The sequence below is a fragment of the Arvicanthis niloticus genome, chromosome 1 (assembly GCF_011762505.2).
Source record: "Arvicanthis niloticus isolate mArvNil1 chromosome 1, mArvNil1.pat.X, whole genome shotgun sequence".
Lineage (NCBI taxonomy): Eukaryota > Metazoa > Chordata > Mammalia > Rodentia > Muridae > Arvicanthis > Arvicanthis niloticus.
In genome coordinates, this window is record NC_047658.1 from 60023264 (window position 1) to 60307449 (window position 284186).

A 284186-nucleotide genomic window follows, 5' to 3' on the forward strand; every position below is an offset into this window, starting at 1 on the left:
AAGATACAAAAAAAAAAAACAAAACAAAACAAAACAAAACAAAAACCCAAGAGGAATAGAAAGGAAAAACCACTTTGCATGAGAAAATAGGAAAGATACTTTGAAGGCATCCCAGGGATTGGACAGATCCCTATACCCATCTCAGGGTGTAGTTATAAAATTGTAAACTCATTTGAAAGAGAACCTTTGGGGTAGATCGATCTCACAGGGTCATGGAGGGTAACAGTTTGCTGATTTTATCTGCCTAGTGGGGCAAAAGCAGAATGCTATGATACTGGATATGAAGTGTCCTTAGGAAAGGCTCAGACAGTAAAAGGTTCCTGGAACACACCGGTGATGACAGTACTCAAGTTGGTGACAGGAGAGTCACAGGGTCAAGTCCAGCTTAAATTGCCAGAGTTCTTTTCTTACTACCTCTGCTTTCAAAGTAATGGGTGGTCCCCATTTGGGATGTTCTAAACACTAAAGGAGGTGAGCCCCAGCTGGAGGAGGTAAGTCACTAGAATTAGGTCCTTGGGGATATATTATCCCTGACCCCTTCCTGCCTCTTTCTCTACTTACTGTGTGAAGTACTTTGCTCTACCATGCCCTCCCCCATACTGGTAGACTGATGATGGAAGTCATCAATATAAAACCAAGCTAGATTGTGTGTCATCAAACTTACTGTTTGCCTTGCTCCTTGCACGTGGCCAGGGTCTTATCATGGCCTCGTGGCCCACACCCCCACATGCTGAGGACAGCTTAGTGAGAATACCTGGGGACCCTGCCTGAACAGCTTGCATGGCTTTTGTGCCAGAAAACTGAGAATGCCAAAGTCAACATCATGAAACACAGTCCTCAAACCACAATACCAATAAGACTTGTCAAGAAATGGCCTGGCTGCATCTCCTGCTGGAACTAACTCTGAAGCTTATTCTTCTCTGCCTCATGTTCCTAGTCTCTGACTGGATTGCCGCCCGCCCCCCATCCCCTCCAAAATAAACTACCTACAGTTAACTTCTGTTCTCTCAATCTGCTCCTAGGGATCCCAACAAGATGAACTTTCTCAAGGTGAACTTGGGAAAATTACTCAGATAAAGTCCTGTAAAATAAAGATATTACTTTTCTCCCAGAAACAAACTTACTAGACAGCTCAGCCTAATTCCTGACATATAGTCAGTTAGGTGCTGAGGATTGGTGTGTGCAGAGCACTTGTGTTTCACTTCTTGTTCTTCAGAGAAGTGACCTGGCTTCAGCTCTAGTCAAGCCTCATCTCCAGTGGCCTCACCATACTTCCTGTCTGGCTCCATGCCAGATACTACCTCATATTTTAGTCTTGTTCACTATGACATTGTCACATCTCTGAAAGTAACCACCCTCTCGCACGCCTGTGATCCATTGCCTCCATACAGATCTTTCTCTTGCCTGTCAAGCCTCCACTCAGGCTTCTTTCTTCCGCAAGGCTCCCGCTCTCCCTCTGTCTTTTCTGCCTTTATACACAAGTACACACACTGAGGGCACACAGGGAGGACACCTAACCCAGGTATGCGTTCCTCTTTAACTGCACATCACCTAGAACCATAATTATGTGCTTCCTTACTTTTTTCCTTCACGAGAATGAGAACATCTGTCTACAGCAAAAGCCACATTTTACTTCTGTATTTCTGGTGCACACCTTAGCAGCCAACTTTTAAAAATATAAAAACATTTCCTAGCCAGGCAGTGGTGGCACATGCCTATAATCTCAGCACTCAGGAGGCAGAGGTAGGCAAATCTCTGAATTCCAGGTCAGCCTGGTCTACAGAGTGAGTTCCAGGACAGCTCGGGCTATACAGAAGAACCTTGTCTTAGAAAACAAACAAACATACAAAATGTAAAATAACTTTTGAAAAGTAAACAAGTTTTAAAAACACCATCGAGCCAGAAGAATTGTCCCTATTCTCCAGTTGAGCAAACAGGATAAGCTTTAGCTGATTCTATCAAATTTAATGCAACTAATAGGTGGTAGATGAGAAACTCAGAACTGACCCTTTGACTTCAAAGCAGGACATTTCTTCCACAGCACCTTAGCGGCGAGGACTGTGTGCCGGAGATGCTCACCTCACTCTCACTTCTTTTTAGAAAATAAACTCCTTGTATAACCTTAGAGGGAAGGTAGCTTTCCATCCAAAACGACCTAGTCTCCAGTCATAGTTGATGGTTGAGGAGGAAGTCAAGTCTGGACTCACTTGAGAATCAGAGCCTGTGGCTATCTGATCCTCTAAGGGGACCGAGGCTAAGGTCAGTGAGCCCGAGATTCTGGAGTTTCTGCTTGGAGGTCATGTGATTTGATAAGCACTAAGAGTGAATCCAGGGGCTGGTGGGATTGCTCAGCGGTTAAAAGCACTCCTTGCTCTTGCAGAGGACCTGGGTTAGGTTACCGGAACGCGCGTGGTGCCTCACAACCAATCATAACTCTAGTTTCAGGGACTCCAGCGACCTCTAGAAGAAAGGGCAGGCATATACATGCCATACATACATACATGCAGGCAAACACTCATACATATAAAATTAATTTTAAAAAGACAGAGTGGATCTAACATGAAGAACACGGACAAGGCACTATGATGAGTGGGAAATAGGAAGGAAAAGAGAGGGAGACAGAAAGCGAGAGCCAGAGGTGGGGGGCGGGGAAGAAAGGCTAACTTTAGCTTTTGATAATTTCCATTGACTGGTGACCAATGAGTTCCACAAGACCCCTAATTCTTAATTAAAACTTCATTTTCAGCTAATTCGGCTCATTTTTTCCTGTCCCACATCTATATAGAGCTATGAGTCTCACGTATTAACATATTCCTAAGTGTGATTTCATGTTCACAATACATTTCCTCATAGTCTAGCTGCAATGAAGGTAACTGCCTATGGATGTCACCGGTTGGCTTCTTTGGAAGCAGGTACTGAGGGAAATGGGGTTAATACCTTTTAGGAATCAATGCATGTGAAGGAAGAAGGAAGGAAGTGGGGTGCAGAAAGGAGAAAGTCAAATGTTATAAAGGGCGGGAGAGAGCCTCCTTTCAAGCAAGGACCCTGGAGCACATGCGTCCTCCAGAGCATCCCAACTGGATCTTTTACCTGCACCTCACTCAGCCACAGGACAGATGCCAAGGGAATTCCAGAGCCTTCGGCAAACTGAGTCTCTGCATCTGAGACCATCCAGAAGGAACTAGAACTGAAGACTCTCTTCTGGCCACACTCCTTATGTTTGGACAGCAAATCCTTCCTAGAGAGACAAACCTGTTACCTCCTTGACTGTGTCACCACGTTGACAGGGTGCCATGATTTTTTTTTTTTTATATATACTGCGCATTTTATCTAGACACATAGTATGTCTGATCTAGACACCTAGGATGTCTGCTGAAGGTCACACAGCAGATTCATTGCCAAGCCACACACTAAACCAAACAGTTCTACTTTTCAATTAAGATCTTGATCTGAAGTGATCTAAGAGGCCAAGAAAGGCCTTATCTCCTTCTCCTTCTGTTCCACCTCAGTCTCTCTCTTTGGTTTTTGGTTATTGGAGAAAGTATTTTCCTACACAGTAAACGTGGTCTGTTAGTAATAAATCAGTTTATTTTCTGGAACTTCTTCCTCTATGTCCTTTGTCAACTCCACTTCTCCACCAAGGCGCTCAGTTTTAGGAGTGGAGAACAGGAGTCATGGAAAATACACTGCTCCCGAGCTTTGCTTTTTCCCAGGAAGCAGCATATGTCAGCCTTCTGTCAGAAAACATCACAGGTAAGAAGTCCTGCTCACATTTGTGTTAGTCAGGGTCCTCCAGGCTTGTGTGTGTGTGTGTGTGTGTGTGTGTGTGTGGCAGAGAGAGAGAGAGAGAGGCAGACAGAGATAGTTAAGGAGAAACAGGGTAGAGTTTTCTTTTTTCTTTCTTTCTTTTATTATTATTATTATTATTATTATTATTATTATTATTTTTTTTTTTTTTTTTTACTGTATTTTATGTGCATGGATGTTTTGCCTGCATGTATGTCTGTATACCATATGTGTGCCTGGTGCCAGAGGGCATCAGATCACTCAAGACTAGAGTTACAACCAGTTGTGAGTCACCATGTAGGTGCTGGAAATTGAACCTGGGTCCCTTGAAAGTCAATGCTCTTATCCACTAGAATCTGCTCTGTCCTCTGGAATCTACTTGGGCTGTAGACTGACAAAGCTAGTTCTGCGGGATAGCCTGCCAGCTGCAGATCCAGGAGAGAACCAGTGCTGCAGTTTGAGTCTACAGGTAATCTGCTGAGATTCTCTCATGCTCAGGGGAAGCTAGTGTTTTGTTCTTTTCAGGCTTTCAACTGATTGAGTAAGGCCCACTACATTATGGTCACTTTTACTCTGAATCCACTAGTATAAATGTTAATTGCCTCCAAAATGTTCTTAAAAAAAAAAAGATCAAACATTATGTTCGAGCAAATTTCTGGGCACTGTGACTTACAACAGCTGACATAAAGTTAACCATTGGAATAGTGTAAGTTGAATTTTTTTTTTTTTAACAACCTCAGTTTACAACAGAACTCCAAAGTAGTTGTGTGAGTGCCAATTGCTGGAAGACCCACTACACAGAAGGCCTGCATGGTACTGAGCCTCACAATAGATCACCATCAAAGGAGAGGAAAGGAATTCCAGAAAAGATGCAAAATCACCAAGCAGACAGAAACATCAGAATTCGAAGATGAGTTTGGCAAACACACACTCTTAGCCCTAATGATTTCCTTCTGTTTCAGAGATGAAGAAATGGGAAATCCGGAAACCAAAGACCGTATTCTTCGGTTGGACAGACTTGGTAGAGCAGAGTTGCAAAACCAGACCTTTGGGGCTCGTGTGTTTCTCCTCTAACTCCCTGGTGTAGGTAACTAAGGCTCTGGCTTCCGGTGGGGGTGGGGTTGGCAGTGACCCTTGCTAATAACTTGAAGTTCTAGATCCTTGAATTGGTCCTGTGAAAGACTTTAGACTTAAAGATTTTTTTTTCTCCAGTATGTATTTCTTGTACCAGGTTATATTTTCTTAATAGGTTTGCTCAAGCTCAGAGAGACTGGTATGGAGTAAGTGAATCTGTTTTGGAAACAGTATCCGTTCTTTGTGTCACTCTCACTGCAGTTACATTCTGACAGAAACAACTTAAGGGAGAAGGAGCTTAGCTTTGGCTCACAGTTTCTGAGGTTTTTCAGACTAGCATAGCAGGGACATCGTGAAGAAATAGCTCCTTCTGTGGCAGTGGGAGCTCACAGTACGGTGGGCTGGGAAACAGACAGAACGCTGACGCTTCTGAAATTCTACCCTGGGTGACTTCTGCCTGCTAGGCCCAACGGCACTCTCAGCTGAGGAACAAACATTGAAGTTATGAACCTGTGGGGATACTTCAGATTCAAAGCATAATAAAAAAAAAAAAACCAACTAGATAATTTTTATGTGTGAGAGACAGAGAGACAATAAACTGAGGAATCACATCCTATGTAGGCATAGAAAAAATAATTTTTTTTTTGAGACGTCTTACTATGTAGACCAAGGTAGCCTTGAACTCAGAGATCCACCTGTCTTTACCTCTCAAGTTCTGGTAAAGATGTTTTTAAAGAAAACCTGAAGTTCTCACTGTAATTACAAACCGTTTCCTAACATTTGTTTTATGCATTCAGAGATTTGCCTCATGGGAAAGAGTTACTTAAACTAAGTCTGTGCTTCTAAGGGTGTGTGTGGTGGGGAGGGCACCTATTGATTAGATGACAAACCTGTATGCTGCTTAAATACAACAGAAGCATTAGCAGAGCCTGTTTGTGGTTCCTGTGTTTTGAGGTCCCTTACAGATGGGTCTGAGACAGGAACCAGCTGAGCAGCCTCTCTTGGGCTCATCCTAGGTCCCTAAAGCTCCCTCTGTGTGTGTCTTGAGCTGACCTAATAGCTCAGCAGCAGTCCCCATTGGTCACTCTTTATGGTCCTTAGGTCACATGTAGGTAATAAATAACTACCTCTGCTCTTTCTTCTCTCCTGCCCCAGATTCTCTGGTCCACTTGAACCAGGCCTCTCTCAAGCAGAGATTTGCTCTGTATCAGCCAACTCTCTGCAAATCAGCTGACTAATGATTTTCTATCTTTATTATAAAACAACCTAGAAAAGTTTTGTAGTTTACTGAGAATCCCTCTGAGTCATATCTCAGAAAAAAAAAAAATCCTCCATGAGCCATTCTATGTGATTTTTGGGTCAGAGGAGCCACCTCTTCATTCCTAAAAGCAGGTGATTTTTAATACCATGGCTCTGGACCAGGAGATCTTTGGGCTTCCAAGGCATTGTAGAGGAACAGTTGATGTTTGGCATGTCACTTTTGTCAGAGATTCGGTCATCCCTGTAAAGAGAATATTATAACAACTTCGTGTGTGTATGCATGCATGGGTGTGCACACACACAGCACCCTTTGCCCTGGGGTTGTCTACCAATCAGTGAGATCATCTAAGTGACAATACTGTGTCTACTCAAACGTAAGTTCCCTTTATAATCGGATTACAGTTTCCATGAGTCATCTCATATGTCAGTTCTTGGCATAGCTGTCTTTAATCCTACCATGATTTCTCTTTTTTCCTCTTTCTCATTTCCTGGCAAATGATCAAGTTGATCATATGGTCAGCCCCCCCCCCCCTTACCATATTTAATACCTTTTTGGCTCTACTATCCCTTCTTGGTTAGTTATATAAGCTTTCCCTCCATCACTAGGGGGACTAGAACTCCCTCCCTCACTAGGAATCAATTAGAATGGCTTCCAGTTGACAGCTGGATACCTCACAAGTGGCATACTATTGTTCAATCTATGTGCAGTCACAGGGAAAAACCAAAGGATGACCTAAGAATCCAGAATTCTGTGCTTCAGACCCTCATTGCTGTTGATTATCTAAGGGGGCTCCAGGCCATGGCTTTTAAAAAAGTGTTGTCTTTGAAACCCACTCCTTCCAAAATTTTAAAATTTCTTCCAAATTTCTAAAAGAGAAACAAAAACAGCCCCCCCCCCAAATAAAACCAATTCACTGATTTCAATTTGTGTCACTCACATTGCATATACAAGAATATGGGATCATTCGCTGGTGCGCGGGTAACCTGTGAGTGGCCACCTCCATCCCAAGAAAATGGACTCTCCTTCCCCAGCAGTCAGGCCATTAAAAAAGAAAAGAAAAATCCATTCAAGCCAGGGAGTGGGAGTGGCGGTGGGAGTGGCAGTGGGAGTGGCAGCAGGAGTGGTCTACCTTAAAAGGTAGACAGCAGGTATCTTCTGACCTAGACTTGAAAGATAACTAAGTTATACAAGTCCAGGTTGAAGGAAGAACGTTAAGATATGATCAGGAGCCAGGGTCACCTTTAATCCCAGCACTCAGAAGGCGAAGGCAAGTGGATCTCTATGAGTTCAAGACCAGCCTAGTCTACCTAGTGCACAAAGTTACACCGTGAGACCCTGTCTCAGGCCAACCCTCTTCTTAAAAGATGAGGGTTGGGGGGAGGGTAGAGTTCATCACAGCTCTGGTGAACTTTGTATGTGCTGATGGTCTGAACCACCACTTTTCTCCCCTTTTCTCTGTACCCTCTCACACGCTTAGTTTTCATAACTGACCTTCAGCCTAATTCTACCCTCCGCTCACACTTCCCTGCTTGGACAGAAGCCCTGCCTTGAACTTCAGGCTGCCTGGCTTGGATCCTGATGCTGCTTTGCTGACACAATCCATTCTCCCAGGGAACACCCAGAGTTCCTCTCCAGCCTTGGCAACCCTGCAGGCAGAGGTAGTGTCATTAGCGGCACATTTTCCCAGTCTCACCTCTCCCTCTCTTCCCTACGGGCTCTAGTGCTGAGGTTCCACCAGGCCTCATCGTGAAACCCACCCCAAATCAAACCAAACACGGAGAAGCCTCATCTGAGGCTCATTTCTCATTTGTAGCATTGAGAGGTTGTAGTAGGTGACTTCTAAAGTTAGCTCTCTTCCAACACTAACATTCTTTGTCTCTAAGTAGGCCAACTGTATGGGAAGTCTACATTGGCTCGGAACAATTGAGGCTGGGAGAGGATGAGTCGGACTCAGCAAAATGTCAAGCTAACTGTGAAGCCAGGAGCTTAGACGGCAGCACATCACTAGGCAGACAACGGCTACAGACTCCTGCCAGAGATTAGCCCACTTAGACCACTATAGACAAGGCGCTGCCACATCGGGCTTATTAGCCACACTCAGTCAAGAAATTAGCAAATATCATTTTGTCCTTCTGAAGGAACATGGATTATTTGTGACCTAAAGCTATCTAGTATGGTGACTGTAACTCTATCTTCCCAGTGTTATTTCATTAGTAAAGTGCCCAGTTCCCTACCGCACAGGGACTAGCCCCAGAGCATCCAGTCTTACTCTCAGCACATCCTAAATTCCATTCAGATGCTTCACAGGCTGTGCAAAAAAAAAAAAAAAAAAAAAAAAAAGAGCTCAGGACCTTGGAGGGATACACTTGACCCCCGTGGTTATTTACTAGTTATGATTATCAGAGCTTTGAGCTGCCCAGCTGTGAGTGAGATAGATAGCAGAACTGGACTGGTAGAGCTACCACCCAGGATGAGGCATGTAATACACAAAAGCTCCCCCAAATGGGAATCCCCCCAAGGCCTTCCTGCCTCATGAAAATCCCCCTTGGGACATTTTTTCTTGCTTATTTGACCTTTTGCTCTCATTCTTACATAAGCCTGCAAAGCCCTGTGGGTCTGCACAACTTCCTGCTCCAAGACCAGACCTACAGCACGCTGAGTCAGCATTGGCCCTTCCTGGAGTGGAGTGAACATTCTTTTTTTTTCTCTCCTTTCTGTCTTTCTTTTCCAGTGTGTGTGTGTGTGTGTGTGTGTGTGTGTGTGTGTGTGTGCGCACACGCGCGCACGCACATATGAATACTTCTGTGCTTGTGCGGTGGTCAGAGGACAACTTAATAGAAGTCTGCTCTTTCCTTCTACCATGTGTGTCTCAGGGATCCAACTCAGACCAGTATACCCCTCTCTCTCTCTCTGTCTCTGTCTCTGTCTCTGTCTCTGTCTCTCTCTCTCTCTCTCTCTCTCTCTCTCTCTCTCTCTCTCTCTCTCTCTCTGTGTGTGTGTGTATGTGCAGATATGCAAGTGTGTATGCATATGTAGAGGCCAGATGTCAATCTCTGGGATTTTTCCTAAGGCACCATCCACCATTTTTTTTTTTTTTCTTGTTTGTGCTTTGTTTTGTAAGAGACTGGCCTGAAAGTTACTACTTGGGTCTGGCTGGCCAGTGAGCTCAAGCAATCCACCTCTCTCCTTGTCCCCAGTACTGATCACAAGCACAGGCAGCTTGTCTTTTTAAAATGGGTTCTAGGTATGAACTGAGGAAAACATTATACTCCAGCCTTTTCTTTTTTCTTGGTCTGAATATGGAGGCCCAGCTGAAGGCACGGAGAGCTCCTTGGTCTGTTCACCACAGTGTACATTTCAGTTTGGTGCCATGAGTCAGCAGAGCCTAAGAGCTGGTGAGGAAGGGATGAGACAGACACAGTAAGATGATGTCAAACTGCTGAGCTGGGAATTATCTGTGTAACTCAACTCATGCTGGCTGTGGGTTAACAGTCCTGGTTAGGTCTTCAAGGGGATTCTAGCACCAGGGACCAGGGACCATAAGACCTTAGGGATCATTTAGCTCTACCCTTTAGCATACAGATGGAGAAACTGAGGCAGCTCAGTGGAAAAGCCAACAACTGTCCCCAAAGGCAGAACTCTAAATTCTAGGCCCCATTTTTTTTATATTATCTTATGATAAAATATTCATTATTCAGATCCAGCACACTGAGGCCAGGCATGGAGGTGACCTCTTGGTATCTCAATACTTGGCAGGTGGGATCAGGAAAATCAAGAAATCAAAGCCAACCTTGGTCACATATTAAGTTCAAGGCCAGCCTCTGCTACAAGAGACTCTATCTCAAAACAAACAAAACAAACAAACAAACCAGAACAAAAGGACTCAAACAACAACTAGAAACATCGGGCACATGTGGACGCTTACTACATTTTATTGTTGAACACTAGTGTGGAGATGCTGGCGAAACACTCTGCGTAGACAGTAGTCATCCGTGCATTATTTATCAGGTCCCATGAGGAACGTACCAGATGGTAGAGGGTATGGACACCATGCTGGGATGTGGGTTCTTTTTTTGTAGGCAACACTAAGCCATCCCCGGCTTCAGACAAGTGGTATGACATAGTTCATTTTAAAGAGATATTTTTGGTAGCAAAGAGAAGGATAGATTGAAAGTTGTGAGATTAGACACCTGAAGATGTAGGAGTTTTCAGAGTAGTCCTGGCAACAGATGAGTTAGGAACACAGGGCGGGTGGTCTGTAAAAAATATGTTTCTTAAACAAATTATTTTATTTTATTGTGTATCTATGATGCGTGAGAGTGAGGGGTGTATATGTGGCAGTCAGGTACAACTTCTGGAAATTGATCTCTTCTTCCGTTATGGTCTCTGGAATGGAACTCAAGTCATCAGACTCTGAGATAAGCACTTTTACCTGCTGAGCCATCTTGACAGGCCACACAATTTCTTAATTGCCACAGCCTGGTAATTTCCTCAAGATTACAGATGTAGTGAGTCCTCAATATCTGTAAGTAGAAGGAGAAGTGGAGTAGAGCGGCAGGCGGGGCCTTGGGACAGACCAAGTACAACTACTTGTTGTACTTGAGGCTGCTGGACTCCTGCCTACGATCACAGAGTAATCAAGCAGGCTTCAGTTATAGTAAAACATACATTTGATGGTCACTGTCCTGGGAGGAACACATGCTGCTAAGAGTAACTAAAAGTCTCTAATAGACACTGAAAATTTGACTAAACAAAACATTTTCCCCAGCAAAGTGCAGCAAAGATCATATGTCAGGACGCAGAGGAATATCATCGTGTTATAAGTACCACTTACTGTGTGGGAGATTTCACACATGTCTATCCCAAACAGTATTCCGTCTTTAAAACATTATTATACTGTTGATTTCCTGGGTGACTTTAAGTCAATCCACTTAACCATTTTATCTTCATCTGCAAAGTAAATTGGCATAGACCATATGGTTTCTAAAGGCCCCATCAGTTGTAGAATAAGCACAGAGACAATATATAATTACATATTGTATTATTATGGCAGTAAGTTACACCCCTGCTGTTTCTGAAGATGCCTTAAAAGCTTCCATGGTTCTTAAGGACTCTTGCCTCACATCTGGCTTCCATCTGAGACTCTGATGTGTGAGCGCTGATCCAGTGGACTGTCCAGTGTAGCATATCCGGGAAGAGACTTACCGTTGACAAACAGAAGACTGGGGTGAGGATTTGAGACACGCTGGCCCCTTGCGCTTTTTGGTCTTCAGACCAGATTAATCTCTTTACTCTGAACCATCTCATTTGTTTAATTGTCTTGTCAAATTTTTCTCGAGGCATGGTTTTTGGCCCTAAGTTCATCAGTTTGGCAATGTACTGAGACTAGATTAGAAAAGAGCCTCGTTATGAGTGAAGCTTCCAGCCTGGCCCTGGTGTGAGCGCTCATCTTCATCCCCACTGTTTGCTTCAGAGCCTTCTAACACAGACAGCCAGTTGCTCTGGAATGTTTTCTCATATTTTTACTCTTTCCATATTTTTCCTTCTCTTTCTTTCTAAAAAATATTTAAATATTTATTTTAAGATTTTCTCTCTCTGTCTCTCTCTGTCTCTGTCTCTCTCTCTCTCTCTCTCAGTGTGTGTGTGTGTGTGTGTGTGTGTATGTGTGTGTGTGTACACGTGCACGTGTGTCTACTGAGGCCTGGCATTGGATTCACTGGAGCTTGAGAGCTTGAGTTACAGGAAGTTGTAAGCTGCCTGATAGGGGTGCTGGTAACTGAACTGTGGTTCTCTGGAAAAGCAAGTGCTCCTAACTTCTGATCCACCTCCCCTGACCCCACGTTCAGCCTTTTCCATCAATGTGTAGAATACAAACCTGGGTCCTCATGTGAGGTCAGCAACCCACTAAGCCATTGCCCAAGATTCCATACAGTTCTTGAGACAGGGGGATTTGTACCTTGTCATTTTTATTTTTCCTTTTGGATTTAGAACACAGCCCACAAAAAAAATTTGGCAGGTTTAGAAAAAGTTAGCCCCACATTCTTTCCTCCTTTTACTTCTGGTTATCCACAAGGTGACTTTAGCTATAAAACAGTGATTCCATAAATCAAAACATCCTATTATAACTAAACGACAAATCAGGTATTAGACCAAACAGTGTACCCTTAGTGGCATGCTTGAGACCTGAACTCGCTCGGTTGCTCAGCCTTTAGATTGTATTGTCTTTGCTTCCTACAGGCAGGGATCAGCCTGGCTCTGGCTAGCCACGCATGATGGCTAAGGTCATTCTGGAGAACAGCTCACTCTGCAGGGTGCCTCTCTCATGATCCATAGACAAACCAGTAAGCAAACACAAACTAGCTGAAAACATTTGGTATTAGGTCCACAGGACAAGGTTCAGCTGTAGTCATTTCTCTGGGTCAAATTCAAGTTCAAATCCACTTCTGAAATATTTCCAAAGCTATTTCTTACATCCTTGCAGAGACACTTCTTTGGTCTGTGTTCATGGATCTAGGCCAAATTGCAGTTTACCCAACATTATGATTCATTTATTTGTTTCCCGTACACTGTTTGACTTTTCCCATATCTGGCTTTGGACTCCTAGCATATGGTATACATGGCTAGGCAATCAGACTTCCTAGTATTTTTGATCTTACTATAAAAAATTAGATTGAAGGTCAGTTCTAATAATAAACCGGAGACTAGTCCTTTCTTTTCAGTGAGTATTAACTTTAATTTACTTCTCTTTAGTGATTTCCACTGCATTAATGTTGAGGCGAAATTCAGGTCAAGTAGCACATCATTAATAGTACTTAGTTCATGAATAAGATTCATACAAAGTAGCACAAACCCAGAGAAATGGGCTTTGAGAAATGAGGACAGACAGGGCCCAAGCAATTAAAGTCTGAGATGTTGTCTCTTCTCTGTTCTCTGAAACAATATCTTTCTCATGAGTAACTCAAGACCGAGGTACTCTGTGACAAAATTTCCTGGAATGATGCATCACTGCAACACACACACACACACACACACACACACACACACACACACACGTGTGTGCATGTACACACATGCACACTACCCTAGATAGGGAGCCCACAATAGATCAAAGTACAGATATCACCAAAATCCAACTTCCAGTGAGTGTTACTAGGGTTGCTTACAGGAATGTGACTAAGGGGTTACTTACAGGAGCAGAAATGACTCAAAGCCCACCCCAATCTGGGTGACAGCTCACAAAAGTTGGGGATCTGGAACACAGCTTACAGGCGGCTCAACAGGTTCAAGCCAGTTCCTTCCGAGTGGGATCAGTTGATCTAAACCTCTTCCAGGTAGCTCTATCATCTTGGCCTCTTTCCAGCAGCTGGGCTTGTCAGGGTTTTCTTTGCAGCTTGAAATACCTGAAAGTGACTCTCAGTGGTCTTTCATGCTTTCTTTGGGAGGGAGGAGGCTAGTGAATCTGGTCAGTTTCAGAGACTTCTTGAAGCTATTTTGAGTTGTTTGTTTACCTTCTATCTTAAAGTGCTTCCTTGAAAGATGGAGCTCCATTCAATCTTGGAGAAAACTGCTACACATCGACAGGCTGAGCAAGCACAGGCCTTTCCTTTAGGGCATCAGTAGAACTCAGAAGGGTTGACTCTCCAATGGTTCCTTCTGCATAGCAGACTTACCTCTAGAGTAACGTTCTTTTGATAAGAGCTTGTTCCAAAAGCGTCTGTCCATTATTTTACAAATTCATTTATTCTTCAAATACTAACTCATGTCACCACGTGTAGGAACTAGAGAAGAAAAATGAGTAGGCCACAGAGATTTTTATCTGATGGAAGGGCCAAAATAGACAGATGGTTAAAACTCTGCGTAGAACAAGTATCATGACAGAGTTTTATTAATGAGGCTGCCAAAAGGTAGGTGGCAACAGAGACAAAAACGTCATAGAGAACCATAAAGAGAGAGTGTGCTCATGGGAAAAATGGTGACAGTGTGTGTCTCACTGAAGACAAGTAGAAGAAAAACAATGTTGAATACAGATCCTCTCATAGGACAAACACCTTAAACTATGTGGTAGTCACAATGTGGGGAGAACGTGGCACACATTTCAGTGTGTAAAAGCCATTCAGAAACTGAGCCCACACACTAATGTGTGACAGAGAGATGAATGACAACGAACTGGGAACCTGGGGCTCTGTCCAGGAGGAGCTGCCATGATTCCTGGATGTTGGGTGATCCTTGAGATCAGAAAGGGGATACCACGAAGCAGAAACTAACAGAGGAGTTGAGAAAATGACAGACCAATGCCACTTACTTGAGGAGGACTGCATTTTAGTGTCATAAGCCAGAGGAAAGTCATATTTTAAGCCTGGTGTAGTAATGGAAACAGACAGAGCGTGCATCCAGCTTTGGAAGTGCAAAGATGGCTGTGCTGAATTCTAATTGCCCTGCAAACCCAGAGAGCTTAGAGTGTTTGTTTAGTTTAGGGGTCCTCTATCCCCTCTTTGACATTCAGAGTGTAGCACAGGGCTCTCTGCTTCGTCCTGTGGTAGCAGGCACGCCCCTCTTGTTGGATTAGCATTCACATCACCAGGCCTTGTCCACGCGTTTCATAGCTGAACTTAGTCATGAGTCCTCTGAGGGCAGAATTGTCATCCATCTCCCAGGAATCAACCAGAGACTAGACTAAAGCTCTGTCATCATGTCCCATGTGTGGATGGATGAGTGATTGCCTCCAATAAAGGTTTTCATTCTCTTTGTGAACACAGATCCCAGGAAGTAGAAATGCAGGAAAAGTGCTGAGTGGTCTTTAAAGCAGTGGCAAACCATGAGTTTAGAAGAGTCTTGGGCCAACTCAAGCCTCACTGACCCTTTGTAGCTTTATCTTCCTGCTCACATGTTGCCATTGCGCTATTCGACTTCCACACGATAGGCAGGCTTCAGAGATGCACATAAAGGAGCGAGTCAGCCAAGTTTAGCCTAAGAGCCAGGTCTAGCCATCTTCTTGATCACTCTCTGACTTCCAAATTAAGAAATTTAGATGGGTTGATTATCTCCACAAGTTTAAGGTTCCTGGCCTCCAGTCTTTCTGTTTTATACCTGTCGCACACTCAGTTATTTTTTTGAAAAAAAAAAAAAAATTCTGTATACAGTGTCATATAACTGGTGATCTTGGGAGGAAGGCTGAAACAGGCAGACTGCCAAGAGTTCGAGACCAGCCTGGGAGCGAGCGTGCGCGCGCGCACACGCGCACACATACACACACACACACACACACACACACATACACACAGGCACACACACAGGCACACACACACACACAGAGTAAATCCCTGTCTCAAAACAAAACAAAACACACGCGCGCAGGCATGCACATATGCACCCATATCACTCATGCTGTTGTCTTGTTTGTCTGTCCAGCCCTCTTGTTGCCTCCAGAGCAAAGCCTGACTCTTGAGCAGGCAGGCCAGGTCCTCTGGGAACATCTTAGGCTGACTCCATCATGTTAGTGATATGCATGCCCCATGCCCCTCCCCCCACAACGAGCTTTCATTCTTCTGTGCGTTTTCTTCATGCTTTTAAAGGTATCGACACAATTTCCCTCATTCACTCCAGCTGGTGAATTCCTGCTTGGTCGTCTTTTAAAACCCAGTCCTCAGAATCCGAGAGTTGCTTCTTGAGCAGGGCCTCCCCTGACTCCTTCTGATGTCTAAGTACCATCTCTATTCTTCTGCTGAAGCATCTCTACTTGCTTTTATCACTCGTATCCCTGAAGTTATTTGCTTACTCATCCATCTATGTCAGTTGCAAAAGCATGAGTTCCTCTAGTCCAAAGGCCATTCATTTTCAATATGTTAGCACTTCGGAGGTCTCCCATGGTTGTTTGAGACAAGTCAAATGAGGTCAGTTGAATTTTACATGTTTTGTCCTCCGACTGCAACTGTTATTCACATCCCTCCATACAAAATGTAATGCTAAAACGACTAACTGAACCCCACCCTTTACATATGGTAATGTTATGTGGGTGGTTTTTTTGTTTTGTTTTGTTTTGTTTTTTGTCTTTCATTTACAAACAAGGCATTCCTATCACTGTTTCTTTACAGATAAAGAATTAGGGCTGGATATGGACAGGTATCTTTTTGTTTTTAATTTTATCTTTAGATTTATTTTCTTTTATACATAGGAGTGTTTGGCCATCATATACATTTGTGCATCACAAGTGGCCCTGAGGCCAATGGAAGCCAGAAGAGGGCATTGAGTCCTCTGGAACTGGAGTTACAGATGGTTTTGAGACAGACACCATGAGGGCACTGGGCATCGAGCCTGGGTCCTCTGCAAGAACAGCAAGTGCTCTAAACCACTGAGCCATCTTTCCTGCTCTAGTAGTATCTTTCCTAAGCATAGCAGGCGGGAGAGCGATGTTTAAGTGGAAGCTTCTCCAACATTCAAGCCAATGACATCCCATAATACGTGGCCCTACCAGGCAAGTTCTTACTCTGTTAATTTCTGTAAACTACGTCGAGTATGACTATGAAATTCAGAATTGTCTTTGGCCTGGCCACCTCCTCTGCTTATCTGTGAAACCTTGGACAGCTCAATCTAAATATATTGCTTAGTACACAGAAAGACAGAGCCCAGATCGTCTTGCTGACAGGAAGCTTGTGTCTTCTAGTGCAAGAATCAACATTCTATTTCCGAGGATCAGATTTAGATCCCCCTCACAGTTCATAAGTTTGTCTGCTATTCGGGCAGCAACAGTCTGCTCCGTGGCTCACTGGAGAATGTGAAACTGTTGGCTCCTGGAATGTTTTTCTAGTTACTGAGTCCTCAAGGTGAAAGGTCTCTCAGAGAGATGAGAACAGACCAAATTTATCCAACTCTACATGGCGTCAGGCAGCCCTGAGCCACATTCCATTATGGCCCACAGAACAGCTGAGGCTTAGCCCATGTCTGACTCCTCAGAATACCGGCCGTCCAAGGGCAGAGGTCTCTAGCCCCACTGTGCAGCTGTGGAATGGAAAACTCTTACGGCAGATCTCCTTTCAGGCTGGAGACTGTACAGGACCTTAATGAATTTCCATTTCGCATGTTTTCTGCACCTGCTGCTGAGCTCTCCGCTTACAATAGAGACGAGAGCCTCACAGAAGGGTGTGTGCTCTTGTCCTGAAAGGTGGAACATAGAAGACAGCCAGAAGGGGAAAAGAATGTGAATGTGCTTGTGAACACCTACTATGTGATAGATATTTTAAATATGCTTTCTTCTCTCTAACTCCCCCAACCACAAAGTCAGGCAACGTGGCACAGATTTATAATCTCAGTGCTGGAGAAGAAGAGATAGGATGATCCCTGAGGCTCTTGGGGCCTGTGAGTTCAGTAGTGAGTTCCAGGCCAGTGAGAGACCCTATCTTAAAAGCATCAAGCAGAGGGCCAGAGAGATGGTTCAATGCTTAAACACACTTTCTGCTCTTGAAAAGGACCACAGTTCAATACCCCACACCCACACTGGGCAGCTCACAATTTCCTGTAAGTCCCGATCCAGGAATCCTGTGCTCTCTTCTGGCCTCTGTGTGTGCACACCTCAGCATGTATGTGTACACTATTCACATGCGTGCGCACGCGCACGCACACACACACACACACACACACACACACACAAATGTGGATATACACATGTATACAGACACACATTAACCAGGTAGTGGTGATCACGTCTTTAATCCCAGCACTTAGAGACAGAGGCATGTGGATCTCTGTGAGGTCAAGACCATTCTGGACTACATGGTTCCAGGACATCCAAGTTTACACAGAGAGACCTTGTCTCAATAAAAACAAAAGAACAAATATCTTTTCATTCAATCACCATAATAATCATTTTTCTCATTTTAAAGTTATGAAAATGGAAGCAGTCTCCAGTCACAGCAGTGTATTCCTTTTCACCAACCAATAGGACAACATAAAGCATAGAGCCTGGTCCCAGGCATCAGTGACAGGAACCTAGGTTGTAGATGAGATGGAACACAGCCATATAGGTATGGTCTGAGACTGCGGCATCTTGTCCCATGTGCCACTACCATAATGAGGAATTATACTTGGAGCTGAAACATATAATGTTGGGAAAAGGAAACAGTTTGGGGGCTGGGGAGATGGCTCAGAGGTTATGAACACTGGATTGTCTTCCAGAGAACCCAGGTTTGATTCTCAGCACCCACACAGCAGCTAACTGTCTATAACACCAGTAGCAGGAGATCCACTATCTTCTTCTGGCCTTTTTGGGCACCAGGCCATGATACACAGACATAGATGCAGGCAAAATATGAAGTTTCACCAACATGGCTGCTTAACCATGATGTGAACAAGGATGACACCAACAGACATGTAACATGGATGGAGAAAAGCTCATGAAGCCTCAACACGAGACAAGTGCGGAATGCTGAGACCAGGAGAAACAATCTTCCCAGGGAAGAGCACGCTAACTAGTTATCTAATGCCAAATGGACACTCCTGAAATCATATATATATACAAGTAACATTGTACAGACAGAGCATGTTGTATTTATAAATTTAGAAATATATACATATTAAAAATTAAAGAAAAAGAGGACATGAATTTGAAAGAGAGTAAGGCATGGAAGAGGGGGAAGATACATAGGACTGTTTGAATGGAGGACAGGGAAGGCAAAAATTAGATACTTATAGTATAATCCCAGAAAATAATTATTTAAAAAGAAACAAAAAACCCACCCATGAACATTAAATAAGTGAAAAAATTTAAATACCCTTGAACTAAGAGTTTGAATACATTTAAATCTACAGTCTATTGTATAGATATGAGATCCTGTCTTGGTTTTCTTATCCACAAAAGAAAAAAATTGATCTCCTATTCAAAATTTTTATAAACATTAAATGAGATTTTAAATGTTTTGGAGATTAGGCCTGCAGAACTGGCCAAACTCACAAATGAGACACATTCCCCACCCCCACCCCCCCACAAAATTTATTCAACTATGTATTTGATGCATTGTCTACATGTATATCTGCATACCAAAAGAGGGCAGAAGACCCCGTTGTAGATGGTTATCAGCCACTGTGTGAGTGCTGGGAATTGAACTCAGGACTTTTGGAAGAGCAGTTAGTGCTCTTAACCGTTCAACTCTCTAGCTCCATAAATGGGCCAATTTTTATCCAGTTATCTCTTCTGTGGAGTTCTGCTCATGATTGGGTAATGCTGATCTCTTAGTTTTTCTCCAAGCTAAGTGAAGAACAGTTGATTAGTAGAAGAAGCATAGAGTAGGCTTTGGGGGACTTGAGTTTGAGTCTTGATTTTATCAGTTACCAAAGGTGAAATCTGTAAGCAAGGCAATATGTCTCAGCGCCGCTGTCTGTGACTACTTACCTCTTAGGGTTGCAGGAGGCTAGATGGTAGCATAGAAACAGGAATGCTGTTTTCAATCTGAATTCTCTGCACTAGTGAGAGCTATTTATCCAACAACATATTGTGGTTACTTGCAATGGACCCGTCAGGCGTGTGCCAGGTGGTCAGGGCACAAAGGCACTGGAAATATGATCTCCCTTAGCTCCCAGTGTGATGAGATAAACAAGTAAATGGGTAATTACACCATGCGTGAGTGCCCTATGGGAGGAGCAGGCTACCCAAAGTACAAAGAGCAGGCACTATGTTGCTTATGTATTGTTGCAAAACAGATTACCACCAACTTTGCAGCATAAAAAAAACCCCTTACATCATTTATGAATATGAGGAATATGAGAATTAACAGGCTGGATAGTTACGGCTCATAATCTGTCATGTAAGTCAAGCTATTGCCTTTACAAAGTAGGCTTCGGGATTGGAGAGATGGTGCAGTGGTTAGGAGCCCTGGCTGCTCTTCCAGAGGACCTGTGTTCAATTCTCAGCACTCCCACGGCAGCTCACAATCATCTGTCATTCCAATTTTAGAAATTCTGATACTTTCTTCTGTCCTCCATGGACACTGCATTCATGTGATGTGCAGACATACATGCAGGCAAAATACCCATACATAAAAATAAAAATAAAAATAAATAAAACCTCAAAAAACAAATAAAGTAAAGTAGGCATAGAAAATATATTTGCTACTTGACTGTGAGTGGCTATCTATAGGGGGCTTCCATTACTCTCCAAATGGACTCCATCAACAGCATTACTCAAAATGTGTCTCTCTTCAAAATTCTAAGAGAAACACACACACACACACACACACACACACACACAGACTTCATAAAAAACATCGATCACATCTCCCATTTCCCACACTGGCATGGCACAGGTGGGAAATTACAAGAAGGTGTGAGAACCAGGAAAAGGGGATCATCCTGGGTCCTTGCTGCCTCCAGTACTTAACACCCCGGGGAACAAGAAGGAGTCAGGAAAGCTTCCTGAAGTTTAGTCTTGGGTAGCATCTTGCTACATCTTTTAGCTTCTGCTGGATACTAGACTAGTAAGAGAGAACTTTATAAATTCAAATTACTCTGCTATTAAGCAGAAATGATGTAGATAAGACAGAGCATACTTAGAGCTATGCTCGTTTCCTGAGTGCCTACACCTGGGGAAACTAGACCCCACTTGGCCTGATGTGGTTCTTTAAGTCTACCCTACTCGGAGATGGCCACCAATAATTACTATCTACCTCTATAGTGTACTGCTCCGAGTGGACAGAGAACATGTCTGTCTGATAGACACCTCTCTGTATAGTATCTGACATACTCCCTGGTAGCATGCCCAAGTGTTTAATAAAATGAAAGAGACTTAAAAGGAAACTTAGTGAATTCAGGGCACACAGAAAATGTCATAGGATCAAGACACAATATCTAAAACATGAATATCATACACACATATAAATAAATGAATAGATGACAATAGTCGTTTCTTTTACATTTTTTAGTGTTTGTGGGTGTGTGTGTCTGTGTATGAATGTGTGTTATCTTCCATGGACAGCATCTCCTTCCCTTTCCTCTCTTTCCAGGGCTTTCTGTCTACAGTCCCAGCACTGACCATGAATTTACTTTTATTATATGATATTTATAATGGATAATATATTATATATGTATATGTTATATATAATAAGAGATATATTATATATAATATATGTAATGTATGTATTTCTCCCACTTCCTTTACTGGCCTCAAGATGTTCTGAGCCCTGTTCCAGCTTCTCTTTTCCACTCAGTAGTCCCTCCTACTCCACCCCCAGCCTAGTTTCCTGGTAAACTCTTTTCTAATCTCTGGTCTTATTCCCCTCCTCCTCTCAGGTCTCAGTCATTTTATTTCCAGTGCCTGGTTTACCCTGTTCGGGAACTGTATGTGTTAGCGTCAGCAGGATTGTTATCAGAGGCCCAAGCTAGCTCTGCTGCCCATCAGGCTGCAGGCGAGGAGCAGAAGGGAAAATCAGCAGTCCCACAGGCAGAAAAACAGTTCCTCAGTCTGGTGAGCACAGATGGTGTTTGGAGAGTCACTGCTATGCACTGAGAGGTCAGGAGAGTAAAAGCTGTACGGCTCTGCAATCTGCAGCACGTTTAGAACCCCCCCAGAAGCACTGGGTTTTAAGCAGGTACAGTGTTAGGGAGACTCAGAATTAATAGGGTCTGTAACTGCTGAGGAACTTTATTGTTTTTACTGACAGGGAATGCCCTAGACTGAACTTACTGAGCCTTTTCTGTCGGCTCACTGAAACATTAGCTCAGCGGAAAGCTTGCCACCTGTCTCTTACAGCTGAGCTGTAGAATTCAGCTCATCAAGTTACACACACACACACACATATACAAAAAAATAATCTGACTTTTAATTGGGATTTTATTGTTTAAAGATCAATTCAAGGAGAACTGACAGTTTTTCAATACTGACATTCCATCCAAGAGCACATGGTTCATGTCTGCAATCATTTTATGAAATCTTTCTTTTATTTCCTATTAGATTAGAAAACATCTCTGTCTTTACATGGATGCTAGGGATTGAACTCAAGCTGTTAGGCTTACGCAGCAAGCACCTCTACCCTCTGTTCCACCTCTCTCAGCCTTCTGCTATTATTTTCTGTTGGTTTGTTTTTTTGTTTTTTGTTTTGTTTGTTTGTTTGTTGCCCTAGGTTTAAGTATTCTATGGAAATGACTTTTTTATATAGGATGAATTTTTCAGTTTGTATTTGTACCAGATCATTCTTCCCCAATACTGGCTGTGCTTGCCTTATTTGGGGTTGATTACAGATTGATACATTGTTTTCCATATGGGGCATTAAAAATTAATCAACAACTATGCATCTAAACGTTTCTCTCCTCATCACTGTTCCATGTGCACAGTGTCTTCCCTCTAGCAATTGGTGAGAGGGTGCTCCAGCAGCACAAAAAAATTGGGAGGAAAACAGTTCTTAGGAAAAAGGGCGTGCGAGGCCTCAGGTTAGAACATGCCCATACTTGGCTATCTTCTTTGAATACCACTGCGGCCAGCAGAGCACATAGCTCAAATCTCAAAATTATTTTCTTTTTTTTGGGACATAGAGAGATAGGTGGCTCAGTGGTTAAGAGCACTGGTCACGCTTACAGAGGGACCTGGGTTCTGTTCCCAGCACCCACATGGGAACATCACAGAGACCCTGGTGCCCTCTTCTGACCTCTGCAGGCACTAGGAATGTACATTGTGCACATACACACACACAGGCCAAACTTCCACGTATAAAATTAATCATCTAAAACAAGTTTTAAAAAATTTTTTTAAATTCATGTCTCTTTACTGCCCGTATTCAGTGAAAATACGTGAAAATCAATCTTATTTCTATTTCTTTTTGGTAATGTGTCTCTCTTTTCTAAAAATGTCTAAAGCGTTCTCTTTCTTGGCTCTGAAATGCCCCTAGAATTTATCTGACTAAGGATTTTCAAGAGTCTGTCTTACCTGATACTTGGGCACACCCCAGGAAAGTCCTGAGCCTCCTTTGGGTCACATTATTTTTCCCATTACTGCTCTTTGAGTCTCCTCCCTAACAGGATGTGCTTTGCTCAGATTACTTCTTTCAAATGGATGGAGGCCTTTGAATGCATCCTTTGTGACTCTGCATTGTCTGCTAGGGTTGTCTCAAGCAGATGCCACAGAACCAGCTCATCACACTGGGTGGCTTCAACATCCCAAATGTGTTTTCTCAGAGGCTAGGAAGTCAAGTGCTCTATGGTGCTGGCCCAGTCACTCGCTGGCAAAAGTTTCCTGCTTCCGAAATGCTCCCTTCTAGATGTATCCTGTATCCTTACCCGGCACAGAAGAAAACAAACCCAAACCGAACCAAACCGTCTTTGCCCTTCCTCCTCCCCTTGTTGGATTGGACCCTACCCTATGATCTCATTTTACTTTTGTAAACCACACACAGCTCTTACCTCCAAACATAAAAATAGAGGTAGATTTGCGACGTAATTCAAAGCACTGTCATTTTTTTCACATTAAAAAAATTTTCCATATTTTTTTACTTAGTGTTTGAATCACTCCTCTCTATGCCCCCCATACTTGTCCTGTTAGTCACCCCACCCAACACTCTGTTAAGTTTTACTGTTTTACTTTTCAATCTCCTTTTTTTCTTTGTTCTTTCTTTTTCATAGCAACAGTATCACAGGTGTCTTTAAGGATGCTGCTGTTTACAGCAATTGTCTCTTCACTTACCCACCTTTCCTCTGGGCTTAGCTTCCAATGTGCTCATCTGTGTTCATTTTGCAACAGTTGGTTTTCCTCTGGTGTCTGGTGGTTCTGGACTTCCTACCCCTACCTGTGTTTGAAGGTATATTAATTAGTGGGTATGCTGTTCAAGTTTGCAACCCCAATATTGAGATATTTATTTCCCTTCAGGATCCTCTGGTGAATGGAAGGTCAGTGCAGACCCTGTAAGTAAGACATATTCCCTGGAAGATGCACATGGGCCAGAAGGCAAGCCTGAGGCCCACTGTCCTCCACTCCTGGCCTTTACTTAGGTGAAGCTGCAGCTGAGGGGAGTGATAGGTACGGCTCCCCCTCCCCCACCCCATCCTCTTCCCGTGTGTAGGAGAGCCCGGCTCACAGCCAGCCCTCTTCCTCTTTGTTCTTAAGCTCTTACATCCCAGCAGTTGCCTCACTACTGTCTTATCAATTCTCTCCCACAGCTGGCACACGCATGCACACACACACACACACACACACACACACACACACACACACCCAAGCTCTCTGAGGTGGAGAACAGAGGAGCTGAACCTGTTGCTCAGAAGGCCATGTAATCCTAGTGACCCTCATGATGGAGTCTCTGTCTCCAAAAACTAGAAAGAAACAAACCCCACCCCATTTAGTAGATGAGAGACTCAAGGTTCAGGTAGGTTAAAAGCACAGACACAAAGAACTAGCCCCAGAGTGGACTCTAAGCCCTTGCTCTTCTGTTTCCATGGCAATTTGCTGTTTCCATATTTGTTTCTTCTCTTCCTGAGTGTGTTTACCTTTACTTCTTTCATTAACATATAAGTCACTGGGTGGGGGTAGGGTTTCCTTGTCTGTAGACTCTTGTTTCTATTTAGCTACCCCACAATGTTCAACGAGCAGCAGTCAGGGTAAATTTTGTGGACCAACTAGGTGGTGCACTTAATTACAGTTATGCTCTTATCTGTAGAAAATTACATATTGAAGTGGTACAAGTATTTTATTTGTGCTCTTTAAATTTTTTATTGTATCCATTAAATTAAAGATCGGGGGGAAAAATAAAGTCAGGTTGCAATTCAAAATGAAAAGTGGAGGAAAGTTCAAAATCCAGCTTCTGGCTGGAGTTTTTCCAAACCCCAGGCAATAAGTCTGCACAGACAGACAGGAGACAATGATACACTTTCTGATCTCTCATGTTAGCTTCTGGTTCTCTACTGGTTGAGAGAAGACAACTTTCTAAAAGAGACAGAATCATGGCTGACATTCATAAAGATGGCACAACCCAGGTTTGTTCTTTCTGGTCCCACTTGGTTTATTCCTGCACTTTCTCAACCAATACACATTGTGCGCTTATGATACTGGTTCTCAGCGTGACTGTCTAATAAAACTATGTAGGGAAACCTTCCAAAATATCATTAGCTGCTTTCAGCCCTGGAATAATGGAACCTTGATCCTTGTAATTCTAAAGCTCCTCAAGCAATTATGACACACAAGATGAAAAGTAGTCATCTGTGACATATGATGTCTTGTGCTAGCAAGTGGGACACAAATAATCCCGAAGACATACTATTATTGAGGGCATACTATGTTCCAGGCACTGAGCTAAATCTTACATGTATACACATATCTAACCCCTCAACAGTCCTAGAAGTGAGACCGAGGAAGGATAGCTAGCTTGCCCAGAATAACACATGTGGCAGAACGTGGCCTCCAGGACAACACTCCCCGTTCTGTTGTTGTATGTAACCATAGTCCAGTGAACAGTGAATTGACAGGAGATAGATGTCACCAGAAGCGAGAAGTGATGGGGCAGGGCAGGAAGTAGGAGGAAGCACTTCAATTAAATCAAGGCAAACTGAGAGCCGGCAGAGAGCCTCAGGCTCAAGCTTTCCACTCATCTGTCTTCCTCATAACTCCTTCTTATTGAAAATGCTGAAATGCCTACAACCACCCTATCATTTCAACGGGAAGGCTGAAGTCATGCACAATTACTCATGCGAATCTCAGGACAGTGTGTCCTTTTGTATGCCTCTCATTCACATATATAAAGCTTCACTCTGTTGTCTTTTTTTAAAAAAAAAGTCTTTGTTGAAGAAACAATTTACAAATGTGCCAAACACACATTGGTTCCCCACCCTCCCCTCTCATCCCTCACTTGACTGGGACACTAGAAAACAAGTCCCTAGCTTGCCCTGGGCCTGTACCCGTTTGCCAACTAGGCCCAGAATGGAAACTACTGTGCACTTCACACTACTGCTGGCCAAGTTATGGCCCTAAGCTTAAGTTTGAGGTTAACCTCAAGGAGTGTTTAGCCACACCTGCAATCCCCTCTGCCTGGCCTCAGAGGCAAGCACAGACTTTGTGTGGGGGAAAAAGGGAAATGGTGTGATGTTGTTAATTAACTGTGGGAGGAGAGGAAGTCCTCTCCAGACACCAAAAATTCCAATGAAGAACATTATAAAAAGCAGCCTTTGTACCAGCCAGCCACATGATTCAGGCTAGCCTCCGTTGAGCTTGGAGTTAAAATAACAACTCTGGTAGTGGGCAGGGTCTCTGCATCCCCAGTGGGCACCTCAGAAGGCGGTTCAGCTGGGGAAGAGGACCTCAGGAATGTAGACAGAGTTGGTAGCCCTTCCCAGAGCCTTCAGGAAACCCTACAAAGCTTCCTGGAGCTGGCATGCTTAAAGTGACTGGCAAGCTGAGTAGTGGGTCTGTCTAGTAGATTCAGGACAAGGAGTCCAAGCCTCTGAGGCCTGATGTAGAACTGCTTAACAGAGACTGGGATAATCTCACTGCAGCAGGTCCGTCTCCCACCCAGAGCTTATCATATTAGGGGCTGTTTCTCATTTTGTACATGGTACTATCTTAGAGAGAAGGAAGAGTCGCCTCCCAAGCTGCCGATGTCCTGGAGGCTTGGCTGCTGTAGGGCTGAACTGGAATCTCCTCAGTCAGGGAGAGTCAGTCTAGAAAGGTGCTGTCAGGCAAGAGTTTGTGTCCTGTGATATAGACAGACGGGCAGTTGAGCCATTTGGCTGAGACCTTAGGCAAGAGGGTGCAGACTTTGCCTGTTGACCAGTCTACAGGAAGGAGACAGACAATGGAGATCGGTCTCAGAATTGAGGACTGAGTACATTAGAATGTAAATGCTGAAATGTGACATTTACTCTCAGAAGTTCTGTCCACAGCGCATGCCTTACTGCACGGGGATGGAGACAGATTCCCAAGACGAGGTTGCCAAAACCAGGAAGACAGGGCACTAGGGTTTCCAAGCAGGCACGTTTCCCAATAGTGTTTCTACATCTGGGCAGACAAGAGGGAATTTCCACCATTATAGCATCGGCATCACAAGCTTGGGATCCCTGGCAATGTACATTTTTCTTTTTCTTTCTTGATGTCAATAAAGGATTTCTCCTCTATAGACTCCTGATGCATCAGAGCTGATAAGATTTTAGAAGCTATGGAGATGGATTCTGATAGAAAACAAAGCTGAACCAGGGAAATGTCGGACCCAAGAGCACGAGCAGCCTGTGATTTTTAGGGTTGAAGAAAAGTCCTCAGACAATACTTTAGGGCTTTCCCTCCATGCAACCCTAAACCCTTTTTGGCCCCTGTATACCATGGCCTCTTCCCATTTGCAGTTCTATTTCCTTTTTCACTCGCTATCATACAGGATCTTGAACTATATCTTATTCTTGATCAGCTGACTTTCTGAGAAGTTTCACTATTTGGTATTTTAACCCAAACCAAAGACAAACAAAACAAAACTATTAGGTTAGAAAGAGGTCGTTGCAACTGGAGGTTCCCAGTGTGAGATGAGACTGGGTTGAAAAAATTCCCAAATTCTTTAGTCCTTGCCCTCAAAGCTGTATGCCCCACTGGCATGAACATTCCCAAAGGGTGCATTTTAATAAGCGCTAGGGTGAACCAAAGGCACTCTAACATTTCAGTGCTACTGCTTTAGGGCAAGGCTGGGGAGAATTCATCCCTCTTTGTGTCACTGAGAAATGATGTATCTTCTGCCATACTCTTCTTGTCCCTTCCATCCCTCCTTGACACCATACGGTTCTGCTGAGGGGAGAAGGATGCATTGTAAAAGAGGACTTGAAATGGAAAATTTTAAGAAAAATAAAATATAGCCAACTTAAAAGATCTTCTGCAGCTCCAATGTCATGTTGTTAATGTTGAAATATAAACATCTGCTATGTTTATATTGGCTGGCTTCTGAAATGATCATCTTTGGTTATATTTAGGAATGCAATGGCTTGGAAAGCACACTAAAAAACTCTGAGAACAAAAATATTTTCCCTCTTAACTTTCTGGAAAATCTGGTTGTTTTTTCCCCCAATCCCCAAACACATCTTTTCCTTACATTTTCTTTCTCTGTCTCTTTCTCTCTGTTTCTGTCTCTCTGTCTTTGTCTCTCTGTCTCTGTCTCTCTCTCTCTCCTTTTCTGTCTCTCTTTCTTATCTATCATGACACATGTCTTTTAGTTTTCTCTCTCTCTCTTCATCTTTTATTTTTTGCTTACTTTTTTTTAAACAACAGGATTTTTAAATAATGGTTTTGTTACAGAAAGTTTAGGAGTTAGCAAAGTGAATGAAGGTCAGAGGTCAGAAAAGAAGCAAAAGAACAATCATCTTTCCACCGACAATAAAAACAACCGTAAGCATCATATAAAGTCATCTCAAACCTTTTACGAATGTTTTTAACTTTGATAGAGTGATTAAGAACATGATGATTAGTATCTACTTCCTTTTGAACGACACTATAAATTATTAACTTCCTTTTGCCAGTGACCACACCTCAATGGCATGATAGTCTATGGATGGATATTTAGGTACTTAAAACCTTTCACAATAAAAACAATGCTGTAATCTTTGATGGCTTCCTTGTCTTTCAAAAGTTATTGAATTAAACCAAACACATGAATGCATCATTGCACTTACGGGGGAAAAAAAGATAATAGCAAGTCCTTTGGGACCCCCCCCCCACTGGCAGCCATGCTTTTCCTCTCTCTCCTCCTGCCCCCATCTCTTCCACCTCAGCCTAGGGAATCAACTTTGGCAGGTGTGCATGGCATTCAGAGTACAGTTTTAGATGCTAGGAGGATTTCAGTAGCTGAGATGGTCTCTAGCCTGTGAGACAACAGGTGTTGATTCATGAGGTGATGCAAGGACCACCCGTGGGCCAGGCGCTGTGCTGCCCAGCGCAGTTTAAGGTTAAGGAAATGGAAAGTAGTCTTAGCTCCTGCCAAGTAAAACATCCCTCACCTCCACTTTAACCAGGGATAGTTGCCTCCTGGTCTGTAATCTCTCCTTTTCAAACCGTCCAGTTTACTCCTGATTAAATAATCTCAAGAGACCACTTTAAACTATTTCTTAATCTATGGTCTAACGTATTCACTGTTCCTCTTACTCTGCCCGCTCTGTGTTCCCTTATCCTCCAGCCGCTCAGGCATTTATCTCTACATCCTGTATCTACTGAGCACACAGCACATAGAGATCCTTCTAACCCTTTCTCTAACTCTTAGCTCTGGAGCTCCTTTCCTGCTTCCTCTCCTGCAGCAGATGCTACTTGGTTGTCATTCATTATGTGTTTGCTTTAGTGTCATGGCTGATTCCCCACTATACTGCAGGTTCCTAAACCACAGGGCCCCCATATTATCTAGCTCTGCATTCTCAGCAGCCAGCATAGTGCTGGGTACACAGTCGATGCTTAGTAAATGCTTGCTCAACAGAAAGAGTGGGCACATTCATTTTCCAGAAATGTCATGCAGGTCTCACACTAGCTTTCAGGACTGGAGGTTAATACTTACCTAGAAAGAGAAGCAACTGCATCAAATAGCTAAAGCAGGGGAGCCCTAGCTAACACTTCCTAGGTCCTGAAAGTAGTAAAGCCAGGAATCTAACCGTTCTAGGTCCTCTGACTCTACATTTAAAACAGTCGATGACTCTCTTTACAAGGTAAGGCAAATATCTTTAATAAAGTTTAATAAAAGAGAAAGACAATTTAAAAAAGGTTTGTGTGTGTTCATGAGCACATATACATGTATATGCCTATATGTGTACATGTGTATGTATGTGTATGTATTGTGTATATGTGTTTGCATGTGTATATACATGTGCATTGTGCATGTGTGTTGAGCTTGCAAGTGTGTATGCATGCTTGCATGTGTGTGGGCCTGAAGTTGACATTAAGTGTCGTGAGGCTTTTCCATCATTTTCCTCTTTATTTGCTGAGGTAGGGTTTCTTGGTGAGGGAACTGACTTTCTAGCAAGTCTAGCTAGCCATCTTGTTCTGCAGGGCCCATCTCTGCCTCTGGAGTGCTGGGCTTCCAAGGTGCCTGGCTTTTTCTGTGGCTTTTTTTTTCTTTAATTTCTGGTGAACAGAATTAAAGTCCTTACTCTTGCAGGGACAAGCACTTAGTCCACTGAGCCATCTCCCAACTGGAAGAAGATAATTTTTTTTTGAGACACTGTTTCCCTACATATCCTTGGCTGTCCCAACTCACTATGTAGTCCAGGCTGGCCTCAAACTCACAGAGATCTACCTGCCTCTGTCTCTCTAGTGCTTGGTTTAAAGACACATGGCACCACCCTGGCTTAAGGAAGCTATTTTTGAAAAGTATCACATACATATGTGAATTTGTCTATTTTACTCATTAGAAACTAGAAGTTTGTTGTCGTCGTTGCTGCTGCTGTTGTTGATCTTTTTGAGGAGGCAAGACCACAGTCATACAGGACCATAATCCTATAGGGATAGCCTGAAATCCAAGTTATCTGAAGCTCACAAGTGCCATCCTGCTTCAACTTCTAAATTGATAGGATTATACGCATATACCACCATGTCTGGCCAGAATATACAAATTTTAAAAGCTCAAATCCAATCACATTGTCCCCATTCTTAATTTCTTTCCAGTGATGTTCTTTAAAAATTTTCAGTTGGTCCACAAAGGACCTGCATAACCTCAAATTGGCTTACTTATATGGCTCCATGTTGTCACTTTTTCTGAGACTCTTTGGCCACTCCTTCGTTCCTCAAAGGTCCCTACTTCTTTATCAATGTTACTTAGAACACCCTGTGGTATAACTCATATCTGAGACTATGTTCCTACCTACATCACTGGGTCAATTACTTGCTTCAGGTCCCAGCTGAGCTGTCATTCCTTTGGAAGACCTACTTTGAGCCTCCCCCTAGATCAGGCCACTCCATTTATATTGCATAGAACTATATTTTCACTTTCTTTTCCTTTTCTTGGTCCGGTGTATACGTGTTTTCCTGCTAGACTGTATGTCCAACTCATGCACACAGGAACCAAAGGAGGCCAGAAGCAGGTGTTGGGTCCCAGCTAGTTACAGGTGTTCACAGGCTGCCTCATATAGATGCTGGGAACTGAGCCTGTGTCTGCAAGAGCAATATGTAGTCTTAAACTGTGGAGCCATCTCTCCAGCCTCCTTTACTTTGTATTATTGAAATTTTCTAGTCAAGTGTAATTGCTGGATGTTTGCTCTCACTCCTTCCTTTCTGGTCAGCAGAGTATAATCTCTAAGAGGATAGGATCTGTGTCTGCCTGTTCACTACTTTATTGTATTTTCAACATTATTTTATTTAGCTTTGCAATTCTGTGATATACACATCCTTGCTCCCACTTGGACAGATTAAAAAAAAAAACTGATACTCTGATAGAATCAATATTTGAGCATAGGTTCTACCTGTTTAACGAGACAGAAATTAGTTTATTTGGGGTTGGATTCCCAGACTGTCAAGTCCTGCTTTTACCACTTACTTATTTTATAATTTGATGTAAATCTCCCCATCTATATGAAATCATGTTCTATAATTATTTTGTCTACTTTACAATATTCTTGAGAAGACCATGTCAAACACTAGACATGAATGAAATACCTTGTAGACTATAATACACTCTCTAAATTAAGTGAGACAGATGGTGATTTCTGTCAGGCCCAAGCAACAGGCCCTGCTTATCTGGTGTGTCAGCTCTGCACATCTGTTTCTTGAGTAAACTTGTCAGTTTGGGGGCAGTTAGCCCAGATGTCCACGTATGTTACCTTGCAGAGGTTGCCACCCCAGAACTTAGGTTAACAATAAACTCTGTAACGTGGATAGCATCTGTTTTCTACATAATTGTAAGTAATGACAGTAGATGATATGTAGTGATGTGTTATAACCAGCCCTCAGTCCTTGCTCACCAAGGAAAAGGTAAAAATGTTTAATTATGAGTAGTTAAAAATTAGCATTAATGGCTGAGAGCTTAGAGTTGGAGTCAGCTAGACTTGAGTCTAGTTCTTTCAGCTCTACACTTACTGGCAGGGAGAAAACGAGCAAGTTACTCTTTAAACCTCATCTCCGCATGTAAAACACACCTCAGTGTCAGCCTCATATAAGGATTAAAACAAAAACCACGAGTGTCTGATGCACTGGAAACCCTTAGTACTTGTGAGTCATTGTTGAAACACTCTGGTCTGCCCTCTTCTTGGCTTTTTGATCCCTGTACACCCACTTTTTTCCTAAGCATCTTCCATCTCAGTCAGAGAGGTCCTTTCAAGATGGCAAACTGGAACAGCAGGGAGGAAACTCCATCTTTCTGCATCTGCTCCAAGCTGGCCAAGCTAGTACAGGGAGAGCTTTCTGGCAGACCCTCTGCATAGTAACTCCCACCACGCTCCTGTTTGTGAAGAGCAAGAAGTTTTTCTATCCACATATGAACAACTGCCTGTCTTCAGAGAGGCACACTAAGAATGGAATGATTCTATTCTCCCTGGCTGTGGACAAAAAGGTGTATGACTTCTAACCACAGTGGAAAGTAGGTTTTTTTTTTTTTGTTTTTTGTTTTTTGTTTTTTTTGTTTGTTTGTTTGTTTGTTTTGGTCAGCCTTTGCAATGCTAGCAACACTGGCTATGTAAATTGATACGATTTATTATTAATCTTAAAACAGAAAATCAATCTTTAGAACGCTGCTAAGATGGCTCACTGGGTAAAGGTGCTTGCTAACAAGGTTGATGACCTAAGTTTTATCCCTAGATCCCACATGGTGGAGAGAATGGACTCCCAAAAGTTGTCCTCTGACCTCCACTTGAGGTCAAAAAACAGACAGACAGTTTCTTTTTCTAAAGGGAAGACCTTTCTGTTATTTTGTACAAGGAGCCAGACATCCAAGGTACAGTATTATATTCTGTTTTGCATACATGTATGTTTGTTTTTATTTTGATTTGGAAAATGCCCAGGTTTGAACCCAGATTGTATACGTTTTCTTAAAAACTATTTATTGATCCACTAGTGCTCTGTTCTGTACAGAGGAATCTAGTAATGAAATAAGTCATCTCCCCTTTGTAGAACTTGTAAACCTCTATAGAGGACAACAGACGAGGACATGGCAATGGGCGAGATCCCACTGAGCTGAGGTGGTGGGTTAAGAGAGTAAAAAGGCCAGAGCTCTGTCATCACCAGGCTGGTCCTGAATCTTATTAGGTAAATTACTTTGAACAAGCCACTTGCCCATTCTGAAGTAGTTTTCTCAGAAGAACCAGACAATAATAGGTTTACCTAGCAGATTATTGTGATGATTAACTGAGATAACATAAATCACCAAGTACAATGCTAGGCTAATTTTATATAACACTAGCCACTAGAGATACCTTTAAGGGGCTGGAGAAAGAGCCCAGTCAGCAAAGTACTTGCCATGCTAGCATGAGCACTTGGGTTTGGATCCCCGGCACCCACATAAAAAGATGGGGGTGGTGATCCACATCTGTAATCTCAGCACAGAGAAAGTAGAGACAGGAAGATCCCTGGTGCTTGCTGGCCAGCCATCCCAGCCTAATAGTGAATTCTTGATTCAATGAGAGACCCTCTCATAAAAATAAGGTGTAGAGTGATTGATTGAGGAAGACACCCAATGTTGGCCTCTGGCCTCTACAGACCAGCATATACATGTGCATATACACATGAACATGTACAAACATATACTCACACACAAATACAAATAAATCTTAAGAGGAAATAAATATCATTAAGATCAACACACACACACACACACACACACACACACACACACACACACACACCAAAAACACCCCCTCCAAAACCAAATCAAAAAAGACCAACACATGAAGATATAGACAGTGTTAAGAAGTCTCGTCTGCATTGCATGGGGCCAGGAGGCTTACTAAAAGCTATCTTAGTTGTCATTCTTGCATGGTGAATGAGAAACATCTTTCCAGATAAGCCACTCTGCTTTACTGGAAAATGTAAGGTGCTTCCTGCTAAATACTTGCACACTTCTGACACAGATGGTGACATCTGTGGCCACTTCCCTCCTCAAGTAGAACACTAGGTGATGATTTCATGCTCTCCCCACCCAAGAGCATGGATTGTCTGACACTGCAGAGAAACAGGAAGAATGGTGGTTTCAACCTAGAGAAAAGACTACGTAGTTTACAGTAAATAACTTCTATTTCTTGAGGGGGGGAGGAAGGGAGGGAGAAAGAGCTGAGATGATAAGGGAGTCAAGACCCAGATCTTGGAAAAGCTGAAAGCATCCTTGATGTTACATGCTGATTCTGTTTCCACAGCGTCCTGAGCAAGACGATGGCTGAAGTCAACTTGAAACAATGGCTCTAGCAGACAGACAAAAGCAGAGAGCTTGGCACTGTTCTCATAAATGCTACTGCATCTTTTCCTCAATGAAGCTGCTGCTCTGCACTGGAATCTCACACTCAGCTTAAGAAAGTCAAGAAAGTGATTCAGATTTGAGCAATCAATCATACTATGGAAGCTAATTCAATTACCCAGAACTTGATTTATGGGAAAGAAAGGGTTTCTAAGACAATGTGAAACCATGGTTGATGTAATGGCTGTTATGCTCCAGAAATACCAATATAGCCTTTCATCTTTTTCTGAAAGTATTATTCTCATAAGAAAATTATAACACCTAAAGGCTTCAGTGGCATTCCTATTGTTTCATTTGTCTTTGTATAATAACTGTACTAGTGGGTGCCACTTTTGCATTCCTAGCTTAAGTCACAGAAACTTGACTCTAGGGCACTCCTTGGCTTCTGTTCAAACTGTACAGCCCTCAGAATGCTGCTCATATTTAAGTTGTAGGCTATATGCTCCAGAAAGCTAGAGATCTTTTCTCCTTTCTTCAGGGTTGTGTTCCACCAGGAATTCAGAAGAGTGTCCAGGACATGGACATGATGGGCATTCAGTTAATGCTTGTTGAGATGTTTAACAACATTCGTTATCTTTCTTAATACGATCACCCTGAAAGACCAATACAATTAGCTTCAGTTTTGTGAATAATAAAGTTGATCTCCTTGTTTCAAAGCTATACAGAATTATGCTGCAAAGGTAGAAAGAGTGGCCCTATAGTCACATGGGACCCAGATTTACTATAAGAGAATCAGGGGAGTAACCTTGTTTATGTGACGATTCTTTTCTTACTTCTATAGAGGATGTGTTGCAGGGGGAGTCTAGCTCTATTGTCACTTGGCTAAAGGAAAAGAGGGAGATTCAGCAGAAATGTTCAGAGAATGATGAGGGACTCCAACATCTTTTTATATCCTGTGTTCACCCAGCCCAGAAAAGACTGTTTTGTTCTGTATAAACCCAAAGAGCAGACTATCTGTGTGGACTTCCCATGCCCCTTATCCTCTCTGGCTATCATGGAGCTGCTGTTTGATATTAAAATAATGTCTTATAGATGTTATCAGTTATAGAGATGAGAATATGGTTGAAACCAAGCATGTGACAAATACTTTCAGTCCCAGCACTCAAGAGGCTTTGGCAGTACCATCATGAGTTCAAGGACAGCCTGAGATAAACTCTATCTCAAAAACAAAACAAATTAACATAGAGATCAATTAAGGGAGACACTTAACTTTGGTTTTTGGCCTCCATGTATATATATACATACATGTGCATGTATACCTGCACACACTTGTGAACATATATTTGAACACACACACACAACCAAATGTTCAAGGATTATAGATTGAACTAGTTGGCAGCAATGGGAATAGAAAGAAGGGAATGCCTTCCAAACTATTTCAAAGGAGAAGGAGGAGGAAGAAAAGAAGTAAGAAGAGGAAGAGAAAGAATAAAGAGAAAGATAGCTGGGGATGTGAAAGAGGAAAGGTGCTTAGGGTTAACTCCAGACTTCTGACATCAGAAGATGAATAGAGGCAGCCATCTACAACGAGATGGGAACCAGGCTAAAAGAGTGGCTAGAGAGAAAGCTACTGAGCATTGTCTGTACTCTGAAAGCTCACACAGTCAGAAAACCCTGGCCTTTTGGTACACCCTACATCTTCACACCCCTGAACACAAACCATTGCTCAAGAGCAGTGGGCGAACTAGGTAGCTTCAAATGTGACAGTGTAACAGTAACTCAGTTCTAAATCTTGGTGTCTATGTTGTTTTCTCCAAGTTGCTAAGGTGACTCAAGAAAGGCAAAGAGGGGATTGGGGACCCACAAACATAAGATTATGAAGGAAAAGAAAAGGACCAGGGAAAGCTTCAAGATTAGAAGCTAGTTTCCTGCCAGAGCTTTGCTTCCTTTCATGTAACTCGCCCACACTCTTCTCTGGTTTCCAAAGACCAACTGCAGGCTCTTCTCCTGTGTCAGCCTCCAGTCCTTGGTGCTAAATAAAAAGAAATAAAAGAAGGGGGATGTGGAGTCCTCTGAGGACCAGGGGTAGCTAGAAGCATCCAACTGAGTGGCAGAGTGAGAGAATAGCAGGGCAGGAATCAGTAGAACAGAGCTCCCAGTGGGCCCTGAGCTCTTACTCTCAGCTCAGGCTGATTGAAGTGCTGCAGGCCTGGTGTAGAGCTGACCTCTGTAGCAGCCTACTTGAGTATGGTGAGTAATTGCCGTCTTATGATGTCTTCTGAATGCTGCTACGGAGAAAAGAGCCATGCTTTATAATACAAGAGCAGAGACTCATAGAGGCAAAGGAGGGGAGAGCAAATGCAGAATATGGGAATTCTCTCTCCGTTTTAGGAATACATTCGATTGTTTCTGTTCATTTGTTTGTTTCTAGATACAAAAGGCAATATGGTAGCAAAACAGTTCAGAATCTGAGAAATATAGAGAAGTAGAATGAGGGATTAGTTATAACCCCACTAATCCATCTTGACCTTTGGTAAATACTTACTGACTGCGCATTGGGCCAGACACAATTTCAGACCTGTAACAACCCCTAAGAGCCAGGACACAATATCTTTTCTCTTTAATTGATAAAGGAACTGATGGTTAGAGGGGTTGACATTTGACTGAAAGCCCACATCTAATGAGTGGCAGAGCCTAAGTTTGGACAAGGTTAGGTATCCTAATTTTTCGTTTTTTTAAACTCACAACACATATCTGGTTATTTATCTTGGTATCAAGAAGTGCCACTTCAGTAAACAATCTCAATTTTCCAATGGGAAGTGATTCAAAGAAAAACAAGAAACTAAAGATGTTTTGAAAACATAAATCTTGTCATACTTCTCACAATTTTGTAAACTCATCCATTGCAAAAGTGCTGTTTGAAAGTTTTTTTCTTCCTGACAAACCAGAATATTGACTTCCCTTCTGTCACTCCTCCAGTGCATTCTTTGTGACTCCCCAAGACTGGCTGCAGTTGTATCTGTTCTTAGTCTTTTTCTCCCATTGTCGCTCTTTGAAGTAACATGTTTACACTATGCAGGCAAAACACCCATACACATAAAATAAAGGAAATATTAAAAACTAATGTAATAAGCAATCTTACCCCAATTCTAAGCGTCTCCATCTCTCAGTCCTTTGACTACAGCCTCATTCTTACATTTCCCATCTGACCATCATGTCATTTGAATTATGGAGAGACCCTGTGCAGATCACTTGATCTCTTATAAACTGAAATTTTAATGGCTTTTATTCATGACATGAACATCAAAATGCAATCAGCATGAAAATTACCTAATCATAGTGTTGTATACAAAGTCCCCAACCCCAACTGCCTAGTTTTTAAAATAGAATCTCTTTTACTTACTCTTTGACAATTTCAAATACGTAAATGGTGCATCTTGATCATATGCATCTCAACTTCCTGTTCCCACTCCCCCCCACCCCCCATTAAACCTGCAAGGTCTCTGTCCTTGCTTTTTGTTCTCACTGATTCTCAAAGTCCAACTAGTGATGCCTGTTGGGATGCTGGCTGACGTCACTGACTTGATGTTGTGCATGTAATGATGGCTGCAGGGAGTTCAGGGGTACGAAGGCTGAGTCATGTCCCAGAGACAGTGCTTTGTAGCTCTCCTTCCTCTCCTCTGGCTCTAAAATTCTTTTCACCTCTCTTCTATAGAGTTTCCTGAGCCTCAGAGGCTTGATATCGATGTCCTGAACATTCAAGGCACTTATTCTTAGCATTTGAGCAGTTTTGAGTCCCTGTATAAACTGCTCTCCACTACAGAGAGAAACTTCTCTGGCCAAGGTTGACAGAATCACTTACCTATGGGTGTAAAATAAATATATTTATAAGACAATTTGTCAACATGTGGTTTAGCAAAAACAACAATAGTAGGTCCTTCTTTTGGGCTTATGACTGCCCATGTCATGGTATTTTGAGCAGGTTGACAGCACCAGCCCTGAATTTCTCCCTGTGGATCAGGCCTCAAATCCAATCTAAACGCAAGTAGGTGTTACCCCTAAAATTTTCATGCCACTAACACACCTATGGGCACATCTTGCCTGGCAGGCCAGTATTTTATTATGCAGGGTTGGCTGCACTGAAGCCTTTCCGATGCCCTGCAGCCTGCACAACACCTTTCACAGGCACTGTGAAAACTAGTTAACAAGTAGAAAGCTTTCAGGTCAGTTCCAGTTTGATCTCTTTGCCCTATAACCAAAGTGTCCAAATGAGTGGACCAGTTTTGACACTCATTTAGTCTTATCTTGATGGCCTTAGACACTTAATAACTGGCCTTTATTCTTCCCAAGAACTCACCAGTTAGTACCAGGGTTTCATTGACAATAAGAACTTTTAGAACCAAGCCACCTCCGATTCTACATTTAGCATTCCCTGTATGACTTTGTGCTTGATTTCCGCATTTACAAAGTGGGGAGATAATATCTATTTTTATGAACTTGTAAGATCAGGATAATACCCAGCAAGCTTTTAGAGCATGTTCTGGTACATCGGAGTCATATAGCTGTTAGCTATGGAACAAATGGGATTCTTTGCTTACTAGGTCACCTCAAGGACAGGAATGAAAATATATTACTTTAAATTGGTTTTAGGTTTTAATAATTTTCCTAATCTGTTTACTGGCATTATAGAACATTTTTTTAAAACTGTATATATCCTGTAGGGTGCTCACAAAATCTGCATTGGATAGTTTGCTTAAAACCCTAATGACTTAACAATCTTTTTTTATTTTATTTTTTTGTCAAGTATTTTATTTTTTTTTATTTTTTTTTGATATTTTATTTACATTTCAGATGCCATCCCCTTTCCCCATTTCCCCTTCCTAGAAAACCCCTATCCCATGCCCCCCTTTCCTTTTGCTTTTATACAATTTTTTAAAAATGTTAATCAAGGGCTTTGTAAGTTTGGTAATGCTCAATCAGAAGTGTAACCCAGTACCCAGCCTAGATATATCAACTATCTTTGACTGGTGGAGACACATGAACATCTGCCTCCATGTCCCCACCCTCTCTTTTTCTCTCTTTCTCTCATCACCTAGCTTCTCCTCTCCTTCTTCTCCTCCTCTCCTTACTCCTTTTCTTCCTCTTGGTACTCCTCCCACCTTAGCTCTTTCTACATATCACCCTTCCTGTTAAAATAAAACTTTTCTCTCAAAATGCAATTAGAGCATAATTATGCCAATTTGTACCAGTGAGGTACAAGATAGTCCTAATACCCACTCCATCATTTTGTTGACTAACCAGAACCTCTGTCATCTCTCCTAACTAAAACACTTAGTTCTGAACCTGGCTTTTTTCTTGGCTTTAGAATGAATGTCAGCTGAAAACCATCCACTCAAATCTTTTCTCTCAAAGTAAATAGCCAGGATTGGCTATGAGACTATAAATTTTCAACCCCATCAGAAATCCAGAATGACTGAGTTAACTGAATTTATGGGAAGCACAAAGTATAGCTTCTAAAACTTAGCCAATTTATAGAGACAGCTGAACACCTGGACAGTCCCTATACTACAAACTGTTAGAACATCAAATCTTCAGCCTTCTGGCCCAGAATCATCTGACAGACCTAGTGATGCAGAATTATTAAGGGCTGATTACTTTGTCTTGGCAGATATAATCAGTTGACTATTCTGCAAGTGTGTCCTTTTCTGGACAGTAATTTGTCTGTAGATGGAAAGAGGCAATTCTTGCCTTGTGGCTGTCTCACCACAACTGGAGTAACTCCAAAGATGCTCAATTTCTTCTTAGAATCCAAGACAAGAAGCTGTCAGGAGCAGACAGGTCTCTAATCAAAATGAACATTAATACACAAATGTTTGTAACATCAATTCTGTGGACTTCTGACATTTTGAAAACCAAGTATCCATGTAAGGTAATCTGGACTGTTGTCTGTTAACTCCTCTCAGCTATTTCTAAATAAAATATAAAAAACACCCTAACAATAAACTCAGAGCCATGAATTTGCTTAACTCACAGGCTAACCATCTCCAATCAGTTAAAAATGTTAAAGAAGGACTGGGTCTAAGCCTTGTATTCCTAAATGTGTTATACAGGCACAACGCCTATGAGAGTAACAATATTCATCTCACTTTTATATCAATAAACCTCAAAGGAAGGTAAACGCCACTACAGTCCTTTGCTCTACCAACTGAGCTATCACAGGATAACAATCTTTTTTATACTGTGACATCTCTCTACATGCATATGTGCACACAAGCATATACTAGAACTAGGGCCTTCCTAGAACCAGCTAACTGCTATACTGTTAACCCAGACTCCTAGGTCTATTTTTTTGGCGGTGGATTTTTGGACAATATTTATGTGATATAGTTGATTTATTTTATAAATGCCTTTCTTCAACTCATTTTCCATGTCCAAATGCTGTCTGCAAGTTTTGCATTTTCTTTCCCGAATCATAAGAAGCTCTCCATGGCTTCAGCCATTGTCTGTACTATATTTTAAGGAGTTTAGTTAGATAGCAGTTCAAAGCCTGGCTTGACAAAGGGATCTTGAGGTCAGAGAGGTTAGATTAGAGACTAGTAGACTAGCCCATACTAAAAGCCTTGTCTATATGTGGGGTAAGAAGACACACATGTGTGAATAATCTTTGGTGGATTGAAGATGGCTCAAGACTGGAGTGGTATAAGAAATGGAGGGGAAAGATCAGATTTCCCTGTGGGTGTGGAGATGGCAAATCCACAAAGAAAGACTACTTTCTCTATTGTTTTCTAAATATAGACGGGTTTTAAACTTCAAGGAGCATCAAGAAAAATACATTGTGAAAACTCAGAATATAAGACAAGTCTCTTTAGTTCACAATAAAATCTGTGTACACCCAAAATTTTCACACCTGAACCTAAAATTGAACAGAATTGGAATCATAAAAAAAAAAAAAAAAAAAAAAAAAAGGCCACACAGGGCTAGTTTGGAGATGGTAATCCGGCGTGTTTAAGTGTTACCTTCCACGCAGTGCCTGCAAGTTGCTAAGTTTGTGGGCAGAACAGTCTTTCCTCTCTACAAAAGTGGAGGTCTGAAAGTGCCAAGCAAGGCCACAAGTGCTCCAACTACATCCTTTCCAAGATGCTAATGCTTTCTGCTTTCACTCAAAATTCTCAAAGCCTCTTCAGTGGGCAAAGAACAAGACAGAATAGCTGGCCTGGTCTAAGATGGCATAGGCACCAACTATGCAAAAGGAAGTGGCTGAGGCCACCCGCCCAGAAACGGCACACTCTCACTAAACCACACTAATTCCCTCCCTCTGCCCAAATACTCCAGCTGGCACAGGGAGGGACAGTTTCTAAAAATTAACATGCTGCCTTCCTTGGTTGAATCTGTATGGCCTGTTACCACACTTTCTAAGTTAGAAATCCAGATGTGTAACAAACACATTTCTAGAAAGAAATTCATAGTGTGTAGTTGTTGAGGTGAAAATACATCACTTGAAAGACTGATTCAACAAGTATCTAGGTATCACCATCTAGATATCAGGAACCATTTTAGGCAGTGGCAGACAGAATGGTGAAGAACAGAGGGAATATGTTATATAATAGGAATAGGTGTCACACATAGTATGTTGTCACTTTAACATTAGCTCTAATAAGTTCTATTTATAACTCAAGGGGAACATGGTCAGGCAGATGATTACATTGTAGGTCTTTGACATCTATTTGAATTCCAGCCATAAGAAAAGGAGCAACTGGGAGTAGCTTGGCATCACTGACATGATCCTTATCCTAGTGGGAAGTCATGGCTCCCCTTTCTGAGCCACTTCGTTTGATCCTTTGAAGACCATGCCATCTTCTACGAGGTTGTGATATTTACTTATGCCTTATCAGACTTATCAGACTTATCATAGACTTCTTCAAAGCAAGCTGCCTTTGCTCATCTTCCAGTCCCTCTCCTGATGCTGCCCCCCCCCATCTCTCCTTTCAAATTCTTCCACACATTTATTTGCTAGTTCCTGTATTTTCTGGTTTGTGCTCCTGCATGCAGTTTCCTTTGACCGGATACCTTGCTCTTTATTGCCTGGAGGAGCAATGGCTCTTCTTGGAAGAATCAACTCAGAACCTAAGTTAGGCCCTCTATAACTTTCCTGGCCAATGTGTATTCATGTGTTCTTGTCCTTGCGGGGGTCTAAGCTTATCTGTTAGCTCACTTACCCCACCCACACCCCAATCACCTTGTGGGTCAAAAAGCTCTAAGATCGAGTCTTCATTTTCTCATCTATGGCCCTGGAATCTTGCACCTTTGTCTGAAAAAGTATCTCAGTAAGTGTATAGAGGAATTGATGTGCCTTCTTCTGAACCAGGCAAGAGATAGCTATATGAACCAGAAGTCCTTTGGGAAAAAAAACACCTAAAACAACCACTACAATAAGAGCCTTCCTTTGTCCTTGCTAGAGGTTTTTCTGGTACTTACTCCTTGGCTCAAAGGCTTTGTGACTTGTCAGAATCCTAGCAATTATTAGATTAGAACCCGAGATGAAGAGCATGCACACCCACATGGATGCTCCCCGACTCACACTGGGGTTACACCTCAATCAAACTATCCCAAGCCGAGTATAAATAGGAAGTGCATTTAATGCATCTAACTTATTGAACAGATGTTTTATGGACAAATGGGATGCAAAACCATAAAACAGAATATCCCAAAATGCCACAACACAGTAACTTGTAGAGCGATGGTTCTCAACCTGTAGCTTGCAACGACACCTCTGTCGTCTCTCCTAACTAAAACACTTAGTTCTGAACCTGGCTTTTTCCTTGGCTTTAGGATGAATGTCAGCTGACGACCATCCACTCAAGTCTTTTCTCTCAAGGTAAATAGCCAGAATTGGCTATGAGGCTATAAGTTTTCAACCCCATCAGAAATCCAGAATGACTGAGTTAACTATAATTGTGGGAAGCACAAAACATAGCTTCTAAAACTTAGCCAATTTATAGAGACCTCTGGACACTCCATCTACTATATAATGTTGGAGCATCTGTTCTTCTGCCTTCTGGCCCAGGATCATCTGACAGACCTTAGTGCTGCAGAATTATTAAGGGCTGATTACTCTGTCTAGGCAGATATAATCAGTCGACTATTCTGCGAGTGTGTCATTTTCTGGACAGTAAGAAGCTCGTACCAATGAAAACCTTAAAATTTGTAATCAAAGTAAATTCGTGCCGTTTAAGAATTTATATCTTCATCTTGATACTAATTATACAGATTTCTACTAATAGGTTATGGCTATGCAATAAACCCTAGCTAATCCTCTCTATTCCGACAAAACCACTACTTTTCCCTAGAAAGACAGCCCAACATTTACCACCTTAATCCCCAAGCCCAGGGAATAGGGGCACTGACTCTTCATTAGCTTCTTCAAGCTGACTATGGGCGTTGAGATATTAGAAGAGGAGTGGGGGGAAGAGCAAATTGACAATCCTATGATGCTGTGTCTTCACTGCCTCCAGATGGAATTCCTGGACCTCAGAGGTTTGAGCAGGTCTGCCCAGCTTGCTTGTTGAGTAGATACACCAAGGCTGATCATTCTGCAATATACAATTCTCAAAACAAATTTTAGTATCAAGATAGTTTTTTTTTAAAAGAGGGCTGACATTTTATTAAGGATGTTGGTTCTAACCGCTTTCCTTTTTTTTCTCCTCTTTTATTGGATATTATATTTACATTTCAAATTTTATCCCCTTACCGCATTCCCCCCACCTCCCAGGAACCCCTTATCCCATCCCCCCTCCTCCTGCTTCTATGAGGGTGTTTACCTACCTACCCCCTAATCCCCCTCCCCACCCTCAGGTTACCCCCCCCCCCCCACTCAGTGCTCAGCCTTCAAGGTACCATTGACCTCATCTCCCACCTATGCCCAACAAGGCCATCCTCCCCTACATGTACAGCTGGAGTCATGTGGCTCTCCATATGTGCTCCTAGGCTGGTGGTTTAGACCCTGGGGAGCTCTGGCTGGTTGGTATTGTTGCTCTCTTCATGAGGCCACCAACCCTTTAGGCTCCTTCAGTTTACTCTCTAACTTCTCCATTGGGAACCTTTGATCAGATTAATGGTTAGCTGTGAGTATCTGCCTCTGGGTATGTCAGACTCTGGGGGACTGGGAAGTCTTTTTATACTGAAGCCATAATCAGCTTACATGCAGTAGGTGACACTGCTTTCCAGACTCTGAGGTTTATTTTTCTATTTTTTTACTCTCTCTTTCTCCTCAGACACCAGATTTCTAACACTGCCCACTGATTATTATATTATTTTAAATTTTATTTATATATTTACAGCCCCTCCCCTATCTCATCCATCTCCTCTAAGAAGAGGGAGACCCCATGTTTACCAACCCATCCTGGCACATTAAGTCACTGCAGGACAGGCCATACCCTCTCCCACTGAGACAGACAAGGCAGTCCAGTTAGGGGAACAGGATCCACAGGCAGGCATCAGAATCAGGGACAGTCTCTGCTCTAGCTGTTGGAGAACCAGCATGAAGACTAAACTGCACTTTTGCTACCTATATGCGGGGACCTGAGCCCACCGATTATCCTGAGCTCTGTGTATTCAGGGAAACACTATTATAGACACTATGCTTTGGCCCAGTGTCTCCGTTTCCCTGTTTCTGTTGTTTCTTTATGTTTCGAGATAAGGTCTGACTGTACTGCTGGCTAGCTAGTGATCCTCCTGCCTCTGCCTCCTGGGTGCTGGGATTTCAGTTGTGTGCCACCATACCTGACTACTTTTCCCTTTTAAGTGAAGATATGAGGTGTGGTGTGCAAAGGATAAAACATTAGATCGGACTGGGGTTCTGCTCCTCAACTGGAGCCTCGATTTCCATTATTTGCTACCAAAGACAGCACCTACTGCTTTTCAGACCTTCCAACTGCGTGTCTCATCTCCCAGAAGCCACGGCACACCCTCCTGCAGCCCAGCCCGCTCCAGGCCAAGGAGATAACAATCTCTCCTCTCCCTTCCAGCAACAGCAGAATAAGTTTGTGGTTCTACCTAGTGCCTGCCTCCCAGATCTTTGACATGGTAGCGAGACCAGGCTAAGGCACATGGTGTGGAACGTCCCTTACTTCCTGAAAACCTTTCCGTCAGAAACTCCCATCTTATGATACTGAGGGGTCCCTCCCCGTTTAAACCCACTATGCTGCCTCTGTTTGGTGCTAGTTTTCTTAGTATTCCTAGAATTGAATGCTGTCTCTTCTTTCAAGCTGTTCCTGCACCATCCATAGTGCAATGCCCCAACTCTTCTAATTCCTTCCTGCCTCAGGGCTTCATCATGGCTGGTTATAGCCGTGAGCCTATAATTCTCCTAACAAAGTTCTTCTGCAGGGTAATGTCACATTAGCTCCTTCTTACGAACATGCAGATGTTTCCAACAATATCACCTCTCCTCATCCTTGATCCTCTTGCAAGCAAGGACCATGTGTTATTCTTCCTTTTATCTCATACTGCTAACACGAAGCAGGTAGCAGATATGTGCCAAGTGCCACCTCCATTTTATACACAACCATTTACGCATCATGAAACAGGAAGCTTTTGTATTAAAAGGGAACCAAAGGCCTGTCAGTTCTATGTCAGCACACATGGAGCCAGTGGGACCCACTTTCTGCTTCTCTGCTATAAGAACAGGAACAGTATCTTTCCTCTTGAGGATCTTTCCTGACCCTCAAGTGCTTCACAGCTATTATTCTAGCTCTCTGGTAAGCCACTGTCACTAGGCTACAGAAGATGACGTCTATGCCCCACTCTGGTGTGAGTATTACTTGTAGCTATGAATGAAGAGACCCAGAGCCTAGAGAGGCCACAGAAGGAAGAGAACTAAATCAAAAGCAGAGCTGAAAATAGACAGATATTTGCTGACCTTTAATTAATTAATTAATTAATTAATTAATTAATTAATAATTATGGGTAGCCATGTGCTACTGTGCATGAGTGAAGGTCAGAAAATAGCCTTGTGTACTTTTATAGCTTCTGTCTACTTTTATACAGGTTCTGGGGATTGACTGGGTCAGCAGGCTCTCTAGCAAGTGCCTTTACACACAGAGCTACCTCTCCTGTCCCACTCCTACCTTTTAACTTAGGATTTTTCACTTCTTCTTGTAAAAGTGATACAAACCCAGTGGAAAACATACTTTATGTTTGGTTTGTTGACTGAGCTTGTTATGTACCCCAGGCTAGCCAGGTGCTATGTACCCCAGGCTGGCCTCAAACTAATAGCAATCTTCCTGCCTCAGTTTTTCAGTAGGGCTGAGATTATAGGTCACACTTCATATTTTGAAATTTGATCCGCTGGGTAGTAGTGGCACACACCTTTAATCCCAGCACTTGGGAGGCAGAGGCAGGTGGATTTCTGAGTTTGAGGCCAGCCTGATCTACAGAGTGAGTTCCAGGACAGCCAGGGCTACACAGAGAAACCCTGTCTCGAAAAAAAAAAAAAAAAAAAACGAAAGAAAGGAAGGAAGGAAGGAAGGAAGAAAAGGAGAGGAGAGGAGAGGAGAGGAGAGGAGAGGAGAGGAGAGGAGAGGAGAGGAGAGGAGAGGAGAGGAGAGGAGAGGAGAGGAAAGGAAAGGAAAGGAAAGGAAAGAAATTTGATCCTCTCCCAGGCTAACAATAAGCTATAGAATACTCTTTCTAGATGCCTGGGTTCCAGTTCCCAGTTAACCACAGGCTTGTGCTGATAAGCAACAGAGATTCTACAGTTTCTCATGTTTTTGTGATCCCTTCCAACTATAAAATTATTTCAATGCTAGTTCATAACTGTAATTTTGCTGCTGCTATAAACTGGAATTCCAGGCCATCTTCAGATCTTAGATCTTAACTGGAGGCAAGCCCTTCCTCTGGCTGGTGCCAGGACCTCAGCCTTTTCCTCACCCAGCATGAGATTTCTGGAGAAATTCAAATCTTTTGGGAACTATTGTTTCAATAGTTTGATAGCTAATGGAAGAGGCACATATGTTTCTTTAGAGTGTTCAAACTCCTGCCAGGACAGTGTACCTTCCCCCCCACCATGAGCAAGCCTGAAGAGACCTTGGTTACCACAACAAGGTCAAGTGACGGGATCTAGGTGGAGTTACCCACCTTGGCTGCCCGGAACACAGAAGCGGAACTGCCCCTGGGCTTGCCCTGAGACATCTCCGGCCGTGACCTGGAATGGACTATGGATTATCCCACCCATCTGGAACCAGGAGGGGTTGTGGGTTGGGTCTTCCCCTTTAAATTGAGAGCTGAACATTAAAGCTTTGGGCCTTGATCAGAGAACTTTGTCTTGGCCTCATCTCTTCTCGCCCTCCTTCCCCTTTCATTCCCAGCCCCCCTTTCAGGTGAATCCAGTTGACTTGTGGCCGCGGGCGGCTACAGGACAGCTACAGTATCTTGTCAGGTCCCTATCTTCCACTGTGGCATTGTTCACTGAACACCACTTACTGGCATGGCCCTGTACACTTGCAAAGTTTGAACACGGTATCTCCATTTGATGTGAAATTACCATGATAGTTCAATAGTTTTTCTAAGTAAGGAGAGTTTCTAAGAAATGGCTATTAGAATCCCTCTGAAAAAAGTAGGGTCACCAAAGTGCGTAGTACTTCAAAAGAAAAACGAGAGCATAGAGAAGCCCAAAGGCCCCGGCTCATCTCCATTGTGCACCCCTGTCTAGGTTAAGCCATGAATGTCTCTATAATCTTGAGCCAACTTTAACTTCTTCAGTTTCGGATCTCAGAGATGCTCAGTTTGTACAGATTAAAATGTTTCTCTGTAGAAAAGGCAATTTTTTGCAAAGTCTCCACAGGGCCATGTTTTGAAGGGTCAAAGGCCTGTGGACTACTCAGTCCTTCTGTGGTTTTCACAGCTTTGGGGTGTATTGTACGTGTCCTTATGAGAGGTGTGTCTTATCAGGCACGGCAAACCTGGCAAGCCTCACCCTTCAGAACGGACTAACACTGGCTTTGCCATAGGCTGTTTTCTGGTGAGAATGTATGTGTGCTATCCCTTTACAGCTGATTTCTTCGGGCATGAGGTTTCACATTTGAAACATGGACCTGTAACTGCATGTATGTCATAGGCTTGCATGAGTTGTGTGACAATACTCTGCAAAGCCATAGAACACTACATGAATGACCTTACAACTCCCCTCTCCCTCTCCACTTGCTTCTATCTCTATCAGTCCATAGTTAGCACCCACTTTATCTCTCTGGGTTCATTTTCCTTAACTCAGAGACCAGGGAGGTATATTAAATGACCTCTCAATTCCCTTTCATTTCACTCTTACCAACAGCCATATTAGGAAGTGGAGTTTCCATGAAACTTGGAACAGTTTGGATTACTAACGAAAGTTACGGACGGGAGCCAAGAAGACAGGTGTGCGGAAAACATCCACAAAAAGGAAAGGCCAGGGAGAGGCTCTGGCTCTGGCAGGAGAAGAACCAAGTGCTTTGTCTGCTAGGCATCTCTGTTTAAATAGTCACATCTCTAAAACCAAACCCATTACACTCCTTGGCGTAGTCTGTTCTCCTTTTAAGTGTTTAACAAAGGTTATAGGTGGTTTGTCTTCCAGAGTGCTTTTAAACATTGGTCTCTCCATATCAGGATCAATGTTACATCTAAAAATGCAGGTTAACCTAAAGATGCTGAGACAAGGTCACCCTACAGAAGAGCTTTGTTAGGTCGTGGGGCCCTGAAGAAGAGAGCAGCAGCTCCTCTTCCTCAGAGGAGCCTCATTAGAAGATAGTCTCCATGTATAGCATGACAGAAGCCAGGAATGGTAGAGGCAGGTCTCAGAATATTAGGAAAGGTTCTGCATCTTAGCCATATACAACCACAGTGGGGCTCTGAAGTACACACAGACACAGACACACACACACACACACAGAGAGAGAGAGAGAGAGAGAGAGAGAGAGAGACAGAGAGAGAGAGAGAGAGAGAGAGAGAGAGAGAGATCCCTTTAAATTTAAATCCAGAGAACAGAGCATGTTCTGAGTCTTACAGGTTATTATTTTTTTTAAAAAAGATTTATTTGGTTAATTTATGTATGCTAGTGTTTTGTCTGTCTTTCTGTCTGTGCCCTGCATGCATGCTTGGTGCCCTTGAAAGTCAGAGAGGGAATCAGGTCCCCTGGAACTAGACTTACAGATGGTTGTGAGGCATGATGTGGGTGTGGGTGCTGGGAATTGAACCTAGGTCGTCTACAAGAGCAACAAGTGCTCTTAACCTCTTGGATGTTTTCAGGGGGCACAGGAAGGCTGCATATCACATCACCTAGCTAGCAGTCATGGAGGCAAGTGCTGGGCAGGACCATAGTTCAATGTTGTCTTTGTCCTAGGCAGCAGGGTGGGGATCTCAGTGTGCCATCTCTGCCAAGTGCTGAGTACAAGAGGCAGGCACAGCATTGCACCTGTCAGTCCTTTGTCCTAACCGACAGACTACAGGGGAAAGTCATAGCTCGGTTTCTGGGAAACAGAAAAGTGGCCAGAGCGTCTGTGACCTAGCACAATCAATCCTGAGAGATGCCTGAGAAAGTATTTACATAGCAACTGTTGACAAGCAGCTAACTACCCACACACTTCACTATGGAACACATGTTACCCTCACATATCATTTTTACCTCTTCTTGGAGCGTTGGCTTCAGCAAGGCTGGCCAAGTTATGTTCTACAATACTGGGGTGCTACAGAGATCTCCCTCCCATCCTTTTCTCACGGTTTCCACATTCATAATGATGTATGAACATTTGTTGATTATTAGGTCACATGCTGCTTTCCCTCTGAGAAAACTGGTCATGTTCTCGTGTGACAGAAATGGGTACAAGGCTTACCTGACAGGCAAGGAGGCGGATGAGTCAAGTGGACACACGTTGAGAGAAACTTGCTTCTCTCCCTCTTGCATACTCCTGCTTGAGTGTTTAAGGAGGGGCAACTGATATCAAAACACAGAACGTGTCTCATATCTCTGAAGTTTTTCTAGATACGAGAACAGACCTTGGTAGCACTGGCTGGTCACTTTGGGCATGTCTGATGCCCAACAGATGTGTGTAGGGCTCAAACAGAAAGCAAATGTGCTACTTCTAGAACTCTCTATGATCTGTGTATTGTCAGCCCACAACAGTAAAATAACTTATGAAAGAATGTATGACAGATCACCTTCTCACAACTACAGAGGTCTGAGAAACACTCAGGCGTCTGGATACTCAGTACATACTATGAAGACCTAGGAATGTGGTTGAGTGTGGTAGCATACGGCTGTCATACAGCACTTGGCAGGTAATACACTGTAATACACCTCTTGACATAAGAGGATTGCGATGAGGTCAAGGCTAGCCTGAGCTACATAGTAAGACTGTCCACAAACAAACAAAGTACAAAGGTTTAAACTAAGTTTCTTGTGTTAGCTTTAATTATTTTTGGAGAAACTCCAAGTTTCTTGTCCCCGTGTGCTGATTCAAACTTTTCTCTTGCTTGGTCTGAATGAATTGCTATATTGACCTTGTCATCCATTCATCTCTGAAATTTGTTCTGCTTTTCTTTGTCATGTCTATTAATGATCCCCCCTACCATTTTGTTTGTTTGTGTGTGTGTGTGTGTGTGTGTGTGTGTGTGTGTGTGTGTACTGGCACTATGTGAACATCAGAAGATGACTCTCAGCTCTCAAGTTCTTTCTTTGTAACTTTATGTGGGTCCCTGGTATTGAACTCAGGTCATCAGCCTTGCGTGGCAAAGCACTTTGATCTGTCCATACCATTTCTCCAGTCTTACTGTGTTTTAAATTTTGATGTATTCTTCATTTCCAGGATTTCTGTTCTGTTCTTTTTTTAGAGCCTGTCTTAGTCACTGTTGTATTGCTGTGAAAAGACACCATGACCAAAACAATTCACACACAAAAAAGCATTTAACTGGGAGCTTACTATAGTTCTGGAGGCTTAGTCCATTATCATCATGGCAGGGAGCATGGTGGCAGGCAGGCATAATGCTGAAGCAGTAGCTAAGGGCTGCATCCTGACCTGTAGATGAGAGTCTGGGCTTGGCGTTTGAAACCTCAAAGCCCACCCTCAGTGGCACACTTCCTCCAACAGGGTCACACATCCTAATCCTTCTCAAATAGTGCCATTCCCTGACAACTGAGCATCAAATACATAAGCCTATGAGAGGTATTCTTATTCAAACCACAATAGAGTCTATATTTCCTTGTTCCTTTTTTTTCTTTCTGAAACATGGTTTCTCTGTGTAGCCATGGCTTTTCTGGAACTTACTCTGTATGTAGACCAGGCTGGCCTTGAACTCAGAGATTTACTTGCCTCTGCCTCTTGAGTGCTGGGAGCCTCTTAAAGGCATGGGCTATTACTGCCTAGCTCCTTGCTCTTGTTTTTCCTCTATGTTTTGAATTTTTTTTCTAAGTTTCTTGTCTAGATCTTAAACTGATTTCCTAACTTTATTGGAGTCTTCTTAAGTCCTGTGTATAGTTGTTCTTTTAAAATGTAGGACTGTTGAATCTTTTTCTGGAATTTCAGCTATCTATTATTTGGGGTTTACAGTATTATGCGGTAGTGAGCTTGTGGCTATGTCCTAGTGGGTTGCTTCACAGTTGTGTGTGTTTTGCACATCTGCTGAGTTGGACGTGTCCTCCAGGCACTTAGTAGTTTTTTTTCCTTTCACACTCTATCTTAGGTTCACTAGGGAGTCCTGGCTGACCTGGAGCCCACTCTCCCACCCCTTTGTTTTATTTTGTGTGAGTCTCTCTAGTCACTTACCTTCAGGGGATCTGTGTTTCCTCATATCATGCATCAGGGAAGGCAACTTACAGATACAATGATTTGACAGCAGTCCCTGTTTAGACTTGCTGCAGACACTTGTGGATGTCACTGGTGTCTCCATTAAAATTCAGGGACTGCAGCAAAGGGTACTGGTTGGGGGAAAATGTAGTTTACAGTTCTTCTTAGAGTAAAGGTATTGATAGTTTTGTAGTTAAATGAAGAGAGAATGGCAAAAGGGAAAAGGAAAAGAATGAGACTAGGCGGGCTAGAGGCATGAGAAATAAAGAAACATCTTACATAGAACATGCAGAGAAAAAAAAAAACCCAACGAATTATAAAAGCCCATTCTGGAGAGACACAAGTTAAAGCACAAAAGCTGAAGACTTATAAAGTACAAAGGTGCAAAGAAATATGTAAAACTAAAATAATTGGGAAAAATCAAAGGAAGGGTTTATTAAGTCACTCAGAATTTTTACCTTATTGGATTGCTTCCTCTCACTGGATGGCCTTTTGTATCAGCCTTCACAGGCTGAGAGAAGATGCAGATAACATAGTCAGTGTGTCCTGCCAGATGAGAAGGTTTTTAGTGACCAAAGCCTATTTTCTGCCAGAATTCCCCAGTCTGAGGCTCTCTGCCTGCAAATTACAACCTCATCTCTGGTATTTGGGGATCATTCTTTCCAGCCAAAGGCTTCCTAAGACTGAGGTTCCAAGGGCTGTGGAAGGGATGCAGGCCTGTGCTTACCTTCTGTTACTCCAGTCAGGATTTTGTGACAAGTTTGGCAGCACACTTCCTATGATTCCACACAATGGTTTGTGTGTGTTTATAAGTGTGTGGTGGACCTGTGTGTGTGTGTGTGTGTGTGTGTGTGTGTGTGTGTGTGATGGGTGCCTGCCTTCTCTAGCAAATGTCTTCTTGTTGCAACTTCAGAGTCCTGTGCTACATTTCTTATTCAGATGTCTCCTTGGGCACACAGATCCAGTCTCTGGGTGCTTGAACATAGGGGACCTTCTCCCTCTGGCACTTGCCTCTCAGTTACCGCTAACACTGGCTGGCACAGTGACACAGTACAATGTGGTACAGGCAGCTCAGCTGCTGCTTTGCAGAGAAATTCCTACTCAGCCTCTTTTCTTTTTCCTCTAGCCCTTCCCTTATGTGAATAGGACCTTTGAAAACAAGGGACAATATCTCATTTGGCCTTTAATGGCCTGGAACTTAAGTAGCAAAGGGTGACCTTGAACTCCTGATCCTCCTGCCTTCACCTTCCCAGTGCTGGAATTATACGCATGTAATAATAATAAATAATGTAAACCTGATTTACTTATTATTATTTTTAAATCTTGTCTTCCAATTGTACCAACCATGGCTACTCAGCTGCCATTTTGCCTGGAAGTCTGCATAAACATTTCTTTTCATTGCTGTTTTTATTGTAAAGTCAGGACCCCATGCTGTGCTCCAGGCTAGTTTAGAGATCTCTATGTAGCCTAAGCTGATTTCAAAATCATGGCCATCCTCCTGTGTGTCAACCTCCCAAGTGTTGGGATGACAGGCACATGCCTTTGTGTCCTGTAGTCAACTAGTCTTTGTAATTTCTTGTGTCTAAAGTCCTGTCTCACTCACTTCCTGCACAAAGTTAGCATTAAAGTTTGTTCATTGTTTATTCAGCCAGAGAATATTTTCCAACGTCTTCTACTATAAATTTAATGTGCATACTATTTAGAAATGTGAACCACAGAGAAATTGTTAACAAGAATTTCAATTCTAAACAAGCAATAGACTTTTTAGATTTCCTAGGTGCAACACTTTTTAAGTTTATACCTTCACTGTGCTTCTCCAAGCCGCTAAATAATTTGATAAAGTTCAACATAGTAAGTATAAATCATGGCAGACGCTTCAAGAATCAAGAAAGATTCTATTGTATTCCCAGTGTGTGCTTTTCAGAAAAGGAACGAATTTTCAAGAAGAATGAAACCAAAGCGTTCCTTGTTTCAACACTGTTTGCACAGAAAATAAAGCTGCCAGTACATTTCCTTATCTCCCCACTAGTTACGGAAGATGGAGACATGGAACAGGAGGTGACAGGTTTTATTACTTGTGTCCACACCACTTTGGAGACACAATCTCACTTAATCTGACCAGCATCCCTATTGCATGTCACAGTCACATATGACAGGTGACAAAACTAAGTCCGAGGAGTCATGTGACTCATTCAAGATCACGGACCAGAAAGTAGACCCAGACTCAGGGCTTTCTGCTCTCAAGTGTATACTTTGTTCTCTCTGCCATGGTACCCTTTTACAATGTTTTTACAAAATTCCAAAGGAGCTGAGAAAAATGAGTCAGGATAAAACCAAAAGTTTTAATTTTCATGTAGCATGGTGTAATAAAAAAAAACTACTAGACCAGGTAGTGGGAAGGGTGTTTTCCACTGTGCTATGATCAGCTACATGACTCCAGCCATGTCACACCATGAGAGCATCATAAAGATCACCTGTCCCTATCTCATCCCTATCCCTCCCCAGTCTGTTTCTGTCTCTGTCTCTCTGTCTCTCTGTCTCTGTCTCTGTCTCTGTCTCTGTCTCTCTCTCTGTGTGTGTCTATGTGTGTGGTATATGTCCTGATGTGGGTATGTACATGTATGTTTGTTGTACATGCACAAGGAAGCCAGAGGTAAATTTTTGAGACAGGACCATTCACTGAGTCCAGAGCCCACAGATTTGTTCCCACATCACCCAGGCTTGTTGCATAGGAAGTTCCAGTGCCCTAGTCTCTCTGCCTCCCTAGCACTGGATGACAGATGTGTGCTGCGGCTCTTGCCTTTTAATGTGGGTGATGGAAATCTGTGCTTACACGCTCATGTTTACACAGCAATCCCTCGGCTTAATGAGCTGCCTCTCCAGCCCCACTCTCCCCCTTCTGAGACTCAGATTGAGCTACCTGCCTGCTATCAGACAGAAGCCAAAGTCAGGTAACCAAACTCAGCTAGGACTGCTTCTCCTGGGTCATATTTCCCCTCCATGTGTGTTGGTCTTCCCTTTATAAATGAAGACCTCAAAAACAAGTGTAGTCCACTTAGATTATAATGTGCAGACACAGAACATTTTATTTCGATTTCTTGGTCTGCAATTATAAAACATGAGTGATCTCAGAGATACTGTGAAAGCTCCCAAGTCTCTGTGTGGCTGTGCAGCTCTGTCTAATATAAGGAGTAGAGGAGACAAAGGGGGAGGGCAGCAAGAAGAGGAAAGAGAGAGAGATTATAAATAAATCCACAGCCTTGGAGAAGAATTGAGATACAAAGCAGAAGGGTCATCAGTATACAGTAAAGTCATACAAGTGGAGAAGCCCACTGAGGGAGAGTGTGGAAAGTAGCTAAGGCCCAAAGGCAAACCCCAAGGCACGTATACAGACTAGGAGCCGGCAAAGGAGACTTTCTACATGTTTGTGTGTATCATGGTTCCGTGAGAGGAGAAGGGAGAGGCAACCTACCCCAAATGTGTATGACCTTAGAACCTTTTGCCACATGGCATCTGAAAGGGCTGTTTCTAAGGACAACATTCTGGGGCATACTTTTCATTCCCTTCTAGCCCTCCTCCTCCACTGTGGCAAAACAGATGAGCTTCTTGGGCAGCAGTTCTCAGCCTGTGGGGCATTATCCCTTTAGGGGTGGAATGACCCTTTCACAGGGGTCACATATCAGATATCCTGCATATCAGATATTTGCATTATGATTCATAACAGTAGCACAATTACAGCTATGAAGTAGCAAGGAAAATAATTTTATGGTTGGGGTCACTGCAACATGAGGAAGTGTATTAAAAGGTTGCAGTATTAGGAAGGTTGAGAAGCACTGGTCTAAGGAGACCTAAGCATTCTTTTCTCTATAGATGAATGTTCCCACAAAAGCCCTCCCACTGCTAAGTGCAATGCTGCTCTCATGACCTAGGCCAAAACCCACAAGCAGGCACAGGCTAATGGTAATGTGAACCGTTCCTTTATAGCCTTGCCGAGCACAGCCTCACATCAGCAAACCTTTGCCATTCTCTATATTCGCCATAGCTGTTTTCATGGTGGAGGAAGGCTGATGCTCCCAAGACAAAGAAATAGCTGACCTCTGGTCTTGTTCCTGTGAAGTGTGTAACTTCTCAGATACTGGCATATGGGTATGCCTACCTGCACATATTATACCAGAACACCTTTGATTACTGTAAGGGGTTTATATTGATCCTCCTTCCCATTTTCTAGTCAGGGGCTGTTTAGTTATAAGGAATAAAAACTTCTCAGAAGCCTATAAGTGAAAAACCATATCAAAGAATTACTGAAAGGGAGCTCATCTGGTGCTAGGAGGTTACTGGGATCTGAGGCAGCTTTAGGGATCTCTCTCTCTCTCTCTCTCTCTCTCTCTCTCTCTCCACCCTCTCTCTCTTTCTCTTTCTCTCCCCCTCCTCCTCTCTCCCTCTAGAGTGTGTGTGTGTGCACATGTGTGTGTGTCTGACAGCACCCCTTATTTGTGTAGTTATGTTGTACTTACATAAATAAGAATGTTTTAATTTGCTTCACCCTTTAAGTCTCCCTACTCTACCAAGCTCGGCCAAGGCCGCTACCATAGTCATTACTGTCCTTTCTCTCGTTTATCACAGTACCCTAAGGAAGAATCCTTCTGCCCCTACTTCTCAAGTACCTGCCGGAGCCACCCACAAAAACGTCGATCATCACTTCTCAGATGAACTACTAACTGTGAGACTGTCTTAACCATTTTCATTAAAACCTTGGCCCCTAAATTCCCTTCTTTACTGATCAAGGAAGGAGAATTTTTCTTTTTCAAATAGTATTATGTCAGAGCTTTTCAAGTAGATTCCCCCTTCACATTGCCATGTCTCTGAGATCAAATCTCTTCTTTCCTACGTTGGTCCCTGGCTACGCATCTGTAGACACAAAGGTTCTTTTCTCTTTCTTTAACATGCCAGACTTCTTCCTGCCAAGACTTTGGACTTGCCACTTCCAGCTAATCTTGGCAACATCACCACTAAAAGGCTTCACAGTCCACATCAGTATTTGAAGTGATCACGTTTTCTTGTTAATCATATGAAGTAGAAATTCTACAAAGCCAGGGCTGACATTCTAGCTATCTCGTCAGTCCTTTATTGAGATTTCCTCATATCAAAACATTATAGGTGCTCAATCAATATTTGTTGCATGCATGAAGAGGCTTTAAAAACTACATAGTGAAGAAAATTATACAAATTATCTTAACACAGAACTATCAAATTAATTAATACACATGACCCTACCCACCACTGTATAATAACTTCATCCTTCTGGGAATAAATCCTAGAGTATACTGTGTGATTTATGCTAATATTTAGCAGAGCGATGCTTAAAGCTTAATGGCTATTAAGTGGCAAAATTGGCAAGTGTCTTATAAGCCAACATTTTAAAAGTTCTTTGTGAGTCCTGTATTAGGAAAGTACTTATTTTTAAATATAAAGTTTTTTTTTTTCCTTTGAAATATGGGTTCACGGGCGGTGGTGGCGCATGCCTTTAATCCCAGCACTTGGGAGGCAGAAGCAGGCAGATTTCTGAGTTCGAGGCCAACCTGGTCTACAGAGTGAGTTCCAGGACAGCCAGGGCTACACAGAGAAACCCTGTCTCGAAACAACAACAACAAAAACAACAACAAAAACAACAACAACAACAACAACAACAAAATCAGAGTGAAATATGGGTTCAAGAAATAAGTTAGTTGCTTCAGGTGGTGGGGCTCAGAGATGGCCAAGGTCCTGGTGGGAGGCAGCATCCTGACAGAACAGAAATGAAAGGGTGTGGCTGCCCAAGGCTGGGGAGCTCAGTGCCCAGTGAAACTTTCCTGTTTCCACTGGGATTTTTAGAAGCAGAAGCCTCCAGTTGGGAACATGGCTATTTTTATACTCTGTATGTTTTCCGTAATTATTTCTTTTCTGTTTCCCCTCATGTTTAATAAAAGCTGTTCTTGAAAATACCAGCCAGGTTTGTTAAGGGAAAACATTTTTGTCCGTGAGGGAGTTTTTATAGGAGATCCACAGAGACTTGGGAGAGGGGTGGGTGAGTGATAGAGTGACAGAGTGACAGAGTGACAGAGTGACGTGGAGGCTTTGGGACAGTCCCCAAAGTGGAGAAGAAAGTCAAGCCATATATTCAGGGAGGGGTTGGTCTTTCTAAAATGGAGACACTCAAGACTGATTCAATTTGTCTCTGGTGTATTAAAACACTGAGAGGTTTTGTGTTGCATCTTAATTAGTCAAGGCTACTTTACAAAAACATGCAAGTATACTCTGCTTAGCTACAAAAGCCAGTTGTTCAAGGCAGCTTCCTAGTCATTTGAAAAACTGAAGTAAACAAGATAAAAAGAATCTGGGTTTCTCAGAAATAATATTTAAAAATATAAAGAAATGGAGTTTCACAATGATTTGAAACATATGTAAAGAATACATATGAAGCATTGTACATGAAATTGGAATGTTCTGAATTTGGGCCTCGGTATTTCTCAGTGCATGAGTGCACTAAGGCTGGCAGCCAGAAATGGCTTTGGATAAGCTCTTGTTTTATTATCTCAAGCATCATTTTAGAGAGCCATCATAAGCCTCAGGATTACTAAAACCTAGGGGACTAACCCAGATGGAAGGATGTCAGAAGAGCAGGTTGGGATTTGTCTTCATTAGGTGAGAGGGAGGGAGTAAGGAAAGGGGAGAGAGAGACACAGATATACAGAGAGACAGAGACAGAGACAGAAAGAGAGAGGCAGACAGGACACATCCAGGGAATGAAACCCAGGAAAGATACAGAAAGAACAGGTCAGTAAAAGTTGGAATGAAACCTGGGATTCTGGGCAGTGGTCTACAGAGTCTTCAATACAATGTACAATTTAATACAAATTTGTTCGCCAAAAGAAGTTTTGCAACTAAGTGAAGTTATCACCATATCATACTCATTGAAATGTACTGGCTACTGACTGGAAAATCTACTGATACAACTACTTCATAGTGATCATTCCTGTGTTTGATCAGCTGAAAAGCATTAGTGGATTATATTAACTTTGGTAATGTTAAAAATTAAAAGGTTTATATAAATATTGACCATGCTGAAAAGCAAAGGGTATGTATTAACTTTTGAGACCAAGTTTTACTCTAGCCCAAGCTGGCTTCAAATTTGTGATCCTCCTGAACTCAGATTACAGCCGTGTACCATGATGCTCAGCAGGGCTAAGCTCCTGCTGCCTCTGTGACAATAGTTAAGGCAAGAGTGTCGTGTGTGTGTGCGTGTGCGTGTGCCTGTGCGTGTGCGTGTGTGTGTGTCGGCAGCAGCACAGCATCTTGCTTGCAAGAATATAATTTGGTTGAATGCCACCACTCACATAAGTATGTTGGCACATTGCTTCCTGAACACTCCCTCACCAGTACAATATTGCCATTGTGTTAGATAGGGAGCAGCAGATGGCTTAAAGAATCAGAGAAAGGGTACATGAAAGAAGGAAGCTGGTTCTTGAGAAGTGAGGGAGAAGGATAAGGAGTTCAAGGCCAGCCTTGGCCACAAACCTTATATGAAGTCAGCCTAGGCAACATGGGAGTCTGTTTCAAAAAAGAAGGCAGGAGTGGTACCACATGCCTAACATCTCAGTAGTCTCTGAAAGTTAAAATAGCAGGAGGAATTTGAGGCTAGCCTATGCTATCTGTCTCATAGGGAGGGAGGAAAGGATGGGAGGGAGACAGAGAGTTGTTCTTGCTTCAAATAAAAATTCCAATTTGCTTGAAATAGCCATAATATTTTGGGTTCAGATGATGAATAGCTCCAACATAGCCAAATATTTAAAATGTTTCTTGAGCATTGGCATTAAATTAATGCAGGATAAAGATACTGTTTAATAGCAATCTACAAAAATGTATTCCTCAGCACCCTCAAGTCACAGTTCACTTCTAAAGTCTATGATGTGGTATCATATACTTCTAAAGTCTATGATGTATATGGAATGAAGCTCTGCAGAGGTCTGGAAACTAGGCAGAAGGGTAAGAAATCTGACATTCCTATCAATATCTTCAATCCCAGAATAATGTTAATATAATAATAAGAGCTATTCCTTTATTCCAAGGATTTCCATTTGAAAGGATTGCTGTTATTCACTTTCCTTGCCTAATGTTTTATTAATTTTCATTTCCTAAGGCTACATGCATGACTTGAATTTAAATAAAATCAAATACTTTTCCACACATCTGAGTTTACAATCTAACTCTTTTAATAGTCAAAAAATATGTTTTTTCAGAAGTCTGATACAGAAGCCTTAGCTAGGGTTTCTATTGCTATGATGAAACATCGTGATCAAAAGCAGCTTGGGGAGGAAAGGGTTTATTCCAGTCTGTAGCTCTCAGGCCACAGTCCATCATTTAAGGAAATCAGGACAAGAACTCAAGGCAGGAAACTGGAGGCAGGAACTAGAGCAGAGGCTGGGCAGGAATGCTGGATGCTAGCTTATTCTCATGGTTTGCTCAGCCTGCATTCTTATAGCATCTAGGACTACAAGCTCAGGGATGGTACCACCCACAGTGGGCTGGACCCTCCCACATCAATCATCAGTCAAAAAAAAAAAAAAAAAAAAAAAAAAAAACCGTACCACAGACTTACCCACAAGATAATTTGGTTGGGGGCATTCTCTCAGTTGAGGTTCTCTCTTCTAAAATGACCATAGCTTGTGGCAAGTTGACATAAAGCTAGGTAGCACATACAGTAACAGTGTCCAGGAATCAAATGAGTGTTATTATCCCCTCCCCCCTTTTTATAGTTGTTGATGTATGTGTGTGCCCCCCCCCCCAGAGGAGGGGGCAGATGTTGGTGTTCAGTGCCTTTCCTGATTAGTCTTTACCCCCTACCTGCCAGAGAGCAGTGATCATTTATTTTGAAAGGGAGATGCATTATAGAAACTATGGAAGGAGTAGAGTTTTTCAAATTCAGTATTCAAATTTTGATGTTTCAGAGTCCCACCTCTAATAAAAACATAATTAGGATCTGATGAGACTTTGATCCTCAAGCTCACTTGTTCATCCATACCTGCTAGGCAGCCAACTCCAGTGAACTTGCTCGTGTCTCCATCTTCTTAGTGCTAGGATTATAGGCACCCGAGGCTGGGTCCAGCTTTTTAGCTTGTTGTGTGGTCACTGCCAGGATCGTGTTGAGGCCCTCGTGCTTATGTGGCCAGTACTTTACTGATCCATCTCCCCAGCCTTTGTATTTCTTCCTTAGTGATAGATGCTTGAAGTCTCAGAAACAGCTAGAAAAGAAATCAATAATGCATATTGGGCAATTGTTTTTCTGGAGCAGAAGATATATGTTAGATGGAGTGTCTTATATTAAAAATATGTTATATCTTCAAAAACTACAGAGCACTTCTTTCCAAAGCATTTTTTTTTTCTGACCCGGGATAGTATTTATGGTATATACCATCTATAGGCCAAAGTAGTCTATAAAACGAAAATAACATCTGAGGCCAGTTTTGTTATGTTTTTCAAAGGAAGTCCCCGAATGAAATGAATGGCTGGGGTAAAGATTTGGGGAATGTTTGAACAAGTTCTCATGTTCTGATGTCATTGTAGGAAAATCCCAACACTGTGGCACGGGGTGGGTGCTTGTTTCTGGTTCCATTGCAAAACATGACAGTCTTGACTAGACTTAATCCAAGTGGACATAATTATGCAGCCCAGTTCCACATCATTAGAGAGAGTTGACGCCTCTGCCAGGATTCTGCCAACACTGTTTCAAGCCAGGCATCCATTAGTAAATACCGCAGTCTTAAAATACTGCTTGGCTTCTGTGACTGAGTTGTCTGCATAATGAAAACTAGGTCCAGACTTTTAGAAGGATCGTCTTGGATACACAGAGAAATCCCTGTCCGCCAGTGAGGCAGTTAGGAGTTTGGCATGAGCCTGGCTCACATCTGTAATCCCAACGTTTGGTAGCTGAGGCAGGAGGAGTGAGTGCTGCCAGACTGAGGCCAGCATAGGCTACATCCTGAGTTTCACGTGAGCCTGGGCTTCAGAGCAAGATCTTATTCTAAAATAAGTAAATAAATAAATAAATAAATAAATAAATAAATTTTTGGTATGTAGAGTGTAATTTTGGCAATGGTCTTTTGATTTTGTTTTTAAATTAAAAGCTTTTAGTTGGAAATATGTCTTTTCTGTTCTTTGACCATGCTAAGTATGGAGATAACCACATCTCTACTTCTTTGTCTTATTTAATGCTGCATTTTACTTTGTTTTTACAGAAAGAAACATAAATCAACATACTACCTCTCTTCTGACCAAATACTTGCTCTTTTTATAGGTTATTTCTAAAATATCGAAAGGACTTGGTTGACAGGCACATTGTAAGTAATTGTAATGTTTGAGGCATTCTCTAAAGCAATGAAGCCTTTAGTTTGTAGCTACTTCCAATTTTAAAAACATGTCACCTTGGATTCTTGCTTCCAGTCCTTGCCAGTCCTGTGAGATGGGAAAGGTGCATGGAAGAAAGCTGAAGGTCAGAGAGCAGTTTGACTGGAACCACAAGCAGCCTGGGGTTCCGTGACAGCTTCTTCTTGTTCTTCCCTACTGAAGGAGGAGAAACTGACAGGTGGGCAGGTGAATTCCAAACACAGCTACCTGCCAACAAGGTCTGTGAGTCTATCTGGCTCTAGAATCCTCTGAGTGATAGCTGCCTTTACCTCAAACAAAACAGAACAGAACAGAACAGAACAAAACAAAACACGTTCGTTCTAAATGTACTGCCCACGAGCAGGTAGTGAGAAGGTAAGCTGTGTGGTAAGAAGTTCTGAGACGGTTTTATAAACCCAATAAGGCTACAAACCTCCTTGCCCTCTGGATGAGGAATGGCAGATTAATGAGGACAATAAGTTACTGATAACAGCTCCGAAGTAGGGATGCTCTTGATAGGCATTTGTAAGCAATGAGACTTTGGATTTATCATGCATGTCTCCTGCCTGGGCAGATCCCCAAGCACATAAACCACTTCTTTTCTTCCAAATCCGTCACAGCAGCCCCACTGAGAGTTGTCTAGACCACTTTGCCCTAGAAAAGCTGAGAATTCCAAGATACGCTGACTGGAAGTCACTTTCTGAGTCACCAGGAGAGCTAACATAAGAGCCAATTTCTTTCCCATGGCTTGATTGAGGTAATCAAAGGAAAATACTTGGAGAATGAGGACATTTATGACATGCTTATCAAATATGCATATGATTAAAGACTGAATGCTAACTTAACTCTGTATTTAGGTAAGTTGTGCAAACTCTCTGGGCATCTACAAACTTTTTGGAGAAAGACAGTTGTTTTAACCCCTTTTTCCCAATGTCGGCGATGGAACACAAGACCACTCACATGTGTAAGCATGCTACTCCTGAGCTACACCCCCGGCACGAGGCAGCTGATCTAAAGCAGGTTTTTTTCTTTTACTGTTTTCTTTTTTTTCTCTTTCTTATAAGTAAGTCTTAACGTTCCAAACATTTGTTCAACAGAACAGTTTTCGTGTTATAAACTTAGCTGATAAAAGCTTAGCTGCACACAATCCCACCTACTTGTGTTGGCTCTCACACTTCCTACTTTATTCCTGGACACAGCCTAAGAATCAACAGATCAGGCAATCTAAAACATCTTTCTGTTTGCAAAGTCACTGTTGACTGTAGGAATTACGAACCTGTTTGAGCCACCCACAGTATGCTGTCATGTGACAGCCTTTAGCGTGGCTAGGGATGTGCCTTAGTAGAAGTCCTCGACTTTAACCCTTAGCATTGACCAAACAAACAAAACCCACAAACAAAAAAAAATCAACCGATGAAAATAAAACAAACAACAGCAAATGTAGGAACCAAACCAAGCAAGCCTGGGGTGGGTCCTGCTGCACAGATCAATTACTTATGTCATTTCTAGTTGCTTTATCCCTCTGTCTGTTCCCTTATGTATAAAATTGAAGGTAGAAACCTTTGTCAGGCAAGACCGTTTCGTAAGCTGTAGAAGACTAGATGACGGGACAGCATCATTAGCATTTTCTCCTGTGCTCAGTGCCCTTCGCTCATGCGGAGATCTTCAGAATGACTCAGAGGAACAAATGGGTTGAGCTATTCTTTGGCAAGCTTGTTTAGTCTTAGAGGTGATACTTATCACATTTGGACTTCATCTTTCCTGTGAGAGCAAAGCCAAGACAGGGTAGACAACGTGGGCATTAACACAAGTAATTAAACCAAGGAGACACCATTTAAAGGGAAGAACTGTCCCCATAATGTGGCCTTGGTCATGACCCAGCCATAATCCCTTCTCCAGAAAGCCAAGTCTTAATAATAACTATTGTTATTATTGGGTGCACACTAAATGCTAGATACTCCTTTTTATATGGGTTATCTCAACATCACAAGGCCCATCTGCAATGATGTCATGTATATTTTATAATGAGAAATGACCTAAAGAAGTAGAGTGAGTAGTGGTCTTCCTTTGTTCTTCTTTAGGGGAATAAGTAATTTGCTGATCTACATACCATGGTCCCTGCAAGAGCCTGAACTCTGAATTCAGATCTCTGAACTAGATAGCTCTGTATCTCCCAGTTGGAGGCAATTCTTTTCCCTCACTCATTGTGAGGACATGATGCCTCATTCTTCATCATTGTAATGCCTTGGTCGGCCCCATTCCTCCATTTTTATTTCTTCCTCCATTTAAAAATGCTTCAGTAATCTTCATAAAACTCAGAGGGAGAAAATATGGATTACTCAGCAATACTCTTGCCCTCCACATTGTCTCTCAAATTTGTCTTCCATTCATAGTCTCTCCTTAAAGAATCTCAGGGAATGGAGCAGTCTCTTCCTTTGGTGAGTGAGTCCTGTAACTAATACATTTCTGCCAGGAAGATTTTTCTCTTTTGCTGTCTCCATCTTTGGTTTTGCATTTGGCCCTTCTTTCTCTTTATTGGCTGACTGCTCCAGCTCTTCAGGCTCTCGGCAGTGCTCCTACTAAGCTGCCAATTTCCTTCATATCACAGCCACAGTAAAGTTTTTATTAGCATCTGGAAGGTGCTTTTCACAGTGGACCATGGAAACCCTGAGCTGGGCTCAACTCTGAATGGATATCGAAAGAGCAGTCGGGGGAGAAATGTCTTGAAACCTGCTTAGTCAGCAAATGGTGGACTCTGGCTAAACATTTCTCTTAGTTGTCTGTCCTTCCAATAGTAGCAGAGATGTTTGTTGTCCAGCTTGGGGTGTTTCATTAAGGGTTCAATGCTGAGCTCTAAAAGAAGTGCCCAGAGTCAAAGAAATAGTTGAAAGGTGCTGTGCCACTGCAAAAGAAGACAGAACAGTAAAAGAGAGAACAAGCTCCCTTTTGAACATGGCTATATGCTTTTGGTAAGTTTTTAAATAACCCAATTTTCATCTTACTCATTGTGAAGAAGTAACACCTACCATAGGAATTTCTGTATGAATTAAAGACAGTGGCCAGGTACACTCCACCCATAGGAAGTACTAGTTTTTTGAAGTTCCAAATCAACCCCCCAAAACTCATTGTCTCCTAACCATATGTCTCTAGCCAGCTTGTCCTCTCCTCTTACTATTTTCATCTTACTGTGCTACAAACCAGCCTTGTTATTCTCAAACTCTAGATCCGCAGCAGCAGCAGCAGCCACTGTTCCAGTTTCCCACTGCCTAGAAAGCAGAGAAGCATGTTAGCTTTCAGATCTACATCAACATTGACTTTGCCTTCCAGTGTTCAGTTCAAGATGAACTTAGCATTTTGGCATGTTGAAATAAATGTGGATACTAATGTACTTTCTATTTTTATAGCTTCTGTACAAGTATTGACAATTTCTCATCTGAATCATCTGCACGGGTCTGGTGATAGTAGCTTCATATAGAAACAAACCCCAAATTGAGCAAAAGATTTAGTTGAAATGCATGCAACCATTATCAGGGTACTGCTTGCTTGTCTCTTAGCTGAAATCTATTCTTTTAACAAATATGTATTGACAATCCCCAGTTTACAATGGCGTTGGAAGAGCTGGGATGCACTGGTCAGCAAGGCAGTCATGGGGTCACTGGAGCAAATGCTCATTCTCATGTTGCTTACGCTGTAGTGGGAAATACAATTAACAGGCAAACATGTAGACAAAGAAAACCAATTCAGTCAGATAATGTCTTCAGTAGAAAAAAACAAAGCTCCATAATAGTGGCTAGAGAAAGTATTTTGTTTATTTTTATATTTATTTAAATTTGCAAATAAAATCTACATGTCTTTTTTTTTTTTTTTTTTTTTTTTTTTTAGAAGTCTAATGAGTAGGGAAAGAAGAGGAAGGCTCCTCCGAGAAGCTGCTAATGAGCCAAGATGTGAACTGTGGGGCGACAGCTCTGAGGATCTAAGGACAATCATATTAAGGAGAGGGAGTAGCCGTCCAAAGGTTCTGGTGCAAAGGAGCTTAGGCAGGAAAAGAGCACAGCATAGTCGAGTCCATCTAAGTAGAAAGTGAGATTGAAGAGATAGCCAGAAGCAGATCACATAAAGTTTTATTGGGTATGGCAAAACTTGTTCTAATTATAGTGAGAGACTATGAGCAGAGTTGGATTAAGCAAGAAAGAGGTATGGACTTTGTGTGTGAGTGCATCATGCACAGATATGTGTGCATGGGCATGTTCATCTGAGGGCAGGTATGTGTGTTAGCCAGAGATCACCCTCAGGAGCTATCTGCCTTATGTTCTTGAGACAAGGTCTTGTACTGGGACTTAGAGCTTACCAGTTAGGCTACGCTTAGATATCCAGAGAGTCCTAGGGATGTTTTTTCATCTCTGCTTTCCTACCTCTGGAGATTACAGCCACACACCGTACCCCATTTTTATAGGTGCTAGGAATTGAACTTGGGACCTTATGTTGTACAGCAAGCACTTTCTACCTTCTCAGACCCCCATTTATGTCTTTAAAAGATAGTGACTGAGCTGATGAGCTGGTGAGCTGTTAAGCTGGCTCAGAGCTGGTAAAGTGCTCTCTACCAAACCTGATGACTTGAGTTCCACATGATAAAAGGAAAAAACTGACTCCCACAAGTTGTCCTGTTACCTGAATACACGCAGTCTGACATATGTAGCCTCCCACCCCCAACCCATGTACATACACACAACATAAGTTAGTAAAAGCAGTTTGCAGGGTGTGATGCATGGTCTTAGTTTGTGGACCAGGTTGGCCTTGAACTCACAGAGATCCATCTGTTTCTGCCTCTTGACTGCTAACGAGGATTAAAGGTGTGAGCCACCAGGAGTGGCAAATGAAGGCAAAAAAGACTGTATCTTTTAGATGGAGCATGGAAGCATGTGAAAACTTGTTTGCAGAAGTCCAGGTGAGTGACAGTGACTTGGAGTATGTGATGATGATGGTGCTGAGGCTGAAATTCAAGATTTATTTTGGAGGGGCTGGTGATCAGTTGGATTTTGGGAACCAAACAAATAGGAAGCCAGAATGAGTTTTATTGTAAATATTTTAATGTGAATGTCTGTGGGTGAGTGATGCCATTTACAGAGATAAGAAAGACAGAATTAGGACATGCTTTGGTTATGCTAACCATACAAACCCATGAGAGCCCCACATCAAGTTGTAAAAGGCCAAGTTGCTTGTCTATTTCTGGGCACTGCTACTCTCTCATGCTGTGCAGCTCAGTAGTTGGCTAAATTAGGGATCTGTAAGGAAAGGAAGCAGACATAGTTGCCAACTGAAATGCCTTTGTAATCATGTGTGACATTTCCTGAGAGCTAAATCCTAGACTGGAGCCCATGGTGGGCATTCCTTGGACATCTACACTACCCATTACGATGTGTCTAGACACTTGTGGCTTACAGAGGAAGCAATTTCTCAGAACAGTTACATCCGTCTACAAAATACTTCCAAACTACATATTTCTATCTGTAGATCCACTTGACATAAATAGATAGAATGTGGCATAGTATGAAAGGCTAGAAATCTAGATGGAAAATGTTTCTCAGATGTAGACACTTACATTTCAGATACCAGTTCATAGATTTACAGCCCTTAGAAACTATCTAAAAACAATTGATTTAGCAAGACCACAAATGCCTAAAATTATAGTAGGTATGGGGAAAGGGTTTTCTACTCAGAGAAAAAAATGGCTTTTCCTTCCCACCTGAAGCATTCTTATATTTTTGGTTGTGACCCTAGCCTTTAACAGCTGAACCATCTCTCCAGCCCTGCCTGAAGCATTCTTACTCTGTGTATTTGGTTCTTCAAAAGCTGTTAAATGTAGATGAAATTCATTAGAATAAATTTATATATATATATATATATATATATATATATGCATATTACTTGCTTTCGAGTTTAAGTGACCCAGACATTTAGACAACAAAGCATTCAATAGAAAGACTTAACAGGAAGTGTAGTCATAAAAGATTTATTAAATATTTATTTAAAATATATAGTTAAAATATTAGATGCTAGTCATAGAAGTAAATGCCTATATTCCCTGAATTCTAAGAGTGGAGGTAGGAGAATTAAGAATTTGAGTTTACCTTGAACTGAGCTAGTCTAGGCCAGTATCAGATACATAGTGAGAACTTGTCTGAGTAAATAAATGAGTTATAGTCTAAAATTCATAGAGGATTAAGTAAAATCTGAGGCTTAAAGCTGGGCATGGTGACTCATGCCTGTAATCTCAACATTCAAGGAGCTGAGGCAGGAAAATCATGGGTTCCAGGCTAGCCTGGCCTACATAACAAATTCAAGGTCAGTCTGAATTAAATACTAAGATCAATCTTTAAAAGTGGAGTGTGGTAGTACGTACCCTTAATCTCAGAACTCGAGAGGCAGAGGCAGATGACTCTCTGTGAGTTCTGGACCAGCCTTATTGACAAAATGGGTTCTACCACATAGCCAGGACTACATAGTGAGACTGTCTTAACACAAAGAAAAAGGCAAAAGAGAAAAAACTAGTAGTTGTGTCTGTAAGAAAAATAATTCTCTTTTGAGTTCAAATTGGTAAATTTGAAGAAGTAATCTATTGGCTACAGTTACATAGTATGTGCCATTTATTTTCTGTTAATTTTCTTCCTCTCCCCCCCCCCCCCCCTTTTTGAAAACAAGTTTAATTAGATACATTTTCTTTTTTGAAGCAAGGTCTCACTGTGTATCCTTGGTTGGCCTGGAACTCACTATGTAGACCAGGCTGGCCTTAGACTCATAGAGATCTGCCTATATCTGCCACCCAAGTGCTGGGATCAAAACTCTGTTCCACCACACCAGCCTCACTTTTTTTTCCTTATGTATAAAAGTTCCATGTGGTAACCACACCTGAAGCCTGGCTCTTCTCTATGAAGTCTCTGGTGCATGTTTAACAGGATGCTCTGCGAATTTCTGATCAGGAGATTTGGTAAACCCAACTCTTTCCAGAAGTCAGAGATCAGGTAAGCTAAAGGTCTTGGAGATGGCATCAAAGATGGCTTTACTGGAGTCACCCATGTGGTGGTGCTGGCCCTGGCTGAAGTGTAGCTATCATTCACAGTAACAGTGCCCCTGTGGGTGGGGAAGGAGCACACAGTGCAGGCCAGGGGCTTCTCACTTAGTATAGAACAATCTTCCCAGTAGAGATCTTGACTAAGACAGTGGTTCTCAGATGGCAGGGGCTACCTGATTAACATCCAGACGGTCAACAAATGCCTTGAACCTGGGCTCTTAGTCATAGTGAGTCAGGTTCTGAACTGGCATGATAGTCAAAACCTTATTCTTGATGATGCCTCCAGAGAAACAATCTCAGACTCCTTAAGCCTGCAGAGACTCGATGCTCATGCATTGATCAGACAGCCCTATTCACTGAATACGAACTCGCTGGGGATACTATTCACTGAATTCAGCTTTGCTTTTACCACCTCTGCCTGGCCCAGGCAGATTGTTCTAAAACTTGTGGCCCTCCCACTGCACCTAAGTCATCTGCCATTTAGTGTCTTCTCAAGGATTTTTTTTTCTATTTTTAACCAAAACAAAATTCTTGCCTACAAAATAACGTCTACCTTAACACTAGCAGAGAAATTAATTATAACTTTCCATCTATTTTGTGACCATCTTTGGTCTTCCCTGGAATATTTTTATGATTTTCACTTCTCAGTTGGAGTATTTTATCATCAACTTACCTGTTTAACTTTATCTATCCATTAGTCTTTTTTGAAAAGCAGAAATATGTTTGCTGAAGTTCTGCCTCCTCAGCATTGCCATCCCTTCCCCATTGTTTCTGAGAGGCAAGATTTGGCAACACAGAGAAGAAAATAAAGCAGTACAGTACACTGAGCCAGCAAGATGCTCAGTGGGATGCAGCGCAGACCTGACAACATGAATTCCATCCCTGTGTTCCACTATGAAGGAGGAGAACCAAACTGAAGGTTGTGCTCTGACAATACATGCACTGTGGTACACAAGCACAATACACAAGCGTGCGCACACACACACACACACACACACACTTACTTTTTTATTGTTATGACAAAGCACCATGTCCAAGACAACTTACAAAAGAAAGCATTTAATTTGGGGTTCACAGTTCCAGATGATTAGAGTCCATGACCATCATGGAAGGAGCATGGCAGCAGGTAGGCAGGCATTGTATTGAAGTAGCTGAGATCTTACATCACAAGCATGAGGCAGAGTATGAGTGAAAGAACTGGGCTTTTGAAACCCAAAGCACACACCCAGTGACAAATTCCTTCCTCAAGGCCATACATACCTCCTAATCCTTCCCTGACAGCTCTATCAACTTCAACCCAAGCATTCAAATACATAAGCCTGTGAGAGCCATCTTCATTCAAACCACCACACACACTAATAAATTATGTATTTTAAGTAAGTTTTTTCTTCTAGACAGGGTATCACTTTGTATCTATGGCTGTACTGGATCTCACTGGAACTAGGTTGAATAAATATATTTTAATTTAATTAAAGAACCACACCCTCAGCAACAGTATATGGACTGAGCACAGTCTTTGGAGGTACACGATCTGGATCCATTAAACTTTTCTGATATCCCAGCTATTCAACCATTCAGACTTTGAAAACTATTATTTCCCAAACTTAAAAAAAAAAAAGACTCTTCCTTTTTTTCCTTCCTTCCTTCCTTCCTTCCTTCCTCCCTCCCTCCCTCCCTCCCTCCCTCCCTTTCTTCCTTCCTTTCTTCCTTCCTTCCTTCCTCCTTCCCTACCCCTCTCTTCCTTCCTCTCTCTCTCCCTTTCTTTCTTTTCTCTTTTCTTTTCTTTTCTTTTCTTTTCTTTTCTTTTCTTTTCTTTTCTTTTCTTTTCTTTCTTTCCTTTCTTCTGAGAGAGTGTTTCTTAGTGTAGACCTGGCTGGCCTCAAACTCAGAGATTTACCTACCTCTGCTTTCCAAGTGCTGGGATTAAAGGCATGTGCCACCACCACGAAGATAGTTATGTCATTGTTTAAAAATTGTTTCTCCGATTGTTCTTCAGACTTGATAAATCAGAAATCTCAAGGTTTAGGGGTCAAGGAAGGTAATTTTTAATAAACATTTCTTGTGATTGATATGATCACAAAGTTGTGAAAACACTAACACAGGCCATCAATGATTATATTCTATAAGTAAAACTCAAAATGGCATGCATTATCTTTATAATTTAATTTTAATATACATAGGTTTGTTATGATCTTAGACAAGCCAGTTGTCCAATTAGTATTTTGTCACTTTGACACAAGCCAGGGTCATCTGGGAATGCAAAGGCCCAGCCTTAGTTTGGAGAGGGGTTCCTGAGAAAGGAGTGTTTGGGAGTAGCAGAAGAAATGACTCGAAGTCACTCATGGATACAAGCTGACAGTCTGATGTTCTGCTCCAGATGGCTTTCTGCTAGAGACAGTTCTCCACTTGTTAGAAAAAAATTCTAAAAGCTCTCTGGATAGGTCATGGATTTTACAGAAAAAAAGCCAGAAAACATGCTAGAAAAAAAATTCTTGGTTTTCTGACAAAAGTCAGAAAGCCTGCCAAGCAAATTCTTAAAAAGAAGTACTATATCTCTCTAGACAGCTATTTATTGCATACCAAAATCCCAGTCTTTTATTTACATATCAATCCAATCATTTAACCAGGTGCCTTTTAATCATCCCATGAATCAGCATTTTATGACTTTACCCCTTGACTCTTAGAAGATAGCAAATATATATTTTAAAAAAACATAGCAAATGACTTCAGAGATCTGCCTGCCTTTGTAAGTACAAACAATAAGTTTAGCTGGGTGGGATCTTGCTCTACAATCACCACTTCCTAGAACTCCTTCCTTAATATCTTTTTGATAAGCTGGCTCATAGTGCAACTGCCTCTGATCTTTTAGGTGCATGAAGCCCCTCATATAATTCACATTGCATCCTTATATTTTTTATAGTTGAGAAATCCTGTTTATATATTTTTGAGCTCATGTTTTCAGAGTTCTTTCCCACAGCCTTAAGAGCTGCACTGAAGGTCTCAGCATCACAAAAACACATTCTTCCTGGAGTCATGCTGTTCCTAATTATCATGGAGTCATTATCCTTAACAGAGAGAGCATTCCCTGAAAGAGAAACATGAAAATATATATGCTACTACACAAACAAGCCTCATGTCTAGCAACTGTCAACACTTGTGGAGGCCCATACCCTCCTAGCTCTGCTTCAGGAGAGAGAACTGTGTTCTGATGTCCCTTCTGCATGGGCATTCTGGACTTTGAATAGGAAGAGGGAACCTCAGCTGTAAAAATTACTCCATCAGATTGGCCTGTAGGCAAGGCTGTGGGGGAAATTTTCTTAATTAATGATTGATATGGGAGGGCCCATCCCACTGTGGGCAATACTACCCTGGGCAGGTGGTCCTGAGTTATATAAGATATCAGGCTAAGCAAGCTGTGTATTGATGGAAGCCAGTAAACAACATTGCTGTGTGGCTTTGAAGGGGTTCTGCAGGTATCATACAGGAAAGTGAACCATGTGAAAAGATAAGAATAGTGGTGAGTCGGGGAAAAAAAAAGATAAGAATAAAAACCTGGTGCAAATTGACTTCATTAACCTGGATCAGACTTCAGGAAGTCTATTAACAGGCTGTTTATTCCCAATGTATTTAAGACCAGTATACTTTGGGAAAAAAATTTCCTAATGTAATACAATCCTCATTGCACAAGAAAACATAATTACATTGAAACTAAACTAAGGGTACATGTCATTTCTTCCAAGAAGATGGGTCCTAAAGATACACTACAGTACTAGCCTAACAGTCTAAGGACCCAAGGGTCTGACCTGATCTTGGTCATACAGATAGCAAAGTCATTTAGGCTACTAGCCACCTCTGGTCCTGGTTGTGGGAGTTTTGGGGAGCCTCTGGCTATAAGGGTCATTTATATTACTAGCCACCTTTGATCCTGGTTGTAGGAGCTTGTTATGGCCTGGCCCAACAGACAATGCAGATCATCAGGCTGTTAATCACTTTCAGTTCTCAGCTTTCTAGATGGAAGAACAGGTTTTTCCATCTTTCTCATTGGAAAGACAATTCTGTGTGCTTACCATTCTTGGTTTCTCTGGAGATCTGTGGGCATAAGGACCTTCATGCTATGCTTTCAACATGGCTTCTGTTTCAGTTTCTGTCTCCAGGTTCCTGCCCTGTTAAAGTTCCTGCCCTGACTTCCTTCATGATGAATTGTAAGCTATAAGGAGAATAAATCCCTTCCTCCATAAATTGATTTTAGTCATGGTCTTTATCACAGTAATAGAAACCTAAGTAAGACAACAGTCGACTATTTTAATTAAAATTTATACTATTTTTTTCTGCAGGTTTTATAAAAATGTCAAACTTAATTCTGATTAGTGAGTAAGAACTCATTGGAGCTTTAACTGGCTTAGTATCAGCAGAATAAGGGTAACAAGGATTGTAAAACATTTTAGTAATGTACAGTACTACATACATGTTTATTATAATAATTATTAGGCATAATAATTATAGCTATAATGGTATAACCTACAAGATCTGACTTGTGTGTTAACTAGCACAGTGCATTTTAGTATACTGCTAGAGAAATTTTATAAGCTTCATGGAAACAAAGCTTAAATATGATGTATAAAAGCAGCACAAAAATCTATTCTTGGTTGAATCCAAATTGTTATTTCTTTTCTCAGATGGATTTTTTACCTTATTAGATGTTTTAGGTTATATTTTATGTTCTTGAATATCTGGGTGCTTTTCAGGTATCCAGGCATGTATTTTGTGTTTCATATCAAGATGACAATGTCAATGGTGATAATTTACTTTGTACATAGTGTGTTGTAGAGACTTGGAGGAATGAGGAAAATATCTGTGGAACACCCATGGCTCTTTTCAAATGAATGACTATTTATCATTAAGAAATTTACTATATTATAATTAAAGAATTTACTGGGCTCCTTAAAGGAATCATCAACTGTTCCAGTGGTTTGCACACAACTGACATTGAGTTCACTTGTTTTCAGCTTGCCTCTGAGCCCTGAAGTCAGCTGGAAGTGTGGCAATAGTTGGGGGTGAGTAGATACATTTCTGTTTTGAAGAGCTAAGCAAGTTAGGTGTGATGGATGAAGCCTATGATCCCAGCAGTAAGGAGGCTGAAGCAAGAGGATCACCACAAGATTGAGGGTATCCTGGGTCACATAGTGAGTTCCAGGTCAGTCTGGACTACAGAGTGACTCTCTGTTTAAACAAACAAACAAACAAACAAACAAATTAGAGCCCAACAGTACATGGGTCCTGGGCCATAGCTATGACATGTGGTTGATGAATTATTTTCAAACTATCTATGAATATATATATATATATATATATATATATATATATATATATATATATATATTTTTGTGCCTGTCTCATGTCAGTGTAAACCAGTAAACTGTCTATCACATATTTATCCAGTGTAGTTAGTTTATTCATACAATAGACATGGTTTACTATCTTGGTTTTACCATTGTTTGTTTGTTTCTTTCTTTTTTTTTTTTTTTTTTTTTTTCTTTTTACTTCTTTTTGAGACAGGGTTTCTCTGCACAGCCCTGGCTGTCCTGGAACTCAGAGATTACCTGCCTCTATTCCTGAATTCTGGGATTAAAGGCATGCACCATCACATCCAGCTATCATCATGTATTTCTTTTTGTGAAGCTTTGTATTTTTGTTGCCTAGTAGCTAGCACCTTCTCCTTGTTCCTATAATATAGTTCCTAGGATAAGATAGTATGTTAAGCTGGGTATTGTGGTATATGCTTTTAATTCCAGCACTGTGGAGACAAAGATAGGTGAAACTCTTAGTTTGAGGCCAGTCTATGCTAGATAGCAAGGCTCTAATTTATCTCAAACAAAACACCACCTCTGCAAAGCCTACATGTGGAGGGTACTTGAGTGCTGGCTATATTGACTCTACATAATAAATTACCTAATTAACTGTTCTTCAGGACCTTATTAGTCTTTATTTCTCTTCATCTGACATTCTGCAAGTGACAATGATAAAATTCTTTATAACATAAAGGCTTGATATGCAGTGTATTTTGGGAAGGACAGAAATAACCATCCATGTGAATATGTAAACATGTTCACTAATAATCAAGTGTATGAACAATGTGTACTTTATTTTTCTCTCATTCTGGAAAAATCAGAAAGTGTCCAAGAGTTTGAAACAAAAAAAATCGTGGCTTTCTTTTACTGCCAGTGTATGACTAATCTATATAACTCTTATGCACATTTTTATGTTTTCCTGAAGTTTTTTGTCTCTCTTTTTTAATATTTAGTTTTATGTGAATGAATATTTGCCTGCATGTACATATGTGCACCATGTGTATTCTTGGTTCCCAAGAGATGAGAAGAGGGTACTCTATCTCTTGAAACTAGAGTTACAGATGTTTTTGAGCTGCCCTGTGGTTGCTAGGAACCGAAACTGGGTCCTCTGCAAGAGCAGAAAAGCTCTTGCTTGAGTCAGTAGAAAAGCAAGACAGTGGCTGACACATCTGACTTGACAAATGTTGGATGGGATGTGGAGTTAAAGAAACCTGTGTTCACTGTTGGTGTGGGTACAAAGGAATGCAGACATTGTGGAAATCAGCTTAGAGATTTCTCAAGATACTGATGCATTCATTTCGTTACTGAGCATATACCAGAGAACCCCATACCCTAACTGTAGAGATACTTGCACTCTTGTGTTTATTGTTGCTTTATTCACTGTGGCCAAGAATCAACAGATGACTGGATAATGAAAATCTGGCATATATATATATATATATATATATATATATATATATATATATATATGATTTGAAAATGTATAATATTAAGCAATGTCACATAACCTCAGAAAGAAAAAATGCAAGTTCTCTGTAATATGTGGGCTCTAACAAATAATATAAACAAATGTGCATGTGGGAACAGCATAGCATGTAGAAAAGAGTACAAAAAAGCTAAATATAAGAAGATGAAGAAGGACTGAACATGAGTTTTGAAGTAAGATATAGAGCTAATTGTTTCTCTAATTCTGTTATAAATCTTTTATTTTGGGGGTAGATAAATGCATAAAAATGTTTTTGATAATGGAAGTGTAAAATCGAATGTGAAGTTCTATAGCTTACATTCTGAATGGTTACTCTAACTGTATAGAAGCTCATTGAGATTTATAGAGTTTGGGTCTGATTAAGTTTGGTGTATGATTTTCTTATTTGTAAGTTCTTTTTAATAATATAGTTTGTAGTTTAAAAAGTAAGCTTATAGGCAGTGGAAATTTACCAAAAATATCTTTTCAATTTATCTTAAACCTTATTATATTAGTAAAAAACAATCATACACCTGGTGTGGGAGTGCATATCTTTAATTCCCAGCACTCCAAAAGCAAAGGTAGGTGGATCTCTGTGAGTTTGAGGCCAACCTAGTCTACTTAGAGAATTCTAGGACAGCCAGGGCTATATAGAGAGACTCTGTCTCAACACCATCCTGCCAAAAGAAGATCACAAGCTAAAATGAAGTAGACTCAAACCCAAAGTCTATACAACTCAATGAACTTCTACACAGTTAGAGTAGATATTCAAAAAGGTAGTGGAAGTTTTCATGATTTACCTCAGGGGTAACTTCTTCAAAAGTTAGGACAAAGATTGTGTCCATTGTTTTTTATGGGGGGGGGGTGGTGGTAGAACTTTCAATTCTTAATTTCCTAGCATTCTAAGAAATCTTTCTGCTAGGCAATGGTGGTGCATGTCTTTCATCCCAGGATTAGGAAGGCAGAGACAGGCAGATCTCTGAGTTCAAGGCTAGCCTGGTCTACAAAGCAAGTTCTAGGACAGTCAGGTACACAGAGAAATGCTATCCAGAAAAAGAAAAAGGAGGAGGAAGAGGAGGAGGAGGAAAGAAAGAAAAAGTCAAGTCTTTCTAAGGATTGCTAAAAATTCTTCATAAGGATGTCCTTTCATATAAGATAGGATCTCCTGTATTACTCAAAGGTCTTCAAGAAATAAGGACAAGTACCTGTACACCCTCAAGACCTTGGTGACATCAATACTTTTCTGGATATACCAACAAAGAATTCTCACTATTTAATTTTCAATAAGAATACTATGACTATTAAGTACTATGAATATTAAGTGCTTTTTAATATGAGAGACATTGCATGGTGGCTGGAAAATCACTGGCTTGGAAACTTGGAACACAGAGTTGGAGTCCTGGTTTTACAATAGTCTAATAGCAGTAATTGCCTTAGTCTTCTATTACTTGGAAAAGAGTCATGCTTTAGCTCTCTTCTGGTGTCGACAACCTGACACACAGTTTATACTCGGTTGATGCTTATTTAATCAGCTCCCAATTTGAGACAGCTTGCAATTTTTCCAGATTTCATGTTTTTCTTTATAAAGCAGAGTAGTTATCTTCTGCTGTCATTTCCAGCTCTGACACTCTGACGACATGATCTATGTATCCTGAAGCCAGCTTCCCTAAGCAATTTGTCTTGTCTGGGCCATTGAGGAATGGCATAGTATTTGTGCTTTATTGTAAGGAGTGTCTTAATTTCTGAGTCATTCTTACTGAAAGCACTTCCAAAGAGCCTGGAGCAGTGCTGTACGTTTAGTGGAGAGCAAGTTATTAAAGAATTATCTGTTCACTATTTGCAGAAGGTTTACAGAATTCCCTACTCTATAAAAGCTGCTGAGGTATCCCACATAGTTTCTTTAAAAAAACCTCTTTTTTAGGGGGAGGGATGACATACTCTTGGAGACAGGGGTAGGAGGAATAGGATAAGGAACTGTGGGAGGCCAGACCAGGAGGGGGCAATGGCTGGACTGTAAAAAACAAAAGTAATAATTTTTTTTAAAAAACCATACAAACAAACCAAAATGCACGCACGCATGCGCGCGCGCGCGCGCGCGCGCACGCACACACACACACACACACACACACACACACACAAAGAGAGGGGGGGAACTAGGCAAAAATTTTTTAAAAAGGATTATATCCAAAGTGATTCTATTAAATCAACTATTTGTGCACACACAAAAAGTGAATTTTCATTTTATGTGTTCAGGTGTTTTTCCTGCTGTATGTATGTGAACCAAATCCTTGTCTGGTGCCTGAGGAAGCCAGAAAAAGTTGCTGAATCTTCTGGAACTGAAATTATTTGGAACTGGAATTGTGAGCCACCATGTGGGTGCTGGGAATTGAACCTGGGTCTTCTGGAAGAGCAGCAAGTGCTCTTAACCACGGAGCAGCTTTTCCAGCCCTCATGTAATTTCCTAGGGATATCTTTCATCTCAAGAAATCTGTTATCCATCTGTTTAAATGGACTTTGCTACACATCAACAAATTTGTTTGATAACAAGAATTCAGATGACTTGATCAATCTTAGATTGCCTTTAAATTCTTGGGAGGCCAGGACACCTGTCCATTTGTAACATACTTAGTTAGGACTACCATTTTAGTCATGAAACACCATGACCAAAAGCAACCTGGGGAGGAAAGGGCTTATTTGGTTTACATTTCCACATAGCTGTTCATCATAAAGGAAGTCAGGACAGGAACTCAGACAGGGAAGAAACCTGGAGGCAGGAGCAGATGCAGAGGCCATGGAGTGCTGTGCACTGGCTGGCCTACAGCCTGATCTTATGGGAGGATCTTCTCAGTTGAGGTTCCTTCCTCTCCAATGTGTCATGTTGACATAAAACTGGCCAGCAAGCACACTGTAGCTTTTCCTTACCCTTTCATAATTGAAGGAGCTTTGCTTGAAGAATGATGAAAGGACTAGAATAATGACGTCAACTTTTAAAGGTTAGAAATGGCAGGAATTCGATGGTTGTTGTCAGAGGCCTCAGCAGCTGTGTGAACTGAGTACAGTGGGGAAGGAACTCTAGTTAGACAGGAGTTGGGGTTCTCATGGAAAATTCAATCAGTTTAACCAGTAACAAATGCACCTTTGTCCTTACATGCTAATTGTACTGAGTAACTTTATTAAAAGTGTTTGCCCTTGTCTTAAAACTAAATTGAAAAATTTATGGACTAATTTCTTTGGCAAAGATTTCATGACAGCCTAATATTGACTCTGTCATGTGGTTACTAGTAATCACTCTTATGCAAGCCTACAATGAAAAAGCAAGTGGAGCAAAAGGAAATACAAACTATATAGTTTAAGAAGGAAAGGAGCCTCTTGTTTCCCTGGAATCTGAGACTTTCTAGTGGCTACTTCAGTTCCCCATCCCCTTCTTGACATGTTTTATTCAATTTCTTGATCCTCTGTACTTCTCTCCTGTCCTTTCCAATGCCTGTTTCTACCCCCTTCCCCCTCCCCCCCTTCTCTCTCTCTCTCTCTCTCTCTCTCTCTCTCTCTCTCTCTCTCTCTCTCTCTCTCATCCCTCCCTCCCTCTAGCTCCTGTGATTATTTTGTTCCCTGTTCTATGTAGGATTGTAGACTTTGGTCTTCCTTCTTCTTAAGCTGCGTATGGTTTGTGGGTTGTATCATGGGTATTCTGAGCTTTTGGGCTAAAATCCACTTATCAGTGAGTACCTACCTTATGTGTTCTTTTGTGTCTGGGTGACCTCACTCAGGATATTTTCTAGTTCCATCCGTTTGCCTGCAAATTTCATGAGGTCATTGTTTTAAATGGCTGAGTAGTAGTAAATGTACCACAATTTCTGTATCCATTCTTCTGTTGAGAAACATCTGGGGTGTTTCCAGCTTCTGACTATTATAAATAAGGCTGCTATGAACATAATGGAGCATGTGTCATTGTTATATGTTGGAGTGTCTTTTGGGGATATGCCCAGTAGTGTACATCTGGGTCTTCAGGTACAGCTATTTCCATTTTTCTGAGGAACCCCCAGATTGATTTCCAAAGTGGTTTTACCAGCTAGCAGTCCCACCAACAATGGAGGAGTGTTCCTTTCTCCACATCCTTGCCAGCTCTCACCTGCGTTTTTTAATCTTAGCCATTCTGATTGGTGTGAGATGGAGTCTCAGAGTCATTTTGATTTCCCTGGTGACTAAGGATGCTGAACATTTCTTTAAGTGCTTCTCAGCCATTTAAGATTCTTCAGTTGAGAAGTCTTTGTTTAGCTCTGTTCCCCATTTTTAAATACAGTTATTTGGTTCTCTGGAGTCTAACTTCTTCAGTTTTTTGTATATTATGGATATTAACCCACTATTGGATGTAGGATTGGTAAAGATCTTTTTCCAATCTGATGGGGGTTGCCACTTTGTCCACTAACAGTGTCCTTTGCCTTACAAAAGCTTTTCCTTTTCAATTTTATGAGGTCCAATTGTTCAATTGTTGATCTTAAAACATGAGACATTGGTGTTCTGTTGAGGAAATTTTCCCTGTGCCAGTGTGTGTGAGCCAAAGGCTTTAGCTGAAATACCCAACAAAGGGGTGATACAACCTGTAGAGACTATCTCCAGTAGCTAGGCACAGCCCCAGGTGAGGGATGGGGCCACCCACGAATCTCAAAATTTTAAACCCAGAAATGTTCCTGTCCGAAAGAAAAACAAGGACAAAAAGTGGAACAGAGACTAAAGTAAAAGGCCATCCAGAGACCGCCTCACCCAGTGATCCATTCCATCTACAGACACCAAATCCCCAGACTATTGCTGATGCCAAGAAGTGCTTGCTGACAGGATCCTGATATGGCTGTTCCCTGAGAGGTTCTACCAGCACCTGACCAATACAGATGCAGATACTTACAGCCAACCATTGGACTGAGCCCCGGGGACCCCAATGGAAGAGCTAGGGGAAGGACTGAAGGAGTTGAAGGGGATTGCAACCCCATAAGAAGAACAATAGTAACTAACTAGACCACCCAGAGCTCCTAGGGACTAAACCATCAACCAAAGAATATACATGGAGGGAGCCAGGACTCCAGATACATGTGTGGCAGAGGATGGCCTTATCTGACATCAGTAGGAGGGGAGGGAGGCTTGATGCCCCATTGTATGGGGATGCTAGAGAGGTGAGGCAGGAGTGGGTGAATGGGTGGAGAAGCACCATCATAGAGTCAAAGGGGAGAGAGGAGAGGAGATTGAGATGGGGGTTGGTGGAGGGGTAACCAGGAAAGGGGATATCATTTGAAATGTAAATGAAGAAAATGATCAATAGAAAAAAAAGAAGGAGCTGGGCGGTGGTGGCGCATGCCTTTAATCCCAGCACTTGGGAGGCAGAGGCAGGCAGATTTCTGAGTTTGAGGCCAGCCTGGTTTACAGAGTGAGTTCCAGGACAGCCAGGGCTACACAGAGAAACCCTGTCTCGAAAAACAAAACAACAACAAAAAAAACAAAACAAAACAAAAAAAGAAGGAAAGGAGCAGCTGGAAATTTAATGTTAGAATCAGGGCTTGTGTTGAAAGAGATAAGATTGGCGGACATAAATGGAATAAACGCAGGGGTGCCCTCAGGGCAGGACCCTACCCAGAGAAACCTCTAACTTCAAAACAAACAAACAAACAAACAACAAACAAACAAACAAACAAAAAACCCAAGCAGTGTTTTGCTCCTATAAAGCAACAACAAATCAAATCTGCCATAGATATGAGTCGAGGGTACTAGGGTACACCCCCAATTTTGTAGTTAACCTTGGCAATGCTGTCCTTGTGATTCCGGCTTTGTGAGTCACGAATAATATAAGAATAAAGGGGTTGTGTGAATATTCCTCCATGGCTGAGGAGAACCACTCAGGCCAGGCATGTGGCAAGAAAGTCCCTACATGGAGGCTCTGAAATGCCATTGTGTGAAGCCTAGATTGCATTAAAGACCCCAAGATGTTAAAGGTGCCAGAGTTGTGGAATATCTGCCAAAAAGAGCTACATAAAAGGAATGGAACCAGCCCAAGAGAGAGATGTGTGTTGCAAACAGCAAAGCAGGAAGGGCAGAGCCATCTAAGCTCTTTAGAGTCAGACATGGAGCGTTATTATTGCTCTGCTGGGCTTTGGTCTTGCTTTGAGCCAGTACTCCTTCATGCTGCTGTTCCCATTCCTCCCTTTGGAATGGTAATGTGCATTCCATGCCATTGTATGTTGGAAGTATGTGATCTGCTTTTTGATTTTGCAGAAAGTTTCAATTAACAAATTGCTTTGAGTCTCAAGAGAAGACTGGACTTTCAAAGCCTGAGATTATGAAAGACTATGGAAACTTTTGAGGTTGGACTAAATGCACTTTGTATTATGATATGGCTACGAGCCTCTGGGGTCAGGGAGTGGAATGTGGTGGTTTGAATAAGGGTATCCCTCCCCCAAGTTCATGTACTTGAATATTTGGTTCTCAGTTGGTGAACTCCATGGAGAAGGATTAGAGGCCTTTTTGGACGAGGTATGTCACTGGAGATGGGTTTCAAAAGGCTTGGACAATTCCAAGTGTTCTCTCTCTGCCTCATTGTTGTAGATCAAGATGTGAACTCTCAGGTGTTCCTTTGCTTGGTCATTGTCTTAGGGTTTTATTGCTTGAAGGGACAACATGACCATTCTGATTGGTCGAATAAAGGCTAGAGCCTATGATTGGGCTGTGGAAGGGAAAGGTGGGATTGCAGGTCTCAGAGAGGAGGAAGGAAGGTGGAGCAGAACCACATAGCCTGAAGAAGTCACAAGTAGCAAGGGGTCTCATAGCTGGGGCATAAATTAGTATAGTGACAGACCTGCCCAATCTAGGCATATAGCTTATAAATAACTGAGTTGTGTGTTTTCTTATAGGGCTTATTGGGGTAAAAAATTACTGCAACAGGCACCCAAGGTTATGATCTGGCAACTGGGTACTTTCCCCCCACTAATCCCATCAGTCCTGCTCATTCTCTGAATAATGTACTTGTTCCACCAGGGAACATTTCTGCATACTCTTTTATGTGCTATTTTAGTAATATCAATTTGCTAATTGTGAAGACAAAATTGTTATATTAGATCATAAAGAAAGCCTGCCTTTGGTTTTGTTGGTTTTGTTCCTGCTGCTGGTTAAAAACCTTTTGGTATGCTTTATTTAAGACTGTACTTAGCCAAAATGCCTAATGTGTAAGAAAGCTCAAATATAGGCTTTGTCTTGTGTTAAAATAACATAGTTTTAGTAAACATAATAAATTAACCAGCTTGCAGTCTGAGGTTGAAAGTTACATTTGCTTTGTTGATCTCTTTGGTACTCTAAGAAAGCATGCTAGGATCCTTTTAAAAATGCAATTTTTTTTCTTGATACTAAAAATTGTTCTGAGAATTGTATATTGAAGAATACACAGCCTTGGTGTATCTACCCATCAAGCATACTGAGCAGACCTGCCCAAACCTCCAATGTCCTGGAATTCCATCTGGATGCAGTGAAGACACAGCGTCAGAGGCTTAAAAATTTACTCTTCCCCCCATCCCTCTTCTAATATCTCAACGCCCTTAATCAGCTTGAAGAAGTTAAAGAAGAGTCAGCGCCCCTTTTCCCTGGGCTTGGGGACTAAGGTGGCTAATATTGGTCTGTCTTTCTAGGGAAAAGTAGTGGTTTTGATGGAACAGGGAGGACTAGCTATGACTTATTGCATAGCCATAACCTATTGGTAAAAATTTGTATAATTAATATCAAGATGAAGCTATAATTTCTTAAATGGTACAAAATTTACTTTAATTTCAAACTTAAGGTTTTCATTGGTACGAGCTTCTTATTGATATAAAAGTGAGATGAATATTGATACTCTCATGGGCATTGTGCCTGTATAACACATTTAGGAATACAAGGCTTAGACCCAGTCCTTCTTTAACTTTTTTAACTGATTTGGGATGGTCAGCCTATGAGTTAAGGGACTATAGCAAATTCATGGCTTTGAGTTTATTGTTAGGGTGTTTTCCATATTTTATTTAGAAATAGCTGAGAGGAGTTAACAGACAATAGTCCAGGTTACCTTACATGGATACTTGGTTTTCAAAACGTCAGAAGTCCATAGAATTGACATTACAAATATTTATATATTAATGTTCATTTTGATTAGAGACCTGTCTGCTCCTGACAGCTTCCAGTCATGGATTCTAAGAAGAAATTGAGCATCTTTGGAGTTACTCCAGTTGTGTTGAGACAGCCACTTGGCAAGAATTGCCTCTTTCCATCTACAGACAAATTACTGTCCAGAAAAGGACACACTTGCAGAATAGTCGACTGATTATATCTGCCTAGACAGAGTAATCGGCCCTTAATAATTCTGCATCACTAAGGTCTGTCAGATGATTCTGGGCCAGAAGGCTGAAGATTTGATGCTCCAACATTCGGTAGTATAGGGGCTTTCCAGGTGTTCAGCAGGCTCTATAAATTGGCTAAGTTTTAGAAGCTATGCTTAGTGCTTCCCGTAATTTCAGTTAACTCAGTCATTCTGGATTTCTGATGGGGTTGAAGACCTATAGTCTCATAGCCAATACTGGCTATTTACTTTGAAAGAAAAGATCTGAGTGAATGGTTTTCAGCTGACATTCATTCTAAAGCCAAGAAAAAAGCCAGGTTCAGAACTAAGTGTTTTAGTTAGGAGAGATAACAGAGGTTCTGGTTAATCAACAAAATGATGGACTGTGTATTAGGACTATCTTGTACCTCACTGGTACAATTAGGACTAAGTATGCTCTAATTGTATTGTGAGAAAAACGTTTTAACAGAAAGGGTGATATGTAGGAGGAGCTAAGGGGGAAGGAGTACCGAGAGGAAGAGATGGAGTAAGGAGAGGAGAAGATGAAGGAGAGGAGAAGCTAGGTGATAAGAGAGAAAAAGAGAAAGGGGGGGGGGCATGAAGGCAGATGTTCATGTGTCTCCACCAGTCAAAGATAGTTTATATATCTAGGTTGGTTATTGGGTTACACTTCTGATTGAGCATTACCAAACTTATAAAGCCTTTGATTAACATTTAAAAAAATGTATAAAAGCAAAAAGGAAAAGGGGGCATGGGATAGGGGTTTTCTAGGAAGGGGAAATGGGGAAAGGGGATGGCATCTGAAATGTAAATAAAATATTTAAAAAACCAAAAAAATGCAAATCAATGAACTCTGTGAAATACAGAAAAATCGTTTAACCTAATTTGATAGGAAAGAACCCAAATTACCTAATTTGTCATTCTGGAAGAATATAAGCATAACATTTGAGAAAAACGTTACTAATGAACTACAATAAACTGACAATGTCCTCATCCTCAAAGAAGCTGTCTTGATGTTGTTGACTTCTAGAAGGCACAGAGAATTAGGATAATTTGGCCTAAGTGGAAGAGGAAGATGACTAGTGAGATAAGTTCAGATCTTCCTCTTTTGTTTACCCCAGAGAACAATACATGAAAAACCTAATAGAGCCTCTGCCTCCTGGGGATAGGTAGGTATACAATAGGGAAGATAGAAACCACAGATAATCATGTCTTTGTGTGTGCATGCTTATATTCATACAGGTGCATGTGTGTATAGGCCCGAGGATGAGAAAATTAGTGGCGTTTCTCAGTTGCAGTTGACCTTGTTTGACAGGATCTCTCATTGGCCTTGGGTTCACCAAGTATGTTAATCTAGGTCACCCAAAGGGCTCTGCCTGTTTCTGCCTCCAGAGAGCTGGGATTATAAGCACCACTAAACCCAGCTTTTATTTTTAGTAGGTATTGAGACTCCAATTTAGGTCCTTGTGCTTGCAAGGCAAGCCCTTTACCAACTAACCCTCCAGTCTCAGTAATCATGTTTTAAGATGTAAACTCATTTCTTTTTAATAAAAAGAGAATGAGTATTGTAGCTTAGGGCTAGGAGATGAAAGTCACCAAAGGTACAAACTATCTATACTGTTGCTTTGACATTCTCAGTATGTAGCTGTTACCTAATTTCTAAGATCACTCTTTATACTTCAGTCATTATCAGGTAACATCCAATTCAATTCACCAACCATTCATGCCAACTGAATAAGACTTTGCAGCCCAAACGAATGACAGGGATGCACAAAGTGTGTTTGTCGACCAGGACACATTGCTATAATTGTTCTACTTTGCTGTGTGTGGTGCTGTGTGCTTGTAGTCCCAGATGCATGGGAGAGTAAGATGACAAAGCCATTTGATCCTAGTAATTTAAACCAGCCTGGCTAACAGAAAGGTCTTTTCTCAAGGGGGCTATATCTTGTGGGGCTAGGGAGATAGAGCAGTGGTTGAAGTGCTTGCTTGCCACACAACTATGAAGTCCTAAGTTTGATGGAGTATACCTATAGTAATCTCGGCGTTAGAGACATACAGATAGGAGCAGCTCTGGGGCCTGTTGGCCAGCTAATCTAGTCAAATTGGTATGCTCCACGGCCAGTGCAAATGAAAGAATGAGACTGCATGACTCACAGTAGTCTTTTTGTGTTACAATTTTAAATGTGTTTTCATATACTGTACATGAGTCACTATCACCTCCTTTCTAAAACTTGTGTTAAGGACTGTTTCATGCATCCTAGCTGACTGTCTCCAACCAAACACATTATTTTGCTAACACATCGTAGCTAGTTAAGCTCAGACTCCCTTATCATTACAGTTTTGGTATTTCAAACTGTCTTTCTGTTTTGTTCTCTCGAAAGCATAGACTGTCCTTTAGTAAATCAATTGATATAATTTGATGTGCATATTTGACCACATTTTTGGGGGGTTCACATTTTTTTCTCATGCCAACTTCTACATTTTTCATTTCCCACAGAATCAGGATAAATTGCACATCCCCTGCAGTGACCAGGGAAGATTTGGCTAAATGTCAACTATGTTAATTGGTATAGAGAAAACAACGGCCTTATTTTTATCTGATTAAAAATCCCCACAAGCATTCCCTTATGAACTAAAGCCACGTCAGAACAAAGTGACTTAATTATAAGTTTGGCAGATGCACCCTTCCTGCCACTCCTTTACTGTAGCATATAGAAATGTTACTGTTTCCTGCCAACTTCCAGAATCACAAATTTTAATTCTATTTTTGGAAGCTTATAATTTGGTACTCAAAACTTTTTCTGAATTATCAATTAGAATAAAAATGAACTTGTTTTAAAATATTTAAACAACTTATGTACTGAATAACATATAGAACCTTACATAAAAGTCAATCTGAGAGCCTGGGAATGTGGTTCAGTGTGTTAAGTGCTTGCTGTTCATGCTTGAGGATCTGAGTTCAGCTATCAAATATTCATATATGAAAGCTAGGTGTGGCAACTTATGTCTTTAATCCTTGTGATGGGGAGGTGGAGACAAGCTGACCCAGGGGCTTGTTGGCTAGCCATTTTAGATACCCTATCTCAAAAAATAAGGTGCACAGTGAGAGGGAAGAATGAATATATATATATATATATATATATATCTGCTACACATACACAAACACACACACACACACACTCACCAGTCTGAGATAATTTATTCTACTGTTAAAAAGTCTACATCTTTTTTTAAAGCCCCAGGATGAGCAGGTTACATAACATGATTGCTTCAGTTAATGGGGGTGTAGGAGGTGTAGGTGTAAAAGAGTAAAAGGTAATGAACTTTGATAAATTTATATGAGCAGTAAGATGGCATCAGGTAAAACTTAGTTTGTATCAGGGTAGCTGTAGTTTCAATGTTTGTTTGAAATTGTATGCTGCCTCTTTAAGGTTGGCATTTCTCAAGACTATTCTGCCTTTAGCTTGTTCTCAGCTAACCTTCATAATTTCATGACTTCACCACTCATAGGCACTCTTGAATTATCTGACACACTAGTATCTTTACTGGAAGCCACATGAGGCTCCTTTGGTATCTCAGATCCATTTGGATGTCTCGTAAGCAATTAAAAATCAGTATGCAAAGACTTCCAGTTTCCATTTCAGCTTGGACATACCTTAGAAGTTACTACTTTATTGTAACAGGTCGAATGCTGAATAAATAAAAAAATAACTAAATAAGTAAAAGTTGAACAAATGAAAACATTAACAACATATTTTGGGGGCTGGTGAGATGGCTCAGTGGTTAAGAGCACTGACTGCTCTTCCAGAGGTCATGAGTTCAAATCCCAGCAACCACATGGTGGCTCACAATCATCCATAATGAGATCTGATGCCCTCATATGGGTGTCTGAAGACAGCTACAGTGTACTTACACAAAATAAATAATAAATAAATTCTAAAAAAAAAATATTTTGGATCACTTAAAACAGTGAAGTCGGAGGGTAAATCAAGTAATAGTCTTATATACAGAAACAGAAGAAACACAACTAAGAGAGTGAATATACATTAAAAGATTATTAGATTGGTTTCCATGATATAGTTTGGGTAGTCTAACACTGGCTATCTTCACACTGGAGAGGCTGAGAATCTGGTAGCTGCCCAGTCTGTTGGGCTGTCTGTCTCAGAAGTCCTAGCCTGGTACTGAAGGCCTGGGGGATTCCAAGAAAGCATCTGGATTCTGGTATCAGTGGAGTAGCAGTAGCTAGACAGGTAGAACAGTGAGGATTTTCAGAATAGGTAAACTATTCTGCATACTGTAATAGAAGATTCAGGTTATCATATACTCATCAATATTTATAGACTGTGCAACACCAAGTGCGGAGACTAATGTAAACTCTGTGTTGGGTAATAATGATATATCAGTGGCATTTATTGTCAAAATGCATATGATGCACAGTGGGGGAAGTTGTACAAGTGTGGGAATACTTTTCCCCCATATAGGAAATCAGTGTTTTATGCTCAAATTTTCTGTGAACCTGAAATGTCTTTAAAAATATCAATACAGTTTACTTGATGGGATAGACATGGGGAACCAAAGAGGAGTTGGAAAAGGGTAGATATGATCTTAATACATTTTATTAGTATGTGAAATTACCAAAAAATTTGAAAAAAATATTAAAGCTGCTCATGGTGGCTCTCACCTGTAATTCCATCACTTGAGAAAAACAGATAGGAATACTGTTGTAAGTTTCAGGCCAGTCTGGGCTATGAGTTGAGAGCCTGTCTTAACAAACTTAAATAAATTAAATAAATAAATAAATAAATAAATAAAGTTTTAATAGGTGAGGTTGCATGTTATGGATGATACAACTGATCCATTTTGCAAATCATAGTGTATGCTTCATTTCTCACTCCCTCTTCTTTCGGTCAATATTCTCTGCAGTCTAAAACAAATACCATATTTTTCTGATACTCAATCAATCCAGATTTGTAGTGTTATTTGATAAGCTGCAATTGTACATTCTTCTCATGGTAGTCACCTTAATTTCTGTAAGTATCAGGCTATCTTGTTCTTTTTGTCGGATGTTCATTTGCAAATCATCCAATGTAACACTGACTCGCTGCATTTATGACTGAGAAGCATATATCTGGTAATATGTTGCATTATCTGTCTAGAGAGTAAGACGAAATAAGACCTTTAAAGGCATTTCAAAGCCATAGCCCTAGATCTAAAGGAAAGGCAATAAAACTATGTGTTATAATCTATTTAGATCTTTTTCTTTTTTTTTAAAAGACTCAAGGACATGTATATTTTTTTCTTTTTAAAATCTGGGTATCATCATTTAACCTTACCAGAACCTGAAGAATTAGCCCCATGTCTGGCCAGTGTCAAGATTATGGTCTGAGGCACCCTGAGTAAAGGCCAATAGGTTCCATTAGCAAAGAAGGGAATTATTCTAAAGGAAGGAGATAACATAGCTAAGATGATAAATAAGCAAGACCAAGAGAACAAGCATGCAAAGAAGAATGTGATCCTCTGTGGGGTCTTGTTCCAACATTCTTAGATGGGAAGAACCTTCTTCATATAGTCGTCATCAATGGTTCCCACTGGATAGCTATCTACTTATATTATCTGGAGTTCTCAACATGCCATATAAAATCCTTCCTATACTGGCAATATCCCTGAGGTCAACTCCTAAGATTCTATTTCTTCTTTATCCTCTCTGGACACACTAGTCTTCTATTATGTAAACAAGTTCAATTTGTTCTTGGCTGAGAGTCTTTTTATTTATTGTTCCCTTTATATAAAATGATCTTTCCTTCCCCTCCCCCAATATCTCTCCCTCGTTTGTACCCCTTTTGCTCTTTCATTTTTTGAGACAAGAACTCATTCTTTAGATGGCCTCAAACTCCTGGCAGTCTTTGCTTTTGTCTTCTTGGGATTATAAGCTTGAGCCACCATAGGCACTCAAGTCGAGGGTCATCATAGAAAAGCTCCAGATTGAAGTCCTATTCTTCTATTTGTTTTTTAACAAGTCGTGTATATTTGTTGGACAACATACTAGGTTTCTCTGACCCTCCCCCATGATACTGAGCATGCTCACTGCTGATTACTCCTCCACTTCCCTTTGCATTTGTTTTGTAAGTAATGGACATTTGACGGGGTGTAGATGGGACCTCAGTGTACATTTTGATTTGTGCTTCTATGATGGCTAAGGATGTTAACATATTGGAGATCTGTCCTTCTTTTGAGAACTATTTGCCAATTTATTGATTACTAGTACAGTTTGTTACTAGTGTTTAACTAATGACTCCTTACGTAGTCTAGATATTAATTCCACACTTGATGATTGGAGATCTGTCCTTCTTTTGAGAACTATTTGCCAATTTATTGATTACTAGTACAGTTTGTTACTAGTGTTTAACTAATGACTCCTTACGTAGTCTAGATATTAATTCCACACTTGATGAATAGTTGACAAAGATTTCACCGGTCTGTTAGTAATTTCTTTAATCAATGTATGTGCAAAGAAGATTTTTAACTTGATGTGATCCCACTGTCAATCTTGCTCTTCTTTCTTGAGCTACTGAAGTACTTTTCAGTTCTTGCCTATAGATAGGTACCTATGTGTATTAGTTTTATTGCTGTGACAGAATATCTGACAAAAGCAACCTAAAGCAGGAAGGGTTTATTTGGGCAACAGTTCGATCTAACCTTGCAGTCTATCATTGCAGGAATGTGATGGCAACAGGAACTTGAGGCAGCTGGTCACATTGTATCTATAGTCAAGAAGCAGAGCCATGAGCACCATTGCCCAGCCCCCTTTCTCTCTTTTCATTCAGGCAGAGGCCCCAGTCCATGGAACCTGGCTCACATTTAGGATCGTCTTCCCCACTTCAATTAACCAATCCTAGAAAATCCTCACAGACATGATCAGAGACTTATTTCCATGGTGATTCTAAATCCTGTCAAGTTGACAACCAAGATTAAGTATCACAACTAGGAAAAAGCCTAACCAAGGAAGACCTCTATAATAAAAACTTTTAAAGCAATGAGGAATAAAATTGAAGACACTAGAAGATAGAAAAAAAAAACCTCTATGTTCTGAATTGGCAGAATTGATACTGTAAAACTGATTCAATGAAATCGCCACCCAAATTCAATGGCATTATTCACAGGAAGAAGAAAAAGAAAAAATCTAAAATTCATATAAAGCACAAAGGACCCAAATAGCCAAACTACAATACAGAAAAATCAGCTGAAGCTTCTGATCTCAAATTAGATTATAGAGCCACAGTATCAGACATATTTTAGATAACAATTTGAGAGATTTCAGTCATTCTTTTTTTATTTTTATGGAAAATTTTCCTTTCATACAAGTCATTCTTTAACAAAGCAAATACATTACTCTAGGTGTTCCTGGTCATACAGCTCTTCTAGGAAGTGCTTCTCCAATGACTCACTTGTCAACCCCAGGTGTCTTCCATGTTGTGGTTTCAACTTCTTAATTCTCTGAAGTCTTTATTCAGCTGGGAGTAGGAAAAGAATGTTGAACATATGTTAGAGGTTTTCAGGGCTCATTGCCCAAACCATCATCATTTTCTGTCTGTGTTCTCTTGGACAGACATCAGGCATTTGGCCCCAACTAATCATAAAGGTGGCCAGGAAACAGTCTAACTGTATGCTTAAGAGAGGAAAGAAACCATTTGGTCATCAGATGTTTGTACTCCTTCAAGTCATGAAGCTGTTTTAGAATGAAGGAGATAATGCATGTTACATGCTTGGCACAGAAAAAGTAATCAACACATGGATGTTATTATTATCACAAATATGAATGCTGAGAGCTTGAATTAGTCTTCAGTTGAAGCAAAGTCGTTGCTTGAGTTCTCTGTTACAAAGAAGAGTGTGTTATATAAGACAATCTTTTACTCATTTGGCTGCATCTTTAAGTAGAAGAAGCAGCTAAAGATAAGGGAGGAATGAGTTGCTGGATGTTCATAGCAACACATGCCAAAGGGATCTGATTTAGAAAACAATAATGTCTGAGAAGAACAGAGAATAATTAGGCTTTCTTTGGACCTCAAGATAGGTTTAACTAAAGTAACAACTAGAAAAATGTTGTCATTCTTTTCCATGTTTTTACCCCTTTACTTTCTTTTGACACAGGTCTATGCAGATCAGATTGGCTTTCTGGAATTACAGGCGTGTGCCACCACACCAGGCCCACTTTCTTACTTTTAAGCTATACAAGTTATCAGGATCCTCAGATCAAGCATACATTTTAATTCCCACTTATTTTCTCCTCTTTTCCTACTTCAAGATTTTTAAGGTCTAAGAACAGGCCAGGGATGATGGTACATGTCTGTAATCTCAATACTCAGAAGTCTGGGGCCAGGGAAACATGAGTTTGTGGTTAGCCTGGGCTAAAAAATAAATGTAAGTCCGTCTTAGGCTACAGAATAAGAGCCTACCTCAAAATAAAGTAACAGAACATGGAAGCCTACAAGTACAATTCCTACCCCACCATAGTCTAAGAAGAGAGACCATGCTTATCTTGTACATTATAATATTCAACAGGACCTAGAACACTGTCTACAGAGAAGAAAATCTATTTGTTGACTGATTTTAATTTATATTGTCAGTTGCTTCAATAATTGACTAAATGGTCTGTATACAGTTAATAGAGATAAAATGAGTTTCTAAATCTTGTTTCTGCCACTTAGAATCTGTGGGACTTAGGGAGGTTAATTTATTGGGCTTGTTTTTATTCCTGTACAATACTTTTTGCAAAAGTTTCGCTGTATTTGTGTCGATAGAAGGCATTAAAAATTGTTTATCCTTCCTCTTGGACTCCAGGACTCTCTCCAACACACACACATTTAGTTGTGAGAGCTTAGCGACTAACATATACTATTCACATTGTTTCCTTTTGTTTGGAGACTGTTCATTTGTAAAGCAAACTTGTCTTCAACTTGAACTGAAATAGAGAATTAATAAGTTCACATAGAACTATTGGGTTCATCATTAGACCTGGATACAGCATCTGAATCAGTTCCTGACATACAGTAAATGTTCAACACATAGTTCTTGAAAGAATGGATTAACAAAATCTGAGTAAGAATGTTGCCCCAGACAGATAATTATAGGATAGTTATAGGATGGATATGATATATTAATAGAAAGGCAGGACGATTTTATCAGATGGAAGATTTGCAGTGATGGTCTATCTAAATAAATTGTTTCATTCATTCATCCAACTATTACACTGTAAATTTGATGCACACCTGCTGTAATGTAGCTTGAGGATATGTATCAGTCGCTTTTCTCATCACTAAGACAAAAATATCTGAACGAAGTACCTCATGACAGGATTGTCATTCCTGGTTTCAGGGTGTCTCAGCTCATTCATCAGTAGTGGGGAGATATGTAGAGTGGCACTGTGTTCCTAGGAATATGTGGCAGAGCTCCTAACATGACAGATCAAATAGAAAGCACACAGCAGGACCAGAAGTAGTAGGTCAGGCTATAGCCCTCAGAGGAGTACCCCCTAGGGCCTACCTCCATCATACAGGCCCCACAACCTCTCCAAATAGCACTACCAGTTCAGGACCAGGTTTTTATTTATTTTAAAATTTTTACTATTTAAAAATCATTTATAGGGTCCCATGTGTCTGTGTATATGTGCATCTGTCTTCAGAGGCCAGGACAGGGCATTGGATCCCCTGGAGCTGGGATTTGAGATGGCTATGATTTAACCCAGCTGCTGGGAACTGAACTCAGGTTCTCAGCAAGAACAGCAAATGTTCTTAACACTCAACCCTCTCTCAGCCCCAAGAATAGGTATTTACATAAAACACATGATTCTGTAGGAGGCAGCCAGATTGAAACCATAAGTCTCTCTGTTTCCCCTCCCCATGTTAGTACAACAACTGAAGAACTAAGTACAGAATACTATCACTAGCAAAAGGAGATTCACACCCATTAGGATGCAAACCAAAACGGTATTTCTAAGTGTAGTAGGCAGCATACATGTAGGAGAATGGAAACAGATGAGGTTCAGTAAGTAGTTAGGTCAGGGTAGATCCTAAAGAGTCCTGTTTCCATGGCTCAAAGACCTGATTCTTATCTTCTAGGATGGTGACAGTGGATTTTGCTTTACTTTTTGTTGCTATAGCAGAATACTACAGATTGGATAATTTTTGTTTATTTTTTTGAGACACGGTCACCCTATGTATCCCTGGCTCTCCTGAAACTTACTATGTTCAGGCCGGCCTCGACTTCATAGAGATCAACCTATCTCTTCCTTCTAAGCACTGGACTTCAAGGTGCATATCACCATCATTACCACCACCAACTCTCTCATTACCACTGTCACCCCTACTATCATCACCACCATAATCACCACCACCTCCATTACCACCACCAGCACCTCCCCCATTACCACCACTACCACCTTCCCGATTACCACCACCACCACCACCACCACCGGGTAACTTTTTGTTTTTCAAGACGGAGTTTCTCTGTGTAGACCAGGCTGGCCTCAAACTCAGAGATCAGCCTTCCTCTGCCTCCCAAACGCTATAATTAAAGGCAAGCACCACAACCCACAGAACTGGCTAATTTTTAATAAACATACATTGATCAATTCTAGAGGCTAGGAGGTCCAAACTCAAGAGCTTGATAATTTTAGAGCACAAGGCAAAAAGAAAGTGAGCTAGAGAGAAAAAGAGTTGGAACTTCAAGTACTTTTATAATTAGTATTAATCCATTTATGATCTAAATGCTTCCCATTAGGCCACATCTTAACACTGTTGAGGATTAAAATACAGCGTATTAATTGGTGGTATGGGGGTAGGTCATGGGTGGGCACATTGTGGAGACATAATCACTGGAGAGTTCCTAGACAATTTAAGTGCAAAGACAACCCCACTATAGGTTCAGAAACTATCAACTGGATAGTTGGTTAAAGAATGATATAGAAATTAGCTAAGAAATTAGTAGAATAGTTTGAGAATAAAAGAGATTATAATGGATTAGAACTTGCACACATATGTGTGTCATGTGAACATGCATACTTGAGTGCTCGCCACACACAAATGCAAAACACAAACAAAAAAAAATCCCTGGTCATTCCACAGTCTGATAAACATCTGTACCAAAGTACAGATGGAATGCAGATGCATCAAAGGGGGGTTTACAATTTTGTGAATTTTCAAGCTGGTTTGTCAAGAATGAAACCTGCAGGCTTAAGAATTGAGTTTTTGCCAAAAGCACCGTGTTTCAGAATGGTGTGTGTGTGAGAAAGAAAGGGAATGGAAAGAGACCACAAAATTCCTCATACCACACACAATTTTAAACATCTATTAGCTCTTCATCCGTTGAGAGTTAACAGATTTAAGCACAGTATTCTAGATTTGGTTGGCAGATGGTGTACACAGATTTTTGAGTATGCTTGCATCTCATTTGAAACTAGCAAGATTACATAGAACCATGATGGTAACTTAACATTCACAGAGAATTTAAAATCTATCCCTAACCCTGAGTTAAATGTGGAGCACTAATAACATTTAAAAAGGCTTTGTTAATAGATCTTCTGGATTTCATAGATCTGAGTCTCGGTATGTTAATACTGTTCTAAAATGCCTACAGGGCAGAGTCAATATCTTTCCATGGAAATCTGGCTCACACAAGAGGAGAAAAGAGGCCAAAGGGAAGAAAGACTAAACCAGGGGAGATCGCAGGTACTGATGTCTGACTCTGAATGGGACTTCTCCTTTTACCGAGCTGTCTCACTTCCTTCTATGGTGTGGACCTTTAATCTCGCTAGTTGTCAGCCTTGTAGGGTCAAGTTAATCACTGTTGACATCATCCTACTACTTCCCTTTTCAAATTCCACTGAAGCTATGTGTTTCCTGTCGTATTTGACACCGCAGAGAATGAATACCGGGCTGGTTTATATCTAAATTTAGACTGGCAGGAACGTGGCGACTTTTAGTAAGTCGAGATAAACAAAACTAGGTGACGTTTCCAACACTCTCAAGGACGACGAGGGGTGCAAAAGAGCAAAAATCCCTGTTATTAAAAGGGGGGAGTGGGGTGTATTTGAAGAGTTCCATAGCTATGAGGCCTGCTTGTAGGCTCAGAAAAAGAGACTGGCTGAAGCCGTTTTCTTTTAAGGCAGGAGGAGGTCCGTGGGGTCGGCGCCAAACTGAGCGAGGCGAAGCTCGGGAGCCCAGGCACCTCCACCTCGGGGAGAAACTACGCACAGGCGGAGCTGCCTCACCTCTTTGTCAAGCCCACGGCGTCAGCCTCAGACACGAGGATGTCCTCGCCTCGGGGTGAAAGAGGGGCGCAGCGGGCCGCCCCTCCCCCCGCCCCCTACGACACGCGGGGCCCTGCCTCGGGCGACCTGTTGGCAGGGAGCGTCACGTGACGCGGCGGGCCGCGCCGTCCCCGCGGGCGGGCCTCCTGTTGCGCCCGCCGGGCGGGTTCCACCACGTAGCGCGCGGGCGCCGCCCCGCTCTTCCCTCGCCGGAGCGAGGGAGGGGGGCGCGCCGGAGAGGAAAGGGAAGGGAGAAGGGGCGGGAGGAGGAGAGCAGGGGGCGGAACCCGAGTCACGTGACACAGGGGCAGCCCGGAAAGCTCCGAGGAGGAGCCTGGCGCCGCCATTTTCCTGCAGCCGCCTGTCCCTCTTGCCCGGTCGGGCTCCAGCTGACCAGGGAAGGGGTGGGCTGAGGCTGAGGCGCGGGGCCCGGGAGTGCCCCGACTTGGTGTGGGAGCCCGTGGGGAACACGCGAGCCGGGGCTCTCCGAGCGGGTGGCGGCGCGCGGCCCTGAGCCCCGCCCCAGGCCGGCAGGCGGGCCAGGAGCCGGTGGGGGTAGGGGGTGCGGTGGGGGGTGGGGACCCTCGGGCGCTTGGGGGTCCCAGGCCCGGCCGGCTGCGGAGCGGAAGGGGTGGCGGACAAGCCGCAGAGATGTCTGGCCAGAGCCTGACGGACCGAATCACCGCGGCCCAGCACAGTGTCACTGGCTCCGCGGTATCTAAGACAGTATGCAAGGCCACGACCCACGAGATCATGGGCCCCAAGAAAAAGCACCTGGACTGTGAGTGAAGCCCCCCGCACCCTCTCCCGACCCCTCTCCATCGTTTTCCTCTCCCTCTTGGGCTGCCTTTTCCCTCCCTGCGTCTTATCTGCACGATGGCTCCTGTGTCTGATCGAGCTGTGTTCTTTTCTGCTTCCATCACACCTGCCTTTAACGGCCTCTGCTCTTCCCTCAGAGAAAGAAATGTGACAAGCCATTCCCTCCCCCGCCCCCCATCCCCGGAGATCCCCTGAGACCCTCGCCTCCTTAGCCCCAGGCACCACCAAGCCCATCGCGCTCCTCCAACTTGCCTCCCACCCAGCTCCTCACCCAAACTCCTCTCCCAGCTACTGCAGCCTTTTTGCCTTTCCACCCCACCCGTCCCGTACCTCCTAGCCGCCGTCGGCTCAGTGTCTCCCCGGCTAGTGTCTCCTGGACTCATCGCCCCATTGTTCCATTAGCGTTTTTTTCCCTTCGGGTTTCCGTACTAACTCGGCTTGGTGGGCCCAGGTTTCTGTCACTTCTCAGCCCTTGAAGTGTGTTTCCTTCCATATCTTTCTGGTTTCCTTTCCTACCTACCTTTCTATCTACCTTTTCGGTTATCTTTGCCTTTCTAGCTTCCGTAAAGTTCCTTTGACTTCTTGTCACCTCCTTCTTTCAATCCTATACCCAGTTACTCGGCTTTTATTCCATTTACGTTTGTGGGGAGTAGAAACAAAGGGATTCAGTGTGGTGTGGGGAAAGCGTTGTGGGAAGTTACTATCTTTATTTGCCATCATTATATTGTCTTGAGTTTTGAAGTGGTGTGAGTTGTGCATGTCCGACCTTTCCCCTTTTTTTAATCCATATGAGGATATGGAAGAGGGCTTTGCTGGTTTTGGTATCAGTTCCTGGAACTGTTAACATTGGCGGTTTGAATTTAGAAGCTTGAGTGTCATGTGTTAGGATTCGAAATGGATTAATATATTTAAGTGCAAATAATCAGGGTTGGAAACGTTTTACTTTATGCTAGTTGTATCTTGTTTAACGTAACTCCAGCACTAACTTAGTTACAGTTAATAGAGCAAACTCCTCCCGATTGCTTTCTAACATGGGAGCCACCTGTAAAACCACCTCCTTTTTCTTCTTGCTTCTTTGCCCCAGGGTACAAAGCTCAGTGGATCACTCAATCCTTGAGTCAGTGGAATGTTTCAGGAAAAAATAGGGATATAGGCAAGGATAGTAAAAATTCTCTTTTTAAATGACTCCCGGACACATTAGCTAAACTGACTTTCATCATACATGAAAGTTGCTTTGCCCTGTGAAGCAAGAGTGAGCTTGTCCTGAAAGGGAATTCGCTGTGAGGAATCTTGTTTCTCATTTGGACTTTGGCTGTGAGGTTTGCACTTGGAAAAAAAAAATACAGCGTGTGAATTCTAAGATACACTGCTCATGAAGTGCTGTTAGAACAAGTTATTGCCTCAGACAAACCCATTATTCATTGTGATTTGTTCCCTCACTGTGGAAAAGTTTTATAAAAGTCATCATTTTGGTTGGCTGTGGTACTCAGACAGGCTGCTTTTTAACTGACCCTGTTTAGAAAAGTGGAAGATATATTTAAATGGTGACACTTCTATAAACATTCTTTAGGATATTGTGAATAAATTGTAAATAGGTTTGGAAAATACATACTTGGAGAAGATGCTTTTGTTTACATCCTTTTGAAAGACTACCCATGGGATCCTTTTTTCCCCATGCATCCAGTTCCAGGCTTGTCTCAAATTTGGTCATGTAGCCAAAGCTGGCCTTGAACTTGAGACTATAGTTCTGCCTCAGCCCTCCACAATGCTGGGTTGGTTCTGTGGTACAAAACCCTACTGTTTCTGTGTCATTGCTGTTTATGGGTTTTAATTTGTTTTTGTTTCTTGGTGTGGAGGGGGCAGAAGATACTTGGTAATATGTGAAATGTTCTTTAACTCAAAGTGATAAGTCATAACAGATACAGCATTGCAATGCTTTTTATGAAGGTGCATCTTCAGTTGCAGCAGTGATATTGGAAAGTGTTGCTAAAGGGGATAAAGTTAGACTGTTGGCTCTTTTTCCCCCCTCTTTTCCTTTTTGAGGTTAGAAGCAAAGGTTGTGGTTTTACCTAGTTAGCCACCTTTTGTAGTTATCGATCTTATAGATTGAAACTAGTTGGTATTTAAGGATAACCTAACTTTTCTCTATTGCAGCTGATTACAAACTCCCATACTTTTAGAGCTTGAATATACTTGGTAATTTTTTTAATATTAGTTTATTAAAAATAAGGTGCCTCTTGTTTCTTCTTAGTGAGGTTTTAAAACGGTGATACTATTTTTCCTTATTGTAAGCTGTTTCTCACTAATACTTTAGAAAAATCTCACTAATATGGGTTACAACCCTCCCTTCACACTTCAACATGCTTTGAAAAGTTACCAGAGACAGTTTTTGTTGTCAGTCTCATGAACTTCAGGCTATATGTAATAGAGAAATGCATCATTTCAAGTAATTTTTCTCCTTTGAGTAGTTTTTGACCCTTTAAGAATTTTTCTTAGTTTTGAAAGCTTAATTCTCTTATGCCTTTTAATGTCTTCAACTACTAATGTCTGCTTCTTTGAATTTAGTAGAAATAATTTCATTTTTAAAATGGTAGCATTTAACAAAAATATGCCTAGTAATTTGCCTTTCCTATAAATCTTTTAGCTTGTGGAAGTAGCTTTTGTGTACTTACTTGACATGATTTTCCCATATTAGGAAGTGATTATTGTCCATAAATTATGAGTCAATTCATATTTTATTGTCCATAAATTATGAGTCAATTCATATTACATTTTATGTTTATTGAAATTTTTTTTTGCTTATAGGTACTAGTACATAAAAGTATTTTAATGTTCCTACTGTGAAGTTGTTAAACTTGACAGATTTTCATTTAAATTCAGGCTTCTAATGGCCATTTATAATCAAGATAGAAGAGCACAACCCTTAAAATTTCAGATACAGCTATCTTCCCACCCAGATCCATAGCTGTTCAAGTTCTTTGTATAAAGTGTACAGTGTTAGCACACAGCCTACAATCTTCCCATATATCTTAAAGCATTTCCACATTACTTATACCTGTATGATGTAAATGCTATGTAAACAGTTGTAGTATTGTCTAGGGAACAGTGACAAAAAAAAATGTGTGTAATTTAGATGTTTTTGATCTGATGTTGTGGAACCCATGTAAACAGAGGGCCAGCTGTAATACGTGTATTAAAAGAAACTCTGCAAGGAGCTGACATTGATCCTTTATAGCTAGCTGTTCTGTTTGTAATTAACCAAATGAATTCTAAAACTCTTTTTTAAAAAGTAATTATATTTAAGGAGTGCTTAATAATCGAGTCGGTCAATGATGTTTCTTAGGTTTATTGTATATCTCTCATGTGGATAATTTTGAAGCATCTTTTAGTTTAATGGTGCAAGTGAAAAATAAAACACTTCATAGTGACTTGGCTATTTTCTTATGTTTTGAACGCTTAGGTTGGTCTGAAAATCTGTGTATCCTGTGTTGGCCTTGAACCCACAATCTTGCCTGTGTCTCCTGAAAGGTGGAATTGATGACAAGCATGAACCTCCATGATTGCTTGCAGAACATTTGCATGAAATATCTGAAAATACTGTATAAAAATTTTAGTTATCAAAATTGATTTAATTTACAATAGAGATTGAGTCTAGGGCTTTATACATGCTGGGCAAATGTACTCAGCCCTTTTCTAAGTTTTTTTTTTTCTTCTTGAGACACGGTAGTCTTGAATTTTCTTTGTAGCCCAGGAGGCAGGCCTTGAACTTGATTCTGCCTTCGCTTTCTGAGTATTATGATTATAGGCCTGTGCTACCAGGCCCAATGTTTGCTGTAGTTTATAAGTATTTACTTTGATTATTATTTAGATTATTAAAATGAAAGTTTACAATAATTCATAGAAAGCTGCACATTTATTTTTTTTTACTTATTTTCAAAGTGTTTAAGTTTACTGGGTTTTGTTGGTTTGTTTTTTTAAAATCAAACACGTAAGAAACAAAGTATATAAAGGTTTCTTGGGAAAGAGATTGGATGGAGTCCTATCTCCTAAGGTGTCCTTAGGCTTGGAAAGTAACGGTTTGGTATTTGCTCTTCCTGTTCCTTTGGTGGTTAAAGTGATATTTCCGTTACTTTGTGTTCTCTTTCATTGTGTTCCTAGTTGAAGTGCTTTATGTATTTCTTTAGAGAATTGGAAGTTTGAGTATGACCTTTTAGAATTTTCTATGTTCATTGTGATTATCGTTCTTTTCATGAGAACTGTTCTCTTAGTTTTGACTAATGAATTTATTTAAAAACTTATTGATGAACCTAAACTTTTGCATTAAAACATTAAAACTTAAATTTAGAGTTGTGATTTGCTGAATTTTGTCATAATGCTAAGAATTTCTCATATATTTGTATGTAGTTGGTATATAGTTTTTGGGCTTATGACTTGTTCTGTTCTTGTTTTTTCTTTTCTTTTCTGTTTTTTTTTTTTTTGAAACAGGGTCTCATGTAGACCAGGCTAGCTTCAAGCTCATGATATAAGCTGGTACCTTAAACTTCTAGTCCTCTTGCCTGTACTTCCACCCTGCCCTTAATTGATTTTTTTAAATGAATATTTTGGGTGTATTGTATGCTAAATATCTTATATTTATTGACTAGTTCTTTCCTTGTAATATCTTCATGTGACAGGCTTTGTTTCTGTACAAGCTCACATACAGGAAGTGGTAGACTGGGCATTGAGCTCAAGTCTAGCATTAGAGTATGCTAAGGTTTCAGTGACTTTTTACATAATTTTCTATCTCAGAAAATGAGTATTTTTTAGAGCATTATTCAGTTCATAGGGTCAAAGATTTCCGTATAGTCACACATTCCCACACATCTTTTATTATCAAAAACCCTGATTAAAGTGGTACATGTATAAATGATAAACCTATTTTAATACATCACCATCACCCAAAGGAAGCAGTAACATTAGGATTCACTTTTGCTTTTGTACATTCTTTTGTACATTGGGCAAATAGCTGCATATATTCACTATTAAATTGTCATAAGAAGTTAATTTGACTCTTGTGAAAAGTTTTGTGGTTTTTCCAAAACCCCTTGAAGCTTCTGATCTTTTTCTGTCTTCTTAGCTTTCCTTGTTTCAGAAAGCCATGTGATTGGGATCTTCCATACAGTAGGTAGCCTTTTCACATTGGGTTTTTTACCCAGTATCAAACACTTCAGATGATCCTGTCTTTCCATGGCTGAACACAGCTCATTTCCTTTAAATACTGAATATCACTCTGTTGCGTGCACCATGGATTATTTGTCCATTCTACTCAAGGCTATCTTGTTCTGTCCAAGTTTTGCCAATTATGATTTAACCTTTCATCAGTATTCCTCTCTGTTACAGTATGTTTTGTTATGTGGGAAACTGCTAAATTTCCACTTTTCCCAGAGTTATCTCATCACTTTTTATTCCTCCCAGAAATGAATGAGAACTCCTATTCACATCCTGTCATGCATTCATTTGATATTTTTGTTTCATTCTGGATTTATCCACCCTTTAGGTGGGTGGTAGGGTTCATACTGTTGCCTCACAGGATAGTTCTTCTATTTCTTGGTTGGTATCTGTGAGTATTTTCTGAGCTTTCTTCTGTTAAAGTTTGTGACCATTCCTAAAAGTCAGATTGTTTTCTTACTGCATTTTAAGAGGTGATTTTTGTTTTTGTTATTTGTATATTTTGGATAATTGACTTTCTCACATCTTTTCCAAATACTGTATCTGTGGCTAGTCTTTTTGTCTCTTGACAGTGTCTTCCAGAAAGCAGAAAACTTTTTAGTTTCAGTGTAGTCTAGACTAGCAGTTCTCACCTGTGGGTTGCTACCCCTTTGGGGGTTTGAATGATTTTGCCATAGGGGTCACATATAAGATATCCAGCACATCAGATATTTACATTACAATTAATAACAGTATCAAAATTACAATTATGAAGTAGTAATGAAATAATTTATGGTTGGAGATTACCACACCATGAGGAATTGTATTAAAGGGTTTCATGCTGCTTTACAAAGGTTGAGAACCATTGGTCGAGACCATCACTTCTTGGATTATTCCTTCAGTGTTGTTCCTAAGATGTAATCACCAAACCCAAAGTCATTTGGATTACTTCCAATATTGTCTTCCAGAAACTTTGTTTAATAGTTTTCATATCGTTTTGTATCATTTTGAGCATATTTTTGTGAAAGGTGTAAGGTCTGTGTCATTCATGGACTCTTTTACATAGGTATGTTCATTTGTTCTCACATGGTAGACCTGGGCTTTGCTCCTTTGCACTGGTTTTTCAGGTATGAACCAACAACTCCTGGGAATCTCTGTAACCTTCAGCAAGCTTGTGAGGTCAAAACTTAGTATCCATATCCTAAGGTACAACTTCCCTTCTCTATTATAGAGTTTCCCAGAAGCTTTGTGCTGTGTGATTATTGCAGTAGGTTGAATGCATTAGCAAACCGTAAGAGCTCGACTCTTCTGTCAAGCTGTGTAGTAAAGACTTTTACAGAAACCCATCTCTTCTAGTGCTGCTCTTCTAGATTTTAAATACAATTTTTATAAAACCCGTTAATACAATGAGTGGAATTTGTTGTTTCTAAATGAATAAATTTAAAGCTCAATTTTAATTTCTGACAGAAATCTCATTTAAAAAGTTCTTTAGCATCCTAGTTTTTATGAGTAAAAGGTACCAAGACTAAAATACATGCTTCTGGAAAGGCTATTAGGAAAGAGTAAAGGTTATTCCAGGAGGAACTTGATGTGCGAAAGATTTTAAAAAATATTTGTTATTTTTAGTTATGCATGTTTGGTTCTGAATATAAGTACAGTGCCACAGAGGCCAGAGGCCTTGATTCCCCTTGAAGTCATAGGTATTTGTAAGACGTCTGGCATGGGTACTGAGAACTGAACTCAGGTCCTCTGAAAGAGTAGTAAACACTTTCTTTTTTAAAAAATATTTTACCACATATTTTTTTTTTGTGGAATCTAAGCTCTGAATCCCATGTAGATGGTTCACCAAGTAAGCACTCTTAATCACTGAGCTATCTCTCTCTCTCTCACATTTACTACCATTTATAAAGTTTGTGTTGCAGGGTAGACTTACTTGTAGGGTTTATGTGAAACATTTTCTTTGTAGCATAGGGACTTCTGTTTCATTTTGTTTCCCTGGCTTTTTTTGTATCCCTTCAGTAAAATACTCAGTAGCCCTCTTGAGTGTTCGGTAAATAGTGAGTGAGCATATATTTTCCTTTATAGTTCAGACTAAGCCATGAAAAGTCTGAGGAAACAGCATAGAGATCTGATTCAACACTTTAACAACGTTTTCCTTATGACAGTTTACTTGTAGTAAAGTAAATCAGTTCTCTGGTACTAACATCATTAAGACATTGTGACATACTGCTGTGGGTTTTTTTGGCCTCAGAAGTCCTTAAGAGGATTGGTTTAGTTTAGTTGTTGATTGATGATAACAGAGTAACATTGTAATGAGGAAAACTTTATAGTTATGGCTGTTCAGTTTGAAGGAGGTATTAAAATGCACATCTTGAAGGCTGTTCTTGAAAGTAGAAGTGCAATTTTAACTATAAACTAGGATCTGAAACTGGATCTGAAATGTTTGAGTCTCTTCTTTGCACTACTCCAAGGAGGTACTGATCACATTGGCCTCTAAGGGAACAACTGTGTGGCAAGGTCTTGTCCGTCCATCTGTCCATCCGTTTACCCACCCTCCTACCAATCTACCTATTCATTTATTTGAATAGGAAATTTTTTATTTTTATTGACAAAGGAAAAATAAACAGTTATCAGATAGAAATGAAATAACTTTTAGAATGAAATCTGAGGTAAGGATTAGGAGAGGCAGTGATGTTAGTAAAAATATTACTATATCTGGAACCTTCACTGTTTGCCAGGGATTGATGAAAAGTTTTCTCTGAAACCTGGGAATTCTAATCTTAGAAATGTGCTAGAAACTGTAGCATCAACTTATTACTTGAAAGAGTTGTAGGGGCCAAATATTCCTTGAGGATAGTTCTTCCAAGGAGTGGGTGAAGAAGTTAGGCATCTTTTACAGTGGACTTTCCTTTCTACAGATTGCAGGTTTGCTTTGCAGGTGTCTTCACAGGATGCGGTTAGTTGCTGTATTTTAGTGTATATCCGTATTGATTATGGGTCTTATGTGACTATAACTTCTGAGAGAGAGTGTGTGAGAGGACGGTGGGGAAGGAGAGAGGGGAAGGAATTAGATATAGTACTTAACTATATACCAACAAATATTAGGGCATGTAGAGAGTATTGATAAAATACTGATGTACTTCAGGTATTTGTTTAATACTCATTGTATTAAGTAATATAAAGTTATGTTTATATTTAACTAGTTCTAGCCATGAAGGGGATTGTGAAGCAGTGTGCTTCCCCCCAACCCCATATGTATATATGTATGTCTCAGATACTGTATTTACACTTTTTTTTTTTTTTTTTTTTTTTTTTTTTTTTTGAGACAGGGTTTCTCTGTGTAGCCCTGGCAGTCCTGGAACTCACTCTGTAGACCAGGCTGGCCTCGAACTCAGAAATCTGCCTGTCTCTGCCTCCCAAGTGCTGGGATTAAAGGCGTGTGCCACCACCGCCCGGTGTATTTACACATTTTAAGTTGAGAGAGAATTTTGTAATTGCTAAATTGAGACACAGTTCACATTGCCTACTGCTTACTGTTTCAGAGTGTTCAGTGGTGCGTGTTTTCATGATATGTATGTGCCCATCACTATTATCTAGCTTTACGACATTTTCTGTCCCCCATGAAGAAATGATAATAGTCATTCTTAGTCTCTTCAGCCCTACCACAACCAGGAATCTATTGTGTCTGTTTTAGGCATTTCATGTTAGTAAACTCAGAGCATATTATCTTTGCATAGTGCTCTGAAGGTTCATCCTTGCTGTTGGAGTAACAGGTTAAGAGACTCTAAAGAAGGCTGAAAGGCTTAATTTTTTTTTTTTAAACTCTTTCTTTTGTGCTCAACATGAAGTCTAGTTCTACTCCTCAGTGTAATATGGAAATAGAATTTTTTTTTCATGTTAACCTATAGTACTGGCTATAGTTTTTTTGATGAATGAATGGAATTATTTGTATCAAACATTCTCTCAGTTGGATGGACCACTTGATCAGTATGTTTTTAGATTGAGTTATGTGTTGCTTTTTAATTGTATGGAGGTGAAACATTAATAAACAATGGTTTTGGTCATACAAAAATGTCTTGTACTTCCCGCTAATGATACTTTTCATATCTTAAGGTTTGTTTTTGTTTTAATAGCTCCTATATGTATGGAAAAGATTCCCATGTGTCTCCTTTAAACATGTGAAATGTTTAAAATGCAGCATGGGACAAGTATGCAATAAAAGATGCTGACTGGGTCAAATAGGGGTGAGGGTTTCCATGAAGTTACAGTCAGTAGTGCTTTCAGATCTTACGAAATGAAGAGAGATTGCTAAAAGTAATAGTGTTTGCTCTGTTAATGATTTGTTTAAACAGTTTCTTTTCAGACTCAAGTACATTTTTATTCTGCTTTGAGAGTAAAGGAATGATGGGAATAGGAAAATAAACATTTGGACTTAGTTCATGTAAAACTAGGGCAGTTTGACACAAAAGTATTTATTCCAGAGCCTACCTTTGGCTGGTATATTTGATTTTAAACAGTTTGTCAGTAAAGTCTTTCTTCCCTTTAGCTTTTCTGCTTTCTAGGATTATGGGCTTATCTAGTTAAAAATGAATTCTAGACAGTCATTGGTTTTAAATTTTTATTTATTTCCAGTAGTTTGTATCTTGTAGTATATAGGACTTTATTTACTAAATGCTTGTTTGCTATGATATAAAGTACTGGTAAAAACATTTAAAAAGTGTAAAAGAAACAGTAAGAAATGAAGGCTAGATCCTTAATACACTGCTATGAGTGGAAGTGGGAGTGTCTTCTGACTACTTGACTCTGCTGTATCCTTTCTCTCCTGATTTCCATGCTGTTTTAGAAAGCAGACTTGTGGGTTTATCTTTGAATGAGACTGTTTTTCTTGAAGAAGGGTCAGATGACAAAACGAGACTTTTTTTTAGTGGTATTTTAATGCAAGTTTCCAGAAAAGTTGATATTGAAAGAAAAAAGTTTTGTGCAATGTTTCACTGTATCCTCGGCTGACCTGGAACCCAGCAGTCTTTCTCACCTCTTGGGATTACAGGTGTGAACTACTGTGCCTACCTTTCAGTTAATATTGGGCAGAACTTTTGCCAATTTTGAAGAGTTAGAGTTGGGTGCTGAAGGAAAATGCTCAAGGTTTAAAAAAGAGTATAACAATGTGACTTTGTCCTTACCTTAAAAGGACCATGAGTGCTAAACAACCAAGTAATTGACGTACATTGAGGAACGTGTGCATAGATCCTGTGGGAAATTTGAAAGAAAGAGGGGGGAATGAAGTTTAAAGGAGGTTAGTGAAGCTTACACGGAGGAGGGGATCAGAATTTAAAGGATATATAGTGATTTTGCAGATGGATAAGAAGTTCTTTTTAAATTAGCAAATGCAGTGACATGAAGGTAAGAAAGAGCTTCATAGTGTTGGGAGAGGGTGGTAACTTACTTGGTACAAACAAGTTTTAGAGAAGTTGCTAGATGAGGCTGGATAGGAGCCCTTAAAGGTCTTGTTACTTTGGTAGGCTTTGTCTTCAACCTTTACTTCACCAAACTTCATCTTAGAGCTCCTCTCCCTTTACTGTTATTAGATGCCAGAGCCAAGAAGCCGGGGAATGCTTTTTCTTTTACTTGATATAGGCTGCTGAGAACAGGACAGGAAAGACAGAACAAAGGATCCTGTAGATGTCCCATATACGTCAGAACCTGAAAGTGGACTTTAAATGTTGTTATGCATTATTGTTTGAGTTTTAACTCGAATGAAACCAGATATACTGTAATCTCTTGTTCTTTGTGGGCTTGTCTGGAAATCTAGCTTTTTCGGGGGCTCTAAATTTATGAATGGACATAAGCTCATTAGATGATAGTAAATTCTAAAGATTTTAGGAGGTTCTCTTTGATTTAACTATTTAGATATATTTGTAAACAGTCATTCTTAATGTTTTAAGAGCTGAATCTACCAAATGAGACTTATAGTCTGGTAGGAATTAATAAATTTCCTAGTAATTACATATTCACTGTCAACTATTTATATGCCCAGGTTCCTGTGTGGAGATTATTGGCAAATCTAGAAGTGAAATTACTCACTGGGTCCTTAATCTAGTAAGGAAAATGACATATACATATACTAGTATTACCAGGCAATCTAGGATAGATACTAATTCACTGATACTTAGAGTCAGATGGGGAGGCACTGCCTTTAATAGGTGGGTCATCTGGGTCTTCAGTGATGAGTAATGAGGAACAATAGGAATTCCACGCAGAGGAAAAGAATGTACAAACCTGTAGGTAGGAAGACTGCAGCAGTGTTTATGTTAACAAGTGCTCTATTGCGAAGTGGGGTTCTTTGGGGCTATATAAGGGTCAAAATGTAGTTGAAGTAATTGACTTAAGGCCAGGTTGTAGAAGGAGTTGAATTTTAACAACACACCTTTAGTCAGAGCTCAGTAGTTTTGGTCAAATTGTACTATTGTTGGAGCTACTGTGTATTCTTTTGCCAGCATGAAAATGGGACAAGAAGACTTTGCTTTCTTTGAAAGCTAAATTTTATCTTCTACACTTGCTTACTAGAAGCGTAAGTTACTAGATTGTGGCCTCAAGCCTTTGTTTTTCTGTTTCTTTAAGACAGAGCTATGTAGTTGTAGTTGGCCTGCTAATTTTTATATTTAGCCCAGGCTGGCCTCAGACTCTTGAATTATAGGTGGCTCCACTAAGCTAGGCTATTTTGTTTTGAGCTGGAGTTTCACTGTTTGCCCAAGGTGGTCTCAAATTTGGGATTTCTCCTTCCTCAGCCTTCCAAGTGGTAGGATAACTATCACAACTCTGGGATAGACTTTAAATTTTGACTAGTTCCAATATCTGTATTTCTTTAATATCATTTTATTATATTATTGTATTATATACTATCATTTCAATTTTTGTTACTTTATTATTGCAGATTATTATTAATAAAACAGTGATAAGTACTCAGGTTTGGGGGGGGGTATTTGTCTTTCAGGTGAATGGCATCATTGAAGAAAAACAACAAAAAGCTTAATATATACCTAATTTTGACCTAAATGTAGATCCCTACCTTTCGTTTTTGACCAGGTCTTAGTGTGTATCCCACATACCTGTTCACTGAGTGCTGGGTTTAAAGGCATGTACCACTATGTCCGGCAAAGTAAAAGTTTGTTAAAGGTTTAAGGAAACTTCAGTATTACACAGAGTTGGCTAAGATTAGTTTAGTTAGGGTATAGAATACACAGAGTTGGAGAACAATTAAGATTTGGGTTGATATTTCTTTTGTGTTTAGCATTGACATGTAGTAATATACTTATAAAACCTATAAAAATTCTATTTAACAATCTTTTTCTAGTTTATAAAGGTGGTACATGTCATTAATCCCAGCATCCAGGAGGCAGAGGCAGTCAAGATTTTTAGAAGTTCAAGGCCAGCCTGGTCTAGAGTTCCAGGGCAGTGACAGCTATATAGTGAGACCCTGTCTCAACTCCTCACCCTTAAAAAAAGAAAGAATACATCGACATTTACCCATTTAATTACTTGCAGTGCTGGGGTTTGAACCCAGAGCCTCAATGCATACTAGGCAAATATTCCTACTTCCATGATACATACATTCCTAGACTTAACTTTTTTCTTTTTGGTCAGAGTACATTTACTTTCAAATGATAATAAAGAACCTTGACTGGAAGTCTGGAGAAACCCCTTACTTAGCTCACAGAAAACTTTTAGAGACTGGGGAATAGGAGACTCCTTGACAAATACGATTTCTATAAATATGTAAAGTTCTATTTGGAAATAGCAACTTGAAGAAGGGACTCACCTTGTGGAGTATTGGTGCTGGCCTTCTTTCTGCATGGCCTTAGCAGATCCATTACTCAGCTTGCTTATTTTCTAAATTGCCTTTTTCTCTGCTGTTCTGTGACACTCTATTTGTGCTCCGTTAGCTTTTTTGTTCTTAGCTTTGGCAACTACTGTCACAGCCTTTGAAAACTATAGTCAGAGGCCACTTGTCTGCTTAGCTCTTGCTTTATTTCTCAGTGTTCAGTCCCATGCACTAATATATTATTACTTTAAAAACAGAGCTTGTGATCCAGGCTGTGTTGGCATTCTTTTATGTGATTATGTTTTAGGGAAAAAATGGCTAACAAAATGTGAAATTTCTTGTACCTTTACTGGAAATATGCAACTAATATAAAAATATATGATAAAAAGCTTCCTAGCAGCCTCTTCAGATACATGTCATGTTTGCTTTTTAAGTTTTTACTTCAGGTTGTCAGAGGATCTCTTTATTTGTACATTAGGTTGGAAGCCTTTGTCCAGTGAAGGGCAGGACTTCTCAATCCCAGCTGTCTAGCTGGGACATACTTGACCAGCCACGAGTAGCAACTGCAATAAGATTGCTCCCCATACCCCTACTGGAGCTATTTAATTTTTATTTTTGTACTCAGTACCTATTCCTGAAAATAGGGACTGGTTTACTTCTTTATCTCTTGAACTGAGAATATTAATGCCTGTTGTAGAAATGTATTTTTGGTAAATATTTAATGTGTTTTATGTTGTGTTGTGATTTGGACAAAGGTCCTCCTCATGTGTCTGAGACTTAACACTGAACCCCTGATCTTCCCGCTTTTGTCTTCTGAGTGCTGGGATTACAGGAATGCTCTACCATAATTGCTTTTAATATGCCTTTGATGACAACAATGGGTTTAGTGTACTGGGCTAGTGAACCATTCAGTGAACAGTTTTTGTTTTGTTTTTTTTTTGTTGTTGTTGTTGATCCTTTGAGCCTTTTATTAGACAAAATGGAAACACTTATTAAAAGATAGAGAATATCCAAATTTATGAAATCTAAAATGATAATGGTGACAAAAATAACAGACAATGAAAAAATCCAGAGAATGGTAAAGACAGTTTTAAAATGCCTGTACTCCATAAAATTGGAAATTCTAAAAGAAAAGGCGAATTTCCTTAATAGGTTCCACTTACCAAAGTTAAATCAAACTAAGGTAAATACTTAAACGGATCTAAACACCTAGAAAAAGAAAGTCATTAAAAGTCTGCCAACAAATAGAGGCCAGGGCCATGAGTTTTAGGGTAGAATCCAACCAGACTTCCAAAGAGGAGTTCATGAAAGTACTCCTCAAAGTATTCAACAATATAGAAAAATAAGAAACCTTAGCTGATTTTATTTTGTGAACCCATGGTTATGCAAATATCCAATCAATATAAAGACTCAGCTACAAAAAAGAATTACAGACCATTTCCCCTTAAAACCACAGATGTAAAAATATTTAATAAAATAAATCAAATAAAATAGAAAAAACTTCAAAAGATCATCCTCCATGATCAATGAGGCAGGCTTCATTAAAGAGACCCAGGAATGGTTTAATATAATGTGCTTAATGTGTAAGAAAATAAAACAAGTGGTCATCTCATTAGATGATGAATAATTCTGTGACAATATTTAATCCCACTTTGATAAAGTTCTTGGAGTGATTAAGGTTACAAGGGACATACATAAATGTAATAACGTCACTTTACTGCAAACCTATAGCCAACATTAAATTAAATGGAGAGACATTCATATTAATTCCACTAATTCACAAACAAGATGAGGTGATCCATTCTCTCCATATCTACTTAAAATGCTATCTGAAAGTTTAGCAAGAGCAATAAAACTGAAGAAGATAAAGGTAATACAGATTAGAAAGGAGGAAGTAAAATTACATTTTTTTTTTGTTTTTGTTTTTTGAGACAGGGTTTCTCTGTGTAAGCCTGGCTGTCCTGGAACTCACTCTGTAGACCAGGCTGGCCTCGAACTCAGAAATCCACCTGCCTCTGCCTCCCAAGTGCTTGGATTAAAGGCGTGCACCACCACTGCCCAACCAAAATTGTCTTTATTTGCAGATGATACAAGTGGACCAAAACTTCCCAAATGTAATTCCTAGAGCTGATGAGCCCTTTCAGCAAGGTTGTTGGATACATGATCAACAGAAGATGTCACCTCAGTGATGCTTGTTTCTTCTTCATCCCCACTAACTTTTTAACAACAGCAAACCAGCATCAGTTGTCTCAGTCATTCCTTCTACTCTTTCCTCTTTCATGACTTCTAGAAGTTTGACATTGTTCTTCGATATGATGGTCTTCCAAATTATAGCATATAGCAGTGAGGTTCCAGTAGGTCTCCAGCATCACATCTTTGTAGAGATTCTTCTGGGTGGATCCAGCAAATTCTCTTCCACAGTGAAGTTCACATGCACATCATCATAAGTCACTGCATCATGACTCGATTGCAGAGCTTCCCTGAGGTCTCCACACAGCATTTGATAGCAGAACTCAGAGCAGAACACAGAGAGCCACTTAAGATCGCACAGAAACAGTGAACTTGCAGAATGGCACCCGGAAGAACCCACCTCCTTGTCTCCAGTGAACAGTTTTTAAGTGTAATTAATGTTTTAATGTTGAAAACATTTCATGTGATATTGATCTTAAGTTGGTTCACTTGTCAGTTCAGAGAGTTCATACCAGAATTAGTTTTTTTTTTAATAGGAAAAAGTTAAGGGTGTTAGTAGCAATGCTTGTAACTATTTTCATAGACTAAATGATGTACAATGAGTAATTTTCCTGTAATTTTGGCCTTATCATAATAGAACAGTTGAAAGTGTTATGAAGAGTGTCATTACCAATTATTCTGTGCTGGATCTAAGAAAGTAGCATCTTAGAATAGCTAAATGATGAATTATAGATTCTTACCCCATAAGCCTTATTTTAGTCTTTATTTTATCTAATATAACTATAGGAATATAAGATTTGTTACTATTAAGAATTTTTAGTTGCTTGTTGGGAGGACTGCTGCCTCTCTCTGTGTGTATGTGTGTTTGTGGTGTGTTATATAAGAAAATGTTTCTTATGCTAGAATTCTATAGTAGATCAGGGCTACATTTGAAAAATATGTAATTGCGTGCGTGCATAGTTTGGACTGAAATCTCTGTACCTATGATAACTGCTAGTAGAAGAGAGAAGGAGCTGATGTTTACTCACAGTGAATGTTACACTAGTTCTTGTGAGACTGTCCTGCTGCCTATTGGTTTTTGTTTGTTTGTTTGTTCTTTGTTTTTTTGTTTTTTTCGAGACAAGGTTTCTCTGTGTAGCCCTGGCTGTCCTGGAACTCACTATGTAGACCAGGCTGGCCCCGAACTCAGAAATCCACCTGCCTCTGCCTCCCAAGTGCTGGGATTAAAGACATGTGCCACCACAGCCCGGCTTGCTGCCTATTGTTAAGAAGTAAATTGTACCGCTGGTTTTTAGTTGATTTAGTATTTCCCCTTCCCTTTGGTTTTTGTTTGTTTTTGTTCCCCTAGTGACTGACAAATAGACAACTTATTGGTGTAATTTATATATTTTTTAATCATGTTCAGTTTGTAGTTATGCTTAGAAAAGTTGCCTTTTAACATTTGCTTGCTTCCAGTTTGTTTTCAGATTACATCTTTGGAAAGGAAGGGGAGGAGTTTGGTAGCTTTTCTGTGAGGTTAGTAGAATAGGAAACTGATTTCAAATTGTAGTTGCTAATGTTATTTCAGGTGAGCTGCCTACGGGAATTTGGGCTTTGATTTATAAGGCCAGTGAGTACACTGGAGGTTACTCTTTTTTTCTCCTGAGATGGAGTCTCATGTAGTTCTGGTTTGCTCATTTGGGGTTTAAGACAGTCTTACAATGTAGCCTAGGCTGGTTTGGAACTCACTATGTAACACAGGTGACCTTCAACTCTTTGGCAATGTTCCCTACTCAGCCATCTAAGCCCTAGGATTGCAGGTTTGTGCTCCATGCCTGGCCAAAACAAATACAAAGAAGAAACTAAATGGCTGAGATAGCTGAAGACATAATGATCAAGAGTGAATTTAGAATTTGATTCTAGATCCTTTACTCATTTGTTATGTTACAGCCCTGTTACATAGTAGTATAGTCAGTTCCCATGGAGATGAATGACATGTGCTTGAAAGAGCTAGGAAACTCTACAGCAGAACTTTAAGGATAGAGAAATTCTGTCCTCATTACTATTGAAGCACAGATGGAGTAGCACTTAGGACAGACTATTAAGGGAGTAAGGCTCACTAGTGAGACTCCAAAGACTGCTAACAGGGACGGATGAGGAAGGCCTAAAAATAGACACCTTCTCACTTGCCAGTTATAGTCATTCTAAAAGGTGGTGTCCAACAGCAGCCTTGAAAGGATAAGCTGGTTCATGTACTCCAGTGTTTGTCGAGTTTAAGGAAGGCTCAACTAGAAAAGTAGTATTTCCTGTAGTAGCCTATTAGTTGAGCATACAATTTATTTGAGGATTCTTTGATAAAATTATACTGGAAGTTAAATATTGACATTGTAGAACGACAGTAGAAAGGTGGTTTAAGTTTTTTTTAAGGTGGCTAGCTCTCTGTACTACTTAAGGTTTACATTATTTCCACATGATAAGCCAACAAAAACCATAAGATCCTTTCAGAAGTTTATCAAGACTTTTCAGATGCCATCCATAGATTAAATTTAGTTTTTGAAACTATCATGCCATCTATTTGGTTACAGATACTTAAATGAAAGAAGCAGCTGCTTTTAGTCTTGAGGTCTTTATTATTAGCATTACTGTAGTTGTTACTGTGGTTGGTATACTGCAAGCCAAATAAAAGTCCAGTGAGGCATTAAATATGATATATTCTTAAGCTGCCTGCCTGCCTGCCTGCCTGCCTGCCTGCCTGCCTGCCTGCCTGCCTGCCTTCCTTCCTTCCTTCCTTCCTTCCTTCCTTCCTTCCTTCCTTCCTTTTTTTCCTTCTTTGCTTCTTTCCTCCCTTCCCCCTTCCCCCTTCCCCCTTCCCCCTTCCCCCTTCCCCCTTCCCCCTTCCCCCTTCCCCCTTCCCCCTTCCCCCTTCCCCCTTCCCCCTTCCCCCTTCCCCCTTCCCCCTTCCCTATCCTTCCCCCTTCCCCCTTCCCCCTTCCCTTTTTTTCCCTTCCCTTCCCTTCAAAGGTAGCTTTGAACTTGTTTTGTAACTAAAGCTGGCTTCCAACATTTTGATCCTTCTGCCTCCACTTTCAGAGTGCTGGGATTACAGATGTGCACCATTGTCTAGTTTATGTGATGCTAGAGTTTGAAGCCAGGGCTTCGTGCACTCGACTGAGCTTATCCTCAGTCCAAAACAAATATTTTTTGATGGTCAAAACTTGCATATTTAAGCAGCTATTTTTCCCCTCTACTTCATGTTACTTGAGTATAATTTTTGTGGAATTTCTTAAGTTCAAAACATTTATCAGCTGGCCGGGCGGTGGTGGTGCACACCTTTAATCCCAGCACTTGGGAGGCAGAGGCAGGCAGATTTCTGAGTTCGAGGCCAGCCTGGTCTACAGAGTGAGTTCCAGGACAGCCAGGACTACACAGAGAAGCCCTAACTGAAAAACAAACAAACAAAAACAAAACAAAACCAAACCATTTATCAGCTTAATTTGGGCAGCTTTTAAGACAAAGTACATGATATTTTATAATGCCTTTTTAGAAAGAAAGTTAAGTCCAGCCTGGTCTACATAGTGAGTTCCAGGATAGCCAGGGCTTCATAGAAAAACCCCATCCCAACCACCCCCAACCACCTCCATCCCCAAAAGAAAAGAAAGGATTTTTTTTTTTTTTATGTTGAGTAGGTGGATATGGGTCTTAGAATCAGAAGAAGAATTAATGTGGTTATAATATGTGTGAGGATGGGGATTTTACACTAATACTTAATTTCCTCTTGTAGAAATTAAAAGACTCAAGTGTTAACTCATTAGGAAAAATACTTAAGCTTTATTTCATAGTGATTTATTAGCAGTGTGTTAAAATTGCTCATGCTTCTTGTGGAGTTAGTTCAAAACTTAGAGCCATGTAGATATGCTATCTGCTTCAGATTTCTAGCTACACTTGTCATTTAGCACCTTAAAAGATCTTTTAAAGGTAGTTTTACTTTCTTAGTGATCTTGGTGTCTGTTTGCCACAATATAGTAATACTTAAGTGGGTGGTGTTGATTTTGACCAACTTACGGTTCACTAAATGTGTGGCAAATAATTGAGATTCCACTGTTTGTATTTAGTTTGAAAAATCTGGAGGCTTTGTAAAGTTATGGAGAGAAGATACAGTTCAGGGTCATTTCACTTTGGCAAAGATGAGATGCCTCCATACTTCCTGCTCTGTGAAGTTGACCCTCATAGGCATGCCCCCCGCCCCCCACCCCCCACCCTCAGTACTTGCTGAGATAGCTGTATCTACTTTTTATCTAGGATTCTTTTCATTACTATCATGTGAAAATAGAAACCTCCTGCAGACAAACCCCATCTCTGTGCTATGTAACTAGCAAACACTGCCAGCTGCCTGTATTTCTCTCCACTAATCCATAAACTCCTGATTATCTTCCCCTATCCATGTCTAAACTACACGGAGGTGGAGGTTAGTCCTAAGAAATTGTTTGGTTAGTTATTCCATATTGTGAATATGTGTAGGATAAATGGGATTTCTGTTTCTTCTGATGATTGCAAAGCTTCTGGAAAGTAGACTGTAAAGATTTTCCTTTTCCTAGTTGGACTAAGGGGGGATGGGGGGTAGGAGGCAGCAGCATGGACTAGTGTTTGTTTTCTCAGTGAGGAAGATAGGCAGAGAAGCAAACTAATCCAGTATTCTTTCTGAATAGGCAGAATAAATCATTAGATACGGGAAGTCCTGTGAATCCCTGATTACCTTGGCTTGGTGGTTAAAAAACAACAGTGATCTGGGCACAAGAAAGAGCCTTTACTGGTTCTGTTCTTTCTTCCTGGAACTCAAAAGTGGGGAGGTGGGTTTTGGCTTCTTCACCTCTGAATCCATATATGTTTATATTATCCTATCAGCACATCTACCAGATATAGTGTTCACATTGTACAAGATAGATAGATTCCAGAGATGTATTTAACAGAGAAGAATGCCTCTGACTTATTAAAATAAAACAGTCTGTATATAGTTCCTTGTGGGTTTTGTTGTATATTTCAGGCTTGTTTGGAACCTGCAGTAATCCTACCTCTGCCCACCAAGTGCTTGTATTACAAGCTTGTAGCATGTTTGGTTTATGGTCTTTTTTTTTTTTTTTTTTTTTTTTAAAGGTATAAAATTTTTGGACAAGTATTTCCAACTCCCAAAGACCTAACATTGATTTTTCTGAGAAGAAATGTTTATCATTTGCCTAGGACTTTGTTGAAGTTAGATTAGATGGTTTTCCAAGAGCATGTGAGACATAAGGTGAGATCTGCTGATGGGTAGGGACGAGAGGACATGGTGTCTAGAAGAGAAGAAGCATGTAAGTGCTTTAGGAACCCACAATACAGCACTCCAAGACAGAAAACTGCAAATACTCAGGGTGGGTTGGTGGTACATCAACTCCTTAGTTACTTGTGACCTTTCACTAGGTTAAGTGATAACTAGAGTGACATAATTTTCATCCAAATTGGTTCACTTGTAAGCAAGAAGGTAGCATGGGGACAGGTAGAAACCAGGACACTTGGTTAGTCACACTTTAGAACAATATTTTCTCAAAATGACCCAATTTCAACGAACTTCTTCAGGTGCTTTTTAAATTTTTACAGTAATCTGTTCTGTAGAGATTCTCGAACTTAGCTTCCTTTTAATTGTTCTTGGTGGGATTTGGAGAATTCTTTTAATTTTCTTCTTCTATATGTCACCCTCTGGACTACTAGCTTACAGCTTTAGTGGAAGTAAGGATAGTACTCATAATGTATGCTTTAATGGGATATTTTTATTATATATGTTTTGAGAATTTTATACAATGTATTTGGATCATAATGCCCTCTCCTACTTCCCCTCTAACTCCTCCCAGATTCATCCCTACCTCTCTACCCACCCCCAACTTCATGTCTTCTCTTTTCTCTTAAATAACCAAATGAGTCCAGTTTGTGCTGCCCATAAACTTGTGGCCATCTCCTGGAGAGACTGGTCATCATACCAGGGACCAATAATATATTGCTAGTAGACATCAGATTGCCTAGAAAGTTGGTCTTTGTAAATTCTTGTTTCTGTATGGGACTGCTTTTGAGAATACTGAGAATTAGTATCTCTGTCATCAGGTAGAGTAATTTGGTGAGATTTTAGAATATAATAAGCTTTGTAATTTGGCATATAAAATTTGAATTTTATACTGCGTGATACTTAAAATGTTTTCTTTCCTGTAGGAGAGATTGTAATTCTGAACCTTCAAATCTTCAAAGAAGAAAGAAAAGCACCTTTTGCTTTATCATGGATTTATTATTATTCTCTGATCTTATGTTAATACTTTCATTTTGGTTTCCTATTCCATTTAAATAAATATTTTTAAATTCTTACATTAGGTGATGGGTTTTTATTCTGTTAACATTTTGATCTTGCATTTTCTGATGAATTGAAAACTGGCATAGGAATCTTTTGAGGCAGTATTTGCCAAAAATAAGGTTTCTTCATATATCTTATTTGTAATTTGTGTCAGGGGTTTGTAGGTTTGGAAATCATTACTCTAAAGGACATATAAAATAGAGCCCTAACCTCAGAGTTAAAAAAGACTTGACCATGAGCCTGAACTCTTCTTGCAGTCTGTTATTTCTCTGGTCCGTCTGCCACCCAGTGGTAGGAATGCAGAGTTCAACAGAACAGAGGAGAAACTCTGTATTACGATTGCTCACACAGTAATCAGAGACAATTTGATAGTGTAAGGATCAAGGCTCTGACTTGAGTCTATAGTCACTGGATACGTATTTTGAAAGTATATGTTTTTCTATATAGCGTCTTCATATAAACTTTTGCTTTTGTTGTAACTTTTTTTTTTAAATTTGTGATAGATTAGCAGGTGAAAAGACTAACAATAATAATGGATAATTTTAAGAGACAGTAAGTTAAGCTGATTTGAAGAAATTGTTTATTTCAATTTTAAAAGGAAAGGCAATTTACAGAATGGCTTTCCATTAACTAAAATAATTTATCTTGCATTTTTACATTGAAGTATGTACAGTTCTATAGATTTGGCTGTGCCCAGCTGTGGTTGGCCACCTCTTAATGTATAATATCTCAGGGTAGCTTTGTGCACCTTTTTCCATATAAACATATCTTTAAGTGTTCCTGTTTGAGTTCGGCTTTTTTCTGCTCTAAATGAAAGGGGGATCAGTTCTTTCTCAGCTGGATAGACATCTTTTTTTTGGAAGCACTTCTTGTATCCTAGTGTTGAGATACAGGCTTTGTAATTAAGATGTTTGATAATGTGTCACTGTGGTAACTCTAGGAATGTGGAGTATTGTAAACATGACAAAATGATTTCGAAGTGGTTAACATGATTCTTTCAAATATCACTGCACCAGACCTTAGACTACTTAGAATATTGCTACTTTCTGCACATATCTTCATTTATTTGAGTTGCTGGAGATTGAATCCAGGGCTTCGTGTGTACAAGACAAGCAACCGCTGTCACTACACTACAACCCTCATGCATTAATTTTTCTTTAGGACATACTCTGTGATGCTGGTAACACAATGAGGAAGACAGTGCTGCTCTGGTAAGCTCAGTTTTAGAAGAGAAACTCACACATATTCCACGAATTTTAATGAAATGTGTTAAGTGCTACAGTTGTGATGCAGGGAAAACATGTCCCCACCCTCATAACCTCTTTCTCCTGGGTTCTGTCTGAGCCCCATACATAAAGATGCTAATGACCACAGTGCAAGACTGTATTTTTAAAAACTTTTTTTAGAGAGAAATTATATATTTTTCACTTTGTAGACATAACTGTTTCCTATTAAGCGCATGCGCGCGCGCACACACACACACACACACACACACACACACACGATAAATGTAAATGAAAATTCCTGGGGCACAAACCATCGATTCTTCTAACATTGAGATTTTTTTTCTTTTAATCCTTATGTACGGCCTCGGTCTCTTCAAGGTAACTAATTTTATTGCCTAAAAAAAGTTTCTATGGTCCTTACCATTGTTTTGTAGTGTATTTCCAGAAGTATGTACTGCTCCTCTGTTCAGTCTTCAAATAGTTTTCTTTAAGTTGCCCTTATTATATTCTAAAAGCTGAAACTTGTATTGATGGAGGTCTTTCTAGTTAATGCCTTCTTTTAAAAAAGAACTTTGCTTAAAATAACAAAGTGAAGCAGATAAGAGAATTTGCAGAAATTTCATAGCAGTTTTTCTATTAAAACTTTTTTTTGGGAAAAAGTTATTTCTATATAGTAACAACAGTTAGTTAAAGGGGTTGAGAAACTTTATTAATTAGCAGGATAAATATAGTGTCTTGTTATGCAATTGTAGAATTACTTCTTAATGTTTCTTTTCCTGTTCATTTTGAGAACACTGACAGAAATAGCATACCAACTTTATGCTAACAGATTGGTGTTCTGACTATAAGTAGGATTGGGTTTTCTTTCTAAGACAGAACTACCTTAGTTTAACTGTGGTATTTAGAGACTCCTTAGGGCTTCCATTGAGAAAACTGAATTAAGTTCAAAATACTGACCTAGTCATTGAATAGTATACTTCAGATTATGTGCTGTTAATTTGTTTGATAGTAGATCTTTATGCAGCTCTGGCTTGTCCTGTAACTTGCTCTAGACCAGACTGGCTCCACATGCATCTGCCTCTGCCTTTTCCTGCATCCAGGGATTAAAGGCATGCACCACTTCACTTAACTAAATTCTAAGCTCTTAAACAATGGAAGTAACAATGCTACCTTTGCCTCATGGGTTGTTTCCTAGTAAGCTTGTTCTTCTGGCCATTGGATTTAAGTTTCAAAGAGTCTTGTCTGAGTAGTACAACATTGCTATGTATGTGTGACTGAGGAGTGCTTGCCATAGTTCCAGAATCACATAGGTACTGGTGTAGCTCTTTTGTACGTCAGTCTTGACATCCCGTGACAAAACTGTAGAGGTCAGTACTTTTGTGTCTCTGTATTTGGGCAAATATACAAATAAAGTATGCACTCTTACTTAAGTATGCATATGATATGCATGTCAGTCTGTTTCTTCTTTGTGGCTTTTGCTTAACAGTATGTAACTTTCTCTAGTCGCTTTTATTTTGTCATGTTTTAAGTAGTCTCTCATTATAAAGTTATTACCTTTTAATTAACTAATTCTGAATGATTAGGCATGTCCACATATAGTGTGAATTAGGATCCTTACCTTCCTGGAATTTTTTTTTTTTTAACTTGAGTCATCTGGTTATTTTGTCTTTTTAGTACCTTAAATATTCCTTTTCCATCTCAAGTTAGCTCAGTCACTACCCTGTACTGGGCATATTCCATCTCTTAAAAAAGTCATCACCCTGTTACTACCCTAAAGTCTGTTTGATGGTTAAATTGCTTTCCTAAAGTACAAATATGACTCTATAAATAATATTTGTGCTTTTGAGACAGGGTCTCATGTGTAGTTGGGGCTCTCCTTGATCTTACTGTCTAGTTTAGGCTAGCCTCAGGTAATAAGCTTCTTGTTCTGGTTACCTGAGTAATTGAATTATAGGTGTGTACCATCATGCCAGACTTTTAACAAGAATATATTTGAATTCTAATGGAAGTTTTATGAAATTACAGTATTATGTTGTTGTATGGAATTCTAAGCTTTAAACATAATGTTTTAGCAATTACGTACTTTGTGATCCCTTACAAAGAGAGTAAGAAATAATGCTATTAGGAGATTTTCAAACATTTGACACTTAAGACTAGGGTAGATGTCCCTTGGCACATGTGACTTGCTTTGGTTTAAGTCTAGTTGCAACTACCATATTTACTAGGTACATCTATATTTTTGCTATATGATAAAATGTTCTGATACTTTACGTCAGAATCTCAGAAACTGTTTCCTTATCCACAAGTTACGGTTGGAGTGTTCCATTTATTTGTATCCCCATCCATGAAAAGGTCCAAGGATTTGAGATATGACGTGCTACTTAATTGACCACTTGATTTTCCTCCTAGCAACAAACAGAAACCTGAAGTAACAAAGATGTTGTCTTTCAAACAACTCTTCTGAAAGAGATATTTGCCTAATGATTATTCTATATCACTCTTAAAAAGTATGTGTTTTTAGTGAAGCTCCTATGTGTTAGAAAAATCTTACTTGTTTGCCAGAAGTTGTTTTGATACTGTCTACTGAGTGGCTATTTTTACATGGGAACTTGAAGCCTTTGCATTTCAGTTTTGGATGCCACTGATTGACTGGCATTACTTAGCTGCCATACATACTGTATGTGTGAACACTAAATGTCTTTGCTTAAGTTTCTGAAGTTGTTGAAGTTGGTGTAAGTGTAGGGGTTTACTTAGGCTGGTGTCCTGGACTAGGAATTTGGTTATAAGAAAACCATTAAGTGACTGTTCAAATTTTTTTGTATATTCTAAAAAATTTCCTCTGAATACAGACTGTTGTGTTTATCCTATTTTTCTTATGTTTGTTGCTAAGTATTTATAATTTAGGACTTGCTTTAAATTGGGCAGTTGCTTCTGGGTATGATGATATAAACCTGGTACTTGGGATGGTGAAGCAGGACTATGAGTTTAAGGTTCACCTGAGTTTACGGTTTCCCTGTCTTTTAAAGTACTTAGGCATTTTTTTTAAATACATTTTTAAATGTCTTTATCCTTTACAGTGATTTAGTTCTAGACATAAATCTGTCACATAGTTGTGAGTTCCTGTGACCTTACTTTTCAGAAAGAGCCATGTGTATATAAATAGAACTAATATTTGGTTTCTTAGATTCTAATTCTAGTTACACGGTTGTTGAGGGGATGTATTAATAATAAAAGCAAGAACATTTTGTTTGGTGGTTGAGGTTTCCAGTAAGGAAACCTTACTTTCTGTAAGGAAAGTTATACCCACTGTTGTGAACTTTCTTTATGGCATTAAACTCTAGAAAGTCTTATTATTTAGTATGGGGTTTGGGAATTGTTAATAACATGTTAATGAAGGACTTTAGTGTTTATATTCTCCAGGTAAGTAATTTTTAAAAGTTTTGACATACAGATTACTTTGTTACGGAGTTTTTGCTTTTAAGAAATAATGTTTCCTGGGTTGGGCATAGTTGATAAATGCCTTTAATTTCAGCACTTGGGAGGCAGAGGAAGGTAGATTTCTGGGATTTGGAGGTCAGCCTGATTTGCACAGTAAGTTTCATGCCAGCCAGAGACACACATGCACAGTCACTTATTATATCCTGGATTCAGAGTGGGACAAGCAGTAGCCATTGAAATTCTTGTAAATGAAAGTTTTATTTAGAAGTTTGCTTTTGATTAGTTACATTTGGAAAAAAAGCATTTTCCTTTCAGCATTGTAAGCATTTTAAGTTGCTATTATGGTAGAAATTTCACACCTAGGAAAAATTACCTGCATGAAGAGAATGACTATCTGAATTAAGGAAGTATGGGGAAACACACACAGCAGAATTCATGCAGTTCCTGACCCTAATAATATTTGTATAATGGTAGTTTGGCATTTGGTTTGGTCTAGTACATAGTCCTGTCAGGAATTCTTACTTCATTTTTCTTATATGTGAAATATTACCTAGCAACCTCTGGAGTTACCCTTCTTTCCCTTTGATTGTTTCTAACCTAACCAGAGTTCATAAGGGTTTAGATGTCCTTTAACTTGAGATTTGAAAATTGGACATTATGGGTTTGGGTGTTTTTTTAAATTTTTAAGAAGAGCAAATAGTGGTAGCATGCTGATTTAGTATGGCTAAGAGACACCATTTTGGATGGATGGATTTATCCTACCTCCTTTCCTCCCTTCCCCTCATTATGTGCATTCTCTTTTTTTCCTCCCTTTCTCTCTCCCTGCTTTTTTATTTTTGGAGATAGGGTCTCACTAGCTCAGACCGGCCTTCTCTCTTGAGGCCAACCTAGACCTTGTGGTAGCCTCCTGCCTGTACTATGGTGCCCAGCTGGGTGCTTTCTGTAAGTGTACCTATGCACCCAGTATATGCCTGTAATTCCCAGTACTTAGGGGACAGCCAGAAAGTTGGAGGCCAGCCTGATCTACACAGGACTGTCAAGAGAAGCCTAGTCCAAATAGCTAGATGTGTCTTCAAAAAGGAATGTGAAAACATAATTAATCTATTTATTTAAGAAATATTAATGACCATTGTTTGTGTGGCATTGATTCAGAGGCCTTTGGGGAAATAGTAGAGAACAAAACAACTCTGTCCACACAAAAACTAAGTTTACAAGACAGACATTAAGATGAGTTAAGTAGTAACAAGTATGCAGTGGAGTAGCTAATGATAGTATAGTTATAAAAGTACCCTAAGGATTTGTGAATACAGATTGATATTCAAAGAAGTTTATCTGATAAATGTGACATTTCAGCAAGGATCTATAGAAAGAAAGTGAGAAAGCAGGTATCCAGGAGAAAGAGCATCCAGGTAGAAGGAAGAGCAGTGCCAAACATCTGAGGTAAAACAGTGTTTGGCATTTGTGAAGCGTTGCAAAGAGACATTGGGATGACTAAAATATATGCAGGGGGAAGGCAGATCATACAGCATAAATGGAAGTAGTGTATATGCACATACATTCTCAGTATAATGTAGTATGTATATACATGTAACTCGATGTTAATGCACACCCATTGTGTATATGTGTATAGTGTAGTTGAACCTGAAAAGCATTCTTACTGAAAAACTAGGCTTTTTGTTTAACCTTAGCTAATTATCTATGATGGATAAAGAAGTGGAGCACCTTTTAAGTAGAACAAAATGATTTGGAAGTCATTTCAGAGTAAAAGAAAGGTCTGTAGTATAGAATTATTATGTACCAGTTTCAGTGACTTTGTAGATTAGTTTGTAGAAGGGAAATCTTCATTTTTGAATAATGAACTAGAATGGAAAGACTCAGGTATGAAATAGCAAACTATATCACACAACATTGTAACGGTGTTCTGTTGGAGGGTAAGATGCAAGAAGAAAGATAGCAAACATGCAGTGCCTTGTCCCATGCTTATTTAGGTTAGATAGTGACAGTGTTGCTTTGTAGAACATTCTTCTGTGCCAGTTAGTATTGTGGACAGGTGAGATCCCAAATCAGCTATTACCAAAAATAAGGAACTGATTTGATCAGTGTACCTTATTCTTGACAGTCTTGTTTGTTTTTTGAGGAGTCTCACAGTGTAGCCTTGTCCGGCCTTGTATTCACTATAACACGTGCCAAGTGGAAATTCTCTTGACCCATTGCTTAGATTACAGCATGTACTGCCATGCCCAGTTCAAGGTGGGTGTTTTGGAAATTTAGGAGGTATGATGAGAAAGCTTTGGTTACTTGATATATAGAATGTATTTCTGTACTAACAAGCAGAGAGACGTAGGAGGAGCACCTTTTTGGCAGTTTGATAACAGGTTCAGCTTTGGAAATAGATTCCAAAGAGGTTGGGGAAATGACTCAGTTGGTAAAGTAATTGCTATACTAGTATGAGGACCTGAATTTGGATCCCGAGCACTCATGTAAACACCCGGGCATAGAGGCCAGCACCTTTTTTCTCTATCTGTCTCAAAAAACATGATGGAGAGCAATAGATAAGAGACACTTGGCATTGATCTGTGGCTTATGTGTATGCCTATGTGGATGCACATTGTACACATGTGCTTATATATCCACATGAACATGTACACAAATCACATACAACAGAAAAAAATAATGATTTTTTTTAGGCAGTGCTTTACTACATAACTTAAGTAATTTTCTCAAGATATCTTCTGGAAGGATAAGAAGAAAAATCTAGGGATATAAAGCTAAATGGGAGGAAGGGGGACTAAGAATTTAGTGGCTTATAACTAAGAATCAGGTCGGACTAGGAGGATCATGATTCAGAACCAGCCTGGCAAAAGCAACAACTTTGCCCTCATCAGACTGTATTTGGAATAAATCAAGCGGTAGGCATCTAGTGCAGTAGAACTTTAGATATAAAGTAGTATGAAGATTCAGAGATGGCAGATTGGACCCCTTCCCTTTATAAAATTTCAGAAGCCTGTACACACCCAAGTTGAATTTATTGTTTTGTCACAATTGATTAGAGTTGTGAAAGCTTTTGTTATTCTGCTGTTGTATGGACGTTTTGTTACATTGTTTTGTGTTGTATTCTTCAAGCAGTATTGGTTTGGGTAGCTACTTCTCTAAATTCAGCTGCTTAGCAAATGTTACCAGTTGGATCTACTCAAGTATTTTAAAGTTTATTGCAAGTATATAGCTATTCTTAGTTATATTGTCATTTCTTGTAAGGAGTCAAGGCCAAGTTAGGCTGTCTGAATCACTGTTTAGTCATTTTAACTAAACAGTAAAAGTGAATAAATTACTAATTTTGTTATAATTGTAATAACTGACATATTTGTACATCATATTTGATACACATGTTAGAAGTAAAAGACATCATGTCTGGGTCTACCTCTCTATTCTCTAGATTGGATCGTAGTTTGGATTTCCTATATTGAATTTGCCACTAAAAATTTTAAAACAGATTATAAGTAAAACTCTGAGGTCTACTAATTTTGTTTTTTCGAATTTGGGTAACCAAACAGTTGTGTGCTAGACTATTTGACTATTTTATAATAATGCCTTTGAATTTGAACTAAATCAGATTGGAATTTAGGCCAGGTGTGGTGGCATATGCCTTAATCTCAGCACACATGCAGGTGAGATCTCTGAGTTGAAGGCCAGCCTGCTCAACATAGTGAATTCCAGGACAGCCATAGCTACATAGAGACCCTATCTCAAAAACAAAGAAAGGAAAGCAAGAAGCAAGAAAGGAAGGGAGGCTGGGAGGGAGGGAAGGAAAGGAAAGAAAGAAATCAGTAAAAAGACCCTTCCTCAAAATAAATAAGTAAATAAAATTGGAATTTAGATATACCTTTAGCAGTATTAATGCTTTTTAATTTGGTAATTTAAATCTGATTTCAGTTTTGTTTGTCAGAATTAGCTAGTGGATAAGACTTTATCTGAGTAAAATTGAAGGGGACAAAAGTGAGTCATAGTTTACATAAACAAAGATTTCTCCTGTCACAGACATGTCCTTTCCTGTTACTGATACTCCTACAAGTGGCCGGCCTACTTCCTGCTCAAGCTTCTATGTGTGATTTCTTTTGAAGGGTGTGTGTGTGTGTGTGTGTGTGTGTGTGTGTAGGTCCCTCACACCCTATGGGTCCTGGGTATTGATCTTTGGTTATCAGTCTTGGTAACAAGTACCTGGTGAGCCATCTTGCCATCCCTCCTGGAAGAGTTTTAAAAGTTTGTTCAAACTATTATTCTACTTAGATTTTTTAAATAGTTGTTACTACGCAAATCTGGTACTAGCAGTAAATTAAAACTGGAGAATAAACTAATCTTTCTTTTAAATTACAGACTTAATTCAGTGTACAAATGAGATGAATGTGAACATCCCACAGTTGGCAGACAGTTTGTTTGAAAGAACTACTAATAGTAGTTGGGTAGTGGTCTTCAAATCACTCATAACAACTCATCATTTGATGGTGTATGGAAATGAGGTAAGAGTAATTTTTTTTAAAAAGTTTTATCATTGTGTGGAATGGGTGGTTGGGTTTCAGGGGTCAAACTCAAGTCACTAGGCTTGCAGGCTAAGCACCTTTACACACTGAGACATCTTGCCAGCCCAGGAAAAACTTTGACAAGTATATTGGTATCATTACTGATTATTTAACTTGCTTCTCTTTTTGAAACTTTGATAACTCCTTCAGCTGAATGTTTATAAAAGGGCAAGTTCAGCAGGTGAAGCCACTTTCTGCCAAGCCTGAGGATTAAGTTTGATCTTTAGAACCTGCATGGTAGAAGAATGGAACTCATTTCTAAAAGTTGTCCTTTGACCTCCAGTATGTGCCATGGTGTCCCAAACAAAAACAGAATAAATAGATAATTTTGAAAGTGCAGATATGATCTGATTATACTTATCTGTGTCCCGCCATGCTATAGTAAAGACAGAATTATTGATTATAGTTGTTAAGTGCTTAATTCATTTAATTATCTTGACTTTAGTATTGTAGTTGATTATTAAGTTATAATAAATGTCTACTAGTAAAAACTATTATGTTTTTATATTTGGGAACTAATGAGAGTGAGCATGAGAGATTGCATTACGATTACTGAAATAAGTTAACCAGCACTTTCTTCCTACTTTCAAATTAAGTTTGTAAGATGGCAGAACCATAATTTATTGTAAGTTTTTGTTTTCTAGCGTTTCATTCAGTATTTGGCTTCAAGAAACACATTGTTTAACTTAAGCAATTTTTTGGATAAAAGTGGATTGCAAGGTAAAGACAATTTATTCTTTTTCTAGAAAATCAAGAGTAACCCCATATAATGATTACTGCACCGTTCAACTATATTAACATATTGATGCTTCAAATCACTGTTCAGCGAGTCTTTTAATTTGAAATTCAGATTGATTTCATACCTAGCACCCAGTCTCTGAGAGACAGTACAGGGTAGTTATTTGCAAATATGGATTCTGGAGCTCGAGTGCCTGGACTTGAATTTACACTTAAAACTATGTGGACTTGATCAAGTTTACTTTGCCTCTGTGTTGCTGTCTATAAAATTAGGGATAAGGTCCCTATGATAGTCCCTTCTCAGTCATTGTTATGTGGTTTAATGTAGTTAACTAACCCTAATGTGCTCAAAATAATGCCTGGCACATAGGAAACACTAAACAAATATTTATCTTAATTTTTTTTATTGGCTATTTTATTTATTTATAGTACAGATGTCATCCCCTTTCCTCATTTCCCCTCCCTAGAACTCCCTATCCTCTAGCCCTCTTCCTTTATGCTTTTATATCATTTTGATTACATGCATGTAATAAGGTCATTTCTAGGTTGAGGGTCTAGCAATACAATGGATACAAATAGTCGAGGAACAAGCAATACAATAAACACAAATAGTCAAAGAAAAGGCAAGGCATTAAACCCAGTTACCTGAAAACTCCCGGGATCACTGCTTCTAAAGGCTTATCAGGATGACCAAAGTATCTGATCCTACTTCCCTATTCTAGCCCAAGGTCATTTTCCTGTCTGAAGCCTACTTCCTTGTTCTAGTCTAAAATTTAGAATCCTGTCTGAAATTACTTCTTTGTTCTAGCCTCATACTTAGATTCCTGCCTGAGATTACTTTGTCGTATCCTACAATTTAGATTCCTACCTGAAATTACTTCTTTGTTCTAGTCTAATGTCAGATTTCTGCTTGAAGCCTACTTCCTTGTCCTTGGCCAATTTTATATTCCTGCCAGGCAGCCCCTTTCCTTGTCCTTGGCCCATGTCAGATTCTTGCTGAGCAGCCCCAAAGGCTCTCCACCTCTCCCTCTTTTTTATTTTGTTAACAAGACTGAGCTTGTCTTAGGTTGTTCTGACAAGAATGCCTTCCTTACCCATCATGGAATATGCGTTATCAAAGGCAATGCATTTCTGCCTTAGGTTGGTAAGGCTCTGTGCAGAATCTTACCCGTCCTTGGCTTGCTAGCCTGTTAATTTAATAACTTTGTCTGAAGGTCCATTTTCAGGTTTAAGCCACATACTTTGGCTGCCAACATGTTGATGTTGTTAAAGATAAGCTTTAACACAATGGGCAGGAATAAAAGTATTCCCAGGACAAGAAGGGCTAGCCTGATCAAGCTATATATGCCATTCCTGAGGTTTGTTGAAAATGGAAATACTGAGCTCAGGCCATAGATAATTTTATCTGGATTATCTGCAGCATCAAAGGTTAACAGAGCAGCATTCTTTAAATTCATAATCTCATTATACAAAGTTAACACACCCACAGAGGTGTTAGGATTATGCCAAATATCCTACAGGTGTCTTTAAACTTTTTTCTAATTATAATGACAATCATTGTGAATTTCAAAAGTAATACTACGCCAATAATATTTGTCATGTCCCTTGGGATCACTCCTAACTCTTGAACCCTGAACCTCCTTCAGATAATTTGAATGGGTTATAGAGTATCATTTGTTGTTCTAGATACCTATATAAATCCTTTTGTATACTCAATACATTAGTAACACTTTTTTGTTACATGGTTAACAAAAATAGTTGTCTTAACTCCTTGTGTCAATGCTGTTGCAGAAGCAGAGGTGCTGACAATTAATGTAATTAAAGCTGTTATACCAGCAGTAATCAAGCCTGCTACCCTCTTGCACTTCTAAGCTTTTTTTCAGTGAATCAAGGTTTTCTAATACTCAGGTCAGCGAGACAAAAGCTGGTTAATAGACCCCCGTAACAAACATGCCAGGTTTCAACACACTAACACAATTGTAAAATATACAGTCAATGCAACTTACAATAAATGCTGTAGAAGAGACAAAACCAATTTTAGCTCGACAATTAAAAGAGCCTTAAAACATGCACTAACCCTTGTTTGGAATGCAGATCTTGTCCCAGCATTATCTCTTGCTATCCTAACATTATAGCCAGCTACAGCTAGCTTCCAAATATGTTCCTGACAAAGTACAGATCCAGTCTTCCATAAGTAGACTGTTATTTCCCATATTGAATTGATTCCTAAACCAGTACATGATTGCATCCTAATAGCTGGGCATCTTTAAGAAGAATACAAGAGACATAGTTTCTCTATTCAATTCTCTATCCCACAAGGTCTAAAAACTTGAGGCAAGGCAGCTTGTTTCATCTGGGATATAGTCAAGCAAAGGTGGGTCAGGAACATATGTCCAATACAGCTCCCCAGTCACCCTGGTCAGGGCACTCAGCAAGCTCACAGGTCAGCATCATTCTTTGTCTCAGCAACAGTATGTCTCACCAATCTTTTTAAAGTTTCATGGGCCTCTTCCACAATACTTTGTTCTTGAGGATTATATGAAATCTCCGTAATAAATTGTTGACAAAAAGCCTCAACTGCTCAACTACAGTAGCCAGACCCATTATCTGTTTTTTTTTAAATTGGATATTTTATTTATTTACCTTTCAATGTTATCTCCTCTCCCATTTTCCCTCAAAAAACCCTTACCCCATCCACCCTCCTCCAATTACTATGAGGGTGTTCTCCCACCATCCTCCCATTCCTGCCTCCCTGCTCTCGAATTCCCCAACACTAGGGAATCCAAACTTTCAGGCACCAAGGTTGTTCACTTCCACTGATGCCAGGCAAGGCCACCCTCAACTACCTGTACAAAGTCCCTCCCTTTGTGTTCTCAGGCTGGAGATTTTAGAGTAGCTACTCCAGCTTGTTTCTTAGGACCATTTGCTTGAAAAATTGTTTACCAGCCTTTTACTCTAAGGTAGAGTCTATCTTTGTCACTGAGGTGGGTTTCCTGTACGCAGCAAAATGCTGGGTCCTGTTTACATATACAGTTTGTTAGCCTATGTCTTTTAATTGGGGAATTGAGTCCATTGATGTTGAGATATTAAGGAATAGTGATTGTTGCTTCCTGTTATTTTTGTTATTAGAGGTGGGATTTTCCTTGTGTGGCTATCTTCTTTTGGATTTGTTGGAAGAGGATTACTTTCTTGCTCTTTCTAGGGTATAATTTCCCTCCTTGTATTGGAGCTTTCCTGCTATTATCCTTTGTAGTGCTGGGTTTGTGGAAAGATATTGTATAAATTTGGCTTTGTTGTGGAATATCTTGGTTTCTCCATCTATGGTAATTGAGAGTTTTGCTGGGTATAGTACCCTGGACTGCCATTTGTGTTCTCTTAGGGTCTGTATGACATCTGTCCAGCATCTTCTCGCTTTTATAGTATCTTCAGAGAAGTGTAGTGTAATTCTGATAGGTCTGCCTTTATATGTTACTTGGCCGTTTTTCATTACTGCATTTAATATTCTTTCTTTGTTTTGTGCATTTGGTGTTTTGATTATTATGTGACAGGAAGAATTTATTTTCTGGTACAGGCTATTTGGCATTTTATAGGCTTCTTGTATGTTCATGGGCATCTCGTTCTTTAGGTTAGAGAAGTTTTCTTCTATAATTTTGTTGAAGATATTTATTGGCCCTTTAAGTTTGGATTCTTCACTCTCATCTATACCTATTATCCTTAGGTTTGGTCGTCTCATTGTGTCCTGGATTTTCTGGATGTTTTGTGTTAAGAACTTATTGCATTTTGCGTTTTCTTTGACAGTTGTGTCAATATTTTCTATGCTATCTTCTGCACCTGAGATTCTCTCTTCTATCTCTTGTATTATGTTCGTAATGCTTGCATCTATGACTCCTGATTTCTTTCTTAGGTTTTCTATCTGCAGGGTAGTCTTCCTTTGTGATTTCTTTATTGTTTCTATTTCCATTTTAATGTCCTGGATGGTTTTGTTCAATTCTTTCACCTTTTTGGTTGTGGTTTTTTTTGTAATTTTTTAAGGGATTTTTGTGTTTCCTCTTTAAGGGCTTCTACCTGTTTACCTGTGTTCTCTCCTCAAATGCTTGGAGAGTATTATTTATGTCCTTCTTAAAGTCCCCTATCATCATCATTAGAAGTGATTTTAAATCTGAATCTTGCCTTCCTAGTGATATGGGGAATTCAGGACTTTCTAGTATGGGAGAAGAACTAGGTTCTCATGGTGTCAAGTACCCTGGGTTGCTGATGCTTGTGTTTTTGTGCTTGCCTTTCACCATCTGGATCTTCTTAGTGCTACCTGCCCTGTCTCTGACTGGAGCCTGTCTTTCCTATTATCTTGGTTGTGTCAGAACTGTGTGGGGTGGGTGTTACTACTGGGGTTAGAGCTGGGGTCCAAGATCTGCTCAGTGCTCAGGCTCAGACAGGAAGGAACCTGTCTGATGAGATCTTATGTTACTGATTATGATGAAACAGTGTTAAGAGTAATTTACATTACTTTACAAGGTTTTATTGAAAATATTTAAAAACTGTTTTGGTTGTGCTAACATTATATATTACTGTCTTTTATTGGACAGTTCTTTTTATATTTCTTTCAAGGTTGACACATACAAGATACACTTGTCCTAAATATTACACAGCTACATGTTTTACAAGTATAGCAGTAGAAACTTCATTTGATTTGAGGATGGAATTATGGTTCTGAGATGTGCCTCTCCCCAGCCTCCCCCCAAAAAACAAGCAAAAAACAGAGTTTCTTTATACTCCTGCCTGTCTCGGATTCACTCTAAGACCAGGGTGACTTTGAAATTCTGAGATCTGCCTGTCTAATGCCTCCCAAATGCTGAGATTAAGGGTGTATGCCACTACCTCCTGTTGAGTTCTGAGGTTCTAGTTGTGAAGGGAACATATTTTTATAACTCCTGGAAAGTAAAGCATAGGCACGTGCATCAGACGAAGCAAAATAGACTTATTTTTAGACTCATAGCTCAAATTGTAAGGGAAACGATTTTAAAGCTGTATATGATCTGACTTTAAAAATTTTGAAGAATTTACTGCAAGACTTACTAGTTATTTAATTTGTATCACTGAATGTAGTTGGGATATCATATTTTTGCTATTAAATAATAAAGTTGCTTTTGTAGATAACCTTTGGACTTTATTCATTTATGAAAACTTTCTTTTGCAGGATATGATATGTCTACATTTATTAGACGGTATAGTAGATACTTAAATGAAAAGGCAGTTTCATACAGACAAGTTGCATTCGATTTCACAAAAGTAAAGAGAGGGTGAGTTATGTTTTCATTTCTAATTCAAATATCATATAGTGTAAAATATGAATTATTACATTGTGAATCACAGAACTTTAGCCAGTTTTATAAACTTTATTTTTTGAAGAAATGCCATATACTTTCTGTAGTAGGATTTTAAAATAATTTATCATTATAATAACGTTATTGTTACAATTCTCATGATTAAAATTCATGTTTTTAAAATTTATAACTAAGTAATTTTTAGTATGTTTACAAATTCATGTGACAACCCTACTGTATGCTTTCATTTCCTATAGTCTCTTTCTTCAGCCCCAATATCTATCCTGTACCCACTCAATTAATTATGTTTATCTTCTGGTTACTTTGAAACCTGATATGAGTTTTAGGGTCAACATGTCAATTTTGGTAGAATAACAGTCAAGAATTTTATTTAATTAGTTTGTTTGGTACAGATAGGGTCTTCTATGTCCCTGGCTGACCTTGAGTTCTCAAGAGATCAGTCTGTTTGTGCCTTCTGAGGCCTAGCCTGACTTTCTAATAAACATAGGATATCTTGCTTGTTCATTTCTTCCCTTTTTTTGTAGCCAGTTGTAGTAGTTCATACTTATCATCCAAGGATTGAGGAAAGGCATGGAAACCACAAGCCCTCCCCTCCCCTCCCCTTTTTCCCGTCCCTTCCCCCTCCTCCTTTTCCTCCCTGCCCAGTTATTTCTTTTCTTCTTTTTCTGTCCATCTTCCCTCCCTCCCACCCTTCCTTTCTTCCAAAGAAAAAGTTCCATCATAGTAAAAATATTGAGTGAGAAAGTATGGATGCAACAGACACTTTAATTGCATTGTGTGGCAGTTTTGATGGTCTTAAATATGCCAAAGGTGCCACCAATATGCATCATGGTTTTTCCATTGCTGCCTGTCATTAGCTCTTGATCCAGAGGCATGAAAAGATGCCAAAGAGCACCCTGGCTGCAGTGTTCACAGTGTAACTCATGACAGAGCCCTAAGTGGCTAGGCTGTGACACCTGTTAGTGATCCACCTGTGTTGCTCCCCCTGCTCCACCCTTCTTAGCAAAACCTAGGCAAAGCTAGACAGAAAGCAAAGGGTACTTGTGGCACAGGGGAAAGCGTGGGTTCACTTTCAGAGCACTTACTTCAGGAGCATAGGACTGAGTACTATAGGCCCTTTGGATTGTAGGCCCTGCTATTGGGAATATGGAGCTGTGAGCCATATGGAGGCAGATAGCTTTGGGCATGACTGTAGCACTCAGGCCAGGGCCCATAGTTTTCACATTTTTTTTTTATGTGTGCATCATCATGTGTGCATGATGGGGTGGGAGCTGTGTATGCCTCAGCAAATGTGTGGACTTTAAAGGAATTGGGTCTCTTTTTCCACCCTTATGTGTATGCTGGGGATTGAAATTAGGTGGCCTTTCCCAGCCCAGACATCATGCATGTAAAAGATGAGTTTAATTTTATTACATTCTGAGTACTGATCATCTTAGCAAAAGAACTAATTACACAAATAATGTGACAATACTTTGGTATCTACTAGTGTCTTATAGTCATTAGCTTTTTTCTGTAGGCTGAATTATGATAGCTCAGGGAAGAGCCAAAGGAGCAGTGTGTGCCGTCTGCAGACATTCCTGGTGAATGCTCTCCTAGTAAACTGCCCTGCAGCTTCCACATCTTAGAGATCTAAACACTTGCTGTATGCTTCAACCTGTTCTTCAAATTATAAAGTATTTACTGAAGTAGGTTTTGAGACAGGCTCTCTCTGGGTAGCCTTGGCTGTCCTGGAACTCACTCTGTCAACCAGGCTGGCCTCAGACCCAGAGATCTGCCTGCCTCTTAGTGTGCCACCATCTGGCCTGCAGTGGAAAGCTTAAAAATGTAGACATATACAAGATGTTTAAAAGATGAAATCAAATATTTTTCTTTAAACTTTGTTTTAAATCATGGAGAGTTGACGGTTTTACCAAACTAACTTCTACAGATTTCATGTTACATATTTAGGCACTCTGTAGAAGATTTCAGTGAGAGGTTCGTATCAGGAGTCTGCTGTCTTACTTCCTATACCCTGTTTAATAAACTGTTTTTTGTGTGAACTATTCCTGAGACATTTTAGAGTATGGGATGGTAGGATACGTCACAGAAGTAGAGGGAGGTTTGAAGATGCTCTGGAGTTCTCTAGAAAAGACTAGGATTTTTGGAAATCTTTACTGTCTATGTGAAGTTGATAATCGTGAGTTTATGTGTCTGCCACCTTGTGTAGTATAATATTTTAAAATCAAAGGGTTTATTGTGCATACTAGGCTAACATTGTCTCATTGCATCCTCTCTGTGGGTTTTTTTAGTTTGTATTCACGTGTGGATGTGAGTAAATTATTTTTTCCACCCAGGATTGTGAATTTGATAGGGGACTGACTGCAAGGAAAAAGGTGCAACAAAATTGTTTGCGACAGAATGTTTACAATAGTAACAATTTTGACCTTTTTCATTTGGGAGCTAAGAGTCTGCTCACTTTAAAAGAGACTTTGAGATAAAGAAGTTGTTGTTCATTTAGATGTTGAGCTAAACAAAGAAGACTGAGACAACATTCAAGACATCTGTTATGGAGAAATGTCCAGAAAGTAAAAAATTGACATCAGCAGAAGGGATTAAATGAGAAATGATGGTTTCTGGAAGAAAGTGTGATAGCTATGAAAATAAGGACAAGCTGTAAAGAGGAATTGTGTCCTCTTAGATCCAGCAGCTGTTGTCAGCCAGTGTGTTTGATAGGTACAGTAGCTAAAAGCTTATCAAAACTGCCTGAAGCAGAACAGTATTTGTTTCATTAAACTCTGTGGAGTCCCTACAAGGCAATATTGTTACTTTTTGAAATTTGTTGACAGTGTTCTTAGTATGGATTAGATTAGAGTGACCTGATAAAAATTATATTTTGTAAAACTGATTTTCTTTCTGATTTTCTTTTGAAAGTCTTTGATATTTGACTCAAATATTGCTCCCCCCTTCCCTTTTGGAAAAGTGCTTTTATTTATCTCTGGCTGCCCATTGCTGGACTTATAAAGTTTTTATTTTGCAACTACCCTGGACCTTGTGCTACTCCTTCCCCAGTCTGTTTACTAGGTGGGATTAGAGACCTGGCTATGAATAAATTAAGTGAAGTCAACTCCTGACTCTACGGTACTTAGCTGTTTACTGATTTCTGGCTAATAGTTTCTGTTGCTTTTAAGGAAGTATAGATTGGCCCTTCATGTACAGGAATGATTATGACCCTTGCCATTAGTTCTTGTGATAACTACACAATCCACCTTGCTTTATAGTAGAAACTTTCACTTAAAATAATATTTTATGTGTTTTGCCCACATGTATGTGTATGTATCATTTTTCCCACAGATAGCAGAAAAAGGCATTGGCTCTCCTAGATCTGTATCACTTAGGTTATTAGCTGCCATCTGGGTGTTAGGAATAGAACCTGGGTTTTCTGGAAGATCATTCTGTGTACTTAACTGCTGAGCCATCTCTCTGTGATTCACACCCCTCCTCTTCCTTTTTTTTTTTTTTTTTTTTTTTTTTTTTGCATCCGTTCTCAGCTATTGGTTTTATTTTATTTCTATATAATCCTTACTTGAGATTAGAATTCAATAACTACTTAAGAATATGTGGTGTTTTCATCACAGTCTTGTTATTTATGTAGAGAACCAAATGGGAGATTAAATAATGAATTAGTTTCGGTTTGTTTTCTTAATAGAGCTGATGGAGTTATGAGAACAATGAACACAGAAAAACTGTTAAAAACTGTACCAATTATCCAAAATCAAATGGATGCACTTCTTGATTTTAATGTAAGTTGATATGTTTCTGTAATTCAAAATTTCTAAACATTAGATGATCCTAACTGGTTAGCTCTAGCCTCTAGTTTTCATCATTTTGTCCACTTTGTACTCTATACTCTGGTTAACAGTGTGGATTTTCTCTAGTGCTAAAATATTAGGTTATACGGACTAAAGCAAATGATGGACAAAGTGCTTGATTAAGCTCTCCACAAGAGTTTCAGATTTTAAAAATGTAAGGATTTCTTTGGTACGTAGCCTTTTTAATGTTTCACTTTTACTTGGTAGAACGCAAAGCATGACAAGTATTTAGAAATAAAAGGAGGTTCAAATCCCAGTTTTGATAGATTGCTAAGTATTGCACAGTGACATTGTATCTTCTGGAATTTTTTAATGATGTTATTTGGGTAGTGAATATTGACTAAGCTTACAACAAACTACTCATGTGCTTCATAGACTAGAAAGTATCAGACTATAATAACTAGCGACTTGAGAATATCATTTTTCCATTTTTATATAGTAGAAAAGCTTTCATTTTGTGTTATATGAAAATTGTATGAAATTAAAATTTCAATGTCCACAGTAGCACTAATGGCACATAGTCAGATTCTTGGTCGGTGTGTATGCTGCTGTGGCTGTTTTTGTGTTACATTAGTAGTACTGGATTAACTACAGAAGAGAACATAAGTCCCAGTGCCTAAAAATCTCCCCTTTCATAAAAAAGAAGAAAGGCACTTGGATAAAGACTGTGGCTCTGGAAGAGACAGAAAGCTGGTGTATGAGAGAGTATTATTTTGGCTATATAGATGTACAGAAGGTTTTTCACTTAGTGCATTGTTTAGACTCTCTATAAAACTACTTGTCTTAGTGTGTATAATAGTCATATATATATATATATATATATATATATATTTTTTTTTTTTTTTTACTGGATCTTACTCAGAGGTTTTTAGGTTTTCTAGCCAGAAACCTTAAATATATGTGTATGAGTGGGTGTATATGCCCTTTATGAACTTTCAGTGTTGTAATAAAGTTATAATTAAGAGACTTGAGATGTTTAACTTGAAAGTTAACAGGAAATGACATTTTTACTTTGAGTCATAATTGTAAACTAGAATGAATGTTTATAAGTTGTTTTTGCTATTTGCTTACTTCTGAAGTTTCTTATTTAGAGTTCTACAATGTTTGTGTGTAATTCTGATGGCGAGAAATCAGGAAACTCATGTACTGGAACATTTACATGTAATGCATATCATAAGGCAAAATAAGCTCCCTTTTCCTAATAAGCTGACATGCTTTTAGAGAAGAATCATTTGTTAGTGTTGTTTAAAATATGAAATGAACTAATTGTATTTTCCATTTTCCCCTAGGTTAATAGTAATGAACTTACAAATGGGGTAATAAATGCTGCCTTCATGCTCCTGTTCAAAGATGCCATTAGACTATTTGCAGCATACAATGAAGGAATTATTAACTTATTGGGTAAATACGACAGTATCTGTGATAACTTTTCTTATTTCATATTGTACGAATTAATGATACTAAGTATCACTAAGTACTTATCACTAAGTACTGAGTAAGAGTAGTTACTTAAACTGCTGTGAAGTCCACCGTGACTCACGTTCATTCTAAAAGTTTATTTAGAGAAAGATTTTTATAACTCTACATAATACACACACATACACATATTTACACATACATGTATATCCACACAAATGAGAATATTTTAGCTAGTTATACTTTATTTTTTGATATAATAGTAATTTTTGATTGTTTCATTAATTTTTAGAAATACTTAAAATCTGTAAAATTAAATGAGAGAAGCTTATTTTCTTTGTCTCAGAAAAAGTATATTTCCTCAGTATGTCTTCTACAGTAAACCTTATGAAAGTAGTATGTGTGTATATATATGATTTTTTTTTTCTTCAAAATTTGGTGCACATACATGTTGTGGGCCTGAGGATTAAATCTAGGGTTTTTTTTTGTTTTTTGTTTTGAATGTTGAGATTATGCTTTATCACTGAGCTGCATCCTTAGTTCCTAAACTTAATTTTGAAGTTAGGAATTACTTTTAAGCCAGTCAATATTGGGGGAATGAATACTTTCCACTTTGGGGGAGTTTCAGGAATTTGTGATGCTTTCTTATATACCAAGATGTATTTGAAATTTTTTTAAGTAGAAATGCTTCTTTGAAAGATTTATTTAATTATTTTTATTAATAGGTTTGTTTGTGTAGATCTCCATGTGTATGTTCAGGTATTTGTGGAGGCTAGATGGATCTCCTGGAGCTGGAGTTTCAGGAAGTTGTGAGCTGCTTGTAATGGGTGCTGGGAATGGGCTGGTCCTTAGAAAGAGCAGCAAGTGCTCTTAATCTCTAAGCTGCTTCCTCAGCCCCCCACCCCCACCTCATTAACAAAAAAAAGAGGTTTTGATGGAGTAGAAAAGGAATAACAAAAAGTGCCAAGATATTATCAGATGCCTAGTATACTTATTCTAGTATGCCACTCCTCTTAAGTTTACTTACTTAAATGTGGTTTTCATAGACTGGGACAACAAATATATGGAGGGGTACTTCATAACTGAACAAAAAAGGCTGTGGAAGTGAAAGCCTTTGACTTCATGATTGGTAAATGTGATGGTCTGAATTTCTGTATAAAAATTAAGGGAGCTTTTGAAATGACATTGGATAAAGTTACAATCTTAGAATGTTAATACTGATATATTAATAAAATATTTATAAACAGATTTTAGTGTTTTAAGTGAAGTATTATGTGTGTTTAAATGCAGATATATCCTTGGAGAATTGTGAGCAAAGCAGTATTGTGAATAAAATAGTAATGTGAATACCTTCCAGCAGTCTTTCTATCTTTAATGTATTAGGACCTCAGTTCTAATTTGCTTTAAGTATCCAAACTAATAGCACTAATTTTTGTTGTAGGGTAAGTTCTTTGAGAGAATTATGATCTTTCTGGAGATACTGCCTAATCTTTTTCCTTTCTCAGGAAACTTTTAGGGTCTTTTTAATGTAAATAAGAATATTTTCATACTTCTTTGGGCAGAAAAATATTTTGATATGAAAAAGAACCAGTGCAAAGAAGGTCTTGACATCTATAAGAAGTTTCTGACTAGGATGACAAGAATCTCAGAGTTTCTGAAAGTTGCAGAGGTAAGCTGTCTTCAGAGGCTGTAGACTTTTTTTTTTATATGTATAGATTTTGAAGAAATCATTACCCAAATGAAAGAAGTAATTTCAATATGAGAATATATACCACATACATATGGTGTATATGCAGTGATATTAATATGCACTATTGAATTTTGTCAATAGTATTAATATGACATAATATTGATTGAGTAAATAATAAACATGCGTCATATTTAACATATGAGATGGTGAAAGTAATCTACTTTTATTTACATTGTATACATCTCTACACAATAAGATTGTTGTCTGCTGGTGGTAGTGATAACTGCGTTTAGAATTAGCTGTTTATTTAAAGGCTTACTCTGTTGGTGCTGGTGGGAAATGCTCAGGGTCAGCCTAAGTTCTTCCTCGAGACGGGCCTGCAACCGGAGCTGCATAGTTCATAGTTCAGTTCACAAGACCTAAGTGAATTTTACATATTTATTATGAAAAGATTATGTGGTAATCTAATTTTTAAAATCTAAACAAATTTTTTTTTTTACAAAAAAATAGTTATGTTTACAGGCATCCTTTATTTATGTTAGCAGAGACAGTTCATAAAGATTTTTCCCCTTTCTTTACCCTCTATTTATTATTACTAGAAATGCCCATCTTTAGAATATTTTGATCACTTACATTAAAGTCATTACTCTGGAACTACCAAGTTAGTGACCCTAGGCATTGTTATCCCTGTGATAGTTTATTCTTTAACAAATGGAATGACCTTGCTTTATGATACCTAAGGAAATTTGCTTTGATGCAGAAAGGTTTTTTAAGGGAGAAATCTGATTTTTTGCTCCCTATTTCCTTAGTACCAGTTGCGTATTAAAACTATAAGGAGGTAGGGTGCATGTAAAGTTTTCAAGTAAGTTTCAATTCGTTTATTTTCCTTTCTGATCATTTACCTTCTCTGTATTTGAAAGTAATAATTAGTGTCATATATTTTAAGCTTTTCTGTATCTCCAGGTTATAGGTTTGACACAGACAGAATGTATTATCTGTTCATTGATCTAAGAAATATAAAAAACTCTGCTCTAAAATGTTATGAGTCTGACTTTGGGCTTGTAGTATCATTGCGGACGTCAGTTCTTAAAGGCAACAGTAATCTCTTGGGATGTGTTCCAAGGGAACAGTTGTCTCAATCTGAGTGATGTTATTAATATCTAAATATGAATGAATTAAACTTTTATTGACTTCATTTTAAGACTCTTAAAAAATGAGAAAAAGAAGAGGGTAATTAGAAATTAAAACATAGTCAAGGGAGAAAATTTGGATCCTTAACTACATAGGAAGGTTGTTTTATTTTTGGCTTGTTTTTGTAATCATTTTTGCTGAGAGTTATCTAGTGCCTCAACACCATGAAAAGTATGTTGAGGTTTGGTGAAGGTACTTATATCCTGGTTCAATATCACTTCACGTTTGTGAAAATTTTGTTTTTCATAGTAAACAGACTTATAAAAAGTATGTATTTTATTTGTGTGTTTGAGCACTTGAATGCCATGGCATTTCTGTTGAGGTCAGAGAATCAACTCATGTGAATAAGTTCTCTTTCCACCATGAGATTCCCAGGGATCAAACCCAGGTTGTCAGGCTTGGCAACAAGTACTTTCTTTGCTGAGCCATATCACTGGCTCCCAAATGGAAGGTTTTAAAAGTATTTTTTATGGTGATTGTCAGATAGAGCATTTTTATGGGAAAAAAAAAAGGACAAAGAATCAGTTTAAGGCAAGTTGGTGTCATTAGATCTCTCTCTCTCTCTCTCTCTCTCTCTCTCTCTCTCTCTCTCTCTCTCTCTCTCTCTCTCTCTCTCTCTCTCTCTCTCTCTCTCTGTGCCAGGGAACTTGTTCCTGGCCAGACGTACTCCTATTGTTACTATACCATACATAGAAGAGGCAACATTCATCTGATTATAATTTCATGTGTTAAATACAGCATTTCTTTTTGCAGCAAGTTGGAATTGACAGAGGAGATATTCCAGATCTTTCACAGGTGAGTAGATTGTTGAAGCATGAGGTCACTGTCATATGTGCTGCTGTGCCAGGATGAGTAGTGCTGTGAGACACTGCTAAGAGTAGTGTGCTTTGTCCTTCTCATTTTAACATTGTAATACATTGCTGAAGAGGGGTCATTTTACATTATGACACAATGAATGGTTAGTTGATCCCTTACTCTATTGGGTCTTTCCACTGCTATACCATAACAGTTGCACATGGAAAAACTCATCCCAGCCTGTGTAATAACCCAGGAAAATTGTATCTCTGAAATTTTCTCTCCAGCTTTCAGGCTGTTTCACTTAGAGTCTTATCTTTCCTAATTGATAGTCACTAGTTATATAGCCCTAAGGAGGGGCCTTGTGAACCATGTAATATTTATGAATTTTGCAGGCTTTCCTTTTCCTTCCAGGAGGGAATTATTTAGTTTTGAAGATACTCATACACAACTCCTAAATACACAAAACCACATTTAAACCTATATTTCACATATGGCAGAAAACATGGTATTTGAGTTTGGCTTGTTTTAACTTGATCGTTTCTATATAAATCCATTCTACTGACAGTATCATGATTTCATTTCATTACAATTGAGTAAAATTTCATTTTGTATGTATATCACATGTTTCTTTATCCATTCACATAATGATGGAGGTCTAGACTGGTGCCACACTATAGTTATTGGTAGCAGTTAGAAATAAGCATGGCGGAGCCAGTATCTCAGGTATGTTGATTTAGTATTATAGCTGGGTAATTCGGTAGTTCTATTATTATTTTAAATTTTTTGTTTTATTTGGGGTGTGTGTGTGTGTGTGTGTGTGTGTGTGTGTGTGTGTGTGTGTGTAGGGAGACCAGAAAAGAGTGTTGAATCCCCTGGAGTTATGTGTGCAGCATTTGTGACTACAGGCAAACATATGCCACAACACATTTATGGAAGTCAGAGGACTACTTTCATTTTTACTGCAAATGATAGTACCCTCTCACAAGCCCTGAAATCCATGATCTTGTATGCAAATTAAAATAAGTATCTGCTATATTCTCAATAATATGTATTTACTAAACTTTTTCACATATTTAGAAATTTTAGGTTCTTAAAAGTTTAAGTTTTATGCTTATCTTCAGTTCTTAACATTTTTGGTGATGCTTATTAGTAACTTCAACTAGTTCATGTTCCAATAATAATAGTAGTAGTAATAATAATAATTATAATAATAATAATAATTATTATTATATTATAATAATGATATTATAATAATGATATTATATAATTATATTATTATTATTGTTGTTGTTGTTGTTGTAGTTGTAGTATCTAAAAAATGCCCACCAGTAATTAGTACATGAGAAATATGTTTCTTTTGCTCTTATGTGAGATGACATTTGATTTATTTTGTCAAATAGTGTAATATATATGAAATTCTTAATATTTGTGTAATTTCAGGCCCCCAGCAGTCTTCTTGATGCTTTAGAACAACATTTAGCTTCCTTGGAAGGGAAGAAAATCAAAGATTCCACAGCTGCAAGCAGGTATATATATTTGTTTATTTTTTGACAGTTGAAGATGGGAGTTATTTTTTCAGAAGGAATAGATGAAACCAGCTGTAGTTCAATTGTATCTCTATCTTGACTTGGCTATCTGTTAGATAGGTTTAAATAATGAGTGTCACTATCACTAGTAATTAGTAGCTTTAAAATTAGTAACAGGATTCCATGGAGTTAATTTTAGTTTTTAAGAGATAATTCTGTATTAATTTGCTCAACTTTTAAAATATCCCTGCATTAGATGCAGTAGTAATACCAGGATTCAAGTTTAGAATTTCTGACATATTTTAATTTTTGTGCTTTTTGATATGATTGATTGTTGTCACATCTTTTTTTAATCAATTCAACTTTTGGGCTAATTCCCCAGTTTATCTATCAAATTAAAAATAATAGAAATTATCTCTTATTGATCCTTTAATACAAGCTTTTGGTTGGGTGTAGTAATTGAATAATTACCATCTTATAAAGAGTTTATCTCTTTATTTAATATATAAAATAGTAAGAGTTCCTTTGGTTCTTTTTAATTTTTCTTTTTTTATTTTATATTGTATTGATCTCTCCTCTTTTTTTGTAATAAATTTTAAGCAATGTCAAGTACAATGGCTTGTATCTATAATCCCAGAACCTTGAAAGTTGAGTTAGGAGAAAGTCAACTTTGAGTTTAGCTTGGGCTAAGTTAAGGTCAGTCTGCACTACATCGAAAGAGACTACCTGTCTGTGTGCTGCACATCCCCCAACCCCCAATTCCAAAGGAGAAAGTCCACTAATGAATTGTTTATGTTTAATACTACTTTGTACAAGATCTTCATTTTATAGTAGGTTCTTGGAAGTAGTATAATTGGGCTGGTGAGATAGTTGAGCAGTTAAGAGCACTCATGAGTTCAAATCCCAGCAACCACATGGTAGCTCACACTCATCCGTAATAAGATCTGATGCCCTCATATGGGTGTCTGAAGACAGCTACAGTGTACTTGGGGCTAGAGTGAGTGGAGCCCAGAGTGAACGGGGCCTGGAACAAGAGGGAGAAGGGAAGGGGGAAAAAAAGTAGTAGTAGAATCACTAAGATGTTTAACCAGTTGGTTTTAGGACAGTAATGAAAAAAATCTAGTCACTTGCCATAGAACTTATCTTTATATGATTGGCTTTTTAATTTCTGTCATAATTATATGACTCTCATTGAGGCCAGATGTAGTTCTTTATCCTAGAATTTAATGTTGGTTCATGATTTAGTATGGATGAATGTTTACAAAGTGGGAAATAGGTTTAGTGAGAGGTAATGAATTGCGCATTTGTAATAGGTTTGAGAAGAGAATTCTGGCTTGTCAGAATGGTAGCAAGTACATAGAAAGGAGGTGCCGCACAGACTGATGACTGAATTGAAGTCAGTATTTCTTTTCAAGGAGCCTGGAATCCACTGGGATATGTTTTGTGAGTGTTACGTGGAGAAGCAATCCTAGATGAGGATGACTTACTGTTGGTGCTCAAGCTTTGGTGTGTTCTTGTGGTAGAACTGTCCAGAGCCAGGGTGGTAATTGGCATAGGAGCTGTCTCTGAGAAACTAAATTAGTGTTGTTGTTTTTGTATTAGGACTCTGCTAGGAATGTGAAGTCTCTTTCCTATTGCTTCCTTGTCTTAGGAAAGGCTGTGTGTTCCAGTGTTGTACAGTTTTTCTAGAGTCTGATATTTAACTCTGAAAGCTACACATTTGCATTTTAGTTCACATTGTTAAAACTGTTGAATTTTCTAGGTCATTGAGTAGAAGGGCCAATCTAATTTTAAGTCCATATACTTGTTTTAGTTTGTGAAAAGCAGGACCACTTCATTTTATGTTCTAGACATGAAATACTTAGCACAAAAAGCCAAATTACTTTTATCTTCTTACCCTAGGGCTACCACACTTTCCAATGCAGTCTCTTCTTTAGCAAGCACTGGCCTGTCTCTGACCAAAGTGGATGAAAGGGAAAAGCAGGCAGCATTAGAGGAAGAACAGGCTCGTTTAAAAGCACTAAAGGTAAGTAAGTATGGGCATTCTCTTCAGAAGAACAAGTAGAAACATCGTTATATTAATGGACCTTTTAGGTTTTAAAATGTGTTAGCAGTCTTACAGGCTGAAACTTAGTTTCATTTTCTTATACTGGCATGGAATGCTTGGTGAAAGGTCAGGGAATACCCTTCAGCTATTAAAGCAGAATTAGAAAATGTCTGTTTTTAGAGTCTGTATCAACAGATCTAGTTTTAGATTCCTTATGCTTAGTTCCTTTCTCACCAGGAACAGCGTCTAAAAGAACTTGCAAAGAAACCGCATACCTCTTTAACAACTGCAGCCTCTCCTGTGTCCACCTCAGCAGGGGGAATAATGACTGCACCAGCCATTGACATATTTTCTACCCCTAGTTCTTCTAACAGGTACAACGGGCAGTAAGGATGTCTGAGTATTTAGTATCAGACATACTTCAAATTCTGTTTTATAGATTCTGTGAGTTTGCTTTGATTTATGATTTTGTATTTACAAATTACTACAAAAGGTGTAACAAATAATATAATTGGTATGCTATCTAAATATAAATTAATACAGTTATGTTTTATATGCTTAGGAAATGGAATATGGCTAAGTTACTATTTATTAATTGGAATATAATATAAAGAAATGGGTGTTTTGGGGGGGAATACTCATTAAGTCTTTCCAGAAAAGTTGTTACTCATATTCAATAGAAACTTCAGACATGCTCAAGTATTTTTCTGGGCCTTTTTAGAATTATGTTAAATGAGAAACATACCACTGTTACCTTGCTAGACTTGTTCCTCTTTTTAGGCTTACATTGAAGCTTTTTACTTTTAAATTTTTTCTTTCTTTTTTCTCTTTTTTTTCTTTTTCTTTTTCTTTTTTTTTTTCTTTTTCTTTTTTTTTTTTTTTTTTTTTTTTTTTTTTGAGGTGGAGGTAGGGCAGGAGACAAACTAATATAGCAAAGTTCATCTAGAAATAAAACTTCTTTCCAAAATATTTTTCTAGCACATCTAAGCTGCCAAATGACCTGCTTGATCTGCAGCAGCCAACTTTTCATCCATCTGTCCATGCTATGTCAGCTGCTCCTCAGGTAGCAAGCACATGGGGAGGTAAGTGTTTACTGTGTGGGTATCTTCGCTTGGCATTATGTAGCTTTCTACCATTTTTGTAGAAGTTTTGGTTATACTTGATGCATGGGAACTTGAGAAATAATAAAATGACAGTAAACTAATTTTTATCTCCTGGTGAAAATTTATAATAAATGAAGTATTAAATTCATAGTTAATTATAGAAGAAGGTTTAGTGAAGATGAAATTAAATATAAGAGGAAGAACCACTTTCTTAAGTATGAGATCACCCCTTTAGCAAAACTCAGATTGCTTATCAAATGGTGAAGAATGTTGTATGTGACAGGTATCATATGGTAATTCTTGGATTTTTTTAGATTGTATTTTAATTTTATTTACTTAATTAACTTATTTTATGTTAAATGTTGGTTTAACTTAGACTTGTAAGATAACAGGAATGTCCTTCAATAGGTTTTTAATTCTAAGGTGATCATGATTTAACACCTTTAAATCAGAGTGGTAATGTATGTCTATTTTACAGTTTTAGTTGATTTAAAATCATATCCTTTGCATGATTTTGGTGTATATGTATTTATATACATATGGATGTATGTGTGTATTATATAAATAGTCACCAAAAATTGTTGGAAAGAGATTTTCAGAAAAATGATACTAAGTAGAAAACTATAAAATATATTGAAATATGTATTTGCTTTCTTACATTTGAATTATTAAATTTTTACAGCATGTAAAATAGATTTTCATCTTTAATCATTTGAATTAAAAATATAGTTTTATGGTTCTTCCTTTTTTCTTCTCTGTCTCTCTCTTCCCATTCCCTCCAAGGCTCCTTTGTGGTTTTCTTGGATGTGGTACTGAGTATTGAATCCAGGGCATTGCACACACTAGGCAGATGCTCTGCCATTGAGCTGCATCACCTGCCCAGAGATGCTTTTTTTGTATACTAGATCTAAGCTCTGTGAAGACAAGGGTTATCCATCATTGGTACCCCGAGAGCACTTTGTGGTGGCTTGGGTGCCAAGGTGCACATGTGGAGCTCAGAGAACAACTTGGTGGTATAATTTTCTCCATCCACCTTTATATAGGTTCTAAGGATCCAGTCAGGTCTCTACTCTGAGCCCTGTTGTTTTTCTCACACTGTAGCCCAAGCGAGTCTCACACTCATGGCCATCCTTCTGCCTCAACCTCTAAGTGTTAGGATAGTAGGATTGGAACTATCATACCCAGCCCTAGAATACTTCTTGTTATATGTAGCTATAAATAAATCAATCAATATAGTAAGTACTTTGTGGAATAAGTAGACAGTTTTTCTTCAGGACAAATTGTATCTATTTCAAAGGAAGTAGAAAATTAAGAATTAAAAGCACTTGATTTTTAAACTCGTTTTGTATAAGCATTAAAGTTAGTTTAATTGAACAAAATCTTGGATTTGAGAGTAATTTCTAAAGAAAGTAGTTTTAATAAGTATATTATAATTGTTTTAAAATTAAACTATAGCCAGTGAATTAAAGGTTAAGAAAGGAGTTTCTTGGTGCTGGAGACATGGGTCAGTGATTAAGAGTGTGTACTGCTCTTGTCTAGGACCTAGTTGAATTCCTAGCACCCATGTTGGGCGGATAACAACTACCTTTATAAATCTGCCTCCAGCCTCCTTATATACTTACATTCACATACAGAATCACAGACACAAACAGATTAAAATCTTAAATATAAAAATTTTAAAAAAAGAATAGAAATGTCTCCCTCCCTTTCTCCTTCCTTCCCTTCTTTTCTTTTTGAGACAGGGTTTTTTTCTATATATCCCTGGCTGTCCTGGAACTTGCTTTGTAGAACAGCCTATCCTCGAACTCACAGAGATCCACCTGCGAGAATGGTGTTTCTTAATTTCTTAACAGATCCTGGTATTAAAATTTTAATTTGAGAAATTTTTATTCTTATTCTTTACTTAATCTCAGTTGTACATTTTTAAGGGATAGGGGTTGGAGGAAGGTCTCTCTATTTTGTCCTGGCTGTCCTGAACTTGCTATGTAGAGTAAGCTGGTCTCAAACTTATAGAGATCCTTCTATCTCTGCCTCTCTCTAATTATTTGCTGGTATTAAAGGAATATACCACCATGCCCAGCTCATATTTTCTTTTTTTAAATATTGGAGTGTGGGCTGGAGAGATGGGTCAGTAGTTAAGAACACTGTTGTACTTAGATTCAATTCCCACCACACACATGTTATCTCACAAGTGGCTGTAACTCCAGTTCCAGGAAATCTAATATTCTTTTCAGGCCTTTATAGGCACCAGACATGCACATATATATATTTACATGGAGTCAGAACACTCACATGCACACAAAAGAAAAACATAATTTTTCAAATGTTAGCATCATTAGTGAGACCATTAATTAGTTTTAACTTCTTTATTTTTAATTTCTTTATAATTAGTATTTATTTATTTATTTTAAATAGTTGATGGCTCCTTATTAGTCCTGCTTCCATGAGTAGTCAAGACCAAGGGAAAAGAGAGGACAGGCCAATTGGTGTGGGGAAAGGACATTTCTATACCATTCCATTTACACATAGAACTAACAGATAAACAGAGTCTCTATTGCAGTTAGAAGTTAATCTTCTGTTAACTTTATTTTAAAACTATATTTGCTTATTGAGATTGATTGTGTGCATGAGTGTAGAAGCCAGATAAAAACTTTTAGGAGTCAGTTTTCTATCATGTAAGTCCCAAGGATCATACTCAGGCTGTCAGGCTTGGTGACAAGTGCCTTTATGTGTTGAGCCATCTCACCAGCACTTCTTTATTTTACATAAAGATGCTAAAAAGTTGTTTTTCTAACTAGACTAAAACTTTTATAGGTGAGTATATTCATTTCAAAGAAATGGAAATGTAAAATTCCTTTGAGTATATCATGAGCAGTAACGTCAACGATGATAAGGAAAACTCATTGTCTGAAGTAGTTGAACTCCTGCAGCAGATGGAGTGTTTACTAAGGAAAGTGGTTTTCAGTGATCTCATTCTAGAATAATGGTTTTATGTCCTTTTACAAAAATTATATCCTAATAGTTCTATATAAATACATTATATGTAATGTATATATTTATTGTATATATATTTAATGCATATGTATACACTACATATAATTATTTAATGTATATATTTAATGTATATACATTAAATATATATTTATTAAATATTAAATTATATTTATATTAAATAATTATATTAAATAATTAAATTATATTATATTTAATGTGTGTGTATATATATATACATATATATATATATATATCATGTGTATATATATTTTTGTTTTAAATTTGCTGTGTTGGCTATTTCTCTTAATACTTTGTCCCATGTTTTAGCATTTAGCTTGTTGCACATGAGTAATGAAGACTTGAAAAATACAAATTGAATACTGGGCTTGGTGGTATATGCCTTTAATCCCATCACTAATGAGGCAGGGGCAGGTAGATGACCCCTTGTGAAATTGAGGCCAGCTTGGTCTACAGAAAGAGACTCCATCTCAAACAAACAAAATTGAACACAGTGGGAAGAGGAGGAATAAAAGTCTCACTATTTCTTTTCCAAAATCTTAGTTACATGTAAGAAATGTAGTCTTTTTTATGAACCCTTTAATTTACACAGAATTAAATTCCTACTTTCTCATAAAAATATTTAACTTCTGAATTGGTAATAGTTTCAGTGTTTTCATTTCTTCATGATGAGGTAGCCGAAGTTGTTAAAAGACTTTAGTCAGTACAGTAAATGGTTGAGTTATTGTTTATATCCTTGATGTTCACATTAGGATTTGTTTTTTTAATTGAGGCCAATTTACAATAAAGAAATCTTACATATAAGAAAATTCCATCAACAGTAAAAAAACAAAACCAAACCTTTTTTCTGTTTTTTCTTTTTTAAATAATGTGTCTGCAACCCAGAATCTCAACCATAGTAGGCAAATGCTTTACTACTGAATTGAAATCTGAAGCCTGCCTGGACAACGTGCTACCTTGTCTAAGACAAAACCGAAAGTAAATATAATAGACAAAATTATTTTTCGAAAGTTTTAAGGGCACTAGGGACATCACTTAATGGTTCAAGTACTTGTTGCTGAGAAAACCAGGGTCACAAATTTGGGTCCTTGGAACCCATGTAAATGTCAGGTAGTTATGGTGCCCTATTGGTCATTTCAGATTTTAGATGCTAACTGGAAACACAATCTTATGAGTAAACTTGCTAGATTATGACTAGCAAACCTAGCCTGAATAGAGACCAAGGAAGCTGGCTATAAGGTGTCTGTTCAGGCCTCTATACCCGTACTCACACAGATGCAAAATATATGCACTCACAAGTATACTTCATACACATGAGAGGAAGATGAAAAAAGTTTTGAGATTTGCCAGTCTAGGAGCTAGTTTTAGTTAGAATAGCCAAAACATCATCATCCTATTTAATAGTTTGCACTTATTATTTTGTCTACTAATTAGTACTGCCTAGATTAATTGCAGTGTTTTGTCAAATAGAACAAATGCTCAATTTCCTTATTGTCTGATTGGTCTAACATGAGTGCATATGCACATTTTTGCATATCTCTATTATATATTCCCTATTATTTGCTCAGCAAAGTAAAATGCACTTTAAAACTGTACATCATGCTGGGCCATGGTCAGGCACTTAGAAGGCAGAAGCACACAGATCTATGAGTTTGAGGCCAGCCTGGTCTACAGAGTGAATTCCAGGTTGATCAGGGGTACATAGAGAAACCCTGTCTCAAAAAACAGCAAACCTCTACATCATCAAGTATTTTCAAAGGATACTTCCAACTCTGCTAGTCAACTCTAAACTCAAATGTCCTTATTACACAAGGAACTACAATGGATAGATAGCATTAATGTAAGCACCAGTGCTTACTTACCAAACCAGGATCCCTGATATGGTCAGTAGAAATGGAAACCAGGCCAGGTTGGAGGGTTCTCAACAAGACTGAGGCTGAGATAAGTTTATTCCAAGCAACCAGACCTTTATACACTTATCAAAACAGAATGTAATAGCGGCTGCTATGATATAATGGTGGTTGTAATCTAGACAGTGTGTGCAGGATTAGTGTCTAAAACTAATTGTTCTGCCAAACTGACACATGCTTCCCTGGCTTCTATGGGACACAGAATCAAAAGTGGTCTGAATGCTTCACTGCCTAAGAGAGTGCCTGGTTTCTTAGGAACTGAAAGGCACACAGAGCCACATGAGCCATGAACTCTAACCTGAAAAACATGTCACATGCCTCTCAAGGCAGCTAGTCTAGGCTATCTGCATGTTTCTCTGCACATTGCATTCTGGCTTTATTACTAAAATCAACTTTTAACTTTACATATCTGTTTATTGTTGTTTATTACTGAATTTTTTTGTTACTTTGCCAATTCTATCCCCGTCCCCCAGCTGCTGCATTTTTGTTTTGTTTTGTTTTTGCATGCATGAGAAGAATGTTAAAGTATCATTTAAGTTTGAGTAGTTAATTGCTATATTTTGGGTTTTGAACTGATTTTCTTAGTGTGAATTAATAGTCTATAAGAATATTTACTTCCTAGACAAATACTTATAAAAATTTAAAAGTTATTTAAAGATACTTGTAATTAAACCCATAACTGTTATTTTCTTGTGATTTTTTTCTGTTTTTTTAAGTCATACATTTAGAGTTAATGAATGCTTGCCTTGATTTGATTGACTCTAAGGGAAGTGTACCTGTTATAGTGAGTGAGCTAGCTAGTTGGCCCTTAGTTCTTTATGTGGTTATTGTTGATTTTTGTAGTCTTAAAGCAGCAATAGGTGGGAGAGTTGGCTGGTTGAAAGTATAGAAAAAACCATTTTCTTGATTTTAGTTGTTACAAAGAAAAATGTGTTGTATATTTGCTAGCGGTTTTTTTTTTTTTTTCTTTTTTCCTTTAGTTAACTGTTTAAATCTAAAGGCTTTCATCACTAGAACAGCTATCTTGAATGAGACATAGGAACAGGAAATATCTAATTCAAGAATAACTTTAGATAGAAAATTTGAAGGAGCAAAGCTTGTTAGTTTTTATGATGGAAACATCTGTTATCCTGTAGGAAATTACTTCAAGACTTTCAAAGCCAGACTGGGCAGTCAACTCTGTTCTTAATTGTTAGCAGGTCCTTTCTCTTTCCTTAAATCTTTTATTCATTTTATTTTAGTTTCCTGACTGTTGAACTGTTTAAACAGGAGTTTTACAAATATTAGAATTACTTTCTTAACTTAATTTGAAGTGACTCTTTATTCTGAAAATTTATCCATACTATACCTTTATCAAATGTTTATTTTAATGAGTTGAGTAAACAGATTATGCCATCAAAACCAGTATTCTCAGCTAGAGCAGGAGCAAGGTGAGTGGCCCTTACAGAAATATTTTGGTGGTTATTCTCTTATTTAACTATGTGATTATCGGCTTTCTCGTGTGGGAGAGGAAGTCTGCCTGTAATGTTCTGCTGCGATTGTTAGTGGAGAGTTTTTCCCTAAGGATTTCCATGTGTTAAATACAATTCTTTCATCTTAGTGATTATGTATATATATGTGTGTGTAAAATTAGTAATAATATAACTACTACTTTTCACTTTGCATCTTTTGACTAATCACAATACTAATGTATTACTTCCTTTCTTCATTTTGCTGTAATTCACTTGGACTGCACAGATCCTTTCTCTGCTACTCTAGATGCTGTTGATGATGCCATTCCAAGCTTAAATCCTTTCCTCACAAAAAGTAGTGGTGATGTTCACCTTCCCATTTCTTCAGATGTATCCACTTTTACTACTAGGACACCTACTCATGAAATGTTTGTTGGTAAAGTACCATTTAACCTTTTTTCCCCAATTAATGTCTATACTGTTTTCTTTTTTTAATTTACATGTTACTTTTAAAGTGCAGCAGTGATTACTTTGGATTTTAACATCAAATTTTAAAATTAACTGAAGTGATAATGTAGTAAGATTTTTTAAAATATACTCTTGGTTATATTTAATGTAGATTTTAGGAAACAGATTTCTTTGAGTAAATTTTTTTGTGTTTTGTTGTCTGCTATAGTTTAATATCTTGTGTAGTATCCTGTTAATTTAGTTCACAGAATTAATGTAAAAGTAGCATCTACATTTATATGTTTATATGTGTTTGTATTTTTACTTTTGTGTACTGGAAAGAGAGCAGTTACTCCTATTATAACTATTGCAAATCATAATTTCATATTGCTCTAAATGATACCTATCCTTAGTCCCCTTTGTGTGTAAGGCTATCACTTCATTGCTTGTCTGAAGATAAAAGAAAATAGTATGTTGTCCCGGCCCGAGCTGCCCCATGTTTGGGGGCCAAAATGTTCTGGACTGCTTTGCTGCTCTGGTCTGCGGGTCAGGGTCTAGCAAGAGGGGGGGGCGGGGAAGAGGAAGAGACTCGAAGAATAGAGACAAGCCAGAGAGTCTGTAGTCAAGTCTCATTTACTGTCTCCCATTCACTATCTTATCTATATTATTGCAAGGAAATCCTAGGTATTTATAAGCACAAGCAGGAGAACACAGGTGAAGACATTTTACCATGTGCACCATGCAGCTGGGGTCACTAAACGGCAAAACAAGATATATGGGATAAACAAGATGTTTATCAGAGTGTGCTTCAGCTGTTGTAGGCTATTGAAAAACAAGTCTCTTATCAGGGTATATGGCTCGAAATGGCTGCAAAGTTGATAGCTGCTTTCTGCTAAAAGTCAGCTCCCAACAGTATGTGTTACATTTTAACACAAATAAGACAAATTAGAAAAGTGACCGGAGTAACCTGTCATTGTAGTATATGAAAAGCCAAAATTTACCTGAGTTATGTAGAAAATAGTAAGTTTTAAAGTTGGAAAAAAAAATACTAGAGTCTTTGTCTAGGTCTACTTTATCTGCCTTTTGTTTTAATTCCTTTCTGTCCCTCCCTCCCCAGTCTTTTATCATCTGCCCCTTGTCTATGGGCCTTGTTCAGATTTTCTTGGTACTCAAGCTTACCCTAAGACTGCTCTTACATCATGAGCCTTCTATTGGTGTTGGCTTACTTCATTGATTTATTATACAAGAGAAATTTTGCAGGGCAGTGGTGGTGCACGCCTTTAATCTTAGCACTTGGGAGGCAGAGGCAGGCGGATTTCTGAGTTTGAGGCCAGTCTGGTCTACAGAGTAAGTTCCAGGACAGCCAGGCTTACACAGAGAAACCCTGTCTCGAAAAACCAGAGAGAGAGAGGGAGGGAGGGAGGGAGGGAGGGAGGGAGGGAGGGAGGGGAGAGGAGAGAGAGAGAGAAGTCCCTCCCCCGTAAAGTAAGTTTTCATAACCTCCTCTCCTTCTCCACAGTGTAGGTCTTAACTGTGTGTCTCTGGCTGTTTTGGAAAACACAGTATGTAGACCAGGCTATCCTTGAACTCATACCTCCCAAGTACTGGGTTTCAAAATGTATCCTACCACAGCTGGCTCAGTTTTCATAAACTTTTTAAGAATAAGTAGGCCTACTCCCCTACCTCCTCACCCCCGCTTTACGTCCCCTGACCTACTGTGGTTCTGAAGATTGAACCTAGGAACTTGGGCACTGTCAGCAGAGTATACCACTGAGCTATATCTCAGTCCTTACTTGCTTTTGGAGTTGTGTCCCCTCTCTTTCTATTCTTGTTTTCCTTAATTTTTTTTTAGCAAATTGTGATTTTATAAGTAGATAACCTTATGCCTTTTAATCTATACTTATGACTTAGATACCTTTATGAGTGTATTTTACCTTTAATATTACTAGCTTATAGAATTTAAAGCTCTGTGTATCATTGATTTCTTTTCAACTGTGGTGTTTTTTTAATTTATTCATATGTATGTATGTATGTATGTCTATGTCTGTTTGTGAGTGTATATATAGCATGTGTAGGTGAGTGCTCTTGAAGGCCATAAAAGAGCATAAGTTATCCTGGAGCTGGAATTAAAGGCAATAGGGACCCACTTGATTTGGATGCTCAGAACTAACTGAATTCTGGTCCTCTGGAAGAGATGCTTTAAAAGATGTTTTAAGATGTTTTTTCTGTCCCAGTACTAGTTATTTTAGGCCTCTCAGTTTATTTATTATGTCCTTATGAGATGGCTCCAAATATTTGTCTGTGGATTGATGCTGACCAATGACATTTTTCTCTGGGTCTTAGAAAAGCAAAAATAGGTTCTTTCTCTTCCTTCCCTCCCTTCCCCTCTCTCTCCCTCTCTTCTCTCTGTATCCCTTCTTCTTTCCCTTTAAAGTACTTTTGAAATAGTGCTATTAGTTGGGTTTGTTGTTGTTTGCTTATTGTTTGTCGAGGTAGGGTTTCACCATGTGGCCCAGATTGACCCCAGGTGCCCCCTGCTTCTACTTTCTGAAGGTGTTTTAGTTCTTGTAGTTTTCCCCAGTGTTATGTATCTATATGTGCATAAGATGTCTTTGTGTGGTATGTATGCCATGCCCTGACATGGAGGTTAGAAGATAATTTTGTGGAGTTGTTTCTCTTTTATCTGTTATGGAGTTCTGGTGATTGGTCTCAGGATAAGAGACTTCCATGGCAAGCTCTTCACCTGCTAAGTCATCTTGTTGGCTCAACCTTGAAGTTTTGTGTTTGTTTTAAGTAGCTTTTAAAATTTAAAGGTTGATAGTTCTGATAAGTAACTAAAAAAGTGACAGAAGAGCATTATGTTAATCATATTCACTGAAATAGTAAAGAAAATCTCTTTACCTTGAATGTATGTGTGTTTGTGTCTGTATGTGTGTGTACATGCACAGTGGTATACAGAAAAAGATTATTACCTTAGGAATATGTTGCTTGCTTCCCCGGGCATTATTACAAATTATTTGAAAGTACATTTTTGTCTATGTAGGATTTAAAAACAACAAAAACAAAAAATTTGAAGTACATTTCTTGGATTACTTTTTCCCTTTTTAACCTTTCTTTTTGCACTTGTAGCTAATTATTTTTTTAATTATTCAGTTAATCACCTTAAAGACTGCAGAAGATGGTTCCCCTATAATAGGAAATAATGAAGTTTTTTTAACGATTGCTATAAAGGTTAGAAACAGGGACATTATAAAAGGAGAAATTGGGCATTAGCTGTAATGGACTAGCTATAAATTATTGTTACATATATAGCCAGTAGGTTAATAGTCCTTTAGCCAGGATCAATCCAAAAGTCCTTGAAGTAGTAGTGTACATCTTACAGTGTGGTGGTTAACTTGAGCACATGTGTAAGCACACTAATGTTTTGCTCTTAAGAAGCTATGATAAGGACTATTAAGTCATGTTAAAGCTTTCTACACGTATAATGTCACTAAATCAGAGAGTCTAGAATTCTAAGATCCTTTTGAAAGGCTGGTCAACAGACGTAAATACTAAATGATTCTGTACTATGTATTTGTTTCTCATCCTGAGACCAGTGTTTTGGAATAAAAGTAACTTAAGGGTTAGAACAAGGTCAAACTTTAACCATTCTTAAAAACCTATGGATCCTAAATAGTCATGTTATAACCCCAGATACTAGTTTAAAGTGGGGTCACTAATATGCATACCACTTTGTAAGGAATGGTGTCAAAACCATTGGTGGAGCTGAAGAGATAGCTGAAGGATTGAGCATTGGCTTTTTTTCCAGAGGACCCAGGTTCAATTCAAATCACATGCCAGGTTCACAGTTGTCTGTAACTTTACTTCCAGGGAGATCTGTTGCTCTCTTTTGCTCCACAGGATCCTCCTGCATTTATGGGGCACATAAGCTCACATACACACACACACACACACACACACACACACACACACACACTAAGAGAAAGAGTGAAAAACAAAAACTTTTAAAATTGTGTAGTTAGCAGTGTTCTTTATATTCTTGGAGATTTGAAGTGAGGTTCTGGAGATGGATTTCCTCTCTGGGAGAAAGAGAATCTGTATAGAACTCCAGAAATTCCATTGTTATAAATGCTAACCTTCTAAAAATCAGGTGCTTTTATTTATGTGTTTTTATTTTGACTTGATAGAACCTAGGAAGCAAGAGATTTTAGAAGCAAGTGACTACAACCTCATATAAATCATAAGAATCTCTTTTTGTGATTCTTTGCAGACTATTTACCTAAATATTTTTAGTGATTTCAAAGCTCCTCAAGTCATGCAATAGACCTAACATTTTTAGATGGTTTTAAAATTATTTTTAGCTTCTCCAAATTTACACACTCAACTTTAGAAAACTAGAACCTGAGAATTAAAGGCGTTTATGTTAACTCAGCATTAGCAGGCCTCAGAGACTCAATCTTGGCACTTGTTATGATAACACTGTTAGCTCCAGGATGAAATAAGAAAGGGTGAGGTTGTCTTGCTGTATGGGTATGTGCTTCGGGCTAGTTTTAGGCTGATTAGCATACCTGGCCCCGTACTCATCATTTAAAAATAGTAAGTTGAATGAGAGAGTGGATGGGAGTTGAAAGAAGAATATCATTTTTCTTTAATGTTCTAAAAGCAGGCAGAAACATTTGTGAGATTGCAACTTTTAGAATCCTGGCAGTTCTCAAATTTATCTTAAAGCACTTAATTTCTGGGCCAGTGATATGGCTCAGTGGGTTAAAGGTGCTTTCTGCCAAGCGGTGAGACCTGAGTTTGTAACCCAAACTCACATGGGGGAAGGAAAGAACTAACATTCAGAAGTTGTCTTCTGACCTCTACACATACACTGTAGCACATAAATGCCCGCAAGCATATACACAGACACACACAAATAAATGTAATAGCAAACCTTTTATTTTTTTTTTTAATTGTGTGATGGTTGAGGTGAAGTAGGGAAAGAGAAAGTAGGTAAGAGAGATACAGGATATCAAAGATCGTAGGAAGAGAGATAGCATGGTGTTTTAGATGACTTCAATTTTTAATCAATTTTCAGATGCAGAATTAAGATAAAATATAAGAAAAGGTTTCATTTCTGTGAAGTAAACTCAAGATTCAATTTATGTTGTTTGTTCTGAGTTTTCTTAGTGGGTGATTTTAATGGTCTTGATGGTTCATACCTATAATCTCAGCACTTGGGGGCTGAGGCAGGAGGATCATTTGAACTACAATGTAATACTGTTTTAAAAAAACAGGAATGTGATATAATGGAGAAAACTTTTGCTTTAAAAACTAGCTCTTTTGTTTAAGGAATTATTACTTTTCCCATTCCATTACCATTATTAAAAGTAATTTATAGTTACTATATTTAACTATATAGTGAGTAGAGAATTGAGCATTTTTGCATTGTGCTTTTTCTTAGGATTCAGTCCTTCTCCAGTTGCACAGCCACATCCTTCAGCTGGCCTTAATGTCGACTTTGAATCTGTGTTTGGGAATAAGTCTACAAATGTTGCTGTAGATTCTGGTGGTAAGAAGAGACGTTTTGTTGTTTTTATTTAAAATAGGATAGCATGTCAATGTAGATCCTCTATAGGAAACATTTAGCATTAATAAATTAGAGTAAATTGATCTTCTCCCAAATCACTTGATGGGAACTTAAAAGAGTATTAACATTTTAGAGTTTAGGGAGTTTTTGTTTGTTCCACTGCACAATAAGAAAACAATCTCTTGGTAAAGTGATAAATTGTTAATGCCTGTTTGGAAAGTGCTATAGCTTTTAGTCATAATTTTTCTTCTACTGAAATGAACAGTGACCAGTTGGTCTTAATGGTGTGTGAGGTTATTTTTAAACTGAAGATACAGTGTGTGGTACCCTGACTTGTTAAGATAGTTTCTATATAAGTAAGTAAAATATGTTAAAATGTTTATGACTACAGGATTTTTAAAAAAATCATTTTAGTAGTGATTATTATTAAAGTACACCTATTAATTTGTATTTTAAAAACTATAAAACTCTAGAATGAGGATTATACTTTATGCTTCTTATTAGCTTGAAGTTTATAAAGTATATATGAAACGTTAATGTTCTAATTTTATTCCTACAAGGAGATGATTACTGACTTCAACTAACAATTAAATTTTAACTTTAAAACGTATTGAAGTGTTTTTAGTTACATAATGTGTAATTAGTTATCCATAAAGTAAGAAGCAAGCTTGTTTGTATGGACTAAGAATTTATTTAGTGTATACTGAAAGGCTTATAGTTTTATATTTGAAAGGTCACTTGCATGTGCATGTAGGCATATTTGGAGGCCAGAAGAGGGCATTGGATTCCCTAGAACTGGAGTTTTTGGGGTTTTGTTTTTTTGTTTGTTTGTTTGTTTTGGGGTTTTTTGGTTTTTGTTTTGTTTTTGTTTTTTTTTTTTTTTTTAAGCATATAGATTTTTTTTTTCTGAGAACTAGAGTTACAGGCAGTTGTAAGCTACCATGTGGGGAAAGGGAACTAAGCCTCGTTCCTCTGAAAGAGCAGCCAGTACTTTTAACCACCACTCACCTCCCCAGCTCCTGATGTGGGTTCTTAAATTCCCAAATAGGAGAAGGGTGAGAAGCTCTCTAATATGCCTTCTTGGGCTTCTGAGATGGCTCAGTGGTAAAGACACTTAACTGCAAAGCCTTATGACCTTGGTTCAATCTCCAGGATTCACATTGGAGGAGAGAATCAACTCCTACAGGCTTTCTTTTGACACACACACATACTTTTTAAAAAAACAGTTTGTTGTGGCTGAGCATGTTGGCATATGCCTTTAATTCTACCACTAGGAAGGCAAAGATTGGTGGATCTCTGTGAATTTGATGTCAGCCTGGTCTACATAGACATTCTAGCCCAGTTAGAGCTGTCTAATGACGACCCGTCAAAATTTTTTTTCTGTTTTTAGTTATTTTTTAAGTTAAAAGATTTCATTTTAAATCTTTAAACTATATATTTGGAGGGGGCCGGTTATGTGCACATGAGTGCAGGTGCCTGCAGAAGCCAGAGACATTGGACAATCTGTGCTCAAGGTACAAGTGGTTCGGTTCCCACTGATGTGCGTGCTGAGAACTGCTTGGCCATTCCTTCAGCTCTTATACAAGACATTATAAAATATTCTTTCTCAACATAAAAAAGGACTTTAGAATTGATTGTTTAGAAAAATTTTGCTGGAATAGGGAGAGATTACATCCCCTCTCCCCTTTTATAACGTTTTATCATCACCCCCTTTAACCTGGATATAATTTTCTCATTAGATTTTAGACACACTATTTCTGTTAAGGTCACTTGAAGATGGCAGATTTTTCTTCTTTCCACGTGAGGGCATTTCCCGTGTTGTGGGAAAACTTCCAGTGAGTAAACAAGGAGAAAAGGGAGAGAACTCCTTTAGAAAGCTGTAGCTCATGGAGTTCCTTACGCATCCCATTTCATCTGTTTGTAACTTTAAGGCTTTGATGAACTAGGTGGACTTCTCAAACCAACAGTGGCCTCTCAGAACCAGAGTCTTCCTATTGCCAAGCTTCCGCCTAACAAATTAGTGTCTGATGACCTGGATTCATCTTTAGCCAACCTTGTGGGCAGTAAGTAGTCCTTTGATTCTTCAGTCTTTCTTAAGCTTAAGTTGTTTATTAAAATGATTCTAGTGTTTAAATACTTTCTTTTTTCCTAGATCTTGGCATTGGAAATGGAACCACTAAGAAGTACGTGTCTTATTTTTATTATTTAAATATCATATAGAACCTGATATGACTTTCACTTCAGAAGCACATTTAGAGATGCCAACTTGGTACTGTAAATGTTCCATATGTTCATATAGTACAGAAACATTGTGTGTTTATGTTTATTTAAAGTGATGTAAGTTGGAGTCAGCCAGGTGAAAAGAAGTTAACTGGAGGATCTAACTGGCAACCAAAGGTTGCACCAACAACTGCCTGGAGTGCTGCGACAATGGTGAGTTGGGAAAGCTTATATATGAATACCTGAATGCCTTAACTAAATGTATAACGGAATAGAACATAATAGACATAAGTGGAAACATTGTTACTAAGTTTTATTAAGTACTTCATTGTTTTCCTTTAAGTTGATTGACTGTCAGGTACATTTTAACCCTTAACATGTATTTAAAATGGTTCCGTGCTAGACATTATTCTAATGAATAATGTGTGGTTGTGGTAGGAGCTATTATTTTTTTTTCCCACTTAACGTGCACAGTTACTAAGAAGTACAGCAGTGTGGCACAGTTCTTGAGTAATAGGATATATTCTTAGTATGTCACCTAGAAGCAACAGATAGAAAGCTCTTAATCACACTGTATTATTGCTCTCAAATTTATTATTTATTTTCTGTAACCTAAAGTCCTTATATCCTTTAGACCTGATGATGGATAAACAAGTTATTTTCTTAGGTTTTTCTAGTATTATATAGTTTATGGAGTTGATTTTCATTATTTTTGGCCATTCAATATTTGATTGAATTCCCCTTGATAATTGAATTAGTGAGCCATTGCTAGGGGAAACATTCATTCATATATTTTACATTGTAATTTCACATCCTGAAAAGCCTCATTCTAAGCCAGACATACTGGTGCATAGCCTATAATTCCAAAACTATAGTTCCAAAATTTAGAGGCAAAACCTCTTAATTTACTCCATCTTACTGAGGAATGGAGTGCTGTGTGTTGCAAGTTATATCTTTGCACATGTGCATGAAAGTACTGTGAATGTTGAATTTGGAGATTATAAAGTTCACTAACAGCAAGCAGATAATTGATTAACAATGTTTGCTAGTTAAGTAGCAGCTAGAACTAAAGAAGTCCTATTGATGTTTTTAATTACTGTAAGGCAGTGTGGGCCCAGAATAGCTTATGGCTACTTTCCCATCTTTGGCTTGCTTTATCTTAATCTACCAAATTTCTTCTCCCTCAGTCAAGGAAATACATACTCCTTTCTTTCAGTAGGATGATAGCAGGGTTTTGATCACTTAGGTACTATATAGTATAGTCTCCCCAGCTGTTGTTAGAAAGCTCCATTATTCTTAATGAAGTCCCTTATAGGACATTACTCTGTTTACTTTGGGTTGCTTATATACTAAAATTGTGGGCTGAGGCTAAATCTGAATCTGTATACTCATAAAATTTTTGACTCTTTTTTGAGATTTATTTATTTGTTTAAAGTAGGTGAGTACACTGCAGCTGTCTTCAGACACACCAGAAGAGGGCATCAGATCCCATTACAGATGGGTGTGAGCCACCAAGTGGTTGCTGGGAATTGAACTTGGGATATCTAGAAGAGTAGTCAGTGCTCTTAACCACTGAGCCATCTCTCCAGCCCTTGACTACTTTTTAAAGAGTTAATAGCTTTAGACTTTATAAAATAAGACTCAAGTTTTGTTTTGTTTTGTTTTGAGGAGGCAGGTGTGAGCCTATGCAAAAGTTTTGTTATATAGCCCAAACTAACTCTGAATTTACTAAGTGGTCCAGATCAGCTTCAAATGTACCATCCTCCTTAGGCCTCCCAAGTGCTGGAATTACAGGTTTCTAACATGTTTGGCTGCATAGTTTAGGTTTTTACATACAAACACAGCATATATGTACATGATTTACATCGAGTGTAATGTATAGTGTGTTCCCTCAGAAGAGTTGAAGTGCATATATCATTTTAAAGTACAATGTTATTTGTGCTGCCTTTTTAAATCTCCATATGAAAAGCAGTTGAAAAGCTGATTTAAGTTGAAACCTGATTCTGAATGTAGTGTTTTTCCATTATAACATGCCTCAGTGACTAAAACTGCTGGCAACAGTTAGGTTAGTGGGCTTTCTGGCTGCACATAGGATTATTCATTAATAAATAACAATAATGTTTGTGCGATGCTATAAGTACTACAACTAATATGAAGTCACAGTGGGTATTTGCTTATTTAATGTTAAGTCAGTATTCATCCAAAAGCTTTCGATAGTATTTACCTTAAGATTGACTACTAGAATGTAATAAGCACTTAACCATCTAGCACTTTATGTAAGTTGTCAAAATAACAGCGTATTATATATGTTAGTATGGGTCATCTCTTAAGATTTCTTGCTTAAGATATTTGAGTATATTTGATAGTTTATTTTTTGATGGCTAACGTGTGGGGCCTGTGATGTGACTCACTAAGAATAAACTGCTGCTTATGGTGTTTGTTTACATTTCTAACCTTTTGATTAATTCTTAAACACTGTCAAGGTTTTTAATTTTTAAAATTGTAAATAAATATATTTGTTTTATTAAAATATTTGTTACATCACAAACTCTTTTCATGGATGGTCCTGCCCTAGTGGTAGACATGTGGTGTCACGTTATTTTGAGGATGCCCTTGAATTTTCCATACTGATGTCACTATGTATTTTGTTTTAAATACATTTGTAAATAGTAAAGCATTGTGTATATAAAGGGAGGTAGCTAAAAGTTCATTTTCCTTATCAACCTTGATAGTGTTTTGGTAATAGATGTTCTTTTATTAGATATAAAAATACCCAAAATTTTAGGTTGTGAATGTACATGTAAACTAAAATGCTCTCTGTGTATTTTGTTGTGTAAGTACTTGCTCTAATCCAGTGTTATTGCATTATGTAATTGTTCTCCCTGGGAAAAACAGAATGGCATGCATTTTCCACAATACGTAAGTGACCAAAAACTAGCCTTTTTTTTTTTTTTTTTTTTTTTTTTTTTTTTTTTTTGCAATAAATTGGCATGCTATTAACCACCGCTGCAGCAGAATCTCATAACCTTCCGGCTATTCCTTGTTTTCACATCAGATTTTCAGTGTGCCAGAAATTATTCCTAGCATCTACTGATTTTCATGGGTGTGTTGCAGAATTGATTCTGATGGTGGCATGGATAATACCAATTTTTCTTTCTTGCTTAATATTCCGCCATTTGCTGCCAGATGGCTGAGTGTCTGTGTGTGTATCTGTGCTGCCACTGTGCACTTGATGACTTTTGAATGAAGGGAAATGTTGATTGTGGTAATGTTTAAAAATAACAATTGCATGTAATCTTCCAGGCTTCTGCTGTACTTGACAGTTTGTCTTACTGCTCTTAGAGATCTTGGTTTTGAAGTAGGGAGAGACCAATACGCCCTACATGCTCACCTAATACTAAACTTCACTCCTTAGTGTTATTTTTAAAGTTATGCTTTATTTAACTTCATGCATATCTTCAAACTGCTGCATAATTTCATATTTTCAAACCTATTTTAGCTGTGTTATTGGTCTTTCACCTGTATTCAGTTTTAGCTTTTTATGAGAGAGATATGTAGGGAATATTGTTAAGACAGCAGCCATATCTAAAAATAATAAGTTTCTAGTATGTTTACAAGTCATCAGTAAAGGAAGTAGGACAAGGGATCCTCACTAAAATTTCAACTTAGAATATGATTGTTCCTCTTAAGTAATTGATAGTTTTGGAACAAATTAGAAAGCTAATATACAGCTACTTATGTGAAAGCTGTGATCATAGGAGTAGTCAGTCACTCAAGGTCTTCCTGTGGTCTTTTGAACATCAGGTTCCTAATTGATGTGGAATTGTTTGGTTTGTTTTTTCTTCTAGTACTAAAGAAACACATTAAGAAACAATCCATATTATGTTCTTTTTGATAAACATTTTTTAATGAAAATGATGGACTTTAAAGTTTGGAGCTTTTGGATATTTTTAAGTACCTGAAGACTTTTTCATTTGTCTCCTTACTTTGACGGACGGAGCTGTGGCTAGGACAAGACCTCGGTCAGAGTCTTTGAAAGCTATAAAGGGTGTTGTGTTCTTAGACTATGGTCAAGTCTAAGCTTAAGTGATTTTTTTTCTTTTAACAGTTTTGCTTTTCTGCTAATTTTGAGATTTTTCTCACTGAGTATTAATTCACAGTTACCAATAATCATAAATGTCATTTAATCATAGCTGTCTTAGCAATTTGTTTTAAATAGAAATCTGACAATCCTTTAAATTCATGAGATACAGGAATTAACATTTCCTATTTTACTTTTTCTTTTGCCATATCAGGCACCCCCTGTAATGGCCTATCCTGCTACGACACCAACGGGCATGATAGGATATGGAATTGTAAGTATATTTTCTAAATATAGTTTTTGGAAAGTAGAGTAATTTATTCTTAATGTGTTTTATTATAACCTTAGATTAACAAAAAAAAAAAAGTAGTGCCCTAAAGATACTACTAGCCCAAGAACCTAACCATTGCTTCCATAAGTATCTTTTAGAGTATTTGTTGTAAAATAAGTATTAATTTTTCAACTCATAACTTTACTGTATATATTATTTTTCATTACTGAATGACTTAAATATTAGTTAGCTTCAAGCTATTTTGTTACAAGTAGTGAGGTGATACTACCTTAATACTGTAGAATTGTATAATTGAGTTATTTAGGGGTAAATTTAATGTGGTACAGGCCAGAACAATTTTCCTCTGACAGTGATTTTTGGAGTACAAAACCAGTCTTTGACCCACTCACCATTCCCACAATCTATATTCTGTTACCATCAATGACAAAAGGTTGACCTCTGGCTTCCATGTATTTATTTACACCTATACATACATGAACATGTATGTAACACCTATACATATATACACACACACATAAAATCAGTCATCATTTATGATCACTTCGATTGCTTTGAAATATGTTACTGTTTAGAATAGAGCCTACAGTTTTCTCTGTACATAGACCCTGAGGACCTGGATACTTGGGAAACCTTCTTCCTCTGCCATCATCTCCTCCCCTTCCTCTTCCTCCTTTTTTTCCTTTTTGGTCAAGAATATTTTTTGTTTTACTATGATAAATTTAAGTTTGGCAAATCAGTTGGATAGGAAAAGTTAGGCTTTATTTGCTACTTTTTTGTTTTGTTTTTGAGACAGGATTTCTCTGTGTAGCTTTATTAGCTGTCCTTGAATTTGCTCTGTAGACCAGGCTGGCCTCGAGCTCTAGAGATCCACCTGCCTCTGCCTCCCGAGGGCTGGGATTGAAGGCCTGAGCCACCACCACCTGTCTATTTTCTACGTTTTAAGAGTGAACTCTATTGAAAGTAGTACTTATTTAAAAAGTAGACAGACATGCTATTAATTGCACGCAGGATAATTTGTCCTTACAGTCAGAGCAAAGGTGCTGTTAACTTTTGCTGTTAGTTAGCCTTCTTGTTTACTTCCTCCAGAGTAATGAAGGAAAAGCCATAAAGCCAGCATTTCTTAATATTATTCTTTTTTTTTTTTTTTTTTTTTTTTAGCCTCCTCAGATGGGAAGTGTGCCTGTAATGACACAACCAACCTTAATATACAGCCAGCCTGTCATGAGACCACCCAACCCCTTTGGCCCTGTATCAGGAGCACAGGTATTAATGATGTGCTTAACTGTTGCAATACGCTGATTTAAAAGGGCTCCGAAACACTGTCAATTTCTCTCATTCGAGAAACATGTTAAACTTCCCTTTTTGTCATGGGTATTACTTGATTTTTATCTTCCTGATGAAAGTATATTTTAAGAATATTGATTAGTTCCAGGGAAGTGATAAGTAGATTATAGGTTTTATAGTTGGGACCTTCTTATAACTTCATGCTTATGACGGAGGAACCTAGTTTCTTTGTGATTCTTGTGTTTAGATCCTCAAACCCTCTGCCTCAGAGCATCAGATCATATCTAACGGCTTGGTATTTGCTTTAAATACCTTTGAGTGTTGCTCAAAGGATGTTTACAGACTCTTAGAAAGCCTACAGAAAGTTTGATTGTTATTTTTTCATAAGGTAAGTTTTTGTCACTAAAAATTATGGTAAAAGCAAACAAAAAATTGGGAAGAACCATTAGAGAGGCCATGCTGATGTAGGTTCTTTTATAAATGCTCATGCTCTCCCTGGTCCTGACAGTTATGCTCAGTGTTCTTTTTAATTTTATTCTTTTGGGATCTGGGGAGGGCACATTAGAGTAGTCTGGATTTTGTGTATTGTATGCTATTTGATTGGGCCCTTATGAAGTGCAGAGTACCTTACCCTTCTATATGGCTCTGCTCGTTACATATAATTGTTAACTTACACCTTGGTTTCCTAGATGGTTTTCAATGTCAAAAGGTTGGTAGACTATAAATTTTAGAAGCTAATGAAGCTTATTTGAAAACAGAATATTCAGCTTTTAACTTGTATTCCTTTCCCATTTCCATACCTAGTAGGCTTACTAGAATATACAGTGTTATAAAGATAGTGTATATTCAATTTGAATCTAGTCTCTATTTGATAGATAGCAATGAGTCGGAGACCATTTCATATTTGATCTTTCTTAGGTATTAAAATCATTGATCCATGTTCTTACATATGCTGAACATAAGCTTTGCTACTGAGCTGCATCCCAGCCAAGTCCCACTTCCTTCCTTTGTTTTGGTACATGTTCATCATTCAGTACCTTTCAGAGATTTTTCACTTGTCTATCACACATGAAGGGGAGTATTAAGGTCTTTGTTTTGTATCCAGACATTTGCATTTTCCCAGATGTTTATTTATGTAGAAAATGCTGGGTCCTCATAGGTTTGGTTTTTTTGTTTGTTTGTTTGTTTGCTTGGTTTTGGTTTTCTTTCTTTCTGTGCTTGTTCATGAATTAGGGGTTTTTTTTGTTGTTGAGAATGGGGTTTTATTTCCTGTTTTAATTTGTAATTTAAATACTTTTCTGATTTTTTTTATAGTGTTCATTGATAAACAGTAGTTTGTAAACTCGTTGTTTGCTGTGTATTATATCACTTAAGGAGAAAGACAGTTACCCTAGTGTTAGTTTTCTTTTCAAAGGTACTGTGATCAGAAATAATTCTCTTAGTGAATATTTACATGATGATAGTTTTAGAGGTTGTTGAAGCTTTTTAATGGTGGCAAAGGTTGTTAGGCTTGCCATATTCTCCACTTCTTTGTGTTGAAGCACAAAATTAAATGGGTGTGTCCTTTAAAAAATAAGAATACTTTAAGAGCTTCGTTGGTTCATTAACTAGGCTTCTTTTTTTTTTTTAATGGAGTACTGGTAGTTTTGTTTACGGAGGGTATGTATTTTTATTATGTTTGCAGTGGATATTTTTTAAGCAAGTCTGACATCACTTAAGTGTCTGAAAGAAAATTGACTTATAAGTACATTTACTACAATAAATCAGAGCACTGCTATGTTTAGATACTGGATTTATTCAAGTCTTGAAAGTGTGTGGGGGTTTAATGACTTTCTTGTAGGAGCCACTGACACTCTGCTTTTAGGCTTCATGTGTTTATTTATTCATTTACTTGTGTCTTGGTTTCCTACCCGTCCTGGGTGTTGATGGTGATAGTCCTCTGCTGATTCTAGCAGAATCTTTATGAAGAAAGCTGTTTGGATTTCCAGCAGTACTTTATGCTCATTAATCTTTTCCTACTTATTATTATACAATATTATGAAAAATTTTACTTTGGGAATCAGAGTTAGTACCATAAATGAAAAATTGATTCTGCCCTCATTATATACCAGTTAGTCATATAAAAAATATTCAGAGTCTCATCTCTGACCTCTGTGGCTAATAAAACAAGTGCTGTGAAAGGCCTTACTTTCTAGGATTTTTTTTTTTAATCCTAATTTTTTGTCTTATAGCCAGAAAGCGTTAATAAAGCCTTGTGGCCAAAGTTTCACAGTGTCATCATAGTGAACTTCAGTAACTCTGAGTGTATAGAAAGTGTGAGACTACATTTGTTTTATAGTGTGTGCTAGAAAAGTTTGTAATTTTAACTTTTTCAAACCTTATTTTTAATGATGGTTCTTAAACACTTGTCTTGTAGTCCATCACCCACCAGCGGTAGTGGGAAAGAAAGGATACAGGGGAAGTGAACTTGGAAAGGTTCTTTGGAACAACTCCTGTATGTGTTGTTTGGAAATTGGCAGTTTAGTTCGTAAGTTAGCAGTAGCAGCTTGATCCATTCACAAACATTTCATAGATATATCAGGAGTCCAATTTGGTAGATTCAGGTTAGCAACAGCAGTGACAGGACTTAGCAGACACAGCCAGGGCACAGCCTAGGCTTGAGTCAGCAGGAGGGCCCAGCAGGAAAAGTTCTGTGCTGTGCCTCTCTCAGGGAAGTGAAGATCAGCCAAGATGTAAGACCCACAAGCATTGCACAGCTAGCTGTACCAGCAAGCCAAGCTCTGTCTCTGTCACTCTGTATACCCTCCAAACATCGTGTGTCCTCTATGTGCCTTGCTTCAGCATGGGTCTTGCCTCAGCACAGGTTTTGCTTCAGCACATCCAATCAATCAGCCGAGTCCTTGAGTCCCAACAAATGAAGCTTAACATTATGCAATGTAAGGTAAACCAATACATGAATGTTAGCAAACAATCCCTTCATCACATGTCCTTTCACATGCTTGCTTTAGCAGAACATCCTCTCTCCTGTGTTTGCTTCAGTGAAATGTTCCTTCAGGAGTCTGCCTTAGTCTTTCACCTGTATCCACTTTAACGAAACATTCTTTCACACGTTTGCCCCAGCAGAACACCATCCAACTGATTTTCCAAAGAACCCTTAAGTTTCCACTTCAAAAGTTCCTTTGAAAGTTTCATAATCTTATTTAAAACATATTGTATTATGTTTATGGGTATTTTGCCTGCATGTCTATGCATCATGTTCCTGCCTGATGCTTATAAAGGCTCAAAGAGGGCATCAGATCCCCTGGAACTAGTTACAGACAGGTGTGAGTCACCATGTAGATGCTAAGAATCTAGGTCAGAAAGAACAGCAAGTGCTCTTAATGATTGAGCAATCACTTCAGCTCTGATATCTTTCTATAAGTTAAGTATCATGTTAGAATTGAGTTAAAATAAACAGGAATTTAATTTTAATTTTAAGAACTAAAAAAGTAACAGCCTCAGATCCCTCAATATGTGCATTAGAGTCTGTTAGTTTCCAAAGGCAACAGTAACAAAATATGGCAAGCTTTGTGGATTAATACAGCAGCAGTTATTTACTTTCTGGTCCAGAGGTTGGGATTCTGAAGCTGTCCTCACATGGTATCCTCTAGAAGAGGATCTGTCCTTGCCACATGCTTCTCATAGAGGCAACCAAAGAATGGGACTATCTTTAATAGATAACTAATGGCATATAACACAGTATATGTATATTCCAATGCTCTTAAATAGATTTGGGTGTGCCACTAGTGATCTGGCTGTGCTCTAAACACCCTGAAACAACTTTCTGTTTTTGAGACTGAAACCCTGAAATAGTACTTGTTGTAGATAGCCCCATCCTCTTGTTTTGATGGTAGTTCCACTCCTGGGAGGGGCGGAGGAGGAGGAGTGAATCTTGTGAACCTTTTGTCCAATTGAATTTGTAAAATAAAGGCTAGAGCTAGTGATTGGGCAGTAGAAGGGGAGGTGGAGAAAAAGGCTTAGGGGAGGAGTTGGAAGAAGAGGAGTCAGAAGAGGAAGTTGACTGGAGAGAGGCTAATAGAGAGGTGACAGAGGAGCTGGAGGTGGAAGGACAACGTGGAGGAGAAGTGGCCTAGAAAAACCGCAAGTTATAAGGGATCTCATAGCTGGGGAATAGAGTAGTATAATGGTAAATCTGCCCAATCTAGGCTTGCAGTTTATAATCATAAATATTGAGTTGTGTTTTTCTTGACTGGACTTACTTGGGTCAGAGATTGACCACAACAAGTACTGTCTGTTATCTCTAAATATTTTTGATGATATCAGCTTTAAGAGAATGTGTCTTATTAGTGTTAACATATAAAACACACAGGTTGAGTAATGTACCATGAATTGAAATGTTTTTCAGTGTGAAATCCAATGCCAAGCTACCAGCATGTAGCTAAAGCTTTCTTGGTGCTTCATAATATAGTAGAAGGACGAAGACCATGAACATAGAACACAGCCTGAGGGAAGGAAACTGGTTCCTATAGTAATGAATGAACACACTGCTCTGTGTGTGTCTGTGTGTGTCTGTGTGTGTGTGTGTGTGTGTGTGTGTGTGTACATAGAGATTGGGTGGGTGGGTGGGTGGGTGGGTGGGTTAGTTGATTTAGGAGCTGAGAATACAATCCGGAGGTACATCACTTGCCTAGCACTCTCATTGTGAAAGGAAGGAAAGAAGGGGGGGGGGTGAGACAGAGGGAATGGATGTAACTATCGGTATCAGAATGTAGAACCCTTAAACTCCAACTACATGAACTAGACAAATGATGTTCTGGGGCAATGGGCTCATTATTACAGAACTGGATTTGCCTCATGCTGTGTGTTCACAGTCTCTGCCCCTACACACACACACACAGCAACAATTTAATTACTTTCTGTTCCAAAGGGGGGTAGAGAGGTGTGTGTGAGAGAGACAAAGACAAGACAGACAGGCAGGCAGGCAGACAAAGCACATACCTTTCGTGTTTCTATAGATTGATTTAATATATTTCTACACTAATAATCATTAGGTATAAAAATAAATTTAAGCTGTTAAATTTTAAAATTAGAGAAGTTCTGATTTTCTCTTATCTGAATTTGGAGGCCATTCCTTCAAGGGTTTTATCAACAAAAAAATTTTAATGCATTTTAGAATGATCATAATATGTAAGTCCTTGGTGATAACTGAATAAGAGAGGTAAAATATTGTTACCTTCACCTGAGGAATCTTAAGGTGAGTGCCATTTGGAAGCACAAGTGACTAATGCGCAGTAGAGTGAGCTTCTCTAAGAGAGATCATGGTACAGATAAAACAGACAACCAAGAGCTACACAGATGAAGGGACTTCTGGTGAGAGAGCCTTCATATGCATAGGTGCATGTTTGATGGTCAGTGCTAGTAGTGAATGAACTTAGTGACTTATACCAGGCAGTATGCAGAGTGTTTACAAGCACTCAACCTTTACGATTACCATAAACAGGAGTTACAGGTATTAAGGACTTAAGTATTCTAGACCCCACTTCATAAATGAGCCTGAATTCAATTCAGTTTGTCTTTCTATAAATTCCTGGTGAGTCATTCCAGGCCAAGAAGCAAGGCCCAGTTTCTCTTGAGTTCCTATCTTTGTTTTTTTAGAAAAGTCAAAGGGTCTATAGAATTGATGCTTACTATCCAGTCTTCTGAGTTAGTGGAGAATGTAAATGTAAGTATATAAGAAAGTGTTTCCTTAGTTATATGTACCTATATTTTTGTTTTTGTTATTGTTATTTTGGTTTTATTTTTGAGAAGGCATCTCACAATAGCCTGCTCTGGCTTAGAGTTTATTTTGTACCCATGTTTGACCATAAACTTCTGATCTTCTTGCCTCTACCCTTGATTACAGGCCAGTAATACTGAGCCCAGATTTTCCCTAAGAGCTTTAGGTACAAAACTACTACTAATGTTTTAGAAATTTTATTCTCATAAACTTTTTTGTGGTCCTGGGGATTGAAGCCAGAGTCTCCTTCAGGCTAATATGTTTTCTGTTCCTGAGCTATATAGACTCTTCAACCCTCTTACAGTTAATTGTAGATTCTGAGACAGAATTCCACTGAGGGTCTCCATCTGACCTGAAATTGGGATTCTTGTGAGACTCTCATTTACAAGCTAGTCCCTCAGCTTCTCATAAGATGGTTGGAGCCTTGCTCTCTGAGCCTACTCTTAATTCTCTTGTTCTAACCTGAAGTCTTTTCTTTGGTAGTAAACAAGAATAGGGAATAACAAGAATAGTTTTTATTTTATGAAGTTTTAATTTGTCAGCTTTTTGAAGTATATTATAAAGTGCATTTTAAAATATTTCTTTGTCTTTTGTTAATTTGTGATTTCACTACTCGTCTCTACTGAGCATTCTATAACCAAAACAGGAAAAAATAAACCAGACAACTCTGCTCTAAAGCAAAGGGCTTTCTGGAAATTTGACTTTTTTTTTTCATTTTAGCTTGTATTTTTACTAAAATGTATTGTATGTTTGTGTGCATGGAGACGGGGTATGTGCTAGGGCAGATGTATGGAAGTCAGAGGCTAACTGGTGGACAGCCTTGTGACATTGCTTTTCCCCACTTCTGCATGCATTCTGGGGTCAACATGCTTTCCAGGCTTGCAGCAGGCTTTCTACTGCGGGGCCATCTCACCGCTTCTTTGTTTCTCCAGATTGATTAGCGTGGTAGAAGAATCAATTACTTGTAAATCTTAGTAGTTTTGTACACATGGTGTTCTTTGCAGTATTTCATTTTCCTTTTTTTTTTTTTTTTTTAAGTATGTCTGTGTTGGAGCAGTAAGGAGGTATCTTTAATTATGAAATAAATCACTTTGATTTGAACTGACTCATGACTGTATTAACTCTTTTATTATTGGAACCTCAAGATGTTATTGGAAATGTGGGTTAAGGCATTTTCTGTTGTAATTTTGTTTGTTACACATTTCTGTAATGGTATATATGTGATAGTCAGTTGTAATTATTTTATACCAGTTTACAAATTTGATTTTATGATGAATCTGGCAAATTGAGTTTTTTAAAAGTTCCTTTCTTCCAATATATTAACTTTGCGTTTTTGGTGTTCCTGGGAAATTTTAAGCTAGGTTCTTTAACTTATTTAAAAAATAAATAAATAAATAAATAAATAAATAAATAAATAAATAAAAGACGGTCAGCACTTTATCTCAGTTGACTTCTTCAGACTTGAAATCATGCTGCATCTTAACCCCCTTGCGCGTCCTTGCTTCTCCATCCCTTTTCTTCCGTTTTCTTTGAGCAGTAATATAGGCAGCATGTCCTGTTCTTGTCCTCCCTTATTCCCCCTCCATCTGCACTCCCTCCCCCAGTGCGGGCTTTGTTTATGGTTTTTGTTGGTGATGGGAGAGGATGGGAGTAGGTGCTATGGCCACTGGGCATCCCGGGTCTCGGAGTAGTACAACAGCCAGACCACTCTGGGACATGTTTTTGCCTGTTTCAGGAAAATAATGCTAAGAAACATAGTATAGGGATAGATACTGGTACATAGTTTTGCTTTTTGACTGGTGTCCTCCAACATTTACTTTAACCAAGTATACATATAAGACAGCAGTGTGGTTTTTACCACTTTAAAAGACTAGAAGGGGTTTCATATAAGACAGTACTTTTTTCCCAAGGTAGATTGACTGACCCCTTTCAAGGTGGTGTGTAAAACTCTAGGACTCCTGGCAGCATGCTCATGTTTTGAGAATGATAGTCTCTCTTTTGTGTTCTTTGGGGACATTTTCTTCTGATGCTATCAGGTCTTCAAACTGCTACCCACATGAAAACATGATTTAAGGAGACATTTTAGTATTGGACCCTCATAAGAAAGTGTCATTTAGATATAGTATACAATGAACAGGTTTGTTTGTAAGTGAAGAGTGGAAAAATACAAAGGTTTGCGCTTACATCTCAGTGATTAATGAGTATTTGAAATCCTTTCCTTCTGAATAGTCATCTGTTCAGGACATCAGGAAGAAGGTTGAGGTGTCCTTCCAGTTAAGTTTTGCTTTACTCTGCCCTTGGAGTGGCAGGTATTGCAACCCCTAGCCAGGACAGACATGTTGCCCTGTCCTCCTGTCTGTAGCTGATGTATAAGTCCAGTATCCTTCTGCCATCTCTTCTTATTGTCTTTGAAGATGTATTTCTAAAACAGTACATAGATTGGGAAAATCTTGATGACCAGAATAACAAAAGATGATTTTCAGATTTGGAAGTTGGTTATAATGCCCTGTATGGCAAATTGCTTAAACTGGTGAGATAATAGTTTTTGACACTCATTGCCTAATCATTCTTTATGGTGCTTTTCTTTAAAACAATACAAAAGAAAACAAAACAGAAGCAAAGAAGCACACATACAAGCAAAACTTAAAAAGAGATGAAATAGTCAGGCTGTGGTGACACACACCTTTAATCCCAGAACTTGAGAGGCAGAGGCAAGCAAATAAATCTCTTGAGTTTGAGGCCAACCTGCTCTACAGAGTGAGTTCCAGGACATGCAAGGCACCACAGAGAAGCTCTATTTTGAAAAACCAGGGTGGAGGGGGGTATGTAATTTTTAAACCAGCAAAGAAATTTTCACTTTGTGACTTCAAATTATTTATTTGAGGGTCAGAATATGAATTGAAGTTGTTTTGCTTAATTGATTTTAATTTAATACTTAACTGAATATCCCTAAATACAGTTCTTTTCATAATGACCCTGTGATTGCAAACTCTATGATCCTATACTGAGGGAGAAAAAGAATAAGTTTTTTTCAAATTAAAAGTTACGTAAGTTGGGTTTAAAATACTCATAGATCAGCTCGGTGAAACACTTGGGTGTGTTCACGAGTAGCATCATAGTAATTGTTCAGAAAAACTGTCTTGTCTTTGGTAGTAAAGATAATTTTGCTTGGTGTAGTGGTCAACTTCATCTTCAAATTAAAAGAAGTTCTGAAAATTGAATGTATTCAGAATGGAAAACAACAGAGACCTTGCCTGTTTCCCTTATTCAGAGATTTCTCTGCTTGGTTCCCATCATGTGTACCCCTGCTTCAGGGTAGAGACACGAGGGCAGAACTTTGTGCCCAGTGGGAAGAAGGCAGGAAGGGATATTGCATTTGGATGTGGGATCTGAACGGAAGTCAGTTTGCACAACTGTGGACAGATGTCTGGAAACAGGAAACCAGCTTCACTATTTTTTTTTTTCAAATCACACAATTATGCATCCTTTCTCCTGTATGCCCCTTCTCTTCCCTGATGCTCAAAGTCTTGACTTAGGTCAGTTTATATCAGCTTTTATGGATAAAAGACTTTCATTTCATGTTTCAGAGGCATGCATTTGTTTTCTGGAAAACCATGCCATTGGATATCTTTTAACTTGACATGCAATAGCATTTTTTTAAATCCCATTTTCTACAAAGGCTACCTTTATATTTACTAAAGGTGACAAAACACCTCTTCCTTCATTACACTTTCTGCTCTCATGTTCTGTCATTCTGAGATCTTTTTCTTCCCTGTCTCTGTCTTCTTTCCCCCAGCTGTCGGCAGCATCCAGCCCCTCAAGGCACAGTCCTCACAGAGCTGCAGGAAAGGACCCTTTTGCAGAGCTCTCTCTGGAGGACTTCTTATAAGTCACTTAGGTATTGCTGTGTGTGGGGGAGATGGGGATGTGGATACTTACGCAAAGATTGCCAACACTGAATACCGTGCACCTTTCTCCTTTGTTTATTTAAAGGAGTCTGCATTCCTTCTATACCTCAGCTGCCTCCTCCTCTTCTGTGCTTTACGTGGAGAATAAAAATAGTTCAAGATAGGACAAAAGAAGAAACCACCTTTGGAGCATAGCTTAAACGTGGTTAAAATTAGTGAGATCGGGGGACTATCCTAACACAAGCATCCATTGCTCACAGCCACTGAAATGTGGTCAAATGTCACCCTTAAAAATAAGGTGTTTGGTCATTGTTAAAAGGATTGTAGAGAATGCCCCTAACATCTTGGTTAGGAGTAGCTTTAGTTTTAGTATAGCAGCTATGGCTCATGATAAAAATTCATTTATGTAATTTCTTTAAAGAGTTGAATTTTATGTGTTCCCTTTGTTCAAGGTAGTAACTTAAAAATTGTGTGTGTGTGTGTGTGTGTGTGTGTGTGTGTGTGTGTGTGTGTGTGTGTTTGCTTTGGCTTGGTTTGGGTTTTAGGGTTTGTTTTAGGGTTTTTTGTTTTGTTGTTTGTTTGTTTGTTTGGGTCTATATGTAGTACTGACTGTCCAAGAACTCATTCTGTAGATCAGGCTAGCCTCAAACTCACTGAGATCCACCTACCTCTGCTTCCCAGCTACAACTTGTTTTTTAATTAAGGGCAAGTGAATACCTAAACCTTTGACTGCAAGGATATGATCCACACCACTTTTATCTTCTGGAAGACAGTTTAATTTGTTCTTCTTGATGCCCCAGGCCCAGGGTACATTTACCATCTAGGTCTTTGGCAGTTTGACTCTTATTTGGCAGGTACATCCACCTCAGATTTAGCTGTTTCAGGTTAGGCAGTTGAAGAGAAATGAGTGAGGCTTTTTTTTTTTTTTTGAGTGAACAGTGACTCCTGACTGTAAAGTTTCTTTATAAATACCTCAGATTTTTCATTGTATTAGCAAAGAGTTGAATCAGTGCATTGTTACTTTTTACTTTATTCTCCAATTATGTATTTTGGAAATAATTTATATTTTGCTTTCCCGAATAAGTTACATAGGACATTTATGCTTATGGGTAAATCTTTTTAACTTAAAGAAAAAGAGTTTATTGGTCTTCTCCCCTCATCTTCACTAGTTCTTGCTTTTCAGTAACTAGGAAGATAATTAGAGTGCTTACAGCATGCTGCACTGACTGAGTTCCGGCACTTTGGAAGCTGGTGATACCTTTTTTTTTTTTTTTTTTTTTTTTTTTTGCCATCAGGGTCTGTCATAAGCATGTTATGTCTAGGCTGGTTGAATGGTGAAGGCATAGAGTGTTTTTATCTGTGAGAATATGTCATATAATGCAGTGAGTCAACTAATTTATACTATGACTTTCTTTTTCTAGATACAGTTTATGTAACTAGATGGAAGAGAATGGAATTACTCCAAGAATACAAGTGCACAGGTGGCGACTCCTTACTTCCAGCAAAATCCAAACTGCTGTCTCTGAAACTCTTCCTCCATTAGAGCGCTCCAGTAACCCATGAAGGCCCACGGCGGGATGGGACTAGTTTATAGGAGAGCGTTGTCAATACCATTTATAAAGCCAAGAATTGCCATGATTTAAGACTAAGATCTGTCTTTTTGGTGACTAACACTTCAGTTCTTTCAACTCCTATTAATACCCATAATCAGTAACCTACCAAGAAAAGCCCATATTTGGAAAGTGTGGAGTTTGTGTTTGGAAAAGCTGCCTGGAGAGAAGAATTGTGTCCTTTACCATATTCAGCAGGACTCATCGGGGGATCAAAATCATAATTTTAAATTATGCATTATATTTCTTTTCTCCACTCCTCACAAATACAGAAACTATAATTGAAGTTAACTTTTCTTTTTAAAAAAAAATTATATTCAGTTTGCAGTAGACATTCCTTAAGTATTTGTATTTATTTATGATTATCAATTTTACATAACATTAATATTATATCAAACCTCCTTAAGAAAATGAGTATGGATGTTCACAGTATGTTTGATTTTTATCCACAAGAATGAATCTGATTCAGAATGCTTTTCAGCTGACATACAGAGCACTAAATACTTTAAGGCAAATCCATAGGTCTGAATCTCTTAAGAATTCTCAGTCTCTATGGGATGTAGGGACGCATTATAAATGCATTAATCCTTATAGTCAATCCTGTGCCTAGGATTTTGCAAGGGAACAGTTCACTGACTAGGAAAAGCACTACATTTAAAATTCAGCATTAGTGCATTGGGAAGGATCTTTACTGCTTTGTGCTTGGCATGTCATTATTTTCCATTTGACATTAGGGCCTTTCCAAATGAATGTGAGGAATTGCTTTCACTTCAAGACTTTCCTTCTTTTCAGTAAAACTTTAGGAGATGTTATGGGGAAAGGGAGGGGGACAGAAATTCTTGAACTTTTTATTTGGCGTGTGCCATGTTATGATCATGTACCTTTTAAATAAGGGGAGATAGTATCTTTAAAGTCAATGTCTAGCCAAGAGTTTAGTTAATGAAGAATTAAACTGCACTGTTGACCGGTGCTTTCTGTAAATACATCTTACCGCTTGGGTTGAGAGGGGCCTTAAGAAGGACAGTTCATTGTAGGAAAGCAATTCTGTACATGAGTTAAGCAGACTTGTTGCATTGTCTCTGCAGATTCTATTTTTGTTTACAATATTAAAATGTATGTTAGCAAATGGGTGGATTTTCAAATAAAATGCAGCTTCCACAAAACATGTTATGGTATTCTGGTTTGAGGTGCATTCTTGTTTTTTTCTTTTCATTTTTTTTTATTATTAGTATCATCAGTTTTTTGCTAATAAAATTATGCCCAGGAGATTCTCTCTGCTGGTTAAATAAAATGTAAAGTTTGTTTTATTTAAACATACAAAAAGAATAATGTTTGAATTCTTGTTACCATCTGAAGTCGCTTAGAAACATTTCTATACTTGTTCACTTTCCTTTCTGATTGGATGCCTTCAGTCAGGTAAGTTAGAGAGAAAGTGCTCTTCAGTGCATAAGATTGTTTGCTAAAGAATATTTGTGTCATAGCATAGTGAATATTAACCAGCATCAGAGTGCATCAAAGAGAGATTAAAAGCTGTATACTGCTAAGTGTTTGTTGTGGTATGGAAAAATCATACAGTCTTTAGCCAATGTGTTTTTGTTAATGACTAACTGATTTTCAAATTTCGCTATTATTAAAATGTTTCCATATAAACTGAGAAATTGTATTTTAAGTTAAGAATCCTTAAAATAGTAAAGTTTGATTTATCTCATATTTTGAATGGGTATTTTAAGGTATGTGACTTAAATTCTTTCATGACCTGATTTTGGTAGTATGTGCTTATGAAGTGCTTTATAACTGTCTTCATTTCATTGTTTGACTACTTCTGGCTCTGTTGGGTAAGAATTGCTCCCATTCGGTGTTTGTCCAGAGTGTTACATTAGCAGGTGAGGAGGTGGCTAAGTAGTGGCATGGTTCCCTGGCTGGCTGTTCCCTGTTAGTTCAGGACTGAAATGGCAGTCCTATCCCTGCAGTCTCGACCGCTGGCCACGCTCGACTCCCTGATGATCTGCTGTGCAACACATTTCCTGCTGCTTTCCTTAATGTCTGACATAGTTGATAGGGAGGAATATAAAATACAAATATATGATAACATTAATCAACATACAATGAGCAAAGTAAATCAGTGGTTTGAATTCATAGATCAGCTGCCTTATTTTTTTAAGACACTATGATAAGGTCTGCTTATAAAAGACTAACAGTTTCAGAGAGTTAGAGTCCTTGACCTTCGTGGCAGGGAGCATGGCAACACACAGGCGAGGTGCTTGAGTAGTAGCAGAAAGAATATGACCCCTAACTGGGAACGGTGTGGGCTTTCGAAGCCTCAAAGCCCACCTCAGTGATGCACCTCCTCTAGCAAGACCAGGCCTCCTCTATCTTTGCTGAGCAGTTCCTGTATTCAAATATTGGGGGCCATTCTCATTCAAACGACCACATCAACTTATAAAATCTATGCATTTCCCACACATTTTACTACTTAGCAGATTGGTAGTAGTTGTGGTGGAGGGCAAGTATACCTGTTCCAAATTATTTTCTAAATTAGCTTTATGGTTTTAATTGTATGAAGGACATCTTTTCCCACTGACTGAGATTTTGTATCTAGGTTTTATGTTACATATTGGTAATCTTCAGCCTCACTGACCATAGCTCTAGTTTTTATACTACATTGTCAAAAATTGTGTGAACTTCCTTATAGGACATTTCTTGGTTTTTTTATGTATGATATTTTGCCTACAGTAACTCCGTGTGTTATGTGCATGCATGGTGTCCACAAAAGCCAAAGGAGGGCATCATTTCCACAGGAAATAGTATTACAGGTGGGTGTAAGCCACCATGTAAGTACTAAGAATTGAACCCGGATCCTCTGGAAGAGCAGCCAGTGCTATTAACTGCTGAGCCATTTCCCCAGTCCCTTTCATCGGGCATTTCTTTAAGGATAGATAGATATGGCTATCTTGAGATGAGTAAGCAAGCTGACTATAGACAGAGAAATTAAGTCTTCTACCTGTTGTGTATAGTTACCAATTTTAGTGCTGGTAACCAAACCCAAGGCTTTTCTCTGAGCTGCATTCTAATCACTAGAACTAACTTTATAAAGTTGGTTTTGAAATAATTTGAGATTTACCTTGGGACCCAATCTTGGCCATATTGAGCCTGCTCCACTCAGGTGCCCTGCCTAGCCTCCTTCAAACTGAGACACTTGGATGTTCTGCACTTTATTCACTCTAGGATGTCTGAAAAGTTCATTTCCTCCTTCCAAGAACATTACATGGGGGCATCAAGCACACCACACTGACCCTACTGAGAAGCCAAGTGGCTGTCTTGACACCACATATTCATCTTTTGTCATAAATGGCAAAGCCCTTAGTTCCATTAAATTACTCAAGAATAGTTTTAGGGGCTGAAAAAAAAAGTTACAATAGAATTGAATAGACTAGGGGTCCCAAGAAACAACCACCTCTGAGGTAGGCAAAAGAATAGCTGGACTCTGATTGGTATTCATGATGATCACTGTGAGCTAATTTTTCATGGGTCCTGTTGATGACTATTGTGATATCAGGTAAACCTACTGGCCTATTTTATAGTATTTAAGTTAAATGTATTTAATATAAGTAAATGGTATTTAATATAAGTCAACTGGTTGAACTTTTGTTTTTGATGCTGTATCTCACTAAATAGTCCAGGTTTCCCTCAGTCTCTTAGAGATCTTCGTGCCTCTGCCTCTTGAGTGTTGGATACACAGACATATACCATCATATTCTATGTCACTGATTGAGTTTTGATCCTGAACAGGGCTTATGCTTTGTCTTTGGGCCTTTTCATAACCACTATATAATATATTGGTATATGAAATTATTAAATAGGATTGTTTTATGGGGAGTGGAGAGAATAAGATCATAAAAAGGCTGAGCCTATCAAGAGATATGACTTGGCCTCATGGCCAGCAAAGGTAAGTCTCCAAGGATCAAAGGAATTTGCCAAAGATCTGATTGTGTGGAGATAACCAGGTGATTCCAGGCGTTTGAGCTCAAGAGTAGTGCAAACAAAGCATTTCTCATTTTTTTTATTAAAAGAAGCAAAGTGAGGTAACATTTGCAGTTAGCGTAAACAAAAATGAAGAGAAATGTGCCTGGCATTATGTCTTACTTTATTTGATCATGTGAAAAGAGCTAAGATTCTTCCAGGCCTTTTTACTTTTCCTACTGAGATCATGTGACCGTGCCAGTATTCCTTCATGTCCCTGCTTCCAAGTGTTACCATGGTTTGTGCAGCTCTTCCTCGAAGGCTGCCTTGTTGGTAAACATTGTGCACTCTGCACCATCCGTAGTTCACAGGCACCTCACATCTTTGCATGAGCATTAGCAATAGTCGTCAGAAGGTTTTAAGGATGCTATTTCCAGTTTTAGAAATTGACTTGAGTGGTGGCTCAGCTGTTAAGAGCACTAGATGTTCTTCCTAAGGACCGACCCCATTTCAATTTCCAACATCCACATAGCAGCTCAAAACTAACTCCAGTTCTGGGAAACCTGGCACTTTAAAATAGACATACATACAGGCAAAATGCATAAAAATAAATTTTTAAAAAAGGAAAGAAATCTGCAGGTAGTAGTTGTGGTAGGGGACTTGTTTTGAATTTCATTGTATAGCACTTAAGTAGTATTTCAGAGGACAGGATGGCAATAGTAGGATCTATGCTACTTCCAGAGGCTTGCCTACAAAGCCATATATGTACAGTATAAGTGTGTGAAGTGTGTCAGCATATACAGACTATAGCAGAATGTGGTAGGCTGTACTGCTTCCATTTTAGATCTGAGTCATTTTCCTCATATTCAGACCAGCCAAAGGGAGAAAATACTCATACATATTTTTCAGGAATCCGTAAAATGCTAAACTGGAAGGCATAGTATATATGTACATGACTTGTGGGGTAAAAAGGAAAGATACAAATAAAATTTTCTTTTTAAAAAAGAAAAATTCTTGTCTTAACATTGTGAGACTAGGAACCTTTAAAGATAATATTGAATTTGTTTTCTATTGGCCATCTACTGCTGGGTATGCAGCCTACCCTTAAGAGCAGTTCCCTCGGTGAGACTCGCTTGGAATAAACAAAGTTTTCATTTGCAAGTGGCTATCAATTGGAGATAGCTTCTGGCTTAGGGATGGTGTGTCAGTCTTTCAGCTCTGGGGTCCCAGCTTGTGCAGACCTGTGTTTAGGCCCTGTATGTGCTGCCTCTATCCAAGTTCATATGAGCTTTGATAATGTTGATTTAGAGGGCTTTATCTAGGTGTCCATCCCTTCTGGCTTTTCTGCCTCTTTTGCAGGGATCCTTGAGCTCTTAGGGGAGGGATTTCCTGGAGACATCCCTATTAGAACTGGGTGTTCCAAGGTCTTACTTTACATAATGTTTAGTTATGGGTCTCTGTATTTGTCCCCATCTGCTGCAGGAAGAAGCTTCTCTGATTATGGCTGACCAAGGCACTGATTTATGAGTATAGCAGAATGCCTATCTAGTCTCGGGTTTTTGACCACACAAGGAGTGTTGGGTATGGGTTCCATCTCATAAGAGTGGGTCTGGTAAAATCAGATACTGATTGGTTACTCCCACAAGCTTTGTGTCACTATTGCCCTAGCATATCTTACAAGCAGGACACCACTGGACATGACAAAGGTTTTGTGACTGGCTTGGTGTTCACATTTCTCCTTTGGTAGTGTTTCAGAGTACCTTCCGGTACCAAAGACCTAGAATATGGGGGGAAGGCTCTATGTAGGCACCAACTCGACTTCTCCATGTTCAGTGAGTTGTATAGGTGTTGCCTTCTGCAATGGGGCCTTGTCATCAGTTGTGGAAAGCAACCTATAATCTGGGCAACAGCCTGGCTTGTTCCCTTGGGACTTCTTTGGCCAACAACTCAATTAAATGTAACCCAATCCCAGTACTGGAAGCTTCATTAGTGACAAAAGATGGCCAGCACATACTGCTCTGCAGAAGAGTGGAGTCAAGAGTCAGTTTGAGTCCTAGCAGCCTTGTTGCAATCTCATAACTGAGGAGATTTCCAGGGAAATCTGTTGCCCTCTTCTATCCTCTATGAGCTCCTGCATTCATGTATATACCTGCAATAGACAAACATACACATAATTAAAAACCTTTTGAAATTTTTTCATACAATGTATTTTGATCATGTTTTTCTCCTCCCTCAACTCCTCCTAGATCCTTCCCACTTCCCTTAACCACCCAACGTTGTTCTTTCTTTCACTTAAAAAAAGAAAAAGAAAACAAGAAACAAAAAGCCTACGAAAAACAATAATGAAAATCAGATAGCAAAGTATTCTTACTTGGTAATTTCTTGCCTAAAAGTAGCTTCCTGGAAAGGAGGGGATGACTTGTTCTGTGGTGGACTCGGGCATTTGGTTAGGTCTAGCCCGTGGATCCCACGACTGCTCTGCTAGACAATGTATCTGTGTGGGATATTGCTTATCAAATATTTGATCTTTACCACAATTTTAACCTTTCTCAAGTCTCAATTCTTCATTCTTCTATTCAGGTTAACTCATTTTCTATTCCTTGATATAGTTCTGGGATTATCTGTTTCATTGTATTTTTCTGTTTTGCTGGTTAAACTTTACTATTCCTGGAAGGGAACTCTATCATCTCCACTTATTGTAAGAGGCAGGAAAAAAAAATCAGAAACTGATCGAAATTGATAAAAATGTTTTTGCTTTGTTTTGCATTGCTTTGCAAGTCTAAAGTCCAAGATATGGGAAATAGTGCAAAATAATATTCATAGTGGCTGAGATTACCAAAGGAATACTTTGTATAAGGAAAGACCAAACCAAGGATGAGTTCCATTAAAGCACCACCATTAGTCCGGAGGCGGGGGTTGGTACACGGAACCCAAGAATGAGCCATCAGGACTGAAGGAGAACCAGGGGAGAGGCATCAAGGACTTCACTGAAGCAGAGAATGGTCAGCATGAGTGAAGTATAGGTCCCCCACTGTCTATTGAGTCATATTACTCAGATTTGAGAAAGGAAAGCATGGAGGAACACTTAGCTGGGAGCCAAGTGAGGTCAGGAACAACCAGTTAAAGAGTGTAAAGGCTGGTCAAAGAAGTTTCAGATGAAGTAGATCCACTCGTCATTGACCTATTTAGCGTACTGAATGCTCTCCATGTGCCAGTACTTAGTCATAGGGATGAGAGTTCAAGTTGGCAATGTACCACAGTGATGAGTGTTTGAGAAGTCATTCATTGAAAGGGAGACTGCTACCAGCTGAGCATGGTGGCATTTGGCTGGGGAATAGGAAGCAAGTAGTAAGGTAGGGCGTGCAGTGCTCCCACACGTACACAAGCAGAGAAAGGCAAACATCTGAAGGGGTGTGTGGTTGTCTCTTTGGACAAGTGGCAAGATTGCCAGAAAGGCCAGCGCACCATAAGCTGCAGGAACTCAATGTGATGCTGAGGTCTGAATGGACCAGGACTTAAGCATTCAGAGACCTGGATTTCTTCTTGAGTTGAATCAAAACAAATCAAAAAAACTAGAAATGCTGGAAATTACTATGAAATTTTGTTAAAAGGATTGGTTGCTCTAGTATGAGAGAAAAGAAAGAAGCCAGATAAAAGACCATTGTCCTAGTGAGAGGAATAAACAAACCGAGGGTTCAGAGCTGGTCCAAAGGCAAGAAACTACAAAACCTATGGGAGAGATGGGAGGGATGCTTAGTTTTGCCTAGGGTGAAGATGCAGCAAATGGGAGAAAGGCAAATACAGTCTGGAAGATACACCTACAGGGCGGTGTGGAGAGATCCCTGTCTCTGGAGAACAGTTGGTTTTTTTTTTGTTTTTTTTTTTTTTCACTTCAGAGTCTCTCCTGAGAGAACTCATTTGATGAGCCAGTGACATGTAACAATAGTGGTGGACTCCATAGTCCTTGGACCTCAGTTTTTTAATCTATAAGTTAGGCACAGTAATGCCTTCCTCAAAGGAGTGCTGTATTTACGGAGTTAATGAGTAAAAGCATTTATAATAGCCTGGCACATAATAAAGCTTTCATATCTAGCTTATTCCCACAGAGACACTGCACAGCATGGGGTCTAGAGCCATCTGGAAGAAAACTGCCTAGTTTTTCTAACTAGCATGGTGTCTTTAGAAAGTTGCTAAACATGCCCATAGCCTGTTTCAGTTCTAGCCCCTACCTCAGGGTTCTGAAATACCGGTTGTTAAGGGCGAAGGGCCTGCCTACACATAATTAAGTGTTTGCTGCTGTTAGCATTTTTTCGACCTTAAAGTTCAGACCTCAGCATGTCCATTCAGCTTTTTTGAATCATTAACAATGTCCTGTGAGCTCTATGTCCTGTGAGCCGTTTCCAGAGCATAACACTGAACCTTCTGACTGCACATGCTCTTGTGAGAGCTGAGTCCTTAGAATCCTGAGGCAACAGGGGTTATTTGGTTGGTTGGTTGGTTGGTTTTGTTCTGTTTTGTTTGTTTGCTTCTTCAAGCTCTGGGAATGGAACTTAGAAGCCTCGTACTTGATAGGCAAGGGCTCTAACCAGTTAGCTCCAATCCTATATATATTTTCATGAGCTTTAAAATAACATTTTTGGCTGGGGATATAGCCCAGTGCTAGAGATCTTCCCAAGCGTACACAAAGCTCTGGGTTCCATGTCCAGTACTGGAAACAAACAAAACACTTGAAAACAGCCAGGTCCACACATATAATATACTTAAGACGGCAGTCTGAGATGAATGCTCAAAGGTACTTTGTCAAAGAGAATACTTTCTAATGTGTAGTTTAACCACCGCCCCTTTTTTCTCTTTATCAATAAAGGATTGGGGCTCTAATGTCTTAGAGACACATTTTGTTATGAAACCGTTTTTTTTCTGGATAAGATTTTAACCTCTATATTTGGACATATTTTGGTTGTCTTCAACAGAAAACAATAATGATTGAAGCAGAATAGGTTTGCTCCCACAAGGTTGCACTGTGTGCATTGTTCAGTATGTTTTGTTGCATGGTCCTTAAGGTGTGTGTATGTATCTATGTATGCATGATCCTTAAGGTGTGTGTATGTATCTGTGTATGCATGGTCCTTAAGGCGTGTGTATGTATCTGTGTATGCCTCTCCTTCCTTCTCTCTGCTTTCCCCATCTAAACCAGCTAAATGAACACATTCTTATAGAATAAGACATAGAATAGACTTGAATGCAAATTAGGCCTTACTATTCAATCATACAGTTTGTATCAAATTAGCTGTCCATTTTATGAAATTGTTTTCTGATAAATGTCTTTAAAACCATATCCCATAGTATAGTTTCCATTTTATAAATAAAGTTAGTGTTGGCATTGAAATATTTTAGTGAAAAAATACAAAAGTTTATAAATGAGGAAATTAGTGTTTACATTGCTCTGAAGAGACACCATGATCAAGCCAAATCTTATAAAAGAAAACATTTAATTGGGGTTGGCTTACAGTTTCAGAGGTTTAGTCCATTATCATCATAGTGGGGAGCTTGGCTCCTGCAGAACCATGTCTACTGCCTGCTGGAGGAGCTGAGAGTTCTATATCTTGAATAGGATATAGACTGATTCCACACTGGGCAGAACTTGAGCATAGGAGACCTGAAAGCCCACCTACACTGATGCACTTCCTCCAACAAGGCCACACCTTCCAATAGTGCCACCCTCTGGCCAAGGATTGAAATACATGAACCTATGGGGAACATACCTTTTCAAACCGCCACAACAAACATATAGTACTAAGCCAGATGAATATTATATACTGTGTTAAAAATGTGTATCTCAGGGGCTATAGAGATGGGTCTGTGGTTAAGAGCACTAGCTGCTCTTTAAAGGGCCTGAGTTCAATTCCCAGCACCTACATGGCAGCTCATAGCTGTCTGTAATTCCTATTCCAGGGGATCTGACACCCTCACACAGACACATATGCAGGCAAAATATCAATGTATATAAAGTACAAATAATTAACTTTTAAAAATGTGTATATTTTTTTAAACCAGATATTAGATTTAGCTCTATTGCACATTGACATTTTTTACATAAGTAGTACCATAGTTAACATTTTCTAAGAAGTGACTAAGAGAAAACTTCTGGTGTAAAAGTTTAACCTTCATAGAGTATCATAGATACCAAGTTAATTCTCCACTTTGTCTAGAACCTCAAATGTGTCTTGTGTCAACAGCCCTCCCCATGTTGGAGTCTTGAGGTAGAAACAGTCTTACAGAGGGAGATTTAGCATCATTCCTTTCCTGTTAGGAGGGAAATGTTGCAAAGGCTAGCACATTTTTATAGCTGAAACTATACAAAAAGACAACACTAACCCTCCAAGACGAGGTCAGCAAGTTGATTCCAGGATTGAAAGCAATGCTGAGGAGGCTTGGTACCAAGAGTCTATGCAGATGTCTGAATTTGCACTTACTGTAAAACCTGCTTGTTACTCGGGATATCTTGAAAAGATTTCTATTCAAAGAGGTTTGTTTTTTTTTTTTTTTTTTTTTGTATCTTGACTTTTTAAAAAGCATCTTTTTTCATATTATATAACACAGTAACCTAAAACTAATTTTAAAAGTCACAGAAAAAACAAAAAGAAACAAAGGCTTTTTGGGACTCGAGTCATAGGAATGGCAACTGCAAAGGCTCAATCTAGTTAAAGTCGCTAATATTTAGAAAGCTTCTACTGCTTGAGGGCGCCCTTTCTTGCCATTAATGCAAATACCTGTTTATTCCAAGAAAAATACAGAGAACTGTTGTGTTGTGGTCTAGCGAAACCCACTATGACCATGCAGACTGTTAACAAGCAAGCCTTTATTGCTTCAAAAATACCCTAGCTGGCTTCCCTGTGCCCTGAATTGCCCCAGTGTCTGACTACAGAGAACAAAGGAAACAGAAGGCTCTAAGCATCCTGTCTCTTGCACTCATTAACATTTAGGAACTAGTCGCCCTATTGGGCTGGTGAACATGAGCAGGTCCAGAGTGTAGCCTGTCGGGTCCACCAGGGCAGGCTGGCCCCTCACACCAGTGGTGCCCGATGATTGACTCACACTAGGGCATTTCTCACTAGCAATAGGTGCAGCTCCATCATCACTAGAGGCTGGCTTGTACCTCCCCTTCCAGTAGCTAGGGCAAGATACTGTTCTATGTCACCACAAGAAGACACTGTAAAGATGGCCAAACATTTTTGGCTTGGTTTTCAGAAAATCAAATTATTGTGAAAAGGTCAGTTATTTCAGCTGTGACATAGAGCAGGTCCTGAAGTACAGCAAACTAGGGTTTGAAAACGTTCTGTAGCTGCCAGAGAGTCCACGTTTTAGCTAGTCTCAACAAACTGTTTTAAAATGCTGTCTATGTCTTCTTAATTTCTTCAAATCTTTATAACAGAAGCGAGTTCTGTGCCTGAGGCTAAAGCTGTTGCCTCATGGTCCCCATCCCCCAAATCTGGAATGACAAGATGCAAACATATGTTATTCTGAGAACTGAAATGTACATCAAAGCCATCAGATTCACATGGATTTAAATCCTTTCCCAAACATATTGCTAATCGTGAAACTAGAATAATTCTGCTTAAACACAGGTATTAATTGGGCACCCATCCACTTAATAGCTTGTCCTGGGGGGTCATCCTATTGTGTGCTATTGTCTGGATGCTTTCTATTGCAGCAGACAATACCTAAGGTGGCTCAACCTCTAACTGGGACATGAGATGATTTTCTTATATGTTAACCCTCACACACAGCATCAAACTGGAAGGTTTGTACCATGAAGGAACAAGGAATTATCTGAGGGACTCTGTGAGTTCAATGGCCCAGTGATTTTACAGAAGTGTGTAATGTAGCCATCTTAACAAAGCTATCACTGGAAACAAAACAAACCAACAAAACACTGTAGATTTGTTTTAGAAGCTCTCCTGTTCTAAAGTTGAAGCGCAGGAAACAATACCACCAGTAGGCAAAGGCAGATTCCAAGGGATGCTTTTGGCAATGCTGGGTATTGATTGAACTTTCCCCCTGTGCGTGCTAAGCAAGCTCTCTCCTCTGAGCTTGGTCCACACGACACTGACATTTTGAAAGCACGTCACTGCCTATTTTCTTTGATTGAAGTACATATTATGAAGTTAAATCCGGAACAATAATCCAGCCCCTTGGCATGTTAAATCACATGCTCTGAACTTTCCCAGTGTGTGTGACAGAAACAGTGTTAATTAAGTTAAGGCAAATATTTATTGACTTTCCTGTCAGGACACATCCTTGCTATGTTTTCAAACACTGGACATAAGCAAGGCCTTCCCACATTGTCACCTTAGGGGATGGGTTAGAATATGGGGATAGAGAGACAGTGTTTTGAAGTATAAAATATATGCAAGTACTTGTATATATTTGCAATATATATATATATATATATGCGCAACCTACCTTGTCCTATAGGATGAGTAAATGTTTAACAAAGTTCACACACCCATGATAACCACCACTCAGTTCAAGGTCTATAGAAAGTTCATAGACATTCTATCTTCCACTGCAAAGGTAACCAGCCCTCCTACTCCACCCAGGAGACATGCTGGCTTATGATTTTTTTTTCCTTGTAAGGAAGTGCTGATACTTGTGTTGCGATAATATTGGCCTTGGAGAGCGATCAAGAGTTTCCTTTCCCATAGTGAGTTTGTGTATGGTTGGTGTAATTCCTTTCCAAAATGATTAAACATTTCCCAGTGAAGTTACTAGGTTTGAATTTTTTTTGTTTGTGCAAAACTTTCAAATCAGACTTGATATCTCAAACAGATTTTTCAGAATCTTTGTTTCTTCCTGATTTTTCCAGATGATATTTAAGAAAAGTTTTTGTTTTATCAATATCGTCAGATTTATTAGGAAGGTGTTTTTCTTCATTTCTTAGGTTTTTAATATTGACTATAAGATCCATAGTGATATTTCATTTTTTATGCATTTTCTTTCTTGGCCCTTCAAAGAACCAACTTTGGCTTTCTGAAATTTGTTTTTAGTAGATTTTTGCATTTTATCCTTTCTGCTTTATAGTTTGGGATTCTCCTCACCTAATCTTAAAAAGGTAAAAATCTAGATTATTGATTTTTCTACCTTTCTGTGCTTTTTAACTAACGAGTTAAAACTTACATCTTCCCCATAAACACTAAAGTTGCTTCATGTGCTTGATGGATGGCATATGGCTTGACTTCTAAGCCATGTATACATGAAGATAATGTGTATTATACAGCAATCCAGCCCTTTATAGCCTTCAGTTTTTCATCTAGTTGGTCCATTACCACTTTACAGTACTTTTCTGTATATGTCTGGGTGGGTGCACCTGTGTGTGGATGCACATAGCAGTCAGAGGTCAATCTTGAAGTTGTTCCTCAGATGCTTCACACGTTCGGTTTTGAGAGATGACCTTGCTGTGTTGGCCAGGCTGAGTGTCCAGAGAGCCCCAGGGCTCACCTGTCTCTTCCATCACAGTGCTGGGATTACAGCCATGTCCCTTCATGGCCACCATTTTAAGATTGGTTCTGGGGAACACTGGTCCCTTCCGGTCTGGGCCAGAGCACTGAGCAGATCTTGGGTGGCAGCTCTGCCCCAACCTCCAAGAACCCAGAGGAAGCAGGGATCCCAAGTGTCCTAACTTGGACAGTGTCTTAGAAACTAGTTCTCAGATCTGAGGCCTGGATCAGACCTCAGCCAGGTCTGCTGTTGTGTGGACCCCGGATTCCACCTGAGACATACTGGAAGGTCCACTCAACCCAGAGCCACAGAGGAACAACTGAACTCAGAGCGTCAGACAACATATCCTGAGATATTCTAGAGGAGACACAGCACCCAGAACAGCAGACACCTAGCTGGACTACTACCTTGGAGGCACCATATCCTGAGGCATCCTAGAGGTACCACTGTAATCAGTGCAGCTGGAAAGATCACAGAGACATCTGGACCCCTAGGAGATCAGACACAAGCTAGATAACTGGAAAGACAGGCTTCAGTCAGAGACAGCAAGTACAGGCAGCACTAGAGTTAACCAGATGGCAAAAGGCAAGAGCAAGAACCTAAGCAACAGAAACCAAAGTTACATGGCATCATCAGAACCCAGCTCCCCCATCAGAGCAAGCCCTGAACACCCCATCACACCAGAAAAGCAGGAATCAGAATTAAAATCACTTCTCATGATGATGATAGAGGGCTTTAAGAAAGACATAAATAACACTCTCAAAGAACTTAAGGAGAGCACTGGTAAACAGATAGAAACCCTTAAAGAGGAAACACAAAAATCCCTTAAGGAATTGCAAGAAAATGCAACCAAATGGGAAAAGGAATTAAACAGAACCATGCAGGATCTAAAAATGGAAGTAGAAACAATAAAGAAATCACAAAGGGACAATACCCTGGAGCTAGAAAACCTAAAAAAAAAAAGATCAGGAGTCATAGATACAAGTATCACCAACAGAATACAAGAGATGGAAGAGAGAATCTCATGTGCAGAAGATACCATGGAAAACACTGACACAACTGTCAAAGAAAATGCAAAATACAAAAAAGCTACTAACCCAAAATATACAAGAAATCCAAGACACAATGAGAAGGCCAAACCTAAGGATAATAGGTATAGATGAGGGGGAAGACACGCAACTTAAAGGACCAGTAAACATCCTCAACAAAATTATAGAGGAAAACTTCCCTAACCTAAAGAAAGAGATGTCCATAAATATACAAGAAGCCTACAGAACTCCAAATAGTTTAGACCAGAAAACAAATACTTCCCGCCATATAATAGTCAAAACATCAAATGTACAAAACAAAGAAAAAATACTAAAAGGAGTAAGGGAAAAAGGCAAAGTAACATATAAAGGCAGACCTATAAGAATTACACCAGACTTCTCACCAGAGACCATAAAAGCCAGAAGATCCTGGACCGGTATCATACAGACCCTAAGAGAACACAAATGCCAGCCCAGACTACTATACCCAGCAAAACTCTCAATCATTATTGATGGAGAAACCAAAATATTTCATGACAAATCAAAATTTACACAGTATCACAACACAAATCCAGCACTTCAAAGAATAATTGGTGGAAAACTCCAACACAAGGAGGGAAACTACAACCTAGAAAAAGCAAGAAAGTAATCTTCCAAAAACCCCCAAAGAAGATAGTTACACAAACATATCTCCATGGATGTTAGCCCAAAAGCTTGGATTAGCGAAGACTCAACCCACAGACCACATGAAGCTCATGAAGAAGGAAGACCAAGAGGGGATGCCTCAGTTCTACTTAGAACGAGAAACAAAAATGCTCAAGGGAGTAAATAGGGAAACAAAACATGGAACAGAAACTGAAGGAGGGGCCATCAGGAGACCATTCCACCTGGGTATTCACCCCATGTACAGCCACCTAAGCTAAACACTGTTGTGGATGGCTGGAAGTGCATAATGTGAGGAACATGATATAGCTGTCTCCTTAGAGGTCAGCCAAAGACTAATACACTCAGAGGACGATGCTCACAGTTTACCACTGATATGATCAGGGGTTTCCTAATGGAGAACTTAGTGAGAGGACTGAAGGAGCAGAAAGGGTTAGTGACCCCAGGTGGAAAGCAACAATACCAAACAACCAGAGCCCCCCAGGGTCTAAACCACCAGCCTGGGAACACATAGGAAGGGACCCAAGACTCCAGAGGTATATGTAGGGGAGGATGGCCTTGTCGGACATAGGTGGGAGAGGAGTTTCTTAGTCCCATAAAAAAAAAAAAAATGAACACACAGTGGGGGGGGGGTGGAATGTGAGGGCGGGGAGGGGATAGTGAGGGGGTAGGTGCGGTCACTGCCTCAAGCATGAGGAGGGGGATGGGATAGGAGGTTTCTGGGTGGTGGGAGGAAGTAGGGTAAGGGGATAAAATCTGAAACGTAAATACTACAACCAATTTTAGCAAGCGAAAAAAAAAAGTCGTCAGAACCAACATCTTTAAAAAAAATGTCAGCCCCCTGGGGGTGGGAAATTTTTTTTTCTTCTTGATACTAAAACTTGTTCTGAGAATTGTATATTGCAGAATACACAGCCTTGGTGTATCTACTCATCACGCATACTGTGCAGACCTGCCCAAACCTCCAATGTCCTGGAATTCCATCTGGATTCAGTGAAGACACAGCATCAGAGGCTTATCAACTTACTCTTCCCCCCACCCCTCTTCTAAAATCTCAACGCCCTTAATCAGCTTGAAGAAGTTAAAGAAGAGTCAGTGCCCCTATTCCCTGAGCTTGGGGACTAATGTGGTTAATAATGGTCTGTCTTTCTAGGGAAAAGTAGTGGTTTTGTTGGAACAGGGGGGATTAGCTAGGACTTATTGCATAGCCATAACCTATTGGTAGAAATCTGTATAATTATTATCAAGATGAAGTTATAATTTCTTAAATGGTACAAAATTTACTTTGATTTCAAATTTAAGGTTTTCATTGGTATGAGCCTCTTATTAATATAAAAATGAGATGAATATTGATACTCTCATGGGCATTGTGCCTGTATAACACATTTAGGAATACAAGGCCTAGACCCAGCCCTTTTTAACTTTTTTAACTGATTTGGGACGGTTAACTTATGAGTTAAGGGACTATAGCAAATTCATGGGTTTGAGTTTATTGTTAGGGTGTTTTCCATATTTTATTTAGAAATAGCTGAGAGGAGTGAACAGACAACAGTCCAGGTTACCTTACATGGATAGTTGGTTTTCAAAACGTCAGAAGTCCATAGAATTGACACTACAAATATTTATTATTAATGTTCATTTTGATTAGAGACCTGTCTGCTCCTGACAGCTTCCTGTTGTGGATTCTAAGAAGAAATTGAGCATCCTTGGAGATACTCCAGTTGTGCGGTGACAGCCACTAGGCAAGAATTGCCTCTTTCCATCTACAGACAAATTACTGTCCAGAAAAGGACACACATGCAGAATAGTCGACTGATTATATCTGCCTAGACAGAGTAATCAGCCCTTAATAATCCTGCATCACTAAGGTCTGTCAGATGATTCTGGGCCAGAAGGCTGAAGATTTGATGCTCCAACGTTCGGTAGTATAGGGGCTTTTCAGGTGTTCCGTGGTCTCTATAAATTGGCTAAGTTTTAGAAGCTATGCTTAGAGCTTCCCATAACTTCAGTTAACTCAGTCATTCTGGATTTCTGATGGGGTTGAAGACCTATAGTCTCATAACCAATCCTGGCTATTTACTTTGAGAGAAAAGATCTGAGTAGATAGTTTTCAGCTGACATTCATTCTAAAGCCAAAAAGCCAGGATCAAAAGTAAGTGTTTTAGTTAGAAGAGATGACAGAGGTTCTGGTTAGTCAACAGAATGATGGACTGGGTATTAGGACTATCTTGTACCTCACTGGTACAATTAGGAATAAGTATGCTCTAATTGTATTTTGAGAGAAAAAGTTCTACTTTAACAGGAAGAGTGATATGTAGGAGGAGGTGAGTGGGAAGGAGTACTGAGAGGAAGAGATGGAACAAGGAGAGAAGATGAAGAAGAGGAGAAGCTAGGTGATGAGAGAGAGAAAGAGAGAGGGGGCATGGAGGCAGATGTTCACATGTCTCCACCAGTCAAAGATAGTTTTTATATCTAGGTTGGGTATTGGGTTATGCTTCTGATTGAGCATTACCAAACTTATAAATCCTTTGATTAACATTTAAAAAAATTGTATAAAAGCAAAAAGGAAAGGGGGGGCATGGCACAGAGGTTTTCTAGGGAGGGGAAATGTGGAAAGGGGATGGCATCTGAAATGTAAATAAAATATAAAATTAAAAAAATTAAAAAAAAAATAAGATTGGTTCTGGAGATAACCTGAGATCTGCAGTTTACCGACTGAGCTATCTCCTCTGGTCTACCATTTATTGAGAAGTGTAGTAAGACCTTTAAGTCAATGAATTTGTATGTATCTCTTTGTTTCCCCCTTTTCATTATGATAAAATGCAAGATTTGCTATTTTTTTAAAGTTTAATTACTTTAGACATTTTGAGATCATGCTTGTTGCATAGAGGCAAATCTATGTATTAAGTTATCTTGATGGATTGATCCATTATCATGAAATACTTCTTTTCAGTTCCTCTCGGTACTTACTAAAGTCTACCTTGTTAGATGTTAGGTCCTATAACCCTTCTTTTTGTGGATGTTTACATGGCATATGTTTTTGTAACATTTTACTTTCAATTTTGGTTGACCTTATAGTTACAATGGGTGAAAGTTTTGTGCGCTGGTTCGTTTTTATGTCAACTTGATATAAGTTATAATCATCTGGAAGGAAGGAGCCTCGGTGGAGAAAATGCCTCCATAAGAGGGCACTTTCTTAGTTAATGATTAATGGAGGAGGGCCCAGTCCATTGTGGGTGGTTCCATCCCTAGCCTGGTAGTCCTGGGTTCTGTAAGAAAGCAGGCTAACAAGCCAGTGAACAGCGGCCCTCCAGCCCGCCGTGCTTCTGCATCAGCTCCTGCCTCCAAGGTTCCTGCTCAGCTTGAGTTTTTGTCCTGACTTCCTTCAGTGTGTAGCTCCTGACTACAATGTGGGAGAGTAAGCCAAATACACCTTTCCTCCTCAGCTTGCTCTTTGGTCATGATGTTTCTTCACAGGAGTAACCCTAACCAAGACACTTTATCGATTACTCTTTTGTTTTCAAAATGGTATTAGGTGTGAAAGAAAAGGAAGGAGCTTTCCCAACCTTCCACAAATCACAATGGGCAAGAACCACACAGTTTGGATCAGTGGTACAAAATGCAAATTTTTTTTTTTTTTTTTTGCATCTAGATCCGATTTCATCACCACTAGCCTTTGTTTTGTATATTGCAGAATACACAGCCTTGGTGTATCTACTCATCACGCATACTGTGCAGACCTGCCCAAACCTCCAATGTCCTGGAATGTCCTGGAATTCCATCTGGATTCAGTGAAGACACAGCATCAGAGGCTTATCAACTTACTCTCCCACCCCCACCCCTCTTCTAAAATCTCAATGCCCTTAATCAGCTTGAAGAAGTTAAAGAAGAGTCAGCGCCCCTATTCCCTGAGCTTGGGGACTAATGTGGTTAATAATGGTCTGTCTTTCTAGGGAAAAGTAGTGGTTTTGTTGGAACAGGGGGGATTAGCTAGGACTTATTGCATAGCCATAACCTATTGGTAGAAATCTGTATAATTATTATCAAGATGAAGTTATAATTTCTTAAATGGTACAAAATTTACTTTGATTTCAAATTTAAGGTTTTCATTGTGAAATCTATTACATCAATCTTCTGACTTCTTATGAGGAGTGAAGACCATATATTTAAATAAATTACTTTTTAATTTCATTTTTATTGAATATTTTATTTATTTACAATACAGATGGCATCCCCTTTCCCCGTTTCCCCTCCTTAGAACCCCTTATTTTATACCCCCTCTTCCTTTATGATTTTATACCATTTGAGTACACGAATGTATTAAGGTCAGTTCTAGATTGAGGGTCTAGCAATAAAATAGATGCAAATAGTCAAGGAACAAGCAATACAATAAACACAAATGGTAAAAAAAAAAAAAAAAAAAAGCAAGGCATTAAACCTAGTTACGTGAACACTCCTGTGATCACTGTTTCTAAAGGCTTATCAGGATGACCAAAGAATCTGAGCCTACTTCCCTGTCCTAGCCCAAGGTCATTTTCGTGTCTGAAGCCTACTTCCTTGTTCTAGCCTAAAATTTAGATTCCTGTCTGAAATTACTTCTTTGTTGTAGCCTAATATTTAGATTCCTGCCTGAGATTACTTGTTGTAGCCTAAGATTTAGATTCCTACCTGAAATTACTTCTTTGTTCTAGCCTAATGTCAGATTCCTGCCTGAAGCCTACTTCCTTGTCCTAATAGATTACTTTTAAAAAGAGACATGTTTGAGGCGGAGAGATGGATCGCTGGTTAAGAGTACTTGCTGCTCTTCCAGAGGACCAGAGTTCAGTTCCCAGCACCCATGTTGAATGACTCACAACTGCCTATAATTTGAGCTCCGAGGATCCGATGTTCTTTTCTGACCTCCACAAGTACTTCAATCACATGTGAATGCACACACACATGAGAGATAAAAAAAAAATACATCTAAAATACATATATACACTGTCATCTTTCTGTTGGAATATTACATCCACACTGGAATAGCTGTTCCTGACTTCAAATACACCAGCTTATGCTTCCTTTTTTGTCCATGCTTTCTTGTTTCGTCATGAACTTTAAAAAAATAAATAAGTATTTTGTAATGTTTCATTTAATTTTACTTTACTAATTTATTGAGAGCACAAAGGCTCTCTGGCCCTCACAGATAGCCCTAGGGAAACTAGGAATGTTAAACATGTAGGATTGCTTCTTCAAAGGAAAAGATGTACAACCTGTTTTCTTCCGAGAAGACTGGGAATGGAGGTTGCTAAGGGCCTAGGTAACTCTTGTGATATCTGTAGGGCCAGGCAACACAGCTGTGCCATCCACAGATTACTTAAGGTATTTACTGTCTGCAAATGTATTTCATCTTCAACAAGTTAAAACGATATTGCTTTTATTTATGTACATGTGTGTGAGGCTGTGTTTGTGTGTTCCACATGTGCAGCTCCCTGGAGCTGGAGTTACAGGCAGTTGTAAGTTGCCTGGTGTGGGTGCTGGGAACAGAACCTGAGTCTGTAAGGACAGTGACTGCTTTTAACTGAGGAGCCATCCCTGTATGGACTCATCTTCAAGAATACTCTCTGTGTATAGAATTCTAGGCTGGGTCAGGGGTATATCACTGTAGTTGGCCAGGACTGGCTTGGGGACCAGGGCCAGTTGTCTATCTCATCTAGATTTAGTCCACCTGTGTTTAAAGTCTCTCAAGACTGATACTTTCTTCTTTCAGGCTCCACTTCCACGAGATAGAGCATCCCCGCTGGGTCCTTTGCTCCCATTTCTGCTGACACGCAACCCCTGTGTAATATCATCTATACTTTCAGAATTCTAAGTTCAGTCTTTTGCTGCTAATTCCCAGATCTGTATTCCTAGTCTTCCCCTCTCCCAACAAAAGGCTGAGATTGCATTAAAAAAGAACTTTTAAGAGAAGTTCAACAAAACTGGCATGCACACTGGTGCTGGCTGGACTGTTGGGAGACTGAACAGATAGTGAATAAAATGCCCTTCAGATACTGACAGGTGAAACAGCTACCTCTTCCAGGCCTGAGCTAGACCTTGAGAGAAGCCATATAAAGTGAGCCTTCCAAGTGGAGCTATGACCTTTGGCATAAAGACTGCTAACTAATGTGACCTGGGGAGTGGGGGATACAACCAGAGCTGGGAGAGTTAGTTCTACCCACTCCCCCTTGATCTGTGGACAGAATCCTTCTCATGAGGACCAGGGGACAGATGACTCTATGGGACTCGTTGTGATGGCACATACCATGTCCCAACACTCAAGGAGTAATCTGAGGCAGGAGAATGAAGGGTTTGAGATGAGTCTCCATAGTAGAATGCTGTCTCAATGGAAACAAAAACATTTAAAATGTATTGGAAGTTGGAAGCCTGAGGCAATCACTGATGTAGTACATTAAAGCAATGCTTTTGGTGTTCAGAGAGCAGGGTGAGAGTTGTCTGGAACGGTCCAGTAGCCTACATTTTGACTTTTGTGCATGACTAATAGACATTTTATTTCATTTGTTTGTTGGCTTGTTTGTTTATTTTGGCTTTTTGAGACAGGGTTTCTTTGTGTAGCCCTGACTGCCCTGGATCTCATTCTGTAGCTCAGGCTGGCCTGTCTCTGGGTGCTGGGATTAAAGGTGTGCACCACCACCACCTGCCTATTAGGCATTTTAATAGATTTGGTGAGGCTTGGAGAGCTGGAAGAAAGCCTGTGGACTGGACACCAAATATTCTCTCTCTCTCTCTCTCTCTCTCTCTCTCTCTCTCTCTCTCTCTCCCTCCCGTGTGTGTGTGTGTGTGTGTGTGTGTGTGTAAGTGTAAGTGTAAGTGTAAAATTAATGAATGTGCACACAGGTGCCAAATGAGGGACCATGGAAAAGAATAACAGACCCAGCAACAACCGTATCTGACTATGGTTGAGATGGTGCCCTGTGTCTACATCCAGAGCTTCCAAAGAAATTTTGTTCTATGAAAGTAGAGACATGGTGACCCGGAAAACACAGAATTAACCCAGAGTTAATGAAAGCATATGGGCCCTACCCAACTCCGAGGAGCATCAGTGGCATCTCTTAGAGAGGGTTACAGAAATCACATCTTTGCAGAAACATCAAGGCATCAGGGAGAATGAGGGGCCCACAGAACAGAGAGATGGAAAACAGCCATGGCACTTACCTGCTGTTGATTCCTAGGGCAAACATGAATGATTTGGGAGAGATCAGGAAGGGCTGGGAAGCACTGAAGGCAATGGGAATTAATGTATTTCACTTAACAGCACTCAGTCGGTGGTGGCACTGCCCCCTTCTGAGGACATTAGGAAAAATGACCAGTACTGGAGAAGTTAACCTACAATGACCAAGGATCGTGCTAGCATTTGAAATCACCCTGCTGAGCTCAAGACTGCGCTGCACAGTTGTCACTACTAAAATGGCCAATAACACTGTGAGGCAAGGGGTTTACCTTCTCAAGTAAAGAAACACAATACAGTGGTTTTGTCTGTAGCAAAAGGACTGCTGATTAAAGCCATACAGTTACCGTAGCCTTGGCTTACAGTGCCCTTATGGGAAAGTGCTAGTCGCTTTGCATGGGGACTTGGTAGACAGACTTAAGATAGCTCTGGAGGGAAAGAGCTTCCTGCTAGTGAAATATTTTTTTTTAAATGAATGAAATACTACTATTATATTGATTATTATTATTATGTTGCTATCATGTGATGGTTAGTGCTGTATTATGAGAGGCTCTAGAATCACCTAGGAGACAAGCCTCTAGGCAAACCTGGGAGAGACCATGAGCCTCTGGGCATCCTACAAGGGATTCTCTTGATTAGGTTAGTGGAGTGAGAAGGCTTGGGGACTTGGCTGTTTAGAATCTATGAGGTCAGTTTAGCATTCATTTTCTGCTCCCTGAGTTCAGATATAATGCTATCAGCTACTTCAAGCAGCAGCTGCCACAGTCCGGGTTCACACAACTCAGCCCTTACCCCTAAGCCCCATCCCAACCCCTCTCCCTCCCGTCTACCCCTAATCTCTAGCTACCCACTCCAACCTCAACCAACCTCCTGCTAGTCCTAACCCTACCCCTAACTCCCACCCCCACTGGCATGATAAACTTTACCTTCAAAATGTGTGACAAAATAAACCCTTTCTCTTGTATGTTTCTATTGTCAGGGTAGTTTATCTCAACAAAGGATAAACTAATTCACATTATAAATAAGATTAAAGACAGGCTTACATTACAGTGATTATTTAGTACCCAGAGGGGGAAGTAGAAAATTTTATATATATATGTGTGTGTGTGTGTGTATATATATATATATATATATATCCTAAAATTTCTTAAAAACATTTCTAACAACTACTCCATATTGGATTCTTGAGTGAATCCATGACTTTTCAAATGAGATGGATTTGAAATCACTACCTTCTAAATATATAAGTACAGAGAGCAGTGCACTTTCTGTCACTCTTGATAGGCAGGTATATATCAAATAGCTCAATACCCGAAGCCAGGATTTTAAAGGTAATTACGACCATTAGAAACAGCAGCTTTGATAAAGGACAACTGTGTGAGTAAAGTGAGCAACTCGGGCGCTTTAATTCACAAAAAATTTATAAAGAAAGGTGGTTTTCAGGATGTGCCTCCCAGGCCTAAAGAAACGTCTTCATCATCTTATGTGTGATACGACTTTCAGGGCTCCGCATGTCTTCATAGAATTCAACTGGAATTTCCTTTTCTTGAAAATGAATGGGCATTTTCTTGCCCTGCACACTCATTAGCTTCAGTGCCAGTGGGCCCAAGTTTACATATTCCTGTGGTAAAGAGACAAAAGGAGACGTAATTGGCAGGTGAATGTGATAAATGAGATAGATGCTCCTTGCTTGGGTTGACCTTTACCTGACAGAGCTCTCTGCCATGCTGACTATGTGACGGCAGTATCATACATGGAATAGGAAATCCACTGCAGAATTTTAAAAAATGTACTTTTTAAGTTTATATTCCCTGAGGGCTATAGTAGACAGATCGCCCAGGGACCAGGAGGGAAGACTACATGTCTCAAAGGGAGTTGAGGTGGGTAGGGTCCCAGCTAGTGGAGATGTTGGAGTCTGCTTTATTGATGAAGGCATATTTGTTGAAGAAGGTAAAAAACTCATCACTGAATGAAGCCAGTAAGTACTGACACCCATTCCCCTCTTCTGCAAACAGATCACAATTCACAAGAAGGAAGTTGAAGAACTGGAAAATACTATTCATCAACCAGAAGAGGAAAATTTGCTGCTTATTGACCAGCTATTTAACTGTAGACTTGTGGATCTCAAAATAACCAGGTGAGCCACTCCATAGCAGTTAGCATTTGGTGCGACCAGAATACCCTGGTCAACGTCATTACATTTCTAGAAAGCCTTTTGTAGACATTATATCTGTAAAAAGTTGGTGGTAAGTCCCTGACTTACCAAGGCATAGCCACAGTATACGGTATTCTTCAAAACTCATTGGGAGGATCCTGCAAGGACTACTTAGACTAGATGATGTAATCCTTGAGCAACTTGTCCAGGGATTTGAATCTTTTCACACACTTTTTGGCTAATGTACACAAAACTTATCTCATTGTGTTAAAGTATAATCAGTCAATTAAAACAAACTGGAAAGTCTACAAAATCCTCTAGCCAGCCACAAACTCTCAGGCCCTTCCTGGGAAGACTCCTAAGCAATAATCCACGTGTTCTATTCCTTCAAAACACACCATATACCACACACACACACACACACACACACACACACACACACACACACCAGCAAATCTTTCTGGAATGTTCCATATGGAGGGCTGGGATGCAATGATAAACAGGGTCAGTGAGAGACAGTATAAATTGTGTGGCTCTTCTTTATACGGCAATTGTTTATTTGTTTCTGTAATGCCTCCTTTGAGAGATTAGCTTCCCATTCTCTTGAGATTCCCAAGCATAATAGGTACCTGACATGTTACAGGGTGCTCAGTATTTATGAGAAGAAGAGGCAATGCCTTATCTTTCAAACTGCTAGCCATTGGATGTAGCTTTCAAACTAACACAAAGCTGATGGATGTCTACATGTTCTACGACATGGCCACCATAGCCCCTCCATCAATGCTTACAAGAAAACTTGGCAGCAACCCAGGGGCATATGGCTTGTGCTCTGTTGCCCACAGTTGGCCACGTATCAGCATGATGAACCAGGAATCAGGATCTCAGAATGCAAGTGGTGGTGTTTGGGCATTTCAATGGTAAAACCGCTAGAACATCCATCCTTTAATTTTTTTTTTAAATGCTGGAAGCCAAACCAAGAGCCTTCTACACACTTAGCTAGCGTGCTTCCTACGAGCCATGTTGTTACTCTTAGCTTTTAGTCTTTAAATGGTCACTTGAAGTGATTCAGCTCAGAGATGGAGTGCTTGTCTAGTATGTGAGAGGTCTTGGGATCAGTCTACAAAAACAAAAACAAACAAACAAACAAACAACAACAAAGAAAACCCACCACAATCAAGCTGGGTTTCAACTGGAGTTGTTCTTTGCCCGTATTTGATGGACTCTTAACCCTACCAGAATTAGAAATTCAGTGAAGCTTTTAAAAAGAAGTTCTGCAAATTCCTAGCACTCAGGATACAGAAGCATGTGAATAGCAGCCATGAGTCTGAGGCCAGTCTGGAAGGAATCTCTAAACTATGAGGCTAGCCTGGGCTACATAGGGTGATTTTATTTTAAGTAAAGAAATAATCATTTGATGGTAGTTGCGGTGAATTATTAGTTAATATGATGACTTATTCCATCTCTTCTAGTTTGTTTGGCTTTTGTTTTGTTTTTGTTTTTTTGCTTTTTGTTTTTGTTTTTTTACTGCCTTTATTCTCCTACCAGACTTTAAGTTTTAGAACCTTTAAGGTCTGGGCAGTACGAGAAAAGGAAAGGGTAGATACGTACAAATGAGAGCTTTCTAAATGATCCATGGGCTACTCTGGCATCCCATGGTGGAGGGCATTTTACAGTGACGGCCTGATCTATATCCAACCCCACAGGTTTGCTGAAGTCTATTTGCCTCCACACAATCTTCCATCAAGATGCATATAGACTTCGTGCTTGATTAGATAAACCAGTGGATATATAATGTAAGTGACAGCATGTGGTCTCTAAGCATTAAAGCGGTTCTCTTTTGTCACTGGGATTACTCGCCCTGAGAAGTCAGACACCATCCTTTAACAGAGGGATATTCAAGCCACCTCTGGTGGGGTTCATGTGAGGAGAAACCAAGGCCTTGGTGTAGCCACCATCATCTTGCTTGACATAGGAGTATCCCACCCACCTCTTTGAGGTGGGCCTTCTGCCCCAATCCCAGCTTCAGATGAGGGTGGCCCTAGTAAGCACTCAGCTGTGACTGTCCGGGTGAGAACCCAGGGGAGCCATTCCTCAATTCCCAATAATGGAAGCTGGAAAGTAAATACGAAGTATTGTTTTAAACTACTGTGTTTTGGGATAGTTTATGATGTACCATAAGACAAGTGGCACCTTAGTACTAAAGATCTATAAATAAACCTTGTAGCTGGTGAGAGTAAACAGTGTCCCAGGACAGGCCAATGGGGGTGGGGGGCTACTTTTGGGAAGAATTACAAATCAAATTTTCAGTATTTGCAGTTTAGATCTCCTTCTGCCCAAATTGTAGACACTGGCATTCTAGTCAGAACCGTGTTCTTGTGACAATCACCTTGAAATCCTGTTCGTCTTCATGTAGTAAATACTTAGTGATGGAGCTCTCCATCTCTGTGGAGGAGCCTTCTTTACTTTCCATCTTCTTGGGCTGGCTATCTGAGCTGCTAGTCCCATGGCTGCTCCCCAGTAAGAGGTCCAATGTGTCTTCACTCTCCCCTTTGGAGGGCAATTGCAAATTCTCCTCTGGGATTAAGGCAAAGAAATAATTACATAATATTTTGAGCAGATTACAAAATACAACGCCATCACTGGTCACGTTTTTTATTTGGAAGAACTTTGAACTTAGGAATGTAAAATTTAGGGCTAAAGGAGGGACTTAGCTTAATCACTACCATGACACTGAAGCATCCGTGGCGCCCTGGGGTCAGTCCCTAGTGCTGCTACCACCAAACCCAAAGTGTTTAAAGGGAAGAAAGTATGGATTTTATGGAATGAATAAATAAAATAATAATAAAAGAAGCAGAGGCAGGTGGATTTCTGAGTTTGAGGCCAGCCTGATCTACAGAGAGAGTTCCAGGACAGCCAGGGCTACACAGAGAAACCTTGTTTTGAAAAACTCAATAAATAAATAAATAAATCATTAAATAATATAGATTATATAAAAGCAAGAGGTGGCCCCATTTTAGGAAACGATTCTATGTCCTTCTTATAGTTAACATTAACCATAAGCACTTGGGGATTAAGGGGTACGCTGACATTTTGTTTGTTTAAAGTGCTATCCAAACTATGACGGTGTAGGCAATACCCTATCCCTCTCTAAAGCATCTACCTAATTCATTATAAAACACGACAAGCTTGATAGAAAATAGGATTAAAACTCAGGCCCAGCAGCGTGTCAGTAATGCCAGCATTTGGGAGGATGAAGCAGGCAGATCATGAGTTCGAGGACAGCCTGCACTATTTAGCGATACCTTAAAAAGGAGAAAAATGTGGCAGAAAAGGAAGGGAGGGGCAGAGAAAGGAAAGGGATGAAAAAGAGAATGGAAGAGCTAACCGACAGGAGACTAGAGGAGGACAAGCACTGTGGGAAGAGGATGGAGAGGAGCCCAGCTGGTTCTGATCCTCACAGCGCTCCTGCACGTGGGATGCCTGCCCACAGGAGGTACTCAGGCTGCTGTGCTTTAACGCGAGGAAAAGCTCCTCACAGGGAAATTGTACCTGTGTCTGCCTCTGGCACATTCAAAGATTCGTCTTCGGGTGTCACTTGCAGCCCAGCGGCTTGAGTAATGTACAGTTTCCTAAACGTACAAATAGCAGTTAATAAATACCCTGTCGTGTGGTAACCAGCGTTGATTCCTCCCCAGAGTATGGAGACAAAAGAGAACCGGGGACCTGCTTTCCGTGCTGCAGGAGTATAAGGCTTGTTGAAATGATAAACTACTACAGACTTCCAAAGTGACAACTCCTGGTGAGATGTGTAATGAGTAGTGTGAGGATTCTGGGAGTCCGAAAAAAAGCACCCCCTGAGATAGCTTTGGGGACAAGGAAGGTTTTCCTGAGGAGATAAACTCTAAATAGAGTCTTATAGAACCAGAAGTTAACCAGAAAGAGTACGAGGAGAGGGAATGTTCCAGAAGGAGAACAGGAATGATACCAGTTAGGTCACTGTGGATTTTTAGTAAGACAACCAATCAGCAAGAAATGCTGAGCGTGTAGCGCGGTGTTAGCGGTCTTGCCTGGCATGTATAAGGTCCTGGGTTCTGTGTGAGGAGGAGGAGGATGGTAGGAAAGAGGGAGAGGAAGAGAAAAAAATACATATAGGTTATTTAAAGCACATGCACACAGTGTTTCTATATATTTGGAGCTGCAGCAATACTACTGTTTGTTAATGTTCTTAAATTACTTGTTTATTTATTATTTTACATGTAATAATTACCTGCGTGCATGTGTGCAGTACCTTCAAAGGCCAGAAGAGGGCATCAACTCCCCTGGCAATGGAGTTACATATGGTTGTGAGCCATCCTGTGAGTGCTGAACCCTGAATCCAGGTCCTCTGGAAAAGCATCCAGTGCTTTTCAATTGGGCCATCTCTCCAGCCATAGTTCCTTGACTTTGACCATTGCCATCTAAGTGGAAGCATTGGAGAACTAAATCTTTCTTTTTCATAGTGTTACTCAGCCCAGGCTGGCCAAGGACTATGTATCCTATGCTGGCCTTGAATTTATAGTAATCCTCTTGTGTTAGCTTCCTGAGTACTCGAATGACAAGTGACACCTCGATAAATCATCTTTTTTTTTTAAAACAAAACAAAACAAAACAAAACAAAATCTCACTAACTTTTTACAGATATAATGTCTACAAAAGGCTTTCTAGAAATGTAATGACGTTGACCAGGGTATTCTGGTCGCACCAAATGCTAACTGCTATGGAGTGGCTCACCTGGGTATTTTGAGATCCACAAGTCTACAGTTAAATAACTGGTCAATAAGCAGCAAATTTTCCTCTTCTAGTTGATGAATAATACTTTCCAGTTCTTCAACTTCCTTCTTGTGAATTGTGATCTGTTTGCAGAAGAGGGGGATGGGTGTCAGTACTTACTGGCTTCATTCAGTTCTTTAGCAAATTCAATTCCCGAAAGGACATTTGCCTGAGGGAAGGTCTATCATTTATTATTTATTATGAGGTTTGCCTGGTCCTTCTGAGGTTAAGAAGGGATGGTGGGGCTGTTTTCTGGGTCACTGACAGGCATAACAGGCAATTATTACAGAGCAGAAGCTGTCCTTTTTAACCCTCCTGAAGCATGGCTGAACTTAAATGAGCAGAGGCAGACACAGGAAAACAAAATTCGCTTAGCAATATGGCACATAGGCCAGTGAACGGGGATTGCTCTAAAGGCAACAATAAATAAGAGAATGAAAACACACTGGAATAATTGGTATATATGGTGGTACTTTAAAAAAATTGACTAAAACCCCTTTCTACGAGACAGGGTTTCTCTGTGTAGCACTGGCTGTCCTGGAACTCACTCTGTAGACCAGGCTGGCCTTGAACTCAGAAATCCACCTGCCTCTGCCTCCCAAGTGCTGGGATTAAAGGTGTGCGCCACCACTGCCTGGCCTACTAGTCCCTATATTAGAATTATATTCTTTAACTAGGATAGAATCGGTCTCAGGATCATTGGGTATTGCTGTGACGGACATACTGTTTTGTGGAAGATTGTGGAAGAATTTTGGAACATTGAACTAAAAAGCCATTGAGTGTTCATAGCTTGGTGATCTGTGTCCTATGGGAACTTGCAAGATAGGGCTGGAGAGATGGCTCAGTGGTTAAGAGCACTGACTGCTCTTCCAGAGGTCCTGAGTTCAATTCCCAGCAACCACATGGTGGCTCTGTGATGGGATCCTATGCCCTCTTCTGGTGTGTCTGAAGACAGCTACAGTGTACTCATATACATGAATTAAATAAAGTCTTAAGAGAAAAACAAAAGAATATTGAGAGCAATGCAGAAGTTGGAGGCCTGGCTTACCAGAGGGAAGGTTGGGAGCCCAAAAATATTCTATCACAGCTGTTGCATATTTTGAGTTAAAAATCTGTGCTCTGGGTAGGGATGTGGGGTGGGGGGAGAGGTCTCAGCATTGGCTGCTATTCCAGGGGATGTAGACTCAATTCCAGGCACCCACATGACAGCTCACAGCTGTCTGTGGCTCCAGCTATAGGGAATCCGACACCCTGACATAGACATACATGCAGGGAAAACACCAATGTACATAAAATATAAATAAAATTCTAATTAAAAAAAAAAAGAATCTGTGTTCTGGTTAGCTGGGGTTGAAGAATCAGCTATAGCTAACAAGAGTCTGGAACCATGAAAGTAAACCTTTTACTTTCACTGAGACAATTGATGCTGATCAGCTGGAGCTAAGAAATTAGCGGTGATTAAGGAGAGACCAGCATCACTGAGGTGAAATCTGGATAATGTTTCCTCAGAAACAGCACAATATAGGACACGAAAGTGAACAAGATTCAACCTTCCCCCAAAGACCGCTTCTAACCCAGTCGACAAAGCCATAGCTAATTAGAGAGCGTTGTGGTGTCATGGCTCAGCCTGCAGGCAGCTTAGAGTTGGAAAGGAAGACAAATGGTACTTACCTGTCTCAATCATTCTAAGTCCATAATAAGCCACTGGTTGGTGTTTAGATTCAGAGATAATTAACTTGATTATAAGTTTGAATGCCTTAAAGATAGGTTTGTTTTCAAAGGATGAGACACACACCAGAGAGGCTGTGCACAGAGGAAAATGTTTGAAAGATGCCTGGCTGTGGGCTGGGCATGCGTGGGAGGCAGCGCATAGTTCTTCAGAGTTGGTACCGAGATACCTTTGCTGGGCTTAGGATATCTTATGCCTCTCTGTCGGAATGCACAGTGATGTTTGCATCTATTGCTGAGTCCCCTCTGCTTTGGAAATAATAGGGAAACAAAACTAGTACTTTTTCCTAATCGTCTTAGAGTTCTGGAGTAAGGAACATGAGAGGGAAGAAAAGGCGGGAAACCAAGTTTCTCTAAATACCTAGGAAGTGCAGCTAGAGATCGGGACAAGTCAAATTCTCTCAGCCAGGGACCTAGGGGCCTGACTGAAGTCCACCTGACCTTTTCATCTGCAAATCCCCTTGAGCCCTGAGCCTCTCTGAGGTTGGAGTCTCCCCTTCTCCAGTGTTTCTAAGACAGTGAAAGTCATTTGGGAATTCAATTGTCTTCCTTTTCCTGATGAGCGCTGCTGAATTAAACACACACACACACACACACACACACACACACACACACACACATCAAATGCCATGACCAAGCTGCTCTGCACTTGCACGTAGGGTTTTTGTGGCGCGAGGATGAGTGCGGGATTCCCAGGCATGCCGCTCTTAGCAAGGCTTTTCAAGCCATGAGCCCCTTCCTCAAGAAATGAGGCACCTTAAGTGTGTTTCTGGCCAACCCTTGGATGTAGTGATAGAACTTACCATAAGAGGCGGCTTTCATTAATTTCTGAGTACATTCAACCTGCCCAAACGAATATTTATTGTAATGGAAACATTAAATCTATTAAATTTCCTTAAAATGCTCTGCCCTTTTTCTCTAAGCTCCGTGAGTCAATTAAACTTGACATTTTCCCTTTTATTTCCAGTGAATTATAAGGATTAAAAAATAAAATTAAATGAAACCAAACATTATTTGAGGCTTCAGCAGAGTCAGGGCACCAGGGCAGCCTCTCTTATCGGTCAAATATAATGTTTTTTTAAAAAGTCGTTTTCTTTAAATCTAAGATCTGTGACATCTTATAAATGTAGAGTTAAATAGTTATTATAGGAGTATACTGTTGTGTTTAATAAAATTGTAATAAATTCCCCTAGCATTCTATTATTAACCCTCCCTGAGTTTTAAATTATTGATTCCTTTTTTATTTTTTATTTACTTTTTTTTTTTTTAAGATAAAGTCTTGTGTAGACCAAGCTAGACTTGCCAAGGATGACCTTTATCTTCTGATCCCCCAACCTCCATCTCAAAGTCTTGTTTAAATAGGAAATTTATTCTAATTATTTGGGAGTAATGGTATGAAATCTTATTAATATGACTTCACAAAGTTAATTTGACAATTGTCAGGCTGGCCCTGGTGGCACAGTCCTGTAATCCTATCTCCTCAAGAGGCTGAGACAGGGTTTAGGTGAATGTAGAATATAGAAGAAGGTCAAGGGAAGCCTGGGCAAGGCAGGGAAACCTTGTCTCCAAACAGAAAAAGGGCTGGGCTGCAGCTCTGGGGTAGCGCTTGCCTAGTATGCACAAGGCTCTGGGCTCAATGTCCAATATTGCAAAAAGTAAGGTGAAATCAACAGGATAAGGAAAGAGGCCAGGGGTGGGACCAAGTGGTCAAACCCTTGCCTAGGGGGCACAAGGCCCAGTTTGATCCCTTATGCCCGTCCCACGCACGGTCAAGCTCCTTGACAATATCGAAGAAAAGGTATGCAATTTATCTCCTAGTTTTCTAGACTCTAATTCTATTCAGTCAGATGGGGAACAGGGAAGAGAATGGGACAAGCTTAAAAGTAATGTTTCTATTATTGTGTCTGGACAGATGACAGTGAGAGACAAGGAGAGAGAGAGATGAATGAGGAATTTATCATCCCACAGTGGACACGCTGACTTGAGTGCCTTTAGGATGGATATCCATGGCTCACTGTTTGAAGATCCAAGTGGCCTGAGGTTGTCATGGTCAGGATGACATAGCAGCAGGCACATGGAGCATCGGGCCACATTGCATCTGTAATCAGGAAGGAGTGAGCAATGGATACTGGTGTGCGCTTGGCTCACTAACTCTGGTTTTATTGGGACTCCAGTTCATGACTCCAGGCCATGAAACAGTGCCCATATTTCGGGTAGGTCTTTCCACCTTATTTTACCCAATCTAGAAACTCTCTTATTGATGCCCAGGGTTATGTCTGCCAGACGATTCTAGATCTTGCCAAGTTGACGGTATTACCCATCATGATTCCAAACCTGTCAACATGGTACCACCTTTCACTGCCCTTTGTGCCTCTGAACTCGTAGCAGAGAGACACTGTCAGGTTTATGTGTTAGACTGATGTCTCTGAATTTGTGTGGAGGAGAAAGGGGGAAGAGTCTGGATTAAGGGAAGTAAAACCAGGTAAGGCATCACAGCAGTGATGTGGTCAATGAGGGTCTGGAGTAGGGCAGCACCAGAAAAGCAGGCACTGGTTAGAGACTTCTGGATTTGGATACTGAAAAAGACATTTCTCCAGGACTTCCAGAGTCCCAACTTGGGTGACTACATAACTGTGGTGGCATCCTTAAGTGGGACAGACAGAGCATGGGACCAGAAGCAGTTTCAGGGAAAGAGGCAGATGCTGTCAATTCAGGAGTCTGAGATGCCTGTGGTGAGTTTACATGGAGTTGCAGCTGGCTGATGAGGCGTGGGTTTGGAGCCTGGAAATGACATCATTTCTAATCTGGATACCTTTTAAGCCCACAGCACAATTATCCTCAGGCATTTCTTCCCTGGAGTTTTGGGGAAGCCAGCATTTCCTGTTTCTTTTTTTTTCCTCTGTATACTCGCTTGTGTTGTTAAATGTGCTTTTCGGTCAATTCCTGAGGGTGACTGAGAAGTAAATATCACAACCCTTGAAATCCGGGAATAGTTTTGTTTGTTTTCTTTGTTTTTTCCCTTTAGTCCAGTAGAATGGGGTATAGAATTCCAAGTTCAAAAACATTCCCCACGGAATGCTGCCGACCCCAGGGCTGGCTTCCTGAAACATTCCCCACGGAATGCTGGCTTCCTGCCCACTCCTCACGCCTTTTAAACAAAAGGCTATTTTCAAAACCCAAGCCTTTTTTTTTTTTTTTTCCCCTACTGCTCTGCTGGTGTTTCTCTCTGCTTTATCTTTTTAGAGTTAATATTTCTTGGATGCTGTGCTTCGTACATCAGTGATGTGTCTTGCCCTGACAGAGAGTGCATTCTGCGTTCTATTTTATATTTGATTATTTGGCCTTGAAGAATCCTGTTTTCTAAATTAATTGGCTCTCACATTTTTTTTGGTATTAATAAAAGCTCCTTTTCAATTTTCTGAACTTCCTGTCAGCATCTTCTATCGGTAACTTTTATTACTAGTGCACGCTTCCACTCTCTTTAGTTCACCTGGCTTTCTCTTCAGATTTGCCCAATTGTTCTTAATAATCCATTATCTAGTCCTATTAGGAAGGGTCAGCGGGATGGTGACATTTTCTCCACCACTGTGTACATAGGACTGCTTTCATTCCAAGTTTCTCCTGTGGCTGAGAGAGTAAGCTGAAGTAAATATGGTATGGCAGGGCAGGAGGAGTACTTGGAGTTGAGAAAGCAGGGTAAGGAGATTTACATTGTGCTCTCATGAATGCCACAATTAGAAACGTATATGGTTTTTTTTTTTTTTTTTTACATATAATTGTCACATCTATGCGAGCAACTGTGTATCAGATGACTTCAGGGCTCTTGGGGGAGAGCCTGCAGGTTCCTAGGCTGAGGATAACTGTTTTGTTCTGGTGTGTGGGAAATCCTAGGAATGCTGATGCCGACTGTGGCACATAGTTGTTTTCTGCTCCTCTTGCATCCCTACCCGCTACAGCACACACAGACTCTGAGCAGAGGCTCCTCAAGGCTCCCCAAACAGTGTGCACTTCCCACAGAACATCTGGACAAAATGCTATCTGCCAGTTTCACCCAACAGCTTGAAGCTTGGTCTCACACCTGTCCTTTTTTTTTGTCTGCCAGATAATTATTGAAACCTCACCTACTAGTTCACTATACCTGTTATCTTTGCAGACAGGCTCTTTATTGTATTTGTATAATTTTATTTCTCCCTTAGGAGATCGAGATGCAGCTTGCCATCCTGAGCCACATTATAAGTGCTTCTAAATTAAAGTGAAATGCTTGTGTGTGTGCGCGCGTGTGTGTGTGCGCGCGCATGTGTGTGTGTGTGTGTGCGTGTGTGATGCATCCCCTCAATGAGTAAGTATATCTATACTCCTAGACATTCCTTAACTTCGTTCATTTAATAGCTCTTTTTGATAATCAAAGATTATTTTTTAGTCACGGTAGATATACAGTTAAAAAGATATAGCCCACTCTGTGTATTAAGGACACAGATCATGAACAGAGTTTCAACATATTTTAGCAAGAATTCAGCAATGCAGGAAAATCCTGGGAAAGGAGCTCTCAGGATTCCCTGAGAGCATTATGAAATAATTCATAGGGAAATTGGTCATGAAAGAGAGTTTTCCTGGCAGCAAGAATAAAGAAGGACTAGAGGCCAGGACAGAGTGACCAGCACGTACAATGTGAGGAAGACAGGACAGTTCCAAATAACAAAGATTATTCAGATGGAGACAATGATAGCACAGAGAAGAGGGCCTGCTGCAGACGTCCTTACAGGACCACACCCAGCAAACCCCATGTGACCCTGGCCTAGGGAAGAGGCCCTGGCTTAGGAGTTCATGCGAGTTCTTGTACAGATGTGAGGAGACCAGGGTGAAGACAGACACAGATGCTGCTGTCTTGATCACAGGCAAATGGCTGAACTGTTTGTTTGTCCCAGTCCACAACTCCATATCATCCAGACTGGATCAGGGGTCACCAGTGTGGGGAGAAGACCAGAGAGCTTCCTCCAGAGCTCAAGTGCAGAGGAAACCAGATCCAAAGGGAACCTCTAGGATCAAAGTGCACATTGGCCACATGCTTACACCAGGTAATGTAAGCCATTCTGCCCCGTGCATCAGGTCAGGGAAGGAACGGAAGTCTAAAAGGCTGAACACATTTCCAAAGGATGCTGTGTTACCCAGACGCTAATTTAAATCAGGAGCTGAAATGATCCTTTAGTCTCACTAGCCACCCAGCAGGAGGCAGGCTTGGTGTGAGGACACAAAGAAACTTGGCACTTTTAAGCCCCCAAATTATTTCTAGCTATTATTGAGATTATTTATGGTGTTTGTTAAACAACAATATAAATAGGATTAGGTCTTTCTTTGACAATTCTTTATGTCAGTTAAAATTCCAGGCTTGCCTTATGGCTTCATCTTTATAATTAAAGGTCATTGCCAGTTCAAAGACAAAAAGAATTATTTTGATACATTCCACTTACTTCTTTTTTTAGCCAATCATTCTCCCAGATCTCTCGGTAGTTGCTCTTGTCAATGAACCTTACAGCATGCTGAAAGAAAAGGATTCTATGAAACAGAGTTGTCACAAGGGGCCACACATATCAGCACTGGTCAGACAGGCTGTATCTTCACCTTCATTTTAATCCTACTGTGAACCGTGTCCCCATCTGATTTCTACAATTTCACCCACAATACTTTGATAGAGGATGGCACTATCTTTCTTAGTGAGGTGGTTTTATATGACTATCATGTTTTCTAATCAGTTAGAAGACAAACCTCTTTTTAAAATAAATTAATTAAAAATTTTAATTTATGTATTTTATGACTTCATATGTATGAGTATTTTCCTTTCATTTATGCATGTGCACCACATGCCTGCCTGGTGCCCACAGAAGTCAGAAGAGGGCATCAGATTTCCTGGGACTGACGTCAGAGATGGCTTCCAGCTATCATGTGGGTGCTGGATTTGAACCTGGGTCCTCTGGAAGAGCAACAAGTACACCCAACCACTGTGCCAGCTCTCCAATCCAGGGTATGGCTAAACTTAATAAAGGGGAGAATCTAAAAGAGCATAGAAAAACCGAACAAAAGAAATAGGGCCTGGGTTTGCAGTGTAAGCATGAGGATCTGAGTTCAAATCCTAGCACTCATGTAAAAAAGCCTGATGTCTGTGCGAGACCGCTTGGTGGATGAAAATACATAATCTATGGGCTTTTACAACCTGAGTTCTATCCCCATAACTAACAGTGGGAGAGAACCAAATCCCAAAAGTTGTCTTCTGACCTCTACATGTGTGCCATGACACATGTGCACTCATACACACATGTTTTGTTTTTTGTTTTTTAAAGTTGGACATGGTACCACCCCAGTACTGCCACCCCAGTACTGGGAAGACTGAGACGAATGAAGGATCCCAGGGTTCAGTGGCCACACAGCCCAACCTAATGAGTGAGTGCTAGGCCAGTGCGAGCTTGGTAGACAGCTCCTGAGGAACAATGCCTGGAGTTGGTCTCTGGCTTCCATATGGTGTACACACATCTGCGCACACACGCAAGAACTCGTGCGCACATAAATAAGAAAAATATTTTCCGCTGTAAATAAGGATAGAAATAATTTAATAGTATATTAAAGATAAATTGATTTAAGGTCATCTTGGTTTAAGATTTAAGGCTTAAATTGACTTGTCGTTTAAAGCAGAAAATTTTCAATGAAAAAAATTTTAGATGGTGCTTATTAAGTTAAGAGGAGACATGCATTTCCTAGGAATGCTCACATTTCAGCCATAACTATAAACTTGCATTTCCACTAGCATAACATTTTATTACTTTTTAAATTTTAATAATTTTATTTTACGTGTATAGATGTGTTTGCCAGCCTGTGTGTACGTACACCATGTGTGTGTCTGGTGCCCAAGGACGTTAAGAGGGTACAGGATCTCCTGGAACTGGAGTTATGGGTGGTTGTGAGTTACTATGTGGGTGCTGGGAATCAAACCCAGGTCCCCTGTAAGAGCAACAAGTGCTTTTTACAGCTGAGCTATCTTTCTAGCCCCTCCTGGGCTCCCCAATAAAATATCATCTGAACTAAATTTGAAGGAGGTCCTGAGATTATTTAGTTTGTTGCCTAATTCACTAACAGTGGAGCAATGGTTTCGACTTCAGTTATATATCAGAACCTAATGAGAAATGTAAAAGCCATAAGCCAGGACAATATCCCAGAGCAATTACATTAGCATCTCTGTGGGTGGGACCCAGATACCACCAAGGTGATGCGTGATCTGCACCAGTAGTTACGGTGGCACAACGCACAGCGCAGAACACAGGAAGCTACAAAAACCAGGTAATAGGCTGAAAACTCATTGAAGCGCTCGTGGGGTGGGCTTTACATAGTCATACCGAGCCATGATCTGAAAGAGCTCTAAACTGAATATGGATCCCTCCATTTGTTCCGTGCAGGTCACTGTTCTATAGGCTGTCATCCTATTAGCAAGTCTCTACACCTTTCAGGATTGCCGAGAGATTTAAACGTCTTTGAGATGAACACTTGACATTATAAGTAAATTTGCTTTGTTTCATTTTGTCATGTGATATCCGTATAGCCATGTAAACCATAGTCAGATCACTTCATGATTGGAATTCACTGTTTAGTCAGACTTGGTCACAAGGTGATCCAATAGTATGGACAGACACTCCAGGGATCGGTTCACATGACCCCTGCAAGCACGCAGGGGATCAGCTCCTATGACCTCTGCAGACACACCAGGGATCAGCTCCCATGAGCCCTGAAGATCCGTTCCCAGGACCTCTGCAGACACACTGGAAATTGGTTCCCGTAACTCCTGCAGACACACCGGATCGGTTCTCGTGATCCCTGTCGACACACCAGGATCGGTTCTCCTGACCTCTGCAGACACACCGGGGATCGGTTCCCTTGGGTGCTGCATCTTTGCACATCTGAACCGCTGATGGAACTTTTGAAAAAATTAGAAGCATAGAACTCTGAAGAAAGGGCGAGCTGTAGACAGGAATTCCCTTTACAGGAAATAGTAGGAGCATAGAAGCACTGTGTGTGTTTACTGTAAAACAAAGCAGTTAGAAAACAGACATGACTGGGAATTTCACCTTGAAACACGGTTTGTTAGGCGCCCCTTGCCTTTTATTTTTCTTTTTTTGAGGCATGGTCTCTTCGTAGCCCTAGTTCTCTTGGAACTTGATATGTGGGCCAGGCTGACCTCGAACTCAGAGATTCACCTGCGTCTGCCTCCCAAGTGCTGGAATTAAATGCATGTGCTACCACACCTGGCTTTGTAGCCCAAAATTTAAAACCACAGGAAGGTAGAGTGTATTCTCCAGCTTATTGTAAAAAAAATAGCTTTTAGACAAATTATATTTCATTCAAAACACATATTCTTAATATTTCACTGTATCTACATGCTACTTTTTATAATAACTGAAGAGTAAGTTACTTGCTCCTTGTGAGGTAAGATACTACTTAAATAATCTCATTTAATCCTTACACTGTATCTTTAAGGTAAATTTAATGATCTCTCCTCTGTACATTAGAGCACAGAAGTCCAGGAAAGTGAAAAAATGGGACCAGTTGCACAGCTTGTAAGTTCTGGGACCATACAGTAAACTACCGGACTCACGGCTTTTCTCCGTCAGTGATGTTGCTGGTTTTATATGTATAGTGTTACAGATCAAACCCAGTGCGGGGCACCTGCTAGGCACGCATCCTACCACTATGCTACATCCTGACCTCCCTTCCTGAGACAGACTAGAGCATGATCCTCCTGCCTCAGCCTTCAGAGTGTTGGCTTATAGACACGTACCACCACACCTCAGGGATAAACCACATGGAAGAATAAGACGTTTTGCTTTGTGTTAAGAGGGTTGGCACGTGCCGAGCAGTGGTGGCACACACCTTTAATCCCAGCACTTGGGAGGCAGAGGCAGGCAGATTTCTGAGTTCGAGGCCAGCCTGGTCTACAGAGTGAATTCCAGGACAGCCAGGACTACACAGAGAAACCCTGTCTCGAATAAAAACAAAAACAAAAACAAACAAAAACAAAAAAACCAACAACAACAAAAAAGGAGGGTTGGCACGCACCTGTGTGGCCCATTCTTTCCTCTGCTCCAGTTGGATCAATGTTTCTCTGATTATTCTCTTTCTAGCATCTTCCAGGGTGACTTTATACTGTTCTTTAAGAGAAATCACAAGCCTTAGTGGGGCTGATCTGAGGTAAAACTGTGACGTTTATGAAGTTTACTTCTCATCACTCTCTCCCTTCTCACCCCACCCCCTAATTCTCAAGAATATGTTTTTCTGAAACATCTATTCTGCTCATTGGAAGAATTGCTCCCATAGTTTTCTAATACCTTAGTCTGAATTAGTGTAAGGCTTCCAATAATGTTTGGAGTTTTGAAGGATTCTCTCGCTAGAGGAAAATGCAAAGCAATACTGGTATAGCATCTATCCTTTGGATCACCCAGCTTATGAGTTCACAGCCTCATTGTGTACATTTGACTACAACTAACTAGATTGCCAATGTTCCTGGCTCGTGATTTCTTGTGCAAGGAAGACACAGTGAGGAGAGAGAGAGGCGAGGCAGCTGGAGGCAGCAGCCCTGAGCCTGTACTGAGCACCCTGCGAGGCAGGGGATGGAGATTAAGGGCAGGATTCCCCATTCTTGTGGATTTTCTTTCCTTCGTGTCTCAGCACCTGTGTGGAGGTCAGAGGATAGCTCCTGCGGTGTTGGTATTCTCCCACTTTATTTTTGAAGCAGGGTCTCTTGTTTCTGCCACTATGCATAGGTGGCAATCCTCCTGTCTCAGCCTCTCCTTTCCCAGCACAAATGCCGGGATTACAAATACATGCCACAGCATCCAGGTGTTCAAGTGAGTTCCAGGGATCGAACTGAGGTCCCATGTTTGTGTGGCAAGTACTTTTACCTCTGGGCTATTTCTCTACTTCTCTTTTCACTTTTTTTTTTTTTTAATGCCTATAAATATCATTAGTGATAGAGTGAAGATGAAAAATGTAAGCCTCAAAAGGTGCTTCCGGGTTGTATAACCAATACCCCATTTGAAAGAAAAATGGAGGACAACCGAGCCTCAAGCCTGCCTCAGAGACTGGAGAAGCTGAGTAAAGGAGGTCAGCCCCCCCACCCTGCCACCCCCCAACCCCCAAACGTTATCCAGCCCTTTAATCAAGATGCTGTTGAAGATTCTGGAATGTTACTGATTAAACCAGACAAAGATGTCTGCCCTTAGCCATGTTCATCCTCTGGGGAAAGCCAGACTTCAAGTAAGAAAATTACCTTTTCAGGGGGTGATGTGTGTGTGGTAAAGTCAAATCCTCTGTTTCAGTTAAGAGGAAATACTTGGGCAAAGTCTAGCCGAGGTGACATAGTGAGCAATGAGGCTCCCGTGCCTCTCTAAAAGGTTAATGTGATGATAGTCTAAGTTGCTCCTCTTAGCGTCTATGACATGTGTTCCCATCAGCTGCGTTCTAGTTATGCCATATGCAAGATGATTATTTGAAAGTCAAGGTGTATTTTCTCATACAGAAAATATTAAAAATCATGTTTGCTAGATTTTTTTGGGACATGTCCATAAAGCCTTACTTAACTTATTCTCTAACTAAACAAAAACACCACACTAAGACTGCTGTAGACCCTGTCTGCCATTCAGGGCTCTATTTCAAGGGATGGAGGATTTGCTTTTTTGTTGCTGCATGAGATTTATTTTGTGAGGAAAAAAGCTTTTCAGCAAAATATAACAAGTTTTAGCCTTAAAACATAGACAACCTTTTTACCCTCATGCACTTTTATTTTTTAATGTTTTAAATTGAAATAGAATTACTTCACTTCCCTCTTTCCTTCCTCAAGCCTCTCCAATTTATCTCCCTCAAAGCCTCTCATATCCAGACTCTCAAACTGATAGCCTCTTTTTCTTTAATTATATTTCTTTACACACACACACACACACACAATCAGGTGTGTGTGTGTGCCCAAGTATATATAACCTGCTATGTACATTTTTTTTTTTTTTACTGGTGCACACATGGTTTCAAGACTGACCATTCTGCATTGGACAACTAACGGGAGGTGTTATCCCTGGGAGATGCTAATTATCCTTTTCCCATAGATAGCTGCCTAAAGTTCTTTGTCTATGGGTGGAACCTTGTGGTATTAAGGAAATTTTCTTAACAAACCAGGACAGCTACAGCAGAACTCTGCGGTCTTGGTCTGGTAGGAAGGAAATGGTGGGTCTAGTCTTCCAAACTAAGGATGCTCCTAGGGGACTAGGGAGTTGAGCAAGCTTCATCACCCTCACCCGTGCTTAAAGTACAATGACTCTCAGGCATTTTGTGTGTGTGTGTGTGTGTGTGTGTGTGTGTGTGTGTGTGTGTGTGTGTTACTATTTCCCTGAATACAATACATTTTGAAAAAAATATTTTGGAGAAAACTGAACGTGGCCAACTGCCAGTCATTGGTGGGCAGTGGTCTGAGGCTTCGGCAACTGGATTGTGGTAGCCAATAAAGGCTCTTCAGGACTAATTAAGGTAGACAAAGGAGTGGAAGCAGTAAGAATCAAGAGCTCACCACAAGGGTGAACAGAGGTCAGGGTAAAGATTGTGTGGGGCATAAAAGAAGAGAGGTAAGCAGGTTTGGGGAACCAGTATAGTTTGACTTTTTTGGGAATCGAGAAACAGGTCTGTGTCATTTTAGACGATGTGAATGTGTGATGCATCCACACAGCCTGTCTTTTTCTCGAGTTCACTTGAACGATCCTGACTATTCAACCCTTCCAGTCCATCTAATGAAATGTCTTTCTTTGATTCAGGCTCTGGTCCAAAAGGTTAATGCTAATTATTTATATCATCTTCAAACACAATCATCTAAAAGTTGCTGTGAGTCAGAACATTAGCTGTAATCATTTTCCTTCCAGTTTTAGCATATGAAAAGAAAAAGAAATCACAAAACTCAGAATTAAATAACATGGCAATTATTTGCTGTAAATTACCCAAAGTAGGTAACTGAATACATTCTGATGGTCCAGCTCCATTGCTGTATTAATACTGAAAATTGACACGAACACTTTACTTTGTTCTAAACTCCATATGGTATCTTATAAATTGCTTTTTCTTTAAAAAATAAAATAAATAAAAAGAGTAGACGCACAGTACACGGCTATTGTGAGACTCTCATGGCTACCCCATGTGATTCAGTTGGTGCTTCCTGTAGCCAGTGGGATGCTGAAGACAGCCAAAGAGAGCTGGGTGGGTGGGTGGGTGGGTGGGGGTTGTTATGCAGACATCTCCTTGGAAATGTTTGAGACACTACGAGCAAGAGCTTGAGAGATTGTGAGTTTGTGCTTCAAGAGTCTTGGCTGTTTGGGCTGTCCAATCTAAGGTAGTCACTTTGGAGAAGTTAACTCCAAACCACGCAGGCTAATGCTTGTTGGCCGACATTTTACCTTCCAGTTGTTTCCGGTTCTGCTTTGGTTTTTCTCACCCACTGCCTGTGGAGATTGTGGTGTGGTCCTTTACTCACTTGACCAATCCTGTCTCGAGCTCATGTCCAAACCCTGATCCTCATTCTGGGCTGACTCTCCTGTCATGGGGAGTGTCTGTATAGGTTTTTTAGAAGGCTGCCTTCCCCCTTTTCTGTGGTACTGCATCTGTAGTCCTTTGATTCAGGAAACATACTGTCCATTGAAATTGATAACAAATTTTCCTTTGGCCTTTGGTCCTCAGTGCCCACCCACCCCCTCCGCACCCCACTAAAACACAGTCTCTGGTCTTTGTGGGCTCACAGATAGTTGTCCTATTTTGATAAGAAATGGTTTTGGGGGAGTGTCTGGCTTTTTGTCTACTAAACACGGCCCTTCTGCTCATTGTTTTATTGAATTTGAACTAACTCTGTGGCAACTGACCTGACATTTTCTCTGCATTTTCTTTAACTGTGTCGATGTCATTCTGTAAGGAAACAATGAGTTGAGCATGCTGTGCACTCCCTACATTCTTGTACTCTTCCCAGTATTCCTTTTCACTGAGTTTTTCAAGAAATAGCTTCTCAGTCTCATTTATTTGTATGCGCATTTCTGTTGGAAAGAAAAACAAGGCATGTGTCATTTACATTGTCCTTAGAACAGTATAATCTGTTCTTACAAAGTTAAGATCTGGTGCTAAACTGCAGTAACTCATAAATACTGTGGTGCCTTCAATACGTATTGTGTTTGGATAGATTCATAGATTCATGTGTTTGGATGCTTGACCCATAGGGAGGACACTATGAGAACACATGGCCTTGTTAGAGGGAGTGTGTCACTGTGGGGGCAGGCTCTGAGGTCTATGCTCAGGCTATCCCCAGTGTGGCACAGTCTCCTGCTGCTGCCTGTGCATCAAGATGTGGAACTCTCAGCTCCTTCTCCAGCACCATGTCTACTTGGAAGCTGCCATACCTTCTACCATGATGACAGTGAACTACACCTCTGAAATTGTAACCCAGCCTCAATTAAATGTTGTCCTTTATAAGAGTTGCTGTGGTCATAGTGCCTCTTCACAGCAATAAAATCCTAACTAAGACAAATGATAAATGTGCAATTTTTGGAAATCTAAACTATTCAAATTATTAGAGAGTTCTCATGATGAATCTAAGTATAACTGAACTTTCAGCTCTAAAGTAGAAACATGATTTAGGGCTATGTAACTGAAAGATGACACATGTCTAGGAAATGCACAGACTAAACTCTACGATTGTTTACAATGCCTCCTATTTGCTCAGTTGTTCATGGCTTATGATGGCTTTGTAAAAATAATTTATTTTAATTTTTATTGGATGTGTACGGGTGCTTTTGCCAGCATGTACGTGTACCACATGTATACCTGGTACCTGAGGAAGTCAAAGATGGAATCAGATCCTCTGGGACTGGAGTTATGTTAAGCCACCATGTTGGTGCTGGGAACTAAATCCGAGTCCTCTGAAAAAACAGACAGTGCTCTTAACTGCTGAGCCAACTCTCCTGCCTGCTATGATTTCTTATACAGAGTGTTTTTTTCTTTCCAGTCATTACACCTCGCTGGGAAAATGATTTCAACCTCTCTTCCTTTTCAAGTCCTTGGCAGAGGATGGCCCGGCCCCCCTCCTAAGTGCTGGGATGGCAGGCATGTCATCACGCTTAATCTGACAATCACTTTTATTACTCAGTCGTTTGACTCAGTCGTCAAAATTTCTTTTTTGGGGGTGGGGATTTTCTCTGAGAAATGATAGCATGGGACAGTCAGAAACATGCCTTCTATTCTCCCACCTTATAAGTCTGCAGATGGAAAGCTGAGTTCCCTGATCAAATCCATGCAAATGTTGAAGGATTTCAAACTTATAACCTTTTGGCCTGCCATGGAGCACTTACTAAGTGTGATGTTTTATTCAGTCCATAAGCCTAAGTATAATATTGCTGAATGTCTTTAAACATGTATGTGGCTCAGAGCCACATACAGTGACACTCACAGTAGCCTGGCTCACTCCTCACAATTAACTGGTTGGCTTAGTAAATGTTTATGTAAGGGATGGCCTTCAGTCCAAAGTCCAAAGGTCTAAGGAACCCTGGACATGGTTTCCCCAGCCACCCAAAGATATATACATATACATATACATATACATATACATATACATATACATATACATATACATATACACAAAGACCAAACAATACCCTGAAATGAGGCGTGTTAATGTTGTTAAACAACTATGAAAACCAGAGGGGCAACTGTCCTCACGCTTGGCAGCCTGCTACTGTCTGAGTCCTGTGCTACATTTGGCTATGGAGGGGAGGATTGATAAATGTCACGGAAGTTTTAGACAGAGTCTGACTAACATGTTGGCTGGCTGATTTCGACTCCCCATCTCCATCTGCTGTTTCACCTTCTCTTCCTTAGTCTCTGTGGCAAAAAACTCTTTGGAAGCTTCACATGTTTTGCATTACCTTCTACGAAGTCATCCAACTTGGTCTCCACTTAGCACGTATCCTGATTGCTTTTTGTGTCAACTTGACACAGCCTGGAGCCATTTGGGAAGTAAGAACCTCAGCTGAGAAAACGTCCCCACCAGACTGACCTGTGGGAAAGCCTGTGGTGCATTGTCTTGATGGGCAATTGATCTAGAAGGGCCCAGCTCCCTGTGGCTGGTGTCAGCACTGGGATAGTGGTCCTGAGTGGTATGAGGAAGCAGGTGGTATGAGTAAGCCATGGGGAGAGCGGCAAGTCAGTGAACGGCTGTCCTCCATGGCCTCTGTTCCAGTTCTGGCCGTGAATTCATCCCTCAGTGATGGACTGTGACCTGAGAGTTGTAAGCTGGAATTAACACTTTCCTCCCCAAGTTGTTTTTGGCCATCATGTTTTATCACAGCAATAGAAACCCCAAGATAACTTGGCATCCTTGTGCTCAGTCCCTCCATGCTAACAGGTGCACCTCAACGGGAGCCACTTCCAGAAAGTGATTTAGCCGGAGGACTTTTCCATTCTTTAAGATGCCATTCCCAATGCAGGGACATTATAAAATAGAATATTTTTGGAAATGTTAAAAAGAACTGCGAGGTGAGGGAACGTGAATAAAAAAGTTCACGTATCAGAACTGCACACGTTCAATTTGCCAGAAGGGTCATGTGTTTCCAGTAGCGAGAATATGTCATGGCTCTTCTACTGCTGTCCCCAGAAGCATTTCCCTGGAGGCCTTTCCCAGTTCTAAGCTGTTTATCTTCAATCCAGAAGGGGCTTAATTCCATCAGTCTAGGGAGGGGGTGTACACGATTGCATCAACTTTATCTCGCCCAAATCTAAAGCAAAGCTAAGGCCAACCAAGCTCTCTAGTGACAGCGCAGCACGGAAAAGAACACCCCAGAGCGTGTGGAATAGGACTTCAGCAGGCCGAGGGGCAACGGAGCCCATCATCTGTGACTATCCTAGTCCTCCTCCTCACTGTCACTGCCCTAGTCCTCCTCACTGTCACTGTCCTAGTCGTCCCCCTCACTTCCTCCAGGGCCTCTGCTCACTTCCTTCCTTTCTTCCTTCTCCTGTCTTTATATCAATATGGATTGTGTCTGTGAAGGAGATGATATAATCTGACATACTGTCACGCACTGGAAGGCAAAGGCATTAACTCACAAATGAATATAACACTGGTGACCATTTTCTAAGTTCCTAGCTCACCTTTCAAGTTTGCCTCCTGGTTTCTTTCAAACTCCCATTTTTCCTTCATTGCCTCCTCCACATCCTCTCTTGTTACAACTGGTACCCCATCGAACTTCTCCTCCTTCAGTTCTTTTATGAGATTCCTTATGTGCCAATTTTGTTCCTCCTTCAAGCGTCTATTCTACCATAGAAACCATAGAAACCAACAGTAGTTAAACACATCTGCTCAACTGTTCACACCGTTTACCTAGAACACAGGCACACACTGGGGCTATCTCTAGTAGCTTAGAGAACATGTGAGATTTAAAACAAAATAAAATCAGTGCAGTACCCATCAATAGAATGCTATATTTTTAATGATATGTCATAAATTTACCAGTCTATCATCCTCCCACAGGCTCCATGGATATGAATATTTTTGAACTTCCCATTAACCCTGCCTTCTTCTAGACGCCCTAACTTAGTCATCTATCATGTGTAAAGTCAGATGCGGGACACTAAATTGATATCTATTATCAAAACAGAGAAAAGCCCCGCTTTTATGGAACTGCCATTATAGTTTGTTTTCACCACAGATGACATAATTCATAATCTTCCTTTAGGATGGTGGTCACTCACAATTCCAAACTTCACCATTCAAATAAAAGGCAAGTTATTTTTGTGGGTGTCCAATCCATGCTTCTAAGATTACATCTAACTGACTTAAAGTTTATTCTGGCCATTGTTGTCTTACTGTGTGTATCAGGGCATCAAAACTGAGAGAACAAGTCATGTACCAACCTGCCCTTCGGTAGTTACCCATGTGAGTCTTTTACAGTGATTGTTGCTTCCTGTTATTTTTATTGTTAGAGGTGAAATTATGTTTGTGTGACTATCTTCTTTTGGGTTTGTTGAAAGAAGATTACTTTCTTGCTTTTTCTAGGGTATGGTTTCCCTTCTTGTGTTGAAGTTTTCCATCTTTTATTCTTTGTAGGGCTGGATTTGTGGAAAGATACTGTGTAAATTTGGTTTTGTCATGGAATACCTTGGTTTCTTCATCTATGGTAATTGAGAGTTTTGCTGGGTATAGTAGTCTGGGCTGGCATTTGTGTTCTCTTAGGGTCTGTGTGATATCAGTCCAGGATCTTCTAGCTTTTATAGTCTCTGGTGAGAAGTCTGGTGTAATTCTGATAGGTCTGCCTTTATATGTTACTTGACCTTTTTCCCTTAGTGCTTTTTTTGTTTGTTTGTTTTGTGCATTTGGTGTTTTGATTATTATGTGACAGGAAGAATTCATTTTCTGGTACAGTCTATTTGGAGTTCTGTAGGCTTCTAGTATGTTCATGGGTGTCTCTTTCTTTATATTAGGGAAGTTTTCTTCTATAATTTTGTTGAAGATATTTACTGGCCCTTTAAGTTGGGAATCTTCACTCTCTTCTATACCTATTATCCTTAGGTTTGGTCTTCTCATTGTGTCCTGCATTTCCTGGATGTTTTGGGTTATGAGTTTTTTTTTTTTTTTTTGCATTTTGCATATTATTTGACTATTGTGTCAATGTTTTCTATGGTATCTTTTGCACCTGAGATTCTCTCGTCTATCTCTTGTATTCTGTTGGTGATTCTTACATCTATGACTCCTGATCTCTTTCCTGGGTTTTCTATTTTCAGGGTTGTCTCCCTTTGTGATTTCTTTTTTGTTTCTATTTCCATTTTTAGATCCTGGATGGTTTTGTTCAATTCTTTCACCTCTTTGGTTGTGTTTTCCTGTAATTCTTTAAGGGATTTTTGTGTTTCCCCTTTAAGGGCTTCTATGTGTTTACCTGTGTTCTCCTGTAATTTCTTAAAGAAAGTTATTTATGTCTTTCTTAAAGTCCTCTATCATCCTCATGAAAAGTGAATTTAGATTAGAATCTTGCTTTTCCAGTGTGATGGTATATCACACCTTGCTATGGTGGGAGAACTGGGTTCTGTTGATGCCAAATAACCTTGGTTTCTGTTGCTTGTGTTCTTATGCTTCCCTCTCGCCATCTGGCTATCTCTAGTGCTACCTGCCCTTGCTGTCTCTGACTGGAGCCTGTCCCTCCTGTGATGCTGGTTGTCTCAGAACTCCTCAGAGCCCAGCTGTCTCTGTGATCCTGTGATTCTGGGATCCTGTGATCCTGAGATCCTGGCTGTGTTAGAGCTTCTGGGAGTCAAGCTGCCTCTGGGATCCTGAAATCCTGGTATGACTAAGCTCCTGGGAGATCCTGTAATCCTGGGTGTGCTAGAGCACTTGAGAGTTGAGCTTCTTCTGGGTGTTGTGGGACTGAATGTAAAGCTAGTGCCTAAGGTCTGCTCAGGGCACCGGTTCAGACCGGAAGGAACCGGTGCCACTGGCTGGGTGGGGGTTCCTGTGTCCCTGGATCCTGCTGGTTCCAGTTACTCCCGGTGTTGGGGCAGGTGTTGTGGCTTCCTCACCTATCTATCCTAAATAGCCTTTTATGTCAGTGCAGGTATCTCTCTTATGTTGCAGTCCATCCCAGGGCAGCTTATAAAAGCAAAACCATAAAAGCTCATAACGTATGTGCAGGAAGTGCTGCCTGGCAGTTGGTTTGGGTTCAAGCTTACTCTGGCTAACTATACAAAACACTTCTAACTGATTTCTGCTGGTTGGTTTCCAAGAGCACAGAACATAACAGAATATGCAATCAACTTGAACATGGGAAAGTGTCCTAGTATCAGCAGTAACAACATATGAGAAAGTTTCCTTATACCATTAGTAAGAGCACAGAATGGCAGGCTAGATAGGTCACGGTTACCTAGGCCTTAACATTCTACCTAGGTCTTAACAAGGCTGATGCCAATTTCTGCCGTAAAGCTGTCACTAACAAGTTGAATAGTCAGGATGAGATGCAAACCCAGGACTCTTGACTCCAGATTTCATTAAAATGTAAAGACACAGTCTTTCAAAAGAAAAGTTGAGCCAGGTATAGTGCATGTGTATAATCCTTGCATTCAGGAGGCTGGGAGGGAGAAGCATGAGTTCAAGGCTAGACTGGTTTAGTGAGATCTTGTACTGGGGTGGGTGTGGGGCAGCAGGAGGGCACGGTAAACAAAAAAAGCCAAATAAAATAGTCAACTGTGGAAGTTTCCATACTATACAAAGTAAATCCGTGAAGGAAAGTCCGAATTAGTATCTCTTTGCGGATGTGACATAAGTGGGGCTCGTTGTCATTCACTGATCATGGACATCAGTTCTGTTGTAACGGACATAGCCAGCGTCACCTTGATATTCACATGAAACTTATTTTTAAACATTTTAATTGTCATTTATGTATGTAGGTGTGTGCATGGATACATGCCACGGACCATATGTGCACATCAGAGGACCATTTGAGGGAGTTAGTCTCTCCTTCCAACATGGTTCTAAAGATCAAACTGGGGGTTGCTGAGTTTGGTAGCAGGTGCTTTTATGTACTGAGCTGGTGGCCCTAAACCTGATTTTTACAAAATAATCTTTAAGTTTCCCATTAGTTATTTTAACAACCGAGAGTATACTGTTCTACATGCATTTACATATATGCACACTCCTAGAAAAGCTGAAACAAAGAATCAGAGAGAGAAGAGAGAGGCGGTGATTCACTGTGTAGAGAAACAAGATGTCAGAAGATAAACGTGATTTCCAGGGTATCCATCCTCATGATCTAAGTAACATGGCTGAACTGACTTTCACTGATCTCCTCAATACCATGGAGACAGTAGTGCTAGCTTGCCTCACATGTGTGAAGAAAACTAATAAATTACAAGTCAGCCGATTCCAAAGAGGATGCTTCCTTGGGTAGGATCCACCATGATCTTACGCCATTGTTACCGTGGCGCATGCTCTGTGCCTGCCTACCCCCACTCGACGTTGCACTCACCCTCTCTTGGTATTTTTGATTCTTGTCCCTCAGCTTCTTGATCTGGAACATGAATCTCTCCACCGCATTCTCCTTTATTTCACGACTGAGGAGAAACAAGGATGTTCGGGTTAGTTTCCTCAGGGAAGGGTACTGAGGCTACATTTTCATTTTAAACTAAATTTAAACCAAACAAGACTGAAGGCAAGTGGATGGTGGAGCATTAGGGTAACCTGGGCACGCCCACCAATCTATGCTCCTACTGCATGTTCTCGTCCAAAGATTAAAGCTTCCCTACCACAGACGTTTCTTTAATGTATATATACCAAGGATAGGTTTGATGACCACACATCCATGAGAAAAACAGGCAGAAAGAGCAGGAAGGTGCCGGTACAGGGCAACCGATGGCTATATGAAGTGCTTGTGTAGTCCACATTTCTGAAAGGGAATGAATGTTGGAACCCTAGGTCTGAGATTGAAGAAGGTTATGTATGGATAACCTTCTCCCAAACTCCTTTTTTTTTTTTTTTTTTTTTTTTTTTGCTAAAGATAAAGTACATGGTTTTAAATCTTACTCTTTACGATTTCTTTGCCTCCTCAGTTGCAGGCAAATCAAATCTCAGGACCTAGAATTTCAGGCTGTTAGATAAAGCCTCACCCAGCTCCATGTATTATTATGTGGAATAAAATAAGAAATCACACTCGAAGGGTGCCCTCAAGAGTGCTCTTCAATTCTTGTTGAATGTGAAATGCTACCAGGGCTCTCTCTAAAACCTCATTTCTATTTATGACCTTGTGTACTTAGGAGAGAGAAAATTGAGGCTCTTTCCTCCCACAAGATGAGAAAATGCAAAAACAATGTTAGCAAATCACACACTGGTACTCCTCAAAAGGAAGGCAGTTTGGGTACCAAGAGCTCGGAGTTAGTTCTGCTTTCTCACTCACCGCATGGTTCACACAGCTGCTTTGGGCCTTGGCTTACTCTTTTATAATAAAACAGGGTTAGGAATGGCAAGATACCTGGCTGGCATGCTTGGTGCCAAGGCTGACAACCTGAGTTCGATCCCAAGACCATGTGCATACACGTACGCTCGCACACATGCACACATGCATGCACGTGCACACACACATACACACACACACACACACACACACACACACACAGGCACACACAGGCATGCAGCAAGTGGATTTTTTTTTAATTAAAGGAGATGAGCATCATGGCTCATTTGTTTCAAATACCCCCCTCCCCCATTTCTGTACCCAGTACTGTCTCTTCCAGAAAGTCAGAGATTCAATGGCTGCCACTTGGCTCCACATTGCTTTAGGGATTATGGAGATGGGTTAGAATAAGATCCTTGCCTTCAGGGAGTACAATTTACTACATTCAGAGTAAGTAATTATACAGATACTGTTTACACATTTGTGTGAGTGCGAGCGTATGTGTATGCACATGGTCTTGGGATCGAACTCAGGTTGTCAGACTTAGCACCAAGCATGCCAGCTGTGGGGGACTGTGGGATGGGAAGGGAAGTAGATGGAAGGGTTGTTGTCTGCAGGCAAAACAAGCCTCTGGAGAAGTAAGCTTTACTTCCATTTAAAGAAGTGACTTCTCGATACCCCTTGCTTCCTGGTGTGTGTGTGTGTGTGTGTGTGTGTGTGTGTTTAGCACCTGAACACAGGGCCTCATTCATATCACACAAATGTCCTGCCATTGGGCTATACCTCTACCCTCTAGCTCTCATTTTTATGGATTAAAAAATGAAGATAGTATAAAAGTTACCTGAACCATGCAGCTACTCGCATAATTTCTGCAATGTAGTATTGCAGAAATTGCAGAAAATGGGACGTAAAACCATGCCAGGAAGTCTGGTAAGGTAGAGCACTCTGTGGGCACACCCCTTAGGCCTAGGCGACTCCCAGCTCCCTGCTATACTCCTGACTTGGAATACGTGTCGTGCTTCTCACATAAAGGAAACGTGTCATGTAGGCTCAAAACAGAGTTCTCCACGAAGTACCTAGAGGCCCAGAGAGCTTCGCCAGTAAGCTTCCCCTCCCAGACTTTCCTCCCTGCAAAAGGTTTTTAATCTTAGGCCCATCCTGAGAAGTGGGGTATGGTTTTATGCGTTCATTTTCCACCATGACAATAGACTGTTTAGAACTATGGACTATCTCTTTCGTCAAGATCTGCTATGAGGAATCTGCAGAAGGCCTTTATCTACTGAGCCGCAGCTTAACTCTCCCATAGAAGGCCTCTCTGTGCTCCCAGCCTGCCTCCTCCAAGCTAAGGACAATCATCCCAAGCCCTGCCCCACCTCACTCCATTCTCAGCTCTTCAGCGACTCCCAGTGGTGCCTGGATGTCCAAGAGTCAGAGAACCCCATGGCCCCTGCCTCTTGAACATCCATAAAACCATACCCCACTTCTCATACTACATTTTGTTTGTTTTCAGCCTCTAATTTCCAATGCTGTTTCATGGAAGGGGAAATTTGTTTATAAGTAACACTTTGAAAGTATGGACAGGAAGTGGTAAGATGGCACATGATAACATTTTTATTTTGTGTGTATGGGTGTTTTATTTTATGTACAGGTCTGTGTACCACTTGTGAGTCTGGTGCCCATGAAGGTCAGAAGAGGGGATTGGGTCCCATAGAGCTGGAGTTACAGATGGTCATAAGTCACCATGTGTGTGCCAGGAACTGAATCCAAGTTCTCTGGAAGAACAGCAAGTGCTCTTAACCCCAGAGCCATCTCTCCAGCCTTAAGAAAAATAACTTTTAAAAATGTGAGTGTTTTTATTGTATGTTTCATCTAAGGCATATTTAAAAATTATTGCATAGAAATGAACAATTTAGAATTCAATAAATACATCATTTTACTAATCTAATAAGTCAGAAGATGTATTTGAATTTCAAAACATTCTATTCTTTTCTATTTAAAAAAAAATACCTAAACCTATATCCAGTTACATTATATTGTAGAAAGCCAGAGAAAAAGTGTAAAGGATAAAATAAAAAACCACTGTTAGAAGAAATCACTTATGGCATCTCCAGTATCAGCTCTTCAAAAAGTAACCTTCCATGCCGGGCGGTGGCACACGCCTTTAATCCCAGCACTTGGGAGGCAGAGGCAGGCGGATTTCTGAGTTCGAAGCCAGCCTGGTCTACAGAGTGAGTTCCAGGACAGACAACCAGGACTACACAGAGAAACCCTGTCTTAAAAAAACAAAAAACAAAAAAACAAAACAAAACAAAACAAAAACTTCCAGGGAAGCCCGTGGCATTATTTTCTTGCAGCAGAGTCCCTGTGTGCACGGAAGTGCCTGATCAAAGGGAGGTCTGTGCTAGGCACTGTTGTTAGTGTGCACAAACAGTACAGAATTGGGTGAGACAGAATTGGATTCATGGCAGGCATTTCAACACCCAGATGGGCCCTCTAAGTTCTTACCTTGTACATCTCTGAGTGAAGCAGTATCTTAGTTTTAACTTTGTGAATGGGATTCTACACTCAGATAGGACTCAACAGTGATTATTACTCAAGAAAGAGACCCTGTGTTTACACTATGTACCAGTCGGGCTAGGCACTGCAGAGACAGACATATGAAATTCAGTGTTTAAGGTTTGTTGAGGAAGAACCAAGCAGAAAGCACCATCTGGTGTTTTCCTTCACCGCAGCTCTAAGTGCTTTTGAAGTGGAAACTTAAGGGTTCTTTGGAAAGTCAGTTGTGTTGGGTGGTGTTTTGCTGGGGCAAACATGGGAAGGAATGTTTCACTGAAGCAGACAGAAGTGAAATGATGTTCTGTTAAAGCAAACACGTGAGAGGACGCATAATGAAGGATTCTTTGCTAAGGACACGCATGTATTGGCCCACCTTACATTGTATAGTTGATCTCCATTTGTCAGGACTCCATAGGACACAGCAAAAAACTTCTGGTGGTGTGCTGTGGCTTCTAGCCATTTCTACAGACTTGGGCTAATTGACAGTGATGTCAGCTGAGACAGACTCATGTGGAGTTTTGCTAAGACTCACATGCTGAGGCAAGACTTATGGAGGACACGTGATGTTTTGAGGGAGTATAAATAGAACTGAACAGACAGTGATGGGGGCTAAGCTTGGCTCCCTGGTACAGCCAGCTGTGCAAAGCTTGTTGGTCTCTCATCTTCCCTGATCTTCACTTTGATGAGAAAGGCACAGCAAAGACCTTCTCCTGACACCCTTCCTGGTCCTTCCTGATGACCTGTGCCAAGTCTGAGGCCTGGCTGTCTCTGCTAGGTAATGGCACCTCTGTTGATTTGTGTTTGCTGTCCCGACTCTTCTGAACTGGACTGAATGTGTATCCATGGAGTGCTTTCGAGTGGCTCGAGCTGCGGCTGCTAACCTGTGAACTACACTGCTAATTTCCTGACAACACGGACAGGAGTTGCTCTAAAAAAACCATTTCTAAACAGTCCCACTTCCCCCTATCCTTTCTTTTTTACTACCTCTGGTGGGTGGTGGGCTAGAAGGGAGGTTAAAATATTTAAGAACCATCATTAAGAATAGACTTTGAGCCGGGCAGTGGTGGTGCATGCCTTTAATACCAGCACTTGGGAGGCAGAGGCAGGTGGATTTCTGAGTTCAAGGCCAGCCTGGTCTACAGAGTGATTTCCAGGACAGCCAGGGCTACACAGAGAAACCCTGTCTCGAAAAAAAAAAAAAAACAAACAAACAAAAAAAAAAAACAAAAAAAAAATAGGCTTTGAAACTACTTGCTCTATATGATAACAAACCCATTAACTACCATCCAAATAATCTTTGGTTTCAAAATCTTTATTTGTACTTTCTATTTTTAAAATGTATAACCAAGTACACACCCATCTCTCTATATCTATTCTCAGTGTAGGAAAGCTGAGTATAAAGGAGAAAACAGAAATCATTACTGAGAGATGATAGCTACAAAGATTAACAAAGGTACTAAGAATCATTTTTTATACAAGCAACCAAAAAAAAAAAAAAATCTCATAGTCTCAATTTCTTTGGAAGTGGTTTTTTTTTTTTTTTTTTTTTTTTTTTTTTTTTTTTTGAAGTTCAGTTGTTCAGAAATCATGAATCACTGTCCTCTGTGGGCTTACTGCTTTATGACGACGTGGGACAGAATGAGAAATACAAGATGCTGCAGGCCTCCTTTAGATGCTCAGAGAAGGTCCATGGCTACTTGCCATGTGACAAAAGTTCTGTTACAGAGGAGACCCAGAATAAGTGAATGGTCACAGCATAGCACCGGCCAGCAAGCCTTTGTGTCTTGTAGTCTGTCAGATTATTTAGTGTATTTTTAACCTGTGGATCACCAGCTCCTGAGAAACTCTAGTGTTTGCCTCTTTGTAAACCTCTCGTAAAGAGGAAAAGACTAGCCTTTGTCAACCACAAGTAGAATCAACCATAATGATGTCATCACAAAACCACGGAGCAAGTGAGTGTCCTGGGTTTTCTGCACTGCTTACAAGAGAAGAAAGATTCCAGTTACATGGGAAACGCAAGCAAATGTTACCTTGCTGGTACTTAAGGGTACCTCAAGTAAGAGCTCCCCTCAGTGGCTGTTTCTTTGCTAGAATTCTGACCGTTTACTGGGTGCCTTCTAAACAAGATGTGAACACAAGTGAGAAGAGAATTTCCCTTGCCCATTGGTAAGGCAATTTTCTCATTACAGATGTGGTCACTAGCACCACAGGGCTCCATTTTCAGCCATGCGTCCCTCCAATGAATAATTTCTCTTTTCTAATCCCAGCATTCATCACTTGCTCCAGGCCTTACACCATCAGAGTCTGCCCTCTGTCCTTTGTTCTGATGTCCGCCATCTCCTGAATTATGGTATGCTTTTTCATACCCTGCTGTCTTTCCCATAAACCACATTCTTCCACTCTCTCTGTAACTGTCTTCATCCAGAGATCAACGCGCGTGGCTTCCTCAGCTTAGCCTTTCCAAACCCCCAGGTTAAGTCAAGTCATTTTCTCCTTCCTTCCATGTCTGTCTGCTGTGCTGCAGTGCTGCAGGAAGCACGCGGGCCTACTCACCGCTGTATTCTGAGTTCAGCACTTGTCTTACACATGATAAAGATGCAAATATTTGTTGAATGAAAACATGAATGATTTCATTCTTATTTGGAAATTTACTAACACTTGTCCATGAATTCCCTAAAAATTACACATTGGAACACCTACCCAGTGCCAAAAGTTGAGATTCTCAAGCTCTCAAGAGGCTATTTGTTGAAATAAGACATCTCCAGCTCCTAAAAGTGAGACGTTATGAAATGCCCTTATTATTAAAAATAATTCTTAAGTCAGAAGTTGTGGTATATGGCTATAATTCCAGAACCTAAGTGATTTCGACAGGAAGATTGTCAAGAGTTCAAGACTAAAGATTGTCTAAAAAGAGAAAAACAAAAAGAAAAAGCAAAATAAAAACAAAAATAAACCAAGGCAGACAGTACCTGAGTAATGACACCCAAGGTTATCACCAGACAGCCAAGGTTATCACACACACACACACACACACACACACACACACACACACACACACACCTCTAAACTGCTTACATTTGATATGTAGTTATTTAGGAATAATACAGGCTGGGATATCTTAGAAACGGAAAAGTTAATAAAGAGAAATGCCCTCTCCCACTCTTAGTTTCCACTAAATATTCCACAGTGAACATTAGGAGGGAAACCAGCGAGCTGCTGTCTCCAAAGGGAAAAACACAACACAGAGGAGGGAGCCAAAGCCACGTGGAGTGCTGTCACACACACACACTGCTCGGCCTGTGCACACAGCACAGTAGAATGATGTTTCTGATCTGTCTTGTTTTCTTGGCAGTGCTTAGCTACGTCACTCCCATGACCAGTCATTTCAGTCTTAGCAAGGACTATATCTTCATGGGGTTGTTCAGGTTCAGACTACAGACTTACTGATAGTCCAGAAGGGCCTCACTGACAGGCAGCTTCGAGTCTTTTGGTGGTCCATCAAGTACATCCTTTTTACTTCCTTTTGCTGAGCTGTCCATGGTTCTGGTTGGCCACTAAGACTACACCTAAGGAGCAAACAGACACAGGGAAAGTGAGTCAGCTCCATCTTGACCCCTCCAATTGTGCTGTCTCTGGAAAATCACCCTTGAGGCTTATGACTGGCTATTTTTATCCTGGCTACATTTTGTCCCCAGATCTAAAGTCATCCACAAGGCAGGAGCACCGATGAATAGCTGGACTCTTTAGTCTGGTGAGTTCTGCGCTTAGCCTAGGTAGGACACCCCTGCCCACCCCAGTTCATCTGGAACTTTGGGAGACACTTGTACTGTTTACTTATCCATCTATACCAGTTGCCCACCATTCTCCATGCCCAAAGGCCTACGTTTCTTAAGCTGTTCATTTCTCCAGGGTTTGACAATGTACACCGTGTGTGGCAGCATCTCAATAAATGTTTATTTAAAATATACCAGGAAGGGGTGGAAAGATCATAAAAGCCAGAGGTCAGGGAGGAGTGGGGCAAGATGGTGACAGGTCCACTGCAGGAAGGAATCACAGAGATGTGGTTTCTTACAAAGATCAAACTAGTCAACATTCCAGCCTGGGCGGGGAAGATACTCATGACCCCTCATTGCAGCTAAGGAGCTACTGACAGTTGGTGGCTACTGGGGAGGAAGAGTCTCATGCACCCCTGAATGGATCTCCACTCGTGTGATTAAGGGCAGCACAGATTGTACTCAGTGGGTTATAAGAAAAAGAAAAGGATGTTGAAGTTGGGGTGTGGGAGTAGGAAGTGAGGGGTGGACCAAGGAGAAGTTGTAAAATATGACCAAAATACACTGTATACAAAGAATAAAGAATATGCACTGTATTATATACAAGGAATAAAAACAACTTACATTAAAAAGGTTTTGTTCTTTTTTAAGAATCAGGATGCAAGGGCCTGAAAGAATTTCATTTGGCCAGGGCTCGTGTTATACAAATCGCAAATAAGTCTACTTTGAAGTATTTATTAAACACCTAAGAGATTTACAAATGCAACTAACTATGATAAGGATGTTCCTTCGTTAACTTTTTATAAGCCATAAATTGGCTTTACATAAAATAAATTGTCAACAGTATTTTTAAAGGAAGGAAAATCAAGACCCACTGCTGACTAATGTTTGTATGAAACAGGAATGCCTCATGGGTTTGGCTTAGGGATCAAAACACACTTTTCAGACTGTAGCTTTCCCTAGAAGATTTCTAACTTCCACTGCTCTCCTAGATCAAGGGTCTGTCCTCTTACCAACGCATGAAAACGTTACAGCAAGCATGTGATAATTCTCCAGGCAATGCTATTTCTGTCCCTACAACAGACACAATTATTGTCGAATAAATACTTGGGTAGGTGGAACAATCGGGCAAATGAGGGTTTTAGTTTTCAACCCTGTTACTGACTTTTTGTGTGATCTTCAGAAAGTTACTCCATCTTTTCGTACTTTAGATTCCTCATCTCTTGAACAGTTGAGAAGGATAGCAGTCTTATTCTAAGAGCTGCTGTGAGCTTAGAAAAAGGAATATATAAAGTGCTTGCATAGTGTCTCACATGTATGATCTTTCATAAGCCATATGTCTCTAGTACTTTCTCATCACTTTCAGATACACATTATCTTTCTTTAAATTGCAGGTAACAGCAATTGTATCTGAGAGTTTTCTAGACAAGTATGCACCTGTTGGGTTAAAGTGGTCGCTGTCGGATTCTAGCATGTGCTGGACCAGAAACCAGGCTTTCAAGGTCCTAAGTGCACCCATCTAAGAAAAATTCATTAACATGGTATCTTTTTTTTTTCTTTCTTTTGAGACAAGGTTTTACTCTGTATTCTGGCTGGTCTGGAACCTGTGGAAATCCTTCTACCTTAGCCTCCTGGGTGCAGAGATTACAGGTGTGAGCAATTTACCATACTTGTCTTCTTAAATATGACACTTGTTTACAATTCAGTAAGCTCCACATCAAAATGTATCATTATATTCACATAGTCCATAAAAAATTATCAGCTAAGAAACATTGTTTCTGATGCCATGCTGAATTATTATTTTATTTCTTACTTCAGAATATGAATTTTTATCTTTATACAAGAAGCATGCTAATGTTTCATTTTAAAACAATAACTTACTATTCCATTTTTTTACTCTACTATATTTTATTTAAAAGTCGAGACAAATGTCAAGAGTAACATCTTTCTGAGTCATATGGAAAGGATCTAGTGTGGTGAGCTCCTCCAGCACTCCCCCATCTGGTGCTGGAGAAAACAGGACCTCATCTTGTTCAATTACCTTAGTTACGTGGCTGTTATGCTTTTAAGTCTCTGAATGCATAATTAGTTATTTAACTGCAGCTTACCACAAAGGATTTTAATAAAATATGAGGGAAAATGTCAAGCCACTGAAGTATGAATAATTCATGCATAAACAGCAGAGTGTGTTGTCATTGTTCTGAAGGCTTTCGAGAAAATTAGCAAGACAATTGGATTGTGAATCACGGTCAAAAGGTACCTTTGCGCTTGATGATGCCCCGCAGACAGTAGGGACATTCATAAACACAACCGCTGACCTTTTGAGTATTTCTATCTCAGTGAAGGGTGAAAGACCATTCACAAAATGAATGCTATCTTCAGGAAAGCTTCATCCAGTATAACTCCTGACAAATGAATGTCGAATCTGTTTGCAGTGACTGCAGGCATGTATTTAGTGGATACTTTCTGGATAGGATGTTTCCTGGTCATTAACTGTACAACAGAGGAGAAACAAAATGGGAACTCAGAGTTATAGGGAGATGCACACTGCAGCAGACCTTATTCAAAACATTGAGTGACCTGAGAGAGGGAGAAGGGGAGGGGGAAAGAGAGGAGAGCGGGAGGTGGAGGGAGGAGAGGGAGGAGGAGGAGAGAGAAAGGGAGAGGAAGAGGGACTAACGAAGTTATTCAAGTGCTGCTCTCTCTTTGGATGGTCATCCAATAAGATGACCTTTGTGCATGAGTGCTCTTTCTTGCCCGGTGAGTTTGGACACTTTATGACTTACTGTGAGGTGTGAGCAGAGAACAGCCTGGCTCATAAAGATTCCCAACTCCAGGCTTTCCTGGGCTTGGAATTTCCTCTGCCACAATGGTTTTTCCCTATCAGAAAGTGTTTCAAAACAATATTCTCAGTGCTTCTCAGTGAACAATGAAGTTTATGTAGTAAAAGTAGAAATATGATTATCTTATGGACCACTATCCCACAAGCCTCTGGTTTTGTAAAGTTAACAATAGATGCAGAATGGATTCCTAGCACCTGGACAGTGTCTCATGGCTCATTTTCTCTTCTTCTTGCTCTAACACCTTCTGGACATAAGAGATGGTTCTCAATGTTGCTTGACTTGTTTCCCATCAGCATAGATTGAAATGAAAGAGACTGACCTAATTAATATCAGTGACAACAGTTCGGAATGAGTCCATCGGGAGAGAAAACGTAATTAAAAGATATTGGTTAAAGGTGACAATTGTCATATGTTTAATTTGCAAGGAAAGTGGCAGGTAAGCAGAAATAACTTTCCTCTCCTTTTTTTGCTCTGTAACTTCCATCATTTCTTTTCTCTTCCATTTCCACAGCTAAATCTTAGTGCTCCCCCTCCTTTGGCTTTTTCTCTTCCAACTATGAATGTGCCAGCTAGAATGTCCTTGTAGAAATGTATGTTTAACTGTGTCACACACCCCTTCAAATCTCCAATTTTAAAAAGGGGGAGGTATTTAGAGACAACTCTGGCTCTGCCAGCAGTTAGCTCCAAACTCAAAAATATCAGTAGTAACAGTAGCAACAGTGCAGTGCATCCAGGAGCCTTGCTGAATAAGGAGCAATTAAAAAGGCCCAGAAGTCATTATAATATTGGTTGCAAGGCAACACACACATTTAGAAATATTCATAGTACTCATGTCAATAAACTATAATTCATTTGATGCTGAAAAGTAATACTTCAGCAAGCTCACGTTTTTTTTTTTTTTTTTTTTTTTTTTTTTTTTTTTTTTTTTTTTTTTTGGGAATTCAAAAATATATGCTGGCCCATAAGCCGGGTACATCCTGGATGTTCAATAAACACTGTCGTGAATGAGTTGCCTGCAAACACACATACATGGCCTCACTTCATTGCTACCAATGTGTATGCACTTCAACAATTTGCAAAGCAAAATCGTTTCAGTATCTTGTCTTTTTAAGAATTATTATTTTGCTTGGGTATGTATGTATGATGTGCATGGGTTGGCATGTGTGTAGACATGTGTGAGAGCAGGTGCGTGTGTACAGGGGTAGAGGCTACAGGTTAATAGTAGATGTTTTCCTTAATTGCCCTCTGCCTTGTATATTGAGGCAGGGTCTCTCACTTGGACCTACCCCTTGCTAATTCAGCAAGTCCATCTAATCAGTGTGTTCGGAGATCCATCTCTGCTTCCCAGACACTGCAATTCCACCATGCCTGCCTAGCCAACATTTCTGTGAGCACTGGGGATCCAAAACCTGGTCTGTACACTCAATACAGCTCACATCTTACCCCCTGAGCCAACTCCCCGTCCTGGCAAAATTCTTTGGAATTCAGGTGTTCATTTATGTCAGGAGGGCTGTTTTATGGCTCACCAGAATGCTAGCAGAATTAGAACCGCACTCCAGCATTAAACAAAACAAGCTGATTTACTCAAATCCTTTTACAAGTGGTAATTCCATCTAAAATTACTTTAAAATCCTTCATATGTTTTTTTCGTATAGACTATGTACACAGTCCCAAATAGTGTGAAAATTCCAAGTTTATCCATTTTGGAAAAGTACCATTAAAATGATTTGTTGAGATCCATGTGTTTAGAAACATGTAGATGAGTGACATTGTCATGTATCTTTTGGAGGATAGCTCTGTGTGTAGTGTTTTGTTTTTTTTCTTTTTTCTTTTTCCTTTTTTTTTTTTTTCCTTACAGGGAATCAAATCCAGGCCTCACTTGTGCTCAGCATGCTCCCAGCTCTCTTCCCAGAATGCATGTTCCTTGTCAATGTAAATGTTTAGTCTCTGGTACATTTTTGAATCACAGTTCCCAAATTCTTCTAGATTCTAAGCTTCAGTGTGGTCTATCTTCTGATGCAGAATTGCTAGTAACAAACTGCTAAATACAAAAAAGTTTGAGAAAAACTACCCTACTCTAACTAGTCAGCAGGACTAGATTGTTCCCAATGCCCCTGTCCCGTGGTATAAATGTCTCCACAGAAAAAGAATATCAAATGAGTAAATTCGACTTAATAAACATAATACATAACCAGGAAGAGAGTTTTATGAGAATAATGGTAGTGCTTTTATGGTCATGAACATGAGGAGTATAGGCTGGGGTCAGGGTTTGGAGCTGTGTGCAAGGAGACCTGTGAGCAAGCACCATGTATTTTGCTATCTTCTTTCTTTGCCTTCACAAAAATAAATCTTTGTCTCTCTTCCTCCTCCTCCTCCTCCTCTTCTTCCTCTTCTTCCTCCTCCTCCTCTTCCTCCTCCTCCTCTTCCTCTTCCTCCTCCTTCTCTTCCTCCTCCTTCTCTTCCTCTTCCTTCTCTTCCTCCTCCTCTTCTTCCTCCTCTCCCTCCTCCTCCTCTTCCTCCTCCTCCTCCTCTTCTTCTTCCTCCCCATACTATTTCTTCTTCTCTTTTTTTCCCTTCAATAGGGCATCCTTTCCTGTCTTCTCACCACTTCAACTCTTTCTACACTGGAAGGAGATTATGAGGTAAAGGAGAGAATGAAGAAACAAACAAGGTCTTTATCTAATAGTTAACTGCTTGACACTGCCTAGGTCATATTGGTGTGTGGCATTATCTTAACGGATGCAGGAGGGCCCAGCACAGAGTGGGCAGTGCCATTCTCTTTGCAGGTAGTTCTGGGTTATACAAAACAAACAAAGAACAAACTATATAAACATGTCTTAAGGTTTCCATTTAGTAAAGGCACCATGACCAAGACAACTCTTATGAAGGACATTTAATTGGGGGTAGCTTACAGATTCTGAGGTTCAGTCCATTATCATCATGGCCAGAAACATGGCAGCATTCAGGCAGGTATGGCACTGGAGGACCTGAGAGTTCTACAACTTCATTCAAAGGAAGCCTGGAGCAGACTGTCTCCAAGCAGCCAGGAGGGGGGGTCTCAAAGCCCACCCCCACATTTACACACTTCCCCCAACAAGGCCACACCTACTCCAAGAAGGCCACACCTGCTAACAGTGCCACTCCCTGGGCTAAACATATCAAAACCACCACAAAGCATAACCCTGTGAACCAGTAAACAGCCTTTCTCCATGGTTCCCGCAGTGATTTCCTTCAAAAATGGACTCTAGTCTGTAAGCTGAAATAAACCATTTGCTCCACTAAATTGTTTTTGGTCAAGGTATTTGTCATCACAGAATGAAATTAGAACCATATCATAAAAATTCAGAACATTCATTACATGAAGAAATCATGTGTTCTCTTTTGAAGGAGTTGTAGCATCAGAGAACTAAAATCTATGAATTGCCTGTGAGGTCAATATGCAAGCACACTAACCGCAGGGAATGTCCTACTGTGCTGGATCAGGCCCTGCCATTGAGAAGGATTTCAGGGGTGTTCAAGGTCCTCACTCAACAGCATTCCTCAGCTTGGGAACCGCTGGTAAAACTAGGAGAAGGAAGGAGAAGTGGCCCCCCCCCCCCCCATTCTCCACTATGTCAATTTAGCACTGTTTTGGTCCTGTCTGACCCCCAGTTTATTTTTCCCTCGGTTCAGAATTAAGAATATTCAAAAACTTTGAGGAAATTGTGGAGTGACAAACAGCAACACAAAAGTCTACTTATTCTGTGAGGTTAAGATTCCAAGACATCGTAGGGATGCCGGAGACTTGGGATACTAACGACCATTATAGATGCAGTCACCCCCACCCCCACCCCCACCCCACTTTCGTTCCTACATACCTAGAACAAAACTTAGTATAAATTAGAGATAAATAATACTGGAGTAGAACAATTATCACACATGACAAACATTATTTAAAACATACAAAAACGCTTACTCCTGGCACTTTCCATTTAATATCCTCCTCTCAACCCCCATCCCTTGAAAGGATCCTCAGGTACCTGAAACTGCCCCTACTCGGATAAAGAGAGACTACTGTATCAGAGGGCTGAGCATCTACTGAGTTAGAGACTGCGCGAGGATTCCCTGAGGGTTACAAACCTTTAAGTTTAGGAAGGCTAAAACCAGGCAGGTATCCCTGTCTCAAGGGTGGTGAAAGAGGGGTGTGCCTTGGAGAACCCCTTTCAACAGTTCCTAACCGCCCAGGAACAACGCTCCGAGGGAAAAACCAGAGGGCGCGACCCCAGGCCCATCTCGTGTCAGGGCAAATCAAGAGGAGGGAGTGCAGTGGGGTGTAGTGGGGGAGGATTCCTATAAATTTGGGGGGACAGATTGAAGAAGTCAGAGGTCACACAAGGCTGTCAGCTTTCTCCCAACATCCTCTCCAGCGTTTTCAGGTGAGAATAGAATCCCAGGTTGCCGGCTAGTTGTTCTCAAGTACAAACAGCCCAAAGCACTCTCCCTTACTCCCTCCCCATTCCTGTCCGTGTCCCTCCCCGCTGCGGGTGAGTCCTCTACTATCCTAGTCTAGTTTAGAGGCCAGCGCGGCTCGCGCGCGCCATCTGGCGGGCATACAAGGAAGAGAGCGAGTGAGGCAGTGTAGAGGTCAGGGCCTTGCTCTTTCTTCTTTCTCCCCAAGGCCTCTCCTCTCCCATTCTCTATGCATCAAAGGTGGTGTATGTAAATAGAACTCTGGCTCTGTGCGCACGCCTCGCCCAGGTTATTGCAAACTCGTATTCGCTGATGTAAAACTACTCCTCCTTGATTTCCAAACAACTCCCCGGGCCCACGTGGGAAGGGGCAGAACTCCCGTGATGCAGGTGCTGTGCTTTTCTGTCTGCTTTTTGTCAGGTTTGGTTTAACTCCAGGTAGAATTGCAGATACCTGGAGCAAGTGCTCACAGGATAACTTGAGGCACTGAAGTCTTTGCTTCTGTCTTCTCATTTTACTTTTAAGCGTTCAATAAAGCAATATAGATGTAGCCATTAAGCTGTTCGTTTTCAAGGTAGGAACCAAGCCCCGCCCCTTCCTGTGCTGCGCCCGGATGTACAATATTTCAAGTTCCATTTGTGCGGATCAGTCTCATCCTGAAGGCAGTCTATAGAGCCTCTTATTTCTCTCATTATGCTCCAGTGATTTTCTTTTCAGCCTGGGAAGTCAGAAGCCAGGCTCCTTGAGGCCTTCTCCTCACTTCCAAGTGATCTAGTTGGCTTAAAAAATAGATTAAAACATGGTTTATAATTTTTAAAAACTTTTAATTGATTCTTTGTGAATTTTACATCGAACATTCCAATCCCACACATTTCCTTCATGCTCGCCTTCTGCCCTGGCAACCTTCCCCACAAAAAATAACAAAAAACTAAAAGAAAAAGTCTTGTTGAAGTTACAGTGTGTCACATGGTATATTTTTTTGTCCACACATCTCTACTTGCAAATGTTCACTGCAATGGGTCATTGGTCTGGTTCGAGGCCCCTGGCTTCTGCCACACTATCAATACTGGATCCTCACTGGGAGTCCTCTTAGATACTGTTGCCCTGTGTCATGGAGATCCTGCAGCTTTGGATCAGCAGGGCTGGCCCCTTCATGCACTCCATCGGATTGGGAAGATGTTGACTTGGATTGAGGATGAGGAATTTAATTTTTTTTAATTAAATTTAATTTTTAATTAAAATTAATATTTAATTTTTTTACCTTTTCTTTTTTATTGGATATTTTATTTACATTTCAGATGCCATCCTCTTTTGCCATTTCCCTTCCCTAGAAAACCCCTATCCTATACCCCCCTCTCCTTTTTGCTTTTATACAATTTTTTTAATGTTAACCAATGGCTTTATAAATTTGGTAATGCTCAATATCAATCAGAAGTGTAACCTAATACCCAACCTAGATATATCAACTATCTTTGACTGGCGGAGGCATGTGAACATCTGCCTCCATGTCTGGCCCCCCTCTCTCTTTCTCTCTCATCACCTAGCTCCTCCTCTCCTTCTCCTCCTCCTCTCCTTACTCCTCCCACCTTAACTCCTCCTACATATCACCCTTCCTGTTAAAATAAAACTTTGCTCTCAAAATACAGTGAGAACATAACTATACCAATTTATGTCAGTAAGGTGCAAGATAGACCCAATACCCACTCCATCATTTTGTTGACTAAGCAGAACCTCTGTCATTGAGGATGAGGAATTTAAGATCAGCCTGGGCTACACTGGAAGATCTGAGATCTGGGTCAGCCCGCCAGCTCTCTGGAACCCACACCACCAGGATTAGCTCTCCGGCATTGCCTTAGCTAGCTTACCCAATGCCACAGTCTGCCTGGGCAGGGCCAGCTCTCCTGCCTGCTGCAGGTGATGGAGGGGGCATCTCCCCCTCTCCCATGCCACTGCGGTGGACAAGGGGTGGAGCCAGTTCCTGCTCTTGGCAGGGGAGCATTGGGTTATAATTTTTAAAAGGTTAATACTTTGTTATTTTATTAGTGACCTATTGAAGGAAAGGAACTGTAGGAGTTAGTAAAAATGATAGCTGTTGGTTAAGTGGGCTTTTCTTATCAGAAAAAAAAAATTATTTAACCCAAGCACGGAGATGCATACCTGTGGTCTCATCTTTCTGAAAGGCTACGTCAGGAGCGATGAGTTTAAAGTCTACATAGGAAGATTCTGTTGTAAAAACAAAACCAGTCAGAAGAGCAGGTGAGTGACCAGGTGAGTGCTGGAGGAACTCCCTAGGTCCTAGTTTCAGTTCACAAAAACCCATTCCACAGCCCCACTTCCCCGTCCTCTCCTGCTGCTGTGCCTCAAGTCCCAACTTGGGCAGACTTCCCATGCCCAGGAGCAGGCCAAGCAAACCAGAAAAAACAGAAAGGTGAACTCAGACATAGACTCGCTGCTGGAGCAGATATCACAATTGATACCTGAACCTCAGATAGGCAGCTTACCAGAGGACCCCCTCCACTAGCTCAGTGCCCCCAATCCTCACTCCCTTCCTCATCACTTTATTCAACCTCCCCCAACTTGGGCAGAGACCTCCTGTTGTACCCAAGGCCAAGCTAGCCACCAGAAGTCTAATGCCCAGTTAGCACAGAGACTCTCTACTGGATTAGAGGTCATACTGACCAACAGAAATCTGGGCCATAAAGATCAGAAGACCAAAGAGGAAAAAGAAGACTAAACAGGAACAAAACATCCACCCAACAAATCAATACCTAGACCTATACTCATCTCAAAACCAGATGTCTAAACACCAGTGTAAGAACACAACAGCCAATGTATGGCACCACCAGAGCCTAGCTGTCCTATGACAGCAAGGCCTGAACATTCCAATGCAGCCAAAGCACAAGAAAATGACCTCAAGACTGACTTTATGAAGATGATAGAGGTCCTTAAAGAGAAAATGCAAAAAAATCTCTTAAAGAATTGAGGAGGAAACAAACAAAAACTTGGAGAAAATCAATAAATCCCATAAAGAATGCCAAGAAGAGAAAAACAAGTGAAGTAAAGTGTTCAAGTCCTGAACACTGAACTAGAAGCAGTGAAGAAACAGAGTTCCACGGAGGGAACTCTGGGAATGGAAAACCTAGGTAAGTGAACAGGATGACAGATGCAAGCATCACTAACAAACTAAATGATATGGAAGAGAGAATCTCAGAGTTGAAGATAGGTTAGAAGAAATTGATCCATCAGAAAGAAAATGTTACATCTAAAACATTGCTGACACAGAACATCCATAAAATCTTGGACACTGAAAAAAACCAAACCAAAGAATAATAGGAATAGAAGAAGAATCCCAGACCAAAAGCCCAGAAAATATATTTAACTAAATCACAGAAGAACTATTCCCCAACCTAAAGAAGGACATGTCTATAAAGAAGCTTACAGAACACCAAATACATTGGATGGACCAGAAAAAGAAAGTCCCTTTGCCATATAATAATCAAAACACTAAACATGCAGATCAAATAAAGAATATTAAAAGCTGCATGGAAAAAAGGCCAAGTAACACATAAAGGCGGGCCAATTAGATTTACACCTGACTTCTCAGTGGGTACTCTAAAAGACAGAGGGCCTGGACAGATGTGCTGCAGACTCTTAGGCCTCAGATGCCAGCCCAGACTAGTATACTCAGCAAAACTCTCAATCAGTACACATGAAAACAAGATATTTCATGAGAAAGTCGAATTTAAACAATATATATCTACAAATCCAACCCCAAAGAAGGTACTAGAAGGAAGGCTCTACAAGGAAGGTACTAGAAGGAAGGCTCTACAAGGAAGGTACTAGAAGGAAGGCTCTACAAGGAAGGTACTAGAAGGAAGGCTCTACAAGGAAGGTACTAGAAGGAAGGCTCTACAAGGAAGGTACTAGAAGGAAGGCTCTACAAGGAAGGTACTAGAAGGAAGGCTCTACAAGACCTCCCAAGGAGGTTAACTACACCCATGAAAACACAGGCAATAAATAATCTCACACGAGCAAAACCCAAAGAAGGTACACACACACACACACACACACACACACACACACACACCACATACCACTACCACCCAAAATAACAGAAATTTTATTGAACAATCATTGGTCATTAATATCTTTCAATATTAGTGGATTCAATTCTCCAATAAAAAGACACAGGCTAACAGAATGGATACAAAACCAGGATCCATCTTTCTGCAGCATACAAGAAACAAACCTCAACATCAGAGCTAGACATTAACTCAGAGTAAAGGACTGGAAAAAGATTTTCCAAGCAAATGGGCCCAAGAAGCAAGCCCACCAGCTTCTATTCTAATGTCTATCAAAATAGACTTCAAGCCAAAATTAAAAGAGACGGAGGAGGACATTTCATATTCACCAAAGGAAAAATCTACCAAGATGATGTTTCATTTTTTTTTTAAACATCTATGCCCCAAATGCAAAAACACCTACATTTGTTTAAAAAAAAAAAAAAAAAAAAGCAAAAAACAAAAAACAAAAAAGTGAAAGCCATTATTACAGCCTGAACCATACATCGAACTTCACACATTAATAGTGGGAAACTTTGGTACCTGACTCTCACCAATGGATAGATCATCCAGACAAAAGCTAAAGAGAGAAATAATAGAACTAGTAGATGTTATGAATTAAATGACCTAACAGATTTCTCCAGAACACTTCACCCAAACACAAAAGAACATTCAGATACAAGAACATTGAAATTGCCCCCTGTATCTTATCAGACCACCACAGATGAAAGCTGGATTTCAACACTGGAGACAACAGAAAGCCTACCAACTCATGGCAACTGAACAATATACTCAATGACCATTTGGTCAAGGCAGAAATAAGGAAATTAAAGACTTTTTAGTATTCAATGAGAATGAATGCACAACATACCCAAACTTATGGAACACAATTAAAGTATTGCTAAGAAGAAAGTCCATAACACTAAGCGCCTCCATAAAGAAAATGGAGAGTTCTCATACTAGGACCATATCAGCACACCTGAAAGCTCTAGAATGCAAAGAAGCAAACATACCCAAGAAAAGTAGATGACAGGACAATAATCAAATTCAGGGTGGAAATCAATGAAATAAAAACCAAGAGAATGATACAACTGGGTCTTTGAGTAAGTCAACAAGATAGACAAAACTTTATTCAAACTGATTAAAAGGCAGAGAAAGAATATCCAAATTTACAAAATTAGAAACAAAAAGGGAGACATAACAGACATTGAGAAAATCCAAAGAATCATTAGGTCTTACTTTAAAAACCTGCACAACACTCCACAACACTGGAAAACCTGCACTCCACAACACTGGAAAACCTGCACTCCACAACACTGGAAAACCCGCACTCCACAACACTGGAAAACCTAAAAGAAATGGGAAAATTTCTCTATAGAACAAATTACCAAAGTTAAATCAAGATCAGATAAACAATTTAAATAAACCTACAGCCCCTAAGGAAATAGAAATCAAAGTAGTCATTAAAAGCCTCTCAACAACAACAACAATAACAACAGACCCAAAACCAGATAGTTTTAGCACAGAATTCTACTAGACATTCAAAGAAGAGTTAATGCTAATACTCCTCAAACTATTCCACAAAATAAAATTAAAAAACTTAAAAAACACTGACAAGCTCATTCTATGAGGCTACACCCTGATACCCAAACTACCCCAAGATTCAACAAAGAGAATTACAAAGCAATTTCCTCCATGAACATTGATGCAAAAATACTCAATAAAATACAAACAGAATCCAAGACCACAACAAAAAGATCATCCACCATGATCAAGTAGGCTTCAGTCCAGAGATGTAAGGATGGTTCAACTGACAAAAACTATTGCAGTGTAATCCACCATATAAATAAACTGAAAGAAAAAACCCCCACACAATCACATCATTAGACGCTGGAAAAAGCCTTTGACAAAATCCAACACTGTGGGGAGCCGACAGAAGGCGGCTATCATCCTTGCAGCCATCTTGAGCCATATACCCTGACAAGAGACTTGATTACATCAGCCTACAACAGCTGAGCACACTCTGATAACATCTTGCTTTAGATACCCAGGATCTTTCCTTGGGTGTGTGAGACTTAAAGGTGTGATTTAGAGCCTAGGCTTAAGGGCGTGACTTAGAGATCAGATTTAGAGACAAGGCCTAAGGGTATGACTTAAAGGCGTGACTTAGAGGCGTGGCTTAGAAGTGAGACAAATAAAAGGCAAGAGGCAGACAGAAGAGTTCAGTACAACTTGAAGGATTATTAGGTATTAGGCACTTGGAGGAAGAACTTGGAATTAGACATTAGGCACTTAGCACTTGGAAGAAATAACTTGGAACTTGGAGGCACTAGGGACTAGGAACTCAAGACTTGGGACTTGGAGAGAAGAAGAGAGACTGAAGAATAAACGGGATTGAATGACACTCTGTCTGGTCTCCATTCCTCGAGTCCATCCTCACTGTCTCTCTTGCTGAACCCCAACCAGCGGATCGGAGCAGCTTGGGGCAGTTTGGGCTCTAACAATTTAGCCCCCAAGGCTTTTGGCAGTGCAGGTTTCAGCATTGATAGAGTGGTCCCTGACATTTTGGCCCCCGAACGTGGGCTAGAGTGGCTCGCAACACTTTTGGCACCCAACGTGGGGTAGCTCGGGCCGCAACACAACACTCCTTCATAATAAAAGTCTTGGAGAGATCATGGATACAGGGGACATACTTAAACATAAAAAAGGCAATTTATAGCAAGCCTATCACCAACATCAAATTAAATGGAGAGAAAGTCAAAGCAATTTCACTAAAATCAGGACTAAGATAAGGCTGTCCACTCTCTCCCTGTCTATTCAATGTAGTACTTGAAGTTCCAGCTAGAGCAATCAGACAACTAAAGGCAGTCAAGGGGATGCAAATTAGAAAGGAAAAAAAAATCAAAGTATTTCTATCTGCAGATGATATGATAGTATACATAAACAATCTTGAAATTTCTACCAGGGAACTCCTATATCTGATAAACACCTTCAGCAAAGTGGTTGGATACAAAATTAACTAAAAACCAAATCAGTTGCCCTCCCATATAAAAATGACAAATGGGCTGAGGAAAAAATAAGGGAAACAACACCCTTTACAATAGCCACAAATAATACAAAATATCTTGGGGTAACTCTAACCAAGCAAATGAAAGACCTGTATGACAAGAACTTCAAGTCTCAGAAGAAGGAAGTTGAAGAAGATATCAGAAGATGAAAAGATTTCTCATGCTCATGGATTGGTAGGATTAACAAAGTAAAAAATCCATCCTATCAAAAGCAATCTACAGATTGAACACAATTGTTTACAGACCTTGAAAGAGCAATACTCAACTCCATATGGAAAACAACAACAAAACCAGGATAGCTAAAACAGCCCTATTCAATAGAAGAATTTCCATAGGTATCGCCATTCCTAATTTTAAGCTGTACTACAGACCTAAAAGACATGTCAATTGATCGAATCAAATAGCCACATGTAAATCCACATGCCCATGGACTCCTGATTTTTGGATAAGAAGTCAGACATATACAATGGAGAAAAGAAAGCAAGGCTAGGGATGCCCTCAATAGTGTTCTATTGAGGAACAGCAGCTCACAGAATAGGAAAAGATCTTCACCAACTCCACATCTAAAGAAGGGATAATATCCAATATACATAAAGAACTCCAGAAAGTAGATGCCAACAAACTAAATAATTCAATTAAAAGTGGGGGTAAATAGAGAGCTACACAGAATTCTCAATAGAGGAATCTCTAATGGCCGAGAAGCACTTAAAGACACGTTCAACATCCTTAGGCATCAGAGAAATGCAAATTATAATGACCCCAAGATTCTATCTTTTTTTGTTTGTTTGTTTGTTTGTTTGTTTTTTGTTTTTTGAGACAGGGTTTCTCTGTGTAGTCCTGGCTGTCCTGGAACTCACTCTGTAAACCAGGCCAGCCTTTGCTTCCCAAGTGCTGGGATTAAAGGCGTGCACCACCACCACCCGGCTCCAAGATTCCATCTTACACTTGTCAGAATGGCTAAATCAAAAACTCTATGGACAGCTCATTCTGGCAAGGACGTGGAGCAAGGGGAACACTCCTCCATTGCTGGTAGGGAGTGCAAATCTCTACAGACACTTTAGAAATCAATATGGCATTTTCTCACAAAATTGGAAATTGATCTACCTTAGGACCACACTCAAAGGTTACTCCATTCTATCATAAGGACACTTGCTCAGCTATGTTCATAGGGGCTTTATTGGTAATATCCAGAAACTAGAAACAACCCAGATATCCTTCAACAGAGGAATGGATAAAGAAAACGTGGGACATTTACACACTGGAGTACTACTCAGCTGTTAAAAACAATGGCATCATGGAAATTTCAGGCAAATGGGTGGAACAAGAAAAACTTCATCCTGAGTAAGGTAACACAGACCCAGAAAGACATTCTTTGACTAACTTATAAGTGGATAGGAGCTGTCAATTAAAGGATAATCATGCTGCAATCCACAGACACAGAGAGGTTAAGTAGCAAAGATGGCTTGAGAAGGGACCCAAGGATCTCCCTGAGAAAGGGGAGTTAAAATAGATTTCACCAGTGGACTGGGGGCTAGTGTGGTTGGTAACAGAAAGGATCAGGTTGGGGAAAGAGGGAGAATATATTGAGAGAAAAAAAATTGTACCTGAGGAACATTTTGGGGCAAGAAAGAAACCTAGGGCAATGGAAACTCCATGGAACCTGTGAGAGCAAACCTAACAAAGACAGTAATGGGAGCCTGAACTGGCCATCTTCTGTAACCAGGCAAGGCCTCATGTGGAGGGACTGGGACACCAACCCGGCCACAAGCCTGTCAATCTGATCTACAGTTTGTCCTGCCTGCAGATTGTTCTGGGACTAGAGCCTAGCATAATCGTCATCCAAGAGATCAGAGAGACTTCATCCAGCAACTGATGGGAGCAGATGCAGAATCTCATGGTCAAGCATTGGGAGTCCTTCAAGGGAGATGGATAGGAAGACTAGGAGGAACCAGGGGGTCAGGGATGCCATGAAAACAGAGTACACAGAATAAACTGACCTGGGACTCAAGTGGGTTCCCTGAATTCAGGGAGCCTGTAGGGGTCCGACCTAGGTCCTCTGCACATATGTTATGGCGGAGTAGATGGTGCTCTTGTGGAATCCTAGCAGTCGGAGAATGGTCTGTCTCTGACTCTTTTGTCTTCTCCTCCTAGTGGTTTACTTGTCCAATTTTGATGTGATGGAGGTGCCTGGTCTGATTGTAGCTTGTTACGCTGTGTTTGGTTGATGTCCTTGGGAGGCCTGCTCTTTTTTGAGAGAAGGAGAGGTGGGAGAGGAAAAGTCTGGGGTTAGGGGAGTGAGGGAGAACTGCAGTCAGGATATATAATAAATGAAAGAAGAAGAGAACCAACCAAACAATCCCAACCCATCACCAAAAGTTATCCTAAAATTAAATCATTTGAAGAAGTCAAAACTTCTCCCGCCCCACCAATGTTACCCATTTCCCGAGATTTGCATATCTGATGAAGGCATTTTATTTCTTTATTTGTTTATTTTCTCGAGATAGGGTCTCACTATGTAGCTCTGCCTGGCCTGGAAATTACTATGCAGTGATCTGCCTTCCTCTCTGCCTCTGAAGTGCTGGGGTTAAAGGCCAGCACCCCTACACCAATATGCTAAGTATTCTAGTTAGCCACGCTTCCCCAGGCTAACAACAACAGGTGCAGTGATGGGGTAAACTTATTACGTAGGTCACAGATTAGCTGACAAAGAGCTACTGCCCATAGGGCTTCAAGCATGGAGCCTTTTTAATTAACTGGAATCAGTCTGTTCTTCTCCAGAGTCTTGACTTTGTTCCCACATCATTTCCTATAAATCTTAGGCCAGCTCTCTGTACCAGAGTCTGGGACCATGACCAAAAATGCTCTTGCCCTACCATGTGTCCTCTGCTCGGTTTTCCTAACAGTGTTTGCCAGTTGGTGGTCAACAGAGCAGCCAGATACAAACCATTTGCCCAGTTCCCTCATTTGACCTTGACTTTTTTTTTTTTTTTAATTTGCTAGACTTGCCATATTGAAAGATGTACAAGCTGAGGTGAGAAAAGGATCGCTGGGAGAAAAGCCAGACACGCTACTCTGGACAAGATCACAAAAAACCTGTTCTGTTTGAACAACTATTAAACATCCTAATACATTAAAAAAAACACACACTTTTTTGACAACATAAATTTTAAAAACCATGAGCACATTTGCTGTTTCTCTGTCTCTGTCTGTCTGTCTGTTTCTCTCTCTCTCTCTCTCTCTCTCTCTCTCTCTCTCTCTCTCTCTGTGGTGTATCTCATAATTTTATGTGTATGGTTGTTTGTCTGTGTGCATGTCTGTACACCATGTGTATACCTAGTGTTCACATCAACCAGAAGAGGACATTGGGTCCCCTGGAACTGAAATTATAGAAATTATGTTGTTAGCTTCCATGTGGGTGCTGGACCAGTGCTTTTAGCCACAAGCCTTCTCTCCAGTCCCTGGCTGTCTCTTTTAACATTCTTTCTGGTGCTTCATCTTTCCCTTTCCCAGTGGGTAGCCATGACACTGGAGCTGCTGGGGGAGAGGCTTACATCTTTCGATGCGTTGTTTGCCTGTCTTCTTCTCTACATGCTCAGGCATCCTGTTATTACCTCTGTGAGTTCTGCAACTCTTCCTCTGTTCCTTCATTTGGAATAGAGTCCATCTTTTCTTATATTTTTGGTTGGCAGCCTAGCCTTTAATGGCTGAGCCATCTCTCCAGCCCGAGTCTGTCTTTTCTTATCATGAATCTTTTACTTCACATCATCTTGTGGAGTTAACTTCTAATCCATTTTTTACCAACAAGTGCCCCACTACAACCATTTTGGAAAGCAATTTGGTAGTCCTTGTTAGTGACAAATATAGTGTATGGAGAGTGATATCACTTCTACATATTGACTCAGGAAAAATAAAAATAAGCACTCTCAGTAGCTTTGATTCTAATACTTCCAATACCATAATGAAATACCACACAGCAGTGCAAAGTGGAGGAAATTAAATAGCCAATACTTGCAATAACATGAACGATCCTTAAAAGCATCTATCAAAGTGAAGAATCCAAGAGGGATGTAAAAGTATTTATCAGACACAATTCCAGAAAAGGCTGAAAGCCAATAGTTGCCTAGCATCTATGGGTGGGCATATAAGTTAGTTTCCTTTCTGTTGCTGTGATAAGACACCATGACCTCTAGAAGAACAAGCTTATTTGGGTTTAAAGTTCCAAAGGATTAGAGTTTGCCATGGCGGAATAAAGGCACCACAGCAGGAGCAGGAAGCTGAGGGCTCACGTCTTGAACTACAGGCACAGAGCAGAGAGAGCAAACTTGACATGGTACATCTCACCTCCAGTGACACTCTAAACCTCCTAAAACCTCCCAAACTCCTAAACCTAAACCTAAAACTCCTAAACCTCCCAAACAGCTCAACCAATTGAGGACCAGGTTTCAAAATCCCAAGACTATGAGGGACTTTTCTCGTTCAAACTCTCATAGTGGGTTAGGGAATTGAGTAGGGTAGAATGGGGCAGGGGAGAACTCCTAGGAGTGATTCTGTAGATTTTGATTGTGATGGTTGTTGCAAGGATATGTGTTTTTGTTAAGGCATATGTGTGTGTGTGAGAGAGAGAACACACACACAGAGATGTTTTATTTATGTGTGTTATATGTGTTATACATGATATATATATATATATGCCTATGTGTGTATATGTTTCTTATTATATATAAACTATACTTCAGCAAAGTTAATTTTTACAAAGTAACTTCAAATTCTTTACCCATCTCATCAGAAAATAGACCTTCTGTCTCTTCTGCCTGATTCTGGTTGGTTCATGATTGCTTCCACTGAGAGTGTGCAGCAGAATGACTCTCTGTCACTTCTGGAACTGGGTCAAAGTAGATCATGGATATTGTTCTGATTCTTTCGGGATACTTGCTCTGGAGGGAGTAAACCTCCATACAATCCCATCTCCTGTGGGGTAGCCTTGCCAGAGCGTCCCGGTATAGGCATTGTGATACTCACTCAGCAATCATTCTGTGGGCTGGAGGTATCTAGAAACCATATTCTAGCACACAGAATGCCAGACACATGAGTGATGTCATGTTGGACCCTCCCCTCTGGCCTATCCATCAGGTTGGTATTGCTGAAATGATCTCAGCCTGTGGGTGAGGAAGAAGGGCTCTCCAGTTAGGAACTATGGCATCAGGGAGATGTAGTAAGTCAGTGTTTTAAATAGTTTTAATAGTGTATTAGTTACTTATTATGGTAGAAAACCACTCTAAACATAGTGATTCATTTATTACCTCACAGTTTCTGTGAGAGAGGGAGGAGTCTGGGAGCCGTTTGAACAGTTTAAGTTCAGTGTAGCTCACGAGGTCAGATGTCAAGCAGATTCTGTATTCGCCTCGGGAGCTTTGGGTCTAGGTGGAAAAAACACAGGAGTAAAGTTTCTTCACAGTTGGAGAACCCTAGAAGAGAGTGAGGCAAGCAGACTGCTGAGGGAAACCTAGACCTATCTCAGTGGCTAGGAGCAAGCCTAGAGGAAGCGACTAATTCGGTTCAGTGTGCTGGTTAGAGTGTGGCAGAAACAAATACTCAGTGGTGCGAGCATTGAGTTTCTAGTGAAGCTAAAGGCATTCGCTATGGTGAGATGATGGGACCCCAGAGGCAAGAGAGGAGTGTGATGTGGCGGAGGAGAAGCAAGCAGGAAACATCACACTGGGTCCTGAAAGTCATGCAGAGAGCTTGCTTGATGACAAAACCCTGGCTGGTGTAGAGGAAGGTGAAAGAGGTCAGGGTGAGGCTGAGAGCCAGGATGAACTTCACTGACCACAGTTCCAGTTTTTATTTTGCCAAGGGGCCTCTCATTTGGATCCAGTTTCTGGTCCAAGGAGTTTGTCTCAGGCTCTGCTCCTTGCAGGGCAGCAATGCCTGGAAAAACCATGACTTCATCTCCCTGGCTCCACCTGTGAGCTTGCCTAATGTCTTAAGGCTTCTGTGACACAGGTGAGATGCCCACCCCCACACCGGGAGTCAGCCTATGAAACCTGCTCCCAGCGCAGCATCAGCACACATATTAAGGGAATTAGGACATATTCATAGCTCTACCTCACATCTGGGGAATGAGGCAGAGGCAATTATAACACTCATCTTTTCAGCACTGTATTCATCTGCAGACAGAAACGCAAAAAGTTATTTTTAGGAATATGCCTCCCATATTAGCAAACAGCGTGGCAAACTACATTTTGAAACCAGAGGAAAAGGGAGGTTATGGTCTGTTCCTTCCACCTCATGTGGATTTGAGTACACTGTTTACCTTTTACCCACATCCTCGCTGAGAAGACCATAGCCAAGGAGCTGTATTAGATACGTTATTCCACTGAAATGAGATGCCCAGAAAAGGCAATTCTCCATAGACTTCAGCTGCGGGGCCTCCATCAGGGCAACCACATCAGAGGTTGTCCAGGTGGATGTCCAGAATCTAAGAGCTGCTGAATGGTACAGAAGAACAAATGCTTTTGGGTCCTGATGTTGAAAGGCTCTTCTTTGACTCAGTTCATCCATCAGTGGGGATGGCCTTTGTTGTCAAGCAGCTGTGTTGATGAAATGCCCCTACTCCCCATATTGGCATGGTCAACAGTCCAAAGAATATAGTTTACCTCCATTCATACAATGAGTTCATTAGGGGCTACTTACAGAATGGTGGGTGGCTCTTGGCTGGCTGAGTTTCCCTGAAATTGTTGCTTTCCCTGCCCCGACTCCCCAACCCTCCATTTTAATATGTCTCCAAGTCACTGAAGCCGTGATGTAAATCTGAGTCTGGATTGTTCCCCAGTATTAAACAGTAATGGTAGCTACAAACAGAGATGGTATAAGCTACAGACAAAACCAGACTCTGGGAAAGCTGTTGTACACGCCATCCTTGCCTTGAGCTAGGATTCTGCTGGCCTTGCCAGACCTGGGAGGCGTGGGTTATTTTTATTGCATGTGCTAAAGAACAGCTAAATGGTAGCTTGCTGCAAGCTGGGGTTACTCTGGCTAGGATGTGGAGCAAAGGCAGTATTAGTCAGGCTTCATCTTTACTGCCTCTTCCCCAGGACAGGTCCCAGTCGTCTGACTTGACTGAAGATCTAACTGCATTTCCCATTTCCCATTTCCCATCTAGCTTTCTTGACTCCAGTTCTTTCTCTTCATTTTGCCAGAGGCTCCATTCCTTGTTTACGATCTTATGTGGCTTCCTACAGAGCCAGGAGCAAAGAGTTCCTGATGTGACCGTAAGGCTCTTGGTTATCATGCCTACGCAGGGCTGTGGAAAGTCACCCTGGCCCATGCTGCAGTTACCGACCGGCTTCCTCTAAAAGGGCATCCTCAAGTTGGGGTTTGTGTGTGACTAAGTTTGTTGGGAGATACTCTCAAAAATCTAGGGGATGGGGAAACAAGAAAGGTAGAGTCGTCAGAGTTTGTTGATGAACAAGTTCTCTAGAGATTGGATAACAGGGGGTTTGTTTTGATGGGACTCTGGGACCCAGCTCAGTAGGCTGGGTAGTTAGCTCGCACTCATCATGGGCTGGAGACTGATCCTGAAGGTGCTGACCTTAAGACACTTAGAGCTTGCAGGGGCCAACTATGACTTTGTATCCCTTGTGCCAGGGAGGACTGCAACCAGCACTGCCAGAGGTGGTCGCTAAAAGCCCTTAGCTTGCATGGTGAATGCAGAGAAAAATATGTGTGTGTGTGTGGGGGGGGGGATGAGGGAACCCACCACAGTGCTCAGAACATCTTCTCCCTTCTGTAGTATTCCTTGCCTTATGACAGTTGTGTGTAAAGTTACTCATTTTTTTGGCTAGTATATTAAAATAATGGGTTTCATTGTGACATTTTGTGCGTGGGCGCGCATGCGCGCGCGCGCACATACACACACACACACATGCGCAGGCACACGCACGCACGCACGCACACACAGAGTATATACACATATACACTGCACCTTCCTCACATCAGCACTATGAACTGCTCTTCTTGTTTTCTCTCCAACACTCACTGATTCTCCTTCTCCCTTCATATAAGATACCTTTTTTGTTTGTTTGTTTCTTGAGACCAAGTAACACAGGCTGTCCTTGAACTTATTATGGAGACAAGGGTGACTCTGAACTTTTTTGGGGTGTGTTTGTGTGACACCATCCTCATCTGCTCTGGCTCATGTAGCCCTGGATGCCCTGGAACTCCCTCTGTAGACCAGGTTAGCCTCGAACTTACAGATATCTGCCTGCCTCTGCCTCCCGAGTGCTGGGATTAAAGGCGTGTGTCACCACCACCTGACCTAAATTGGAACTCTAGATCCTTCTGTTTCTACCTCCAGGTGCTGAGATTACAAGCGAAAGAGATGGTGCCAGCGTGTCCGGCACTGCCTATGGATCCCGCAATGTCTGGTGCCAATATTAACCTAAATCCAGCCAGAAGTAGACTGCCAAAGACCCCCTCATGCTTGAATGACTTCAAATGTCCTTGGTGCACAGTAGCTGAGCAGCCCACTGCATACTGAGTAGCAGTGGGCAACCCGGCTGGCACGATATGTCCCGAAATGAACCCTGAGTCATACCGTGAGCATCCCAGCGGCAGCCACTGAACTGTGGAAGTGATCAGAGCGTGGCCTGCCTGGTGGTTTGAAAGAGGTGCTGAGCAGTGTGAGAGTGGCCAGGGCAGGAAGCACAGGGACCGTGACAACAAAGGAGAACTGATAAAAGGAGTCAGGGAAGGGAACTTGAAAAATTCCACAGGCCTGTCAGGTCTTCTAGGCACAGGGTCTTAGACCCTGGGCTGAGATTTTGTAACACTGGCCACTGCCAAGGGCCAAGGATCCCACTAACGGAGGTCCCCACAGAGGTTAACAGTAGAGGGCGCCACTTCCCACTACTCCCCCAACCCCGTTGCTACTGCTCTCTACTGTCTCTACTGAGGGAAACAAAAGCTCCTGGAGACCAGCATTTGAAGTCTCTTGCCTCCAGGTGATTTCCATCAACTAGAACGAAACCAGAACAAAAACCTTCCAGCTAGCCAGGTAGCCTGTGCTACTGAAAGTAGGTAAGGAAGGCCACACAAGGTTAAGTTCTTTGGGTCTAAAGTACACTAACAGGAGACAGCGCAGGGGGATTGCTGAACGAAGGAGCCCAAGCAGCCTGTTTAGTATTTTTTTTTTTTCTGCAAGCCTAAGAACAATCACCACGTTGTGCTTGAGTTAGAGAGAATGGTCTATAAAGGCAAGCAGGCTCGGTTCAGTGCCATGAGAGATGGCTTTCAGCTGTCTGGCTGCATAACCAAGAACAGGTGGAGCAGTTGAGGGTGGTGTCAGGGAGATAAGCCTCATCCTGTGAGCACCAGGGCTTTCCCGGCCCAAAGCAAGACCAAGAAAGGCCAATGAAGCAAGATTGAGCTGGGAGTGAGGACTAGCAGCTGCAGGTAAGACCGGAGGAAAGAGTGCAGAGCCAACGTGGCTAACAAACCTCTGACCTGTGTGACAGTTTTGATATGGGGTCTCTAGACTGGTCAGGGGCAGGACCCACGTTAGTGACTAGATTATAAAACGTTTGTTTGTTTGTTTGTTTTGTTTGTTTTGTTCTTTTGTAACAGAGATCTCTCTATGTAGCCCTGGCTGTCCTGGAATTCCCTATATAGATCAGGGTGGCCTCGAACTCACAGAGATCCACTTGCCTCTGCCTCCAGTCTGCAGTTCTTAAAGGTGTGCAGTACCAACGCCCCTCTAATTTATTCCTCTATTCCTGGCACGTTAATGAGACAATACAAGAATGACCCCTGTGTACATCACAGGGCCTTCTCTGAACTTGGCAAAGGTTGTGCTTCCTTAAAAACTTTACATTAAAACTTCCTTTCAAATGCTCTCTTTTAATATCAGAGGACAACCTTTGGCCACCGGTTCTCCCCTTCCTCCATGTGGGTCCAGGTGGGGATTGAATTCAGGCCACCTGTCTTGGAGGTTAAGCGTCTTTACCTGCTTAACCCTCTCACCAGCCCACAAATATTCTGGATCTTTATTGTGGTGTTAGACTTCATGGTTTTTACATGTGTCAAAACTCATGATTACATGTGTGAAGAAGTGTCATGCATCTTCTAAAGGAAACAGCTGTGCATGGCACACAGAACATTTATATCTCCACACAGTACCTTTCTTCCTACTCTCCTAGGTCCGTGTTTCTTCACAAATTCTGTCCCATTGTCTGCATTTGAGAGGAAATGCACAGTTTCATTTTTCCCCTCCCCCAGGTGGTGGTTAGACGTTGACAGGCCTCAGTAAATGTGGGCCATGACCTCTCAGGCTTAAATCAAGGCTTCTCAACCAGGGTGGTTTCTGTCCCCTAGTGCCCATGTGGTGATATCTACAGACATTGAACATTGTCATGACTGAGCAGGGTGAAGTGGGCACTCTCTTAAATATCCCACAATGCACAGGGCAGTTTTCCACAGCAGCTGCTCTAGACTTAGAATGCTCTGAGGTTAAGCCCCTGGTTTAGAACAGACGAGTTACACAAATGCCCCTATTGTTATGAGCTAGCAGAGAATGAAGAAAAAACAGGTTGCATGCCATTTACCCGATCCACACCTGGTCCTACAAACCACCACAGGTTTGCTCTGATGGAGGGTTAGCCGTTGGAATGCGTGTCCCACCAACGTGGAGAGTGGGCTTGAAACCATTTTGGTGAGGTCCTAGCATCCCCAGAATTTAATGTTATTGCCAGCAGTGCCAGGAATCATATGACTTTCCTGCTCCATTATTATTATTATTATTATTAATTATTATTATTATTTTATAGGCTGTACTAAGGACAACGTGAGAAGAGTATTGGTGTGTTAGTATTCTTCCGGTTAAACAACAGAACTGTAAAGTTCTCCCAGTGCTGGAGGCTGGGAGTCCAGGTCTGAATGCACTCAGGGTCATGCTTGCTGAGGGCTCTCTTCCTGGCTTGTGGATGATTGGTATCCCTGTGTCCCCATGCATAGCCTCCCTTCTATGCAAACAGGGGAGAGAGGGCCTACCTGCAAATCACATGTGGACAGGGGTGGGGCACACAAATAATTATGAGACATAACGATGACTAACCTTGATGCCTGACTCTATAAATAGAAAGATAAAAAAAATTATGTTTGGTAAACACTAGAGAAGACCATTTCTAATTTACTCTCATATAGCAAAGAGAAACCAGGAAAAACCAGGGTATAAACAATTTTTATAATATTGAATCTGTTGAGTCGGTAGAGAGAAGTCAGTTCTGGAAGTTAAAGTGCCAGTGTCTTTGTATTTATGTCTGTCATCTGAGAATATATCACACAGCACTTCTAAAGAGTCTAAAGTCACCATAACACATTGGAGGCAAATTAAAAAAAAACTAGATTTGCTTTAAATCTAATATGTATTATATGTGTTATATTTATTAGCTGGAAGCTTTTCCTTTTTTTTTCTGAAGCTTTGTTTGTATTTTATTTGGTTTTCCTGCATGTAAGTATGTGCATGTATGCAGTGGATGTTATAAGAGGGAGTCTGATCTCCTGGGAATGGAGTTGCAGAGAGCTGAGAGCTGCCATGTGGCTTCAGGGCATCAAACCTAGTCCTCCGCTAGAACAGCCAGTGCTCTGAATCACTGAAGCATCTCTCTCTTTCCAACTTCTATAACTGTTCCCCTTTTCTTCTAAAAAACTGCATATATTGGGCTGGTGAGATGCCTCAGCAGTTAAGAGCACTGACTGCTCTTCCAGAGGTCATGAGTTCAAATCCCAGCAACCACATGGTGCTCACAACCACTCGTAATGAGATCTGATGCCCTCATATGGGTGTCTGAAGACAGATATAGTGTACTTACATATGATAAATAAATAAATAAATAAATAGTTCTTTGGGCTAGAGCGAGCGGTGCCGGAGTAATGAGATCTGATACCCTCATATGGGTGTCTGAAGACAGATACAGTATACTTACATATAATAAATAAATAAATAAATAAATAGTTCTTTGGGCCAGAGCGAGCGGGGCCGGAGTAAGTGGGGCCCAGAGCAAGCAGGGCCCAGAGCGAGCGGGGCCTAGAGTGAATGGCATCTAGAGTGATCAGAGCTGGAGCAAGAGGGAGAAGGGAAGGGAAGGGAAGAAAAAAAATGCATATATTTAGAGCATATTTATCAAGGTCATGGTGTATATGTATACTAAGAAACTTGGTATGTTAGAGACTTCTATTTTTTTTGTCTTTTAAAAAATGCAGTATTTTTATTAATTCTCTGAAAACATATATGCCTTCAATATATTTTAGTCATATTCTCCCCCCCACCCCCACCCCTCAGTATTCTCTTTAACTCCTCCTAAAGCCACCCTAGAAGTTGACCAGTAAAGGACCTGGGATAAAATGTTGGAAGGAGACATTATATATGTCAGAACTCATGGTAACAATTGACTACCACTATTCCTAATACATCATTATCCTCATTACAACTCGAATATCTCGTAGTTCTGTATACTTAATGATGCATGCTAATATAGAATATATATGAGAGTCCCAGGCTGAGGTAGGGAGAGCCTCTGCTCTCAACTCTAGACAACTGAAGTTCTTTGAGAATGCCAGAAAAGGTAGGTTTTGAGGGCAGGAGAGAATAGGATCAAGTTGAAATTAGATATTAAATAAAGGCTGTGCAACAGGGCAGGGTAAGGATTGGGGTTGGACTGTAGAGTCTGTGTGTGGTCCCTTACCTAAACATGGTGAGGTCATTTGTTTCTATACATTCTTGCAGGAGGAAGGTTGTCCTGTCTCTGTATAGTCCCTTGAAAAGTTGGGGCACAAGTGTTGGTCTCCCTTGTGTATGGTCCTTCATGGGATGGCTGCAGTGTCCAGTGAACCTTTGTAGTTCCTTGTAGATATGAGTTCTGGGCTTGCATCTATGCCTGCCCTTGCATAGGTGACTGGGTACCAGGCCTGTCTCTGTGATGTCTTCTCCAGAGGGTGGCTCAGACCAGATTTCTATGTTATGGAACACTATGCATTCTGATCCAAAGTTTCTAGTCTATTTAGAGGTATTCTGTGGGCCAGATCTCAGAGTCGTCCAGTGACACCTGCTCTGGGTTTCCTCAGTAAGCTAGGCAGACAAGGACCTTTGCTTCTGAGCTGCCTTGGCTGATTCAGCAGAGGTCTTTTAAAAGACCTGCAAGAAGAGGTGCTACCCCTCCTCCACCCTTCTTGCAGGGTATCCACGAGGTTCTCCCCTCTCTCTCTCCACTCTAAATTATTTGTTGCGGTACAGATTTCCTTAGTGGGGGCTGAGTCCTTGGCTAGCCTGTTTTCCAAAATTCCCTTTCTTTCTTTGTAACTGAAACCAGTGTTTTTCTGTTAATACCCATTTCTGAGGATGGCTGCTGTCCAGCTGTTGTTTGTTCCCTGGAGATCCTAGCAGTCTGTGCCTGGCTGTCACCTGCCATCTTCCTTCTCCTGTTTTTGTTTGTTTTGTTTTACGGCGTTTTTGAAAAAAAATTAAGCCACTAAAAACTGTTCAGAATGATACATGAATTGTTTTTATATTTTGGATAACACTTGGCTCCATTTTTTAAAAGAAAAATACCTAAAGTACTTATTCTCCTTAATTGGCTTCAGTTTGAGGACTTATTTCTCAGCCCTTTTCCTTCCCCCCTTGGAGTTTTTCTTAATCCTTTTCCTTGCCCTTTGGAGGTTTGCACACTAGTGTGACAAATGTGTGACAAATGTCTATGCTGTCTTTGCTGAAAACTCCACTCCTCAAATTCAAATATTTGCTGAGCTTATCTGTATTCCCAAACTGACAGATGCTTTCTATATTTTGTTTGTTTTTTTAGCTGACGTCCCTCATAGGTCTCTTATATTGGTGAACTTAGGTCCCTTTCTGGAGTGACCGCTTAAGCACTCGGTGACCGAATTGTGCATTCCCACACGGCTCACCAGCCAGTAGCTCTACTGTTGTGAAGGCAAACAGTCTGCCTTACTTACTGACTTACAAATGCTCACCATCAGTACCTACCTGTCTTAGGTCCAACCTGAGACCTGTGAACGAGACCCAGAGACACAGAACTGAAAACTGAGCAAGGGCCACTCATACCTGAGTTTGGGGAAGAGCTCTGAGGCAAACCATCTTAGTTTTATTTCCCCTAAAAAAGCTGATCTAAGACATCATATCAGGGTAGCTGAGACCGGAAGTGATCCCAAGAAACTGGTCAGAAAGTGAAACAGGAAATGGTGTGCTGGTGGGCGAATTCTTGTTATTCTTGTGAATAACAAGAATTCCACCTGATTTCTGTTTAGACCAACTTCCGGATTGTCCTGTTGAGGGATAGGGTAGTTAGAGAAGCCTCAGATTCTTGTCTTCAGAGTTTGAAAGACACCCCTGAGAATCTTGTGTCCCCTTAGAGGAGAGGCATGTACACAGAGAGAAGTGTACACAAGGACTGCCCCTCGCTGCTGACAACTCAGAGGTTGGACGAGGTGATGTGTCCCGGGCATCAACATTATCTACCAATAGGGAGCGAAGGATCATTGAAGTGATGGGCTATCACAGCTAGGTACTGATGACATAGTAGTATGGTAAAGTAATATGTTATGAATTCTGAAGGGTAGATGTCCCTTTATTATCAACACCATCAACACCAAATGAAATAAATTAGTGAGCTGCACATTTCCCTGGTCAATTTAAATTGCTTGATATTCCACAGACAACTAGTGTTCAGAGTATAATCTTCAACAATCACAATCAACACCACTGGAAACTAATTAGGAAGTGAATTCTTGGTCTCCCACTCAGATACCACTCTGAGGGTAGGACACAGAAATCTGCGGCAAGCCCTCCAGATAATCCTGATGCCCGTCCAAATTCCAGCACCATGAATATACATAACACATCGTGTCAAAACACACTTTCAAGCCAATTGTACAAAATATAACTTGTATGCTAGTCTGGGGGCAGGAACAAACAGGGTATAGAGAGTACTTTCAGGTTCCTGTCCTATTTGGGCATGAACATTTCAAATTATTTGATTTCCAATCTGTCAAGTGAGAAGCTTGGACTAATAATACAATGACATTTAAAACTAAAAACTAAAAATAAAAGCAGTGGAATACTTTAAAAATGTGCTGGACACTCAGTATGTTAAAAACGACATACACTCAATACATTAATAAGTGCACACCCAGCACATGAAGACATCGAGTCCTCAGTTGGAGAGAGCAGAAGAGCACCCTCTCTTTGTACTTTGCCTACTGTGGTTTCCCACATATCACTGTGGAACGTCATAGATTTAAGCTGTTTAGTTTAAAAAATACTGTTGCAGAGGACCAGGATTCCTCTGTGATATGATTGATCTGAGACATTTGATAGACTTTACCATGAGTTTACCTGATGATTGTGACCCTGAGGCTGACCTGAGGGTCACAAATCTCAACATGTCCACAACCTCTGCATCTTCACTAGCAAACTGACATTAACCCTAATTCTATTTTTTTTTTTAAAATTAAGGTGGTTTTTTAAAAAAAGATTTATTTTTATTTCACGAGTGTTTGCCTATATACCACATATGTGCCTGGTGCCCATGGAGGTCAGAAGAAGGCTTTGGGCATTAGATCCACTGGAACTTGAGTTATAGACAGTCATGAGCTACCTTCTGGGCTCTGGGAATGGAAGCCAGGTTCTCTGGAAGAGCAGCCAGTGCTCAGAACCACTGAGCCATCTCTCTAATTCTTGTCATACCCATTTTCAGGAGCTATTAAGAGGACCAAATGAAAAGTCAAAGGTGAAAATACTTTATAAATTGCTAAGTCCTATTTGACTGAAAGGGATTATTGTGTGAGAAATGGTCCTTCCAGGTAGATTCCCTTTGTACATGGTGCCAGCGATAAGCAGAGATGAAGAATGTAGATAGGTAAATGGTTTGTGGTTTCTCCCTTCTCTTCGAGGGATGAGGATGTAAATTTTCTTCTTAATTAAAAGCCTGTTTACCAAGATGAGTCACCTTAAAGCACAGTAGAGGTAGCTGGTCTGGGCCATTCTAAACAGCTTGTAAAAGAAGTGTCTGGATAGTTCCCTCTAAAGAGAGAATTCATTTCTCTTAATAATTTGCTGCCAGCAAAATAATAATGACAGTCAATTTTGGAATTCGTTGATTTAGCATTTCTGACCGATTACATATTCAGAAATTTGTAGAGTAACATCAACTGATGTTTATGTGGCTTTTCCCCCAGCCCAGATGAGGCTTCTGGGAGAAATTAATCTACCACAAAGTTGCCGGAGAAGTACCCAACAGATTGTTTCATGGTTGCAGTTTGCTATCATGGAAGTGGTGAGTAATTCCTGGTAGAGCATTTGAAAGACTATCTGCTGGGAACGTGAAGTATGTTTACTATAGTTAGGCAGTAGTTAGATTTAAGGCCGACTTCTTTCTACTCCCTCAGGCTGATAGAAGGTCAGATGATGTCTGAAAACTGTCATCCTAAGAACAGGCATTTGCAGTTAAATCTCTGTGTCCACACAAATGGTAGGTATCAGCAGCCACCTACCTTTCTGCTACTTTCTGTTTCCTGAGAGCATTCTTCCCATTATTTCGTTCTTTAACCCGACAATGATGAGGCCCCAGCCTCTAAGGAGCAATCAATGGCGACATGACAAGGATTTGGTCATGAGTCATATTTGAGAGAAGAGACATCAACATTCCTGAACCCTGGTGGTTGGCTATGCAGCCACGGAGCAAGCTCCTGTAAGCACAAACCTTTACCCATGTGAAAAAGAGCTAGATACCCTTCCTTACTGCTTACCTGTCACTGTGCGGAGCGTAGTGAACAACGTTGGCCTCTATTGAGACCCATGGGGCTGTGGAAGAGTCAGGCTGATGGGAATGGATGTGAAAAGATCAAGAGACATGGAGGGCTGCAGTGTTTCACACAGACAGAACCACAGATATAAGTGGCTTGTTCTAGGTTAGCTATAAAGTAATAGTCATGTCAGGAGGTGAGACAGGCTGATGGTGGACTTGAAAGATTTTGTTAGCATGGGCCTTCTTTTCCTCACTTGTATAAAGATAGGACCAATGTAAGCCATGCTTTTCAAACAGCTTCATGGAATCCCAGTGGAGTGGTGGTGGTAGAGGTTTCCAAACACACACACACACACACACACACACACACACGCACGCACGCACGCACGCACGCACGCGCACACACACGCGCACACATACACACACTTCATTATGTTTTATGCTGAGCCTCACAGCTATTCTTGGTGGCATGTGGTCCTGGGCTGTGAGCAGGGTGTCCTTTCAGGGTATCCAGATGCTTGGGGAGATTCCTAAGGAATCATGGGGAATGGATACAGATGGCAGCTGCACTGCTCTGTCCCTTCTTCCCCTAACACTCCACGTAGAGCTTGCTTCCAAGTAAGTGGAGAGCTCACCTCCCATTGTATCATTCTATCATTCGCTGTTAGGAATTCTCTAGGGGACAAGTGTAAGGATGAATATATGCTGCTTTATCATAAGCAGAAAAAGAAAACAGAAATAGCTAATATGCGCCATTGACAGTTCTCACCAACCATGGCATGGTTGGGATCAGTGCCGACCTTGGCAATCCGAGGCTATTAATTATGTGTAAGTTCTGTAACCATTCTCCAAACTCAGGGAGACAGTTCTCAGTGACATCTCTCAAAAAAGGTGATCAGAAACCAGACTTCAGGCAGTCTTTTGTAGACCATGTGTCATTTTTCAATGATACCTGCTCATTTTAATGTTTCTCTTCCCTCCCCTCCTCTCCCCTCCCCTCATATGTCCAATCTCTAGTGATCTCTGCCCAGCCCCAGCTCCAGTTTGACATTCATGCAGACCCTTGACCTAAGTGCCGTTCTGATCCTACTCATACTATGTCCACCTGCATCAGTGAGGTCCCAGAATGCCCTGTTCAGAGATCCCAGAATGCCTTGTTCAGAGGTCCCAGAATGCCCTGCTCAGAGGTCCCAGAATGCCCTGCTCAGAGGCCACTAGAGCATTGACACTGTTAGTCTTTTAGCTACATTATGAGCACCATGACCTCTCAAGTGGAGACTCCATTTGTACGCCTCTTCACTTAGACAAGTTGTAAATGTGTTCTCAGTTAGTGGGTGATAGCCTGTGGTTTTCTTTAGTTCAAAGTCAGAGGTGCTTGCGGGTTTCTTGCGATTCCTTTGCAAGTCCCAGAAATGTTTGTTTACTGTGAATGTGGCAGACAGACAGAGCTTCAGCCTGATGGTCCACAGTATCACACAGCCAACACGTAGATCTGCTGGGGATTATGTAGAACTTAATAGGCCTTGAAAACTTACGCGTGTTACTTGAGTCAGTGCCCTAAGACACAGACCAGCATAAAACTTTAACATTTTAATGTTCAGTGTTTTCTTTTGGGGACTTCAAAGTCTAAATTATAAAACTCTAATCACTTTAATCTAAGAGACAACCACATAATTCTAGCAACTTCCAGACATTTTTTTTGTTGTTGCAAATTACTTTTACCCAAGTGACAAGTGTTTTTTTATTTTATATTTTATTTACATTTAAGATGCCATCCCCTTTCCACATTTCCCCTCCCTAGAACACCCCTGTCCCATGCCCCCCCTTTCCTTTTTGCTTTTATACGATTTTTTTAAAATGTTAATCAAAGGATTTATAAGTTTGGTAATGCTCGATCAGAAGCATAACCCAATACCCAACCTAGATATAAAAACTATCTTTGACTGGTGGAGACATGTGAACATCTGCCTCCATGCCCCCTCTCTCTTTCTCTCTCTCATCACCTAGCTTCTCCTCTTCTTCATCTTTTCTCCTTACTCCATCTCTTCCTCTCAGTACTCCTCCCACCTTAGCTCCTCCTACACCTCACCCTTCCTGTTAAAAGGAAACTTTTCTCTCAAAATACAATTAGAGCATACTTATTCCTAATTGTACCAGTGAGGTACAAGATAGTCCTAATACCCAGTCCATCATTCTGTTGACTAACCAGAACCTCTGTCATCTCTTCTAACTAAAACACTTACTTTTGATCTTGGCTTTTTGGCTTTAGAATGAATGTCAGCTGAAAACCATCTACTCAGATCTTTTCTCTCAAAGTAAATAGCCAGGATTGGTTATGAGACTATAAGTGACAAGTGTTTAATGGTACTGATCACTAGACCAACCAATGAGTACTCATGAAGGGACCCATGGCATCAGCTGCAGATGTAGCAGAGGATGGCCTTGTCTGGCATCAATGGGGGGGGGGGGGCTTGGTCCTGTGAAGGCTTCATGCCCCAGTGTAGGGGGATGCTAGAGCAGCAAGGCAGGAGTGGGTGAGTGGGCGGAGGAGCACCCTCATAGAGGCAAAGGGAGGGGCGATGGGATGGGGGGTTGTGGAGGAGTAACTGGGAAGGGAGATATCATGTGAAACATAAACAAATAAAATGATTAATAAAAAAAGAAAGAAAGAAAGAAAAGTAGGAAAACTAAAACAAGAGCAACAGTTAAAAAAAAAATAAGGAGTAAAATAGCCACGAGGGAAGTCATTATAATTTGCAGTTTTAAAGAGCGAAGTGCATGTTTTCTTGCCTCAAGTCTATGAACTATGTCTTACCTTGGGATCTCAGATCTTCTTACTCAGAAGTGCTGAGGACTGGAGCTGACATCAGCTACTTGATTTAGTCTCTAATCTTACTGTTGACGACCATGTGTCACGTTTGAAGACCCTCTGGGACTCAGCATACTTCCCAAACTTTAAGGTTTGGGAAAACTTTAAACTTCCCACACTTCCCATTTGTTAATTATCCATCCAGGCTACTAACTTAATTGTTCACTCACTCAGCTAATTATATACACTTAGTATATAATGTATAATTGTGTGTAATAGCACGAGTAGAATAAATACGTGTCAGACTTTTTTTGTGGGTGGGAAGCCTTTAAATGGTGAAGCGGACAATGCTTTCGTCTCTATGGGGCTTGTGTTCTAGTTTTAATGTTTGCAAACTGAGTGGCCGAGGGTGGCCAGAGGGTGGCAGCTGGGTGGGTCAGATGGGTGTAAGAGCAATTCAATTCCAAGATGAAGCCACAAGGAGGGCAGGCCAGTTCAGCAGCCTCGCATAGTCTCTAGGCTCTCAAGTCCTGTAATCTGGCAGCACCTCCATGTCCGGTGCTTGGGGCCTTTACTTCCATCTTCCCGTTGCACTAACTTAATGTGTTCCACCTCGTGGTGGTTTTCTTTCTTTCTGCCAGATGGTTTTGACCATCTTTGGCAGTCTCCATTTCTTCATCTGTAGACAGTCTCCCTGGGATTCCCCACCACCACCACCTCTGCTATTAGCTAGCTCTCTCTCAGCTGGGGTCTGGATTGGTGCTTTGGTGTGGAAATCAAATGTGAGAAAAGCTGCAACAGTTTCTAGACACTCAGATCCAGGGAGGCAAAGGCTGGTGTTTATCTAGTTTGGAGAGGACCACAGAGGGTCAGGGGTTAGAGGTTTCAGCTTCATGCTGGGTAACTAAAGGGACAGAACAGTTGGGAAAGACCCAGTATTCTAGAAATGTAAGCCTAGCAAGGACTGGGGAGAGGTGGACCCATGTGTGGACTCTAAGCCAGGGCTTTGCCAGCGGACTCATTTCACACCTAATTAACCTGGCTGTCTGCTTGGCTCTGAGACTCACAGACTACTGGGGAGCTGAGGTGTGGCTAGTGAAGTGGTCAGTGGCAGTACACTTAACACATGCAAGAGCTTGTGATTGGGCCCTGGAACCATAAGAAAAAGCACCGACTTTGGGAAGAAACAGTTCAAAGTGTAGATCCGACTTCCGATACTCGTTAGTTCTGTGACCTCTTTGATTCTGTATCTCCTCATCTATAAATGGGTCAGTGAATTTGCTATAACGGTGGGAGCTCTTTGTACACGGCAGATGAACAAATCTTCAAATGTCTAGGACTCTTGTGAACTCCAGCTGACGTGTGGCAAGTGATCTGGCTCAACACTGATGTTCTAGACCCGGTGCCAACAGTGATGTCTGGAGCAGTCATTGTGGACTCCAACCAGTGCTGAGGAAACAGGAAATACTTTTCAAAGTGTATCCACATTCAGCTATTAGTTAAGCAATCTTCAGCTACCCCTCCATTCCTCAGTGTTGACTGTTTTCCTTAGTTCAACGGCTCTCAAATTCTAGTGTGTCCTAGAATCACCTGGAAGACCATAGAAACCCAGACTGCATGGCTTCTTCTTAGACTGGGCTTTGGTATAGCCATGGTAGAGCCTGTAGTTGCCTTGTCTAACAAGTTCCCACTGATGCTCCAGGGTGGTCAGGAAGGGACTTTCCTTTGGTAGCAACTGTCTCTCAAGCCAGGTGTCCACACAAAGCCATGACAGTATAGGCCGTATGTCAGTTCTCCGATGTCACAGCTCTTTTGTCTTTACAGGATTTGCATGTATGAGACATTCAGTGCTTCCTGGAAGTTGTGCTTCCTCTTTGTCAGAAAAAAAAAAAAAAAAAAAAAATCACTGCTTCAGGGGTTTGACTCTTTTGTCCTTTATAGCTCTAAGCTCCAAGTCAAAAAGCATGTTTGCTGTGTGGGTGGGTTCACCTTTTACATTTTCATTGTGAATATTCATTATACATGTGCAGTGTTACGTAAGGGCACTCTCATGCAAGTGTGTGATAGACACCAAGTGTATTCCCTCCCACTCTCTCCTACCCACCTCCGCCCTCCGCCTCCTTTCATCCCACTGGTAGCTCTGCTGCCGCTTTCAGATTATTACTTATTTACACATGATATTATGAACCTATATAAAATGTAGGGTGAATCCTCTCCCGCTGAGGCCAGACAAGGTAACTCTTTGTTACATATGTGCGGGCAGCCTTAGAACAGCCTGTGTAAGCTCTTTAGTCAGTAGCCTAGTCTCTGGGAGCTCCCAGGGTCCAGGTTTGTTGATACTGTTGGTCTTCCTATGGGGTTGCCTTCCCCTTCAGCTTCTTCAGTCCTTCCCTGACTGATTCAGTTCCTTTAACTCTTCCACAGGGGTTCCCTGACTTCACTCCAATGCTTGGCTGTGAATATCTGCGTCTGTCTCACTCATCTGCTGGTAGGGCCTCTCAACGGATACCCATGCTAGGCTCCTGTCTACAAGCACAACATAGCATCAGTAATAGTGTCAGGGTTTGGTGCCTGCCCTTGGGATGAATGCCATGTTGGGCTGGTCACTGGTTGGCTGTTCATTTGTCTCTACTCCATTTTTGTCCCTGCATTTCTTTTAGACAGGAACAATTGTGGGTCAAAAATTTTGAAGGTAGGTTGGCGTTTCTATCCCTCCACCGGGAGCCCTGTCTAGCTACTGGAGGTGATCTCTTCAGGTTCCATCTCCCCATTGTTGGGCATTCAGCTAAGGTCACCTGCATTAAGTCCTAGGAGCCTCTCCCATACAAGGTCTCTGGGAGTTTCTAGAGGTTTCCCCCACCCCTTGCCCTGGCAGCTGTGTATTTCCATTCATTCTCCTGGCCCTTTGGGGTTTTCTCTTGTCTCTCCGATACCTGATCCTGCCCTCCTCTTCGCCTTGCCCTCCCCTCTCCCACCCAGATCCCTCCCTCCTTCCCTCTGCCTCCCATGATTATTTTATTCCCCTTCTAACTGGGATTGAAGCATCCTCGCTGGACCTCACCTGTTTTACTTCTTAGGATCTATGGGGTGTATCATGGACATTCTGTACCTTTTTAATATCCTTAGTCACCAGGGAAATACAAATCAAAATGACCCTGAGATTCCACCTTACACCAATCAGAATGCCTAAGATCAAAAACTGAATCGACAGCACATGCTGGTGAGGATGTGGAGAAAAAGGAACACTCCCCCATAGCTGGTGGGATTGCAAACTGGTACAACCACTCTGGAAATCAATCTGGTGGTTCCTCAGAAAATTGGAAATAGTTCTATTTCTACCTGAAGACCTGGCTATAGCCCTCTGGGCATACACTCAAAAGATTCTTCACAATATCACTAGGACACATGTTCCACTGTGTTCATAGCAGCCTTATTTGTAATAGCCAGAAACTGGAAGCAACCCAGATGTCCCTCAGCCAAAGAATAGATACAGAAAATGTGGTTCATTTACACAACAGAATACTATTCAGCTATTAAAAACAAGGATATTATGAATTTTTCAGGCAAATGGATGGAACTGGAAAAGAATCATCCTGGGTGAGGTAACCCAGACCCAAAAGGACATGCATGGTATGTACTCACTGATAAGCGGAAAAGAGACATTTTTATTTCACACAAAATCAGGACTAGATCCTCGACTGTTAAATCCCTGGTTCAGGGCTTTTCCAGTATTTATGTTGCCTTAAATCATTAGTATAGAAAACAAGGAAATAAACAAATGTGTCTTTGAAAGATTGTCAATAGACGTTACCAATGTTTATACTTGAAGTATTCATATTAATATAATGCATATATAAGGTCACTCAGTCAGCTAATGGTTGACTAAAATGAAGTGAATACACGAGAACAGACAAGAAGCTGAATGAACTAGGGATGAAATGGAATCGTGATCCATTATGGAAGTTTATGGTCACTCAAGATTGCTTTGTACTGGGGGTGGGGGTATTGCAAAGTGCAAAGAACATCTGGGTAAGAAGGCAGGCTGGAAACTGAATCTGGGAGACTTGGTGAAGAAGAGTCAGGGTAAAAAAATAGAGACTGCTCTAAAGAGAGCAAGAAAGGAGGGCTAGGACAGCTGAAGATGGGAAGAGACAGAGGTGAAGCACCGAGAAGAAAGGTGAAGGATGGGAGGTGCTTCAGCAGGTAACCTGCCTTATGCACAAGCATGAGGTCCTGAGCTTGGGTTCCCAGCATCCCTGTAAAAGCAGGGTGTGCCGGTACATATTTGTAACCCCAGAGTTCAGGTGGGAGTGAAGACAAGGGTCACCAGCTAGCTAAGCCAGTGTAAAAGGCAAGCTTCAGATTCAAAGTGAGAACCTGTCTCAAAAAGTAAGGTGGAGAAGGGCTGGAGAGATGGCTCAGGAGTAAAGAGTCTGTGCCACCCTTGCAAGGGGTCTAGAGTTTAGTTCTCAGCACCCACATTGGCTCACAACTACTTGTAACTCCAATTCCGGGGTGATCTGATATCAGGCACGTACACATATCCTACACAGACACACAGACGTTAACTGAAAAGGTACAGATAGTTGATGACATTTGGAGCTGAGGGGAGTCAGTCTTTTTAAGGGTTTGGCTCCTGGTAGGTTGACCATGCTCCAGTGGATGGCTCCACACCCAGAAGTATATGACTGTATGGACAGCCTAAATGGGAGCCGATGGGTTATTAACTAATGAGAGAGAGAGAGACAGAGGGAGGCAAAAGGAGACAGAGAGAGAGAGAGAGAGAGAGAGAGAGAGAGAGAGAGAGAGAGAGAGAGAGCTCACTGTGATTAGGTGCTATCACAAGAAAGAACACATTATTACACATTATTTAAACCTGAACTACCCTGGGGGGCCTGAGAACAATATAGTCACAGAGACAGTTGGAGGGAGATGGATATTGGGTGTCAGGGGTGGATGGTGACATGCTGAAAATGACAGGTAAGAGGAAGGATGGTCCAGGTTCTGTAGTGTAAAGGAAAAGATAGCCCTAACCCTGGTGGCTAGGAGCAGACTTCATCAACTGAGAATAACTGGAGTCTCATAGCCACCTGTCTGAGGTTAGAGGTATGGTGGGGGTGGGGCACAGCAGGGAGATATTGAACAGGCTCAGAGCTTCAGAGTGAACAGTGGAAAGTCTCTGGAAATGGCTGTTGGCAGCAGCTGCAGAACAAGATAAATGCTGATGCTACAGAATGGTACACCAAAACGTGGTTAAACTGGGAGTGTTTATGTTTTATATATTTCACCCTAAATAATAGAAAATGGAAGATCATCTTGTTTTAATGTTTTTCTAGCATATTAGTTATATCACAATTCATGACATTTTTATTGACTTTTTGGAGTTCATCTTACTTAAGTGGCCCTCCTCAAGTACACTGGGAGAAAGTGAGCTTCACAGAGCTGGACCAACCTTTGTTAAGTAAAGCAAACTGGGCTGAGACAAGTAAGATCCCAGGAGATGGTTAGTAGCCACAGCTCACTGGGGGCTCCCTGCGTGCCTGGCAAGCTTCTGTTGATCATTCGTGTAATCCTGAGCAGTTCAGAGCGATTACAGGTGAGAAACTGGGGTGTGTGTGTGAAGGCTGGGCTACTTGCCCAAAGCTACACAGTGTACAATCTGAACCTTTAAGCTGACTCAGAAGTACAGAGGTCTCCTAAGGTTTTTTTTTTTTTGTTTTGTTTGTTTGTTTTTGTTTTTGGTTTTTTGTTTTTGTTTTTGTTTTTTTCGAGACAGGGTTTCTCTGTGTAGCCCTGGCTGTCCTGGAACTCACTCTGTAGACCAGCCTGGCCTCGAACTCAGAAATCCACCTGCCTCTGCCTCCCAAGTGCTGGGATTAAAGGTGTGCGCCATCACTGCCCGGCTCATCCTAATTTTTTTCAAAGTAGCATTTTTTTCTTTATCCACAGAAATAAGAAAAATCTTGCTTTTAGACACTAATAGAGGGGCTTGAGAAATACAGTTCAAAGCATTGGCTGTCCTTGCAGAGGAGGCCAGTTTGATCCCCAGCACCCACACCCAGAACCCACAGGATCACAACTGCCGGCAACACACACACACACACACACACACACACACACGCACGCACGCACGCACACACACACACACACACACGCTTAATAAAGCCACAGATACAGTAAATCTAGAGACTTAAAAACGTGTAATTAATGTTAGAAGAAATGTTGACATGCACAGATAAAGATGGCTGGAGTCATAAATAATGGCCATTGTACCTTTGAGAGACAATAATTATGAAGGTACAACAAATGTATAAATGTGAATATAAACCGATACGCATCTGCATATGCTCATTGCTCAGGAAGATGACAAATAATGATGCCCCAATCTTCATGGATATCAGAGCATCTGTTGCACAGTAGGTCCCTGGCATCATTTGCATTTGATGTCTTCTTTCCATTTGGCTGAGGCCAAAAGGCCTGGCCCTTTCAAGTCCCTCCTATCTTCATCTGTAAAATGCAGGGAGTAATATCTGACCTTAGCACTTCTCAGGGTTGATGTGAAGACCGAACAGCATAATAAAGTGAAAGGCTGTGGAAAAATACAAAGGTCCATAGCGACAGATGCCAAACTTTATTAGAAGCTGCAGAGAGATTGCCAGCACAATGTGATTCAAGGACAAAAATTTGTGTTTCAAAAGTTTTAAAAGACACGCAACATTTACAAATTACTTAGAAAACCAAATTCTTGATTTGGTGACCCAGAACCATGACTAAAATTTTTCTAAATGCTGGACATTTGATACCCCTGCTATAAGTAATCAGACCAAATTTCACGCCAGATGTCACTATGCACCCTTCAGAGTTTTTAGTGGGTAGGATGCTATAAATCTACACAGCACAAACCATGTCCATCTCTTGTAGGACAGCTCACTTACTTTTCCATTGTGGTGAAATGGCTGCCCCTGTAATGCATCTCCTAGGAGAGCCCCATCTGCCAGTACAATTTAATAAGCATCTATTGAGTGCTCACGCTGTTCAAGCTAGTGTTGGTAGAGATGGAGTAACAGGAAGGATAGTAGTAGTGGGAAAAAATGGGAATAAAATGAGCTTCAAATGGATGAGGTTTAAACGAGATTATCTTGGTGTATTTGTGTACAATTCACGTGTGTGTGTGTGTGTGTGTATGTGTGTGTATGTGTGCACATGTGTGTTATGCATATGTGAGTGTGCATCGGTGTGTGGGTACCACAGCTTGTGTGTGAAGCCAGAAGACAACACCAGGTCTCAGTTCTCATCTTTACCATGTTTGAGGCAGAGTCTTTTTGCCACTTTTCTGCTGCGTATGGTAGATTAGCAGGCCAAGAGGTTTCACGGATTCTCTGTCTCTCCGTTTCTCATCTCCCTAAAATCCCGCGATTACACACAATTGTTCTACTATGTCTGCTTTCACCAGGGTCCTGGGGATTTGAACTTAGGTACTCACATTTGGATAGCAAGTGTTTTACCCACTGAGCCATCTATCTTCCTAGCCCAGAAGTGAGAGATCCTGTGACAGCTAACTGTAAGAACAAAAGGAGACCAAGGCCAAGAAAATGCTTGGGGAATGTGCCTTGGAGTCAGAGAGGTTGCAAGAATTAAAGCCAGGAGAGAAAAATATGGTGACATTTTCGCTGGTAGTTCCTTGTGTTAGAATTAGAAGGAAAACTGTTTCAAATCTGAAGGAATCTAGTCATCTCACCAATAAGTATTTACCTACTCCAGCTGATAAAACTTAGCAGTTCTGCAGTGTGTCCACGAGTTCACAAAGTCACAGCTGAGTGATATTAGGGGCTAAATCTCAGATTCTCACTGCAAACAGTACCTTTCTAGGAAGGCAGCTTTTGAGTCTCATATAAGATCCTGAAACCAATGCTTTGTTTTGCTTCAGTTCCATAGGGATGCCTGTAGAGGAATTTTAATCCAGCAACATGGCTGCTCTGGCAAGGGATCACATCCAAAGACCTTTAGGTCTGTGTGATCCAGCTGGAATACGGACATGCCTTTAATCCCAGGATACAGAGGCAAACAAATCTCTGAGTTCAAGGCCTGCTGGTATAGAGTATGTTTCAGGTAAAGAAAAGTTTAGGTCCAGGCACATAGCTGTACACTCATGTAATCGCAGTTTTTAATCCCAGCACCCAGGAGACAGGGCCATGAGGATCTCTGTGTTCTGTTCATTGATTGAGTGCAGCGCAGTGGAGTTGAGTCAGTCAGAGTTGGGAGTCGGTGCAACGAGCACAGTGCCAGAGTTGAGTTCATTTGTGAGTTCAGTGCAGGGCAGCAGAATCATTTGAACCCACAGAATAAGAAGGAGCCAGAGGATTAAAACAAATTGGCAGAGTTATAGAGGCCAAGCAGAGCAGTTTAGTGAGAAGCTGAGAGAAGCCAGTCAGCTTGGAGAGGAGTTTGAGCAAGAACAGCTGAGTTGAACCAGCCAGCCAGAGTTCAGAAAGAGCTAGAGAGGATGAACTTATTCTTCAGTAAGCTCTGAGATGACAATTATACCAGGCGAATAAAAGTTACTATTACAGATGCCATGTTTTATCCTCATTCAGGTAACCCACACTCAAATAGAGAAATCCTCCACATTCATGTTCTGCCTAAAGTTTCTAATTCACTTGTACCACACTCCACTCTGTTTCGTAGAATGACACCAACCTTTATATTTAGTTTTAGGTTTTATTCTGGGATCACACTTTCCTCTCCCTATGTATAACTGTTAAATTACATTGGGGTCCAGGAGTCACCCAACAAACCACATGAACACCAATCTCAGTAAGACAGGGATTTATTTGAATGCACACCCCAAGACTGATCAATCAGGGCTGTAGCTTACAAGTTGGGGCTGAGGCTATGATCCTGAACATTGCTCAGGACCAACTTGTAAAGGAAAAAACACAATAAACTCATTTGCAGGTGCAGGAAGTGTTGCCCGTGGTTGGCTCTGACTCAAGCTATTTTTTTTAGCTAGACAGAATAGTCCTAACTGACTATTCTGCTTGGTCCTAAGTGGAGCTTACAGTTGTTGAATTTCTTAAGATTAAAACCTCAGAACACACATAACAGGGTATGTGGTCAGCATGACCCCGGTCTGAGTCAGGTTATTTTTCTGTGTCAATGACTGGCAGGCATATTACAGCAACAGTATGAAATAGCTGGCAGGCATTGAACAAAATGGCTGCTGCAGTGCTTGCCGGGCAGGCTTCAGTAATTCGACTTTACTTTCTAGGAACTACAAGAACCCCCTCCTAATCACCATCACACTATTAACTAGTGTTGACCAAGAGGACTAAGAGTTTTACAGCACTGTCTTCTCTGCACAGTTCAGGTAATGTTATCATTTTTATTTAATAGAAGGTTGAACATCAACAGAGGTCGAATGATCGGTCCAACGTGATCCAATTAGTTCCATTGAAGAACCAGGAGCAAAGTCTGTACACTCAGTCCTGCTCTAGACTACGCTTATTCCCCTGCCTTTCTTTTTTATAACACAAATTCTATAGAATTTGTTATATGACTTCATGTGGGTGGCTATTTTGCCTGCACATTATGTGTGCACTGCTCTTTTGCCTGGTGCCCATGAAGACCAGGAGAGGGCATCCAGTTCCCTGGAACTGAAGTTACAGAAGGTTGGTGAGCTGTAATGTTGGTTCCGGGACTCAAACCTGGGTCCTCTGAAGAGCAGCCAGAGTTTTTAATCACGGAGTTATCTTTCCAGCCTCCTCCGTAAGCCATTCTGAGGTGTGGCCAGTGTCTTATAGGTTAAGCTGACTATTTGGGTAGATTTGACACTGGACATAGTGGGCTTGGTTTCTTCAGTGCCCTTACAACCAAGATGTTGTAAGGTTTCTACCGGCAAGCAGCAGTCTGCCTGCCTTCCAGGGCTGGAGATGGGAAGGAAGATGCTCACCAAGGCAGGTGTAATCAGCCAGGGAAGTGAGATACTGAAAATGTCTTGCCATGCCCTTCATTCCAACCATTCACAGCCTGCTTCCCTCAAGGAGAGGTGTGGCTACTCTTCCACCTCCGTAGTTTCATGTTTGCCTTGCTGTCACTGGTAAACTCAGTACATTTTCAACAGGTTTTTTTTTTTTTTTTTTTTTTTTTTTTAATTTTTCATCATTTCTAGCTGATCTAACTGTGGGTCCATTCTTTTCAAAAACAAACTACCTTGGTCCTATTTAAGCATTTATGATGACAATCTTCATGTGGGTGGTACTTTTGCATACTCAACATATCATTTACCCAATGTTGAAATTATTCACAAAGCAGCCTCTTTAAAGGCAAAGTGAGTAGTCTGATCAGCCCTCTTTTGGAACCTAAATGCCCTCTCACGGGACCCATGAAATTCTCCAACCTTGGGTGAAAAGTCAGAATATGCTCCTTAAATACCTAGAGTTCAAGGCCTCCAGGGCCTGCTTGAAGTCCACAGTGGAACTGAGGCATGAGAGAAACACAGGGGAAATGATGGAACATGGAAGTCCAGGTTCTGGTCGAAGCTTCTTTCCATCGAGAGTCAAGCACTGCTTCAGGCCATCCTCTTCTCCCAAATGTGAACCTGACGTTTCCTGGGCCTATTTCCAGAAACCTCTTGCAAAACCCTAGTGGCTCCTGGCTTTACCAGATTGCACGCCCTTCCAGAGTCACACCTGATCTCATGCATAGAAGGAGATTAGGGACTGAGTGGGGGCGGGTCCCTTGGAAACCTGCCAGACAGTGAAATTTCAAAGGCTCCCCAATTAAGACTTAACGAGACTCTTTTTAGAGAAGACCACAGGTCAGGTGTGCTTCTTTCTTTCTTCCTTTCTTTCTTTTTCTCTTTCTTTCTTTCTTTCTTTTTTTTTGAGGGTAATTCATTTTATTATCAGTTTTGCAATGTTTCGTTTTGAGAGCTTTATTCTTTTCTTTTGTGTGTGGTTTTATCTTTAATAAACTCCCACTTTGTCCTGAAATTCTTTCCTGTACCTAAGTCAAGGATCCAGTTTCACCTGAGTGCAGGTCTCTAAATGGTTAAGGGAACTTCACAGGCTGTGTGGAGTTGTGACTTGCTGACAGAATGAGGCTGTTGCCTACCAACATTTTTGTAAGTCTCGGAGAAGAAATTTAGAAGAATCAAAGGCAGACCTGATCCAGCCTCAGCTGGATGGACAACACTGATCCTGGACATGAAAAGGGAAGAGAAGGCCTTAAAGTCTAGAAGTTTGCCTGGGCTAGCCCTATTTTCTGCCACTTAAAACCTGAACATGATATACTTTTGCCTTTAAAGGTGTACCTGCCTGGGCCAGAGATTGGGAACTTTCCACTCTGGTGGCCCAGGCGCTACACATCGCCTGTTACTGCTTAACCAGGTACAACTTACAACTCTATTATCCACCCATCTATCCATACACACAGGAGAGAGAGGAGAGAGAGAGGAGAGAGAGGAGAGGAGAGGAGAGGAGAGGAGAGGAGAGAGAGAGAGAGAGAGAGAGAGAGAGAGAGAGAGAGAGAGAGAGAGAGGATCGATTTTTCCTCGTTCCATGGTGGAATGAGGAATCTCAGGTTTTTCTAATTCTGCTGAAAATGCTTTTACAGCTGAGGCATCTCATTGGCCTATGTTGGTAGGTGCTTTTAATATGCTTCTTCCCTCCCCTCCTCTCTCCCCTCTCCTTTCTTTGTATTGAGTCTCATTCTCTAGTAGAGGCTAGCTTCAAACTCAAGGTAATCCTTCTGCCTCCCCCCTGC

General features: G+C 40.3%; 2 protein-coding genes, 4 long non-coding RNA genes and 1 other non-coding gene across 21 annotated transcripts; 2 read left to right on the plus strand and 5 right to left on the minus strand.

The window, feature by feature from the left end:
* Positions 1–23621: 23621 nt before the first annotated feature.
* LOC143442923 (uncharacterized) lies at positions 23622–65699 on the minus strand. The gene is made up of 5 exons (XR_013111554.1): positions 64747–65699; positions 64197–64397; positions 62675–62813; positions 61276–61495; positions 23622–23880 (listed from the first exon to the last, which is right to left on the minus strand). It is a non-coding gene; the product is annotated as an uncharacterized LOC143442923 (long non-coding RNA).
* LOC143443625 (uncharacterized) lies at positions 29641–34832 on the plus strand. The gene is made up of 3 exons (XR_013112768.1): positions 29641–29740; positions 32820–32955; positions 34370–34832. It is a non-coding gene; the product is annotated as an uncharacterized LOC143443625 (long non-coding RNA).
* Positions 65700–67464: 1765 nt separating the features above from the next.
* On the minus strand, positions 67465–80501 carry LOC143443636 (uncharacterized). Of its 2 annotated transcripts, none has more exons than XR_013112773.1 (3): positions 80249–80501; positions 79441–79567; positions 67465–67918 (listed from the first exon to the last, which is right to left on the minus strand). It is a non-coding gene; the product is annotated as an uncharacterized LOC143443636 (long non-coding RNA). The 2 variants fall into 2 exon arrangements; XR_013112774.1 differs by lacking the exon at positions 67465–67918 and adding an exon at positions 71548–72790.
* Positions 72197–72255, minus strand: LOC117699621 (U7 small nuclear RNA). The gene has a single exon (XR_004605255.1). It is a non-coding gene; the product is annotated as a U7 small nuclear RNA (small nuclear RNA).
* Positions 80502–92162: 11661 nt separating the features above from the next.
* On the minus strand, positions 92163–97268 carry LOC117703914 (uncharacterized). The gene is made up of 2 exons (XR_013111555.1): positions 97125–97268; positions 92163–92370 (listed from the first exon to the last, which is right to left on the minus strand). It is a non-coding gene; the product is annotated as an uncharacterized LOC117703914 (long non-coding RNA).
* Positions 97269–97568: 300 nt separating this feature from the next.
* Positions 97569–181192, plus strand: Picalm (phosphatidylinositol binding clathrin assembly protein). Of its 14 annotated transcripts, none has more exons than XM_034495813.3 (22): positions 97571–97944; positions 128563–128705; positions 129410–129485; positions 134698–134800; positions 138531–138624; positions 139983–140094; positions 141672–141778; positions 143744–143785; positions 145229–145314; positions 147217–147340; positions 147599–147735; positions 148340–148443; positions 155124–155273; positions 160731–160838; positions 162788–162919; positions 163009–163039; positions 163190–163289; positions 165972–165995; positions 167372–167431; positions 168608–168712; positions 178306–178407; positions 179839–180055. In XM_034495813.3, exons 1-21 carry the CDS (start codon positions 97815–97817, stop codon positions 178396–178398), a joined length of 2061 nt encoding a protein of 686 aa, XP_034351704.1. In that variant the 5' UTR covers positions 97571–97814; the 3' UTR covers positions 178399–178407; positions 179839–180055. The 14 variants fall into 14 exon arrangements, with proteins under 14 accessions (XP_034351743.1, XP_034351704.1, XP_034351782.1 ...); XM_034495829.2 differs by having other exon boundaries at positions 97724–97944; positions 155145–155273; XM_034495820.2 differs by having other exon boundaries at positions 97725–97944; positions 162803–162919.
* A 22571-nt stretch (positions 181193–203763) lies between these two features.
* On the minus strand, positions 203764–245453 carry Ccdc83 (coiled-coil domain containing 83). Its single transcript, XM_034489480.2, has 11 exons — positions 245342–245453; positions 238051–238172; positions 231130–231214; positions 227270–227432; positions 223999–224166; positions 220169–220260; positions 216541–216609; positions 209306–209427; positions 208085–208164; positions 206922–207109; positions 203764–204001 (listed from the first exon to the last, which is right to left on the minus strand). The coding sequence occupies exons 2-11, from the start codon at positions 238143–238145 to the stop codon at positions 203840–203842; spliced, it is 1224 nt and encodes a 407-aa protein (XP_034345371.1). The 5' UTR covers positions 238146–238172; positions 245342–245453; the 3' UTR covers positions 203764–203839.
* Between the last annotated feature and the right edge of the window lie 38733 nt (positions 245454–284186).

Excerpts from the sequence above, each read along its gene's own strand:
- Picalm (XM_034495813.3), top strand. The coding sequence starts at position 97,815 with ATGTCTGGCCAGAGCCTGACGGACCGAATCACCGCGGCCCAGCACAGT. Across the intron at positions 145,315-147,216 it reads GATTCCACAGCTGCAAGCAG|GGCTACCACACTTTCCAATG; the intron begins GTATATATATTT and ends TTCTTACCCTAG. Across the intron at positions 163,040-163,189 it reads GGAAATGGAACCACTAAGAA|TGATGTAAGTTGGAGTCAGC; the intron begins GTACGTGTCTTA and ends GTTTATTTAAAG.
- Ccdc83 (XM_034489480.2), bottom strand. The coding sequence starts at position 238,145 with ATGGACAGCTCAGCAAAAGGAAGTAAAAAGGATGTACTTGATGGACCA. Across the intron at positions 220,261-223,998 it reads AAATGCAGAGAAAATGTCAG|AACAGTATAAAGTCACCCTG; the intron begins GTCAGTTGCCAC and ends TTTCTCTTAAAG. Across the intron at positions 216,610-220,168 it reads GGAAAGAATGGGCCACACAG|CATGCTGTAAGGTTCATTGA; the intron begins GTGCGTGCCAAC and ends CTTTTCTTTCAG.